The sequence below is a fragment of the Hyposmocoma kahamanoa genome, unplaced genomic scaffold, assembly GCF_003589595.1.
Source record: "Hyposmocoma kahamanoa isolate Upper Pololo Valley unplaced genomic scaffold, ASM358959v1 81, whole genome shotgun sequence".
Taxonomy (NCBI): Eukaryota; Metazoa; Arthropoda; class Insecta; order Lepidoptera; family Cosmopterigidae; genus Hyposmocoma; species Hyposmocoma kahamanoa.
The window spans coordinates 10552558-10810697 of NW_020654080.1; the positions used below are offsets into that span (position 1 = coordinate 10552558).

Below are 258140 nucleotides of genomic sequence, written 5' to 3' on the forward strand. Positions count from 1 at the left end.
CATTTTCATAGTTCCATTACTTATTAATTTATTGTGGGAGAAAATAAAGAAATATATTATTATTTTTATCACACATACTACCATTGAAAATACATCCGACGCGTGTTTCGCCTGTCTACGAGGCATTATTTTCTCTTCTTTAACTGTCTCCGTGAGTGAAGGGCTACCATACTGGTCTGCCACGCAGAGGTCACGGGTTCGATTCCCGGGCAAATTTGTATGACTTAGATTTATTCATCTTTCGAGTTTGGGTGCAATTTGTGCCAGTAATTTCACTCAAGTTAATGTAAGGCGCTTTAAAGCGCCCACGGCGGCCAAAGTATTAATTGGTTTATGTGTGCCTGTCCATACGGACAAGCTTACATAAATAATCTGTTAAGACAGCTACTTCTCATTACAATACCCTAAGGACTGTATCTTTTGAACCGTACCTAGGCCATCTGTTGCCTGCAACTCCAAGACCTTCACCAGCACAACCCGCCTAGATAAGCCAGTCAGGTCAATTAACACTGCGCTCTCTGACAATGTAGTCCAATAAAAACTATGGTATCTATATTAACCAACTAAAGCAATTTCCAAATATATGGCACTATATTTATGCCAACCTGCCCCTGTAAATTAGTTGGTTTATTACAATTGTTTAATTACACTAACTAAACTGTCTTCGTGACTGAACGGTAACCATGTTGGTCTGCCACGCAGAGGTCACGGGTTCGATTCCCGGGTCGGGAGAAATATTTGTATGGCCTAGATTTATTTCTCTCTTCAGTTTGGTGTAATTTGTGATTGTTTATGTGTTTCCATGGCACCCGCGACACAGGGTTTCCCTAGGGCGGGGCTATGAGTGTGTGCGTTATTTATTTATTCTATATTAAAGGAGTTACTTTTAAAGACGTCATATGTTACTGTGTGCGCATAAGTAAAACACCATAGGTAATTAGAAACAGTAAGCTACTTCACTTGTTCCAAGTACTTATTGCTCTGAAATTGCTCGATAGATTGTGTAATAGAAGCAAGAAAAGAAGTATAATAAAAACTACTAGTTATTTGCCATTAGAGCGCTCTAATAAGATGGAGAAGTGACGGTACAAAAACTACACACATCTTCATTTGAGGCCGTAACGGTGACTTAATAAATAACATCTTCGTCGTATATGTATAACAATGATATCGATGAAAAAACATGCCGTGTGCAAGAACAGCGTGTGTTTTAAGGGTTCCGTACGTGTTATATGCACCAATTGATCAAAATTTTATACTCCTTCAAATCGTTTCAATTTGACTTAAAAATCATCTCATCTGCTGCACAAAGACATTAGTTTCCAGTATTTAATGGATACCCTTAGTGTAATAAAGCAGCATGTTCTTTCTAGCTTGCGTTAGGTCGGAGAACAAAAAGTAACGAGAAGTGACACTCTCCACCTCTCCGTAGCTTTAAATAGCGCACCGCGCCCCGCACACTGACGGTCACATTGACTGAACAGCAACAAGGCCGTCAGCGAGCCGTTTTCACTCTTAAAAAAGCTTGTCTGAGACTCATTCAGTTATTGTTTTCTTCATTTATTTAGACAAAGTAATATATAATACAGATTTATTGTATCAATTTAATGAGCCATAAGTTAGTGAGCTAATAGACAAGAGTCGAATTTTTAATTTGTATTGCCAATAATATCTAGTGAATATACCTCATTATTAACTAGGATAAACTTGGACACCAATTTCAAATACCTTGGTTACCTTATTTAAAAGTACCTGTCCAAAACATAAAATTTTAAGTGCTTTTGTGTGCATAAAATTTTAAGTGCGCATGACTTGTTCGTCTCTTCACTCAGTATCATAAAAAAAAATCTGCAAAATGACAACTTTCAGAAGACAGATTCTAGGAACGATTTCATATATACATGATTTCGATGCCATATTTTTTCAACCGTGATTATTCAGGAGAATGCAAAACTTTATATTTATTTTAAATTTCTTATCAAGGGGATTAATTTGGATACAGTACTTTAAGAATAAGTAAAAGCTAGTGTGTGAAAGAAAAGGAATGTGATGTGAAATTAGCCTACAAAATTTGTATATTCAATCCATTTTCTGCATTTCAGTAACTTTGTGCTTTAAGATACGAGTTTGAGAAAGTAAAGCGAAGATTTATTTCGTGTAGTTCGTTTATTTTCACATATCATGCGGAGGCAAGAATGTCATGTGACGGGAAGAGTGCTAGGTATGAATGTGGAGGGATATAAGGGGAAAGGAAGGACAAAGAAAAGATGGATGGATTATGTGAAAGATGACATGGATAAGAACGACGAAAAAGAGAATGAAGAAGAGAGAGAGAAGGGAGAATGGAAGAAAAATACATGTTGTGCCGACCCCACCTAGCGTGGGATAAGGACAGGAAGAAGAAGAAAAGTTCGTACATTTTTACGACTTTCATGTGATAAAAGCACTTTTGACGTATGACCCATACGGTCTTATTATGCCGAGGGCACGTTTTATTTACTTTATTTTCTATAATATCTCTAACAATATAAAAGATTTGGTTTTAAGCATAGTAATACGTATATTAACGAATATTCAACGCTTTTAAATCAAACATATTTTATTATTTCAAAAGAACAAAAAAGAAAAATAGTCAAAAATATGTGATGAGATCTATGATACGCGTGCATCCGGCAATGTATTCCGGTCCGACACAAAAAACGGATCCGAAACTACATCTTTCCGGTCCGATCCCATAGCTTACGGTGAAATTAAGTACGGTAAAGATAAGAAGTGCCTATAACAGAGGTTTTTTTAGTAAGGGGAGAGATGTTTCCGAAACTTATTGTTATTTGCTGCAGTTTCATAGTTAATATTTTGTAAATCTGACACTAAACATTGTACCATGTAAAATGTATTCTTTGTATTAACGCTAGGTTTAAAAATATATAAGAAAATCGAAGTAGTGTCAATAATATAAACCATTGACTTACAAATAAACGAAAAAGCAACAACTCGTGCTCAATTCGATTGGTTAAATCAGAGCACGACTTTCCTATTTATACACATATTTACACATAAGCCAAGTAATTATTCTCTATATTCTGTATAATATATATATACACTATACGTATTTACAGCATTTAGATGCATAATACTAATCAAAGGTTAAGTTTGCCTTGAAGTTTCCGTGTGAAAGTGGCTAAACGGATTTTAGATCTCGAGTAGGTCACTGCAGAGACAAACTAGACGGATTCAGGGATGATGATCTTATCCAATACTAATATGGTGAGCCAAAACAGTCAATGCAGCAATGTGCCCTCCTATCTTTTGGCAAAACACCACTTTGATAGATCTGAATTCAGCCACAGTTAGTGCTGTCAAAGTAGCAACATGTATAGTCTGTCAAAATGGTCCTAAAATAAATTATGCATGTATTCTATTATGTATTATATTATATTTGTATGTTCGCGATTGTTGCACATAGGAAATGAAACTATTTTTCCGGATTTAAATCGCGTATATTTGTTTTTTCACGGTTGACTAACACGGTCAACCGTGACCATGGGACCAGTAAAGGGCCCGAAGCGTCGTTTTGTTTGTAAAAACAAATATACACGATTTAAATCCGGAAAAATAGTTTTATTTCCTATATGCATGTATACTTTGTGAAAATGATCCCCGGACACAGTGTGGACGCCTCACTGCGCTCAAGTAAAGCGCGGTGACGCGCGTCGTATGACGTATATATATATATGCGCGTCAACGCGCATTTGTTTGAAAAATCAAACCAACGTTTTGGGCCCTTTACAGGTAGGTTCCTCTGTCACGGCTAATTGAGACAGTAAAGTCCTAAACCAATTAAGTATGTCTAATATTCAATGTTTGAAAAAACAAACATGATTCTAGATAAATGCACAAAAGTTACTTTCACACGAAATGGTTTATGTTATAAAAGTATAGAAAAAAAAATATTACCAAAACAAGCCGTGGTTTGACCTACTGCCCACCAAGAGGGTCGGCGGTTCAAATCCGGGCTTGCACCTCTGACTTTCTCGGAATTTATGTGCGAAATTAAATTTGAAATTTATCATGAGCTTTTAGATGAAGGAAAACGTCGTGATGAAACCTACAATCGACAAATGTTCACAACCCTCGGAAAACGTGTGATGTCCCCAACCCACATTGGGCCAGCGTGGCGGACTATGGCCTAAACCCTCGTTTGAAAGGCGACCCGTGCCCAGCAGTGGGACGTATGAATGGGTTGGTGATGATTATCAAAACATCTTTTTATGTCCATCATTTAGCAAATGTTGGCATTGCTGTCTTTCCGGCACATCAGACAGCCTGCAGCGCTTTTGATATTATTTTGCAATATTTCCCCATTTACAATTAAAATTTACTCGTATAAAATTGTTAAAAGTTATGTATATTAAAACACAATAAAATTGCATGTTACAGTCATAAAACTATTAATTTTTGTTCTTTTAATGAAGATATTGAGCGCACACTCATGGACGTCGCGTGACTTCATAATGAAGTCCATTTCAAATATAATGAGTACAATTTGGTGCGCGCGCACAGATCTGCTTAATTTCTTACAGGTGAGACGCCGATTAAAGCTGAATATTCACCATCCGACAAAAGAAATTACGTAGACAAAAAAATTAAAACTCTTGAAGCCCTTTTATTTATCAATGATATATTAAGACGTGAAAGTCGGTCTCTTTGTATGGCTATGGTACAAGTAAATATAAAGTACGAAAACGCGAGAACAGAGTGAGGTAATAATAATTAATTTTACCTTAAGTCGTTTTTGTGTTTTGCATCGCTCTAAACTCTGTCGTTCAACATGCACTTCCGTGAATAGAGTCCTTATTCTATACAAGTGAGTCAGACGGCACTCAATGAAAATATGCTAACACAAAAAGACGTTTTCTCGCCTTCATGGCTCGCAGCAAGTTATAAAGGTGTTATTAGGGGCCCTTACATCAACAGAGGCACCTGTAGGCGTCGTAAGTTGTATAATAGAATAATGTATTTAACAATGAAGATTAGTATATACAGGCAGTTGCAGCGTTGTAGGTATATATTCAAATTGAAAATATCTTTTCGACACACTTGTTCGTATGTAGTAATACAAAGTGCAGTAACAGCGTAATAAAGGCGGTACGTTTATCATACAGCCATAGGGCGATCATGGTGCTTGTTATTTTATTTCTACACTTTACCACAGTGCCATTGCGCCTGCGCCATCCCTAAAATCAGTTTACTTTCTGAATTTTTAAATTAAAACTAATTAAAACTAATTTTATTTCATATGTAATTTTCATATACATATATTATCATCATAAATTCAAAAGATTTTTATAAATCATCGAACGTGTGTTGAGAAGCATTCTATGTCTGACGAGCGAAACAGGAATTATAAACGTTCGGGCGATTAAATTTGAATGTCCCTCTATTCGTAATTCCCTAATTAGCGCCCTTATAACACAGTATACTACCTCTATTATAAGTAGTTCATAGGTAAAATAATTACACTCGATACCGTTAGGAAAACTTAATGACTTCGTAACACCACTGTACGACGACCTCAGTGGCCCAACGATTTGCAATGTGGGCATTGGATGTGGAAGTCCTGGTTTCGATTCCCAGTAGGTAAAGTATCGCATGGGATATTTTATTTAGCGTAAGTTAGGAAATAGATATCTTGAACGTCTTTATATTGTAATTATAATGTTTGATCAGGCACTGAGAGACTATACTCATTACGATACTACCGATTTTTATATTCTGTGTTTACTTGAATAAATGAGTTTAGAATTATCACTTTTTTAGATAATATGCTAGAGAAATGTTTATTTATTTATTTATTTAAACTTAATTGCACACAAAACAGTAAAAAATGGCGGACTTATTGCCATTAGGCATTACCAGTCAACCGGAGAGCTGGGTTCAAAATAATTAGCAGGGGTGCATAACATGATAATTAAAACAGATAGGAAGAAGTTTATAAATAATAATAATATAATATAATAATAATAACGCACACACTCAACATAGCCCCGCACTAGGGAAACCCTGTGTCGCGGGTGCCATGGACACACACATAGACAACCACAAATTACACCCAAACTCACGAGAGAAATAAATGTAGGTCATACAAATATTTCTCCCGGCCCGGGAATCGAACCTGGGGCCTCTGCGTGGCAGTCCGGCGTGGTAACCGTTCGGCCACGGAGGCAGTTATAAAAAATATAAGTAAATAATTATGATATATAGTTTAAACTCAATATAAATATAGCACATAATATTATATGACTGAATATATACTTGTATAAGCAACCTATATACACACAAATACATAATATATAATACATAGACATATATATTCAAATACATATATATAACAATGTCAGATTAATGGGATGTAGATTGAGACTCCAATATGAAATCGCTGACTAATTGCTTGAAAGCTGGTTTATTCGGCGCTTGTTGAATATGAGGTGGTAGAGCGTTCTAGAGTCGTATTGCCTGAAGAGTAAATGAGTTAGAAAGAAAACCAGTACGGTGAGAAGGAATTAAAAGAGTCAATTTGCTGTCTGAGCGAAGATTGCGATTAAGGCAAATACACCAAATGCTTGATTTCAAATTAGGACATTTACCCAGAACACCTGATCAGAAACAATTTGTAGTAGAAATGCACTGTTTTTTGGTTTCAAACGATTTTTTGGATCATGATGGATCATATGAATCGATCCACGGATCCGATCGTACGCTTTTAAATCGATCTCATAATAATCGTTTCAAAACTTGTAATAAATAAAACACCTTTATTGCATGATTTAATTGCCATAATAATATGTAATTTTTTTTCACAGATGCCAATCCTTTACATCTAACTAAATTTATCAATAATAATGTCACATAACTTAATATCTAAAGCATTGTCCTCCTCTTTATTTTCCGTTTCTGTACTTGACGAAATCATTAATAAGATGAGATTTTTGTTTAAATTATGATTACGTTTTAGACGATTCAATTTTGTATCGAGTAGCTCAAAAATTGCATTGAAATGAATCGATTCAAAAAATCACTGAATCGGTTGCAAAAATCGAATTGTAACGAACATCCCCAATTTCTAGTTCGTTTTCAAATCTTTCGAAAACATGCATTTTCCCAAAGCCGCATTGTGCCAATCACAAAGGACCATAGAACTTGCTACAAATACTACGTATTATACAGAAGGATGCAATAGTGCAATTGCATCCAATTAGTTTTATCAAATGGCTCTACATTCAGCTTTTCCTACAGCTTTATAAACCTAATAATTTCACAAGCATTTATGATACTAAATAGGTAGCTTTAATCCTAGTTTAATGAGAGTCGGCAGTTGTACATAATATACGTGTGAAAAATCGCATGAACGTTGTTTTAAACATTCGTTATTTGTGCTCTACATGCTTCCGTATTTATATTATAAAATTTACTGTACTGTAATCCTCATCGATACAACAACTTTTTATACTTACTATAAATTCTAACGAGAATGTACCTAGCAACGCGACTTTGTTACATGCATATTATTATTTTTGGTGGAATATTAATACTTTTAATAAACTTCCATTGCGTATTAATACCTTTCTTCTACGTTTACTGTTCATGAATTTTACGTGTACAAATCTACCTTAACGAACACTCATCCGTAAACCTCTATTCCCCTTAATTATTACTACTAATAATAATAATAGTTAGCCTGCATAGTCCCACTGATGGGCACAGGGCTTGATGAGAGGACTTGGGCTATAGTGCCCATTCAATGCAAATTGGAAACTTCACATATATGCTCATACATGATAAATTTCAAATAAAATTTTTCAAAATAATGAAAGCTACTAAGTACCTGCTTTTTTAAAGATTATAAGCCACTGTCGTGCCACTGCAGCGATTCTATAAGCGTCTGATTTTAAGGCGCCTTAAGATTATGCCCGATACACATTATGTCAGTGCGTCGCCCGTTTTTCTTTTGCAGTGCACTGCCTCACTTTTTTAAATAATATTAAGTGACGGGACGAGCAAGTAGTGTGCCTGGTGGTAAGCTAGATGCCTGTCCATAACAGTTGCAGTGCCACTCAGAGCTTCAAATCGCAAAGATCTGAGAGGCATTGCCACTGCGCCTGTCACCCTGAGACATAAGTTGACAAGTCCCAAGTGCGTGTAATTTCACCCGAAACATTACCCTTCAAAACCGGAACGCAGTTATTGGTCACACTACTGCTTGACGGCCGAAATGGGCAAGGTGGCACTAGTTCTCTGAACGAACTCTGTCGCACGGAGCACTGGCGCTCCTGAACAGGCGCTACCGTGTGTCTAAATAACTAGATAAAATCTATAGCTATCTCGGTATCCACGAAGAAAAATGAAAATACTCCAGTATGTTCGATCCTCAGAAGGACCTCAGCTTGCTCGAACGACTACTTTTAACGATTTTATTTTAATACCTGAGAGAACAGTCTGCAGTCTGACTCGCACCAACTTTACTAAGTCTTCCTAAAGAGTATGAGTGCGATTAGGTTTATTTGTAGGCGCTCCATACAACTTTCCTAATTTCTATTTCTATTTTTTCGAGTCAGCAGTTGCATGTATTATATATATGTATTATTATTATTATATATATGTATTACTTCTTATATTTATGTATATAACATGTGCTCACAAATGGTTAAAACCTGCTCTTAAGAAATATGACCATATACTTTAAGTAAATTTTAAACAGTAACTGCCCATTCTATCGTAAAAATTTTGTAAGTTATTAAATAAAAGTTAAGGAGAACAAGTCGTAAACGATGTCGTAGTTTTGTGTAAGACATCTGTAATTTTTACATAAAAAAAACTTAAATGCCTTTTTTTTGTAATGGCACCACCGAGCTCGTTTTCAAAATTGGCGGAAGCTCAAAATCTTTAAGTTCACAATTTTCTACTTCCCTTTTCTGTTGTATTTGTTACAATTTATTTTTTCCTAATAATAATAATCACCCAGACAACCACATTCAATTTCCTGGTCTCAAACTAGACAATTCTCTGTACTATGAGTACCAGAGCAAAGGAATTCCCTCCAGAACACGCAGAACAATATCATTTCATCGTTTAATATAATAAGTATCTGTGGCAAGGGGACCATAATACGATTCCCATTTTTTTTTCAAACTTAGTAACAAGTATTAATTGAAAGGGAAAAGTCCTACATTGCATCATTTCATGGGTTTCTTCTACACCGGCTTACTTTTTCCTATACCCACTCTTCTTATCTATGTACAATCTATGAATTACTTAAATGACATAGTTTTTGAATAAACATTACTACATTATCACGGAGTAAATAGTTGCTGTTAATATATTTTCTTGAAATACTGGCTAGAATGTACCTGCATCGTATTCTGTAATCAAAATTTACATTCTTTAATAAATTTAAAAAAAATGCTAGTTACAAATATCACATATTTGACAGCAGATAAACCATCTCTAGCCAGACAAGCACTTATCTGTATATCTTTTTACGTAAGTTCCCGGAAAATATCTCCGCATTTACCGGTTTTCCATCACATATGTTCGTATGTAACCACAACTTCTTACGTGTAACCAAGTACAGGATGTCCACGGGCAGTTTTTGTATTTCAATTAAATCCATACCTCCCTTAATTGGTCTAAGCTTAACGGCACTGCTTACTAAACAACTCCAGTCCAGTTTTACTTCACCTCTAGGCTAAAAAACTAAAACAGACCATTTTAATAATATATACATATAATGATGTTGAGATATACCGAGAATAACTTGTTACGAGGGAATGCTGCGAACGTTTTTGCGCTCATTTAAAATAATTAAGCCATATATGTTTAGATTTTTCTATATGTCTCATAATTCGTAATGCAGATGGTTTACATTAAAACATTCAAAAGAGGACTGCAAAAGTCACTTTGAATTCGATTCTCGATTTAATTAGACCTCAAAAATTTGCTGAATTACATTTATTTGCCAAGTATTATAGAAATCAGTTAACGGAAAGTGGACGAAATCTAATAAACGGTTACATCTCCTGATTTGCCAACCTTAGACATTTGAATTCCACCGAATATTTTCTTCAAATTAGAATGGGACCACTACTAAGGTACCTCCTTTGTAACAAAAAAAGAATCACCAAAATCGGTTTATAAATATCGGAGTAATCATACACACAAAAACGACAATATTTTGAGACATAATATTTAGAAAATATGTGCCCAAGATATACGCTGGACATAAATAAAATCAAGTGTCAGGTGAACAATAAATTGGCAAAGGAGCTACTCCCATTTTATTACTTTACGTACTTCAATAAATATCTCACTTTATACTGCTCCAGCCTCATAAAGGAATTTTACTCACGCCTCAATATGTAGTTCAGAAACCTAAGAGAACGTTAGCTTATTTGCATAACCAAGCACAATACATCCTAATTAAAAATGAATAATACAAATAAACTTAGCTGCAGTAGAGCTCCTGGTAAAAAAATTCGTCCAGAGAAAAAGTTTGTCCGAAAAAGTAGAAGTAGAGCATTGCTGTGTTCCGGTTTTGAAGGGTATGGGTGAAAGTATATTCATATAGGACTTGTCAACTTATGTTTCCAGGTGAAGGGCGCAGTGGCAGTGCCACAGACTGCATATATTCTTTTCTTTCTTCCATGGGTAGAGCCTATGAGATCTTTGCGATTTAAAGGTCAGAGTGGCACTACAACAGTTAAGCAGTGCATTCATTATCCTGCATTGCAGTCCATCTAGTCGTCTGCCGCGTAATGCAGGATTATGAATGTAGTCGCAACGTGCAAGCCATCTTGCAAACCTGCAATGCGTCCTGCGAGAGTCCGTATATGGGCCATAATGAGCAGGATAGTGTATCAAAGTCAAATAGTCATTTATTCCACAGGTATTTTACCTTACACTTGAAAACGTCATTTTTTAAGCTACTGCTCGTTTACGAACGTTTCTCTGAGAAGAACAAGCAAGAAACTCTAGGGATTGCTCTTTTCAAATAAACTGCTATGGAATGCACCGTGAATCATGATTGTGTGGAATTTAGACTCTTGTTGTCTTTCCATACATATTTATCTAACACATACTCTTCAATTTTATGATATGACTTTTCAATTAAAGTTTTAAAGTTAGGAAATGATAATCTTAATTATATTCTCCGGAATCTTATTGTAAAAACGTATACAGCTCCCTATAAAAGAATCGTTTACCTTAGTTAAAGTGTGAGCAGTCTCCTGCCTGGGTAGCGGACTGCTAGGTAGTGAATGGGCAGGCGTGTCGTTTACTACCAAACACACGACTTGTTACCATAAATAAAAACCGCATTTATATGTTGAACGAAGCATAGAAATGTATTATATTGTCAAACTAGCAACGTTAGGACCTCATAACCCGTTATCCCATCACATCAGGGTATTGTATACGATTGTTGAGCTTAGCTCGTAAGCAGAGCCTCAGGGTGCGAAATCGAGATCGTATCTGGGCCGGTGCATTATTTATGCACACCGTCGGTCGTCACATGCAATCTCCTTTGACGCGAGCGGTGTTCCACTACGAAGTTATCTGTGGAAAAATCAAAACTAACACTTTTTTGTCTAATCTAGTGCAGAAAGCGTATGAGAACTATCACGCTAATACCGTTGTTTTGATTAAATAATAATAAGCACATCTTCTTTTTTTATTATACCAAATGACGGGACGAACAAGTCGTCCGTCTGGTGGTAAGCGGCACGCCTGTATATAGCAGTTGCAGTCTCACTCAGAGCTTTGAATCGCAAAGATCTGAGGAGCACTGCCGCCGCGCCCGTGAACCTAAGACATATGCAAGTTGATAAGTCCCATGTGCCTGTAATTTCACCAGCAGCCATACCCTTCAAAACCGGAACTCAGTAATGGCGGCAGAAATAGGTAAGTTAAGGTAAACTCTTGTACAATGAACTTTACTATTTCTAAATCTTGTACTTCATTCATTTCATATAAGCAAACACTAAGTAGTAATTACGGACTATTGTTGTTTTCCCAGGTTTACTAAAAAGATGTAGCTAGCACAAAGTCAAGAATCGAGCTTCACGCTTAAGCTTCATGCTTTATGTACTGTCCAAAGTCTAAAATGTCTCGCTTGCTATTCTTGACCGTAGCTCATACGTCTAATGTTATAGAAAATTGTAGAACAAGAAGCGAACATACGAAATATGGCAAATATATACTAATTAAAACAAGCGATTGTCTCAATTTCAAAATATTGTTATTTCACACGTGCACAACTGAAATCGTCAATTTGATTAAACATTGCTTAAAGTTCGTAACACGGATTCCCTTTACAATAATTTACAAATTAAAAAATAATTTTACACCACATATGATAGAAATATTGACAACAAGTGATATATAAATGTTAAACAACATCATATACGTTGCGTCTTTACGTCGGGTACCACAAACACTGTTTGTGTACACAATGTAGAAAAGTTAGTTTTTCTACAATGTCCCGGCCGTGGATCGAACCCGGGACCTCAGCGACACCAAAACTTTGTGCAAGTCACTCTTCCACTGAGGTAGTCCTATGTGAATATTATCTTTTTAAATATCAAACTTGAACCAAATCTGGGCTCTCTGACTTTAAACATCCCGTCACTTGATATTATAAAAAAAAACATTGATCTTTTTGTAACATTGTGATAGCACCTTTACCGCCAAGCCTGTCGCCGTCTATTTTGTAAATTGAGACAAAAACGAAAATAGCTTTTAAAGTTCATGTCAGGGTTTATGATCGATTAAGGAGAAGCAAAAAAAGTGTGGCCGTATATCCTCGTGAGAGCCATTAACTGTGTAGGCTATAATCACAGAGCGGGCCTGCGCGGGCGTCGCCGCGGGATCATGTCTGTATTAATGTGTCTAGAGTGACTATTTTTGATTCCCGAGTTAACCGGGTACCAACTTATAGGTTTAAGTTAGGAAATTCAAAGGGATTTTTGTTTGGTTGATCACGAACGACTTAATGTACCTTTTTTTCCCCCTGTATTTGTAGATGCATGCGTACCTTGCACTTAATGGTGCCTCAACAAGATATAAAGAACAATAAAACGATCGAGTTACTAACACTGCCCTTGACCATAGACTATAAGTTTAATTTTTCCAACGTAAACTGAATTTTTGTCACCATTGTTAAGTAGTGATAATGTAAATTAATTTTTAAAATAAACACGCATTTTATTTCTAGTATTTTATGGTTGAAAACCACGGCTAATAAATAAAATTAAAAACAATTGCTTTTTTTATTTATTTTTTTTATTTTCTAGTACTTTCTTTGTCTATAAAATGCCGCGAAAAATTCGTCGTAGCCTATTCCAGGAGGATAGATTTACGTAACTAAAAAAATTATTCAATGTTTTTCTTTCGCCCACATGAATTATCGCCAAACATTTTTTGCTGCTCCACTATAATTTTCTTCTCAAGAATTTTAACGAGAATAGTCTTATGAGCAACTTTTTTACATAACGTTACATCTGAATACAACAATTTTATAATGAAGAAACTTCGTTACAATCTGGTTTACTACATTCTCAAGTAGATTGATTAAAATTACAGTACAAAGTTATTTGCTATTTTTGATCTCATGAGGTGCTTTGCGTTAATTACAGTGTTACTAAATGCTATTTTTTAATAATGAGTATCCAAATGCCATGTATAATATAATGATACTGTATACCGGGTGCGAGAGTATTCTCAATTAGGTTTTGGCTCACCCAAAGCGTCGCGATAAAAATGTGACGACAGATAATCGCAGCTTCAAGGCGGCTGCCGTGAACCGATAAAATGTCGTCACAATATGACGGAACAGCTTGAAATGACAGTCGTTAACCGATAAAATAAACGTCCAGGACACAGTCACGTAGAACGCGACAGTCGTCCAACGATAAAATACGCGTCAACGACGCAGTCACGACAGATAGTCGTGATATGCGAACAGGCTAGATATGACAGTCGTCCAACGATAAGTTAAACGTTACGACAAAATGATGACGATGACGATGAATGACGATATATATAGACTATTAAATTATCCATTATGTCTGTTGACCATAGATTACATAATATAGTACTACATCGCGAGTTCCATTTTGTTTGACGGTCTAGTCGGACTATAGACATTTCAGGGCAATCTACCAAAGTAGAGCGAACAAAACTGTGTCTGAACAATGAATAGAATTTCGTTGTTATGAAATGTCCACGGTGCTTAGTCAGAGTAACGAGCATTTCCTTGGTTGCTAAAACACAGCTCTTCTCCACTCCGTTTTAGTTAATAATGGGCATTAACTATTTGTTGACGTACGGATTATTCGTAGTTTCTATTTGTCGAGATGGAAGCCGTGGTACTCTACCTACCGCCTCTCAAAAAGACACCGTGGGTACAAATCTGAAAGTGAAGATGTACATTGTCAATCAATGTCAATGGTATCGCTTCCTCTAAAGACCGAGCAGGTACAAGTCTAATCGACCCTCAGAGTTTCTCGGAATTTATATGCGAAATTTACCGAAGAAAAACCTCGTGATGTAATTGCACGTCTAAGAAAGTTCACAGCCCTAGGAAAGAGTTTAAAGTACCCAACCCGCATTGGACTAGCACGGCAGGCTATGGACTAAACCCTCGCCTTGTTTAAGAGGAGACCCGTGTCCAGTTAACGATGAATGTAAAACTTACTAACCTTTAAACTTACTTCTTTAAAACACATTATTTATTAAATAAACATGTGATTGTAATCGCAGAAGCTAATATACCATCTTGTTTTTAATTATAAGTAGACCCATAATTACAAAAATATCTACAATTGTGTATGTCCTTCTATATAACTAAATTACATGAATATTATTTTATTGTCATGCTCGTCAACCGCTGCTTCAAATTATAAAGGTGCAAAAAAATCACCAGTTCTTTTATCATGTACTAAATATAATGGCTCGGTAACGTTTTTGTGACAACCGCGTAAAAACTGTATTCAACGTATGTTACTTTAATGACATTTTAATGGCCACCTAACTATTAAAGTGATATGACAAATGGCTACATTATTCGTAGGCAATACACAACAGAACTTGTCGTCAGGAAGCAGTCGCTTAACATCGTTATAAGCAATGGTGTCAGATGTCATGGTGTAAAAATGACACTTATAGTTTTATTACACAGCTTAGAGTACTTTGATTGACAATAATCCCATTAAGTATATACATTTGTTTACCGACTGAAGCAAAATTATCCAGCAAGCAACTTTTGAAAAAATTTTCTTGATGCTTTACGCTTTTGCTGTACGACATCGTCCAAGTTTAGCGGAAAGCGCAAACAAAATTCCAATAACGATATTTGATAAAAATTGTGTGGAGCAAAACAGCCAGGCTCAAATGGAATGCCACCTTAACCGGATGCAACCCGAGAAGTGGGCGAACGTCGTCACTCCTTGGATGCCCGAGGATGGACGACAGCGACGGGGACGACCGGGAAAGCTTTAGCGGGACGATTTTGGTGGATTTGCAAGAGTAGTGGGAAATATCCAAAGTCAGGGAGCAGTGGAGTACTTGGGTTTGGGTTTGGGAGGACCTTTGCCCGGCAGTGGGACACAATAGATTTTAGTAGCAGTGAAAGAGTTTTTCCAGTGAAATTCTGCCAACTTATTTACTTCTGCCGCCAAGCAGTAATGTCAGCATGATTGTATTCCGATTTTGAAGGGTAAGGGTGCGGGTGAAATTACAGGCACATGGGAGCTTGTCAACTTATGTCTCAGGGTGACGGGTGCAGTGGCAGTGCGCCTCAAATCTTTGCGATTGAAAGAGCTGAGTGGCACTGCAACTGTTATGGACAGGCATGTAGCTTACCATCAAGTGCACGACTTGTTCGTCCCATCACTGGACATTAGAAAAAAAAATTAATAAAAGAAAAATATTTTTTAAAAATGTGCAGGACACACACAATTCCCATTTAACAAAAGGAAAACACAATCAAAAGTACCTATGTATGTATTTCTTAAAGAAAGTGCTTCCTACAAACCTAAGGATACAATAACTAAAATAAACGGGCTTACGTGCACAACAAAACAAAAGTTATATAACACCATCGAGTATATAACCAGAAACAGAGACGAAATGTCATTTAATTTGTTTAAAAACCATTCTGCCAAATAATTACAGTGACAACTGCGCTCCAATTGGCCAACCCGAATTCGAAACAATTGACGGGTGTCGTCAATTATTTCACCTCAAATCGTCCAAGTTTAACCTTGACCTTGCTATAATGGACGAAATTGAAAATTATATATTTAATATTTAATTACCGATGAAATGTGATTACGTTTGTTTTGTAATTAGATGTTTTGATGTTTTCCCACACCACCAAACGGAACAGCCCCCCATAGTTAGAGATATTGTCTCTATTACAATAAATACAGAATATTTTTGGAATATACGGCGACGTACACACAGGTCAGTTATTGACGCTGTACTATTTCAGCTTTCTAATTTGTAATTTCAGTGCAAACGAGAGTTGATATTTAAAAGCGATATAAGGCCCATTTGCCTGACGAGTTGCCACGGATGAATGGCCCTTATTTCGTCTTTATTTCTGGTTATATACTCGATGAATAACACAAAAACTATGTCATAGAAATGGTGTACGAAAGGAGCCTCCACGTATGACGTACCATTCCATTTCTGTAAGTCTATCACACCCTAACATCATTAAGGCAATAATCGGCGAGTACCTTAAGTCGATTGGCAAATACTTTCGTCACGATGGCACGCAATATAGTGTTTATCATCGATACAATAAGATCATAAAAATAACATTAAGCTATAAACTATGTAAATACTTATATAAAAACATATTTCATAATATAATAACCAAGAAAATTCATTACGAATAATTATTAATTTAAGGTGAAACGGTATGTTGTTTCACCGGACACGTATAAGACAACAATACTTGAGATCCCGTTCTAAAACGACTACAGGTGGCCATAGAAAACCTACACACCTGGCATGCCATACTACGGAAGTATTAATTAAATCCCCAGGTTACATTAACTGTGCTAGAGTACAGTGGAAACGTTAAGATGATTGCTAAGATATTATTGTTAAACTCAAGACGATTTATCAAAGTCATTAATAAATTAAAAATTTACACATAACTGGCGAGGCGTGGGATTTCACCCTTATAATGTAGAACTTGCATCGCTTATAAAGTCTTTTATTTCTACAAGCATTTTGCGTGGAGTGAAGACACAGTGAAGGTCTAAAACTCTTTGCCATGTTTTATATTTCGCGAACATTGATAACGTTGATATTTTTAAGGTCTCTTCTGGCGTCTCTTTGAAACGAGAAGGCGAATTGCGATTACATTACAATGTATAGTCATATAAGCAATAAACTATGAACAGTAACTATAGAAAGTTGTAATTTATGTGAATAAATAATGATCAAGTATCTTTGCATGTTGTATATTACATATTGTCTCCATTCTCTGCAACATTCTATATAATCTTTTGTTTCCTGGGTATCAGAAAGAGCGTTTCAGCTTTCTCATGTCCCAGACATCTTTTCCATCCTTTAATTTCAGTTCTATTCTTACTCTTTCACTGTTCATCCGGTCAGTAAATCCTTGGCTATTTTCAAAATGACAGTTACGGAGTACCACTTATCCACTGTTCCATCCATTTCATATGTAATAAATTATGATATATGTATTTAATTAAATATTCATATAGTCTATAATAGTTACATGTTTATAATATTGTTTTTGTTTTTATTATTTAGCCGACTTGAAAAAAAAGGAGGAGATTCTCAATTCACTGTATTTTTTTTGTATATATGTTACGCGATAACTCTATGATATGATATAGCATTTGTGAATCGGTTTTGATGATTCTTTTTTTATTGGAAAGAAGGTACCTCAGTATTCGTCCTATTTAAATTTGAAGGAAATATTCCACCTCTAAGGGTGGCAACCCAGGGTTTCGCGCACTTTCCGGTAACCGAATTCAATAACACTTGGCAAGTAGTGTAATTCCACGAACTTTTCGAGGTCGGTTTTATTTTTATTAAAATACAATTATTATTACATAATCTTTATTGGCACGTAAACCCGTTATGTAATTATTTTGTCCTATGTTTAAGTCTGCTAGAAGAAATTTCTTTTACAAATAATGCAATACCCTTTGTCTATGTTTTCTTTTTTACTAAATATTATTTGTATTTTCCTGTGCAATAAATGATTAAATAAATATCTACGAGTGACGTTTTTTTTTAACAACTTTATCGCAGTAACCTGATTTCATAGCGTTAAGAACTGTTACACTCGGCGATTTTTAGCAGCGATGCAAACACGATGCAGTAGTGATGCAGTCGCTAGTCGTCTACCTTTACACACACGCGTGACTTTAAGCAGCGATGCAAAGGCACGACTGCACCGATACAAACGCGCGATTGCATCGCCACACTTGGGGTTTATAGGCGATTGCATTGCAATCGCGCTTTTGTATCGACGCTATCGCGCGTTTGTATCGATGCAGTCGGACGTTTGCATCGACGTAATCGCCTATAAATCGCAAGTGAGAAATGCAATCGCGCGATTCACGAACGCGCATTTGCATCCAAATGTCGCCGTGTCTAAAAGTGAAAAGCATTTTAACAAATGACAAACAAACTTCAGGACTCTCCATCCAACATCTCAGTACGTGGTAGACGTGACAAAGTCGTGTGGTAACGACTAGTCTAATTACCATTTTAACGTATAAAAAACATGTTTCGATTTGCTATTCTACCTAATAAACATTTTTATTAACATAGTTTTGATTAGCACCAGTTGTACTATCACCACAATTATACACTTTAATTCTCTAAATCAATTTAATTCTATAACTATTAGTTAAATCAAACAGAAATTATATTATTTATAGAAGGAATTTGTCGCATATCTTGGTTTCTTTCACTTTCGAAAACCTATAGGTAGTATTTATTGAAATATAAACTCTATAGAATTAGTTTTGCTTATCGCTAGGTGGTTAATCCACTAAGTTTTTGCCTAGCGATAAAGAAGAGTCGCTTTTTGTAAAACTTTTTTGAAATGAAATAAGAAAAAAAATGGAAAAAAATCCATTCTTTTTTAGTTTTTGCGAGAGGATGGAAAAAAGAGCCGTGACACCGAAACGTTGATTTGTTTGGAAAAACTGATATACGCGATTTAAATTCGGAAAAATCATTTCATTTCCTGTGAATTCGTCATACTTTTTGTTTTATGATTATTTATTTATTGAGATGTCTTTATACTCATCAAGACGTAAAACACTCTAGATCAACAAAATAAACGTTAAGACATCAAAATGTAATTTAAACTAAACCGTGTAAATAGTGTAACCATAAAAACCAGTCATTTTCCACAGTTACGTTATTTGGAGACATTGAAATATTTTAGTTAAGTTCTTATGTTTTGTATTTTGCATGTACACAAACTATATGAAAAAAGCTTCTCATCAATAAACAAAAAAATGGTGGGTCGAAAATTTTAAATTTCACCACAAACGACATTCACTCGCACTCAAATTGTCTGATTACCCTCTCTTTTCCTCTTAAAACACATTTATTCTGTAGACCACAATATCATCAAACACATACATAACAACTATAAAATTTATAAAAAAATAAGTACTCATTCTTTTTAACATTTTTTTGTGATAAACATTGGAAAGTATTAGCACTTACTTTCAATATTATGCTATTAAAAGTACAAATTTCGGGATGTCATGACAACTCTACCCTTAAATACTAAATAGTAGATTGTACAACAAATGCATAAAACGCGTCATTTTACCCGATACTTAAGTTGAGGGTAAAATGGGTTTTATGAACGAGTTATACACTCTGCTTTTCACTCCGATTGCGAGGAAATTAAACAGCAATATTACAAATAAACGGATATTTAATTAAAATGATTAATGTAAAATTACAAAAATAAATAATAAATATAAATAAATAAATAATTGAATGTAAAATTACAAAAATTAGACATATTTAATGTGACGGTTTTTTATTTTATGCACTAGAGCATGAAATCCTATTTTATGCTCTAGAGCATAATATTCTATTTTATGCAGCCTACACCCAGCATAAATACGAACTTTAAGAGCATGATAAGTGAAATAGCAATTTAATTCATTAAAAAGTGTGGCAAATCGAAATTATGGCCAGGAGTTATTAAGTTATGGCAGTTTACAAACGAAGTTAAATTTATGCATTTTTTTGTGAAATAACTCCACTAGTTTTGTTATGGTTATGAGCATAGGGTCAAGAGCACGTCCAGCTTAACACTTGAGATCAAACTCTATGCCGTGTGTCAAGTAACTATCAAGCTTGACGTGCTCTTGACTGTACAAAGATGGAACATACAGAAAAGTTTTCATAAGAGGCGACGAATGCCGAAAGTCGGTACACAGATCTATAACAAAAACACAGGAGAATTTCGACGACTCGGTAACTGGACCCGTGACTTGGTTGGTTAAAACAACGCTACGGTGCAACATGGACAGAAGTTAAACTTCTTAATTATGTATAAGTGATATTTTTTATACGTATGGTGAATGCACAGTGTATTAGAAAAAAGAAACGTACTTTTTAACCGACTTCAAAAAAGGAAGAGGTTCTCGATTCGATTGTTTTTTTGTGCATGTTACGAGCTTACTCTGACATTTGTGAACGGATTTCGATGATTCTTTTTTGTTTTAAAGGGAGGCACCCCCTTTAAAACCACTAGTGAGTAAACGAATAGAGGTCTCATTCAAATTTGAAGATAATATTCCACATCCTAGGGTAGCAAATTAGGGGATGAATCTGGTTTACTGGATTTCACCCACTTTCCGCTAACCGATTCCAATAGAACTTGGCAAATAGATGCAATTTCTCAAATTTGAGGTCGGTTTTTTCGTCATAAAATTATTTTAACATTTACTTTTATATTATGATGACTTAGTCCTGTTTTTCAAAAGCATTAAAAAAACATTAATTTATTCATAGCCAATAAATTCGCAGAGAACAAATACAGTTACGATTTAGGTTCGATTAGGTCCCGGTATTTATAACCCTATAGTGCTTTAGTCAGTTTAATCCACTAAGAAAGTCGTTTCCCGTTGTCTTTCACGAAAGGAATTCTGTAGGATACAATCTCAAGGTCGGCATTTCGACTAACGGTACTGTTCCCGCAGAAACGATGTTGGTTAGGATTGTATTGACTTTTTTTATAACATCTAGTGACCGGACGAACAAGTCGAGCACCTGATGGTAAGCTACACGCCTGTCCTTAGCAGTTGCAGTGCAAGTCAGAGCTTTAAATCGCAAAGATCTGAGGGGCACAGCCACGGCGCCCGTCACGCTGAGACATAAGTTGACGAGTCCCATGTGCCTGTCATTTCACCAGCACCCTTACCCTTCACAACAGGAACACATTAATGCTGACATCACTGCTTGACTGCAGAAATATGTAAGATGGCAGTATTAGCCTGCACGAACTTTTTCACAAGAAGCTCCACTGCTAAAAAACTGCTATTCAGTATATACGTAAATATTCAAATATCCAGGCTGTCCCACATCTATGCGACACGAAGGGAAAGTACTTTAAATGTTGTAAATGTACACATTTTGCTTCATGGTTCAAAGATTTAGAAAGTTCCTTGCTTCATCTCATTGGATACCTAAGATACAGGTAAAAATAAAGTTTAGATATCACCTAGATTAACTTGCACTACTAACCTTAATTAAAGTTATATACAAACAACCATTTCACTGTTTGCAACAATCTGCGCATATATAAATAAAAGGCTATTTAATAAGACTCATGTATGTAGGTTAAGTTTTTATACAGAATAAATTTATCATCACTATTATCATAGCGCCGACCAAACATGCAAATAATTCTATATTTTTATGTTATCGATCGAAGGGGTTAATGATAAGGATTAATTCCTGTTAAGTAACATATTATCAAAAATTAAAGGAACTCCATTAAATTTTTCATTTAAATTTAAGAAATTAATTATAACGCGTTTTGCTGTCGATTTTCGTTTTGCTTTAAGATTCGTACTCCGGCTCAGTCACAACAGTTGAAGAAAAGCTTAGTCTCCAGAATTTAGTTCAAAGTTTGTTGGTTTCATGTGTGTTTATTAACTTAGCTACCTCGGCCACGGGGCTGAATGGTTACCATGCTGGACTGCCACGTAGAGGTCCCGGGTTCGATTCCCGGGCCGAGAGAAATATTTGTGTGGCCTACATTTATTTCTCTCGTGAGTTTGGGTGTAATTTTTAGTTATCTATGTATATGGCACCCATGGCACCCGCGATTCCTTAATTTCCCTATTGCGGGGCCAGGAGTGTGTGCACATTATTAATGATCGAGCACGTTTTTTATTGAGTTTTCTTTTAATTATTTTGTGAACAAAATTGTTAATTGTAATAATATTATGATGTTTTACTACAATTATATTCATTTATTTTTGTGATATTACTCCACTAGTCTGTTATGCCTAATTATTCAAAGATATCGCACACAAAACAAAAATTCGATCGAGTCATCAAATCATACGAATTTTTCTATGCGTTCGTGACAGATCTATGTTTATATTTTGTTTTAACGGCTTTTTTACTGTAGCGCCAACTGCGAGAAATCATTAAAGTTTAAGAAGCAGTAGAGCTACTTGTGAAAGAGTTCGTCCAGGGAAGTAATGCCACCTTACTTATTTCTGCCGCCAAGCAGTGCCGTGAGCATTACTACATTCCAGTTTTGAAGAGTACGGGTGCTGGTGTAATTACAGGCACATGGGACTTGACAACTTATGTCTCAGGGTGTCGGGCGCAGTGGCAGTGCCCCTCAAATCTTTGTAGCTTAAAGCTCTGAGTGGTATTTACTACTACTACTACTACTACTACTACTAGTACTACTCCAGTACCGATGGCCACTTAATTATTTAAAAAAAAAACAATTTTCCCTAAATATTTTTTATATATTTTGTCACATATTCATTTCAACATCAAATAGAAAAACAGACCGAAAAACATCCAAAGTCAATAAAAAAAAAATCCCGAAAATATTAATGAACATACTTATAGCTCTCATGCCAAAAAAGTTTTGACGTTGGCTCTGCCCAAATTTGTGAAACAAATATATGCCTGAAGTTTGCGTGACATGCGACAGGAGATGTTGAATTTTGCGTATTAAAAGTACCAAATTCGTTTTAGCGGAATAATTCTAAAACTAAAGGGATTTAAAAAATCCGTAGTGACAATTGTCGATCATGCATAAATACAATTAATTCCCAGTCTAATAACCTGTAGCATTTCGAGGATAATTCGAAAAAATGTGAAAATTACAGGTCATTTCGTGATTATTATCTATCGAGGAAACTTTATTATTTTATGTTTTTGATTAATGTCTATGCTTGAATATATCGTGTAGTTACTCATACAATATTTTATTTTTAACTTTAATGTGGATATACCCCTCTAAAATCGATCGCAAATCGAAGATTAGGAATTTTTCCTTTGCTCCCTCTTAAACAAATCCGCACGGGTTAAAGTAAAATAATCAAGCAGGTTCGATAGGTTAACATGATACACGGGGCGCACTAACGAGCTACATTGCACCGCGTAGGTAGGGCCAAATCTAGAGCTACACAAACTGTCTTAATCATTTTGTTCAAAATTGCAGCCATCTATAACTTTCTTATTTATTAATTCCTTAGGTTCTCGCCATTGCTACACGTTGGAAATGAAACTATTTTTTTATCTATATCGCTTAAATTCGCGGCTTTGAACCATTCTCACATCCGGTGTTCTCAGCCTAATTACCGTAGCGATTTCGGTGTCCTCAGCCTAATTACCGTAGCCATTGTTTTTTCTCACTTAATACACTCAATAATAATAGAATATGAACAACTTTAAGCTCAATTTGATAGTCCAGCTTAATGTCAATATGTCAAAATGGCATTACAATAGACAAAGTAGTATTAAGAAACCAATATTTTATGGAAACGGTAATTAGATCTAATTAGTCATGGAAATGGTAATTATAAAGTTCAAACATAAAAAAAACTAACGATATAAGGCACCACAATAAGCTACTTTTCTACGGTTTTCGAAGTTTTGCGCGTGGTAATGGACACGATCATAACGAGCGTTCAGAGCGAAAATGGTGGACACTTTGCGTACTGTGCGTAAATTAAGCATTCCTGTTCTACTTATTATTCTGAGCTATTAAAGGATTAAAAGATAATATTTTAATATGGCATAAAATTGTAATTAACTTTTAACACTGATCTGGAATTCTCAACAAAAGGAATTTTTATTGAATATTTCAGATTTGACTGTTTAAATTTTATGGAATAACATTTTTTTTATAGTATCAAGTGACGGGTCCAACAAGATCGTGCGCCTGATGGTAAGCTACACGCCTGTCCATAACAGTTGCAGTGCCACTCAAAGCTTTAAATCGCAAAGATCTGAGGGGCACTTCCACTGCGCCCATCACCCTGAGACATAAACTGATAAGTCTCATGTGCCTGTAATTTCACCAGCACCCTTACTCTTCAAAACCGGAACACAGTAATGCTGACATTGCTGCTTGGTGGCAGAAATAGGTAAGGTGGCGAACCTGGACGAACTCTGTCACAGCAGCGGAGCTCTACTGACTATTTACATTGCATAAACCGTACTATGAATCCACCAGATCAGCAGAAGAAAAGTTCATTTCACTAATTAGTCCTACTGGGACTCGAACCGGGGGCCAGCAAGGTCGTCAAACTAGTATATTATAATTGATAACTTAGGATCTTTAAAAATCTAATTTGGAAAAAAATGGCTCGTAAAAATGTTATGCTGATAAAATGGAAATAGACAAATTTTACGCAATCTCCTTATTTAATATGTTATTAAATTCATTAACGATGTCCTGGAACTGTACTTTATAAATTCCGCGTAGCGAAATATACTTCATGTATGTATTTAGAGTCATTAATATGTATTAGAGAATCCTTGGAAAACTTACTTGTATCGAAATTGTTCCTACCGAGATTGTTCTAGGAATCGCGTCTTTTACCGTAAACACGACCACAGGTTAAATAAATTGCTGTTGAGCTCAGTGTTTAGGAAGCGTTCTCTTTTAATAGTCCAGGAATATTGCAACTTTGAATTTCTGCCATAGTTGCTAATTGTGTCTCTCCGAAATGTTTAATAATACAAAAATCTTCGAACACTTATAAAAATTCATTCGATCCAGCTGGGTTCGACCCAAGCTCTTCCAGCAAACCGTGCCAACTAAGCCACGGAACGAACTAGCGGACCTTACGAATTTTTCTATGTGCTTGTTGCAGATCTTTGTTTTTCATTTTCAACGACTTCTTTGTCGAAGCGCCATCTGTGAGAAATCTATTTCTTCGCTCAGCCAGGTACAGTCAAGAGCACATCAAGCTTGACACTTTGTACTTTGGACCGTTGTTATCGTAAGCGGGATAGAGTTGCATTTAAGTCTTAAGTGCCAAGCTTGACGTGCTCTTGACCCTGTGCTCGTGACCTTTACAGCTACCAACAGCTGACTAGAGATGTCGCTTTAATATATTCTAATTTTTAAGTTCATTGAATGTCACGATAGTTGACCACCATGATATTCAATAATTATAATAAGAAATTACTCCACTAGCTTGTCATAATTATTAGATTTAACTTAGAAAAAATTACACAAATTTCCTTCGGTCCGGCTAAACTCGAACCAACACCTTCCAGCAAACCGTGCCAGATGCCACACATATATTGTAGAAACGAGGAAGCCAACAGCACCCAGAATACGTTTAAATGTTTAAATGTTGTATGTAAGTTGAAATATTATTGTATTTATTAGTTCGATGTAGTTTTGCGGGCGTGGTCACGGGCACTACAACTCAAGGAAATTCTATCGCAATCGAATGAATTATAAAGATACCTTACCTTGTCTTAAGGCCACATACCTTAACCTTCTCCTTAGAGGAAGCTCGTGCCCAGCTGTGGCATCCAATATTTCGGAAACTTTGGCGGGAATAACATAAAAATTTCACCGTAATCGGACGAAAAATAACTGAATGCATACGGGAGAAGCTGACAATGTTGATTATTTGTTTTGTGGCTCTATCGCCTCACGTCGTTTCATAAATTTCAGCTTATCAATTAACAATTATGACGTAAAATGGATACATAATATAGAAATTGAACTATATAAATAACCTATATAAATAACTATATAAATAAACTACATAAATAAATTATATAAATAAACTATATAAATAAATAATTGAATATCAATTCAATAAAAATTTAAGATACAGCGACATCTCTCGGAAGCTGTAAAAGTATGTAACCGGGTGATAAAACTTTCATAGATTTATCATAGAAGGCGCTACGACTAAAAAATCGTTGAAAGACTAAATACAAAGACGCGACAACAAGCACATAGAAAAATTCGTGAGGTCCGCTGGTTCGTACGCTTAGTTGATATAGCGTCTAGCACGGTGTGTTAGAAAACGTCGGTTCTAATCCGGCCGGATCGAAGGAATTTTTTCTGAGTGTTCGATCTTTGTAGTAATGATTATAACAAACTAGTGGAGTAATTTCACAAAAAATAATTGAGTATCAATTCAATAAAAATATTATAATTAATTAACCTTTTCAGTGAGAACAACCATAATACGAGTATATAATAAGGTACACCCGTTCCACTATTCATAATTTTTTACTCTTAAGAGACGTTATGAAAACAATTTGATACTGCTCAGTAGCTTAACACAATTTGTACATTCTTTAGTGGCCGATATGTTTCATATTTTACTTAATTTCGTCGATTTTTATTTGGGAATACCTCGATGAAGTATATGAAAATCACGATTAATGTAAAGCAATAACAAACCTTTTTATATAATACACTTCTCTAAGCAAATTTGTTCATTATATGGACCCCTAAAAAATTCACTAGATGGCATTAATCCATTTTATCTAAATTCTGCAACACAGTGTAAAGCTTTTCCCTCAAATTATGGTTACCTTAAGACAAATAAGAGTAGTATCGATCAGTTTCTAGGGTTTAAACCTGGTGTCGTGTCCTAAAACTTTTGTATTGTACCACTAGTACCACCGAACTTGGCACTTTGTAAACTCTTTAGAATAAATAACCTTGAAGCAACAACTTTTATAGAAATTGGTGACGTCATCAAAAAAACCAAAGAACCCTTTCTACACTTCAGTATTTAAACTGTTACTTGACTTTACTTATTGTATTGAAAGCAATACTATGAAAAAAGTAAGAAAAAATTTAATTTTGAAATTTAAGAACAAAAACTTTAAATTTTAGTTTTTGACATAATGAACAAAAATAGTACTAAACTAAAGATTAAACTTAAGTGAAACGTTTGAAGTTGCGTATTTCTTATACATCTTAACTTAACCCGATTGTTGTTGTTGACTATAAGTAAGATCTGCACGTTAAAACCGCAGCAACGGTTTTGATAGGTTGAAAGTTCGCCGAGTGGCCATGGTGACTTTAGAAGCTGGCGTGACTGTGATCTGGTTAGTACCGTACGGTAGCCACGACACCGCAATGTTCACGACAATCGGGCCGTTCGAATGCCGCGGTTTAAAAAGAAATCGTTCATCAGCAAGTACATAAAAACTTTTTTTATAATACCAAGTGACGGGAAGAACAAGTCGTGCGTCTGTTGGTAAACGACATACCTATCCATAACAGTTGCAATGCCACTCGGAGCTTTAAATCGCAAAGATGTTAGGGGCACTGGCACTGCGCCCGTCACCCTGAGACATAAATTGACAAGTCCCATGTGCCTGTAATTTCACCAGCACCCTTACCCTTCCACACCGGAACGCAGTAATGCTTAACATTATTGCTTGGCAACAGAAACAGGTAAGGTGGCTGTATTTCCCTGGACGAACGCTTTCACAAGGAGCTATACTGCTACTAAACTACTCACAATAGATAAATAGTCAAAAAACTTCATGTCAAAACCGGAGAAGGTTCACGCAACTACTCTAGACGTATTACATATTCGTGTACAGCCAACGTGGTCGATAACCCATGACCAGCAGCGGAACATACATGTGTTCTTGATGATGGCATAGTAGTAGCAGCAGTAGATTTAGTAGCAGTAGAGGTCCTTGTGAAAGAGTTCGTCCAGGGAAGTACAGCCATCGTACCTTTTTCTGTCGGAAAGCAGTAATGATTATATGACTCCAAGCAGTCATATAATCATTACTGCTTTCCGGCTTTGAAGGGTGTGTCTTTCCGTGTGACAGGCGTAGTGGCAGTGTCCCTCAGATTTATGCGGTTTAAAGCTCTGTGTGGCAATATAACTACTATGGACAGGCGTGTCATTTCAAACCAGTACTAACTAACTAACTAATCTTAGATTTTCGCCATAACTATACATTAAAAATGCAGCTATTCCTTTTTATACGAAATCGTGTAATCGCGTCTTTCAAACAAATAATAGTAATAATAATAACGCACACACTTAACATAGCCCCGCACTACGGATACCCCGTGTCGCGGGTACCACGTACACACACATAGACAAACACAAATTACACCCAAACTCACGAGAGAAATAAACGTAGGCCATACAAATATTTCTCCCGGCCCGGGAATCGAACCTGAGACCTTTGCGTATATATGGTATACCGTTCGGTGACTGAGGCAGCTAAAATCAAAGTTTCGAGCTCTTTACAGGTACTGTAGTCACTGCTGACAGACCATAATTTCATTTATAGTACCTAATCCAAACAGAAATTTCTAGAACTAAAGAGCCTATTTTGATTGGAAGTAAATAGCTCCCAATAAGGAAGGCTTTCAACGTCGCTGAAGTTTCTAGCTGAGTCAGTCGTGACCATAAGAGATTAGAAACGTTGATTTGTTTAAAAAAACACCGAAAAAATAGTATCATTTGTAACTTAAAGTAGCTTTTATTGCATATATAACATAATGTTGAAACGGAATGTGTGATCACATTCCCTATTACATAACGGCTACGGATTCCTATACAGCCATGTGTAACTCGCTTGCAAACATTTTTCTTTTAAGAATGCGATATGTGGACTAAATAGTATTTCCTTGAAAAGTCCCACGTCTAAAACGAGATATGTAAAAGCACAGGAAATAACTAGATTTCAGTATGGCACACTTATCGATCTGTACCGGCTGTTACCATCACTTGACCATCACGTTGTTACGTAAATAGAACGTATAACGTAACATTTCAAAGTATGTTGTTTAGCATAATTTAGCGATGATATGCGACACTATCGAAAAGTAAATGTCCATAAAATAGATTATGTAATACAATGGGTCTTTCCGCATTGGAAATTCATGTGTTCATTTTTATAAAGCAGATTATTTAAATAGAGTAATTGTGTGAAAGTATAAACGAAATTTACCGTGATGTAATAACCGACCGTCCATCTTTCTTTGGTCTTTCTTACTTACTATATTATTATTACTATTTTATTACACTATTCTATTAAATTTGTTTATGAACTGTACTTACAGATCTACCAGAACCTCATTAGAAAAGTTTGACTTGGGATCACTGTAAAAACGTTCTTCACCGTTGTTATACTTTTACATTTTACAAATGGATAAATTATCTTTAATTTAAATAAATAGTGTTTAGCATTAATTCTGTGGTATACTACGAATTAGATTTTAATTAATATCTAAAACAAAAGTGAGGAGAAAACCATGTGTACTAGTGATATCTTATTTGCAAATACCGCGGAAAAAAATAATTCTTTATTTATATCCACAATACAAAATAAAGGAACATTACAGTAGAGATACATATCATTACATGTGCTTAGAGTAATGTGTTGTGGGAGACTGAAGCCCAAAATAAGCATAGCTTGTAATATGGGTCTTCAGTCACCCAACTCCTAGGATGTCATGTTAGTGGTATTAGCTGTAAGTATTAGTAATTGAGGAAATATGTAATTAACCTTAATAATAATTAAAAGAAATTTTGTGTGTGTGCGTGTGTATGTGACGATATATTTATCAGAAAAAAATTAATAAACACAATATCATAGTTCTAATTTTTTTTCTTCTATACTTTCTGACATGAGACTTCGGTAGTACCTACTTATAACCACGATATATTTATTATATTTTCGTTGGTGTAGGTGGAGAGGCACAACAGTAGCCTTCCCATATTGCAGTTTCAGTGCAATACGCCAATTCAATCGCCATAGCGGCGATTATCCCAAAGTTGATTTACAATGTTGATGTAATATGACGGACAAAAATGGAAAGAGATTTATTTAATATTACGAAAAAACAAAAGATTCCAAAAGAAGGCGATGACACGAATGCTGTATGCCATTTAAATAAACATCAATTATCGCCTTATTTCTTGCATATCTATGCCAAACTTACCATCGCTTTTATGTAATTCTTCACGTCGTTTTGTAACAGTGTCGTGCCCAATAAATAATAAAAAATCGGCCGTTTCTTGCTACGCCAATTTCTACGTTTTTTACGTTTTTGTTCTTTTTTGCAATAACTGTGCCATATACATTTTAGTAATTTTCAGCATTTAAGTAAACAAAAGCAAACGATATTTTTGGTGTACTTAGTACTGCGCGAATCAAAGCTTTTTTTTTTCATTTATTATCCAAAAGAAAATAATTCTTAGTGATTCTTAAATGTAACCTACCTACTGCAACAACTTTAACGGGTTTATGCGTAGGTGGCTACATTCATCGCTCAGCATAACGCGCTTCTTTTTAGAAAAAAAATTAAAAGATAAAAATTAAACTAAAGAAATTACGATAACTAATACTACCCATAATAATAGTTTAATATTATTATTACATTAACAAATACTATTACTAATAATAATAACTAAGCGTCATCAGCCTATACATAGGCTGGACACAGGCCTCTACTAATGCGCTTTATTTTTTATTTTAATTGAATTTATTTTTATTAATTTTTTGTTGTTTCGTTTGAAATTTGTGCATGTCAAATAAAGCCTATTTTATTTATTTATTTTTATTTTATTTCCAACTAATATATTAATGTATAATAATAATAACTAATAACATTAATGGCGAAAAATGTCTTTTACTTGTTTTTGCAGTAGTACTTTCAGGTTTTACAGTATAAAAACCAGAACAAATATGAACATTGTACACAAATATGTCTCCTCTACTAAATATACAACTTTGTTGTTAAATTATCTTCAAAATCAAATACGTACGTATTTGTAAACTAAATTAGTTACCTGTATTATGAATATGCTAACGCTATATTAGCTACACAACTTATTATCGTGATTTGCCTCAGGGAGAAGTGAGAAGACACAATCAAAGAGTGACAGGACGTGTGTAATTCGTGTAAGTAAAAACCATTCAAACAAAACTAAGTACGTTATACAACCTTATTTGAACAATTTAAAATACCTTAACATTAAAAGGTCTATCTTATTCAAACGTTCTTCGATCCCTCGTAAGGAGTGATCTAGGCACCACAATAGAGGCCGGAGGGACTTGTATCTCAGTCACGAACCTTCCGTGTCCCCTGGGAGGGCTCAGAGGGCCGAGGAGGCTCAAGGAGTCAACGACCGCCCTTTCAATACAATGGGACGGAGTTCTCCGCACTAATGTTTATTCTAAATACCTTTCATATGTTTAAGTCGTTGTTAAGAATTTATTTTATGTATAACTTATGTAGTTGTTTATTAAGCCAGCAGGAATTATGTTGGATGAGGTTTGATTTTAAGATAAGTGTGGTTTATGGATGTTGTGTTGGCAAAAGGTAAGATTAGTTATACTCTTTTTTACGATTTTTTCAAGTTATTTGAGAAAATTGGAGCTAATTGGATAAATAAATTTATATGTTAACTAAATATTATGTAATTAATAAAAATAATCACATGATTCGCGTTAAGTTGAATGAATGGATCTTAATCCATTCATTCAATTTTTTGAGCTTTCTAATCGTCGGGAAACCTGAGACTACACAAATATTCGATTATTTCACTAAGCGTAGTAATATTTCTCGCGCCTCTGGAATTAATGTTCAACGTAAATGGGGGCTGACAAATTGCCAGTGTCGAGGGCAACCCCAATACTTATGTTTAACCTGCACTTTATCTACAAAATAACTTTCAAATCGACATCTTGTTTAATGTTACCATTTAACGACACTGATGTCTTTTTATTTATCTATTGAGTTTATGTTACCTTAGATGATTTTAGTAAGGATTTTTTTATGGAATTGAACAGCTTTTATCTATCTAAAATCACAAAAATCTTTGATGACAATATTTACTTCTGTACTTTTAATACCCTTGGTATAATAAAGCCACATATGATCATACGTCAAAAGCACTTTTATCACACAAACAGCATAAAATAATACAAAGTACTAGAAACAAATTATATACATGTGAAATTTTTATGACTCGTATTCAGGCATAAAAACTTATCGACGAATTTCGTTCGTAGAATCTTTACGTCTCTCCCAAAAAATCGTGATTTTGCAGATGTCGCCTTATTATTACACCAAGGGTGAGTTTTTTAGTTTTGACAGATGAATATAGCTGGATCTTCGCTCTTAGTGTTAAAGCGCATGGCTCAGTATAGCGAGATCTATCTAACTGAAAAGTGTATCGCTCTCCAAGCCATAAATCATTGTGATTTATTCACCACTGCATTTGCGCGCCACATAAGCCACTCTCTGGCGCTGATCGAGCAACACTGTTACACTTAGCAACTCATTTATCACTAAGCTACATATCACATTTAGACACGGGCTAACGGTATTGGAAGGATGTAGGAAAATCCTTTGCACAATGACTTTAAAGCCTTACTTATTTCTGCCGCAAAGCACTAATGTCAGCATTATTGCGTTCCGGTTTTGAAGGGTAAGGGTGTTGGCAAAATCACAGGCACATGGGACTTGTCAACTTATGTCTCAGGGTGACGGGCGCGATGGCAGCGCCCTTCATACCTTTAAAGTTCTGAGTGGCACTGCAACTGTTATGAACGGGCATGTACCCTACCATCAGGCGCACGAGTTCTTCGTCCCGATTTTTGTTTTAAAAAGGATATTAAAAAACACGCGATTACTTATACCTGTTTTCTTCAGTCTATCACATTTTTTTTGCTCATTCTGCACACGCCTCTACTTCAGTTTATAAGTATATAGTGTACAACCATAGACTGTCAAGAACCATGTTAGGACACGCTTGAACTACCGTAGTTTTTAAATGATGATATTGGGTGTTCAAGCAATTAAAAATAATTATAATGACTTCGCAATATTATAATGCGGCTTGTAAAATGTCTACGATGATTAACGCGAATACGTTAATAATTATTAATTAACTTATGCACAATAAGTACATCGTAATTATATGGATACTTACATTTATGTACATGTAATGCAATTGTCAGATAGCATGGCAGATTATGAGCAAATTTGAAATCTATATACCAAATGAATAGGTGTTAAAAAACATATCCTTAACTCCTAAGTTTCGTTTACTTCATTTTTTTTCCTTATTGCATAATGTTGTAATCTGAGAGAAATTACTATTTAACCATAGGGCCGCATGTTGTACATTAACTTATTCTGTGATATAGTTGTGTGTTGTTATTATAATTTTTAAGTTATAGTAAACGATATTTAATTCATTCGCTGAAATAAGTATAGACAAATTTTAGTATATGAAGATTGAACACAATTGTATTGTTATATTGAAGCAGAAGTCAAAGTCGATTTCCACTTGTAGTAATCCATTCCATCCATTCCATTCTAATACCATTTGTAGTAATCTGTTTTGCTGAAGACAAGCCCTGGATTTGTGATTAAATTGCTGGTTCCATTCACTTAGAAAGCTTGCTTTCTCTTAGATTGAAGGACTATATAATCTAAAAGACTTTGTTTCAAATAAGTACGTAGGTACTGTGATGACTGCGGCTTGACGGGAGGCACCGGAGGCACTATTCTTAGATTAAAATGAGGGGTGTTTCATAGAAAGTTAAATGTAACGTGATCGAAGTTATTTAGTAGAAATATCTGTAGATTATCAAGATAAGACGACCAACAACGCATCCTTACATTCGAAGACATTTTCTCGTCTGATTTAAACCCAATACCAATAAATTTCAATTAAGAAAGAACAAATTAAGTGCGACTAAATTAAACAAATGCAAAGATATACCTACTAAAGGAAGCAAATACGAATAGTGTTACATTTTTCCTATATTGTGAACCTCACGCGTAATTTGCAAATAACTTTTTTTTAAGGCAGTTTTCGTAACTCTTAAGAACAACGACATTTATAAAATTTAATTATATTTGTTTTTGTAATCAAATTAGACAATAAAGTAACTCAGAGATGGTGCAAACAAAATGTAATCACCGTGACCATGGAACCTATAAAGGGCCCGAAACGTAGATTTGTCTGAAAAAACAATTATACGCGATTTAAATCCGGTAAAATAGTTTCATTTCCTAAAATGAAATCAGTATACAAAGAATTACACCGCTTACACTTAGAATATTAGATTAAAAAAAACAAAAATGTAACTTTTCCATAACAGAACGTAATTTCCGACAACACTTTGTACAAACTCTATACAGTATGTTTAGGACTCGTACAGCGTATTGACAGCGCATTATAGCGCTAAATATATCGGACGCTTTTGTGATCGCTTAGCTGACTTCCAGTTGAAATACTCGAGATGGCATCTTAGATCATTGTTTACATAAATACTTAAAACCACGACAAATGCTAAGTAAAGCATTGTGTTAAAACACTAGTATATTAGAAATGGACTATCGCTATGGACAATCTATAATGTAGACGGGTATCATAAATAGCTGAGATCTTTGCATTTCTAATACAAAGGCTGTTCGGGCGCTTACCTGTCCGCCCGCGGCGCTCCTCCGCTATTCGAACAATATTCTGCGCTATTTCCTATTCATTGTTTATTTTCCAGTCCAACTCTTTATGCTCCTGCCAGCCTGGTATATTCTTGACGTGAACAAATGTATCGCAATTGTAATAATGCTGGCTAATACTATGTTCTCGGTCAGATTTAGAGATAAAAATATAATCGCTATTTAATTTAAAATTGTAGTTTTGCTTAACTGCCTCTGTGGCCGAACGGTTACCATGGCGGACTGCCACGTGGAGGTCCCAGGTTCGATTCCCGGGTCGAGAGAAATATTTGTATGGCCTACATTTATTTCTCTCGTGAGTTTGGGTGTAATTTGTGGTTGTCTATGTGTGTGTCCATGGCACCCGCGATACAGGGTTTCCCTAGTGAGGGGCTATGTTGAGTGTGCGCGTTATTATATTATTATATTATACTAAATAATCATTTTTTTACCCCGAATAATTTCTTTGAACTTTTATTGTTTATGTTTTTTTTATTTGCTTAGTGAATTTTACTACACAATAATTAAACATATATGTATGTAGATAGATAGATACATAGATAAAAACTTTATTCACTTCCATGACAGGATCCACTTAAACCAACACCATAATTATTATTTTTTATTATTTTTTTAACAAAAGCAACGTATAACTACACATATAACTAATTAAAGTAAATAGTTTTGGAACTCATGGCACTGAAAAGGCGCTAGCTCAGCTTAAATGCCGCAGTTTCTCACGACCCTGGTATTCTGCCAGAACCGTGTTTAAAGAAACGCGACTCATCATCTCAGACAGTCCTCTGGCGTCATCGTTTAATTAAATAAAGATTATATTTTTATTTTATGACAAAAACAATATGATACCAAACCCGCGCGTGAGTGTGTGTGCGCGCGCATGAGCGTGCATGTGTGTGCGTTTATACCAACATTTTACGTTACAAAACAGTTATAGCCAAATTTCAAAATGTATGTATTTATGTTGACACTGTGTAAAATAACTTACTTTTGAATGCAAGTATGCATGTATATTACTTATGAACATACCTGACATAAAAAATAAATGCCAGCATATCAAAGGCTCGGTTAATCCAGTTCAATCAGTAGAGGTAGAGGTCCTTGTGAAAGAGTTCACACATGGAAGTACTGCCACCTTACTTATTTCTGCAACCAAGCAGTAATAAGAATATTACTAGGTTCCAGTTTTGAAGGGTAAGAGTGCTGGTGAAATCACAGGCAGATGGGACTTGTCAACTTATATCTCAGGGTAACAGACGCAGTGGCTGTGTCCCTCAGATTTTTGTAATGTATGGCTCTGCGTGGCGCTGCAACTGCTATGCTGCGTGTTGCTTACCATCAGGCGCACGGCTTGTTCGCACCGTCGTCAGTAGTTTATCACACAGCACAACTCTATACATAAAGTGTGTAACAAAAATGTCTGACCACATTTCACCTGGTAAGTAATAACACTAAAATATTTTTTAAATCAAGACAAGGAACCGCGAAATGAGTTTTTCACTCTTATTGCTCGGATATAAAGGTTTTCCTTATTAGTGTGGTAACACCCTATTGTTAAGTAAGTTTTTGTTTATGAAAAAATTAGTCGATTTTTTTCTAGTAACATTGTCTATTGAGTAAGATCACCAATTTATTCCTTAGTACCTAATAATTGCACTACTCTGTTATGAAAGTCTATAATTTTTATTATGGTCTGAGATAAAAGAAGGCAGACACAATGCGGAGGCGGAATAATTTCATAATACAAGTAATGTGCCGTCTTAGAAAGTCTGTGCCTTTATATGGTTTCGTAATATTGTGAATGATACATTTATTCATATAGCCTTATTTCAGTATGTTTTTGTTATTATATAATATCAAGTGACGGGACGAACAAGTCGCGCGCCTGATGGTAAGTTACACGCCTGTCCATAACAGTCGCAGTGACATTCAGAGCTTTAAATCGCAAAGATCGTAGGGGCACTGCCACTGCGCCCGTCAACGTGGTACATAAGTTAACAAGTCCCATGTGTCTGTAATTTTACCACAACGCTTACCCTTCAAAACCGGAACGAAGTGATGCTGACATTACTACTTGGCGGCAGAAATAGGTAAGGTGCCAGCACTTTCGTGGACGAACTCTCACAAAGAGCTCTATTGCTACTACACAATAAGTCCGAAAGACGCTACAGTGGCCACAGTGTGCATGGTTTGCCGCACATCCACACTCTGAAAGGCCTGCACATCCATCATGGTAAAGTAAACACCGTTTCATTTACTCTAGCCAATCCATCTTTCCCGTTATCACCTACCATACCATCAGCACAACTTACTCCACTCCACATATTACTCAGTGCCTCCAAACGCCATGCACCAATAATAAAAAGGATTCCACAAGGTGCTAGAATCTTCATCACTAATGCTTTCTCCCTTGCTCTTCAAAATTGCGCCAGACACAATGACCCTGACAGTTGGCACCTTCTCCTGTATTTTGCCTACAAAACGCTTAACGTCAAAGTCGACGGCGGTTCCACCATAGGTTGTTAGTATTATTCATTCTAATATACGTAAGTCATGTGTAACTTATTAATTTGTTTAGAAAATAAAGGCAGAAAATAAATGGACTGTGATAAGTAATCGGCGCAAATTCCATATATACCCGTACGTCACTAAAGCAGTCTTTTAGTCACGCGACGAGATCATGTCGTCGCCGTGCCTTCTATATTATTTTCCGGAAAAAAAGCAAATTATTCCTTATTTTTTTGTATATTATGTATAGATGTCAATGGAGGAAGCGAAAAACAGAAAGTGAGAAGGTAGTACGTGAAACCAAATCAGTAGTTTAAACATTGGAGGCGCCCCTTATGAATCAGATCACACTAAAGGCACTCTATGCGGTCGCCCTCAAAGCTGCAATGCAATTTAGTTTTATATACTTCCTGAGAATATAATTTATGTTCTTGTTGATATTAATGGTAAATTATTGAGTGCAAACTCATATCGTACGAGAGACAGTAATTGCGAACTGTGTACTGCGCTAGGTAACGGTATTAACTGTGGGCGCTTCAACGAGGCTATCTATACGGGGCGGTTTGGCGAAGGTATCAATTTAATTCATGGCTCAGAAACATCAACACAATCGACTATTTAGCATTTAAGTTTACCCAAGAAACTAAACATCGTAGTGTTGTGAATGGAACAATTTTTTATTATGTCTATTATGTACGTATATTGTATTAAGTGATATTACAACTCTCAAGTAAACTATCACCCGTTATTATAGGTACATCTACACGTGATTAATTTTACTTTTTAAGATTATTTGAAAATTATCTGGAATAGTGTCTTAACAATATTGGTCGTGAATGGTAGTAATGATACAAATATCTTATGTAATTAACTTGTATTTCTGAGAAGTGGTGGCCTGACGCACAGGTATTTTTATACTTAGTCTAGATCTATCAATCTCCCGAAAAATGATGCTTACCTGTAGCGCGATAGCAAATGTACACAACGTGCCACATTGAAAGCGTTTTATATTTGGTTTAGTTTTGGTTCTTCCTGTGACATAAAAGTTGAAACGTTGGTCTGTTAAAGGTAAATACGTTTCCTCAACGATACATATGCAGTTGAAACGTTAAAATATTAGCGCGGTATCAAATGTACACAACGTGCCACATTGACAGCGTTTTATATTTGGTTTAGTTTTGGTTTGTCCTTTGGCATTTGGCGCGATTTATTTATTTATTATATTACATATTGCTTACAGATTAATATCCAAACACAATAGTAATTCTTAAGCTAATATCATATATTGAAATAATAATGTAATCATATTTAATAAAGAATTGATACAAAATAAATTGAATGAAAATTTACAAATCATTGAATTTTATATATTGCATAAAACAAACTGAATAAAAAATTAGATAAAAATAACAAATCATGGAATTGGACATATCGCAAGTACATTATTAACAATAAAATTTTAAAACATTAACATAGTGTTAATTATTCGGGATGCACAATACTTATGTGATGCTACTGTATATGGTCAATGACTCGAGATATCGTCCCGCGGAAACCGTAAAATGGGCTTCCGAGCATGCAAAGAGGTCCAAAGAGGAGTCAAAGATAAGCATCCGATTGAAGTACTTAAGCGATTGAGCACTTGAACTCAACGTGTAAACTGTTTCTTGCTTAATATGTTTTTGTAGAGAAAACAATAAACTTTATTATTAATATCGAGGTTTTTGCGATTGTTACACATAGGAAATGAAACTATTTTTCCGGATTTAAATCACGTATATTTGTTGAAAAAACAAACCAAACCAAAGGTTTGTTTGAAAAAATAAATATACTCGATTTAAATCCGGAAAAATAGTTTCATTTCCTATTTATTATTAATATTTCAAAAAACAAAAAGTTATTGGATTTAGGTTCAATAACTAAAATTTCAAGATCGTGTACTAAGTGACGAAATGAACTTCTGGAACTCTAAGTATTGCATTCCTTAGAGTTATTATAATCGTGCACCACAATAATATTGCCATTGCGTTTCCAGAACGACAATTAATACACAGTTATGAAAAACTTTCTAACTTTTAATGGCATTAACCCCGAAAAAGCGGCTCAGACAAATTCACAAAATGTGTGAGACAAAATAAATATTTGCTTAGTTTATATTAATTACTTAGTTACTTACTTTAGCTAAAGTTAGCTATTATTATAAATTATTAATTGGGGGACAATACAGACACATGAGACATTTCAACTTAGTACTGTCAGTACTTCTCAGATCTTTGCGATTGAATGCTCTGCGCACGACTTGTTCGTCCTATCACTTTGCATCATAAAAAAAAATTAGGTATTTAAAATTAAACAAAAAAACTATCACAGCATTTTATTTAATGACTTGTTAAATCCATGTGCAGTATTTCAAAAAACACTTAGTTTTAACTGCTGTTTGTACTTTTTAAATGCATATTAGTAAATATTTAGTACCCTACATAAGTTTTCATTATGGCGACCCTCCCTACCGACATTATGTGTACGAACTTTTCCCTCATGTGGTCTCCCGTGACCGAGTTCGTTAACATTATTATGTTATGTTATGCAACAATTATAGGCCACAAAAACTGACAATTTGCCAACATGGCCATCCACCGGTACAACACACGACGGTCTCCTCGAGGCAAACATGGCAATCAGTAATAATTGCTATGTTTGAGCGATAAGTGTTAGGTGTAACATTATTCGATAAAGAATCCTAATGTTCACTTTGTGACCGACAACGATGCTGTAGGTATATGACGAAGAATCTTAAGATACAATAATTATAATGTTTTATAAAAAAAAACCACCTCAAAAGTATGTGAAACCACATACATTTACGGAGTTTTATTAAAATGGGTTAAAGAAATGTGGGTGAAATCCAATAAACCGGAATCATCCCGTATTTTGTCAGCCTTAAGAGGTGAAATATTTTCTTCAAATTTGTATGGGATCAGAAAGAGGTGCTTTCCAACAAAAAATAGTTACCGAAATAGGTTCACAAAACTAATCGCATTACATACACACACAAAAAAATACAGTCGGATAGAGAACCTCCTCCTTTTTCTGAAGCTAGTTAAAAATAACGAGAAAAAAAAATAAAGTCAAAACTCGAGCTTTTATTATAAGCTTCGTCAAAATTCAAACGCTTTTCCATTCTTTTCCACTGAGGAAAAACTAAAGGTTTGAAAGTGGATTTTCAGCCGCGGTTTGCGCCTTGGGAAAGCAAATTATCGGATTATCGTTACACCGTTGACATTGATCGCAGACTATAATATTGGCTCCGAGACTGTGTATGGCAAGACATAAACCACTTTAGAACGATAGCCTTAAGTTTCTTGAAGTATAATAATGGTAATTTCATAGATAAGATACAATTTCCATGTATGTACTTGACTCGCACTGGCCGTGTCCAATCATCAAAAGCAATCGAGAGCAGACAATAAGGAAGTGGCGCGTCTCAGCGCGCGTGCGCAGCTCCTGCCGATGTCCGTTCACAGACGCGCGGCAACGGCTGCGGTTGCTGCATAGCGGCATGCTAACATACCACCAAACCTTATTAGCTTGTGGTTCCGATGTGTATAATTTGTGTTGCAAAGCTGAATGCTATGACACAGTTTGTGAATTACAAACCAACTTACAAATATTCTTATTTTTAATTACCACACATGAGCTATAATTTCGCCAGCACCACGTAGATAGACAGTGTTTGCAAAACTGTAAAATCATTCTTTAATAACAGCGTGTCTCATTATAAGTAGAGATGGGAAAAACTGCTTATTTTTTTAAACGTCAAAACGGTTTGGTTTTTTCAAAAGCGTGCTTTTCTAAACGCTTTTTACTTAAACGCTTTTAAGGATCGTATTCCAGAACTCTACTCAATGCTCAAGTCAGGACTTGAATATGATTCCAAGCGCTGGAAATACGATCCTAATGGCAAAGACTTGAGTATAATTTGTAGTGCTTTAAATCATACTCAAGTCCTGACTTGAGTACTGAGTAGAATTCTGGAATACGACTCTTAGTTTGAAACTTACAAAATCGTTCAGAAAAATATTTAAGCGCAAAGACTTTATGTTAAAAAAATTTTGCAACGTTGTCTTGATAGCGAAAAGCAAGAGTAGACCACTAAAGGATTTAAGATAAGTAACTTTGTTTGTAAAACATGAGATTTTTTTTTTATTTATATAATTATTATTCACATTGATGAATTAATTTGTTTAGGAAACATAGACGGCGGGTCTTGAAACATAAGCACGTTGTAAAAAATCAAATTGTTGAACAGACCAACGCTTACGCTTAATTTTACGCTAAAAGCAAACTTTTTAAGTGCTTTTCGTTTAAACGCCCACCTCTAATTATAAGTATATGAACTAACTAATAATTTCTTTGGCCTTTTTTTCTCACACCACCACTGTTGCTACTAAACACTGTGTATAGCTTATATTTATTTTTACCCGACTGCGGAAGGGTTATGTTTTTCAAGTGTATGTATGTCCATTTCTTTGTCACGCTGTACATCCTAAACGGCTTGATTGATTTTGACATATGAGATGTCTTTGGATTCGTGTTGTTTGCGGGAGTGTCATAGGCTATAAAAAATAATCAATATAGTGAGGGTGAATATTTTTTGTTATCTTTGCAGCTAAATACTTTTACAGTCGAGTTTTGTTTCTTTTTTAAATAATTTTCAGACTTGTTACTTATTAATGTGTTGAGATAAATAAACGATTTTATTATTTCAATTATTATCTATTTTAGACTCTCGCCTCTCCCAAGGCCTAGAATATTAATTTTGAATTTATTATTATTATTCATTTGAAGGTGAATTTAATGTAACTAACAGTAACAACGTCAAAGCAATCTCACTACTATTATTATCAATGCAATGGAATAGAAATTACAAAAAATAATAAAACTCTCCACCTGCGGGCAACCTCGAACCCCGTTTTCAATTTGCAGAAAATAACCACGATCGAGCAATTGAACCAAGACAATCGATTTATTGAAGCAGAGGCAAGTCGGCAGCACGGAACGGAGACAATTCGAAAAACTATTGATCGAATTAAATGGAACGGGCTTTTCCCAGGGCTCGGGTAAAAAACGGAGAGCAGTGAACGGTATCCGTAGAGACGCAGATGCCATGAAATTATTTTTTCGTGGGTAGTGAAAGTGCAAAAGCCGGCAGCCGTCTCGTGTGATGCATGTATGCACTTACAGGGACAGCGACGCGTGCTAAATTAAATCCGACACTCTATATGTCGGCGAGAGAATACGAGAAATACAAGTTCTATTTTTATTTTATTTGTTATATTCATTACAGTGACGTGCACTGCGATTCGATGAAATAGAAGCTCCTGTTTTCTAAATAGAACGGTCTCAATAAAAGACGTTATTTCAGAATTGTAATTAAAAGCACGATGGAATTGTATCTTCATTTGAATTTATATATTTTTTACGATCTATCTGCGTATTCATCTGTGGTTTAATTTGGTATTTCGTTTTATTTGTGGTTTTATTTTGTAATTATTTATTTGAGTCTTGTGTAAGTATTTTTTAATGAAGTTTTTTTTTATATTTTTCTTTTTCTTTTTTTTCTATGTTGTTTATTACTGTTTCTTTTTTTTCTTGTGTGCTGTCATTTGAGGTCTGCAAACAAATGTATTTTCTTTCTTTCTTTTCTTTACTTTCTAATATAAGAACATAGATGTCGTATTTGTGTCTAAGAATTAATCCAACGTTTTGATAGGTAATAAAAATCGCGTGTCTTCATTCCTTACAATCTGGGTGCGTAATCTAGGCGCGGGTGAACGGGCAGCTTAATTAATGCGCCTCAAACATGTTCCTCATTTCACGGCCCGTCAGTACCGTGCAACCTCTAATTTCAAGTGTTAATTGTGTTTTTTTCAAAAGTGCAACGTATCATGAACGCTATCTCCATAATCTTATGATAGCGTCATGCATGTGCCATGATGCCGCGATCTATTATAGTTTATCGTTCGTTAAACTTTCTTATTCACTGAAGTAATAAATGGAATATTATGGACAATTTCTTACAGTACATGTCGTTGGCTTTCTAGATAGACCAATCTCAAAAACATTTACTTCATCAGGAACTTTTCTTTAAAAAGCTGAGTCATATCTGGCGCGCAAAATCAACGAATCTGCAGTCCAGTGTTGTCACGTGATTGTTTTAATAAGTAGAAAGTTTTATGTCTTCTGAACAATAAAATTTAACGTGTTTTGAATACGACTGTGTAACAAGTAAAAATATGGTTCTTGAAAATCAGATACAGAGTTATTTGTAAAATTCTAACAACTTCACATGACTATATTACGAGAAAGAAAGAAAAAAAGTTTATTTGGTAACCGTATATTAACAGTATGAATGATAAGAAAAAAATTAAATAGCCTTAGATAAAACACAAAATAAAAGTATCTCACAAAAGTATCTACATTTAAAATGATACCAAAATTATCCCCACTCAGCTTTTTGTAACGAGACGTGTGAAAACACCGTTACGCTGGACATCATAGACAACAACTTCTGCTCCATGCTTTTAACATTTTACTTTCCTACAAAATAAAAATATTTAAAAATAAAACGCTCAAAACGGTGATAACTCTGTACAAAATGCAGAACCTGCGGCGGTGGGGGTCGTCGGGGTCCTTGCTTGCAGGATTAAACTTATTACCTTACTACCAGATAAGAATCTCAAAAGTGTCAGATAGTACAACCAAAACTTAAAAATTTATATTAGATAATTTATTGTTTTGTAAAAAGTCGTGGATCAAAAATTATTGTTTATGATGTTGATAATAGAGCCCTGCGAGGTCGCTAGTATTTATTAAATAGCCCTGTTTTATGTTATATTTTAGACAGATTTTAACCCAATCGAGAATAGAGGAATTGTGTAAATAAGTGTTTGTAATTGCTACAAAATATTGCATAGGATATTCTAGAAAAGTATTTCGTATATATTTCTGGTACCGAGTAACGGTACTGTATGTACACCTACCTAGGATGCCGTCATGTATACTGTACCGGAACTCGCAGCTCTGGTGGCTGTGCCGTGTTCACAAGTTCGCTTATTCCCAATTTGGCAGTCGTCAATGCAAGCGACAACAACAAATGAACTTACTGTCGGTGAGGTGGTTGAAGGCCGTGACGTCATCGTTGAGTCTTTGCATGCGCTGCAATTTGGTACTCAGGTCGCGAGTATGTAGAAACAGGAACAAGGTACAAGATACCGCTACCAGCGCCACCAACTCGCTCGTCCTAGAACAAGAGAGTGTATTATGTTAAACATTTATGACGCACTAACTTGACTGTTTTTATGCGCGATAAAAGCGTCAAATGAGGACGCTCAGGTTAGCTTAGATCGGACAGCAATTGCTTTCAAACTTTTGTTTTGTTTACGCTCTACATCGTAATTAACCATAATATATCATATCGACTGCGAACTGGCAATGGGTACTATCTAAATTTTGACAACTTTATAGGATGAAGAAAAAACTTGTTTGCGTCATTTATATAGCATCTGGTTTATTCAATAAAAATACGTCGTTTTTGTAAAACTAATTTTTTTTTTAATTTTTTTTAAAAAAAAGTTAATTTGTAAACATGTAAAATTAAAAATAAGGCATTTAATTAATAACTTTTGTAACTATAGTGAAAAAATAGGGTGGTTTGCATTAATATTAGACATAACTGGTTGATGACTGTACCACCTCAGTCAATCGTTACCATGGGACCTGTAAAGGGCCCGAAACGTCGGTTTGTTTGAAAAACAAACATACGCGATTTAAATCCGGAAAAATAGTTTAATTTCCTATGTGTAACCATCGCGAAAACCCGATGTGTGAAATAATAATAAAATTTTTATTTAAACCAACATATTACGCGGTAAAACTATTGTATAGCCTAGCTTACCTATGTGCATGCAAGTACAAAAAACTACGTCTCGCAATGGTATTACATACGTAAATATTAAGCCATTAGTTGCCCAAAGAATTCAAATAATTGTAAAAAGCTGACGCCGTAAGCTTCACGTGTGTAATTTCCCTTTAGTCACGCCTCTGTAATGCGAGTTTCATCTCAAATGATATACATTTCTCATGCATTTATTTCTTATTGTTTTCTTACGTATCTGTATAATTTAAAAATTTGGACCGGTGTAGCAGTACCAAAAAATGTGCCACCGCTAATAAACTCAAGCAAATGTTAAGCCAATGATCATCATCATCATTAACCCGTTATACATCGCGTTACTGAGCACGAGTCTCTTTAGAAGGAGAGGGTTTAGGCATCTTAACCCTTTTCTAGTCGCGGACCTCTTTCAAAATTTCAAAGAGCCCACGGACCTCAGAACAGACGAAGAAGAAGAAGAAACGTCCGCGTGTTGCATTGTCGCGCGTCTTGCTCACTCCAAAAAAACTTAAAAAAAGAGCTCAGTTCACATCAGTTTATCAGAAGTAGAAAATGAGAGGAAAAGAAAAGGGAAAGAAAGGCTGCAACAAAAATAACACAATAAAAAGGAACAAATAATTCAAAACACTGCCTACTAGTACTAAACTATAAAGAGCAGCCACTTTCCCCAAGAGGATCTATATACGTATATATATGCAATGCTTTAAAAACAGTACAATTACGTGAAGTTGAGTTTTACATGATGATTAATTAACACGTCCTTTCGCTTCGAGAATTTTGATGGGAGTGATTACGGAACGAACCATCGTAAGAATAGTAGAAGGTAAAGGAATTCGAGAACGATTCAAAATTTTAAAAGTATATGCCCAGGAACCAGTAAAGGTGATAAAAAGGTGGGGTGACGACGAAGGAGATCAGCATCGTCACTAAGGTCAAGCGGCACAGTACCTATTTACTCACAACAAATTGTATATCAATTTTTATGTTAATGCATTATATTAAGACCCCTTAGAAGTCCATGGATCACAGGTCAAGAAACCCTAGTTTAGGCCATACGTCTCCACGTTGGCCCAATGCGGGTTAGGGACTTCACATGTCGTAAACTGTTCCAATTACAGATTTCGTCACGATTCTTTTCCTTGACCGCTAACTGAGAAATCAAATAGCGAAACGGAGCGGTCGCTACAAATCTTTTTGAACATACATAAATTTTATATTGTATTTTTAGCAGTTCAGTTTTAAATTGAAATTCTAAATTTAAATGTATTTGTTTTTATCGAGTTCTTAGGTTTTCGCGATTGTTACACAGAAGAAATGAAACTATTTTTCCGGATTTAAATAGCGTATATTTGTTTTTTCAAACAAACTGACGTTTCGGGTCCTTTACAGGTCCCATGGTCACGGTTGACTGAAATCGGTTTGTCTGAAAAAACAAATATACGTGATTTAAATCCGGAAAAATAGTTTCATTTCCTATGTATTTGTTTTTGGCATTGACTTACGTCTTTTTTTATTATAGTTGTTTGTTTTCTATTTGCTGTACAATGTTTAAATAAACAGTGTGAATTTTCTATAGTCTTGCTCACTCTTCAATAACACCTGAATCCCATTGATACAGTCCGCTACATATTGTGGTCCTTCGAGCCGGATCGGAGACCACACTCAGGTGTAAAGACAGGAGCCTTTTCTTTTCCGCAAAATAAAAATAACATGACTTGTCGTGACGAGATAAACAATATAATTAGTTCTATCAGCTGTTTTAACAAAGAACACAAAAAACTTAAATGAAATCCAGAACAATCACAGAAAACCTACAATAGAAGGTGTGTCAACAAAAAAGAGTTCCATACCCCACAAAGGACCACAGTTGCAGATGGGTCCCCACAAATATGTACCATTACCACCTGTATCTGTGCCCCTTCCAGAACCTTTGCCTCAGCCAGTTCAGTTTCATCAATATTTGGTTCAAACATGTGTTTATAGGTACATGTCGCCTTAGGGTGCGTACAGATCTGGCGAATGCCCACTTATCAATTTTTTCTCTCATCATACGTACCGTCCAACGGCAGTTTGTGACTTTTTCAGTCTTTAATTTCCTTTTAATTGTAGTTAGTTTTACTTTATCTTTAAATTTTACGTTGAGCACTCTTCTTTCCATATTATACTGACACAAATATTAATAGATATTTACTTACGTGCAATTCAAAACGCAGCACTCGTGCAGCGCGCGTGCAGCGATTTCGTGGCGCATTCGCCAGATCTGTACGCACCCTTAATAATTGAAACTGCCAACTGTTAGCGAATCGTGACAATAAGTTATTTTATTTTGTTAGAAAATTTACCTTGTTTCAATAAAAACTAGTTTTATCTAAATAATAAATAAATCGATATTGTTGACGGAACGTTAACGGGCGGCCGCCATTACGAAAAGCATCTTTGACTAGAACAGACGTGGTTTTGTTTTGTTTGAATTTATAGTGAAAGATCTTATAATATTATTTATAACACTCACTGGAGTCTCATTTCTATGTCTACTTGAAAAATCTCATACAACTTCTCAATCGGGTAGTAACTGTTCTCCCACTAAGTCATCCACCAATTAAGTTAAGCCAAGTACAAACAGTTAATTCTTGCCTAGATCCGCTTGAGAGGAGTTAGAAAGAAGGCTTTTGGAAAGAACTATATATTTGCAATATTTATTTTTTATTGAATATCATGATGTTTTACTATCATGATATTAATTTTATATCAATTTACTGCCTTCGTGGCCGAACGGTTATCATGCTGGTCTGCCACGCAGTGGTCTTGGGTTCGATTCTCGGGCCGGGAGAAATTTTTGTATGGCCTACATTTATTTCTCTCGTGAGTTTGGGTGTAATTTGTGGTTGTCTATGTGACCATGACATTCGCGACACAGGGTTCCCCTAGTGCGCGACAATAAAAAAATGCAGATCGAAGGAATTGTTCTTTGTACCATAGAAAATCGTTGCATTCATAATTAAAGCAATTGTATTATAGCCTATATATCACACACTTGGTGTAATAAAGTTACATCTGCATCTGAAAAATGTAGCTTTTATTTGTTTCTAGTGCATTTGGTGTCTGTCATCTTATTTTGACTGTATTAGTACAAGTACGTTGGTATAAAAGCAAGAATTTTACAATTTCTACAGTTATTAATTCAACGAGCACTTAGAAAAAATTCCCTATATCCGGCCGGATTCGAACCAACGTCTTCTAGCAAACCATGCTATATACCAACTTAAGGTACGGAACGAATTTTTTTATTGCTTGTTTGTCGGATCTTCGTATTTGGTTTTCAACGACGTTTTAGACGTAGCGCCAACTATGAGACCTCTATAAAAGTATTTCGTCACCCATTTAGGTAACTTTACAGTTACCTGCCCTGCCTGGAGATGTCGCCATTAATTGTATTTAATTTTGTGTCGAGGGAATTTTTTCGAAGTGTTCGATCTTTGTAATAATAATTATTACACACTAGTGGAGTAATTTCACAAAAAATAATTAAATATCAAATAAATACAAATTTAATTTACAGTTTGTAGTTTGTCTTGCAAAACGTACCTTGTTTTCTAAGGTGAGTATGTAATTTAATTACCGTGTCTTATGATCCATTATGACAACCTACACTGACATGTGAATGGGTTAGTGCTAATTGTCCTTTCGCTTTTGCCTTTCCCTAAGTCGGACGAAACGTGTCCATGGCATAATTCTAAGTTTTTGTTTTGTTACATAATACCAAACTACCATGTTTTAATTGTTTGAATATCGTATAACAAGGGTACTCGGAGCTACAACCCCAAAGTTTCGAGGAGCACCGCCGCTGCACCCGTCACCTTGGGATATCGAGTCGACATTACCCTTACACTTCGAAACCTCACATTAAGAAATAGGTATGCCTGGACGAATTATTCCACAAGGAGCTTAATTGCTACTAAAAAATTCAAAAATTGATAGTTTAAAACATGACAATTTCAATAATAACAACAATAATAATAATAATAATCATCTTTATTGCCTCTTTACAAAGGTTTTTCCACTAAAGTAATAGTCTTATGGCTAACTTACATGGAGAAATTGTAACTCAAAGACCTTTGTAAGAGACTGGACTCCATATTAGGTACAAAACTGTGTCACAGATCTCCAGGCTCTAACCTCCGGACACAACAATTGTTGAACAACTTTGTGTACGACCGAGCGTACAATTACCTACTACCACAACATCACCGAGAAACTATACTTTAGTAAAGAACTCATTTGAAATGTTTAAAGTTAATATTTTAATAGTGCATAAAATTGTAATCAACTTTTACAGTGATTTGGACATCTCAATAAACAGCATTTTTACATACGCACAGTATTTATTGCCCTTCTGTCATTTTCATGTTTGTTACTACTATTATTTAATTTTATCATATTTCTTTTGTAATTAATTTAATACTATAGTAAAATAAGTCCTTATGTAAAAACTTTCTGTACTGATAACCATGACACAGGGCTAGCCTAGTATAGTTATCTATGTATCACAACGTTACGTTTTGGACAGTGAAGTAAATGGTTTTGTATTTTTATTATATTTTATACTGTACAACTAAAAAGAAAGAATTTTTACAAAGATTCGAAATTCGCGCTAGTTTTGAAAAAGGTATCCAAAGGCATTGGTTTAGTATATACAATTATACATACAATATTGATATCTGTTTAATATAAGATGAATATGTATGAACATTCCCACCTAATACCTCACGAGCAATTCTAGTCTCGATCTATCCCAGTAACGATAAAGTCCTCCAGAGTCATTAGCGACTTGCGTGTTTGGAAGCGCATGCGCCTTCTAACTCTGCAGCTTCATTGCGCAGGCGATCTACGGGAACAGCACGCAAATGAGGATAGGATGCAAAGTAATGCGCATTTTTATTACTTCGTGAGTTTCAAAAAAGGTGCTTATACATTTTTGTGACACGAATACACTTTTCTATATACATATAAGTATGTAAAATGTTCGTGGGCCATTAAACGTCGCCACGAGAAAGTATATTCCTTAATCTGTTGTAAGAAAAGAACATATTCCACTGTTGTACTTAATAGAATTTGTCGTGGCATTGTTTAAAACCATATTTTCGATAATCGTTAACTCCAATTAAGAAAAATATTCACACTTTCTAAAAAAATAATAACCAAATTTGTATCATTTGCCCAACATTTTAAAGAACATAACAATACTAAACCTCTTAAGAAAGTTATGATAATGTACCACGACCAGAAAAGTACCTCTGATCAAAAAACCATTTTATACAAACGAAACTATCTTAAAACATCTATATATTAAATTTATTTCTTAATGTATACTTGTCTAATTTTAATTAAAACCTTTAGCAGAGCATCATAATAACTGCCCTAGAAAATCTGAAGAGCTATTTATAACCATGACCTGTTCCGTATAGGCTGTAAAAAACACGAAGAAGCCCGCTCAATTGTCTCCGTAGATCCGCGATTGATGTTTGTAACATCTTATCATCATTTAATTTGTTCGCGCGCTCAACTGTGTATCTGGGTTACTTTTGGATAGGGTTGTCAAAATGCTTTTACAATTACTGTAAGGACTCTTCTTTAGCTAACTCGTCAATTTAAGAACTCTGTAAATGTTTATGTTAAAGCCCTCTTATAGTTTGTCTAAACTACTACGACAATACCCTATGACATCACAAAATGTGAAGTTCCAGTTGTAATATACAGTATTCAATGTATATCTATTGTACTTAAGGAAATCAAAAAATATATAAGTACAATAGTTGTTATAATAATTTTAAGTAATTTAGTGAGTACTAAAATAACCGACCTCCAAAGGCATTCATCCTCTAGTTTGCCACCCTCAGAGGTGGAATATTTTCTATAAATTTAAATGGGACTACTGCTTTCCAACAAAAAAGAAACGTCAAAATCAGTTCACAATTTTTTTTATTACGTTTTAGTTATCACGTAACATACGTACTCGTACGAAAAGAACATTGAGAACCTCCTCCTTTTTTACACTAATTACAGCAACATCATTTATTTAATCAATACATCGACCACCTAACGCACACTTTAAATTCATTTATTTCAACTTAATTTCTAGTGGCGTCTTTTTCAATCTTATCATTAATTCTCTTCACATCTTCCGACGAATGTTATAAATAACAAAAAAAATGAAACAATTTTTTTTCTTATATGCTTCAGTCTGCCGATGACAGTAGTTGAGAGGTAGTTATAACTTACTCACATAATATTCTGTATTTATAACCAATTTCAAAAAAGGAGGAGAAACTCAATTCGACTGTATGTTTTTTATGTATGTTTCGCTTACGATAACTGTATGTTATGTCCACTTGTAAACCGATTTTGATGATTCCTTTTTTGTTGGAAAGAGGGTATCTCAGTAGTGGTCCCATTTAAATTTGAAGAAAATAATCCACCTCTAAGGGTGGCAAACTAGGGGATGAATCCGGTTTCGCGCAATTTCCGGTAACCGATTTCAATAAAACTTAGCAAATAGATTTAATTTCACAAACTTTTAGGTCGGTTTTTGAGTACTCTGTACTGAGATTATATAATAGAATATAAGAAAGCTCTTCCCACAAACCTGAAAAGTGTTACAAACGACGAAACTTTTTATATCCGGCAAAAACTGCTTTCATTGAATAATTAATTCTACAGTGTCGATGAGTTTGTTTTGAAACAATTGTAATTTTGTTTTACTTCTTTCGTTGCATTTCGACAGGCAGTAGTTATACTACTTAATTTTTTATTAATTATTCTGTTTGCGTTAGTGATGATCATATTATCCCTTGACATTGTATTTTGAATTGTAATATTCTGACATTGATAATATTAAATACATGATTCTATTCTATTCTTGTAGTTTTCACAAAACATTCAAAAGAATGCTCTAACAATTATTGTACGAAACCAATAAAATGATATTCACGTTTATAAATGGATAACTAAATATTATGTATATATGAAAAATAATCACATTACTCGCAATAAGATTCAATTATTTTTTAAGTTACTACAGTATTTGGTTTCAAGTACGCTATATTACCTAGTTATTATAATTTTAAATTTGCATAACATTTACAGACTTTAAATACTGCCTTTGCATTAATAGATGGGATCATAGACATAAAAAAAATTGGTGGGATGAGCGGTGAGGCAGAGTAATTAAAGAATATTTGATCAGACAGCCCTAGATTTAAAGCTAAGACGGACTCTTTATGTCTCGATAATAATCACAGGTTTATCTTAATTCGCCTTAATAACCTCACGTATGATTTACGAACTTTAACATGACAGTTATACAGACACGAGACAAAGAAAGGTCACGATTTTTTGTGTTTGATATTCAGGGCGAAGCATAGAACTCCTTTTTTTGAAAGTGAAATTCTTGTCGGCGAAATGTAAAAGCTTTGTAATCCACAAGTTTGTTATTTACGAATCAAATCAAAAGTTACGCTTTTGTTGTTCATTTTCTTTCATCATCATCATCAAATCCATTTATAGTCTAAAACAAATTATGTAAGAATAAAATATCTAACTTTGCACATAATTTTATACGGAGACATTTTTCTTTGAGTACAACAGAGATCGTGCTAAATTTTACTTTTCAACTGAAGCCCTGCAGTTATTAAATTCAGATTTATCCCAAAACTAGAAAATTACCCAGCGGTTTAATGACACGCCGAGCCGCCCGCTGCCCCATCAGTCGCCATCGGGCGCTTTGTCGACATCGGACCTGTGTCAAATTTTATCCCCCTGTTCTTATTTTATTCATACTATTTTTAAACAAGTGGATTGCGGGACACGACGGCTGTCCCCCATACTACACGTACCTACACCTAAAATCTAGGCTGACGTTCTAAGACCTCGCTTTAAATGTTTGTTTTAAACAAACGACGCTTCCACTATCGATCTGGGCCGACATTACATCTGGTTCGTTCCTTACATGCGGCATGATGATGTGATCACGTAACGCGGTAATACCACATATACTGCCGCGCCGTTAGTTGAAAGGGCGCTTGTGACAAAAACTCAAAACTGAGAAAGTAACGTTCAAAGAAATTAAATTAAAAATATCTATTCTTCTCTTGCGGTAACTTCATACCTTATCCACTTAAGAAAAAAAAATTAAGACAGATAAGCCTATTTTTACTGATTACAACAGTATAATTATTAATACAAAGATCGAACACTCAGAAAAAACACTCAGAAAAAATTCCTTCGATCCAGTCGGATTCGAACCGCCGTCTTCTTGCATACCGTGCCAGACGCTATACCAACTAAGCCACGGAACGAACCAACTGTGCCCACGATTTTCTATGTGCTTGCGTCGTGTCTTTGTACTTGGTCTTTCAACGACTTTTTAGTCGTAGCGCCATCTATGAGAAATCTATGACAGATCTATCACCCAGTTAGTACCTTTACAGCTACCAGTCCTGGCGAGAGATGTCGCGATTCACTGTATTAATTAAATTTTTATTGAAATGATATTCGCGTTACACTTCCACATTCACAAGAGGAACGGCCATGGAGTGGGATTCCTTACCAGCAGCAGACTTATTCGCTGAACGCTATAAATTGCGCCTTTTAAAGGCGGGAGTATAAAAATATTATTTAGGTGTGCATGCTCCATCATCGATATCATCATCACTTTCCGTCAGGAGAAATGGAGGTCAAACGCACACTATTTTTTAACAAAAGAAACTATACGGCAGCGAATGGTTAACAAATACCGTTTAAACAATAACTTGTATTTAAATATTTGCAGTGTATATGATACACTTTAAACGAGCTTTGAATAACATTACTTGAATGTTATTCAAAGCTCGTAGCTTTAACTACTTTCTTCGTTAATGGTGTTTTTGGCTTAATTGAAAACACAACACTTCGTTTAATGAACATCGCTGTTTTGTTAACTTAACGCATTTGATAAGTAGGCAGTTAGCTTTCAAAGAAATGTGTTGCCTTTGGTTGTGTTTGTGAGTGACGCGATAACCCTGAAATTGTTTTCTTACAATAAATTTTTCTTTTTTTTCATCTAATTTATTATTTTAGTAGCAGTAGAGGTCCATGTGAGTGAGTTCGTCCAGGGAATGACTGCCACCTCACCTATTTCTGCCGCTAAGCAAAAATGCTCACGTTACTGCGTTCCGGTTTTGAAAGATAAGGGTGCTGGTGAAATTACGTGCGCAGGACTTGTCAACTTATTCCACTGGAAGGGTGACGGGGGCAGTGGCAGTGTCTCTCAGATATTTGCGATTTAGTTTAGCTCTGAATTATACTGCAACTGTCATAGATAGGCGTGTCGCTTACCACCAGATGCACGACTTGTTTATCCCATTGCTTGGTACAATAAAAATATATAAAATTTAAAATATAACGCAATTACATACCTACATTATAATGATATAAAATTGCAGTTTAATTTATAATACTTATTGTTTAGAAATACGTATAATAATTGTATACAAACAACATTTGGAAAATCACAAAAATCAATTAGTTTCTTTGTAAATATTTTTACCGAGTTGACAACATCGTAAAACATAAGTTGACGGTGTTATAAATTTTCATTTCATTTTTAGTTGTGTAAGCAAATTAAATCCCCTTTTTAGACGAGATACCTGTCTATAACCGACAGAAACCTTAGAGGATGGAAAAAAATAAAGACAGAAAGACACGGGTGTCATTATAGAAATTTAGACCGTAATTTACTCGTAACAAAAGAGGTCGATCACCATAATGAAAGAGATTGATCAACATTAACGTTTCACATTAAAACATAGACCGTGATACCTAACCCGTTTTCTTTTGTAATTTAAAAAGGAATAGACTATTTTTTCGGATCTATGTCGCGTATATTTGTTTTTTGAAACAAAATAGTTTCGGGCCCTTCATACGCCCCTTAGTCACGGTTGACTAAGATGGTAAAGTTATTAAGCGGTTTAATATTAATACAAACAAATAGAGTTATTTGTCACTATTGTTATAAAAGTTTTTAATTTCAATAGCTTTTTCAAGGACCTTGTCGAACTTATGTCAAGTTATACGGCTTTATTAACTTATACGGCCTTCATGCAATTGGGGGCGTTGACGGTGTCCAGGGGGTGTTGCAGTGTTTAAAAAAAATACTTGTATTATCTATATAAACTACTTTCCTTGTGATTTTTTTGTGTTAAGTTAACAAAAAAATTGATGTCTTCAATTGTTGTTTGTGGCGGTGGGCGTTGAAATTTTTTGTCTTGCCTGAGTGAACGGTGAGCCGAGAAGTTTGGGAACCTATGGCCTAAAAGATAAATTTTGAATTTATAAATGGAAGAGGCGGTATTCCTCGGCAAAGGCACAGTCGGCCAGAGACGGGGATTCAGGTTCAAGAACCGGCGAATTTTTATATCTTATTTCGTTTTGGACATATAAAGTCGAACAACGATCGATCTGATATCCACAGCGAAGAACAACGATCAAAATGTAGTGTCCAGAAAATAAGCAGTCCTGCACATAGGACTTTGGTCGTTCGAGTAGTTTGTTCGTGGGTCCAAATATAGAACGTAAAACTAAGATTAAAAATATATAAATAAAATTGGGTCCCTGTGGCAAGGTGCCCAAGATGCTGACTGCGTTCCCTCTTTGTATATATTATAAACAAATAAGTGCCATGTGAATGATTAGTAATATAAGAATGAAAAATTAATAACACAAGGCGATTGGAACTTTATCTATGCAAGCTTCCAGAACATCAATCTCACAGCATGCTATGCATTTTTAACCGATTTGATTAATACGGCCAGTTATTGTTATGAAATCAAAACAGGTAGAACACGGTTAATAAGAGAAAATATTCTAACAGTAGACGGTAATTTTAACGTACACATCTATGCTGATAATTTCTAGATATTGTGCAAACTATGAACTTTATTTATTCTATAGTTGATCTAAATACTTTTTACATTACATAAGTTTACGAACTAGTGATTGTGGTAAAAACATTGTGAAAGCCAATAAATACAACTGAAAGCAAAACGTTTTAAACCCCGTTTTCTTTGAGACTTTTGTTATATTTCTTTGCTTCTTTACAATCTTGACTTTTGTCTATTGACGCCAATACTTTGCTTGGTAATGTTGAGCGTGTTATTATTATTACATTATATTATCATAATTATTTTATTTATGACAATTATAAAGTAACGACGAGATCGATTTAAGCAAGCAACCTCTTGTGTTTGATACTTGTTCTTCTAATGGGAACATTGTCGTTTGAATGGACAATAAAGTAGGTTTATAATTACATTTGTCTTTTTCTTCTAGTATTAAAAGCAAGCTGTACGACTGGTGGTAAGCGACACGCTCATGCTTAACAATCGCAGAGATTTGTGAGACATGAAGTTGTAAAGCCTGTAGTTTAGTCAGGACCATTAATTAAAAAAGTAACGCAGTAATGGTCACAATACTGCTTGATGACAAAAACAGTCATGATAGCAAGCAATACTTCCCCAGACAAATTCTTTCACAGGGAACTCTACTGCTACTAACCATTACGATTTCAAATGTTCTTCGCCTATATATACATAGGATTATCGATTACATATTGTCGCTTAATATATCAAAACAGAAGATAGTTAAGGATGATAATTAGGGCTCGGATAAATATGCAGTATAAACTACAAAATATATACATATAATAAGGGCAAAAATCTTAAAATATGGAGATAAAAAGACAACTATTTTCATATAAACTACGCGTTATTATAAAAAAAATCAACGAAATTTGTATCCACTTCATTCTAATTTTCGTTACCGTTATTGTTACAATACACAATTACATGTTTTTTAAATTTACAAAACTGAAATTCTGTCTGTTTGGTCGGAACAACGCTTTGTACTGGCTGACTGACCTTTCGACGTTACAGGGTGTGACTGGTGCAAACTTAAATTTACTCAAGTACACAAGCGAGTAAGTAGGTCACGTCTGGTTGTCTTCTAAACTTCCGCACAGCATACTATTTTTATTTTCACTTATTAAAACCATTATTTTTTTCAAGCACGCACGCACCTTTATTTTTTTAAACAAAATAAAATATCACGTAATATTGAAAATAGGGATTATTGCAAGTTTCGTATAGAATTATTGTCTAAACTTGTAAATATGGAAAAATATGTGGAAAGAAGTAACTTTCTAAATCTAAATATCATTATTTATGTTGGAAACAAATTCGTCAAAAAGGACGTCAACTATTGAAATAAAAAACAATTAATTACATATTAATCCGGGCCCTAATGATAATAAACGTAGGGAATAGGAAGGAACAATTTTACGAGGACAAATCACAGCAACTAAAAATGTATAAACTTAGCATTCATATAACTATGTATTACTTATTTACGAGCGAAGAGTCTAGTCTAGAAAGCTCTGATTAATGTGGACCTAAACTCCGCTGTGGAATTGGAAAGTTGGGTGTTGACCAGCTTAACTGGTCGCAGCTTTCCTGCTATAATAGGTTAGATGCACTTTCAAATGTTCCGAGATGTTATGCACTTACATACCTACGGTGTTTTTCAATGTTAGCTTACGTTTTATGGTAAGTAAGTACTCCTATACTCGTTCTTTCAGAGAAATGTCGCGTAATTTTCATTCAAACAGCATAGTAGCTTAGTGATATGAGAATGAATTACTATTTCTAGAATCTTTATTCTTTGATTTTTGTATTTGAGAAGAGGAATTTGCCAAATTGCGAAGTATGTGGAATTCCTGAGGATATACATAATTTTTAACCGACTTAAATAAGAGCAGGTTCTCAATTCTACTGTTTGTTTTTTTTCTTCCTTTTTTTGAATTTCTGAACCGATTTTGATAATTGTTTTTATTTATTTATTTATTCATTTGCGTTAGTAGACACGTTACATTTCAAATGTTATATGCACCCAGTAGACATGAGCGCCGAGCCGGCGCGCCGCCGCGTTGTTCCTCGCGCCGCCGCGCCGCCATCGGCGCTCATGTCTAGCACCCAGTAAGGGTATAACAAATGATTAGTCTTATAAACTAAATTAAAATTAATAATACACTTTGAATAAAACAACTAAAATTAAAAATACAATTTGAATACAAGAATTAAAATTATTAAAAATACAATTTGAATACAAGAATTAAAATTAATAACACAATTTGTTGAATGCAAGTTAACATAAGGGAAGCAATATTACTTAAAAATAACTTCAAAATATTCATTAACTGACTAATAGCATTTCTGATTTAGTAATAATTTGAGTTTATTACAAAATGTGGAGTTTCTTTCTATTGTTTTTAATGTGTCAGGTAATTTGTTATATATTTTTACTGCTCTATAATGTGGGCCATTTCGATACATTTCGATACGGGGTGTTGGTAACACTAAGTATGTATTTCGGCGATCACTTTTAACAAATTCAAAATTATTAATATTTTTCCTTACAAATTTTTATGTTTCCATTACATACGTATATGTACAAGGAAGTGTGAGTACATGTTCTTTTATAAAAATTGGTTTGCAGCTATTTCTGGGTCGGTTATTATAGATTATACGAATACATTTTTTTTGTATAACAAAAAGATCTTTGGCGTCAGTATTGTGGCCCTATAACAAAATACCGTACCGGAGCCAAGCAAACGCATAGGCGTAATAGGCTGTCTGGGCACACTCTACTTGTGCGTTACATTTAAATACAGATAGTGCTTAGATAAATTGTGATAATTTGGTCTTTATGTTTTGAATATATTTTTTCCAGTCTAGATGAGTATCTATTGCCAATCCTAATAATGTGAAATATTCTACTTCCTCAATATGTAAATTAGTTGTTGTTGATTCTAAATCAATTTTTTCCTTTTGGTACGGTTTCAACTGAATTACATTAGTCTTTTTATTATTTATTTATAAGTTATGGTCAGAGGGCCACAGAGAAATAGTATTAAAAGTTTTGATTAGTTCTGAAAGATTGTTATTATTTTTTTATTGGAAAGAGGATACCTTGGTAGTGGTTCTATTCAAATTTGAATAAAATATTCCATCTCTATGAGTGGGAAACTAGCGGATAAATGACTTTTCAGATTATTTTATGATGCCGAGTGATGAGACAGAACCTATCTGGGCGCATTTATTTGCAGTTTGGTTTTCGTACATTTGATGTTCTTTCAATCCGTTATGTCTAAGAAAATAATTAATGCGGTGAAGATTTTGTATACATATTTGGTTAAGTAATATTTTAATGTATCTCTGAATTCCATAAAGTGCTTTTTTGATGGTTTGTTTTACTAATGGAGTTGACATGTTTAATAACAATCAAAGTCCTTAAATAAATAAAGCTTTAAATAATAAAAATACATTCTAGGGTCTTTTTCTTGAGGTTAACTTTTCAAATGAGACTAGAAATTTTCGTTTATTCGACATTTAAAGCCCGTTTTATTTTGGAACTATAGCTTTGAAATTATATATAATTGAACGAAAAGCTAAACCGTGACCCTCAATCTTAGTTTCTAACTCGTGTCTATTTAATGTTAATGAGTTTGATGCGTTATTATCTAAAATAATATGAAATTGCTATTGTATGGAGCACGCCCGCAGGACTATTCGCTTAAATTGCAGGTTGTTCGCGACTAAATGGCGACGCGTTAGATTTGGTTAAGGATGGGCGGGAGAGGCAGCGGCGTACGTTTTGTTTATAGTTTAGCTGACCTGAAAACAATTTCCAAAGAAATTTTCCCCCAAGAATAATTCCTTCGATCCAGGTCCAGCCAAACCAGCAAGTTCAGCATACCGTGGCTGACGCTCTCCCAACTGAGCTACGGAATGAACCAGCCGACCTTACGAATTTTTGTATGTGCTTGTTGCAGATCTTTATTTTTGATTTTTAATGACCTTTTGCCGTAGCGCTTATATACCTAATAAAAAAATATACGCCAGACAAGCACATCAATTGCCTGTTCTCAAACTAGGGGAATCCCTGTACTATGAGTGCCAGAGCAATGGAATTCTAGGGCACTTCCCAGAAAACCCTAACCGCAACCTATTTAGAAAAGTACATTTCCCAAATGATCCTACGGGGAATCGAATCCGGAACCTCCGCATCCAGCGCCCACAATGTAAACTGAGGTCACCGAGGCCGTCATAAGTGCAACCGTACACAAGTACAATTTTTTAAAGAATTGATTGAACCAGAAAAAAGCAACACACTACAATTTCAAACAGAAAGTTGAAAACAATCACCACAAAAGCGATAACCAAATTCCAAGTATACAATAAGTATCTAGTAATAAATCATTTATACACCAAAATAATTACCTACCCATATAAAATAGTGGAAAGCAATATGTACGTGAAAGAATACATAAATTTCACTTCTCAAAGTTCAGCCATTAAATTTTAAGCACCCAAGTACAGCACTAATAATAAAAACTTTATCACGTCATATTATATGTGCCTTCGAATGTGCAGAATACTGATTGACTACAATAATAGGGCAAATGGTATTGATACCGGCAATCTGACGGTTTTTAGCAGCAGAAGAGCTCCTTGTGAAAAAATTACCTATTTCTGCCGCCAAGCACATGGGACTTGTCAACTTTGCCTCAGGGTGCATTGGCTGTGCCCCTCAGATGTTTGCAATTTAAAGCTCTAGTGACAAGCTGAGTGACACTGCAACTGTTATGGACAGGCGTGTCGCTTACCACCAGGCGCATATGTAAATTCTTGTATTCTTGTATTCTTTGTGACTTGTTGTATTTTTTCCTGTACAATAAACTATTAAATAAATAAATAAAATAAATAAAGATGGTCTACCGGAAGGGGTTACCGCCGCCTGGGGATATGTGCAGTATTGAGAAAATACTTATAATACCGCTATTGCGGTACCAACTGTGGCACGTAATATGTTAAAGCCCGACGGCATGGTAAAGGATCCGTGAAAACGTACACTGATGGCACTTATGCCACGGTATCCTTAGGGAGCCTACAAATTAGAGCGAGTGGACGTTGGTGGCGCTGCAACTGCGGCACTACTAATTTTCATACAATATTTAGAGGCGCAGCTGCTGCGCCACCGTCGCGCCACGCTCACGGTTCTTTTGCAGACTAGATATTATATGAAAATAAGTAGTGGCGTTTTCTACAAGCGTGTAATTTGAAGGCGCCCTTGGGCATGCCGAAGCATGCCGTGGCGATACCGTGCTCGCGCCTAGCCTCTCTTCAGATCATTCGTAACGTTGCACACTGATTTATTTCCACTTGTATATTTTTATAAATGTTAGTCTTGCTGAAGAAGAAGAAAAGAACCATATTCCAAGAAGAAGAAAATTTTGGGTGAATTACCTTCTGAAGCCTGCCGAAGCAACCTAAAGACTATCGAGGCGTTCGGGAGGCAGCCGGTTCGGTATCCTTAAGCATACCTACCGCAGCTTTGTTTTTGTAGTTTCTAGCATTACAACTGAAATTTCATCTATTATGTCAATTCGTCACCTAAAAAGTCCCTGTCTTGCCGTCCCGTCAGTGGGCGCCGGACCTAAATCTCCTGTGTCTGTATTGGCGCTGGCTCTCCCTGTCTGTCTCTCAAACCGGAATACAATGCTGCTTTGTGTAGAAATAGGCAGGGTGATGGTATCTAACCAAGACAACATGCAATACAATTCACGGTGGAATATTTTGTAGCATTAATTTACCCATAGGCGTGAAAGGCATATGTTATTATTACGAGATTTGCGTAGTGAAGTCCCAAGGCATGTAAATACACACGTACCTATTCTCGTATGTGACAACCATGAAACTGCCAAGTGGTTTTGAATAAATTTTCGAAAAAAGACAGCAAATAAATAATTTTAATTTAGTTTCCTTATATCAAAGCACTTAAAACAGACTTATGTAATAATAATATGTAACCTTAACGACACAACCTTGTATTTATATACATAAAGTACCAACAAAAAACATAAAATGTTTCAATTATTTTTTTTTTTTAAATTCATATTCTTCCGGAAACAACACAGCAATTTACAGCACCCCACTAGGTGCTACGTCTCACAGCTTATTATAGCAATATGAATGCTCTAATAAGTAAATAATTACATTTATAAAAACGTATATTCAAATATTATTAATATTTTTATTGTAATTAACATGCTACATTTATTCTTGTAAATCGCTTACTGTTAACTATGACTCTCTCAAGTACTACGTGAAAGACACTCCACTAAACAAAGCATAATAATATTAATTTGTGCCTGAAAATCACTGTAGAATATTCAGCTTAGCTTCTAGCTAACCTTCTAAGTCCCTGTGTACATCAGAATGTGCATAATACGTAAAGTGATTCAGACGCAGACAATATTATTATTCCTATGACCACGTAAACGTCCTATGTACGTAATGTTAAAAATATCGCATTCAAATTTAGCGCTATTTGTATAGTCTGTGTGACCATAGAGTATCTAAAAATACTTTAAAAAATCCCGGTTGAGGTTCTTATACAAAACTGAAGGCAAACTTGCTTGGGCCTGAAGTACGTATGTAGTATATACATTTTAATGTACATTGAGCGTTTAGCGCCCTCCCACTTATAGTTTTAAAGTTCTTAGGAGGATAAAGCTGATGTTGCCATGTGTACTCGCACAGCAGAAACGGAAGATTTAAAATTAGCAATAAAATGGATAAATGAACATAAACGATGGTGCTAATAAAGCAGATATTAAAGATTGTAATTCCTACTTCTCTATAAAATATTACTATAAATTAGTTAATTAACGATCACAAGAAGCTACTTGCGCCAGTGGTGCTATCTATACAGCACATTTGAAATGTGTATATACTTTCAAACATCAAAATTGTTTGTCATTTATTACTTACTTTATTACCTAGATTATTAAATAATTATTTTTTTTTCTAAAATAATAGTAATTAAAGTAAATTATTATTTTGAAAGTCACGCACACCACAGTCACCTCTTCATCATCACTTCACTTATTGATTGTGGACAAAAACATTAATGAAAGAACTAAAAATATTTTTACTAAAAATATTTAATAAATATTCCACAAAATATTTTATTAAAACATGTACAGGATATGGTAGGTGCACGCAATGTTTTTTGAAGAGTGTAACGTTCCTATCAAGTATGTCAGTATAAATAAGCCTTTCAATATTTATGGCACCAAAGGTGAAACACAGACTGCAAAAAATGTGAAAACAACTTAGCAATTAAATTCATGAAAGCGTTTTCTCGGTTCTAAATCGCGTATATCGGCAGATTGCATGCACCATAGTCGTCAGCTGTGACCCTAGGACCCGTAAAGTTGATTTGTTTCAAAAAACTAATATACGTGATTCAGATCTAAAAAATTCCTTTGATATGTGCAACAATTGCGAAAACCTAAAAATCCGAAAATAAATTTATATATAATATTTAAGAGCACTTCAAATGTGTTCATTCATTTTCAGTAAGTTTTTGGAAATGTAACTCAAAGCACTGTTTCACGCGAGGTGTGACATTTACTAAACATGATAATAGAAATACATACACCAAAAGTTTCTAAGGATCAAGCACGTTTTTTGCGAATTACTGAAAATCGGGTTTTTTAACAACGAAGGAATTTTTTTTGGTCAATTTTCCGCTCTACCTGGGTGATAAAACTTTCATAGATTTCTCATAGATAGCGCTACGACTAAAAAGTCATGGAAAAACCTAATACAAAGACACGACAACAAGCACATATAAAAATTCGTGAGGTCCGCTAGTTCATTCCGTTGCTTAGTTGGTATAGCGTCTGACACGGTATGCTAGAAGATGTCGGTTCGAATCCCACCTAATCGAAGGAATTTTTTCTGAGTGTTCGATCTTTGTATTAATAATTATAACAAACTAGTGGAGTAATTTTACAAAAATAATTGAATATCAATTCAATAAAAATTTAAAATCCATTGGTGTAAATTTATTTATTTAACAAAACCTGATTTCTAGTAATTAGCAATGCTAATGCGTGATCCCTATACACTTTTAATGTGGTGTATTATAATAATATTTGCCAATTGTACACATATTTGTACTTTATACTCGTATGTTTAGGGCTTCCTGTTTTGTGCAATAAAAAAATTTGAATTTATATTAATATTACTTTAAATGAGACGTATATCACCTTCAAATAATCACATGTTGAGCTAGGAGAGTCAGCTCCTTCCAGATACTGGGAGGGTTCCGGTGTGTAAAGCCGATCCCGGATCCCTCCCACTACAGCACCCGAGATGGAGTTTTAGTCGGTAAAAGTCCGGCTTAATAACCTCTCTACTGACCCCGCGGCGAAGAGGTATCATAGGAGAATTTCCCCACGAAAAAAAGACAAGATCCAAAATGCTTGCGATGTCGGGAATGTTACGTAGTACATTTTTGTATTGTTTTTCTTTGAACGAACAGTAAAAAATAAACCTTAGCTTTAAGGCTTATTTTCGCGTGAACGTGAACATTTCCTTTTAAATTGTAAAGTAAAAGTTTGTATAGTAATGCGTTGATGATAGTCGGTCATACGAAGTTCCCAGTATGCACTAATGGACGCATTTAGAACTTTTTAATGTCCGGTCGGAAATGATCGAGCTAGAGGATCACGAAGAATCGTGCGCAGTTCAACCGCAGGTCATTTGGTTACCGTTTGACCTAATTATTTAGAAGCTTTTGAGAATCTATTATGCTTTTTGACTCTAGGTTATAAATAGGACCGCCCCTTATCATCCTTTTTTTATGATACCAATTGATGGGAAGGACAATTCGTACGCTTGGTGGTACACCAGTCCATAGCAGTGGCTACGCCACTCAAGAGTTTTCAAAGAGTCGCAAAGTTTGAGGGGCTCTGCCACCGCGCCCGTACACTGAGACATAAATTGACAAGTCCCAATTACCTGTAATTTCACTAGCACCTTTACAAGGGCAGAACCGGAACGCAGCAATGGTCATCAATGGGTAAGGTGGCAGTACTTCCCTGGACGAACTCTTTCACAAGGAGCTCTACTGCTACAAAATTACAAGCTTGCGTGTGTCGAAAAATCGACTTAGCAAAGAAGATACGCAACGGCATCTCCAAGTTTACGCAATTGCAACAGCACAAAATCACAATATATATATATATAATATGCACAGTTTTTAGGTCTGGATGTAACCATGTCGATCAGTAGAAATTTCCCGATAAATACGGAAGAGAATCGCGTGTATTTAATCGTACTCGCACTTGACCGGTTTTCACCGATTCGTAACTTGATACGTGTGAATGGCGGATAGCTACTAACGACAGTCGGCAATAAAAGAAAGTGTGCGAAATGTTTAGCGTTAAATTAAAATTAAAAACCTGCTAAAATGGCACGGATCCCACTCCAGGGAAGTGTTTATTACGATAAGACTCGACTAGTTCCTGTTTTAACCAAATTAGACCGGCGAAAAAAGGCGCAGGTACTTAATTCGAGTGTTTTTTTCTTCTTTTTTTGTGTGTATATTACACGCACAGATGTAGAAAGTAGCGTCTTGTGTAATGAGTGGATCTAGGAGTGTACACTACTTTTATTAGGTCTGTAGATTTATGGTGAAAATTATATAAAACATCCTCGTAAATTATATACTTAATGTTGTATGAACAGGTTTGATGTTGTGCGTTATTGTGTTATTATGCGCTTATTATGTTGCCTTGTTTCCTAATTCGATATGTGTTATAACTAGGTCCATATATGGGGGAACTCACAAGAGACGCTAATAAGTTCAATTTTGTAATGGAGTGCAAATGCAGCTTGTGTAAATGTGTAGGTGTTTCATTTAATGACAAGCTTTACCGAATCGTATTAACAATGACTTTCATAAATAACAATATGAGGTCGGTTTTTTTATAAAAAAAAAAAGTTATAATTATCAAATCAACTTCAAAAATCCAAAGCAGCAGTAATAAGTACTTCTACGAACGATTAGTCTACGGTAAAACAAAACTAACTAAAAACAAACTATGAAAATATTTCAAGTTATATATGAGATAATCATGGTCAATATCATACAAGATTATACCATTCAGGCAATATAATAGTCATAACTGCCTCCGTGGCCGAACGGTTACCACGCCGGACTGCCACGCAAAGGTCCCAGGTTCGATTCCCGGGCCGGGAGAAATATTTGCATAGCCTTCATTTATTTAGTTTGGATGTAATTTGTGGTTTTCTATCTGCGTCTATGGCACCCGCAACACAGGGTTTCCCTAGTGTGGCGCTATGTTGAGTGTATGCGTTATTGCCATTGTTGTTGTTATGCGTTACTCGTCAACTAATACCATATTTACAAGGTATAGTTTACTCAGCAGTAGAGCTCATAGTGAAAGAGTTCGTCTATGAAAGTACTACCTTACTACCTTACTACCTTACCTATTTCTACCGCCAAGCAATAATATTAGCATTATGAAGGATAAGGACTGGTGAAATTACAGACACGTGGGACTTATCAACTTATGTCTCAGGGTGAGAGGCGCAGTGGCAGAGCCCCTCACAGTTTTGCAATTTTGTGAAAGCTGTGAGGGGCACTGCCACTGTTTTGGACAGGCGTGTAACTTATCATCAGGCGCACGACTTCTTCGTCCCATCGCTTGATATCATTTTTTTTAAAATCCAAAGCGAAAAAACGACGCGTGAGAGTTATTTGCGCGAAACCCAATAAATCCCCATCTTTGATGCTTTTTTATAATAATAATATAATTTATTTCAGACAAAAATAATCCATATTTTGTTACTATACAACCATAATTCTTATGTAACTAGTGTTACTAATACATTTTGATTTAATTTCGCTATGTCAATAACTTTTAAATATCTCTTATTAATAGTTTTCATTTACCAAGTTAATTGGAAGTACAAGTTAAGTGTTATTAATTAAAATTATCATGAATTATAAATTGTAAGTAGGTACATATGCGTACAAATTGCATGTTCAAACATTGACTGCAGAACCTTTCTCTACGACAGTTGTACTGATGTATAAACTGTAATATGAAACATACGAAATAAGAAAGTCATTGTTAATACGATTCGGTAAAGCTTGTCATTAAATGAAACACCTACACATTTACACAAGCTGCATTTGCACTCCATTACAAAATAGAACTTATTAGCGTCTCTTGTGAGTTCCCCCATATATGGACCTAGTTATAACACATATCGAATTAGGAAACAAGGCAACATAATAAGCGTATAATAACACAATAACGCACAACATCAAACCTGTTCATATAACATTATGTATATAATTTACGAGGATGTTTTATATAATTTTCACCATAAATCTACAGACCTAATAAGAGTAGTGTACACTCCTAGATCCACTCATTACACAAGACGCTACTTTCTACATCTGTGCGTGTTATACATAACATAAAATTGTTAGTTGATGTAAAACATTTTCCGCTTAACAAGTTAACACGTAATTTCGTTTATGCGGTTCTTTATATCAAAACGTTTACTGTTTCATCGCAACTTACTTAATTCAGCCACGTAATTCCAATCCGAGATCATTATTGCGTAATAGATTTGACCTATATGGCGCTAGACTTTAATATTTCAAAATTTCAAAGCCACTCTCAACTAATATTTCAAATTCGCATTTAATTTCAACTTGACTTATTAAATACTAACATTCCAATCGCAACGGCAGACAATCTACACCTTTTTGTTCCATAGTGTATACGTTTATAGTTACTAATTATCTTATCAGGAGTTTCTACAAATCAAATAAATTTGAGTGCGGTTTTAAAATCTGTTTTTGAATACCAAATTTTACTTTGACTCTAACCATAATGGTACACTAATGACTTTATTCCGTACCTAAAGCAATAAAGAGTCAAACTGCATAGGAAATGAAATTATTTTTATTTCGTTTTGGATCTAAATCGCTTAAATTTGTTTTTTGAAAATAACCAACATTTCGGGCCATTTACGGTCCAATAGTCAACTCTGGGTAGACTGAGATAAGCAAAGAATCCTATTTTTCACTATAGTTACAAAAGTTACTTATTAAAAACTTTATTTTTAAATTTTCCAAAGAACATTCCAATTTACGCTAATGTTTTACAAACTATTTTATTTTACAAGTATACAAATATTTTATTATAATTAAACGCCATGAAAATATTAATACAATAAAATTTATTTTACATTTAATGTAAAACAATGTTTTAAAACACAGCTACGAAAACATTTTAAAACATAACCAAAGATTAACTACATTACAATAGCATACACCGTGATACGTCAAAATATTACGTATCAAACGGAGCTCATCTAATTACCAAGTCACATGGCTCAACCTCTCACTTTCTTAAATGTGGACCATCGTGGGATAGTGGCCGTTTGGCGTTTATGATCGCTCTATCGCAGCCTGCAGCCCGTAGCGGTGCCCATCCGACTACTTTTACTTTTCACCTTAACTTAGCCTAAAAGGTAAACCATGGCGTCGATAAATTACATAAATGAATCACGACGAACGAGATTTATGACAAGTCTATTTTTATTATTAGGTAGGTAAAGCATTATATAACATACATATATCGATTTACACGGAATGTCCATCGTGACAGGGTTATTTTTACATGGTGAGTTTTAAAATTATTTATTTCTTTGCTCTCTATACTAAAGTCGACTTGTACAGTTATAAACAGTAATATGTACGGATTCAATGCGAAACTCCTGTTGAATAATCTCAGGAAACTATTGGTCAAATGTATATACTTTATATCATAGGTATATCATTTATATAGGATGTCTCAATAGTACCACGACCAGAGCGACAATGTGAGTAGGTGAGCTCTATATCTACCAGAAAAAATTTGACCTTGGTAAAAGTCTTTTGGTTTTCGAGATATTGATACTTTATTATTTCTCATGCAAATCACATGGAAAAAATAAAGGTAAATGGTCTTTACGACACGAAACGAATGATGGAAACCCAAACAAACGTGTCTAAACTGCACTTATATACGACATTCAATGATACTGTGTATTTTTAAAAAGTCATGAATTAGTTATGTCAAAATTAACGCAAACCACCCTATTTTTAACTATACTTGTCAATGTAACTCGAAGTCAAAAATAATTATAGCATATATAACTGTAAAAAAAACGACTTCAATAGTTTGTGGAATTACATCTATTTGCCAAGTCTTATTGAAATCCCCTAATTTGACGTTCCCCACATTTGAGACCTTCTCTTCTGAGGTATCCACTTTCCAGCAAAAAAATAATCATCGAAATTGGGTCACAAATGTCGGAGAAATCGCGTAACATTCTAAATAAAATACAGATGAATTGAGAACCTCCTCTTTTTTTTAATCAGTCAAAAATAGTTTCATTTCCAAAATGTAACATCACGAAATACTAAAATTTCGAGTTGCACTTATATGTATTTAAACGTTGAATGAATGTCAGGTCTATTCATATTTCATTTCATATCGTTGTAAAAAAAAATAGTTTAAAAAACTTAAGCGGTTGTACGTCATAACCGGCATATATTATTTAACTGTTTAAGCATGTAATCAATAAATAAACGTATGATGGATGCCTCATCTTCAATGTAGAAGATACTGCAAAATAAATTACATTACGTAAGAAGCCACTAATTTCGAATTTCGAAAGGCTGTTTATTAAATTCAAGTGCCTGAAATCTACTTTCAAAACTTTCTATAGACTATGGCTGAATGTGTTAAAGTTTACCTACTAAAGTTACATCATAGGTAAATAAAAGTTATTGGTATTTTGCAGTGTCATCGTAAAACGATGGAACCGGATGGATGACGGAAGTATCTGCCATTTCTTAACAGAAGTAGATTCATGTTTAACAATTTGATTAGTTATTAGTATGCAGATGAAAAGCTAATAATAGATGAAAAGCTAATAATAGACTTGTATCAGAAAATAGACGAACTGTATTAAGTACCTGTCGTACTTTTACTTTTCGTAACAGATTTATAACGCCTAATATAGTATGAATTCGTTAAAGTTTCTTTTTTGTTTTTAACGCGCACACTCAACATAGCACCGCACTAGGGAAACCCTGTGTCGCGGGTGCCATGGACACATACATAGACAATCACAAATTACACCCAAACTCACGAGAGAAATAAATGTAGGCCATACAAATATTTCTCCCGGCCCGGGAATCGAACCTGGGACCTCTGCGTGACAGTCCGGCATGGTAACCGTTCGGCCACTGAGGCAGTAGACTAATTAAGCAGCTGTTCATCTTTATTTGTAATTTATATTTATAATATAGATTTTTTTTACTAATACCAAATGACGGAACGAACAAGTCGTGCACCTGGTGGTAAACGACACGCCTCTCCATAACAGCCGAAGTGCCCCATAGATCTTAGAGCTTTAAATCGCAAAGATCTTAGGCGTACTGCCGCTGCGCCTGTCACCCTGTTCCAAAAGTTGACAAGTCTCTTGTGCCTGTAATTTCATCAGCACCATTACCTTTCCAAACCGAAACGTAATAATGCTGGCATTACTGCTTGGCGCCAGAAATAGGTAAAGTGGCAGTACTTCTCCGAATGAACTCTTTCGCAAGAAGCTCTACTGCTACTTAAAGTACGATGGAAGTAAAATAATTATAACAATTAAATAGGATAGTTATAAAATGTCATTTATTCATTAATTTGTTTCCTCGTCGATTAAATTCGTAAACATCGTACCTCGTTTTTATGTGAACTTTAGAGTAGGCACAAAAAACAGAATTACTAGAAATAATTTTGTATGACAATCTGTGATTGTATCTTTATTGTATAAATCAATGGTTTTGAATATATTGAACATATTTCGACAATATTGCGATTAAAAAGTAAAAAAGAGATAAAATCTGTTTACTTAACCCTGGTTAAGTATTGCCATCTTACCTATTTCTGCCCAGTCAAGCAGTTATGTGAGCATTACTGCGTTCCGGATTTGAGGGGTAAGGGTGCTGGTGACATTACAGGCACATGGGACTTGTCAACTTATATCTCAGGGTGACGGGCGCCGTGACAATGCCCTTCAGAACTTTGCGATTTAAAGCTCTGAGTGACACTGCAACTGTTACGGAGAGGCGTGTCGCTTACCACCAGGCTTACGAATTTCGTCCCGTCACTTGGTATTATTATAAAAAAAAGCTCTTTTGACGTATGATCACATGTGACTTTACTATATATACTAAGGGTGCGACATATATTTTTCGTAATCTTTTGTATTACTTTTGTATAACGCCACGAGCGATATCACCGATGCGTCGCGTCTGCACGGGCGCACACGACACCTGCCGGTGACAATGTCATGACAGTGATGTGAATGTCGGTGACGTAACATAATCACTATACGCTACCGACGCATCCGCCTCCGTTCTGCCTGCCTACCATGGCGCACAATAGAGAGATGTGAACTTATAGGACTGCGTACACTATTTCTAACCGTTATGCTGTAGATATACAAATAGCTTATTGGAATTCGTTTATGCTTTAATACAAATCCATTGTGGGACAGCTGCTGAATAGGAGACAATATATAGGTATTTCAGAAGAGTACAGTGATGAATAAAACCTCTTGCTGTCTTTGAAGTACTTGAGTTGTATTTCCATATAAATCTATAAAACTGCAGGCCATTTGTCAGAGAAAAGGAAAATCAGAAAAAAGGAAATCTTTAGTTCCTGTTATTTTTTGCTCCTACCTAACATCTAAGTCAGTAGAATAAATAAATAAATGATAAAAAAAATCGCAAGTAATTCACACATAATATTATTTTAACGTTGCGCCAATGCCGCGGCTGAGAACGCCTCTGACATGATTCCATTGTGCCGCCGTCAACCTGTGCAAATTACAAGGAAAGGGAATCCGACGCCCGTTATTGACAACTAGGGTAGAGATGTTATAACGGACTATTGAAAGAAGAACGCAACAACAACAGCACTTTGGCGACACACTCGTAACAAGGGTATAATCTACTTCAACTCATCAATGTTTTCCAATTTTAAAGTTTTATTATTTAATAGCTCTCTTTTGCGTATACACTACCCACAAACTTTAATAGCAGTAGAGCTCCTTGTAATAGAGTTCGTCTAGGGAAATACAGTAATTCGAGCATTATTGCGTTTCGATTTTGAAGGGTGTAAGAGCGTTTACGTATTACGTCCAATTCTTGTCACTTCCGAATCTGAGAAACGACGGTCCGAATTGCACAGGGATCATTTTATCTCTAAGTGTACAAGCGACATTTGTATTTTCTCGGATTCGAATTGGACTTAGTGCACAAGCGAGTGAAGTGGGTCCGTATTTTCTAGATTTGTATTATCTCGGATTCACGGAAACACGCTTAGGGTGCTGGTGAAATTACCGGCACTTGGAACTTTTGAACTTATGTCTCAGGGTGACAGGGTTAGATCTTTGCAATTCAAAGCTCTGAGTGCCACTGCAATTGCTAAGGGCAGGTGTGTCGCTCACCAGGTGTGGAGCACGCTTCCTTAAGCGTTTTCGCTGTGTTCGTTACCGCAGTGTCCTCAACGCTCGTGACCAAAACGAATCATATGAACCCTAATACCTACAAGGTAGCTGCCACACACGATTGAGAAGTTCCATTCCATCTCCATCATCGGATCAGCTCTAGGTCACCATAACATTTTATTTTCATTGGAATTAGACCTATGTGCCAAGTTTAATTGAAATCGCTTAACGGAAAGTGGATGACATTTAATAAATCGGATTCGTCCTCTGATTTGCAAACCATTAGAGGTGGAATATTTTCTTCGAAATAATTTCTTTTCAACAAAAAACGAATCTTCGAAATCGGTTCACAACGGTTGGAATAATTGCGTAACATACACACAAAAAAAAAATGAAAAATTCAGACGAATGGAGAAACTTTAAAGTCGATTAATAAATGTATTTGGAGTGTACCTTTACTAATAAATCGGAAACCAAGCGAAAGTTATCTTTCGTTTAGTTAAGTAAATTATACTTTGGTAATAGTAAATTATACTTATAAATAACAATCATATTATAATAGCCAGGTAGGTTGAAAGTTCACTCAGTGAATTTAATTTTTTGTTGTACGGAACAATATTTGCTCAAATAAACGCTATAAAATTGTTCTGACACACAATAATGTAATTTGAATTTCGTGTTAGACGGCACAAAAGTCCACTGGACATGTTAATGTGACCTTCAATTACGCTTGACTAGAAAAGCATTAGCACAATTTCAAGTTCACAATTTGAAAATGGATGAGATAGTTAAAATGTGATTTGGAACCTATTACACGCACGCATTGCAAAAGTACCGTGTTCAAGAAAAAGACAATATTATATAAAACCTACTGGATCTAAATGTGTGCAAACGAATTATTTCGGCACGTTGTAACAAATACAATACAAACACCCTTTATTTCACACAATAACAAAATACAGAAAGGCTCCTGAGCCTAGACACGCACTACGCCAGCAACATGGTGGTTTAGGCATCAAGAGTATATCCGCCATATCTTTACCGGCCTTTTTGTCCTCAATGTACAAGACGGTCAACCTCGTAGGCAGTACCTTAAGGCTTCCGCCAATAAACTGCGACGTGGCGTGTTAATTGAGTCCAGAAACTCCTGGACCCCAAAATTAAAAGAAGCTGGGATAATATACTACGCAAAAAGACTTTAAATGACTTAATGAATCATTGCACACCAATAGACCGAGCGCGTCTGGAAGTGGCGTCTAGATGGGAATCTACACCTGTCACCACGGTCTTTCCTGCCAGCTGAGCGCCGCCGGCCGTAATAAATACCAGGATCTCGGCTCCGACTATCTATTTACAGCCTTTGGAGTCGAAACCATTAGCGCGTGGGGTCCCGGTGCCCTTCATCTGTCTAAATTTTATCCAAAAAATTAAAAGACTATCTGCGAAACCCAAGGGCCGGTTGCTACCTTGACAACAAAAAAATACAAAGTGGGAACGCTGCCAGCATCTTGGGGTACCTTGCCGCGCGGACCCAATTTTTTTCATAAAATTTAATCCTCGTTTTACTTTCTAGTATTTAAGCTTTTATTGTACCTTACCTGTATACCTATTATGAAAATAAAATAATTTATTAAATACAGAGAGAAAGAAAAAATAAAGTACATACAAGCAGATATCGGTGTCAGACCTAAACTAGACAACTTTATCTCGGTCCATAGCGGTAGCCATAAACGTAGCTGCAATAGAACTGATAATATTACTATGTGAGTGGCACTGCTGTGGACAGGCGTGTCGCATACCAGGCGCACGACTTGTTCGTCCCAACACCTGGTATCATTAAAAAAACTGAACTCTTACCATCAATTCCACATGATTCGTAAGTAAAACCAAACACGACATTGTAGAAGAAACTCAGCAATCATGCCTAAACTATTTGAATGATCTTACTTATATATAAGCCAACTGTAAGAACCCACATATTACCGTTTCGATGATTTTCCTAATCATCGAACGATAGACGTCTGCTAAGTGGCTGGCGTTCATCTTTTGTTTTGTTTAATAAAAGATATGATCTTTGCGATACCAACCGTACAAACTTATTACCATACGTACAAAACAACTAAACATAATCACCTTGAATCGAAATTTGTTTTCGTAGAAAAAATGCCGTGTAAATTGAATTGTAATCGTTTTAACTGTACACCCATTATTGCTATTGCATACCCTGCGGACGCCGCACAGTTACGGGAACATTATCCAACGTTATTCAATCTATTCATGGTACGTACTTCAGACGACAAATTGATTTAGATTATAATGATTTTACAGTACTTTAATTTCAATCACAGTAGCTTCAGTAAGTAAGAGTAGCTTTAGTGCATAGTTTATAAAAGTACAGAAAGGATATAAGGATATAAAGCCACATCTGTGAAATGATCAGGAGGGGTTTAAAGTGTAGTCTTTTTTTTATAACATGAAGGGACGGGATGAATAAGTCGTACGCCTGATGGTAAGCTACATGCCTGTCCATGACAGCTACAGTGCCACTCAGAGCTTTAAATCGCAAAGATCTGAAGGACACTACCACTGCGCCCGTCAACCTGAGACATAAATAGACATGTCCTATGTGTCTGTAATTTCACCAGCACCCCTACCATTCCAAACCATAACGCAGTAATGCTCACATTACTGCTTGGCGGCAGAAATAGGTAAGGTGGCAGTATTTCCCTGGACGAACTCTTTCAGAAGGAACTCTACTGCTACTAAATGATAATCTATATAATAATAATGCATATAAAATAATAATATATAATTATAATAATGTATAATTTTGCAATATTCATGTAGGAGAGCTATAAAATTTCACATATACATAAGTTGTTTTAAGTAGTTCGTATTATTTTTATTACTTTCATGTAATAAAACTAGTTTTGGCGTGTGATCACATGTGGCTGTAAAATATTAAGGGCAGGGTATGATTTCGACTATCGTTACATAATGGCGGTATACGATTAAATAACTAAGTCAAGATTATGTATATGATGCAAACAAATAGTAATATAATCATTCTTTTAACTCAAAGTCTAGCCCTATCAGTTTAATTAAAGACTTAATCGACGTCTAGCTCCGATTAATGAAATGATGCACCGATGTAAATAAAATAAAATATATATGAGGTAAGTTATTAAATCTTGCGTAATATATATTTTATATTATGTACATCGTAAAAAAATTGCCTACGCATAAGTAAGGTGAAAAGATTGTCCCACCAAAAACATGAATGTGAAAAAGCAAAAACAGGACAACGTAAAAAGGAGCCATGGCGGCTTCGCCGGTTAATTGATTGAAATTTAAATAGGCGTCAAGCTCATTCCAATTTTCTCAAAACTGAACTACTGAAACACATAATATATACATCATCAATGACAACGCTTGAATATACAGTATCATACCAATGTATTCGTACATAATGTATAAAACTCTGACAATTCATTTACAAGCACAAAATTTTTCATAATCAAAAAATGTTTATCATCGCTTTTTATGCGTAGGCGTTTTATTCAAAACGTTTTATGTTTTTCAAACGAAAAAAAATTCTTGCTTACTTAGTACAAAATCTTGAACAACGTAAGGTAAAATGTTTATTGCGTATGTTTATAATATTATACAGGATTATTTGTAAAACACTAATAACCTCCCAGGACTATATTATTAACATCATAAACAACAACTTTTGTTCCATGACTTTTAATAATTCATCGGATTTTACTTTCGTACAAAAATATAAATATTTAAATATATCTCTCCAAACGGTGGTAATAACAAAAGAAAGTGGCGATTGGTCGTCGGGGAGGACGCTTGCACGTTTGAATTTACTATTGTTAACGAAAGCCATATTACTTTTTTTTATGATATAAAGTGACGGGGCGAACAAGTCGTGTGCCTGATGGTGAGCTACACGCCTGTACATAACAGTTGCAGTGCCACTCAGAGTTTTTAATTACAAAGATCTGAGGGATCTGATCGGCACTGCCACTGCGCCCGTCACCCGGAGACATAAGTTGACAAGTCCCATGTGCCTGTAATTTCACCAGCACCTTTACCCTTCAAAAATGGAACACAGTAATGCTGACATTACTGCTTGGCGGCAGAAGTAAGTAAGTTAATTATTCACTTTAAAATGCTTATTACTTGCAATAACTATCACATTTAAATGAACTAAGTTACCGATTTGACTTGAGTATAATCTATTAAAGAACAAAATGGCAACACTAAATGATATTGGTGGGATTATAAAAGAAAGAAAGTGGAAGGTTACTTTTAGTGCGTCTATGCACCTATCGTTTTATTTTATTGTATTCGCTATGTTAATACTACCAAATACAGAAAAAGAAGAAGGAAAGAAAAGTGTCCAGTAGTAGTACAGCCGCGTGTTTTATAGAAAGTTAAGAATTTAGATCTCTGAGTTAGTTAATATTTTACAAATAACCCTGTATATTATATTATACTAGTCCATTGACGATAAATTTCACCTTGAAGTGATATTGATTAAAAATAGATAAAATCATAACGGTGTTCCCCATATAAACGTTTTTTGCTAAGATTAATTTTCACGGTTATTACATTTTTTCGGCCATCATGGTGATTGTTGGCCGAGCAAAACAAATTAACAGCCAATCGAAGGCTCAATAAAAAAAAGTAAAAAGAAAAAACAAATCAAATGTAGATCTAAAGATCTCTTTGCTGATATCTTTATATCTCGGCACGCTCAATTGCCCCGGCGAATGTTTATATTAATCAAGCTGTTGACTCAGAGTACGATTTCTGACACTAACGTTCTTGTAACGAATACTAACTCAGGTGTACATACCTTCAGTATAATATCGATTCTATATTATACAGAAGTATAATAAAGACGCTTTAATGAGTGACAGAATATAGGGTGACCAGTTATACTATGAGTATAATTGTTCTTTGTAGAACAGAGTAATCGTTTCAGACGTGCAAATTAAGTTGTGTGTGAAAATGTAAGAATCGACACCGCCTTGTGGCGTGCCTTTCGAATAAATGTGATTTACGAACGATACACATATCGAACGATAGTAAAACCGATCCCTTAGCAATTTTTCAAACTGTCTAGACAGCTAAGAATTATTTATTTTTAATTATTAAGGTGGCATGTCGTGATCCTGTTTCTATATACAAGTTTTCGCACGTATTTATTAACAAACATTACATTTTTCTTTTCAAGTGCCAATGTAATTTAAACAATTCTAGTACTTAGAAATCAACATTTTTTTAGTAAAATCCCTTATGTGTTAATTAACTAGGAATACATTTGAGAATAGAATAGCGAGCAATGTTGTAAAGGTCAAACGTATTTATTTTTACACAAAATAAAATGGATGGATGTACTAGGATGTATTAGAGAGACATTTCATGGAATCGTTACGATTAAACAAATTCATGTACAAAACTTTTACAAGACATCAAGACCCACACAAACATCCCACCTTAAGTCATCTAATTCTTTACAATAATTAAGTCAAATAGATTTTTAAAATCTTTTTTATCACAGTCTGTATAAAAAGAAAACAAAATTAGGAGATGTGCGAGTGTTGCTATACTTCAACTTTATTGCCATCAAATTGGCACGATCACCTCTCGTGAAGAAAACTCAAAACTCTTTAATTGCAAAATACTCTCTTTATTAGTTTATGTTTAAATAGGTTACTATTAGTCTTAGTTTAAAGAGGGTCTTTTCTGAATTAAAAATTGTTTACGTTTGCGCTTAATTTTGACATGAACCAATGTATAATATAACAATTTTGATTCCTTGAATGTTTGGGAAAGTGAAAAAATAAAACATACGCCTACTTCTGCTAGGCTATAAGAATTTTACTTTCTTTCAACGTCTCGTTTCGCTTTAGAGTTGTAATAGAGATTTATTTGTGTTTTTTTAACTAATTAAAAAAAAAGGAGGCGGTTCTCAATTCGACTGTTGCATGTTTTTTTGTATATATGTTACGCGATAACTCCGGCGGCATTTGCGAATCGATTTTGATGTTGGAAAGAGGGTACCTATTGGTCCTTGTATTGGTACTTGTCCTGGTATTGGTCCCATTTAAATTTGAAGAAAGTCTTCCACTTCTACGGGTGGCGAACTAGGGGATTAATCCAATTTCACGCACTTTCTGGTAATTGGTTTCAATAAAACTTGGTAAATAGATATAACTTCACGAACTTTTGAGGTCGGTTTTTTTATAATTATAAAAAGTAGTTTGTTGTTGTTATCTACTCCAGTATTAAACTTTCCATGAACTACCTGACTGTTTACCGGTTTGTACAATACATAATAATAACTTTATGAAGTTTATAAATATCGATATGTATGTCGAGTTCTTGGGTTGTGACCTATTTTCGTAATTTGACCATGTCAGATCACGGTCAGCCGTGACTTGTTAAGGGCCCGAAACGTTTGTTTATTTGAAAAAGCAAATATAAGCGATATGGATCAGAAAAATAATTTCATTTCCTGTAAATAATTTTGTAAACAAGATCGACATAATATTATATTATATTCTTAGTTACATTAATAAACGTTTTATGTATGTACTCTTAGTTAAAGGCATTAATCAAGATAAGTGCCACTTAATGGTTTTTGGAATGAATCACTAAGCTGTCCAGAGCAACGCTCTTTAATAAATCATCATTAAAAAATATTCTACTCGAAATGATACACTTATTCTTGGGTCTTGTTAGACGCTTGTTTGCTTTTCTATGTTTTGTTGACATTGTTAATTTTTTATGATGAAAATAACGTTATGTTATGTTTATAGTTTTTATATTTGTATAATTGTGTTGGAGATTTATATTTATTTCAAGAATTAGTGCCCTTCTTTACCACGCCCTTACAGGGTATTATATAATAAGGACCTATAATTTCTTTGTATACCTTATATGGAGTAATAAATTTAAATTTAAATTTGGAGGCTTATAAAAATTTCTTTTATAAGCCTCCCTTTTTTTATGTTTAAGTGCACATTTGACCTCCATCTCATCTGATGGTAAGTAACGATGAACTCGACGTTGGAGCATGCATACCTGAATCATGCCTAACTTTCATAGCAATTTACCTTAAAACACGGAATTTCCAACATTATAAATACCAGATTTATCATTTTTTATCAGATTAACATTTATTATAAGAAATCGCAGAACCTCCAGTTTTATGTGAAACAAGACCTCGTTGCGCAGTGCTTAGAGTAACCACCGAGCTTTCAAAGATCGTTGAAATAGCAAAGTCCAGTACAAAAATAAGAACATGATTCTTAAATTTGTACTGGATTCGGTTATTTTAATTGTCGTACACAAGAATACATCGAGCTTCACATTTTGAAGACCGTTCTCATCATTAGGACATATTTAGTTTAAGTGTCTAACTCGCCGTGCTCTTGACCTTGTACAACTGTTTTTTTTTATAATATCAAATGACGGGACGAACAAGTCGTACGCCTGATGGTAAGCTACACGCCTGTCCATAACAGTTACAGTGCGACTCAGAGCTTTAAGTCGCAAAGATCTGATCGGCACTGCCACTGCGCCCGTCACCCGGAGACATAAGTTGACAACTCCCATGTGCCTGTAATTTCACCAGCACCCTTACCCTTCAAAACCGGAACACAGTAATAATGACATTACCGCCTGGCGGTAGAAATAGGTAGGGTAGCAGTACTTCTCTGGACGAACTCTTTCACTATTTCACAAGTTCTTTTCTACTGCTACTAAAAACAACTTGCTTTTGTAGCGTGTCTTACAACATGATAGTTTTTATTATAAATATTTTTTAAGGTATTTTAATTTTAAATAAAAGATTATAATTCAAAAACTGGATAACCAAAATTAATAGTGCCATTGTTAGTTTTTACTTCACTGTTTTAAAAAGTCTCACGAAATTAGTTTACTTATTTGTATTTTTTTTATATGAAATTGAGCAATTAATTAACGTCAAACAAGATAATAATTACAGTTTGCCAGAAACGTTATTTACGAAAATGTTATAATTTGTTACAAGTGGGTTAATTATGAAATATTTAATCTGCAAAGATCTTAACCCAGGCCATGTTGCAGAATTCTAAAGAATAATTTCATTAACTGACATCATAAACATGGATATAATATACTTATTCCACTATGCCAAGGTCAAAAAACAATATGCAATCTTCATAACAGAAATAACAAAATTGCATTCCAAACAAATACAAGACTGACTATATCAGCCTTTTATAAACTATTAAAATGTAGGAAAAGACTGTGGAAGTTATTTAATACACTGAAGTGTATTAAATAACATAATAAATAATAAAAGTAGATTACAAGGATTTTCTACAGTTATCGTAGCTATAATATCGACCTCATTAATGCTAGAATGTGAAGGGAGACGTAGCTGCTATTGAGCCTTATTGTAGTCATTTTTAACCGACTTAAAAAAAGGAGGAGGTTCTCAATTTAACTGTATGTTTTTTATGTATGTTACACGATAACTCCGGCTAAAATTCGTGGATCGATTTTGATGATTCTTTTTTTTTGTTGGACAAAGGGTACCTTACTAGTGGTTCCATTTATATTTGAAGGAAATATTCCACCTTTAAGGGTGGCAAAGTAGGGGATTCTCGGGATAGTCGGTTTTTTATTATACCAAGTTACATAATTTCGTCGCAAGTAGTGGTGACAACAAAAGCCTGTTAATAGCCAAAACAGATACCTGTAACAAGCACATAGAGAAATTCGTAAGACGCTATAACCTACTGAGCTACAAACTGAGGAGTCTGTGGCTCAGTAACAGCAGTTGCTCTGATGTGGCAACAGACGCTGGTTCGAGTGTAGTCGGATCGAAGGATTCTTTCTGTGTTGTTCAATCTTTGTATCAATATATTTTTCTAAGTGACGGGACGAACAAGTCGTACACCTGATGGTAAGCGACATGCCTGTCCATAACAGTGGCAGTGCCACTCAAAGCTTTCAATCTCAGATATCTGAGAAGCTCTGCCACTGCGTGCATCACCCTGAGACATAAGTTGATAAGTCCCACGTGCCTGTGATCTCACCAGCTCCCTTCCAGACCAGAACGCAGTAATGCTCACATTACTGCTTAGCGGCAGGAGTAGGTACAGTGGCAGTACTTCCCTGAACAAGCTCTTTCACAAGGAGCTCTACTGCTTCTAATAACATACTAGTGGAGTATTATCACTAAAAAATTATGTACATTGTGATAGTAAAACATCATATAGCTTGATTCGTAGCCCATAACTGCACGACACAGTAACGTCACAGCATCAAAATGGAAAACGTAAGATACCTTATAATATATAGTATAATTAAGTACACAAACTAAAACTATTTATACAAATGGTGCTTAGTAATTGAAGTTATTGTTATATATTGGAACGTGCCGTTTTATTCAGCGATTCAATGTATTTAATCGAGATCACCGCCCTGCGCGAGAGTCCATTACTTTTTTGTAATTCGACAGTGACATGCACTGACACATCAAACGCTAATGTGCGAATCTGAACGCTTCTGCGGTCACAACATTGTACCCCGATGGTACCTACTAAGCACTACTGTTGCGGTAAGAATTGGAAAATGTTTAATTCCGAAAAAATCTAATTTTATAGAACTATTTTTGATAGCTTGAATTTTTTTCTTAAACGATTTTTTGAATCACATTAAATAATATTACTCCTTTTTTTCATATGGGGCAGCATATGCAGCTTCCCTCGCTTCCTGAGATTTAGCACTCGATATACGATTGCCAGTTTCATGTTTACCAGCAATCAATCAGATTATCTACTTGACGGCCAGTAATAAACAGTTTCCTATAGACGTTTGCGGAACAATTCAAGAACCATAGATGAGTGAGGTTAGAGTAAGATCGTCTTCTCAACGTCCACCACGATCCATAGTTTATCCTGGATATAGACCCAGGACATACTACGCAAGTACTATACCCAGTTACTGAATATTTTGTGTAATGAATTGCTATCTGCGGGACGATTAAGACCTTGAGTCTGTGGTGCCTGTGATTGAGCTGGCTCTCATTACCTTCAATCTGGAATATGCACCCTTGGTTGAATAAGGCCACGTCTGCAAAATTACAACATTTCAGGAGAGAGGTTTAAAGATTCTACAAACGTAGATTGAGAGAGAGTAATTAGTCGATGACCTTTTATAATAATCATTATAATATACAATTATTCGGACTCTGGAGTCCATAGTGGTAGTAACAATGTAACTTAATCTATTACCAATTGAATACCTATATTTTAAGTTAAAGAAGGTTAAACTCTCCGACAGAAAGGTACACAAGGCACAGCTACCGGCTTGAAGTAACTCGTGCTTAAAATTTATACTTAAAAACAATTTATACTTAAAAAGAGAGATAAAAAATTCCACATATACGTTATTAGTTTCATGTATTTTTTTCTTTTTATAACATCTAGTGACGGGACGAACAAGTCGTGCGCCCGATGGTAAGCTACACGCCTGTCCATGTAATTCGAATTATTTTTATAACTTTCAAAGATAAAAGCACAATAACCTCAATCATCACACGTAGTTTTATTATACCAAGGGTACGAATAAGGCAGTACTGCTTTTGCGATAGAGAGACGTAAATTCGAGTAATTGACCACTCTTCCAACTTTGTCTGCGACATAGAGCGAGCTTTATTTTGAGTGGCAGCTTCTACAGTTTTTGTTGCTGCCAGATAAACATTTATTAGTTAGCTGTCATACCAGACTCAGAATTCAATGTACCGCGTCATATCAGCATATTATCTATTATAAGGTGCGGGTCAACACAGTGTTAAACGTATTTCACCAATTATAGCCATGTATACTCGTACGTACCGTTTAGTTTGGTACTGTTGTTTATTTATAAACATTTGTCTCGGTAGAGAGATTGATTGTGTATATGTATAATTGCACGTAATGAAATGTACACGTCGTATCTTATCTTATCATCTGCTTTCCCATGAGTACATTTATACGACTTGGCACTTAGTTGGCCGTGTGGTTCCTAGTTAGGAGCAGAGTTTTTTTAGTAACAGTAGAGCGCCTTGTAAAAGAGTTCGTCCGGGGGAGTACTGCCACCTATCCTAATTCTGCCGTCAAGCAGTAATTCAACAGAAGGGTAAGATGCTGGTGAAATTTCAGCCATATTAGACTTGTCAACTTATGTCTTAGGGTGACGGGCGCCGTGGCAGTGCCCCTCAGATCTTTGTGTTTTAAAGCTCTGAGTGGCACTGCAACTATTATGGACAGGAGTGTCGCTTTCCATCAAGCTCACGGGTTGTTCGTCCCGTCACTTGGTATCATAAAAAAAAAGAATCTCATATCCACCTACCACCAAATGATGATAGAATTACTCGATAGTAGCAATTACTCACGGTTTTATAAGTTAGTTCTGGTCTTTGTATCCTGCGAAGTGCCCCAGATTGAATTCCGATTGTACTCACAGTACAGGGAAATCCCTAGTTTCGAGACCGGGCAATCGACGTGGTGGCTTGGCACATTGTTTTTATATTAATTCCTTAATTTAACTAGCATTATTACGATTAAATACGACATGAAATTCAAAATTATCCACACAATTAACTACTGAGCTAGTAAGTTATTTATCATAATTTATCGATTAGTTTTACTCTTTATGCGTACGCGCAAACACGAGGATGTGCCACTGCACAAGTCGAACAAGAAAGTCCCCCGCTCCACACCTCACCCCACCACGACATCTCGTTAATGGAGGTAATTCTAACCCACCTACATACCTGCATAATATTGGGTTCCTTGAATGTGGATCTACTTTTATTATCACCTATTATTATAGTGATTTTATAATGCAAATCACACTGCTGAGAGCATTGACGACTACACTTAATTTATCTTCGACCTAAACTTTGTATGCTATTTAGAGTTTTTCTTCTTCTTAAATTATGTATCATTTATCAATGTAATAAAATCTCGAATTCTCTGTAATGAGTTCACTCTAAGTTGTACGCGTTGGTAATCAGCCACAACCCAGCTAAGGGAGTTCTTTTTTCACAAAATATATAAAGATAAAATTAATGTGTTAGACAACTACACCACATACCTGCTCTCTAATTGGGGAATTCCAGAATCAGAATCAGAATTATTTATTCTTTGAACTGGTAAAGAAGATGTTACATGTAATTGAAGTACAACAGTTCATACCCATGTCGGGTGTGCAATGTTTTATAATTACAATTAGTCATTAAGCTCAATCAATTATAATACAATAAAATATAGTCAGAACATAACAATGTTTATTATATTTAATGTAATCATTAATGTATTCATTTATTCACCGATATCCTTGTAATAGCCACCGAGTAAAAAAGTATGTCAGCGCAAAAATATGTGATCAATTATTAAAATTTGTCGCTTAAATAATCAGATATTGTTTAGTACGCAATGAAATTCACACCGGGTACATGTCGCTATACCGAAAATCAAACTTAGGCCACCAAAGTCATCTGTAAAAACTGTCGGTTCAACCCCTTAATCTGACCAGCGTCAGATATTTATTGTCTTGCCACAAACACAACAACACTATGTAACAATAAAAGGATAAATACAAAATTGCAATTAAAATAACAGTAAAAAGAAACCAACAAAAAATTACCCTAATATATGTCACAAGCAACTAGTACCTATTAGAAAAATTAATTACTTTTAATTATTTAAAGTAGTTATTTTATTGCAATCTTTAAATTGGAGTTCTAAAACTGAGAGGCGAGGATTTTATTTTTAATAAAAGTGGTCAATTATAACGGTCAAAACGCCGCTCTTTCTGTATTTCTTTTTGAACTCTCACGTTTGTTCAGGGTTTTTTATCTAAATCGGTATTTTAATATATTAAAATAAAACATTTATCTATATACAGAATATTATGGCAATATATCATAATTATAATATTTGTAATATTTTCGTTAAAAAAAACTCCGACCGACCTCAAAAGTTTGCTTATCGGTATTTTTCGATTTCCATGGGCTCCCCTCATCAGATTCTGACTATATATAAAATAAATTGCTACATTTTAATGATTTATCTAAGACATCTAGCTAATAACAGCTTGTGTGAGCTGCAGTAACCTAAATAGGTATAACTCAGTGCTAGTTTTGCTTAAAAGGCTTTCCGTGTCTGCAGTATAGACATGATCATTGTAAATTAAACTTACAAAAAATCGAATTATCTGTGTTCACTCAATTCTAAGTTCTAACTAGAAGACAACTCGATGTAGCCCAAATTTTTTTTTATGTATAAGTATAATGAAATTTTACCCCGATCAATATATATTTTTTTAAGATGTCGAGGTTCATTTATTGGTTTTGTGTTAACCGATAACACAAACAAAAATTATAAAAACAGATGTGAGCCATACACACGTTTGTAAGCACTCTTGTCAGACCTCATTATAACATGTTCACAGTCCACTAATGAACATGGATCTCGTCGAAGAATAGGGCTAAGACCAAAGTCCAATGCGAGATTTCAAACCAAGTTATACTCATATATAAACGTACAGGTTTCCGTCATCGTTTAAAAAAGTGATAATTTGAAAAATGATTTCGTTAAATTTATTTTGAATTATTAATATGAAGATTGAACACTTAGAAAAAATTCCTTCGATCCGGCTGGATGTGAGTCAACGTCTTCTAGCGAACCGTGCCAGACCCTATGCCAACTAAGCCACGGAACGAATCAGCAGACCTTAGGATTTGTTTTTATGTGCTTGTTTCAGATCTGTAAGAAATCTTCTTCTTCACTCAGGCAAGTACCTTTACAGCTACCAGCAGCTGACTAGGGACGCCGCTTTAATTTCGTAAAATCGAACCCAATACCTTGTTCATAGGAAAGAAGCGTTTTTCTATCTAAAGTTACATCCTGAAGAGAACACTTGGCATGACGTAGATATATATGGGTATAACGCATACTAAACAGTCAAAGATTCATCTTTTGCATACAATAAGTCGTTGGTAACTTTTTCTACGTTGCCTTTGCGGAGACATTTGAATTGAATGCTGTACTGTAATCAGATGTTGCGAATCTCAAGGTAATGAAACTTAATGGCCTTTGCAAGATCCCCTTTTTAATAAATCGTCTTGGATAAAGCTCGATAGACGAAGTTTATTTTAGTTGTTGAGAGGTAGCGACACTTTGTCGTATAAAAGACATCAACGAGCCAGTACGTTTTCTTTTTTGTCACTTTATGATTGTAAAACTTTAGTAAACTGTAAAATTAGGAGACTTATAATTTAGTACATAACTTTATGAACTATTAGAACTTTTTTGTAAAAAAAACCGACGACAATAGTTTGTGGATTACATCTATTTGCCAAGATTTATTGAAATCGATTAACGAAAAGTGCATGAAACACACCAGAATACACCAAATTCATCCCCAAATTTACATCCCCTAGAGGTAGGACATTTTCTTCAAATTTGAATAGGACTACTACTGAGATACCCCCTTTCCAACAAAAAAGAATCTTCGAAATCGGTTAACAAAATATCGGAGTAATCTGAGTAAAAAATACAGTCGAATTGAGAACGTCCTCCTTTTTTTGAAGTTGATTAAAAATAACCGAGTATATTTTCGAACGTAAAGAGCCCGAAACGTCGTTTTTTAAAAAACAACATATGCTATTTAAAATCCGGAAAAAAGCTTCATTTCCAATGGGTAATCACGAAAAGCTACGAACTGGATAATAAAAATATTGATATTAAATAAACAATAGAATAATGGGTACCTAGAGCCATTTGTTCCTTAATACAAAGGATATTACACAGTATTAAGGCCTTGTGCTTCGTATATATAATGATATGTAGCGCTTTATAGCGCTACATTGCGGTCTATTAGCGTGGTGATGCTAATCTAGTTGTACAGCTACATAAAAGGAAATAATAATTCAGGGAGTTATTTGAATATCCGGACATTCAACTATTAAATAATTTACTAAGGCCGTATTTTATTATACACGCAGTAACTAATTGACATGTCATTAATTACTGATTAAATCATTGTAACTTTTTTATAAAAAAACCGACTTGAAAAGTTCGTGGAATTACACTATTTGCCAAATTTCATTGAAATCACTTACCCGAAAGTGCGAGAGACCGGATTTATCCCCTAGTTAGCCACTCTTAAAAGTGGAATATTTCCTTAAAATTTAAATGAGACCAAATACTGAGGTACTCCTCTTCCAACAAAAAAAAAATCGTCAAAATCGGTTCACAAATTATAGAGTTATCCCGTATCATATATACAAAAAAATGCCGTCGAATTGAGAATTCGAAGAGAGACGTCAGTTAAAAATAAAATATTGCTTAAGCTAATTTAACTGGTTAATTTGCCACAGCAAGCAATCTAAAGAAATACTTATTAATAGAATTGGAGTCTTTAATAGTAACCTGATGGCAACCGATATAGCGCTAAATTTCGTTGCATTGCACTGTCTAGACTAAATAACTCTTAGGTCTTAAGAAGATACATACCTAAACAGTATCAACACAAAGTAAGCCTCCAGAATACTTACTCTATATACAAGGCGGCCCAGGATTATGAAGATGGAGGGAAATTACTTTAAACATTGTACATAATTCATTTTACTTGATGGAGATATTATTTTATTTTAAAAGTAATTAAAAGCATACTCCATCAGGGAATTATAGTGATCAAATGTAAAAAAAAAAAAACATTTTAAGATGCTGATTGAAAAGGGTCAATAAGCATAATTCCTTATAAGTTACATATATCTATGGTATTACCGTATTACCAGATGCAGCAAGCAACTTTTTTTGAATCTTTGCTTGCAATAGTACTTTTTCACGCCTCATGGTGACGGATTTCATTTCGGACGTTTTCCAAAAGTTTTGAACCTTCTTCGATGTGAGGTTTCATCACAATCATGATGTTTGCCTTCAACGAAAATCTCATGGTAAGTTTCTAATTAAATTCCGCACATCAATTTGGAGCAACTCACATTACTCGACTCTATGATTACTGTTACTTTTAAAATAACGTTTCCATGAACCAACATTTTTTTCTTTTTTTTTATAATATCTAGTGACGGGACGAACAAATCGTGCGGCGCGTGAAGGAAAGCTACACGCCTATCCGTAACAGTTGCAGTGCCACTATGAGCTTTAAATCGCAAAGATTTAAGGGGCGCTGCCACTGTGCCCGTCACCCTGAGACATAAGTTGACAATACCTTTCAAAACCGGAACACAGTAATGTTGATATTACTACTTGGCGGCAGAAATAGGTAGGGTGGCAGTACTACCCTAGACGAAGTCTTTCATAAGGAGCTCTTCTGCTACTATATACTAAACTATCCTGTCTACAATATTTAAAGTACTTCCTTCTGTATTAAAATAAAAATAAACACAACATAATAGAAACTAACATATTTATAGCAACTTCTACTATGCAATGCACCATCAGTATTTAATTTTTTGCAACGTTACTAATATGACGTTGGCTTCCGATGCACGCAAAGTGACGCTCTGATTAATTTCCATTTTATTTTCAACCTTAAGCCTAGAGGATTTAGAGTTCTTTGTTAAAGCAGTATACACGGTGTGAGAAAGAGCAGGTAATTAGACAAGTAAGCTCGGCTGAATCTAGGATAAGGAACTGTGCTACTACCTAGGGTATTTAACAACACAACTATACTTAAGTGTGAGCTTGCATAGTAAGTTTATAAAAAAATATATTTCCATTGCGGGCATTTTCAGAAAATATTTCTAATCTATTGATGACGAGACCATATCGCACTGCTATTACAATAGTGTTGTAACTCAAAATATGTGATATTCAAGATTATAGTATTGCTGAACGTAAAATTCGATTCTTGATACGTCAATAAAACCATCGTTACAATATGGTCAGTACCAATTAAGACATCTACTTAACTCAAAATGAATCAAACTTTTGTTAACTAAGGACTGTTTTGTCCAGAACGGACAAAACAGTCCTTACTCAAAAATAAGAAATTATTTTTTCCCTTTTATATTTAAATATACTTGGCAAGTAGGAGATTGTTCAAATGTCTACAAAAAACTTTAACGGATTCATAAATTTCAAAAATCTTTCTTGGGAAGTGAGTAAGTAATTCGTTATTCATCGATTGTAAAAGAAATACATATATTTTGAGTTAATACACTATTGTCTTAACAATGCAGATGCAAGAAAGTTTGCTGACATGGTTTGCCTTTGTTTTTCTTGTTTTAATGATAAAAATCTGTTAAACCTGACCACAATGGTTTCAAAACTATCTCTACAAGAATTTTCAACAAGTTACAGTTTTCATATTCACAAATCAAAATGCGTACATTACTTCGTGATATACTCATGTTGTTGACGTTTAATAATTGTAATAAAATACTAGTGCGTTGTAATTAGGAGCTGTAACCTCCTATGAACCCGTTCATCACAAGTCTTAATCTACCCCTGCGACTGTTGTGGTGTAAACGAGTTTTGCGAAACGGAATTCTTTTGCTCATGCTCTAAGGTATAATTTAGCTGAAGTAGTGCAAGCTAGTGCAACCTGCGGTTTCCGCTGCGTGCCATTGTCTTGCGCTTATCGCGGATATGTGTCACTGTTACGAGATTATATAGATAGATATCCGCCAGCGCCACTATTATAGTATAGTGTACCACCAAAGATGTAATAATGTCTTTAAAACAATTGATCTGTGGAAAGGGGTTATAACATGTACGAGTATTTCTTTTTTATAATACCATGTGAATTTTATTTTTTTTAATATCTACTGGTACTGACTGTACACAACATTAATAAATGTTATAAAAGGGATTCAGTTCCTTTCAATCAGCTTACGACGTCAGCTTATAATTTAATCTCTCTATCTGGCTATACAATCAGGAATTTCTAGATAAAAGGATTAATTCAACATATAAATATTTCGAAAATTAACTGTGTCCGTATATATGAAAATATAATATAATAAGACAAGTAATAATAATAATTATAATAAACTCATTTAATTGTTTTGAAAACAGTGATACATTTTATAATAAACTCGAACATGGTGCTAATTAGCAAGACAAAATGGTTTATGACTCAGCAGTCTCGGTGAACCCACGCCTTCTGTTATTCTGCCATAACCACATTAAAGTATTGTTTGTAATTAAATATTGTGTTTTGGGATATCGAGACTTAGCATAATTAACCCTGCCAGTATCAAACCAATTCCAAACGCAAAAGCCTGCTGTATACAAGCCTCTAGCCATTCGCGACAATATTTACGATAAGTTGGAAGTGTACGATTAAATTTTACAGATATATGGAGGAAATTTTACAGATCACTACAAATTTTAGCGGAAGCGTACTTATAGCAACCTCTTCCGCCAGCCAACCAATCTAATCATAGGTACACATAACATGGGAAGTATGATAACTCCACACAAACGTAGAACCGCGGTTTGTATGTGTGTGCGTTCGCCGGGTGCCGTGTGCGGACGCACATTTTCACATAATTTCGCAATGCACTCAAGTTGCATAGTTCTGGGTCGTCCACACGGCGAACAGTGGGCCTGCACACATACATACCGTGCTACTGCGTATGAATGGCGTTACCGTACTTATCTTATTATAGTATGGTATAATGGTAAAATATTTACCACCAAAAGAAAACATAATGTTTCCCTTTTTAAAAAGTATACAATGGAAATGGCATCTACTCCCGATTACCAGGAAACCGCTGCAATTTTATATAAACTAATTTATTTAATAAAACTTATAATAGTTTTTTATATGATTTGTTTTATTTATAAACTAGCTGCTAGCTAATGTACTAATTAACATCTTGGTAAATAAGGAAATTGTGTAACTACCTACATATTATTATTTAATTTAAATTATATTGACTTTTGCTAAGAAACATGCATTCCCTTTAAAAATGCACAAGTTTTTAGAATACCTTTTTTCAAAAAACAAAATAGAGAGTTCGACATACTTTTAATGGGTTACTAACATTTTCCAGTCTAATTTCAAAGCATCGTGTTGAATAGACGAGAAAGAAACGTTTACAACTTTCCACGGAACTCAATTTCGAATCGACTCAAGTCAAGACTCGACTGGAAAGTGCTCGGATAGAAGAAAGGTATGTGTATCGACTATCAAAGGCAAGTCAAGCAGAACGAATTTGTAGTTTTATAAGACATTTTACGTGGTTTTGTAGGTCTCGGCCTGGTGCCACACTTTTGACGCCAGTCCTCGGAAACGCGGTCTGCGTATTTGACAAATAAATTGCATACGTCAGGCAATTGAGATGGCATGCAGTCACTGCGTCATTAAATGAAGACAACCTTGGTGGCCCAGCGGTTTACATTGTGGGCGCTGAATATGGAGGTCCTGGGTTCGATTCTCCGGTAGGACTAATTTAGGAAATGTACTTTTCTAAATTCGTTGTGATCTAAATGTTCTATCTAGTAGCCCTGAGACATTGTTCCTGTACAGAACATTCCATACTTTAACACCAAGCAATTAATGAGTGTCAAGCACTTTTAAAAAATGCTGGTTTCCACGTAAATTCATTAAGAAACTTGCACATTTTTCAGCTTTATCACCGTTTTATCCTAAGTACCTCCAGTCTGTTAAAAGGATGCCCACTTAATAAGAATCTGGTTTTGTAAGAAATAATTAAGCAAAAGTAAAATCCCCATTCATTTTAACATAAATAAATACGGACTACAGCGACTTCGACAATCTCAATAAATATACAACTTAGATGTACAAGCTCAATAAATTTGTATCGACAAAGAAACGCTACTTAAAGTACAGGTAAAAAACCGTTAAGAAAGTACTGTCTGCTGTAACATTTTGTTACAATGCTTTTAGAGAAAGGTCGCATTATAATTGTGACATTCTGAAGAGGTTCTTTGTGTGGAGTACAATAACAAGAGTTCCACATGAAATTCAATAAATTAGCCAAGTTATGTACCAAGAAAATTACCGCAACGCTGATCATCGAAATGAGATCGAACCAATCTCAATTTATCTAACTTCGTTCGTTATTCAATTTCCGAACCCTTTATACTTATCCTCACTACAAAATGTAGTTTGGATAATGTGCATTATAATAATAATAATCTTTTTTTTTCAGACAACAAACAGTCCAGTTTTGTTAGTAGGTATTAAACATTCATTCATACGCGAGGCGAAAAAAGCTGCCGCATAGAAGGTCAATTGCATCTACTAACAATGGTTTCCAGTATATGGTTGGACATGGCACGCAAGCTGCAAAGCAATGAGGCTGACTTTTTACGCATAATGGCTAAGTCATCCTTATGTGTCAGCGCAAACATGCCTGATGCACTGCAGAAATGTGGCAGCCCCAACAACAACTGAACACCATTGTCTTAAGCTTATAGTCGGTCCAAAGGCTGCACGTATAGAAAACTTGACCGTCCGCTTTAAAAAGCAGGACTTTTACTTGTTCACCGCGCACAAACCTTCGTACCACCATATTACATCTGACCACCAGCTCCCTACGTTTCCTCTCGATATACATGTGGTCCCTGAAATTGTCGGTGACAAAATGGCCTAGGTATTTATATTGATATACCCGCCAGAGTTCTACATTGTTTAACCTTATAAAACATTGAGTATGACACTCAAGCAGCTTGCAGATTCTATTGAGTAAATAAAGAATGATACTTTTTAGTGAATATCCTACAGTACATCCGAACTGTTGGATATATAAAGGATTGGAAGCGTTGTTTTGTTTGAAAAACAAATATACACAGTTTTAGATTCGAAACAATTAGTTTCTTATAGAATATGCAACAATCGCGAAAAATATTATCTATAAACTTAATACAATAGAACTCATAATTTATATAACAAAAATGCGAAGTTTGCCTTTGGTTACTTGAAACAAACAAAAACAAATAATTTCGAGTGGAACGTCATCATCAAAGTAAATTTCTACGTAAGCAATCACACGTTTTGTTTTAATATCCCGTGATAAGGTACAGATTATGTTAGGAAAATAACCGTCTCCATGCTTTCAAATGTAGCGTCGTATGCCGACTACGACGTTGGTATCCCGCTGCTTTCTAAGCTACAAGATTTCAAAACACAAATTCTTTTGTTGAGGTTTAGTTAACCGTGTGGGTTATATGAGCAAAGACATATTGTGGTGCGATTTGAATAGGTTAACTTTCGTTACAAAAGAATGATCCTTGTTACCAACCTAACGTGCATTGACAATGAATAAAGAACCAGCCTCTCCTCTCCTTTCAATGCACACAGAATTTCCATCGGAAAATTTGTACTAACATTGTATAGTGCAATGGATATGTACAAAGTTTCTCCAATACTCCGATCCGACATTGGGTTTATTTCTGGTTGGATGTAGAAATCCATAATGTCGTATACCTGCTTCTACTAATCGAACATACAATTACTATGAACTGAAAATCCGGACAGGAATATAGAAGATATTTTGGTAACACTAGAGCTCCTTGTGAAAGAGTTTATCCAGAGAAGTACTGCCACCTCACCTATGTCTGTTGCCATATTAATATGTGAGCATTGCAGCGTTCCGGTTTCAGAGTGACGGGCGCAGTGTGCCCCTCAGATAATTGTGATTTAAAGGTCTGAGGGGCACTGCTACTGTTATAGACAGGCGTGTCGCTTACCACCAGGCACACGACTTCTTCGTCCCGCCACTAGATATCATAAAAAAATCGAGTATCGAATGCTTGTAGAGTGGAGAAATGTCCAGAATAAAGTTTTTTCACTTTGATTGTAGAAATTTGTCAAAACACGCTTTCTGATTTTGTTACCAAAACACGTAAATGTGCTATTATGCATAATTTATTTGGAGACCTATTACGAAACTAAGTTATGTATAACTACTAAGTCATGTGTAACAATGCAGGGTGGTTCGAAACGTTTTGCTGGATCTTTTACTTTGGGAATCTACTGAAGTCGCAAAAAGAAATCAGGTGTTCTCGTGACACAAATTGTTCATATCGGTAGAATTCCTCGTTAAAAAGTCTCGCAATTTTTAGGGATGAACCTACATAAATAATAAATTAAAAATTCAATTATATAATATCGAGGTTTCATGTTCACGCGATTGTTACACGTAGAAAATGAAACTGTTTGCCCCATGGTCACGGTTGACGATCAGCCGTGACCATAGGTTCTGCAAAGGGTTCGAAACATTGGTATGTTTCAAAAAACAAATATATTTAATATAAACATAAAATTGTTTCATTTCCTAAATAATACAAAATGTGTCTCCACATGAAAGACATTTGATAATAATAGAGCTCCTTTGAATGGTCATGAGCACGGTTAGGGCATAACTATGACAAGATTGCATCGTCCGTTAACGGGGTAGGAAGTGAAGCGTGACTCTAACTGTCCGGTGGATAATGGCGATCGTCGACCCAGACCTTGCCTTACTAAGTTGCCACCGTTCCGGATATGATACTCACGATTACAATATGCAACCATAGACATTAATCGCGCGTACACACTCATACCCCTGGAATGGAAACCCTGTGTCGCGGGTGGCATGGATACACATATAAACAACCACAAATTGCACCCAAAGTCACGAGACAGAAATAAATGTAGGCCATTCAAATATTTCTCCCGGCCCGGGAATTAAACCCGGGACCTCTGCGTGGCAGTCCAGCATGGTAACCGTTCGGTCACGGAGGCAGTTATTATATATTACATTGTTCTTGTATTGAAAACTAAAGACATTGTTTCTATAATTCTATAATTATCTTCTTGTCCATTGGCCCACAAGACCCCAAATAGAAATGAATGTGGGACACGGCTAATAAAAAAATATTCTGTATTGTCTCTCTCTCAATGGAAGTGCCCGTAGCGGACGAAACGCTTAGATACTTAATGGTTACTCCTGCTTATTTATGAGTGTAGGTATCTGATGTATCTTGTGATGTAACCAGTCATAAATGTAAGTAAGAACTATAGAATGCATAAAGCCGCGTTGTAACACCTGTATTACTCACATACAATTTGTACATTAAGTCCCAACGGTTTAAACGTCAAATGCCTTTCTATGTTTTTACTAATACGCAATTATGATCACTTGTTTCCTATACACAAAGTAATAAACTTAGCATCTTATTGCAAGGAAAACAGCTGTTTTATCGGTTGGTTACTGGTATTACACGAACGCGTGAACGCAAGTTAAGGTATTTTGTAATTTTACATCAAATCTCGTAACACTTGTAAGGGAAAGTGTTGATTCGAGTAATTTCGTCTGCGTGGGCTCACCGGTCCCGAGGCATCTTGGTCCGACACGGTACAGTACCTTACCGTAGTTATAATTTATCAGACAGCGAATCAAGTTCATTCAAATTACTACTGAGACGTGTAATAGATCTAGCTGCAAGTCTTTGACATAGCTTTCTCTACTCTCTACTCTTTGTTACCTTTTAGTATTTTGCTATTTATTTATGCACCTGTCCCTATATTATGTTGTGATATATTATCTTGTATGTATTCTGTTTTTATTTTATTTACTTATTTATAATCATGTTACCAAGACCCATATTATAGACTAACATACATAAAATTGTAATAACACTTATTTACACGATCCATACCGCGACGTGTGACGCAACGTGGGTATCCAGTAAACGTCCTCGGAAACGTCGGTACATGACACCCTTCGGACAAAAGTCCTCCTTCATGAAGGTCGACAGATGTTGAGTTGGTACACTCACCACAAATGAATTAAAATTCACATTATGGCGGGACTCCCAATGCTCGACTCTCAGGACAGCATTGGCTTTCACTCGTATGTACTCCACACAATATCCGCAGATTGTATTTATCGAATCCCTATACAATCACAGTTTTTCTTTTATTAAGCATAGAGTCTTTAGATCTTTTTCCACCAGCATGTACTCATGATTGCTACAAATCTTTCATATTAAAAAAAACTGCAGTAAGTCCCTAGTACGCGATATCATCAGTTACACTATGCGTCTTATGTCCACCACAGTAAAGAGCATTTTTGTTGTAAGATAGCATACTGCACAATGCTGTCACAGCGATAACTAGAGCATGAATGCAATTTCTCGGCTGCAGATCAGCGACAAGTGTTTTTGCATAATGCGAATTAAATATTCAAAAAATTACATTTATTCGTCATTTGCTATTACGGTTGATTCTCAATTAAAAGATCAATGGTTCAATACCAGTGGCGCCATTTGCTTTATAACTTAGACAGATAGATATATACACACTTTATTGATCACACACAAAAAAAAAACAAAAACAGTACATAGACAACTAAGAAGTAATGTGGACCAAGGCGGCATTATCGCTGAAAGCGATCTCTTCCAGAAAACCTTTGAGGTAGAGAACTGAACAGAGAGAGAGAGAGAGACGTATTGTGCCAGTGATAAAAATTTAAATGCATTATTAAAAACTTTAGTAGCAGTAGAGCTCCTTGTGAAAGAGTTCGTCCAGGTTAGTACTGCCACTTTACCTATTTCTACCGCCAAGCAGTAATGTTAGCATTACTGCGTTCCGGTTTTGAAGGGTAAGGGTGCTGATGAAATTATAGGCAAATGGGACTTGTCATCTTACGTCTCAAGGTGACGGGCGCAGTGACAGTGCCCTTCTGATCTTTGCGTTTAAAGCTCTGAGTGGCACTGCACCTGTTATGGACAGGCGTGTAGCTTACAGCACTAGGCGCACGACTTGCTCGTCCCGTCACTTGATATTATAAAAAAAATAAAATTAAAAAGTTACATTATCATATTATCAAATAATAAATGACCATAATATTATATACCTGCACTAATATTCATTTGCTTATATAAATATACTTAAATAAACTTCTACTTACTACTAAATATACAGACTAAGTTTCAGAGCAAGATCGAGCCAGAAGATGCTTACACAGTCCAGTTTTAAGTATAGCTATGTATATAATAATATAGCTATATAACATAATTTACACTAATGTACACTTGTTCATATTTAGTAACAATACCTATTGCTAACGGTGTAGGAATACATCGCGAGGAACCTTCATGCCGTAGAAGGTTCATAACCCTAGGAAAACGTGTGAAGTTCCCAACCCGCATAAGAGGGGACCCGTGCTCGGGAATGAGACGTATAACTCGTTAATGATGTTATTACTCAGGCAATTGGCCCTAGTATGGCATACTGACAAAGGTTCGAGTCATGCCATATCGAAGAAATTTTTGTTTGTGTTCGACCTTTGAATTAATAATTATAAGGAACTAGTAGAGTAATTTACAAATAAAGTTTTTTTTTTTTTAATAGGAACCGACTTAAAAATGCTTATATTTACTTTCAAACTCAAACTACAACGTTAACAATCGGGTACCGGTTCATCCCCTAGTTTGCCACCCTTAGAGGTGAAATATTTTCTTCAATTTAAATGGGAAGACTGATATACTTTCTCTCCAACAAAAAAATAGTTATCAAAATCGGTTAACAAATGACGGACTAATCGGGTAACATACACACAAAAAGAAATACAATCGAATTGATAACCTCCTCCCTTTTTGAGGTCGGTTAAAAAAGAAATAAATATTGTAGGTACTAAAACATCATGATATTCAATAATATCAGTGTTATTGTTTGTAGATGTTACAATTATTTGTACGAAACCCTATTTTTAGTACTGAAGACTTTCATATTTAAAAAATAATACTTACCATAATATGTTAATGTTTTGAAAAGCATAAACCATTAAGCACGAAATCTGAATCCATTATCATTCCTATGCGGAGACGATTAGAGTGCATCATTATAACTACTTCCGACAAGTTCACAGTTTTAATTAGTGCAATGTCAATTAGCGACGTACAGACAATGAACTGAAAACTGCCATCCATTGTTACCAAGTCGAGACTCCATAAAATAGCTAAAAACAAATGAGGAACACAACAATCTAGAGAAAAGAAAAACTATTCGCAGAAACACGTGTTTTAATGCAAGCAATAATTGTTTTATACGTTACCAGTCTCATATGAGGAAATTGTTATAATTTTTCTCGCATGAGAAACTGTGTATAAATTAATTATATAGCCCACTAAACAACGATAAAAAATTATTAAATTTATACCTAATCTTTAATAAGGACTGTGAAACACTTAATTTCTCAATTATTACAATACCGATTAGGTGCCTAATAATTAAAAACCGGTTTATAAAAGTACGAAAATTTAATAAATTGTTAACATTTATGTGATAATTATACGTAGGAGCTTTTACAAGGAAAAAGCTTAATTGGCGTACACAGTTAACGTCAGCACTTGAAGTAAATAGAAGAGGTACCTACGATACATATGTAAGTATGCTCATTGTGCAGTGCGTAAATAAAGCTTTTAGGCGCATAATTTTACTGAAATGCGTGATATTTGCTACTGTTTTATTAAACAGTATAATTTATTAATCATATCAATGACTTCAAACTTAAATACCTACTTCACAGAGACTAAGGGTCGTATTCTAGAACTCTACTCAATGCTCAAGTCAGGATTGTACTGGAAACACAATCACTTGAGTATGATTTCGAGTGCTTTAAACCATACTCAAATCCTGACTTGAGCATTGAGTAGAGTTCTAGAATACGACTCCGAATGTTACCCGTTCTTAAGAGGTGGTCACATATGTTGCAATATTTTCTTACACAGACTGAATTCAAAATCCAAATCTAAACGTGTCCAAGACCACCTCGTAATAGATTGCATCGCATAATATCGACGTGTAGGTACGTTGACATCAGCCGCTATCCCAACACTATTGAAGGCAACAATGCGAGAGATCTGTCACAAAAACTAGAGCTTCACCGCGTGTCGTTCACCTCGAGGAAAACTGTTTACAAGAGCGACCATAATCGAGAAATGCACATAATCGGGAACTATTCAATCGATGTTTTATTAATTAGAGCTTGGTTTCGTTGTGATTATCTCAATTAAATCATTTGCCCGTTCAAGGGGAAAAGAGTTTAGTTTTCCTTTAATAAAGTTTTTCCGTGAATGCAGTTTCTACTATTTATTACAATGCATGCGACACGCTTTACTGCAAAATAAGGTATTTTGCTAAAACATACACTTGTATTTAGAAATATTAAATAAATCCATTTGTTTAGTTCCTAAACAGCCTCAACAACCGTTACATTTATCTAGGCCAATCGAAACTTCTGAAAAGACCCTTATAGAGAGAAATATGAAAGACCAGGAAAGCAGAAACGTGAAGGCGTATTAGGAGCGCGCTCGTATTTACCCCAAGCAGTACGGAATATGGATCTACGCTAATGATGCCCATATTTGCACCGAATGCGCTTTGTTGCGCGGTGAGCCATTGAGGTGAGATTATTGTACAAGCACCTACAAGTCTCAGACACATGACCAGAATAGTGATGGCAGTTATGAATGACAGTTAAGCGATGTCAATACGAGTGTGTACTGTCGATTACTTAAGTAGTGACTTTTTTTATGATACCAAGTGGCAGGACGAACAAGTCGTGCGCTTGGATTTAAAAGTTTTATTAATCTCAAAGTAGGTTTTTGGGACCTAACGCTCTATAACATAAGTTGATAAGTCCCTTCAAAACCGGAACGCAGTACCCAATGCTCACATGACTGTTTGACGCCAGAAATAGATAAGGTGATAGGCAGTACTTCCCTGGCCGAAAAACCTACTAAATTGCTGTATTGGACATAGAATAGTCTTGATTTAATTAACTATTTTCAAGAACTACATATTTATTTAATAGTAACAAAGCACCATTATAGTAACAAAAGCAATTAATTATCATTTGAAAAGAAAGACGCCTTAAAAGAGTTCATACCTGTATTTGTTACAATCAAAAGGAAAGAGTACTGTGCCATCTTGACCTTATAGAGTTAAGTGAATATCCATTACCCCAATGGTACACGTGAAGCTTAGTCAGTACATTCGTCTGCAATGCAGAATTTATATTCGATTTTCGTGGAAAGTTTAATTGAAATCGCATTACCCTCCCTTGGTGTAATTTAGCCACATCAGCAAAGTCATACATTTTTATCAGTGATTAGTTGATTTATTAGTATTTAGTATTTTTTAGGCTTAAATAGGAGAATTATAAAATATCACATACACATAATTTATTTTATGTAGTTCGTATTATTTTTATGGCTTTCGTGTGATAAAAGCACTTTTGTGCCGCTTTATTATATCAACAAGGGTACATATATATTTCATATAATATCAAGTGACGGGACGAACAAGTCGTGCGCCTGATGGTAAGCTGTACGCCTGTCCATAACAGTTACAGTGCCACTTAGAGATTTAAATTGCAAAGATCTGAGGGGCACTGCCACTGTGCCCGTCACCCTGAGACATAAGTTGACAAGTCTCATGGGCCTGTAATTTCACCAGCACCCTTACCCTTCAAAACCGGAAAACAGTAATGCTGACATTACTGCTTGGCGGCAGAAATAGGTAAGGTAGCAGTCCTACCCTGGACGAACTGAATGTGAAAGCAAAAGGAGCTCTACTGCTACTAATGCTAACATAGCGAAGCTGGGTGACGATTCCATCGCCGAGACTAAGACGTATCATCGCATCACCAGTGCAACCTATTTCTGCCGCCAAGCATGTCAAGCAATGTCAGCATTACAGTGTTCCGGTTTTGAAGGGTAAGCGTGCATGGGACTTGTTAACTTATGTCTCAGGGTGACAGGCGCAGAGGCAGTGCCCCTCAGATCTTTGCGATTTCAAGCTGGGGAATGGCACTGCAACTGTTATGGACAGGCGTGTAGCTTACCATCAAGCTTGTTCGTCCCGTCACTTGACATTATAAAAAAAAAATTGTCAAGGCAATTAGAGGTTACAAGATGACAAAGATACTCACCGCTTGGGCACGGTAATCCGACGCTGGCGGAACAGCTGGTCCATTGTCTCTGCCGGACTCCCACAAAGCGCAGGAAATTATTAACTTTCACTTGATCTCGTGTTCCGACCGTTTGCGCCTGCGCCTATGCAGTCACACATACCACGTACGCGGTATACTTAAGTTGCACAGTAATGTGAACAGTCCCACAATTGAAGAATTACATATGCAAACAGTCCTACGTTTAATTCTGTTTGGGAATGTCGTGTGGCATAGTTTTCTTCTGTTTATAATTCACTGGGGAAAATGAAAATAGTCTTTTGTGTTGTGCGAGTTCGATATTGGTGTTAGAGATTTCTGAACCGCTATTATAAAAAAAAACAATTAGGTTACAAATTTTTATAAAATAATCTCAGTACAGACTACAAAAAAATCCCTTTTAAAGTTTGCCGCCCTTAGAGATGGAATTTTTTCTTCAAATTTAAATGGGATCACTAACGAGGTGCCTTTCCAACAAAAATAGAGTAATCACGCAACATACATAAAAAAAAACATACAGTCATCAATTGAGAATTTTAACTGACTTAAAGAAAAGGAGAAGGCTTTTCTTTAAGTCAGTTAAAACATGAACTATGTTTGTTTGGTTTGACCTTTTTGACAAGTTTATACCTTGCTAGTTATAACAAGATTATTTAAACTTAGTGAAATAACGAGTTCTTAGGTTTTCGCGATTGTTACACATAGGAAATTAAACTATTTTTCCGTATTTAAATTGCGTATATTTGTTTTTTCAAACTAACCTGTTTTTGAAAAAACAAATATACGCGATTTAAATCCGGAAAAATAGTTTCATTTCCTTAGTGAAATAATTTTATAGGTCTATTCGAAATTATATGTAACCCGAATTCTGAACTGACTCATTAATGTAACTACGAATTATGTCAGTCATCAAAGTGAATTCATACACAACCGTATCAATGCGCAATTATCGAGTCAAATTATGACAGGAGAGAGATGATTCTCAGAAATAAATCAATGTTACATGCATTCAAAACTGCCCTACATCATTAGGCGGAGAAAATAATCGATAATATTCATTATAAATTAATAATGCATTAATGCGAAACGTGATACACAAATATTTGGCAGCGATTGGCTGAGAGAAAGTGAACACACGGTGCTTGAGCGCCGGTTGCTCTGGCAATCTTTCTCGCGCTCGTCGCTGTTGGATTAGTGTTTACTTCTTTTTTTACATTTCATCCGTTTATTGTAAAAGATTTTAATAAAACTTACGCATTGTAAGTAATTTCATTATAATCTTGTAGGTACTATTAATTATATTGACACTTCCAAAACTAAAGTTGTACACTTTTCATATTAAATATGTATTTTCGAATCATGTACAGTTTAATAAAATTTTGTGTTTTTCATAGAAACTCGTTATTCACTTAACACTTGAATATGTTATTGAATTAAGCTGTTGGATATTTGAACAAAATAAATTATAAAAATAAATTAACCACTTGCTTTAATGGCTAACGAAAACATCGATTATGATGTTACTACATGTCGGAGATAGTTCTTCTGACAATGACCTATAATTTTACTTACAGGAAAAATGTACATAACAGTGGAACTTCTATGGATTGATACAGTTTAATACATGCAAAGTAGAAGTCGACAAAAACGCACAAGGTCGCGTAATATAATAAGAAAAAATAAGAATACAAATTTTGTGATATATTACATACTGCAAAGATGGCATATTATCTACATCTTGCGTTTTTATTTATATTCAATAGGATCAAAATAACGTTTGCCCTACTTATTTAGCGTTCTTTGACTCGGACTGCAACTGAACATGATATAAGATAGATTTAATTTTTTGTTTATATAGCCCCGCAATAGAGAAACCTTGTGTCGCGGGTGCCATGAACACATAACACCATAAATTACACCCAAACTAATTAGAGAAATAAATGTAGACCATACAACTATTTCTTCTAGCCCGCTAATCGAACCCAGGGCCTCTGGCAGACCAGCGTAGTAACCGTTCGGCCACGGAGGCGGTATTATATTATGTTAAATTAGCCCTTAATTACAAAAAAATATATCGTACCCTTGTTATAATACAATCACATCTGATCATACGTCAAAAGTGTTTTTATCACTTAAAAGTCATAAATATAACACGAATCATAAACATAAACATAATTTTAAGTGATACTTAAAATTATGTATATGTGAAATTTGACAACTCGTATTTAAGCACAAAAGAGTTAGCGAGTAATTTCGTTAGAAGTAGAATCTTTGAAGCTCTCGCCTGAATAGTTGTCATTTTGCAGGTAAAGCCTTTATTACACCAAAAAGGTGATACTTTCAGTATCCAAAAAAATGTGTTTTTAAGAGTCTATACAACCTCAACCCCTTTATTTGATTCCGCATAATAGTGAAAGTGTTGAACCAATCGCTTTGGAAAAAATACATAGTAAAATTGAGAATGTGCACTGATTAGTAGACGATGTGAAAACACGATTCCTAAACGTTTTCACGATATAAAAATAACACAAACTTAGGTCGAAATTTTACAAGAAAACCGCTATATTCAATGGGTACTGTACACATACCAATTTCTTTTTTATATATCAATTGAACTAAATAGAACACGTATACCAAGCAATATACATTAATTAGTATACAAAAAAATTTTGTAATAAAGCTCGACCCAAGCAAAATTAATCGTATGAGTACGGGAAAAAATTGAATTCGAGCTGAGGTAGTGTCGACTCTTAATCAGGTGCTACTTTGCCAACCTGTTGATGAGTTTGCTCTTTACCTTATCACTACATAATTATTCTACATTTTCTTCAAAGCTAAACCTGCAATTTTACGATGAGTCTTCAAAGTTATTAAATCCAATCTCGTTATAGGTAGTTAGTTAGTTTGTCGATAAAGATAGTTAGAAATAGGCTGGCTTGTTTAAAGAAGTTCTATTTATCATAGAAATACAGTTAATAAAGTGGAAAATAATTATGCAAAAATGCAAAACATTGTAACAAACTTTTGGAAGGAATGACCATGTTTGTACTGAGAAAACAACGGTAATGTATAATGAAAATAATTATAATTTATATTACGTTAACTAGAGTTAACACACAGATTACGCGTGTGATAAGCTGATTAAACTGATGAATTTTGAGGTGGGATTAAACCGGTGAAAAAAGTACCAGCATATTCCAGTTACAGTTATAAAATGTAATTTGGTTTAACACCTACAAGTAGATAATCTTATTTATCACCGTACGATGACTATCTCATGTAGTTTGTATATATATATATGATATTTCGGTTGTTATAACACACTGCATTTACCATGGGTATTTCACATAAACTTTCTGGAGTACGCCTGACACTAAAAAAATATTTTAATTATTGACTATCTACATCTAATGATCTGTCAGGTTTAACACGAGTTTAAGCGTACTTGGTTTACTTGGTAATCTGTAAAAAAATCAATTCATGGAATGCTAATGCCTCACTTCTATGCAATTACGGATTTGCCCTAAGGCCCAGTAGGCCCGGGCCTAGGGCGGCCAATAGTGATAGAAAAAATTCACTGATAACAAGAAATAACTCAAAGTACCTAAATATTCTAAAGGCTCACACACATTACGGCGTGCCGCACTGTACCGCATCGTATAAAAATAGTCTTCCTAAATAACTTTCGCACATTTTTTGTATCTAATATGGATATGTCTACCAGTATAGGATGAGTGCTGAGAAAGGGGCTTCTGGTACTGACCCAGGGCGGCCAAGACTGCAAATCCGCCACTGCTTCTATGGGGTAAGTTCTGCCTTTACATAAAATATTAAATGTAACAATTCTTTTTTCTATTTTCATATTTTGGAACATATTCTACAATAAATAAAAAAGACTGATATTTTCCTAGTTCTACAGCAATAAAGGTGCATCAATTCGCGTGACAAAAGGCCACTTGAATTAATTTGACTGAGATAGAGCGAGTTCCATAAAAAAAACTAATTATTTTCATTACGTGAGGCAGAGTGGTCATAATCGCGTGAACGGTTCATTTTACAATATGACGATACTGAAAAGGGGGATTGCACATACAACTTAAGGTAGCTAACGCACTTGAATCAGTTTAAACCAGTTAAAAAAAATTTATGACCATGCTTATTGCACTAGCGAGAAATTAGAGCTGAAAAGATTACAGCGCCTTCTTCGCTCTTGTTACATAGACATAAAACATTTTCTGACCGACTCAAGCCGATTCAGCTTTGCTAAGTATGGCGATTCCTTAAGGTAGTAAAGTATTACAGCACGTTCATTATTTTTATCTTTTTATCATTGTATTTGTAGAAAATATTTTTGTTTTATGCATAACTCCCAATATGGAAATGTTTAAACGACAATAATTACTTGCAGGTTTTCTTTTACCACGGCATACCATTTATTCTCCATTTATTACTGAATGATTATAATAATTCAGGAATAAATTTAAAAATCTGTAGGACGAGAAAATTTAATGAAATAGAACTATTTAATATTTATTGTATTCCTGATTACCTCTTTTTATAACAATATAAAAATAATTATTAATACAAAGATCGAACACATAGAAAAAAATCGTTCGATCCGGCTGGATGCGAACCAACGTCTTCTACAAACGTATTAATAATTTAACAAACTAGTGGAGTAATTTCACAAAAAATAAATGAATAACATGGTGGTGAAATATCCTGCCATTCAAGAAAACTTAATTACAATATAAAAATATCTACCCAGTCGATGTGGACTGAATATATTATATGATTATGACTTTTATATTATATATATACAGTCCATTATACTATATTTATAATTTTAGAAAAATTCGATAACCTCGTCAGATAACTTTATTAATATTATTATTATTATTTATAAGAACATGTATTCATAAAATTTATTTAATTTCCCTAACACCAATATCATAAAAATGTATCTAGTCATACTCTACCGTTAATTTAAAAAACAGTCCTACATAGCATTCAAACACTGTAAATATCACAATTTTAAATAGGTAAATCCAAAATATCCGCACGACTTTCCAGCAATACGATGCTACGATATGTCTGAGAAAAACGCAACACACGTCCGGCCTCGAGGCCTACTGACGAAGCACTGAAGAGGTGAAGAGTTAAGCTACACGTCCAGTTTGCGAAACATTCTGAACTTCAGAAGTTGTTGGCGGATATTATAAAGAAGTTTCCGGTGATAAAATAAACGTATAAAAAGTTTTTGTGTATAAAGAAACCTTAAAATATTACCAATGGTCGGAATAGAGTGCTCCAAACAAGTAAATATCTACATAATATAGACAAGGAGTGACATACAGTGGTTAAAACCACCAATTATTAATAACGTACCTGAGATGAGGTTGAGGCTGGGGGGTGGTTAGAATTCCATTAATGTAAAAATATCTGCAATATCATCATTAGTTAAAACTTATAATTTTTTTATTATGTTATTATCTATGGATCTGTAATGTGAATATTTTGATAGTATATAGGTAAATATTTTGTATCCGTGACATATTTGCACCTTTTTATGTTATATATAAAATATATATAAAACTTTTTCCGGAAATTCGGAATATGAAAAAGTCATTAATTAATATTTGGTGGTTTTAGCCACTGTGTGTTACTCCTTGTAATCTATATGTAATCATTTATCTACACATTTGGAACACCCCATTCCGACCACTGCATATCACATATCTCAGAAGGTTAATAAAACTTCCACGGCTTCAGGAGACGTGAAATTTATAAAAAAGGAAAGATTTTTCCAGTATCGACTGAAATTCTGACGGCCTTTTAATAAACATGGTCTCTTTATAAAATTGTCGCGACTATAAAAACAGACTTGTTCCTTTTCCCAGCGCTGGTAAATCATAGATTGGTAGAGACATACCTACATTAGTGAGTTTTGCTTAAAAGTTGGAGAGGTTTGCGTGTCAACTGCCAAGAAGTCGCCAAGATACAAACTCACTTCTTTTTACCGTTCTTCCCAGCAAAAGAATAGCAATAAAATAAAACAATAGAAAGTGTTTAGTACCAATTACATTTTTAGAAAATCGTTATTGTAAGTACGACGGTTTCATAAATCGGAGACTTTGACAAAAAAAACACTTTTTTAAATTATGTTTTATTTTTCTTATAATATGTAAACTAGTGTACAGATATTTACAGTTGTAATATTAAGCAAACTTCACATTACGCTCTCCCAAAACTTATGGGCACAGCCAAACGTTGGTATGAAGGTCAGCCTTCTGTCTTGCACACCTGGGAAATATGGCAGGAAAATCTAAGAATATTGAACCCACCAAAACAAACATTTTGTCAAACTGAGGAATAAGCCTCTGTTTCAGCCACAGATCTACTAGGTCTGTGGTTTCAGCTATCACTTTCTCATTTGATGCAAATCGGTAAAAATTCAGGTAAATATTCAAATGGGTCCAAATCTGTGTGCGGCAATAGTTCGTACCATAATTCAACAAGTTTTGGTGTTCTGATTGCAGATGAGAAAATGGATACCTACTCGAAATTCCGTTATCTCCGTCTTCAAAAAATATGTTTTTTTTTTTAATTTATTAAAGCTTTGGCAAAGCCATCAGCCTAAACATGAAGTTTAATTATGTTCCTGTAAATATGGCCGCCACAAAGAGGATAGGCAATTTGAGGCGGCGTGCTTGGATTGACTCGGGATTCCTTAAAACAGGCCGATACGGGTATTTTAGTTCGAGATTCGTATAATTTCGCGTTTTAATCTGCGATTAAGGCACAACAGCACTATCCTATTCCACTTTAAACTAGATTTCACAAAATAATTGAAAGTCAAAATAAAAACGACACTTTTCCCTCCAAAAGGCCCAGCGCGAATCCCAAAAAAAAAAAATATGTCGACTTCACATAACTTTTTTTTTCGCGCTAATTTAAAAAAGTAACATCAGGTGCTTAGGAAGGAGTTCTAAATTAAGAAATAAAAATAAATTCCGAAAATAGTTTCTATTATATACATGTTCGTTTCTGCATTTTCACGTTCAAAAACCTCGCAAGTCTTAACTGAAATTATAAAGAACGGAAAATTGTGAATAAATGCATAATATTTTATACTGGTATTTTATATTGTTAAAAAAATTGTATACGATTGTTCTTTTTAATTCCTATTAGGGAAGTAATTATAAAAAGAACAATTGTGTGATTTATCGCCGTCAATAACACACGTGTGTTTTTTCACATAGTAATATCAAAAGTAAATAAATTACAGTAATTGTCACTGTAACGTCCTCTAAAGATGTAATTAGCATTGAGGGTCGCGTGCGTCCGTATGTGAGTATATTACGGCGCAGGCGCACACGCGAACCCATCAACCGATCCATAGAGACAAATTAACAGAATCGTGGTTATTGTACACAAACCGTTGTTTGCGCCAGTTCCACTTCAAACATTCTATGACGCGAGAAAAATTAATTATTTTTCGGTCTAATTATTGCTAAAATAGTAACCTCTAAGATTCCATGGATAACGGATACCAAGATAATCCACATTGCCATGGATAATTGTCCAATGCTATTCACATTCAAATAATCATTGGGCCCGATTCAACCTATTTCTCTAATTATGTCGTCATTAAAGACTTTCGCCTAAAGCAAAACTAAAGTCAAGCCGAGGGATACTTTGGTAGCCGTTCATTACCGAATCACTTCAAATCAGACATAAAGACGATGCCCCACTGTAGTTAATTAATAAAAATTAGTTAGACAATATTATAAAACACAAGTCTTCCTGGCTGCTATTAACCTATAATAATCCAGTTCTGAGTGCATCCCTGCTGCAATTGCCCTCGGCGAATCATTAGCCAATTTTAACATAAACCGTTAAGAGTTGATACTACCTCAGCTCGAATTGAAATTTTTCCTGTACTAATACGGTCCATTTTGCTTGAGTCGAGTGGCAGGGACACTGGCTTTATTTCAAAATAATTTTTTTTACAAACGCAATTATGGCCATTTGAAAATTAAAAAAAAATCACTGGTATATGTAAATTACCTATTGAATACACCGGTTTTCTTGTAAAATTTCGAAGTAAGACAATTTTTTTTCTATGGTGAAAATTTTTAGGAATCGTGTTTTCACCATATCAGTGTATATTCCCAATTTTACTATATATTTTTTCAAAAGTAATTGATTGTTGAATCAATTTTCACTGTTTTATGGAATCAACCAACGCTATTTGAGGTTGTATAGACTCTTAACATTTTATTCCGGACTAGCTGGTGCTCGCGACGTCGTCTGCGTAGAATAAGCACTTCGTGTAACTTAATGCACTATACCAATGGCCATAGTTTTATTGGTACTTCATCAAACTTTCATGCCCTATTTCGCCCATTTAAGTTTTATTTTTGTAGCAAAAAGTAAGCTTCGTCGTTCTCCTAGGTTTCATATATCATTACACCAAAATTCATTACTATTGGTTTAGTGGTTTAGGCGTGAAAAAGTGAGTGTTTCAAAATTCAGCAATTATCAACAAAACTATTGCATTAAATTGTATACAAACTAAATGTTCTATTAAACTGTTGTTTGCAACCAGCAATTTCGGTATCTTTAAAGTTCACAGAATTAAGCGTGCATATCTACAAGTAAAAAATGTAAATACAGTTAGGTTACAAATACCAATTAGTAAGCTAAATTGTTTTTTCGAAATAAAAAGCTTTAATTAAATGCAATTTAAGCCAATTAGTTATCAACATCATTATTATTTCACACGTTTTATGTTCGATAACGAATTCAAAGTAGGTAATTCAAAAGAATTGAGAATCAATATTATTAAACTTCGTTTCTCAACTCAAAAGAGAACAAGTTAGTAGCAAGACGTTGTCAAGTTTGATCGAATAAAAATCCTGTCTATAAGAAGAAAAATCAATTATTTAAAGGTGATCGCACACTTGTCGCACACACCGAACGCGCCGAAAGAATCGAAAGAATCGAAATTTAGAATTCGTTGTATGAAATCATATGAAACCTCGCACACTTATCCGCGCCGAATCGGACGAATCCCCAAATCTAACAATAATTCGGATGACGTAATGATCCGTCATCCGAAAGATTTGGCGCGGATAATGCAGATGATGCGGACGTTTCGTTCACATGTCCTGCCACCTTCACTGTGTTGCCACCCTTATTATTATTATTAGTCAGATGATTTTTTCACGTTTTAAATTATTTGTTTAAATGTTTACTACAAATTTATTGAACTCAGTTTATTTTTTCCATATTAATCCTAAATGTCATCAATATCAGTGAATAATGTGTGACATACTCCAAAGCACTGCCATTTTGAATTGATATTACGAAGCCACTTTCTTTTCCTTTGACTTATTTCACTTTCTTCATCTTCCATCAATAAAGAACTGAAAACAAAGGCCTCGTCAATTTCCATCACAATGTACAGATATTGTTCGCTTTGACAACACATCAGAAATAACGAAACGTAGGTAATTCTTTCGATTCGACCGATTCGATACTTTCGGCGCGGATAGGTGTGCGAGGCTTAAAGAAACTTCGTTTCGTTCGGCGCGGTCGCTTCCTTCGGCGTGAACAAGTGTGCGATCACCTTAAAAATACGCAGTCGAGCAATTTTTGAACTAATTATCCTTTACCGACAAGTGGAACATAAGTTCATAATAAGCTTGAGTGCAGCAGTTTGCATTCTGTTATTTTACACAGTTGGTTACCGAAAATAAATATGAATTAGGCCAAGAAATAAGGTCCATATTTGTTAGCTCAATTAATCGAGAGTAGTTGGTCGAGTAGCATGGTTATGCCATATTTGAACTTATTTCACAAGTACTACCGTTTTATTTACCTACAACGGCATCATAATCATATTAATGTATTTTCATGTGAATCATGTTATGAAACTTCGAATAAAATTATGCAGTAAAATGATGTTGACAAAAACTTGTATCTAAATAACAATGCGCTAATTATTTATTGCAGACAAGTGACCTTTACATAAAGATTGTCAAGTAAGGATTATAACAAGGATTTTAAATTTTAGTTGGCTAGTAGTATAATATCTATAGTACTTATTTAAATGTAAACATATACTCTAGAACCAGTTAATTTAGAAGTTAAATTAGGTGTCGATCTCGTTAGCTCCCCGCTAAGTAGTTTAGGCGCTAAAATTTTGCCTAGTGAAAAAGAAGTGCCCCTTTTTTGGAAAACATTTTGAAATTGAACAAATGAAAAAAGTATACCTCCTATTAATACTTAAACTATCTGTATTTAGTGAAGTCCTTATGTTAGTATAATAAATAATATCACATAGATTAAATACCATGGGCATCAGTATTTAATAATACTGTTGATTATTAATAACAATATTACCATATTGAGTTCTTAAATTTTCGCGATTGTTACAAATTGGAAATTAAACTGCTTTCTTTCGGATCTAAATCGCGTATATTTGTTTTATCAAACAAACCAACGTTTCGGGCCCTTTACAGGTCCCATGGTCACGGACGACTGTCCAATATTACCATAGTAGAATAAGACCAAGTAGGGCAATTCTAGCCTGTTTGGCGCATTAATTATTTATTTATTTAAACTTAATTGCACACAAACCAGTACATATGGCGGATTTAAAGCCATTAGGCATTCTCTACCAGTCAACCAGAGAGCTGGGTTCAAAATACTTAACAGGGGTGCATAACATGATAATAAAAACAGATAGGAACAAGTTTATAAATAATTATGATATATAGTTTAAACACAATATAAATATAACACATAATATTGTATGACTAACTATATACTTATATAAGCAGCCTATATACAGATAAATACATAATATATAATATATGATGCACTTTACTCGGAGCGAAGGGTTGTCCACGAGTTGTGGACCAAGATCCAATTCGGAAAGTTCGTTTTGGGAGCCAACCGCTTGACGACCAGAATCGTCATATGCTTGTATATATGGTCGTCAAGATGAGAGGCAGTTTCTTTTATTGATTTGCATCAATAAAAGAAATTACCTGTCATCTTCGTTTTAGTAGCAGTATAGCTCCTTGTGAAAGAGTTTATCCAGGGTAGTACTGCCACCTTACCTATTTCTGAAGCCAAGCGGTAATGTCAGCATTACTGTGTTCCGGTTTCGAAATGTATGGGCGCTGGTGAAACTACAAGCATATGGGACTTGTCAACTTATGTCTCAGGGTGACGTGCGCATTTGCAGTGCCCCCCAGATCTTTGCGATTTAAAACTCTGAGTGTAATCGTAATTATTATGGATAGACGTGTAGCTTACCATCATACGCACGACTTATTCGTCCCGTCACTTTATATCATTAAATATATTTTTTCAGAAAAAAAACCTTACGTCTTTTGTCCGTTTACGTAGCGAACGACATCAGCACAACCTTCATTATACGTTACATCTCCGGTGGAAACTATTAAAAGATATTCGTAAACCCTGATACTGTGAATTGAGTGTCATAAAGGTAACGTTCTCGAGAAAGTTTAATCCTCGCCACGAGTATGAAAGTATGCATGTGAACGCATTTATTGCCTGACATGACTACGAATACTAGCTATCGTTTCGTTTCTCTGCCACTTTCGTTCTCGGTAAAAGCTTGGAGATAAAGCACTAGGCGTTATGGTCGGCAATTATTTGTGAATTAAGTGTTCACAACAATAGGAGGAGGAAATGGTAATACTCGTAACAGTAGTGCTTTGCTTTGAACAATTTCCTTGCGGACGTGGACTTCTGGATTATTGATGTGTATAATTTTTTTGTCGATTTATAATTAAGATAACATAGTACTTATTATTTATTTGTCCTATATTGTACATATGTTAAATTCATTAATGTCTATTCATAACTAGATATATAAATAAGTATTTTTTTAGTTTATATTTTAACGTGTCATCAACATCATCCATACCCCGAGTTCACCCACTGCTGGGTATAGGCGTCCCGTAGTTTGTGCCAATCACCACGATCTTATGCTAGTCTCACCCATCTATGGCCCGTCAGTTTGACGATGTCGTAAACCGATCTCGCTACAGAACGTCTCACGTTTTTATACCCATTTTTTGGCTACCATTGGGTTAAACGGGGGGATAGGGTAAGGAAGATTCTGCGATGTAAGATGTTGAGACTTTATTTCACAGAACCAAGGCACTAATCCCGAATCGCACCTCCTTATGGTCCCCACTGGTAACTATGGCGAGTGGTAAGCGAATACTGTGTGTTTCACATTACTGTTTTTTTTTTTAATTGTTCGCTTATGTTTGTTTATGTGTTCTGTCGACAAATAAATGTCTTGTTGTACTGCTAATAAGCTAACGCGATTGGGAGAAAAACTCGCCACGACGCACTTGCCAGCGCGGCATTTTAGCGCTAAACGCCCTTTTATGATCACTGCAAATAATGTCTACTCTATCCTAAATGTTCTTTCAGTATTGGTATTCTCAGTTACTGTCGCGCACATGTACATACCTCTCAATTTGATGGACTTTCGTTAGTTCCTAAATATAATTAAAACTTTAATAAAACATCTCTGTCATGCTCTGTTGCAAAAATGTGAACACACAAAATCGGTCTAAAAGAAAAAGTGTCATCAGATAAAATTCAAATTCAAAAACTTTCAAGCTTTGTCTTTTTAAACTTACAACTTTAAATGGCACACAAGCACAATAGCATTCACACATGGTATTTAAGTAATGAATCCTACTTCCCATGCCGAAACCGCCACTGCTCGGCGTCCGTGCCACTTGTCTTAGCACAATATCATCAACACACGGAAGTGTTAGGGCGCCATTATAAACAAAGAATTGTTCCTAGTAGTTACTCACAGCTACATTATTTAAAAAACTTACAGTTAATCTGAAGAAACACCCAAGAAAAAATACCAATGAGGATGTCCTGTCATCGTAGTTTTGATTACGAAATCAAGCAACAAAACAAAATTAAATACAAAAGGATTTAGTCCCCATTCTTTAAGTTGAAGAATTAATTTAAAAATATGTGATTATCTATTGTTATTATTATAATATGTAATTATTTTGATTATTGCCAGTATCAAAATCTTGGTAATGTGGTTCAAGAAAATCGCAACACGTGGTTGCGCACAAAAAGCTTTTACGTTTCGTCGAATCCACGGCGGTGGTTGTTTGTTCACGAATAAAAAGGCTATGAGAGGTGGATCGGTCGTTCCTTGTGCCATGTAGTGCGGTGCAAAGAAAGAGCGATTATCTGAGTTTTAACATACTTTAATAAATAAGACAAATACGACCACTCGCGCCTGTTCAGCGCAATAATGCCTTCTCTAGTAAGTATTCTCGCGTAGGGTTGTCACATTATTCTTTTAGTTGCACCTACAGGTTGTAAACATAATTTTAAAAAAATAAAGTTTTCATCACATTATTCTCGTGTTACATTGAAATTACCTTTTTTTTATGTAAAGACGGAGGCAAACGAGCAGACGAGTCACGTGATAGGAGGTGGTTATCGTCGCCCATGGACATTTGCAACATTAGATGGGCTGCCTATGCGTTGCCAGCCTTTGAGAGCCCTGTATATCTATACATCAGCATAGTTAAATTGGTATCTCGATTATGTATGATTGGGAAATAAAAATCAAATGCTGAACAATTCTGAATTTAAACACCGAGCGACTGATACATTTCTGTAATGAATGGCGTGTGCGACTTGAGTGCATCACGAGATTTTGAGATTACCGCCCGTCCGTACATGGTGCGCACCGGGCGTGCACACATACAAAACGCGCTGCTACGTTTGTATGGAGTTACCTTCCCTACCTACTTGTCTTATTATACTATGGTTTTAATTTATTTTTACATTAACTATACGGTTTATTTAGTACGTAATTATTAAATAGGTAGGCTATTAATTAAAACTAAAACGATATGCAAGATATTACGCCTTTGTAAATTTTAATAATAACAATTTACGATATATACCTAAATATGTGTGTTAAATATAACAAATACAAAGTGTATTTGACTTTTGCCATGTAATAAGGGTATATAAGGTTAGAATAGAATCGATCAGTAGGATATATGACTGGGTATACAATTCCTTTAGCAAGGGTATATTCAACAATAATATAAAATATATTATAGTAAACAAGTAATTTAAATCCTTGCATACCTACCTTAGTAACGAGCCATTACTAAAATGTGTTTTACGGTGGAGTATGTACACAAGTATATATCGTTGTATGCAAGGTAATATAGGTGTATAAAGATTAAACTACTGTGGTATAAATAAATAAATTGGCACAAAGATTATTTACATTGAAATATAAAGAATAAAAAATAGACTCTTAATATTTTAGCGTTTTATTGCACTTTATTAACAGGTACCTTTCCATAATGTATATAACAAACTCGGTAAAACTCTATTCCATACTAATGTATATTTACGGAGTAACAAATTCGGTATAGCACTTTCAAATGTTTCAAATTAAAGATATAAGAATTATCATTTAGCCACGAACATTAAGTATAATGATTTAAACAATACGATGCAAGAAAACTTGGTCAGCGGGGCAGGCATGTGGACTGCCAACTAATTCACTTTACTGTGTACCACACACAGAATGAACGTTTATGTCGACTCGACACGGCTAAACATTGGCGCAGCCAACTTTTTTCCCTTAGTCACATTATATTACGAGAAGAGCAACCAATATAGTATTTCGTTCTTTAGTCAGAAACGGCTCTTCTTCGCTCCGCTTTTAACATATTACTAACAAGAATTTATTTGGTTAGAGTTCACATGGTTTGTAAATGAGTGGGAGAACCACTAAGAACAATAACGAAAAGTGACCAAAATGCGGCCGTGCGCTAAAATATTTTTATACAAACAGCCTAAGTACATCAGTCTTGGTTATAAGGAACTTTGAACTTATTAAGTTGCACCAAAACGTGGAGTATCTTCATCCGACTGGATTTTTCCACCGTTATGAGGTGGATCCGGGGGCGAGGCGTTCTGCTCTACGTTTAAATACAAACCAGTGCCGGCTTTACCTATAGTGCAGGGTATGCAGTGCACACCGATGCAAGGCCTTAGGGGGCGTCGAGCGCCGCTCGCGGCACCTCCAAAGAGCCTGTGTCGCTCGCAGCGCAAGCGAAGTAAACGTGCTAGTGCCTCCCAACATTATTTGTAATTGCACCCAAATTTCCGATCAGTGGAATATAATAATATTCTATTCTGATCGCGGGCCTATTAGATGGCGCAAGGGTATTGATTGCACCCGGGCGCTAAATGGTCCGGCCAGCGCCGGCGCTGGTATAAACCCTAAAGCCTCGTCTCTTCTAATCTTGCATCATACAGAGCAGAAAAAATGAGCGAAAGGAATTATTGTTAACTAAATAAGCATCCAAAATAATATAAAATAACACGTTGAAGTGAACTTGAGATTTCTGATTAAGAGAAAGTTGATTTCAATGTATGAGGGCTTCGTAAATTGCAGTTTCACTTCACAAGGTAATTGTTAGGGAATTTTTTAATGTATCATTGTTTTTATAAAAAAAATATGCACAACTCCGGTGACCTAAGCTTGATATTACTGTTATTCTATGTATGTTTAAGAAACAGAAATTGCATTTTGCTAATAAATTTATTATCAGGTAATCAAACTTAATTCTAATGAGTTGCGGGCCCACCTGAGGCTGGTGATATTTTTACCGTTCCACTACAGTGTGTCTCACAGTAACTTACGATATCCCTTAACTAACATACAATACTACGCGACATTGAAAAACAGTAAATATACTGTTAATATACAATTGTATTTATAAAATCTAGGGTCGGCAGAATAAAGCACATAAGCCAAAAATCAAATCATTCATTTAAATAATACATCGACGGTCTAAATCTTTTATAAGCAGTGATCGAAATTCAGGGAGTTACATAACCTAAAATTCGAGTAACGTAAAGAATAATATGGACATTCTTTTCTAGAAATCCTGGAACTTCTTAGAACTGATTTTATTTGAATATGTGTATTATTGACATATTTGATAAATAATTATTATTACATTATTATTTTAATTATTGTCTCCAAAATTAATATTACAGTTGTGTTTCTGTACGTGCGACTTAGCAAAAGATTTCACAAGAGTGCTTTGCATGTATATTCGCTGTACAAAGACGTTATTGCTTTCTCTTTCACATAGCATAAAAATCAATAACGGCTATCTCTTTTACACAGTACGAAAACAAGATAAGATAAACAATAGAAACCATTGCCGTTATCAAATATTGGCGATTGCTCTTGTTTGACATTTTGTTTTTTTAACATCAGCTGCTAAGACTGTTGTTAGTTTTATTTTCAAACACATGTCTTCCCAGGGTCTAGTCTTTTTAAAGATATTAATCACATACTCAACAGATCACCCGGATGGCGTATATCTTGTTCTAGATACCTCCTTCTTCCAATCTTAGATATTTCTCAATTATAATTACTATAATGAATACATACATATAAACGAAAAAAAATGCCTATATTAATTTTCTTCGTCGTCTAAATTCTATATTCCGAATCCCCGGGACTTTTTGGCCATATCACAAAATGGGTATGTTCATACTAAACAATGTCCAAAATTTAGGTAAATTAATTCCCTCAATTCAGATCATTGTTTATAGGTCAAATTCATTTGTTTCAACTTAAATTGTAGTGGCGTCTTCTTCAGCCATATTATTCACATCTTCTGTCAGTATAAGGGTAATTTTCAGGTTAGGCTCAAATCATTGCGGCGGAATGGAATGGAAGCGAATTTTTTGTAACGATATTGTACATACTGTAATGAACTTTATGGTCAATTGTGTAACGTACAAACTAGATACGAACCAACAGTCTCGTCTTAAGTGGAATTCTCGCGCATTCACGAGAATTCCGCAGCTGACGTCGGCGACACCTGGCGCAGTGTGACGTCAAACGTTGACGAAATTCTACAGTCTCAAGGCGCAGACGCGAGAATGCTCGAGCATTCCAGCGACCGCGTGCACCTTCTCGCGCTGCGAGGCGAAATTGACTCTTCCGTTCCATTCCATTCCGCCGCAAAGTAAATTGAACCGTAGTTTTCAATACCAATTTCGATGGCAAATTTTAGTATTTGAGCATATTATCGATATTACGCTTATGAATATTAAATAATACTTTATGATAATAGTCTTATGAAAATAATAAAAATTTACATAGAAATTAGGTACAAAATCTAACCTAAAAATTACCCACAAACATAAAAAATAAAAATATATTCAAAAAATTAAGCATTTTTTAATTGTGTGCTAAAATCTGCTGACCCTAGAAATAATATTGCAATGAGCGACTAAAGATATTGTAATATCTTTTTTGTTTGTTGAAATCACAGATATGAACAATAAAATTATTAGTTAGCCACATATTAGATTATTGTTAAATGTACAAGTGTAAACACTCATTTTCAGTCAGATAAACCACAAAATATTTCAAACAGAATTAAATAGTTAATTAATACCTGTAGTGAAATTTTAAATTTTAATCGAAATGATATTCAATTATTTATGTGAAATAACTCCACTAGTTTGTTATAATTATTAACACAAAGATCGAACACTCAGAAAAAATTCCTTCAATCCGGCCGGATTCGAACCGACGAATCTTCTAGCATACCGTGTCAGACGCCATACCAAATAAGCCACGGAACGAACCAGCGGACCTCACGAATTTTTCTATGTGCTTGTCGTGTCTTTGTATTTGGTGTTTCAACGACGTTTTAGTCGTAGCTCCATCTATGAGAAATCTATGAAAGTTCTATCACCCAGTTAGATGCCTTTACAGCTACCAGCCCTGGCGAGAAATATCGCTATTCACTGTATTTTCAATTTTAATTGAATTGATATTCAATTATTTTTGTAAAATTACTACACTGGTTTGTTATAACAAGTAACACAAAGATCGAACACTCAGAAAAAAAAAGTTGTGAAGACTCCAAAACATATAAATAGTGCCTACATGCCTCTACAGAGTGCAACCTAAACAATATAGGTATAGTCTAAAAAAGAATGGTGGTATATCTCCATACAAGCACGTCAATTTCGTGCTCTGTTGGGATATGTTCTGAACTCACAGAAGTCAGTGATAAATAGTGAGACACTTGCAAATGTGAAATAGGCTTGCTTGTATGGTAACAATAATACCTTACTCCTTCTCTTTATAACTTCATTATACTATCCCTTTACACATAATATGTAGTATTGAACTACTTGTTTGGCGATTCAGGTTCAGCAAAGATTTTTCCCCATCCAATGTACAAGAAAACAGTGGAGTAAGAATAAGTCATGTCCTTCAAAGGGTCTTGACGAGCGCGTTTAGACATTTGACCATGGGAACAGCTTCTTGGTGGGTGGTTGATACCGATTTCCCCGTTGCCGTAGCAACCCACCAGCGGCGTCTGTGGGAACGCAACGCGGAAGTACTCTTGCTCTATTTCGTGTTTCTTGTCTCTGCCGATGCATGATAACTTTAATGCTACACTGTGCTCGAAGTGTGGTACTTTCTTTGCAAACTGTAAGTTATAAAATAAATATTAAATAGTTATTACACAAAATTTCTCACTAAATAAGAGGAAAATAAATCAATAGTAAAAAGTCAACATGACATTCAGTGTGAAATGTCAAATTTTATAACATTTCGAAAACCATTCGTTAACTTCAGAAGCCGAAACACAGTGAATGAGTTTCAAAATGTATAGAATTTGATATTCTAATAAGGATGTCTCTCGAGTACGATATTTTGGAACCTGCATTAATATGAAAAGAGTCAAAAGGTAATTTTCAGGTTAGTTTTCTTTACCTAATTTTGGTGGCAATTTTTTTATTTAAATATTTTAGAATATTATCATGAAGTATTATTTAACATTCGAGTGCGCGAGCGCATGTGTGAGTAAGTGTCGGTCGCTGTGTGTCATATTATGTTAAAATCCAGAATACGATGACTAGAATTGTGTACACCAAGGTACATAGGTAAGTGTAGTGTATAAAAGTATTTATTTTATAACTTAAGTAATAATCTTCATTAGAGCCTCAGTATCTTTATAATTTAACATGTGTTGCCATCGAATCACTGATCTTTTACAGTCATGTAAGTTAATGTGATAGATGTTTAAGATTTTACTTATATGGTTATATAAAAGAGTTGATTGCTTTATTTTATTACAATTATTTAATATTTCAAAATAATATACTCGAATACTTAAATAATAAAATTTGCCACCGAAATTAAGTAGAGGAAACTAACCTGAAAATTATCCTAAAATACCCACACAGGAACACAGGTCCATATTGTTTGCACGTATTGGAAGGTGCATTATAGAATATCAGTTAACTAAATTTGTTTATTTTAATAATTTTACGTGTAGTTATTTAATTTGAACTGAATAAAAACCTAGTTATAATGGGCATGCTGTATTTTTCTCAAATCATTTACACGTGTCACAGGTCTCCCCTCAAGCGAGGGTTTAGACCATAGTCCGCCACTCTGGCCCAATGCAGATTGGAGACTTCACACGTTCTCCGAGGGTTTAAACTTTCTTCGACATACAGGTTTCATCATGATGTTTTCATGATTTCCTTCACTGAAAAGCTCATGATAAATTTCAAATTAAATTTCCCACATAAATTCCGAAACTCAGGGGTGCGGCTCCGGATTCGATCGAACCCATGGCCATCTGCTTGAGAGACAGTAGATCAAACCATTAGGCGACCACGACTTCAGAGCATGTATTATTCAAGTATATTAACTTACATCATTGATAATCTCCTGAATCTTAGGCTTGGTCCATTCACATTTTTGAATCACAAGTGAAAACATATCAAAGTTGTAATTCTCTCTATTATCTGACCCGTCATCATTCTTTGGGATAGTGAAAACTCCAATAGAAATGAGGTTATTACTGGCGTAGTCGATGCCGTCATTTATTCCTTTAATCATTTCATCAATTTGACTTTGTTGGAGTATTGTGTCTTCAATTATACACCCTGCTAAAGCAAAGGGAATTTCTTGTTGCCTGAAATAAGAAACATTGAAATTTAATGGTAATCTATAAAAATTAAGGATAAGATGGGTAATTTTTAGGTTAGTTTTCTCTGCCTACTTTCAGTGGCAATTGATTATTTGGGTATATTATTGTGAAATTTTAAATAATATTCCTGGATACTACACTTGAATATTAAGAATACTTTAAATACTTTATGATAATATTCTAGAATATTTAAATTACACAAATTGCAACCAAAATTAGGTAAAGAAAACCATCCTCAAAATGACCCAGATATAAAACCCACTCTCATGGGGCAGGAAAAAAAAGTCCTTATAATAAGTCTGGTAGATTTTGATTAGATACCTAATCAAAATCTACCAGACTTATTTATCGGATTTTAGACAGTAACACTAATGCAACAATTTTTTTAAATACTTCAACAGTTTTGTAACCTTGAAAGACAAAATAAAATATGTATACTATATATAACTGTGATATAATATAATGCATTATTTAATGACAATGTTTGTTTTTGCTAAAGAAACGAAACAATAGAAAAAAGGAAACTTACAATAGTTTGAAATAATTCAGCAATGTAATTCCTTCAAAGGATTGCAAAATATAATATTGTGTAGCATACACAAGGACCCCTTTGAAGATGCGTGTCTCAGCCAGTTTTTCCAACACGTCATAAAAATCATCTTGGAAATCCATAGTGTTTCTATTCTTCTGCTTGATGTTTAATACATGAAACTGGACATTAGGAATGTCGGGAATGTAGATTCCCCCAATGAATGGCTTGCTTCCTTGCTTATGGTAGTGACGTAGAACATTTGAATATGTTACAGAACTGGGCAAGGGCATGAATGTCAGGAAGCTTGTTACTACTGTGAACATGCAGTCCTTTGGAGCACAAAGTCGTTGGTGTATTACATCCAGTACTAAAACAAAAGAAATTATTTAGTTACGGCAAGGTGTATTATTGTGAACAATACAGAGAGTTGTTCAACTATTCCAGAGGACCAGCTTTAGCCTACTCAGACCAGAAACAGGTAGGTCCAAGTGTACTACTATACAGGAAGATTCGGCAGAAAAGTTTTCAAACAAATTAACATTTTGTCTCTATTTCTGGTTATATGCTCGATATTATTAATATTGTTATTATTACATAGTACGGCGTAGGAGTGACTTACTAGAATGTAGTTTTGCTTTACAAGGGGTCTTGCAAGGACAAGGGATGATATCTTTGCAATAAGCCGTCATAGCCGACCCAGCATTATTCACAAACACAAGTACCGCCATAGGTGCTTTATGAAAATCATTCGATTTTATTAATCTATCATGATCAAAGACTTTACGTTGCATGTTATAAACAAAGTCTACCAAGTGGAAATGCTCCCGTACTAATGAGTTTACCGCTGATCTCCAAGTAGTGCACACATGCTTGCATAACCCCTTGTCTTGCCAAGATAGGTTGCTCAGTATTTCCTTGGCTATAATATAATTCGACATTGCCTTCTCCACTATCGCATTGTCACAAGATATTGGTGTATCATCTCTGATGAGTTCCCGCTTCTCACAGTATGCTGCTATATGTTCAGGCAACGATAGTTTACTACATATAGGTCTGTTACTTGGCAATGTAGATTTGTCAGCCGAAATCTTTCTAAGACGTCTTAGTACCGGTCCATTCGATTCCTCACTTTCATCAGACCCGCTGTCGTCATTTACTTGCGGAAGTGGGTTTTCCGCCATGTTAAGGTTTAATCTCTGTTATAAACTCGTCGTCGTTTTGGCGAGGTATCGGATTTCCTTTGAGAATTGCGAGAATGAAACAATACAGGTACATAAAAAACAAAATGAAGTAATATGCAAGATTGATCAAAACATGTCTCATGTGTCTTCTGAGTTGCCTACTGTTATGAATCTCTGCTGGGTCGTACGCGCCCAAATCTCCACTCGGTGTGGTAAAATACTGAAATGTCAACCATACAAACATCGGCAAGTTACATAGGAACAGCCACAATCGCAAATGATACAACAAAATGAATGTACTTAAGGTGTGCACGATAAACTTCGGTAGCATCCAATAGTTCAACTTATCGCAACATTCTTGCGCGTTCAAATAGTCGCACTCAAGGTCCGTTAAAGTAATTACGAAGTAAATTAAAAGAAACAAAATGGCAAGGCATGCAGTCAATGAGATAGCAAACAACAAAGTTTCCGAAAATATCATAACTTCACACCAACGGCATAAAAAGCGAAGATACTGCTAAAGTGATTCAATGTAAATCATTCAGAACTCTAAAATCATTTTAATAAAACAATCACCGAGTAAACAATTTCGGAAATATTGATTTTGCTATACTCTTAAAACGATGACGCACTTTCAACTACTCCACAAATTAGAAAGATATATACTCCTCATGACAGTGACTTTTCAACAAAAACCATGGCAGGCAAATTTTTTTTTATTTATTTCTGGCCATGGAAACAAAGTCCTTCAGCCGAAAACATAAAAATAAGTTTTTCTGTAAATATGGCCGCCACAAAGAGGATAGGCAATTTGAGGCGACGTGCTTGGATTAACTCGGGATTCCTTGGAACGGGCCGATACGGGTATTTTTCGAGATTCGCATAATTTCGCGTTTTAATCTTCGATTAAGGCACAATAGCACTATCCTATTCCACTTTAAACTAGATTTCACAAAATAATTAAAAGTCAAAATAAAAACGACACTTTTCCCTCCAAAAGGTCCAGAGCCATGGCAGGCAAACCCTAGCCATTGTTGCCATGCCACATTCTTCATCATTTTGAATCTACTTACATAATTATTTAACACATAATTTTAAACGAGCCTTCGTATAACATCATTGAGCCTTCGTGTTATATTTTTGAAATTTATCAGAAATATTTCCCGAAAAATGTCCACTATTTGAAATTTTTCCGAAAATTACATAACAGTACTTATTATTGGCTACCACAGATAGCTACTTTTCAGTAATGAACTCTATCACAGTCGTGAACACAATATACAAATTAGAAAGATATAATCATTGACTTACAAATAAAATAATGTATAGTTATTTATGTCAATGATTGATTAGATATAATTCATATAATACACAATGATCTTCCAAACCTGACATAAAAAAGATCATTTGTTAAACCGCTACATTATTTCTGTATAAACTGTTGTAGTTATTGTTGTTAGCGCGACCATGGTCGAGTTTTTGAAATTTGGCTAGCCAGATAAATAGTCGCCGTTTAGTCGGTTATATGACTTATATGTCACAATAAACTATAGATTAATAATAATAATCTTTTAGGCCTTGGGAGAGGCGAGAGTTTAAAATAAATACAATAATAATAATAAAGCACACACTCAACATAGCCCCGCACTAGGGAAACCCTGTGTTGCGGGTGCCATGGACACACACATAGACACCCACAAATTACACACAAACTCACGAGAGAAATAAATGTAGGCAATACAAATATTTCTCCCGGCCCGGGAATCGAACCCGGGGACCTCTGCGCGGCAGTCCGGTGTGGTAACCGTTCGGCCACAGAGGATTTAGTCCATAGTTTACCAAAGTGGTCCCTACCGCCCCCTAGTGGGCGCTGAAGAGTCCTTACGGGGGCGGTTGGAGCCTCGGAAGCAATTGGGAGCGTTCACGCTGTCCAGATGGAGGACGGATACCGCTTTTGAAAAAAAACTGAATTATCTATATAAACTACACAACATTTTTTTTTCAGATTTTTTGTGCTTATTAAGTTAATGTAAAAAATACCTACATGTTTTTAATTATTTTTTGTGGTGGTGGGTGATGAAATTTTTTTATGTTGCCTAAGTGAGCGGTGAGCTGAAAAATTTGGGAACCTATGATTTAGTCGGTTCGCCTCGATGTTCAAAAGTTAAGGGTGGTTTACTGTTCACGCTGGAATAAGCTTAGATCTGATTACACTAAAAAAAGTCGTGATAGTCGGTTCTAGTCGTAAAAAACTAATTTTAGTTGTTACGTCGTTTTGATGTTATTAAAGTGTTTTACTGTCCACCCTGGTTATAAGTTTATTCCGGCGGCGACGGCACCATTTTTGAATCTCGAGAACTAAGCTCCTAGCTTAGATCCGATTGCATCCAAAAAAAGTAATGAATTAGTCGGTTCTAGTCGCGAAATTTAAAAATTAGTCGCTCCTTGGTTTAGAAGATACAACCGACTTATTATCTCAAGGTTATTTATACCTGTGTAAGGGTCTTATTCTAGAACTCTACTCAATGCTCAAGTCAGGACTTGAGTATGATTCAAAGCACTAGAAATCATATTCAAGTCCTTGCCATTAGGGTCGTATTTCCAGTGCTTGAAATCATACTCAAGTCTGCTCAAATCCTGACTTGAGCATTGAGTAGAGTTCTGGAATACGACTCTAAGGGTCGTATTCTAGAACTCAACTCAATGCTCAAGTCAGGATTGCCCTGGCAACACAAGCACTGGAAATACGACCCTAATGGCAGGGACTTGAGTATGATTTCGAGTGCTGTAAACCATTCTCAAATCCTGACTTGAGCATTGAGTAGAGTTCTAGAATACGACCCTAAGGCTCGTATTCTAGAACTCTACTCAATGCTCAAGTCAGGATTGCAATTGAAACACAAGCACTGGAAATACGACCCTAATGGCAGGGAGTTGAGTATGATTTCGAGTGCTTTAAACCATACTCATATCCTGACTTGAGCATTGAGTAGATTTCTAGAATACGACCTTAAGGGTCGTATTCTAGAACTCTACTCAATGCTCAATTCATGATTTGAGTATGGTTTAAAGCACTCGAAATCATACTCAAGTGATTGTGTTTCCAGTACAATCCTGACTTGAGCATTGAGTAGAGATCCACAGATCCCCACTGGCTGCGTAGCAAGTATAAGGGGATTTGTAGAGTGAAATTGAATGGATTTGTGTGGAATAAACAGGTTTTTGTTGGTAGGTTTTAACATATTACTATAGATAATGTTGATTCGTGTCAGAGGTTTAAAAGAAACAGTATTAATTGTGTCAAAAACGTTTTATTTTAACATTCGCTCCTTAAGCTAATAAAGGCTAAGTAAATATTTACAAGGCTTCATTAATTACAGGGCAAGGTAAAAAAACTATCCAATTACTCTAAGATCCAACCTTGTGGTTATCACATCGCATGTATTGAATACTTGACTCGACTATTGTCGAGTGGCTTTCAGCCGTTCGTTTCACCATATTGCCTAATATAACTACAAAAGTGACTTTTACAAGGTCGAAAGTACGTGGATTTTTGTTCATAAATGTATTAAATAGTCGTGATTAATAAAGTACAAAGCCAGTCAATTAGCTACAAATACTTGCAGAGAGCTAGGTATATGTAATTAAGTTCAGCATGATTTATCACCTCAGAATATAAACTATTTTAAAAAACAAATATTAAAAACTCTCCTAAAATAATTACAACAATAATAACAAATATGCAGATAGTACACTATTTATGAAAACATTAATCTCACTTAGTATCTCGTTAAATAGGTATATTTAAACTAGATACTCTGTATAAAGAGTAAATACGAAGCTAAACACACTAGGCCAGTTAAATAAAGTTTACTTTACGTGGAAAGTATCCATACGAGAGTCGACGCAAATATTTGGCTAATGTCAGTATAATTTGGATAATGAGCAAATAGATTTTTTTAATAAATATTTAAATCTAGTGTAAAATGTTTGTTATAATTTACTTAGATAAAATGGAATAAGTTTACTTAACGAAGCAATATTTTGTTGTGTGGAAACACTCTGCCCTGGTGAAGAAGCGCTTTCTCTGTATTGCGGATACGGTCAACTACTCTGCATGAGAAGTTTAACGCTCTCTTAACACTTCATATGAATAACTATTCAATGAAATATTGAAATAAAAAACGGCACGACTGCAAACAAATACAAGGTATGCAGAAAAAGCTTTCGGAACTCAAAACTTACGTTTTGTGAGGAACATTGTTCGGCTATCCTATATATAAATTATTACCACTTCTAAAGGCAGAGTTGACGACCATTCACCTAAAATTACTATGTTATTTGTTAATTTATTAATCATTTAACATTTAGAATCACACAATGTTATTCATTTTGCAGACACAAATTATGCGAGATGTTAAAAAGATTTCCATATAATTTAATCGTAACTTACATAGTGATAGCACCAATCCATATGTGAATATACTTTGAAATATTAGAAATTTCTAAAGTACCGCCACATAACCACCATCATTTACTTTCATACCACTTTATTTGTCATGCTGTTTTTAATTGAACATAATTATTATAACACGAATTACCCGATCCTAACTTAATAAATAATGATTCTGTATAAAGTCGGATTTTGTAGACACCTAAATGTAACCATATTTTCCAGATTTTGTATGATTGTATTGGCACATCAGAGGCAGTAAAGCCATGTTTCGTTGTCCTGACAGAGTCATAAATTAAATTATACGTATAAATGCAAAAAATGGCAATATGTTATCAATTTTACAATCGCAAACTTTCTCCATTTGTAGCAATTGAAGTCGCAACCTTGTGCGACCTTGTATCATGCAAACACAATTCGTGAAATCACTCAAATAATAAAATGAATGAACAAAAAAGGTACAATCGAAATGAAATAAATAAATAAATACGTAATAAATTATCCGCTCCAACGATTACGCAAACAATCCAAACACTCTTGCACGGGATATGTAAAATTCATATTTATATTATGAATAACAATTATTACAACAGAAACTTACTGTTAATGCGCACCTACCCTACACTTTAGACGTACATTGGAATGATACATTTTCAAAAGAATGTTAACATTTTTTAGGAAAAATTATGATTGAATTACTTATGATAGCTTTTGAACACTGCAAAATGTCATTTAGAGAATCCCAACTAAGGATTAGCAAGTAATTGGCAATAAGGCAGGGAGTGTTTGCGTATCCGCAGTGGCGCGCGGAGCCGGCTCCCTACTACTAAATGAACTCATATCTAACATTGTTCCCGAGCTGGTCCCACCCATGACGATGGCTTGTGAACTTGCACCTTGCTCTCTAGCGGACACTACAATTTCAACTAAAAGAACAAGGCATTCTACGTATTTTCCACAGAACAGAATGCGAATACAATAAATAATATTACAACTAGAGAGTCAAGCATGCTATTTGTGCCACATTTTGCACTTCAACAAGACTGGAATGTCACTTATTGATTTGGGAAATAGCCGTCCTTGCAACAAAGACAGCTGAAAACGGACTTTAGGAGTCGACACAACATCAATCTACCTTAATTTAATGCAACATTTACAAACGTGTATGTGACCAGATGTTTCACAGATTGATATTTCGTGCCTTAACAAAACAATATCTTCTTATGATAATTTTTCCCCTAGGTTTTAGTCATCGGGCGGAATGCAGAAATCCACAACTATGTTGAGTATTATTACATTAAGCCTTCAATATATACATAAGTCAATATGCCTATAAATAAGTAAATAAAATGGATTTATTAAACGTGAGCCTAGTACGACATGCACGCGGTGGTGACGCGGCCTATGCTATGCACTCACTTATAGTAGATGAACATTACTCTATTTTAACAGCTAGCGAAACAAACAATTCGTATCATTCTATTAAGTACCAATACGATTACGTTTCATAAATTAGACAGTCCTTCGTTGATTTTAACACTATGTGTTTCACAACAAACTTAATTATATGTTTGGTCTTCCTTACATGTAAGTCACCATAATGGAAGAAACTTTCACTGGAGAGAGACTAGCGCGTTGACGACACGCTACTCGGTAGCGGTCGGCTTTAAATGTGTGCTATTTAATACATATACTTTATGTAAGTCCGCACTATATAACACGCAAAGATCGTTGGGACCTTCAGTTTGAAGAAAGCGGCGGGAGTAAGATCAAGAGATGGAGCTGCACTCGTTAGCAATTGGAAATCAAAGTGCCTGCGTCGTCAGAGAGCGAGACCGCGGTGTTGAGAGCAAGCAGGCAAGGGTCAAGTGGCGTCGAATTCAATCTTGTCCCAGGAGTAGTGCTTGCGTGCGGGTCTCGGCGCCGGCCGCGACAGCACGCCGCCCAGCAGCGGGTCGCATTGTGGCACATGCCCGCGCCCGAAGTGGTTTGGAATTATCTCCGTGTCCATGTAGTCGTACCCATCGCTATCTACGTTCATGTTCAAACCAAAGTCCGACACTAGATCCCTGAAGTCAAACTCGCGGGGCCGCTCCTCGAACGTCCCAAACGTGTCTTGTCGGGAATCCTCGTTCTGGAACGACGGCAACGATAGATCGTCCATGTCGTCGAAACCGGGGCGATGGTGATCCAGAATTTCACCGTTGGTCAGTGGTGTCATGCTCATACGCTCGGGCGGATCCTCGGTGATATCCATCGCCGTCTGCGACCGGTCGTCATGATTGCCCGAGAGTAAACTACGGAAAAAATCGTCGTGGACTGAGGCGGGATCGGATCCTTCGAAATCGCGGATTTCATCATTCATGAGCAGATCAACATTGAGGTCGCCGCCAATGTCGTCCGTAACAGTGTCACTGTCATTGACGGCGTGACACATGATCTCATTCTGGATGTCATCGAGCTCTCTCTGCAGATCGTCGGGCACGAGAGCATCGCGAACATGTGCGTCAGTCAGCACGTCGGCCGGTGAGAAGGCATTAGCGTTAGGGAGGTAACTTTCGAGGGACGGATTGGGTGCTTCCACCACGGCTGACGGGGGCAGCTCGCCGTTCTCAACGAGAATCTCGAGGACGTCGTCCATTATTTGACTGTCCTCAGTCTGATCGTGTAATGTAGCGACGGGAATCGAGGGCGGCGGAGGCGGTGGCGGCGGCGGCGGCGGCGGCGGCGGTGGAGGAGCCGCTCGCTCGGGCTCATAGTGCGTCGGAAGAATAGCAATAGGAACCACCTTGACGCCGTTGAGGATGTATGCCGGGTTAGTCTTCGTCGGTGCTTGGTCGGCGGGAGTGTCGGTATTGGTAGGTGGAGTGACGGTGAAGAGGCGCACGAGGCGTTCAGGGGTGGCATCGGAGGCAGCAAGGACGTAGCGCGGTGGAGGGGCAGGCGCGGGCGCGGGCTGCGTCAGCGCGTCGAGCTGCGCGCGCAGCTGCGATACGCAGATGTGGGCCTGCAGAAGCCGCCGGCTCTGGTCGCTGGCTGCTGCACCAGCCGATTCACGCCGCATTGACTCCAGCTGTTGCCGACTCGCTTCTAGTTTCCGCTCTAATTCCTCAATCTGCCGTCGTTGGGATTGTACTATGTCTTCCGCCTCTTCTACCCTGGGGTCAGGCGAAGCGATGGACGTTACCGAGGGCACTGACGAGACGACTGATGAAGTAACGGAAGCAGGTGATCGCGGCGGTTCTTCAAACTTCTCTGTGAGGAACGATCGCAGTCGGTCGATGAGCTGCGGTTTCGGGCCTGACACTCGCAGATTCCGACGTTTACATTCCGCACGAAGATCAGATACCTGTTGGAAAACATTTAGAGTATTAGAAGTGTTTTGTACGTTTGAAATACGTTCATAAAGGACGCAAGAATACAGTTACTCTTTCTTACACATAGCTTTGTTTCCCTGCTATTCACATGTCAGTCAGCGACGGCTTTTAATTTCCGACAACTAGATCTCAGTACAAGGTTATGATGTATACATATAATATCATTGTGGCCCAGGAGCGACCGTTCTCTATTAAATTATTACTGTATTCTGTAGTAATACCTTCATGTCCTCGAACCGAGAAGGTGGCTGTGGTGGTGGTGGCGGCGGCGGAGGCGGGTGATCGGACGCGTCAGACGCCGCGCTGGCCACAGACGTCGCCGGTGACGCGGGCAACATCAACTGTAGTAGTAGCTGTTGCTGTTGTAGCAGCAGCTCGTATGGCGTCTCTGAGCTGTCGGGGGGTGACGACGCTTTTTGGGCGTTTGGAGGACCTAACAAAATACTTGCATCTTTATTTAGAGAACTAGTACTTACTAACGTACAAGACAGATTGATAGATAACTAGACTAAATGGTAAACATTAAATAATTAAAAAATTAGGCAAAGGTTCCAATATTGCATTTAAGCATTTAGGACTATTATCTTTTGAATTTATATATTCGTATTTTAATCCACAGTCTGTCTTTTTTGAAGATAGAGTTAAAACACATTTGCAGGGTTGCCAATTGTCGGGAAAATCTAAATAGTCATGTAGTTGTTGTCGACAGTTTTATCGATAGATTGTGAAAAAAGGTAAAATGTTGCCAAAAATGTCTAAATTGTGAATGTTACGACATTCTAATGATTGCTAATTGCGTTATAGCCTTCTTTATAACTATGTTGACAGTTAACATAGTAATTTCTAGAAATCAATATTTATTCATATACAATTTAATAAGAATAGGCGGATTTAATTATCTACACAGAATTAAAATTAAAAACTTTAAAAATATGTGTCCTCTTTGTATTTTAATAGACATAGTTCTAAATGCAGTGTATGTATGTATGAACTTACCAAAATTGAGTTTAAATAACCTGTACCCAGTAGTTGGAGTTTGGTTGGAATAAATTATAAATGTTAATATTTACTATACAGTACACACGCCAGCACATCAAGCTACACATTGACGTATCTTGTTCATTTGCATTAGAGGCGATTTTCGATCAAAAATGTGTGTAGTCTGATACATGATTTATTATTATATCATACAAAATTTTACTTAATATTTATTATAAATATTTATTATATTTTTCTCTGTAAAGTGTTTTATTTTGACATTTTAAGTTCCAGATATGTTTTGTTGATTCATTCAGTCGGTGGCGTCCACTCCATTGCTCGGTCACCACAGAATATCAGCGTTGTGTTGTTTTGCATGCAGAACCCGACAAATGCTGAGTGGTGACAATTTTGGATATCAATGTTTAATATTAACATTTACTTTGTATCATTAGTAGAGACTAAATAAATATTATTTTCTTTCTTTTCTTTCAAAATAATGAATCGATGACGATTCATATAAGAAGTTCGGTTATTTATTGCATAAGCGTGATCAACGCTCAGTCGATAGTCGATAGAATATTTATCGATTGCAATCACTAGCTGCTTCTAAGCGGGCAACACTTTTGCACAAGGAACTATCATTTTACTCTATGTTCAAAAAAGACAGACTATAACTTGGAAGTGTTGTGTGCCCAGGAAAGACGTAGTGAGTGTAGCAGTACTGCTGACCGGTGTTAACAAGTTGAAGTGTTGTTATTTGTTGTTACAATTTGTTTTATAAAACCGTTATGAAAATTTGGCGAACAATTGTCCAGAATAAAATCGCTAATTTCCATGGTTGGTAGGCTAGCAATCATTTTGCTTATACGGGTTGGACTTTTGTAGGATTGGGGATTTATAGGATTGGGGTTGTATTCTTTAAGGTTTTCTTTCAAACATGCACTTTCTTTGAATTCCTATAACAACTAGTTGTCTAGGTATAATTAATATATAATTACCTTTGTACTCATGAAACTTGAACCGCGCCTTGGGCTGTTGTTTCTGCTTGTTTTTCTTACGGTTCTTGTCTTTACCGGGTGCGGGGTGCTGCGGGGGGGACGCGACACTGGCCGGGGACAAAGTTGACGGAGGTGACGGGGAGGGAGACACCTGGAATATCAACTGTTTGGTGTAATTTACATTGTACTATGAAAGGACAAGTAAATATATTAGCAGCATTACAATACATACATATACTTCACGCCTTTACAAAATTATTATAATATAATAGAAACAAACATACTTATGGAAACCATCACGTGAATGACCGTGACAACAATAATAATGTTTACCCACTACCAACTCATATTAAGTTCAATATTCTTATTTCTTTCTCTTACTCATTATTGTACCATGGCTAATTTGCACTACTGTTACCGTCCTTTGAAGCCTAGAATGTTGAACCTATTTAATTTGGTCCTGTTACTAAGTATTCCAACTTATATAAGTTATTTCCTTACGGAATGTATGTATAATGTGGTATTTTTGATAATAGCTGCATAAATAGTGCAATCAATATTCAAAAATGTAATAAATTTCCTGCTTGTTATTTAGACAATTTGTGCAACCGGCTTTTAGCAAAAATAGTTTACATTGTAATTAAATCTCATACCATTTAATGATATGCCTATACTGACGTATATAAGCTGTCAATTTTTGATATTACAAATGCAGGATCGATCAAACAAGATGTTTGTACTTTAATTATAGGTTTCAGCAATTAGTATTACGGTTTCAGTTTTTGCTAGAACCTCTGTAAATGTTTAAGAGTGATTCTCTATATTATTTCAAACGTGTGAATGATGGCACTGGTTGTAGTAGCAATGTAGAGATTCTGGAAATTCGTCAAAATTGAAAATACTTTCATTCAAAACTTGGAATTGAATAATCATTAAACCATATTTGTACATTACAGTACAATTTACTGGCAATGTCTTTTAAGCAATATAATATAACTAATGTAAGGTTCAATATTTAACAAAGAATTTTGACAGTTTATACTTGTAGTCCACAACAGAGGAAGAAGAAAGTTGTCTTACCTCATCAGGTGGTCCGCAATATGAAGACGGATGTTGCGGTCTCCCAGAGGCTCCTTCACTCGTAGCCTTAAACGCTAAAATGCCACTCTTGACTGCAGTTTCGATGGTCTCTTCTGTATGCAGTATGTTCTTCTTTATTAACTCTAGCGGGCCGGGCCTGTGAGACAGCTGATCATTCAACTGGTCCGCTAACCGAGCCTTCTTGAGCATGCGTTGCTTCTCTGCTAGACTCGGATCTACATGGCTTTCCTGAAATAGACATGTGTTGTTAGAACAACAAATGGAAATTGCTTGGTAATTCTTTATTTTAAAAGTAAATTGACCAGGGAATCATGTCTAAACTCAAGCAGTCATTAAGAAATAAAAATACCCCAAAAGTCATGTCTTAAAAAGACCGTGTTCCATACACATTTATGAAATTTACGCTCTCTTTAGCTTGATCTCAATTTCTTTTTGATGTATCATTATTCGCTATGATATTGATGAAATATCGTGTAATATACACAACATTTCATCAATGTCAGTATCAATAAATTTAATATGTATAAATTTAAGTTTTTATTTGTAAACATTATTACATTTTTCAACATGTATAAGCATGTAAGTAAAACTTTAACTTTAGCTCAAATCAGTAAGCATAAATGAAAAGTGGTTTAAAATTTACTTGTAAGTTAACTTGTTGAACTAAATATGCATACTCATATACAAAGATTAGTAAAAATGGCTATTGATATAATAATAAAGGTATTATGACAATAATATAATAGTACAAAAGAACATACTTGTTCCAAAATATGTCTTCGTTCTAATTCTTGGCGATCAGGTCGCCGTTGTATTTTTGCCTTCAGCAAGTCGCCAGTTTTCGCTCTCTCCAGTTGTTTGCATTGTTCAAAATACGCAGGCGGTGTTTTCAACGCTGAAACGACAAAGTCCAATGATAAATAACTAAAAAATATTATATATCGTGTTTGTACAGGAGCCTATTTTTGTGTAAAATTAAAATTAGGTCGAACACATTTATCAAATTAAGATTTGCACTAAATTTCATCTAAAATCGTCTCATGTATCATATAGACGTACTTACTACATTGTCATTCAGATTCATTTATAATATAATATTAATTTTGATTTCAAACAAGTTTATTTTTGGACTGCAACCAATAAAGATTCGATGTGGGGTTCAACGTTATCAATGTCCGTATGATATATATATATATCATACGGACATATCTATCTATGTAATAAAATATAATAAAATAGATATTAATTTCTTTTTGTATTGGCAAGTTGGGAGCCCTCATTAGCAGCAACGTTTGGATCGTAAATAAATTCTTCCACCCACGCGCGTCACACGAGCGGCGGTGGCTATGGCGTGCGCGGGCGGCGCCTCCCCGAGATTCGTCATTAACGCCGTTAATTGCTATTCTACAAATTGCATTTAGCCACTGCCGGTCGTTCGATTGTCAAATAGCTCTAAACAAATAAAACGTATTTTGATACTCACGCGGCATTATACCCTGAGCCACCAGCTGGTTGATGGGTCGCCGCATCATCAACTTCACCTTCAACGCTGTCCAACAAAAACCAATAATAAATGCATTATAACAACAATCGAATTAAATTTAGTCATCTCGTCCAAAACACAACACTAAAACAGTCCGATTTTCCTCGACATTATCCAACTGTTTTTCCTGAACTTAAAAAACTATAAATTATACAGTGTTAGGAGATGCGAAATGGAATAAATGGAATCGAGTGTCCAGTGAGGATACTGATGTTGTAATGCCGACGTATACCGAGTGCCTTTTGCATACAACAATAACTGCTGATTGAATAGCTGGCACGTATCGAAGAATACGGCGCTATGACGCCAGGTGACGAACTTTGACGTAGCATATCGATACGTTGATCGATGTGATTATATCGACATAGTCGGCAGATGAGCGTAGGCGCAGAGCGCTATATTCTTGTTTGCGTGTAGACGGACGGACAACGCTGGCGAGAAGCCAACATAAATAAACACTGCACAAGGAAACTAGTGTTATGCCGCGACCGTAATACAGACGAAACATTCACTACCACTGGGCCGAATATTGTGGGTTACTGGGCGTCCAGATTGCGATACTCCTCGCTACAGTCACTCGCAAACTTCTAGACTACAATATAACGTGTGAAGGATTTCAAAAGTTTCGATGCTTGTGTATGATTTATGTTCCTAAGCTTACGATCTTGATATGAGCGTGAGGTAATAAAAGTTTTATTTCTATTTGTATTATTTCTGCACCTACGCTAATTTCACGATATCTTTATTTATGAAGGACTTTTGTTATTATAAAAACGTGTAAGTGGAACATTCAACGCTGTAAAGACTACGTAATACAGCATTTCCGTCGCACATAAGGGACATTCGAAAACCTATACGAAAATTTTTAGCATGAGCTGTGGACTATCTGTATGTCAATATTTATCTGTTTTGAAAATTCTTCAATACTTGTTTTGAAAATGCTATATGATGTGTATAGGCCTGGTATGAGCAAATTGATTTAATATGGCGGTGATGACAAAGATCGTATAGGCTTGGGCGGTTTGTTTATTCCGACAGACAAGCCGCGAAATATGGCCGGAAATGTGATTACGCGAGACTTCTGGTGAGTTGCAGAAAATCTTCGAATAACTATTATCTATCTGCTCTGTGAAAGATGAAACTTCACGTTTTCAAGGTAACTAAGTTGAGGTCTATAAAAATATGTTACAGTGACATTACTTCAGATATCAATTATGCGTGTCAACAAAATTGTTATAGTCCTCCGGAACGCGAAAGACAAAGAAAAAACCCCAATGTAGCCAGTAAAGCAAAACAAGCATTAAAATTAAGTGCCACGGGTTCACAAAGAAATAACGGTTTTGCGCATGAATATAAAAATACTATATTAACATTAATAAATCTATGTGCGCTTAATAGGTTAGATATTTACAAAACCATGAGATATAGCGTGCAAACGATGAAACCTACATTTAGTGATGAGCGGGTTACGGATGTCATTTACTATTAGTTACACTTGGGAAAAGAGTATACCAACATGGCGTACCATAATACAATATCATATCGGAGTCATACGGGTGAAAGGTTAACTTTTATATCGACTTGAAAAGTGAAAGTCGCCTTTCCAGATTAGTGCGTATGGTAGATTTTCCCAGAGAACCAGAAGTAACGTACGATGTCCCAGTTCGCATGAGAACATTCTTTATTCATTCATTCATATTTAATTTTCTTGATTATAATCTGACAGCATGGCAAAGGCGTTAACGGAATAAACAATATTGTAAGATTTCGAACTTGGCTACCAGTAGGAAGACTGTGCCGTACATAAGGTGCTGTAGGATTTGCTTGATTTTTGACGATCGACGACGAAATGTGTAAAAAGCAGAAGATTGTTATCATATTTTCTGTAGGTCGACGCGTGTCGATCGTCAAAAAACGAGGTAATCTATAGGCACTTTAAGTGACGAGACATCATGATGTTTTTGCCAATAACTGTTTGAAAAAATAAGTAAGCAATGTATGTCAAAAATCTGGACAAAGTGCATCAGAACAATTGTAAGTCAATGATCAGAACGCAACTTTATTTTTAACCGACTTGAAAAAAGGAAAGATTCTCAATTCGACTGTTTTTTTCTTTAATATATGTTACGCGATTGCTCCGATATTTGTGAACCGATTTTGATGATTTTTTTTTATTGGAAAGAGGGTACCTCAGTAGTGGTCCCATTTAAATTTTTAAGCAAATATTCCACCTCTAAGGGTGGCAAACTAGGGTATGAATGACTTTTGAGGTCGGTTTTTTAGTACTCTGTACTGAGATTATTGTTCTAATTCTTTTTACGAAGCATTATAAAGATTGGTGCCTATTGTCAATAGCTGAGTGAGATAACGGGTTGAATGAGTTCAATTATAAATTCACATCGAGCACAACAGACACTAAGACCGCAAGTTTCACATAAATGGCTGCGTTTACGTACAGCTGTAAATATTGGTCTACTTTATGATCCGTAGTTAAATCTCAACGCCATAATCAATGTATTTTACGTTTTCTTTGGTACGGTCTCGTAAAAAGTATAACGTTTGTTTGCAATTATAATTAGATTTAGCGAAACTAGGACGGCTACCTCAATTCTCGGAAAAAAGTAAATGGCTATTTTTCGACTGTCGTGAAGTCGTGTGATGGACTTTAATTCGCACTTTATTGGAATAAGTCAGAATTTGTTCATATTCAGCTGTCACGATATACGAAAATTTTTACTCTGTGCTACCATTAGGGCGTGCTTTACTCACAGTATTTCGGTTTCACCCCATCTTATATGGCGTTAATACTGATTAACGCCATATAAGAGTCAAGATACATCAGCATTCCATTTTTGTTTTATATTTGCTGTACACTCATGGTGTTCTACGTGAGTTGTTTTCGAAAGTACTTTATTTAATGGGCTGATTATAAATTAAATACCGCATTCGACATACGTGTCGGTAATGCCAGTATTGCTTTGTAGTTTGACATTTAATCAATCCCAATCAGAATTAGTATCATTGGCTGACATTTATACATGTATCAGTAGTCCATAGTAAAACAAAAAGGGAACAATGAAGTTTCGTCTGCATATGCAACGACTCTGTTCAATATGTATTAACGACTCGCATTTTACGCGGGTTTCTTTGATCTGCCTGTCATCATCGCCAGAAAAATAATATTTCTTGTGCAAAGTTAGACTTTGGTAGTCTAACGGTTTACGATGTGGATGTCTAATGAGAAATCCCGTATTCGATTCCTAGTAGAACTAATTTGGGAAACGAACTTGTCTAAATTCGTACTGGTTTGAGTGTACGTAATTTGAGACCAGGTAATACGTGTGATGACACGGCAACTACAAATACCGACAATAGCCTCTTCGTCTAATTTGAAACCCTACCTGATATTTAGTTTAAAACGTCAAATTGTATACATTTTCAAAACCCATTCTTATCTTAAGCTTCGAAAATTGAAATAAATTCCGCTATGAACATCAATCTGACTTTGAAATTAGACGTTTTGGTCTCAATACATGCTATATACTTATAAAACCAATGTAACTAATCTTAATTTGCGGCCAGTGTCATTGACCATACAGTGCGAAAAGTAAGGGTGACTAAGAAATCAACCTTATGATAAAGTTACTTACTACAAATTTTTTTCGTGATTTTTAGTTTGATTATAAAAATACCGACAATGTTATTAAAAATGAATGAGATACTAACATTCCTTATGCTTGCCCATAGCGGGCTGCAGCGGGCTGTCGTCGACGACGACTTTAGGCGGGGAGACGCGTGGCGAGCTCGGCGGCTCGCTTGCGCCGCTGTTGCTTGCCTGCCGACCTGCCATCTCCTCGGCGCCTGAACTGTCGGTTGAAAATTATCCATTATTACACGAATAACAAAATACTTAACAAAATCAATGATATAGGGCATTAAGACCCGTTTCGATCTATCACAATGTTCACATCGATTTATCGCTACTCCATTGGCGTTCAAGTTAATAGTTAACGACATACACATACAGTATCGATTCGTCGTTTTGATCGGTCTAAAATGAGACTGTGATGACAAATAAAAGTAACTGCTCGACATTTATGAGACACAACGTGTGTTAGCATTAGCATAATACCACTTGATGTTAAAGGTATAGTAGAGGTTCCTACCTGAAAGTGTCGTCTGAGGGTGGAGTGTGGGGCGTGCACGGCGAGGCCGGGGAATGCGGCGAGACAGGTGACCGAGGCGAGGCGGATGAGTGAGGCGAGGCGGCGCGGCTCGCCTCGCGCCGGTGCTGCGGCTTGAACCACTCGGGGTAGATGGCGCTCAGCGTCTCCACAAGGTCGTGGTCCAGCGTTACTCGCCACGATCGCCGCCCCTCCGACCCCTCCGACCCGCCTCCGCCGCACGACGAACGGCTCTCTTAACAAACAAATAACACGCGCATGTTAGCATCAGCTATTTATAAACACATTGCTGAATTTTAATCGCTACTTCAACAATGCCAATTTTTAGAAAACAGTTTTCCATAAAAAAAAATAAAAATGGTCACTGGCAGCGGCGACGGATGCATTCGGTGTTGGCATTGACAGGTAGCGGAGAGAATACTAGTATGATTTTGTTTATATACGTGATTTGGAAGATGTTTACGAAAATTTTAAACCAGGAAATTAATGTAATTATAATTACACATTTTTCAATACCAATACCATTATGTTAAAGCGTGTATGGGATATAAGGTAACAATGATGGAAGATCATCAACATTCATGCGATGAAAATGGAAGTGAATTAATTTGTTACTCCACGAACCTACTGAAGGTTAAATCGTGTAAAAAGGCTGCGCTTGTGTTGAATATATTTAAAGCAGTTAATTTTCCCACCTTTCCTCCGCATAAACTTAAAAATAACACAACAGCAACAGTCACAAACACCTCCACCAAAAATATACAACACCTCCTCATCGGGGCATCCTCAGGTGTCGTTGATTGTTCTACGCTCGGCCGCAGTTTGCGGAGTAGCAAATTAATTTACTTCCATTTTTATTAACATGCATTTTCGCGAAGTAACGTCTGAATCTATTAACATTCATAAGCTTCATATTGCGGGGTTAATGGATACAGCGAGTCCAAAACCGATATAAATTTTAGGGGCCCACGTTATGCGTTAGCAATAAACTGTTCCGGTTGATGATGATATTGCCGGCACATAAATAATATGTATGAATTGTATTGACCGTTCACACCGCTACCACGATAACGTTACAAATGCGTAACTTTTAGCACTAATACAAATTGCACAAAAAGGCGTTATCAAATCCACAATACTAACAAGGGTAAAAACTGACATTCGTATATTTACACTAGTAGTAGTCCAATGGGAAGTGCGTAAAGGCGTGGAGTTCGCGGCTCAATTAAATGGGTGTGGTGGTTATTAGGCGAGGTTATCCAGCGCACGCGCACCGCGATGTCCCAAGTCAAACTCACCGACGCGTCGGATCTTAATTGTTTCAAATCCTTGAACTTATTTATTGAGGTTAAGGTGCGTTTTACAGATTTGTAGAATTTACACGAGTGGCTATTTGTATTGTACTAAATATACATAACTGATTTTAAAGTGGGGTAACTCAAATTAACTAATATGTTAACTTATTTTATTACAGAGCTGTATTTAGAATGTGCTGAACTTTATTGCGAATAAGCCATCGAGTTTTTTATTTAAACAATTAGTAGTATTGTTTAAAACCGTCTTCTTCCAGAATAAGCTGATTTTGAGATAGGTTGCTATTCTGATATTCAAGAACCTAGGTTCATGATTTTCAAGAGCAAAAGTCTATATAATATCTATAATAATAATATCTTTATTACTAAAAGGCTAGCTTCATAAATGTTGCCTAATGAACTAGTACCACTCTACATAAACAATTTTTATACGGATTTTTTTTACTTTTTATTACGTCTGGGAACTTTAAGATGGGATACATTCAAACTATGATAACTAATTAGCGTTTGCGACATAAGTATAGAACGTTTTATACGAACCAATGCAAAACCGTAGCAGTTCCTATAAACTTTTCACCATTTCCAGCAGCACGGAAAGAAACGATGTATTACGTAATGTTTAAAAATTGCAATAAACCCAAAAATACGAAAGAAATATACAAACATCTGTCCGCTAACGTGAGTTATGTACGAGACTTCAAAATGTTCTAATCAAATTGTTATGTTATACTTTTCCTAAACATTGATGAAGTTATATATTTGTTCCACGCGTTAAGGACAATCAATCGTGTATAAGGCCATAAAACGACGTAACAAACAATGAGTAGGTACCTAAATATTACACAACGGCCAAGTAAAACGTCTGTTACGCATCTTTACGTAGTTATTACTGAATACAGTTTTGTAAACAAACTCGCGCACGTGCGAGCTGTGTACCACCATCCACCACCGCTGACTCATTGCAAAGTTTGCTGCGAACAACATCATAAGACAACTGCTACTTAAAATTCACACAGCAGTGATGAAAGCTGGTGTTTGTCAGCATAAAAAAAATTTGTTAATGGTACTGTAGTATACCTTGTCCAGCATGCATGTTTCTTGCCGATTTTTCTTCATCGATAAACCAACTCATCCATATAAAAAAATATAATTAAAAAAATAAATATAAAATATAATTAAGAATAAAATATCTCCAAATTAAAGATATAAAAGTTTGCACGGTAATTAATAAATAAAAATATGCGTTTTAAATGTGACTCAATTTGCCGGTACATTGCCAAGTTCCAACTATATGTGCATCTTCAACGACCTTGCGACAATCGTAAGAAAGTACCTTCGTCTCGATGGAAACTAGCGTATACACAAATTATACGACTTGTTTGTATGTCACCGCTAGTCATCGGCACTGATTTGTCCCGTGTAGCCGCAACCCACACATCTTGTATCATAACTTTGGCATCACACAACAGCTCGGTTACTTAGTCAATCGGTCAATGAGAGTCACGTATTCTAGAATAGTTTCCATCGCTATAAATACACACCAATTAATGACACGTGCATGTATTTTTACTTTTATCACGTGAGTTTATTTGGTGAAAAAGTTCTTTATATCTCTTTATTTTATATTTGAAACAAGTGAAGTGAATTTGCCGTGAAGTCGGTCAAGGCTTGTCTGGAGTTAATAGCTAAAATAAAAAATAAAACAAAATAAAAAAGGGCGTGTAGTCGCACGCGCGTTACACATCAATCAAAATGTCAACGTGAGGAAGACGAGCGGCACAGACGCCGCAACGGCTTCTTCTATTTACGTGATCTTGGATTTAAGGCTCAATTTCGCAATTAAATTATATTCTTTAATAATTCTAATATATTAAATAAAGGCAAACAACAATACTGAACAATCTCAGTACAGAGTACTAAAAAAACCGACCTCAAAAGTCATCCACCCCCTAATGTGCCATCCTTAGAGGTGGAACATTTTCTTCAAATTTAATTGGAACCACTTCTTCTCTATCCAACAAAAAAAAACATGTCGAATTGTGAACCTGTTCCTTTTTTGAAGTCTATTTTATAGTTAATAACTAGCCCTCATTGCAATAATAATAGTCAGCGTTGTTTGGGCGTTTTAAAACTGTTGTTTGAAAGTGATTTGCTAAGCGTCTATAGTAGACCTTGGTTTGAATGAATGAAGTTCCGCGAGGGTCCACGTCACGTCAGGAGGCTGTGGCGGTGACGTCAGGTGTGCACACGGCACTGGTTCACGCGTAGGCGCAGCCACCTGCTGTGCCCACGCAAAGGAGTACGTTTATAATCTGGCCGATGACGCTATCACATTGATTACTTATTGTAGGGCTTATTATTTGTTTGCGATACAGAAAATATACAAGAACTACACGATTAATTTAATTTCTTACAACTGTGTCAGCAGAAATAAGATCCAAATAACACAAACATTATAATATATAGGTCGCGTCCAGTTGTTCGGTGTATCAGCCGCCCGCTTTCATTAAGGAGACTAGTTTATTCCAAGACAAACAGAATAGTTGCAATTCCCATAGTGAAAAGCTAAATATGATTTGTGGCCCGAATCTCGGGTGCGAGAGACGACAGAGTGGCGTGGTGAGTGGCGAGTGACCTCAATACGCCGCTACGGTTAGTACAACATATTCCGCCGCACCTGTCATTTTGGACTAGCAAGTTTTCACGAAGAACTCTATTTGCTGAATGTAGCAATTGAACTGTGTTAAAAATGTTTTGGTAGAGTCCATTTCCCGTCCCAGATATAACATACACATAGGCCATATTTGTTGAATTTGAAATATGGGTGTCAATATATGAAATATTGTTGGTGTTGATATATTTTGCTATAGTGGCGACCATAAAAACTGAAATAAAGTTATCCTTCTGCTAAATTAGCGACTAGTAGGGTTTTTATTCCGGTAATCTCGGTCTCGAAAATTTCGAGAATCTCGACCATGTTTTTGGCATTTTCGAAACTCGAGACTGATGTTTAGAATCTCGGGAATATCAAGACAAAAATAACTTAAGTCGCTTAAATAGAAAGTATTAAAAATCTAATAAACCAACAGAATTTTCTTATTCTGGTTACATCCTCATAGTAACACTGTAGTGGAGCCTAGTATAATCTGTGGAAATTGAAGAACAAAAGTAACAAACTCAGGTCCTCTCTATCTGAAAATATATTTGTTTCTTATAACCGTACCCAAGTATAAAAATGAAAAAATAACTTTCATAAATAACTTCTCATTTTATAATTTGTGTTAATAAAGAACATATGTATATTATCATGTTTTGACTGCCAGTAAGTATGGAAACCGAAAGTCTCGTTTTTCCGGGATTTCCGAGACCGCACCGAGACTCGACATTTTTTTCCCGGGACACAGAAAGGTAGCGACACTGAAAGCTTCCTCTTAAACGGCATGTTTTAAGCGAGGAAGAACGGAGCGTATTTACATGGAGGTAGGAAGAACTGATTATACTAACTCGTTCTTAATATGATTCATGTATTCGTCTAAAATAAATAGCCTAAACACTTACTGAAGACACTTTCAAATGCTTTTCCACAAGCAACTGCTTTAAATTTGGCAACAAGATACAAACCCTTTTGGAGGATGAGAGAAACAACTCATATTTATGATGAATGGCATAAATCTTCCACTTCGCATGAGTCATTGTTTGGATGGATTAGTGCGCATTTTAGCAAAAATCAACAAACGCCGCGTTGTTTATCTCAAGCAGTTTCGTATTGCATCAATGCCCAACGCCTAAAATTTTTCTTTAACACAACTATTTTTTATCCCAATCTACAAAACTCAACTAGTTACTTTGAGGAACTTCTTCCTCAGAGTAACTAGTTGAGTTTTGTACAAAAAAGTACTTTTTTTTCCAAACAAATTATTTTCCTCATGTCTTTCTTTTATTGCTACAACCACTTGTAGACAATAAACTTGATTATTTTAAAATTTTTGATAGTCTGAAATACTGTTAGTTACGCAATGTTCATTATAATTAAACAATTTATTGTTCACAGAAAGTATTTTTTTATTTTCACTACAACAACAATTCAATATGTTATGCTTAGATGGATGACCTATATAACCTGAAAAGATGAAAAGACTAATTTCAATTAAACAAACAACGGAATTGGGCATATGGATTTATGCCATAGACGTTCCTGCTCCGAAGCAGAGCTTGCATAACGCGTATTTGGCTTACCACACTAGGCTAAATTCGGATCTCAATTGACTTTCGTACGCCGATGAATGAATCGCCAAACGTCTAACGCAGTATCCCTCGTGATATACTAGTATGTAACCATAGGCTTTTTATGCATTTACTAAGCATAACTAATTGTATAAGCAATTAATACTATTAATCTACTAAATTCCTTTTTCATGTTTTAATGTCATCCATGAAATAATTCTTGACTTGTTGTTTAATATCATTTTCACAAATATTTCCTTTCCCCTTATAAGATTTGAAAGCATCCTCCAATTAATAAATTTGCACGTCGCCGAATGTAGAGACTTACGTCCGAGTATATAGTTTTATGAAATGGGTTTGTAGGCGTTGAACAAGCTTGACGAACAGGCGATCCTCGTAAAACATTACATTGTTATCAACAACAGCAAAAGCTATTTTGACTCAGTCGACATGCTGTAAAATTACAGTTTTACATCATACATACATATTACAAATAAAGCAACAAACATTTGAAAGAATATACCATGTTAGATGCATTCCGCCCACGAAAATAACAACGTACGAATCGAGGCAGAAACCGGCGTGTTGATGACGTAAAAGGATGTTTTCAGCAGATCGGCAACAGCGGCCGTCTGTTTATCGTCGGCAAACGGTTAGAGCTACGCCTAGTCTGAGCCTATCCAAGCTGCAGCTGTAAAAACACGCAGAATTACCCACTTCGACTAGCAATAAATGAGCATATGTATACATTGTGATAGCTAGCCTGTTACGCAACACCAACTCTAGAAGATAAATATATTTACATTTATATATATATATATATACATATATATATATATCATTTTGATTATTTTTAAACTGGAGCGTATTCTTGATTACCTACGTGCATTTTAAGGACGTAACAATAATTAATTTTAACACCAGCTCACCCAGTTAACCCAAACAAAATAATTTTCGTGCGACTAATTCGCATTGTAAATGAACGCCAAAATATGTAAGGCAAAGAAAAACAAAAGACCCGGCTGCCAACGCGTGTCTTTTAGTAAAGTTGAATGAAATGCCAACAATTCTCATACCTACAAACTATATCTGCAATATCTAGTTACATAATAAAAATCAAATATTAAAAGGTAGTTGTATTTACAACTGAAAGCGATCACAGGATGGTAAGAGGCTTGTTGAATATCGATGTCAAACGTAAGAGGTCACGACTGATGAAGTCTACTCTGCGACCCAGCGGTGCCCATAGAAATGACTCCGAAAAGTTTCGGCTCGAACTTCAAAATCGTTTCTCTATGGACGAGATTAGCAATAGGTTGGTGGAGACTGTCCACACGGTTGAGTCAAAATTCTTCAGGACCCGCCGCCAGGATAGGCCGCAGAAACTCTGCGATCATACTCTCAAGCTAATGGCAAATTAACGCGATATGACGCTGCAGTCCTCCGATAAGGTTAAAGCCTACAGACAGCTCAATAGACACATATGGAAGTCTATGCGACACGACATACGAGTCTTTAATACCAATAATATTAAAGATACCATAGAGTCGAACAAGGGCTCCAAAGTGTTTGCAAGTGACATGTCTCTTGGGCAAAGTCAGCTTACAAAGCTGAAGACAACGTTGTAACGTCCAAGCCAGAGGTACTGGGGGAGATCGAGAGGTTTTATAGCCAGCTATATACCTCGCTTACTCAGCCTGTTGCCGATTCTAAAGATTCTAGAGCCAAGCTCACCCGACACTATACTGAGGATATCCCGGACATCAGTCTGTACGAGATTAGGATGGCTCTGAAACAGCTAAAAAACAGCAAGACACCGGGTGAAGACAGAATTACATCCGAGCTTCTGAAAGCGGGTGGAACACCGGTACTAACAGTCCTTCAGATGATCTTTAATTCAGTCTTGTTCGAAGGGTCGACGCCAGAAGCGTGGTGATACTCTTCTTCAAAAAGGGAGATAACTATTGAAGAATTACAGGACATGTGTTTTCATGAGTCATCACGAATCGTCTCGTGCGCAGATTCCGCAGATTCGATGACTTCCAACCCCCCGAACAAGCCGGTTTCCGCAAGGGCTTCAGTACCATAGACCATATCCACACGCTGCGGCAGGTTATACAGAAGACCGAGGAGTATAACCTTTTTGTTTTTGCCATTATGCTTAGTGTTGGTGAACTATAAGAAAGCCTTCGATTCGATCGAGATTTGGGTGGTGCTACAATCTCTACAACGGTGCCACGTTGACTATTGATATATCGAAGTGTTGAAGTATTCGTACAGAAACGTCATTATGTCAGTTCGACTACAGGGCCAGTGCACAACGCCTATCCAATTGCAAAGAGGAGAGGAGCGACAGGGAGACATCATTTCTCCGAAACTGTTCACCAATAGATTGGAAGATGCCTTCAAGTTACTGAACTGGAAAGGACTCGGCATCAACATCAATGGCGAGTACATAACTCACCTTCGATTTTTGCTGACAATATCGTGGTCATGGCAGAATCGTTGGAAGAGCTTGGCACCATCCTCGGCGACATCAATAGGGTTTCCCAGCAGGTGGGTCTAAAAATGAACATGGACAAGATGAAACTTATTTCGAATGTCCATGTCGTACCCACCCCTATATCAGTGGAAACCTCTACTCTCGAAGTTGTTGACGAGTACGTCTACCTCGGACAAACCGTCCAATTAGGCAAGGCCTACTTCGAGAAAGTGGTCAATCATCGACTCGGTTGGGCAGCTTTCGGGAAGCTCCGGGACGTTTTCTTGTCCGCAATACTTGTCCTTGCAGACAAAAGACTTCGAGCAGTGCGTTCGCGCGTACCAGCGATGACCTACGGCTCTGAGACGTGGTCACGTACTATGGGCCTCATAAAAAAGCTCAAAGTCACTCAACGAGCTGTGGAGCAAGCAATGCTCGGCATTTCTCTACGTGATTGAATCAGAAATGAGGAGATCCGTAGAAGAACGAGTCACCGACATAGCTCGAAGGATTGGCAAGTGGAAGTGGCAGTGGGCAGGGCACATAGCTCATAGAACTGACGGCCGTTGGGTCAGAAAGGTTCTTGAATAGAGACACCGAACCGGAGGGTCTTAAGTGGGACGGCCCCGTACTAGATGGACTGATGACTTGGAAAGGGCGGCTGGTAACCGATGGATGCACGTCGTGTCCGATCGGCTGGTCTGGAAATCTTTGGGGGAGGCCTATGTTCAGCAGTGGACGTGTTATGGTTGATATGATGTTGATGTGTTTACATTGATGGGTCCGCGAATTCGCTTATATACAATTTAAAAATATTGGAAATGAGCGTTCGGAATGCGCTTATTTACACAGATATTTGACCACATTCAATTGATTGTAAACTGTTCTTTGATGGTTCTTATAGAGTTTTAATACAGTTGTCACATTCTGTGGGTAACTCTGAAAACTCACACGCCTGCGACATTTTTAATCCTTTTGGTCAGTGGCTAAAAATATAAAACCTCCACGCTGTGATAAGAATAATCACAAAAATTATGTCCATCGTGTATCGCCCCCGCGCATTTTAATTTTGCTACCTTAGCGCCTACTGACTGATCATCTAGAGAACACGTCAACAAAGTTCGTCATAACGTAAATGTCGAAATTGTGACCTTGACTCTCAATATATAGGTACATCATAAATACATTTGAAAATTATTTATTTTAAAAATACTCGATTTTTCGTACAAGAACTACCCATAAATTGTAAAATACGTCAACAGATTATTATGAAAATGTGCAAACATTGAGCACGAGCGCAAAACACATGAGTTAGTAGCCACGTTTCTACATTTGAGATATTTCGATCGGTCGCCGGTCTCGCGAATTAATTGCAGCTATTTCTTTCCGGGCTCTGAGCACGCGGGTAACGACCGCAGCTCTTTCAGACAGGCTCACTTCAGCTCCAATCTTACACAGTACTCGAGACGAAAAGAAATATAGACATTCTTTAACAATGACGCAAAAAATATAATAAAATTTAATTTCTAGTATAAATTATAGAGACAGAACTGTTTCATCCAGTTTAAAGTAGAAAATATGAACAGATATGCTCAGTCGCATTGCTGAGAGTTCTTCAGCCTTTACACATACATACTCAATGTGTACAGCGGTTTGGTTCTTGAGGACGTACGACAACAAATCGGCTGTCAAGAGTATGTAACGAGACAAACATACGGTTAGTTATTTATGTATTTCCAACAAAATAACAACAGGTGTGTATACACTGACATAACGTTGAAGTTTTATAAACTTGCGTTCCAACCTTGAAGTCGGTGGCATCAGCAATTATAGCGGCTGGGACAATCACAGATTAATCTGAATTTATAGACATTGGCAGCCAGGCGGAACTCTCACACCACTTAACTAAAACACTTGTAAATTGTTTCACAAAACATCATGCACGGGTTTGAGATCATGATCTTTGGCAGCCGTAGAGTTATGTTACTTGGACATCAATTAACCAAATTAAAATGTAAGTTTACTACACTTAACAAAAAAACTGAAAATCCATTACACAGGTATATAATGAAAAGACATGACCAATGGAAAACTAACGGGTTCATAAACAATAGCTTGAGAAAACAAACGTCCAGTCTTCTAGTCCGATGTTAGTGAGCTACTAACTATTGTTAATTTATGTTCAGTGCGTCACAAAACCGGACGAGGGGAATTTCAAAGATGGAGTGACGTACAATGCACCTATCTTCGGAAATGTGTAAATGAAAAATAGTGGACCGTCTTCATATCGACATTGCCCAACGCATCTGCTGTAATGGTATATCTAGGTGTATCAAACTTCTTTAAACTGCTTACAGATTTGCTCGATTTTTTCAAGATCGACACGTGTGATCAAACAAAACAAGTAAATTTGTAAGCAACAGACGATCGACAGAAACTTGGAGGCCTATACCCAGCAGTTGGTGAAGCCAGGCTGTATATGATGATGAGACGATCGACATCGAATTTTTTCTCCATCAAAATTATAATCAGATAAAATCAGTAAATGTGTAAGAAGTAGAAGAGCGATATCGTATTTTTTGTAGATCGACACGTGACGATAGTTAAAAAATCGAGCAAATCTGTAGGCACCTTGATACTCGTTTACGAAATTACTACGAAATAAGTGCAACTCAACTACAGGGACATGTGGGTCATTAATAAAAATAAACACACAAGATCAAAGACACACAAGATATTCGAAGTCTACAGTCAATGTGGTCAAGACGATCTTAATAGAACCATGTTGTTTTATTGTCGTAATATTGATTTGATTGTGACATTAGTGAGAGGGGTCAATCATGAGTGGATCAGAGACTTCGACAAGATAACACGTGCTGACTCCCATTCATCCGTCATGTCCCACGTGCTACGCCCAGTGCCGCTGGCACCGTGCCGCGTGACGAATCTATATCGTATATTATGGAAAACATGTAGCAATTTTCAAAATTGACGTCTTTATTCATATTAATACATTTTTAAATGATGAAACTGAAGAATTTGACTTTGCCTGTGTATTCGAAATGAAAATGTAAATGTATAAGATAATGTATTGAATGTATAAAGGTGGTCACTCGAGACAATGATAAATCAAAACCTGACTGTACATATAACACCATACTATTATTAGTACGGTGTTGTTAGTATGGTATATGGTATACCATACTATTGTTAGTATGGTATTTGTTAGCTGCAGTTTATGCTGCATCTAACAAATACCATTTGGGTCGTATATCTAAGTATGACGGCGGGCTAGTCGGCCACGCGAATAACAAACGAGCAAAGCGAGGTCTGTTTTAGGTCAACGCAGAACAAATACCAAACGGGTCGGTCGGCCGCTTCCGTAGTCTATTTCTGAACTGTACCTAAGCTGAAGCTGTCGCGACTTTTGTGACTGAGGCGTGCCTCTGGCGAATGTTGACATTTCCGTTCTTTGGCTGTTTATAACTTAGTGTATCTATTAAAAACGTTAACCTAAAAAAAAATGATAGTTTCAACAAAGCCAAATTAACACAATACCCACTGTAAATTGAAGTAATCATTGTAAATGCATTCAAACGAAGTGGTAGGAATTTCTCGGCTCTTTGGATGCGGATTCAGCACACTGATATCGGGTTGGGGCAAATACTTTCTCTTTCGTAGCAGATGACAAATTGGCCCTCAGCCCAGATGATTACGAAAATATTAGTAAGATTAACGTTGCCTACAACGTTAGTACAGTATGCGCCGTGTACCGGAGATGAGGGATGGATTTGGTTTGCGGAAGCGATCATTCGTATTTCGCAGAGCTCGTCCCGATTGCGTCGGTTCGTCTCCACTCCTATATCTAAATAAGGAGCAAAAGTTCAACGGCCGGCTGACTAGGAAGAAGGGATTTAGAAAATGAGACACATGTTGTTTTATATCAAGATTTTGTCAACCTTTTTTATGTGCTCCCAGCCAAAGTTTCTCCTCTAAAACTTTGGCTGGAGCAGAACAAAACAGTTTTACAGAGAATTTACTCGTACATTTTATGTATATACCGATACCTCTATTAGCTATAAAATGTGGGACGGAGGATGCAAAATTTGTTTTGTGTTTACGAAAAATTACGACGTAAAACAGATGAAGAGATCGAAACAATTAAATCAAAATCAACGACAATTAAACAACCAAACAATAACATTGCCCAATAACAATTAATTAATTGTTATGGGTCATCAGGGTCATCAAACCTGCCGTCACCTGTTTACTCCCTATTTACTATTGAAAAAGTATGCTGGTCTCATGAGAATTTAGTTCTAAACGTCAAATGTGTGGAAACACTTTCCCCTGGCGGCGAAGATGACGTTGCACCTTGGCAAGTGCCAGGGCGTGAGACAGAAATTGCGTAAAGGTGTCGTGAACACTTCATTTGAACTGTCTCTGAGAACTTTTCACGACAACCGAAAGTACAGAAATACCATTATCGTCTGTCAACAGAGCATCAGAAATAGAATGGCGGAGTGGTTTCAAAATAATTATCATTTGCCCAATTGTTTATCTGGTCGGAACAAACCCAAGACGCACGGACTGGTTTGCTTTTAGAATAAGCGTTTATCATATATTTTTGTAAAATGTAATTTCGGCCACATATAACGAATATTATGCGACTTGGCATTCACTCAGCATAGAAAACACTGTGCTTCCGAGGCTACATAAATTTTTTACTTAGTTATAGGTAATTATGCATCAATGAACTCTCACGAAGAAATATTCTGAAAGAATTCTATATGGAAAAGACGTATTCAGTCAGCCGCGATCATGAGACGTGAAACGGGCCTGAAACGTTGGTAAACAAAAAACAAATATACGCGATTCAGATCCGAAAAAATAGTTTCATTTCCTAAGTATGCTGAAAGTTGTAAAAATAGGGATGTATCTTCTTTGATACGAATTCTCGAGGTGATTTCTTCGTATGACTGATGCGTACATAAAATACTCTTTATAAATAAATATTTTGTTAATCTTTGAATAAAAATATTTGTAACTTGGAAACGTCACGAGGGCCAAACTGACGTTGATTTTACGTCATATTTGGCTCTATGTAAAATTACACAACTTTATACGACGAAAGAGTCCAGATACTGGTTGTAATTCACATTTAAACATTTTTGTTAGTATTATTTTGTCAAATAATATCATTATTTTTCTCAATTGCCTGTTAGCGTCTCGTTCAAAATTAAACATACATATTTATTAGGCTTTAGTAGTTTCATAAATAAACTTAATATCCATTTGCTATAACAAAGTAGTAATTGTAAAAAAAAATAGCTTAGTCGAGGCTAAAAAAGAAAACGCACTTTCTATTGAATAATAAAATTATTATAATCTCAGTACAGAGTACTAAAAAACTGACCTGAAAAGTTCGTGGAATGACGTCTATTTGCCAAATTTTATTGGTTTTATTGGTATCGGTTACTAGAAAATGCGCGAAACCGGATTCATCTCCTAGTTTGCCACCCTTAAAGGAGGAATATTTTCATCAAATTTAAGTGGGATCACTAACGAGGTACCCTCTTTCCAACAAAAAAGGATCATCAAAATCGGTTCACAAATGCCGTTATCGCGTAACATACATACACAAAAAACATACGGTCGAATTGAGAACCATCTCCTTTTTTTGAAGTCGGTTAAAAACAAAGCGTAAAAAAGGTTAAAAAATAAATAAAAGGAAATGAACAGCACCGCACGAATATACTACACTTGATCATTAAATTTTATCTATTCTAAAAGTGCTATAATCGACGTGTAAAAAAATAAAAGTGAGAGTGGGCTGCATAGTTGCGAGGGAGGGCGACAAGAACTAGTTGAAATATTGAACTAAACTACGAAACCTAAACGTGGAAAAATCTTGGACAAACTCCAAGCAGCTGATTGATGAGGATGGTCATTTCGTACACGGCCAATCCCGAGCTTTTTCTTATTATTTAGCAAGTAATGGACTAGTCTATTTATGTGACGTGAAAAACAAGCCGCCGCAAAATATGCCGCCCGCTCACAAAAAAAAATAATGGTATAATTTTAACAGCAGTATGAGAAAAAGGGTGGCGATATGATTTAGATTGTGTGTAAATAAGACGTTGTGCGTTAGTAAATTTTTGAAGCGTAAATTGAAATCGGCGAAACCAATAATAATTAAGCACACAATAATGAGTGTATGCTTTATTATTATTACTTACTCCCACACTAGAGAAACCCTGTATCGCGGGTGCCATGGCCCCCCACACGTAGAGATCCACGAATTACACTCAAACTCACGAAATAAGTAAATGTAGGCCATTCAAATATTTCTCCCGGTCTAGGAATCGAATCCGGGACCTGAGGCGCAGTTAGCATGGTAACCGTTCGGCCATGGAGGCAGTTAAAGTCGCGTCTCGTGTTCGTTAAAGTGAGAAGTATTCAACTGTTGAGAATAATACGTGAACAAAATTACTGTCGATAACCTACGATAAATCGTTTTTAGCACATTGACTTTAAACCATAGTCATAAACTTTACATGAAAGAAAGCTGTTTATCAAAATGTTGTTTTCATTGCACATTTATCATTTTTGAAGTCGTATGCTCGCATCGGACACTTCAAATGAAGCGCCAGTCGTTTGAATAATCGGAAGAAAATTACCACGAGTTTTGAATGTTGCATTACCTACATAACAGGTGAATACATTAGTTTTCGGTTTTCCAGATTTTAATCATTTGAGCTTATCTTGTACATTTGGTATATACTTAATGTGCAATTTAAATTTCATCGGATTGACAATAAAAAAATGTCATTTTTAAATTTTTTTTTCCAGTTTTTATTAAACTGATTACGAGAATTAAAGGCATATTAGTGTTTTCTATTTGAAGGAACAATGCATTTCAAAATTGTAGTCAGTAGTATCATTTCGTTAATTAAAATCCAAACTAATATTATAAATGCGAAAGTAACTCTGTCTGGTACGTTTTCACGCCTAAACCGCTGAACCAAATTAGATGTATTTTGGTATTATAGATGGAACCTAGAGAAGGATATACGCTACTTTTTGTCACAAAAATAAATCTTTAAGGGGGTGAAATAGGGAGTGAAAGTATGTATGGTGAACCAATCATTTCTCAAGTAGTACAATAGGCTTATTCGAAGCACTTACTTCTTGGAAACGCACAAATGCCACGCACTAGGGAAATCCGGTGCGATACGCGGGTGCCATACACACCTACATAGACAACCACAAACTACACACAAACTCATGAGAGAAATAACTGTAGGCCATACAAATATTTCTCCCGGCCCGAGAATCGAATCTTTGGTGGCAGTCCAGTATGGTAACCGTTCGGCCACAAAGGTAGTTTAACATATAAATATGAGTCATTTTGTAAAATTATTTCGAATAATTATCCAATGATTCCAGTTCTCTTTAACAGCCTGAATGCAGTACAAGATAGTAAATGTCCCACTTTAAAGACTCGCGTAACTAAAATTATGAAATTCCTAGCCCACAAGAACTCGAAGCTCTATTTTAGCACAAGTTTCAGTCTGATACAAACGTGGGCAGCGATGTGCTTAGCGACGTTAATAAATAAAACGAAATGTTTTGAACAGAGCCGCGGTTATAATTTGCGCGGCGATAAAAGAAATAGCATTTTTTTTCTCTCGAATGTTTTCAGCAATTTCAGCTTCCTGTGGAGTGCATCGCAGGAAATCTTTGATTATACTGTATAAATCTCGTTAAGCCTTTTTTGCTCTACTTAGTCTGTACTAATTGCAAAGAATACCATTTCGTCAATCATTTGCAGAGTTTACTTCTATCCTTTAGCTTTTAGTCGTAGATACCGGCACACAAAATTCGCAGGTGTTCAAGCGTCTTAAGAATAAGTCTAGAATATGGGCTGCATTGTCTGCCTGTACCAATTAAATTGCTTAGCGGCGATCCAAGGCTACCACACGGTAAATGGGTTGCTTTTAAAGTTGTGATGTAGACAAACTTGATAGTAACTCTAGAATTTAGTAAAGGTTTGCTTCCGGGAAATCCCGGTACCGAATTTTTCAATGAATTCACTTTATTATTCGGTACCGGTAGAAATAGCGTAATTCCCGGCTGAACTCGACTCATTCCCTAACTCGGGCTTGGTATAGTGTCCTATGTCGTACGAATGAAGTTGAAGAATTGATAGGTAATGATTAATGAATTAATATAAAGAACGACATTGTGAAAAATGAAGTTATACATTCTTATTCTTTTTGATTTTGCATAACATAATAACGCCAAAATTTAAAAAGGACTATTGACTATTCATATTTGCAATTTCATTAAATTAAAGATTATAATTTAATTACAAAATAGCGGTAAAAACACATGTAATTACATATTTATTTAATAATATATTTTTCACTTCTCATGCTCTTAAAGTTCGTATTTATGCTGGGTGTAGGCTGCATAAAATAGGATTTTATGCTCTAGTGCATAAAATAAAATCGTCGTTTAAAACCGAGGCAATGACGCCTGCGCCAACAGCCACGCACACTAGAATTTTATAAAATAAAGTTTTAATTTTGTTTTTTTTAACCCGTGTTATATTACAAAATTAAAAAAGTAGGCCATAGTAATTCTAATAAGTTATAAGAAATAGAAATGCACAAAAATAAAAGCTTGTAAAGTATAACTGAGCATTATGTAGTACGACCTGAGTCACGTGTAGAACAAAAAAGTAGTACATTGGCGGAAAGTTCTTTTTTTTTTCTTGGCAATAGTTGTGTTAACGTTTATATGTAATATTGCTGTTTAATTTCCTCGCAATCGAAGTGAAAAGCAGAGTGTATAGCTCGTTCATAAAACTCATTTTACCCTCGACTTAAGTATCCACACTCGCCTGCGCGTTTTATGCACTTGTTGTACAGTCTACTATTGATTGATTTTTTAGCTTATTTTATTTTTATACTGTTTCTTTTTTATATTTTCATTTTGCTCGCATATTAAATGAAAAATAATGTGATATTTTTCACGTGCGTATAATTGGAATTGGATTAAAAATTAATATGTCTTCTCTTTCTGTTATTCTCAAAGGTTTTTTATTAAGTACCGAAATTTCCCGGTACCATTTTTTACAGGTTCCGGGATTGAAAATCTCTACACAATACCAGTACTGCAATGCCAAGGTTTAATAGAAGAGCAAAATATAGTAGAACAAACGTGCCACTCACGACAAAAAATTTGTAAATCATATGCGTTGTTGCATAAAGTCGTGAACGTTACGCAGTTCATAGTCCGTTACGCGCAACTAATTACTGAACGTTCGTCCCCGGACTCACCAAAGCATTGCGGATTTGCCAAGCACACAGAATGGGGGAACGTGAAGGTTAATTACCTGAAAATATAAAATAAACAATTACAATTGGCAGAACTACGGAAAACAAAGTTCAAAACAGGATTAAAACTAAATATTTACAATTGTAAACGAGTTTCTATTGCTTGTAAAAAATTTAACTTAAATAGGCGTTTTTTGGCCACTGTTAGAGTAAGATGTATGCATATGAAATTATCAAGATAGATATTTATTTTCTTTTATAATTATCTGATAAATTATCTAATCATCAATAATGACTCATAGTTTAGACTCTTTTGACTAAAAATGGTAAACAGTGAATATACTATATAATATATATATAAATACTAAATAAACGCGATGAAAAATCTTTAGGAAAACGATTTGGCAGTGACTGTTCAAATTAACTTTATAAATATCATGATAATTATCAAGGCATATTTATCAAATTAATCATCAATATTATTATAATTACCAATGATAATTATCACTTCGAACCTTGCTATGAATACGAAATTTCCTTATGCAGGTGAACTTCATGTTGAAAAAGGCAACAGTGTTTCCATCAGTGATAGTTTTTCGAAAGTAACCGTGTAAAACATTAGACAATTTTGTGTGACAAATTCTAAAGCAATCTTATAATATAAATAATACATGCATTCGCTAGCAACAAATGTTGCAGTAAACTCATGGTAAAGATACTGAATCCACAACCCGATTCGATACGATTATCTAACAGAAGGCCTTGTACCACTTGCAGGTAACGTTATTTTTACCAGTGAACGGAATAGGTAAAATATATTTACCTAAACTTCAAGGAACTAACACGCATAGAGTGGATAATAACTCCTCTGAAATCTCTGAATTATTGTATTTATTGCCACTAGCTATTATTTTACTACGATAATGTAACAAGACGAGTTTTGCGATTGAAAATAAAAAAATATTGACGTCTTTCATGGTTTACATACCGCTGTATGAGAACCCGGGACCCGAGTTCGGTTCCCACTAAAACTAATTTGGAAAATGAACGTTTCTAAATAATTTTTATAATGCCAAGGGACGGGACGAACAAGTCGTGCACCTGGTGGTAAGTGACACGCCTATCCATAACAATTGCAGTGCCGCTCAGAGCTTAATCGCAAAGATCTTAGGGGCACTGCCACCGCGCCCGTCACCTTGAGACATAAGTTGACAAGTCCCATGTGCCTATAATTTCACCAGCATCCTTACCTTTCTAAACCGGAACGCAATAACGCTCTCATTGCTCATTACCCATGCTTGCAGTGGCAGTAACAAGCAAGGTGGTAGTATTTCCGTGGACGAACTCTTTCAGAAGGAGCTCTACTGCTACTAAATTGGTTTTGGGCTGGGTATTCTAGGTAGTACACAGAAGGATTCTTAGATACTAATAGGACAAGGAATTGTATAATTTGAAACAAGGTAATTGGTGCGGTTGGCTAGCACATTATTACTTTGGTTTACGCTTCTTGCTTGTGGGAGGTAGGTACTGTCTACTCTATGAGCATTACTTGAAGTACCTGTAAATAAACATACTCTGTCTACTATCTCTGGTTATTACACTAAAATGGGGAAATAACATTTGTATAGTATTTAAAAACCAATTTAAATAATGAACTAATTCATTTGGCCAGTGTTTTATTCTTTATATGCAGTAATTAATAAATAGCACAATGTGGCAAGTATAATTAAGATATTTCCTTTTATAACTAATTTATGGCACGAGGTATTATGTATTTAATAATAATCCCATGGCAACATTGACCTCTGTAGCTCGTACGCTCAACAGGGCCGTTTAAAACAAATAATGTGTATATTTATACGCCACATAGAAAGTAATAAAACAAATCACAAATAGTAAGGTCAGCTATTAAATTCCTTTGCTTAATTTTTTTATGATACTAAGTGAACAAGTCGTGCGTCTGGTGATAAGCGTCACGCCTGTCCATAACAGTCCCTATCTACCGACCTGAGAGATAGGGGTTTTAATTTTAATAATTTGTATTTTGTTTAATTCCTTATTTTATCGAATATCAAATTAAGAAATAATGTAAAAATTGTAATACAAATTTAGATTTATTTAGAATTTAAGATTGACATTGCTATGCCATTACAGGGTTCATTTTTGATCTGTACTATCTAACTTAAGACCTATGTAAAACCATCAATGCAATAAATAATTTGAATTGAATATTACAAAATTGAAGACTATGTGACAGACTAAGCATGAAAAGACGACATGGTTCCAGGTTCCACACAAATTAGATTCAAAGTGAATTCCATAGCATTTAAGTTTTCAAGTGTATAATTGACTCTACCTAAGCTATGGAATAAATGATTGTTTGACTAACATTATGAACTACATATTAAATTAAACAACTATTTGTGTGTGTTTGTGTGTGTGAATTGTGTGAGTGTGCGCACGTGCGTGCTTGCGTGTGTGTGTGTGTGTCTGTGTGTGCATTTTGTTAGGTAAGTAAAACTTAGAAATTGGTACAATTGTACAAATTGATCTTAAGACATGATTGTTAGGAGAGCTTCGGTATCCTCATAATTCATCTCTTGAAGATAATTAGTATCTTTCTTTTTGCACTTATATTTGCGGAGATTATATTATACTGGTACTTTCTTATTAATTTTATTGTATAAAAAGGGTCCAAGAAAGTCGAAAAATCTTTGGGAAAAACTAGTTGGACAGCTTTAGATGGGAAGGTGTTTGTATGTCTGGATTCTAAAAGAGATGGTTCATAAGGTAAAATAGTGTGTTGTTTTATAATGATATTTTGAATAAATAATTGTCTCATAGTCAGAACACGCTTGATACAAATCAGTTACAAACTTTAAGGATAATTCTTTGAGAGTGTTCTAGTCTTAGCATGCTGTATTTACACGCTCCTACCCAAGTCGTGATAAAAATGCAAAGAAATGACTTAACAATTAATATTAAAATATAACAGAATAATTAACCACAAATGTTTGCCCTGGTATAGCTGTCGAGTGGCCGGCGCCAAAGGATGATTGTCAAAACGCAATAACTGGGTAGCTGGCAATTACATAAGCCGTAGTAAACAAGCAGTGTCTGTGGGGACTGCCTACGCGCGAAAAAATATGCTGGTGTAATCACTATGGCGCGAATTGTTATAACAACAACATCTACTCGAAAACTAAAACAACACCAAATGTTTATGCATGCAACGTTTAGGGAATGTTTGCTTTATTGGGGCAGCCTGTAGTAGTAGGCATACGGATTTAACTTCTGCACGTAGTTCCGATTGCTGCATAGTTGTACTTGGAAATACTATATAGGAGTAGGTTCTGCACAATGAATGAACATGAGATTGCATTATGATTACGGCATCGGCCAACTTTAAGTTACTTACGAAAAATATTAAATTAAAAATATTTCGTCTGTTTATGAAATGGGACGAGTGAACGCTTTAAAGGCACCTTCAGCACCATTTGCTCGATTCTTGACGATCGTTGGTGTCGTATATGATGTATTTTGACTATCAATAGGTGCCTACAGATATGGTCGATTCTGGATCATCGTTATTGACGCTCAATATGCTGTGTTTTGGCCATCAATAAGATCTGTCAGCTAACAGATTTGCTCAATTTAATCGATCGTTACTGTCCCCTGTTAGCGACCAATAAATATTAGAGTTAAAATCGAACAAATTTATACAATACAAAAAATACGTTATCGATCGATTGTTTCTTATACATTTACTCGATTTTACCTGATCATACGTGTCGATAGACGAAAAAAAAAGGAAGGAGCGGCTAATGCCGAGGAGTGTCCAACCAAAACGTGTGCCACAAACGTGTTGTTACAAAAAGGTCAAGTTCAAAACAATTTACATAAATTTTAAATGGTAGCGTGAATAATAGACACTAAAACGTTTGATTTAGAATTCACCTGCACCTGTTTTATAGGTCAACCGGCTGAAGTTCGTTAATCTCTGAAGTGACATTATTTTCGCCGACGGAGCGTTACGACCAGCGTATCGACAAGCCAAAAGGATCGGCCATTCTGGCTTTGTACCAAGGAACGCGAACGTCGGCCTAACTAATGTACATTTCGCGACCCAAGTTGGCATTTTGTTCAGCAACTATTGACCGTACGACATAACCGATGTAATCTCGACGCGTTTAACTCAACACTTAGACTTACTTTGATTTTATTTACATCTAAAAACGCAATTCATAATGTAAGCTAGTGACTATCTACTAATGATCAAGTTAGGAAACTAGACCATATCTGGGCATTATTTTTTAAATGTTCATGACCAAACCAAAATTGCAGTTACAGTCCAATGCAACCGCGGTATTTTTCATCAACATTTATGTCTAGCCTTATACCGATTTTAAGTCTTAATGATGTACCGTATCGCACTAGATCTGAAGACATTGTATTGATTGCGCATACGATGACAAATCAAGTTGGCACAATTTAAATGTTACATAGTAATTTTAGTATATTTTAATGTTGTGACAACATTGTAAGGCTGTATCATGTTTATCTTGGATATACCTAAGTGACAGGTGCGACATGGTGACATTTTAAACGATTTGCCTTCTTAGTTATGTATCACGAGATACTAAACGTTTATTGTTGATATTATTCATCTAAAAGATTAAGCGGGTAAATCAATTTGTATTAAACGAATAATTATCTGTTTCGCAAACACTTATGTACGGCCCGTATTTCCATAGGCGGGTGCGCCTCCGCCTTGTTGCGAAATCTGTGACAACAAGCGCCAAGCGCATTAGCCCAGTGACTGGTACAGGCCGCTCAGGATGACGACCCCAGATGACACCCTGCAGACAGAAATAAATCTGCAAACTAAACAAACCCGGCATTTCCGCCACCACGTGCTCCCAGACACAATTAACTCCCCAGTGCAATTTGCCAGGTATGTCTCAACTCTTTTTGCATATTTACGCCATGAATGGACGGCACATTACATAATTTGGCATGGAGTGGTCCCTGACTCATTTCACAGAATTAACATGTCTAGCGCGAAACCGAAACTCCCGCAGCAGCACTCCACATATCATAACTACATAATAAGTTCATATTCGTAATTTAATTGAATCAGTATTATTCAAAATAATATTCTATATTTTACGCTTGTGTGTTTCATCTTTTTGACACAAACACTCATTAATTTCGTATGAAAATTACTATTAATAACGAACAAAGACACTTTGGCAGGTACTTTGTCGCTGATTATAGTAGCGGCTGGTACTGACAGATTTAATGGTTTGATGACGAGAAATGCTGCCGCCGCCGGCCACTTGATTCAGCTTCATATTACGCTTATAAGTCAGCAACAGAGATGACGGTGTCGCAAAAAGATTAAAGCAAATTGGCATCAATTCACCGCATCTATTTCCACACAAAATATCCCCTTGCATGAGTTATGGTCACAGTGGCACGGCGAACGGGCGGCGTGTTTGCCAAAACCAGGATTATAACCGACCTACTACGTTAGACTTCAAATATGAAGAATAAACGTTTACGTAACTGCTCAGAATTCAGAAACATTATTACACAATGAAAAGTTATATATTGCTTTCAGATCTGAACGTTTTATAATGCGGAATATGTGCTATAACTCACGGCTAATGCTGCTAATGTGTAACAAATCACACGCATCTCACTTTAGCATGTAACCATGTCTCCATAAATTGATGAATCGTGAAACGACCGGCACGAAAGTTATGGAACTTTACCGCCGTAAGTTCTAAAAGTGAGTTGTTGTATAGCAAATAACAACAGAAACTAAACTAATATATACAGTGTAAAAAAAGTTATTTTCGCCGGCGCCCAGGGCCATGGCGCGGAAACATTAACGAAATGCCCCGTTTCTGCATGTTGGCGCACATTGCGAATAGTGCCGATTGTGCCCATTACTCGCCTCTATTACGACCCTCTCTACGAATCACAGATGACATAACGTGGCACTTAACCATTCAGACGTGCGCTGTTACTGTTTCATCGTAACTTGCAATCACTTCCAATACTGATGCCCAGAAGTTACGCAAATTCATGGTGATTCATACATTCGAGAACGTACAACTTGGGCGATTTAAACATTTGACTCCCAAGTAATATAATTTAGGCAAATAAAACATTTTAATATATTAAATTCAGCTTGAATTCAATGAGTATTAAGCATAGCATGATATATTAAATTCGTTAAAAGCAATATCACACATCTAAAAACAATGAATAACTGCAAAGAAAAGGTGTATAACAGCTGGAGTAGTAAACAACAAAAAGAAAAAAACAAAATAGAAGCAATAAACTAAAGCCAACAGTTCGGAGGAGCATCCATAAAACTTTTGAGCTGATAATAAAACGCTACAAGGTATAAATACGACAAGAATTATAACCGCTACTTTGTTACGTCACGCGCACCGGATAGACAAATTCGAATAGTAGCCGCTACCAAAGTCGTATATTGTGCAGCAGTCTTTATTTTGGAATATATTTACACGTGCTTAGTGCTGGAACTCGCATTTGTTTAAGCTGTGCTTGTCTTATTAAATACCATATAACGCACTTGCTCGCATAGCTTGTAACAGTAAACGACTATCTCGAATGGAACATTCATTAGACATGTACGTAAGCTTGAATTGTGTCTTGCAACTGTCAAATCACTTATGCTTGTAGGAAAAAAATCTTATGGCGAAAGTATTACAGCAAAACAGAAAAAATCCTTTTGACTTTTAAACGTTAACGGGAAAAATAACATGTCGAAATTTTCTAGTGATTCCCGGGAACTTTTGAGGCGACCGAGATATGTCTACATAGCGAAGAATGTCACAATAACCCCGGCCTATATCTCACGCGTTTAGAAAATAGCTGCCCACTTATAAGTGGAGGAATCTTGTAAACAGTTATTTTCCCAACTATGAGTGTGTTGTAACATTAAAAGGCGCGTACGTATCATACAATCTAACCAATGTAGAGAAGTAATCAAACTGATATGACGAGCACAATTCACATTTAATATCCAATTCTTCTTCTTTCAAATAATCATTTTCTTTCAAGAAATCAACTTAGACCTTTCAAGTGCAGATCGTTAATTCATTTGATAAGGCGCAATTAGAAATTGAAAGTGGTTTGTCAGAGTCCAGTTGACACGGCTCCAAGATGCTGTCGACAGATAACGGTAACATGGTTCAAGTGGTCGCGCAAGCGCCAATCGCATCCGACGACTTGCGTAAATCATAATGCAGAACACTACAGCCAGCGTGCGTATACTGTACGTGTCTAAGTTTCTGTCAATATTGCTTTATATATTTGGCAGTGCACCAGACCTTATAGTGTATTCAAATTTGTTGTTATGCGTCCATATTTCATCTGTTTGCAAGGACGTTCGTCAATGTCAAATGAATCGGGAATCATGACGTTTGTGAGGAACTTTCTGTTTCGTATTGCGAGGATATGATACCTTCTATTGTATTAGATTTGTCAGAGAAAAGTGTAAAATAGGATATTTGGTGGTCGTAAAGAAACGAGGTCAAGGTGGAAAATGAGAACGAGGTTGAAAGCCAATATTTCCCGTCGATAATGTAAAAAATAACATCGCCATGGACATTTACTGAAATAATCGAAGGAATAGGAATTGTTATCACAATTAAAGTGTCTAGACATAGCATAATAGCTAGACACAAGTGTGAAAATTATGAATGGCACGCAATCAAAACCGCTCGCCGTCGCCAAGTGTGTTGAAGAATAAATTTATGGAATAATAAGGAGCGACATGAATTAAATAGTTGCATATACGACTGTAGTTATTGCGCATAGCTATAGCGAGCACATACTTTAAATTCAACAAGCGGTTTATAGAGAATTACACAACTACGGACAGTCAGTGCCAAAATTCTATTTGTGACACAAACCGAGACGGGTATATTTAACTGCCACCCATAAACTGTCGAATACTGTCTCTGACAACGTCGTTGGACAACGAGCACGATTAAACAAAACAACATTTTTAAATACATGGTTTTATGTCCCGAAAGCCAATAAACGAACTTAAAATTGGATTAAAAATGTTTTACAAACCACTGTTAGTGAGTTCGTTATAGTACCAACTACATGTACGAAAGGACAAAACAATTTAATAAATAATTAACACCAAAAGCCCTCGACAACGCAGGAAATGTCTAATATAGTGGACATATTCGTGCAAACACAAGTGAAAACTCAGATTTCAAAACAAAGATCTGTTAACAATATTTTCTCCAGTTAATGTAAAGCTTTATTACACATTGTATTCCGTTGTTCGCAGAATAATTACGAGTTTGTTTGCGCCTCCTCCAAACAAACATTCCATTCTTATGCGGTACAGCATTACCTCAACCGAAACGCCGACACTCGATGCATAAATAGAAACATTTCTTGGATGGAAATTCACGACTTTTATTTTAGGGCCGTCATCAAACCGGAGAAAATGTTGTCATAGTCACAGTTCTATTTATAAGGTGAATGAAAAATAACATGACGCGTCGTTCAAATTATGTATGCACTTTGAAACCGTCCTTAGCTGTTGTTATTTTATAATAATGACCTATATTCGCTTTCACAAACAACTTTACATTTATATTGACAATATATTTACGAGTCGAATTATTTTCCTAAAGTTTCAAACTTTCGTAAGTTTAACAATAAAATGTCATTTTTATTTTATTTATATTTAAAGGAGCTTGAGTCATACAAGAAAATAGGTCGCCGCAAGTTTATGAAAATCCATTTCAGTTAGCTAGTAGTCCTAGATATTCTAAAAAGTTTCTAAGTCCGACTTTCGACATTGCAACCTAAACGAATTACGTTTTTTGAGATTTTAGCGTTTTCAATAAAGTACTTTATGTTGGCAATAGACCGCATCTCGTGACTGCGCGGGCCGTATTCGCGAACGCACGTGTGGGCGGCCATAGAACCGCCCCACTCTATGAAAACAAAGTTTATATTGTGTGCTTCCGTTTTGCATACTCGCAGAGTAGACATTGGAATGAGAAGTAACGGAAAGCGGATATTCGTTTATTTATATTTTGTGAGAATTTAATTACATTTAACTTAAATCACATTTTAATATAACTAACATCAACCGTTAGGTTAAAACGTGGATCAAGAAATCTTGGAAAAACTTGTAAAAGACGCCATCACTATGAATTCTGGGCATTATGATAACATGGGACATATTTCTTGCAATGTATAACCAAAACAATTTAAAAAATAATTACTTTAATTTGTCTTTAATTGAAAATTTCAACAATTCATACGCTATAAGCAAAACGCACATCTCTACGAAAGTACAAAGCTCCGTCCATCTTCGTAGAACTATAAACATTATTACAATACAAACAGGATAAACGCGTCAAAGATTCCATAGCTATGAATAAAATTTACAAATTGGGTCATGGGAGTACTAATACTTTAATGCAAAGATTGCAAAGTGCAATAACAAAATTAAATGTTAACAACTTAATTTTAATTAAAAACCGTACCGCTTTCATAGAGACTAAGTAAATTTAGTCGAATCGAGGAATTTACAACTTGGCAAAGAACAGTCAAGTGGTTTACGTTGCAGATCCTTATTGGATCATTAATCCACAATATCAGGATAACTTCTTAGTCATTTGCAGGATTTGAAACAAAGAATGGATGAATTTGTATTGCATATTAAAATTACAATAACTATACAGAACACATTCCTTAGAAGATTTTGAATGAAAATTGTAGACGCTAGAACACCTTAACAAGTGTCAAGTAACAAAAAAATGTTGGATGCCAATGACAACATGGAGCGGATAGCAGTAATGATGATCGATGACTTTACCGTAGCGCGTCAGTCGGCGGTCTCGAGAGCCAATACTAATTAATAGGCGTCCCGCCGGTCTCTCAGACGACCTTAGTCGCTGACGCCGCTACCTGTCACAACATCGATGAACATGTCGTCATAAACACACTACTAGACTGTCAAAGAATGACTGACTACAAATGCATGTTCCAATCTTCTAATACTTAATGGACTTGTCTTATCAACATTTATATCGGTAAAACATTATAGCCTAAAATATTTAGTCGTAAATTACTCACAAGTCTTACAATAAACTATAAACAGTTGTACTTTTACTGCTCTAATAACAATGCTGTATTATATTCAAGAAAATATACGAAACGATATTTTGAAAAGTAGCGACACGCCCAAATTGTGCAAGGAACAATAGTAAAGCTACGTACGGCGTATGGCTAATGAATTCAAGGCATTCGACGTGTATGTTTACGACTCCCGGTTACATAACGTCACTCCAGACCATTCTGGTCACTATTTATACTTACACTTCCATTCCCGTACCACAGTGACACATATTACTTACTCCCGTGACTGAGGACAGGCTAAAGATAATTTTCCTGCGTTTTAACCCACTCATTAACCGGATTTGAACGCCCGTTACGGTACATTTTTATTTCTTAAAAAATGCTCACACAATGCACTCATCTTGCGTTAAGTAGACTAAGATGAGAACAAATTTGAAAGTAAAATAATGCCGCATTTTACATTGTATATCACACTTTTTATTAAAATAGTAAGGTGTACAAAACTTCTTTGATCTTTTATCAGATGACCTCTGTAACGAAAATGTTTTTCTGTAGAGCTCTTGAGGTGAATGCGAGACCTTGTAATGTGTATAAATTTAAAAAATATATATGAATACAATCCGCCTTCCATAGAATACTTAGGTATATAAATTATTTACTAGTCAAAAAGGTAATGAGAATGCTTAATGATGAGCAAATAAAAGTTCTCAAATTAATAGTAAATTATGTGCATAATTTTTTTCCGCCATACAAAAAGATGGTGACCTATGTCAATCCATTTTTTCTATGAATTCCTTCAACAAGTATATGTAGGCAGAAAAGTAGAAAGGTAAACAGAAAAGTGGGGGTGTTAGTAACCACACAGACACGTGGCCGCCCCGTACCGTTGTCGCAGGCGCATCGCGGCTTCACAACAGACAGCAAACAAACTTAATCAAATATTATCTTACACGCTGACAGTAAAACATTTTACTATTTAAATACACGTAAGGTGGAGGCTATTTATAGTTAATAAATTAATTGTAATTAAATTTACTTAGTATTAAGACTGATATAACTCTTGTCCTATCGGTAAAAAGCTAAATTGTAAATACATAGCAGGGGATCACACAATATCTCGAAGATATATTTTGCTAACATTACTGTGTACTTTGTGTTATCTTTTTTATTTATCTGAATGCGGCTGCATGAGGCACAATGTTATCGAAGCAAGGCTTGAGGTAATCGGTAGTCGTACCGTCGCAGTGCCTGCAGCGTTTCGGCTCCGGGGGCGCGAGCTCGTCGCAGAGTTCGCGGTGTCGCACCGGCATGGCGGCGCATCCCGCGCCGGCGCCGCACTACACCACCGGCGCCAGCGGCAGCGCCAGGACCTCAGCACCAGAGCTCACGAACACGGGTTCGCGTTGCTCGGCCGCTCCTCCGGCGGCGGCGTCACCACTGCCACTGTGCCTGTCCGACTCCGCCCGCCCCGGCCGATAGGCGGCGCCCATTCCCAAGCTATTTTCAGCTTCCGTGACTCACGGCTCGAACTGCCCGTGCCGGCGCCCGCGCAGCTCAGGCTCTACGCTACCCCGCAAGCCTACACGACGGCAGGCAAACACGTGCTCATCAAGATGGAAGTCCCTGGCAAATCCTTGATGTAATATCCCATATGCCCTAATATCAATGTACAATTTAGACAAACATAACAAATTTTTTTTTTTAAATTACAATAATTGTAATTTTATTTTCATTGTAGAAATTCGATTAAAATGACTTTCCACTACGATATACAATTATTATATGAATAGGATAGATACAATTTAGTACCAGTAGAGATCCTTGTGAAAGAGTTCGTCCAGGGAAGTACTGCCACCTTACCTATTGCTGCCGCCAAGCAGTAATGTCAGCATTACTGTGTTCCGATTTTAAAGGGTAAGTATGCTGGTGAAATTACAGGCACATGCGACTTGTCAACTCAGGGTGACGGGCGCAGTGACAGTGCCCCTTAAATCTTTGCGGTTTAAAGCTCTGAGTGGCACTGCAACTGTTATGGACAGGCATATAGCTTACCATCAGGCATACAATTTGTGCGTACTGTCAATTTATGTTATAAAAAAAAAAAAGGATGAGAAGTAGTAGGTCTGTAGAGTGTTGTTACTGCACTCATGCTACTTAGCATGTCCAGCAAATTCGTATTTTCCATTATGTTATGTTAATTAAAACTTCATTTTTGATAAGTCTAGAATCCATCAAAGCCGCAATTTATTTTGAATGAAAAAAAATTGTAAGTTTGTTGCATTTCCAGTTCAGTATAAGTGGTGACAGATTGCAGTTTATTATACTTAATGTGCTCAGTATTGCTGGATGTGTGAATTGCAGTACCTTACTTTTAAGGAAAATTTTTTGGAGAATCACAACTAGGCAGAAGTTTCCTTACTGAAGCGCAGCTGGGTATTTTTTTCCCAATAGATTTATATATGGAATGCAATTCTATAAGTTTATTTGATTATTAGACAGTTATATAGGGTAGGAAAAGTAGTTTTTTGTTATTAAATATATCAAAATCCACTGCTTTAAATGTACATCGAAGAATAGATTTAGAATCTAGGTTTTATATACTTTAAAATGCGCTATGTGTAGCTTGTCTACAAGCCAGTTTATTGGTCGCCCTTTCATACAATTATTTTGCTATTGTAATCTGCTATAGTACATTACAATGGTATGGGTATATAATGGCAATTTGAAACATGATACTAAGCATAAATACTCTCGAGATTACACATTTAATGGGCAATTTTCTCTTTACTTTCTCACAATCTGCTATGAAATGCAACTTAGGAATTAAAAAACAGATCCAGTTAAGTGAGATCCTAAAGTACCTAGGTTTTGCACTAAGTTTATATCTACACACAATTTAGAGAAAAGCAAAAATAGGTGCTTATTTTCTATTCTTTATTTTTCTGATGTAAATTTTTTTGTACGCTTTGTTGCATTTCTTAATGCAAAACTGTCACAAAATCCAAACTTCTTCTTCCTCCTGTCCTGTTCCCACTCTAGGTGGGGTCGGCACGACATGTATTTTGTGAAAGTAACTCTATCTGTGTGTCTGTTATGTTTTTACACCTAAACCTGTGAACCAATTTTGATGCAATTTTGGTATATAGCTCAATAGGTCCTAGAAGACATAGGCTACGTTTTGCAAGAAAAAGAAATCTTAATAAAAATAAAGGGTGAATATTTTTATGCAAAACCAATAAATCTATGAAAATTAGTGCAGTATAGTAGGCTAGTCGTACTTATTCTACGCAGACGAAGTCGCGGGCATCAGCAAGTACTAGTATATTTTATGACAGATTTGCAGAAAAATCAAAATTCATTAAAGAACATCAAATAATCTAGTTACTAATAAGTGGGTTTAAAATCGCAAAATAGGCGCCTTGTCGTCGAGTTGCGGATACCAGCCTGTTGCACCAAGTACCAAGTGGGTTTCAGACACTATTTAATAATAAAAGATAAGTTTAAGACTGAATTAAGACCTAGATTACATTACATGTAATTTTTTACTTCTCTATAATGTCTATACCGACTGCCGGCGTAATAAAAGACGTTGCAATCGAGTGTCGAATTGTATCTTACGAGTCGGAAACCACAAACCTTCAGCTGCCTATCGGATTTGTGTGACCCTCACTATAATGTTCAAACGATTGATCAACAAGTTAATAATAACATACTAATGCGTAGTGTCTGGTTACCGTGCGAAATGCATGACAGATGAGCTCAACTATTTGCAGCTTAACATTTTACACGGTGATTCCAACTTGACACCAATAATTATGATAATAGCACGGTATTTATCGTTAACACCACAAACAACAACACCTGCGATACTCTGACAATAGAAATATCAATAGTATTTTGACAAAAACGAAGCAGGTTGAATAGTGGGCGGCCAAAAAAAACTTACCTTTGTTTCGCAATAATGCAGCTTGTTCCAACTTATTGCCACTATGTTAAAAAGTTATAATTGTTCTTTATCGGCCAGAAATTGTCGAAATTCCGTTACTCCACGTCACTATGAACAAATAATTATCTCACAAACAGAAATATATACAATCTCTCACATTTTTCAGCCATTTTGGATTTCATAACAATGTTGCCATTTGTTGAATTGTTGCCATAGTTAATTTAATAATAGTAAGAATTACCAGCATTAAATTATTATAATGTGGAGACAGAATTAAATGCAAATCGGATTATTTGTATTTTTGTTTCTGTATCTCGAGTCTGGCATAGGATGATCTCGATATCTACTCAACAACGTCTGACAGGAAACAAATGCGTTATTATTCTAAGGAAACAAACATGTTTTTTCAAGTTCGTTTGAACAAATCCGTTAAAACAGGTTTTACTCTTGATAATAAGAGTAAGGCTCAACTTACAATGGCGCAGAGTCGAAGGGTCGCATCGCGTCCTGTTTTTCAACTACAACGCGCGACGACTCTCGCTTTAGTGTGCCCGGATTATAGTGTGGTCGGCGTCTGACGCCTCACTTCGCTCAAGTAACGCGCGTCGACGCGCGAAGCCGCTCAACTGCATCCAAGCGGCGACGCGCGTCGACGCCCGTTTCCATATTTGCATAACATAAATTTGTACCTTAATGATGGGAAAATAGAGATGAATATATTATAGGCGAAAAACATGACGCGTCGCAACGCTTCGACTCTGCGCCAGTGTGAGTTGAGCCTTAGCGTTTGTTTAACACAAAAACTTCATAATTATTTTTGGTTTCTTCATAGGTATCATTTATTACATTTGTTATAGTACAATACAGCATCTAGCATTAAAAACCATATAAACTAAAAGGCAGCCGAAGATTTTGTATTTACAAAAATTAACATTAAGACAAATAAAATTTGCCTTTTTACCAGCTTGTCTTTATAGTTATAAAATAAAAAATACTACATTTTTTACTTTTTTCGCGATTTAACTATTTTTTCAAAAAATCATTTGCATGATTATTAATACAAAGATCGAACACTTTCAAAAAACTCCTTCGTTCCGGCCGGATTCGAACCGACGTCTTCTAGCATACCGTGGCAGACGCTATACCAACTAAGCCACGAACACTTAGTTACTTAAATAACTTTATTTAAATTATACTCTCACGCACTTAGATTTAAGTGGAACATAAAGTAAAAGAACCCGTAAGTTGACAATGATAACTATTTATTTAGTATAAAGCTCTGTGAGTACTTGTGGAACTGAAATTCATCATGCATTGACAGCACAGTTCAGACAAAAAATATTTATTATAAATAAATATATTAAACTAAAAAATAATTTTGTACAGTACGCTTTTAAAATACTTTATATATATAACAAAATAAATAATAGAATAAATAAAATTAATTTCCTTGAAAAAAGATTCGATTTATGTCGTAGGTTAACGGATAAAGAGGGACTTTTTATTTTCAATTAAGAAATAACATGCAAAGTAGAACGACCTCCAAAAAATACATCAGCCTTCTGAAACCACCATAAACTAATGAATAAAAAATAATATTCAATTCGACTTAGCAAGGACACTTCTGAAAATAAGTAGCTCATTACTTTAATTATTATCATTATACATTATTCAATGTATGTATGTCATAGTAGGCGGGCATACGGAAATTATCTATTTTAAACATAGAAAAAACCATATTTATGTACAATTTTATTACTTACGAGAAAAGCTTAACAATAAATTTGACAGTAAGGATCCTTTCTGCAAAAGATGTTCAAAAGCCTGTTCAAAATTCAAATTCTGAATATGAAACGAATATAAGATAGTCGCGATGCAAGTCCTAAGTATACTCATCTACGAGTATATAGCGTAAAGGGCTTTGGGTCTGTCATGCGACACGTTTGGCTCCACACGTGTATCTAATCCGAAAACAGGGGGTCTACTCTCGATCTCCGTCTGAAACAATTGCTGCCAAATAAGCAATACTTGACCAACTGAAAAGACGCGTGATGCGAATGAAGCTTCATACTTGATACGTGGCTTTTAATTTTGTCGAATATTACTTATTTGACAGTAATTGATTCGGACGGATGTTGGACGGAGATCGAGAGTAGACCCCAGATCTAGTCCTGCAGATAACGCACAATAGAAAGCATTTGCTATTGCAATTGCAAAAAAAAAAATGCAAAAATATTGCAAGCTATTGTGCGTTATTGTGGAGCAAAATCTGCGTAAGCTCTCGGCCCTCCTTGAGTCTCATAATCAGTAAACCGTGGGATGGAATTTAGCGTAGTTCACGGACCGCGAGAAGGTAACCCTCATGATTGGTCTTGGACTGCAAGTCATAGATTTCTATCCAATTTCGTCTTCGCGAATAGCATAGCACTATTTCACATTCGCTTCAGTTTCAATGAGACGAAGATCTTTGGCAATTAAATGATATCCTTTTGTTGTTTTAAAGGTAAAGGCATAGTTTAACTCGTAACATATCGTCACTGCAAATGCGACGAAAAACTAATAGCAACTAGCGATTTTTAGCATCATTACTACACTTACCGATTCAAATGCGATTAAAAATATGCTAAAAGTGACATCTAATTTTAAGGAATTACAACTGAACTTTCGATAACGTCTTCAAATTAGGACATTTAAATCAATTTTATATTTTCTCTAGTCAAGGTAATATGTGAAGAGAAATACACATAACCCTTGCAACGCCTGAACTAGCCGTACTCTAAAGTCATAAACTTAATAAAGTATCAATAAGTTTCTGTGAAGTATACAATTAAATGAACAATAATTCCTAAATAGCACACAGGATCTAAAAGATATATTGTTAAACTGCCAGTCATGGTATTGCTTTAACTCATCGCATCGGTAGCCATTTTCTCGTTGTAATCGCCATTTTGTTTTACGTGTGCGTTTTGCAACGTTTTTACAACGGCCATTTCTTTTTGCTCTTTCCGTGAGTTCCGATCTTCGTAATCGAGACGATGGCGGATTATTCGTTGAACAATGTCTTCAGTTGTCATATCATTGCCGGAGTTGAGTACCTATAAAAACATGCGACATTTTTATTGTCATAAATAAAAATAACATAAAAAATATTTATAAATGTCATTATAGTCATTACTAAATAAGAGGCCAAATTTGACACTTAAAGAAGGCGACAGTATGTAACTTTGAATGCGATCAACGAAACAATAAACAAACAATTATCAGCATAATTGAGTTTAAAAATTTTTTTAAACATTTATGACAAAACATATTTGAAGTACTGTTTTCGCACGAATTCCAATATAAAATGCAATTTTGAGTTACCCCGAAACGTCTTGAAAACAGTTGCGTTCTCAAACTACTTTTTTTTAATAATAGTGTTGTAAGCAATTAATCGCCGAATTTCACCGAGTCACTTCGATTTCCCAGAAAAAAAGAACATCAGAAAAAATTATGAACATTATTTGAAATTGCTTGTTGTGATTGACAACTTATTGCCAGCTGAATAATTGAAAATTTATGAAATCCTTGCTTTCTTGGTAATTTAATCTTTTTATGTAGTTTTATCGACGAACATACTTATTTACACTAAGTTCTCGTAATAAATCATTTATGAATATTATAAAATCAAAATTAAAAGAATTGGATACAATTCATCGGAATCAGAGACAGTTTTACGAAAATAGGAGTAATTGTTGCAGAATTCTAAGGAATTCTGTAAATGAATTGCTTTTAACAGAATTGCACGGCCTTTTAGGCACCCAGAAAAACAATTAACTGAAAAATAATCTAAACAATCACAAACTTGAATCGATTTCTCATGAAAATCGTATAAAGTGATTACCGATATGATTAGTCCACATCCCTATTCGCGTCATGATGACAAATGTCAAATTTGACCTCTTATTTGGTGACGACAATAAAGGGCCACACAACTATACTAATCACTTGGTCTCAAAAACTTGGGAATTCCCTGTGAGGACCAGAGCGACGGAATTAGCTCAATTTAGAAACGTTCGTTTTCCATATTGGTTCTGCCGGGAATCAAACCCCAGAACCTTTTCATCTAACGCTCACAATAATAGCCACTGTTTAATTCCACTATTGTTGAAATTAATTATTTATACGAATGGTTATAAAGGCAAAAAACCTTGTGTTACCTACTTTAAAACATCCTCGTTTTTTAGGAACCAAATAAGGGTCCGTTCCATCCGCGTCACGAGCGGTTGGCGTGAGGCCGTGACACACAACTTGCACTTTAAAGTGGTCCATTAGATCCGAAGTAACACTGTACGGAGCGCCGATTACGACTTCGTGAACATACTGAAAGCATGAAACAAGAAATTGATATTTATAATTCCTAATGTTTTTTTTAAACAAGTTAGTTTTTGATACAAATTAGCTTTCTAAACTCTGAAATGTAGTCTAAGTCCAAACATGTAAACAAACAACTGTCTAAGTGACATCTCATAGATCATAAACCTTTTTTTTGCGTTCGTTTATTAACAGGTTCCACTGACGATGATTCTGACTAATAAATTATAATTGAAAAATACGCTTTTCGCACAAAGATCAATATTAATTTAGTGACCAGGTTTGAAATGTATGCTTGTAAACATTTATTACCATAACTTTCACAATTACGGGGCGTGGTACTTTTTTGCCTCCATATGTTCACACGAACGTAAGCAAACACAAACGTAACAATAGGTAAAACCAAAACTCAACGACAATTAAAAATAAAACTCAACAACATGACGCATACGCAGCAAGGAACACATACTATAATGACAGCTGCCAGAAACCGAATGAAGAACGAAATCGTGGTGATGCAATGGTGCAGATACAACCCGACAACCTGACCGGTTATCCATCCCTATCGATCAAAAACTGACTTTTATTTTTTAGTTCATTGTAATTAACATTATTTAATAATGAACCAATTTATTATCCTTAATAAAATAATATTTAATTTTTTTTTTATAACGCACACACTCAACATAGCCCCGCACTAGGGAAACCCTGCGTCGCGGGTGCTATGGACACACACATAGACAACCACAAATTACACCCAAACTCACGAGATAAATAATTGTAGGCCATACAACTATTTCTCCCGGCCCGGGAATCGAACCTGGGACCTCTGCGTGGCAGTCCGGTATGTTAACCGTTCGGCCACGGAGGCAGTTCAATATTAATAAAGTAATAAATTATTCACATCAGCAGTAGTCTGCTTAAAAGTATTTGTGTTTACATATAACAAATTTAAAAAAATCGAGTAAACAAAAAGGACAGCCAAAGGTTGTTCATCCCCGAAACATTGCCAATAGGATAAAAAATCTTTCCACAGAAAGTATTTTGAGATTATTTTATTATATATGGAGTTTTAAATAAAAAATATAATTTGATAATATCTTGTTTGTAAAAACAATATAAAATATCTTGCATTAATTTTTAGCCCTTTTCACTGTTATACGATTCGTAAAATATTTTTTTGTAATGGCATCACCTTTGTTTGACTTTGATTTCATCTCGAGTTTAGGAATTTAATAAAGTACATTTATTCGAAGTGATAAATATACCATGATAATTATATTGACATTTATTAAATTTATTGGAGTAACAAAATGTTACCGCTAGCAAAGTCGCGTCATGTGTTTTGTACCCAAGAGACTTAATCAAACGTGTCAAAGGTCAATTTCAAAAAAGTAACAAACCAAATCGAGGTCCCAGAAATTACTCTTCGTATTTATTTGGTTTTATCGTTGTTTGTTATATGTATTAAAAAAATTAAAGATACAAAACTATGAATCAGCAAGGATAGTTATCGGATATACATCAGATAATTATCAAAGGACATAAATATCTTGGTAATTTCGATCCCTGCACCCTGGTTATAAGTAAGTCAATGTCATCAAAACTTGTAAAGTTGTTAGTTATCGTCGTCTTAGAGTGAAAACACGTAGTTCGTTTTTACTGATTTTTGTTGAGGAATAACTTATAAACTTTTTAATATGCTCAAGTCTTGCTCAAATATATTAATAAAAGAATATAGTATCTGAAAGAGGTATAATGAAACTAATCAAAATGCTAACTACAAACATTATATATTATTATATTGCGTTTACTACATTTTACACCACATTTTTATTTTCGTCCTGAAAAATTGCATAGAAATCACATACGAGGTTTTCACTTTATGACGACGTTATTTTTAATAAACAAATGTACGAAGTTAACAGTGTATAATATGAAAACTCGCGAGTTTAAAAAATAAACAACATTCGTATTAGGTTGTCAAAATTAGTCACCGGTAGTTGTGTGCGTTTACTTCCAAATATTTTACGCACAAATAAAACAGTTAGAGGTGCACATGTAATGCTTTGAAGAAATTTTAATAAGTATGAAATAAGCAAATATAGGTGATACTGATTATTGATTAAATAAAAATAAGTTGAAAAAATTACCTTGCAAGCGAGTACTGAGAGCACTCTTTCGTGAAGGTTCATTATAGGGTAGTTTGATCCCTTGTAACGATTTACTTCAAGGTCTGTATGTAGCCCCACGATAAGGAAGTCGCCCTGCTTGTGCGCCTCCTCTAAGAAGTCTAAATGACCCACGTGGAATAAATCGAAGGCGCCTGCAACGTATACTACCTGTAATGGAAAAATATTCGTATTTACTCTTATTTCTTTACAGACAATTTAATCATATGAGCACAAATATTATTATTATTTTGCTCGATAATATATCCACCGGATCGAAAATGACGTTTAAATAAATAAGAAGTTTAAATCAAATCAAATCAAAGAATTAATTTCAGACTTTGTCCTTATCATGTTAGTTACAGAAAACTTATAGCCTTCTTTCTCTTTTAAAATCGATTGTCAGAGAAAAAATAAAATTACATTAGGTTATACACCAAGCCTCTGGAACCCATATGTGCGTAGTTCCAGTGCTTAAATATATCGCAGATCTGATATTCCCAGACCAATCGCATGAGGCTCCTGGAACTGTCATGCACACGCCGCATCGGGGAGGCAGTTCTTTTGCGTATTATCGCACTGAAGTTATCAGTACGCGCCTCCGCCAACATACTTGATGCACTGCAAAAGCGAGGCAGTCCTAACAGCATCATAAAACCATTATTGTATTGGACACGCAGGGCATTGACCGTCTTTTTAGTGTAACTTGTCCACAGGCTGCCCGGATAAAAAGTTTGGCAAAACGCCTTGAACAAGGTAATTTTAACTTCCTCATCAGAACGCGCGAACCTACGAGTCAATATGTTACAACGTACGGCCAAAGCCCTGCGTTCCCTCTCCATATCGTCATCATCGCGGAGGGTTTCAGTGACCCAGTGCCCAAGGTATTTAAAACGTGCCACTCTTTGGAGAGGAGCGCCGCACAGATGTACCGTGGGGATTGACGAGAGTTTTGTTACCTGCCTTAAACATTAATAATTGACTTTTATCTGTGTTATACCTTAAGCCATGGGTCTACGCATATACCTCACAAATTTTTAAAAGTCTTACTAGCGCACTGATCGACGGGCACAGCAGCACCATATCGTCCGCGTAACTTATATTATTCACTATATTACCACCTATTGAGCATCCAATACCAGTGCCACTGAGCCCAGCGATCAGCTCATCCATGTACAGATTGAACAACTTTGGTGAACCCTGTCTGTCTGAACCACCCTGTCTCACTCCACACTCTAATCTGTACATGTCTGAGAGCGCACCCGCCCATCTCACTTGGTTGATGTGATTCGCATACCAGAAGCGTAACAAATTAATCACCTCACACGGGGTACTTGTGCACTTCTCCATTTTGTCCCACAGGATATCATAAGAGACCATATCGAATGCCCAATATAGGTCCAAGAAACAGGCAAAACCAGGCGTTTTCGCTTTGGTATAGTACTGGACGGTATGTTTAAAGCATAGAATGGCATTTTCAGTTGACAGATTGGGCTTAAAACCAAACTGCGCATCCTGGGTTTTTACATTCTCTGCTAACACACCGTCCAATAGTCCATCCAGCACTTTAGCCGCTACTGTTGCCAATGATATTGGTCTGTAATTGGAACCATCAGAGGCATCCCCCACTGTGTTTTTGAAATGTGTACAACAATCGTCTTCATTAGACTGTTAGGAAGGTAGCAATGGGTAATGCACAAATTAAAAAGCATTTTGAGAACCCGGGGTAGGTGTGCTCCAGCGTGGTGGAAGTGCCAATACTGAGCCCATCATGCCCCGGCGACTTTCCTCTCGTCGTGGACTTAATAACTCGGTCAACCATTCTGAGTGAGAAGCTAACCTGCCGAACAACATGGCGATCTTCATTCGAGACCACTCCTGACCACTACTACACGCGGACTTTTTACTCTAAAAAGCGCCTCAAAACATGTTTGCAATGTGTACAGGCTCACACAAACTGTCAACACTTCCCGGGATAGCAGTCCCGGGATTTATTTTATTTGTGTGTCTCCAGAACTCGCGAAAATCTTTAGCTTTGTGGTGTGTAGCCAGAAGGTCCATTTTTATTTGAGTTTCATTGTCCTGACACCATTTCAGCTTCTCCTTAAACAGTTTTCTAGAGGCACACATATCCGCATAGAGAGGCCCAGCCACTGGCCTACCACTACTGAGCCACAATTGAAAACATGCTCTCGCCCGTGAATGAGCCTCCTTTACGTGTTTGTTCCAACCGATGACCTGCTTACGCTTACATTTTCTAATATTGCAACTAATTTTCGAGGCTGACTGAAGAGTATAAATAATTTCATTATATAATTTATCTATCACAATTTTATGAGCGTTATTATTACAAAAATTATCACAGCATGACCTTAATTCTATTGGAAAATCTATTTCTTTTAAATTATTACAGCATATTTTATTATATAAGTTTATTTGATCAAAATTCCTGTCCCCCCACACAATTTTATTAGTATAATTTTGCCCATTATTAATAATATTTTGCTTTAAACAATTTAATTTAATTTTAATAATGATTGGAAAATGATCCGACCAGTACACATCGTGGTTCACACACGCATCAGTAACAGTCAACCAGGCTGCCTCAGTGACTAGGCAGTGATCCAGCCACCGTCTGCACCCATGAGCATCACTTACAAAAGTATACGTCTCCGATTCACTGCCAAGCCACTCCAGATCAGCACAGCGCCACTTTGGTTTCACACAGAAATCGCACAACTCGGTAATAAATAAACTACCAGGATGTGCATTAAAGTCACCCAAAATAAAAACATTATCCGCATTTTGTGACTCGATAATCCCACTTATTTCACTCAGATATTCCGTGAACTCAGATAGGTTAGGTACATCGTCAGTAGGCATGTACACAGAAAATATAAGCAACGAATGACCCCCAACACTACCACCGATCGCCGCCACACGCACACTATTACACTGTATTACGTTGACTGACGTAAACAGTCCCTTACTCCACATTAGAGCAACACCACCGTAAGGCCTTCCTCTTAAAGATGCCCAGCGAAGTATCTACAGCCGACTTATTTGTGTAATCAAAGTTGCAATCAATATTTCCAATAAAATCCACATCATCTGATAAAAGCCATGTTTCCTCGAGAGCTATCACGTCTGCTGATTTACAGAGGGCTCTGATCCCCTCCAGAGACCTTGATGCGGACTTACAATTAAATGTTAATAATGTGATTTCAGATAGTACTTGGTCAGACATAATCATATTAATTAATTATCTTTCTTATCTCGACTAAAATTCACATATCTCCGGAATATGATTCCATCTGGCCATAGGTTTCTATCCATAAAAATCGCCAACTTGTGCCGTGGTACCATCACTTTGTATGAGTTGTACTGTTTCGCTCTCTTTGCATATATTTTTTCCAACTCGACATGAACTTGAGTATTTTCAAAAATACTCAATATGTCAATATATATTGTATGTATCAATATGAATTGACTATTTTGTGAAATAACTCCGCTAGTTTTGTTATGATTATGAATACTTAGATCGAATACACAGAAAAAATTTTTTCGTCGACCCGGTGGGACTTGAACTCTCTCCTGTGTTTTTGTTATAGATCTTTGGACTGACTTTTCGGCATTCGTCGCCGCTATATTCCGTCCAAGCTAACGTGATTAGAATGACAGATCGGCAAAATTCGGACGACGAAAATTTGTAACAGCGTCCTATTTTTTTTTTGTGTTTAACACGACAAAACAGTAAAACGTCTTAAAATATTTTACATATTTACGTTACCATTAATTAACATACATCATTGAAATTCACAAATCATTGAAAAACCACTTTTGGAATGGACGAAAACAAGTAAAAATTTCTCACAAAAAAAATCTCAAAATCTCAATCATTTGATCGAAAAGCGACATCTGCGTCAGTTGTGATACCCGTAAAGGTATCGGCTGCTGTGGTTAGAAGGTTATTCAAAAATCTCTCACTAAATATCACTAGCGGCGACGAATGCTGAAAAGTCAGTACAAAGACTCCTGGATCAAATGTTTAGACCAATGCTGCAGCATGGACGTGGGTTCCAGTCCCACCGGGTCGACGAGAAAAAACAATTCTGTGTGTCCGATCCTTGTATTCATAATCATAACAAGTTTATTTTTTTAAATACAATTTCTGAAATAGAGCCCCAACATTTTATTTTGTGATATTAGATGACGCGATGAAGAAGTCGAGTACCTGATGGTAAGAGCCTTGCTTAGGCATGACAGTTGCAGCAGTGTCACTATGAGCTTTAAATCGCAAACATCTAAGGGGCACTGCCATTACGCTCGTGAGCCTGAGACTTAAGTTGACAAGTCCCACATGTCTGTAATTTCACCAGCAGCCTTAACCTACAAAACCGGAACGCAGCAATGCTCACATTACTGCTTGGCGGCATAAATAGGTAAGGTGGCAGTACTTCCCTGGACGAACTCTTTCACAAGAAGCTCTACTGCTACTACAGGGACTGTGGTATGTTGTGTGGTGTGGTATGTGGTATGGTGTGGACTGTTTCCCTCAGATCTTTGCAATTTAAAGCTTTGAATTTCATGGACCAGGCGCACGATTTGTTCGTCCTGTCACTTGGCATCATAAAAAAAACAATTTTTAAAAATGTTGTACAAAATTAGGACTGTAGCTAATAAAGCGTATGGAGATAAATAACGTAAAGTAGTCAGAAACCGTTTGTCACATCATAAACCGACAACTTAAGCTAAAAATATTTTTATATTAAACAAAAATTACGCCTCACCAAACAATCTCGCAGTTGAAAAATAAAATTACCGGAAAAGTGATTATTTAATACACTATATTTTATTTCCAGCTAAAGTTGTTGTCATAGATGTTTTTGTGTGCTTGGAATATGGCAACTTTTTTTGTTATAAGAGTTTTTTTGTTTCTTTTATTTATATTATATTTTCTATTATATCCGTTCTATTTTTCCGTTCCGGTGATCGGATGATCGGACGCTTATTTACCTAAACTTCACTTTTATCTCCATGAAAAAATAATATGGAGATGCTCTCTGAAAAATATCTGTCAATTCAGTAAATTCCAGTTTTTGGATTGAGTAATTAATATTATTTACAAAATGACTAAAAAACAACATTTTAACAATTGTTTAGTAAGGAAAACAGAAAAAATGTTCATCAAGAATGTGGATGATCATCAGTATTCATCAGTTAAAGGATGCTCAGGGAACTGAGGTAGCGGGCATTATCACTCGTATAAATACTTTTACGCAGAACTCAAGTCATGACAAGACCATATTCTTTAAATTAACTTTGTATACATTAATTTTCTATGCAATGAAAAAACATCAGAAAAGAAGTTCTATGAAATTGTGAAATCAAAAAATCATAGAAATCAGAGAGACATGTCAATATTATTTCTTCTTGAGTGGTAAAAAACAGGAAGTTTAGGTAAATATGCACCCGTATATCCAATCACTGATTATAAAACAAGGACTTGCTTAAACTACACATTTTTAGAAACAAAGAGATACGGAACTTAAAACTAGGATGAATAATCTTGAATGGTCAATCGATGATGCAACTCGTGATTCATATTACAAATCAACAGCCTAAAAATTTATGAATAACGCCGACTAATTACACCAAAAACTTGATTTAGTATACGTGACTTGAGTTAAAACGTAACATATAATGCTATTCGCTCAATATTTAATCTTAACGAACACAAATAAAGCTCATGGCGTCATTGTATAATCACAAACACAAGTGTTAGAAAATATGCGTAAAAATAGATATTAAAAAATCCTACAGAAACCGTTCGGGGATATTTTAGTCATTTCATGGACAAGAGGATAAACCTTTTTCTAATAGTCCAATGAATTAATCAGACACACCTCTGAGAATAAAACAGAAATGCAATGAAAAAAAAACATAATTTATATTGATAATTTACAGTTGGTTATCTTCTTATCGTATCATGGCATAGACCTACAGCCCAGAACTATGGGACACGTTTGCCATCGAGGTGAAAAGATTTGCCAATCGGCGGAAGGTTCTTGCCAATTATTGGCCAAGGTGCGCCTGACGTACAGAGAATATGAATAAGTACATCTTAGGGCGCGTTCCCATTATGTAATGACGACAGATAGTAGTGCAGTTTAAGTGTCGTGACTTGTACATTTCGATGAAGTTGTTCAAATATAGTTTTATACGAAAACCGTCGTTCACGACTTTTTTGACGTTACGACGACAGACTGTCGTGATAATGGGAAGAGCTAGAACGACAGTCAGACAGATAAATAAAACGTCACTGTGGAAATGTGACGACAGACAATCATAGCTTTCAACGATTCTGTGTGCAAACGACAAGGAGGCTGCCGTGAACAGATAAATTGTCGTCACGATCTAGTGGGAACAGACACGATAGTCGTTCAACGATAAAACAAACGTCCACGATACAGTCACGACATATAGTGGACAGATAAAACGTTACGACATAATGGAAACGCGCCTTTACGGGAACGCTACTTTCGTGCACCCTAATTTTTTTTTTATTGTACTAATTTTTAATTAAATTTTTTAACCAATGTTGTAACCACGGAAGATTTATGTGGTCTGTGGTTGTAACTATATCATATATTTTGTATACGTAGTGCTATTTGGTAAAAAAATCAAACAACATGGAATTTAAATACGACTTAACAACTTGTAGTCATTATAAATCACCATCAACACACGTCTCGCAGCTGGGCACGAATCTCATCAAGGAGATGGTTGAGGTCGTAGGTCCAATGTGAGTTTGGAACGTTTTCGAGGAAGCTTGTGGTCATACACTGGTACGTACAAGAAACCTTTCTATAACCATTAAAATGCCAGTCAAATACGCTGTACTGCACATAATTCGAAAAGACTCGGGGTGCAGCCCCGCTAAAGGAATCAAATACTCGTACGCACGCGGTCAACATTATCCCGATTAGGGTAAGGGTTATGGTGAAATTACAGCACATGGGACTAAGCGTCTAGCTTAGCGCACAACTTGTTCGTCCCGTCACTTGATAATATAAAAAAACTATCATTCAAACTATCCGATATTCTTAAATGCAATGTCTATCAACCTCAGTATATTATTTATACTAGTCTGTCCACTTGCAATAAATCGGTACAATTAAAACACTGATACCACGTGTTAATTCAAGGAGAACTGGATAGTAGAACCAGTCTTAGCTCTTTAGATTTAATTAGTTATGACTACACTTTACATAAGTACTTAGCCTAAGTACATAATGACATTCTGATCAAACCAGCCGTAAGGTAAAGGTCTAGCTATAGTTTTTTATTACTAATCCTCGTAAATTATTAGTTGACATCCTGTTATGGATATCTTCGCCAGGAAACCAAACAAGTTTTATTAAGGGATCTTTCTGAAAATCTGCTGTACCATACTAAATCTTAATATCTATACGACCCAAATGTATGAAACAATTGTTTATTTTTCGATATTTCACAGGGTATATATAACAAAAATTGTTTGATTCTATGTACTGAATATCGTATACCGAGTACACCGCCAAGTACAAAGTTTGGCTTACTACTCACGCGCTTCTCGCTTTAAGGTGTACGACCTTAACACGGTCGAGCTCAAAGTCGAGTAAACTTGCTGTAGCCAAGAACGTATTGGCAAAAATCATGAATTAAAATAGTAATATTGTTAAATAGTAAGTAACATTCTTAAAATAATACCCCAGTGCTAATTTTATTTGAAAATTATTGCTTAATTGAAACATGTATGAATCTAAAAACATAGCAGGTTTTATTTAGTTGTAAATAGACTTAACCCCTGATTTTAGAAAACAGCAGTAATTACGCATGTTATTAGATTTTAAGTTAAAATAATTTGTTATGTTCCACTCATAGAAGACGTTACTCATGTTAGGGGGTGTAATTACACCTCTTCAGATGTAAAACCATTAAACTATATAAGTGTTTTTTTTATAAAATATAAGTGCGCATTTGACCCCTATCTCACCTGACGGAAAGTGATGATGAGGTCGACGATGGAGTATGCACACCTAAATAATGCCTATTCACTCTCGCCTTGAAAAGACCCAAGTTATAACGTTCAGGGAACAAGTCTGCAGGCAGGGAATTCTACTCCATAGCCGCTCGCCATATAAATGTGGAAGCATAACGCTTCGTGCGAATCTTTGGAATATCCACAACATAGAGTGGAAGCCAATCCTACGCGTAGTCCCCCAGTGATGAAAAGGGGAAGGCGGAATTAAATCGCGTAATTCCATCGCACACTCTCCGTGATATATCCTGTAAAATACCGATAAGCAGGCAACTTTATGCCGGTGTTCAAAGCTCTGCAGCTTCGCAAATCTAAACGGCTAACCATGGATTCTCGACAAGACTGGATTTCATCTCCACTGACTCTTGTATTGGTCAAGTACCTATCTACAACTGTGCTGTCATCAGCATACGCAAATGTACCTGGAATTAACACATCATTGATATGCAGCAGAAAGAGAGTTGCAAACAGTACGGAACCATGAGGAACTCAGAACAGGCATCTATCGCCATTTGTTCGCAAGAGTAGCCTTCTAAGACCACTCGAATCGAACGTTCGCTCAAGAAATCCAAGATCCAATTGCAAAGGTCAGTGGGAAGTCCATAAGAGGAAAGTTTACTTAAAAGGCTTGCGTGCCAGTCCCTGTCAAAGGCTGTACAAATATCCAAAGACGCTGCAAATGCTTCGCCTTGCTTTTCTATAGCCTCGCTCCATATGTAACAGGCATACACAAGAAGATCCCCAGTAGATCGCCCTCGTCGCATTTCGTACTGACGATCACTGAGGAGGTCGTTGTCTTCAAGGTACGATAGGAGACGGTTGTTGAGTACACGTTCCATAGTCTTCCAGAGTATGGAAGTGATTGAGATAGTTCTATACTTGACAGGGTCAGCTGTGCTTCCCTTTTTCGGCACAGGTTGCACGTTTGCAACTTTTCACGACTTGGGAACTACACCAGTCTCAAGTCAGAGGCGGTACAGGCGTGTGAAAACAGGAGACAACACAGACGCACAGTTACGCAGAACTATTGCTGGAATTCCATCTGGCCCGCTAGCTTTATTCACGTCTAGATTTCGCAGAGTTCTAAGTACCTCTTTATAGCGTATGCGAACTGGCGCCATAGTGCAGCCAGCGTGAGGTAAAGTAAGTGGTAGGTTCCCTGCGGCATCCAGACGCGAACTCTCTGCAAAGGTAGGTAAAAAGATTCGCCTTCTCTTCCGCAGTATGAGCCAGCGAGCCATCCGGCCTTAGCAGAGGTGGCAAAGATGGGCGACAAAAGTTAGATTCGACCGCTTTGGCCAGGGACCAAAAGGATTTGCTGCCTGCTGGATACGACGCTAGCTTGGCCCCTATGCGGCGCACATGGTCGAACTTGGTCCTACGTAACACGTTTTTGCACTTTTTGGCTTAAAAGCTTCCTTCAAATTAAGTATATCTAGTACTTTAGTTTGGAATGATATTGTTTGTTGTATAGGTATTTTGTGAAGCATTCTAATATCAGTTGTGATACGTAAAAATTTTAGCAAATATATACATATATAAATTTGCTGTAAAATGTGTTCTTGAAAGATGTATCTTTATATATCTTTATAGATATAACTTTCTCCACAAACTGAACAAATATTTAATGTTCAGCTAGTCAAATGTAACCCTTCATCAATAGAAAAGTTCTTTCACCTCAAAAATTCCGGAACTAGCATTAAGTTACGTCCCTGTACTCGTTTATCTTTAACAATGATATATTTCAAACCTTTTACCAGCTCGTGTGTCGACCCGATTCATTTTAATAGAATGATACATTTTCTAGGCGGAAGCTGCTAAGCGATAAAAATTGTCAAACAATAAATAATTAATGATATAGCGTATTTTTTGTGAGATACAGTTTCAAGTTTTGAGGACGCTGCATCGAGAATTGTACACATTTCCTTGATTAGTAAATGTCATTTTTAACAAGCAAATTCTAAATTTAATATTATATCCTAGCTTGACTGATTATGTCGTAGTTACGATGTTAATGCTAGTCAGCATAAGGCGAATATTTCGGGGCAACGTATTTCGATTTAGCACTTCAGGTTTTGAGGTGTAGCTCGTGTAAAACATGTTCTGGGTAATTTTCAGGTTAGAAAATTAATTACCTAACTAACTATCTAATTTTGGTGGCATTTAAAATTTAAATATTCTGGAAAATTATTACTAAGTTTTATTTAATATTCAAGTGTAGTATTCTGAAATATTATTTAATATTTAACGATAATACTTGAATACTGAATAATACAAATTGCCACTGACGAAATTAGGTACAAAAAACTAACATGAAACTTACCCTTCCGTCTGTGAATTATATTAATATGCAAAAACTTATTAAATTAAAATAAAAAAAGATGCGAAACAGTGTACTCTAAAAAGTGAATAAAATCACCATGTGTAAATCTAACATCTCATCCAGATCAATTTAATGAGCCTAAATACGAAACACGGTAACACGGTAGTTCTAGCGTAAGTAGTTGAGAAATTATTAATGCAAGAAGGACAAAGGACAATTAGTGGAGAATGTTTACTTTTGAAAGCATAGTAAATTCATACGTCTTCCACGCCAGTTATGAACTGAGCCACGAAATGTGGTCAAAGGATAAACACAATATACGGTTTTGTGTAGATATAAAGTATATTTTTAGAGAGGCGAAAAAGGTTAACAAATATAATGAACTGATAGCAAATATCTATGAGTAGAAAAATGTTTCATTCCTTTCATCGTCGCCGTGAAATAAACCAATTTTTAATTGATATTATTAATAATTGATATTATTAATAATTGATATTATTAATAATTGATACCTTAAATAATGAATTACACTACAAATATAGTAGATAAAGCTGTACATACATATATAGGTATAAAGAAATACCACGCCCGATCATCCAAAGCAAGATTACGAAAGTGAAAAAAGGCTTGTTCATGATTAGATTTTGGTCGTATCCAGATTGTAAATTCGCTACACACGTTCATTGCAAAGCACGTGACTGTACTTTAGCTGTTATTCTTCGTCACAATCTTTGGAATAACAGGTGATTATTGTAGGTTTCAAATGAATATATTTACATTATTTATTTGATAATATTGATTTATTGTATTATAAAGTAAAAAGGTATTTCTTACACTTGTGAGAATGTGTAAGTCGATAGATACAATGTAGCTCGTTGTGATGTAGTTTTATTGATTTCATTACAAAGGTCAAATATGAAAACTCCTATCAGGACCCCGATTCAGAACTCTTCGATATTTTAACCGAATCGTTCGATTGGATATCGTTCTCGAATTGAAGGGCGCTTTCCGAGCTATTCAGAACATTCCGAGTTAAACGTTCGATTCAGATATAAGTTAGTCGGTGAAATAGATTATCATTTTTAAGACTTCAAAGGCCTAAATATAGGAATGCATTAGTCTTACATTAAAACAAATTAATAAAATTTAACAAAATCCAGACTTTAAAATAATGAGAGATTTCCATATTACATTCTTGCTTTGTAAACAATAGGAAGTTCGGTAACTTTCATTCGAAAACTGTGTTCTGAATAACGTTTGTAGCCTTTACCGGTCGAGAAATTCGAGTAATCGTACGGGTGTGACGTGATTTCGTTTCGGTTTCGAACACGACAGTTTGACGTTCGATTTGGGTGTTGTGAATAAAAATGAAAAAGAAATCGGTCGACAACTGAGTTATCGTAAGGTTCTGGGGCCTTACCATGAACTCTTATTACAGTTCAGTATAGGTTCGTAACGACAAAAACGCGGGAGAGTGATATACACTTCATGTAGCGCTGTCTCACAACGATTCATTTAAGGTCCTAAACTTAATCCTAATAAGAGTTCATGGTAAGGCCCCTGAATCGGCCCCCAGATTGGCCTACTTGAAACTCCGGACAAACAAAGTACTGGTGCAACCACAGACAATATGTCTGTAGGTGCAACTTATAATTGCCTATTATTACATAAAAAAGTAACTGTTCCGATTTCTTGATCGCTCATAAGTTTTATTATTTAATTTGTAAGTGTGTATACAAGGTCACTTATCTCGAAACCCTTGGACACAGCATTGCTGTCATTAAAACAAATGACGGTTTTTAGATGTTAATAAAAAATGTTGGCATTGTATACAAATCGCTGGAACAGCTGATACAAGTTTCTACCTACAGTAAAGTGTTTTAATTTTAGTATTTTGTAATTTTATTTTAATCGTCATTAAGTCTAAAAGAATTTTGAGGTAAGTCTCAAAATAAACGTTTTTTTTAATATACTATCAGAATTCGAGATAGCGATTATCTCTATGTTTTATTGTATGGTCAAGGTTTTTTTTACACAAAACACGGCAGTAAAATCAATATCCAGGAAAACTGACGTCAATGACAGACCCTGAATATATTATAAGTTTTATGCGATTCCGAGTTTCAAAAATACAAAATTTATTCAAATTATTAATACAAAAATCCAATACAAAGAAAAATTCCTTAGTTCTTCTGTAGTGGAGTCACTTCACAAAAAACAATTCAATATCATGGTAGTAAAACATCGTGATATTTGAATAAACTTATTACAATGTAAAATTTCATTTGCATACACGTAATCAAAAGTTATTAACTCTAAGGATTTCTATTTGAAGAGAAAACTAAATACTATGTTGTCTTGACATTAATACAACCGCACACTTCACTTAACTACTATTATTTATTACCCGAGTTCTGCGACCGCCACAAGAAAATATAAGGTGCACTCGCTACCAGGATCCTAACAGCAAGTTCGGATAGAGTACAGGGACAAAACCCCCACTTTTCTCTCCGACAACAGTCTTGGTTATCTCTGACGAACTGAATAACTTACCTGTTTGAGGTTAATTTCAGTCAGCACTTGCATGGTTCCCTAAAATCTCTCCGTATTGAGTGTACTGTATCAACTTTTCTTAGATAATTTTTGATTTCGTCCAGAGAATTACTGCCGCCGTACTACTTCTGCCGCCGAGCAGTAATGCTCACGTTACTGCGTTGCGGTTTTGAAGGTAAGGGTGCAGGTGAAATTATATGTACATGGGACTTGTCAACTTATGTCTCATGGTGACGGGCGTAAGGGCAGGGCTTCTCAAATCTTTGGAAAAGCTCTGAGTGGCAACTTATTCGTCCCGTCACTTGGTACCTACTATAAAAAAAAACCTACAAGCGTCTCACGTCTTTGTCATCTCGTTTAAGATAACGCCACACTGTGGACTAGCCATCGCTGTTTTTGAGGAGTTAACTCGTGAACGACGCGACTTAAATAAGGAACGCGTTTTTTTTTAATTCAGATGAGTTTTTTTAGTAACAGCGCAAAATAATTAATAGATCTTATCTGCGTAATTTATACTTAGATCTAACTCTGTCGTCCTTATCATACACAAGGTAATGGACATTCTTCGAGAAATTGAGTTATCTATTAACATATCTGGAATCAGTGAAACGAGATCTAAATCCCCTATTGGGTTTTTTCATATCTTATTCACTTTCAGCTTTAAATCAGCGCAATGGACATTTAAATACAATATCTCCTAAGTTACCAAAGCGCAACTGCATTTTTTATGACAAGGAAGGCAGAACTCTTCGTCTTAACCTTACTGACTAAAAAAACCACTCACTTTATCAGTAGGTTTAGGCGAAAGTCCACTACTGAACTGTATAATTTTCTGTGTTGTAGGCAGGAATTGCGAGCAGCCAGTGTACGGAGACCGTGCTGTTGAGTCTGTACCTAAGTTTGATGAGTGCTCCAGAGCCACTGAGTATTCTTTGTCACCTCTCCTGAAAATTACATCTTGCCTTAAGTGAGGAAACCACGATTCACAAACAATCCTTTAATAAAGAGACAAATATAGACAAGAATGGTGAACTGGTCGACTGAATGACATAAGTGGGACAAGGACAGTGATATATGTAGCTGATATGTCGTGATGCCGGAAGGAGGGCTTCACAACCGTTGTTACGTCCCTTCAGTTCATCGCTGTAGTGTATTTATCTTATTACATATATTCTGCCATCGTAACGAAAACAGGCACAACTATGCGTACTTTATACAGTAGTTGTATCTTTTTTCGTTCTGAGGGCAGTATTCTTGTTGTATTTCGTTGATTTAACTTAGTATCTACTTAAATTCAGGGTTCGAATTGATAAGTATCACATTTTTTAAATTAATGGAAACAACAAAATGCTACCGCTAGCAATGTCGTGTCATGTATTTGTTGTATCAGAAACGTATCCAACAAACGTGTCAAAAACGTCACAAATCAAAACGTTGTCCCAAAAATTTTTCTTCGTGTTTATTTACTTTAGTTTTAGTCAAAAATTAAAGAGATAAAAATATAATATAAAAATAAGTCATACAGTGGTAAGAAACCTGATACTAGTGATAATCAGATAAAAATATAAATCATAAAACCATGAATCAGCAATCGAACCCTGTTCAAATTGTCAAAGCATCTTATGTCTTAGTGTTGTGGATTTTTGTCCATGCAATAAAAGCGTAAAAGTGTTGCGAACTTCGCTTCCGCTCGAACCGACGTGAAAAGCGAAACGTCTTTTTCGCTCTTATAACATAGACCTAAAGCTTTTTCTGATCTGATTAGTACAATGCCATGTCGATCAGTATAATGACTCCCTTGATCAAAATGTTTGAAGGGATGGAGTGTGACATGATTGCGACGCTCTGGATGTCATATAATAAAAAGGTTTATCAAATTAAGATTCATTTATTTATTATAGCGAAATTGAACAATACAAGTAGCAGTAGAGCTTCTTGTGAAAAAGTTCGTCCAGAGAAGTACTGCCAGTCTGCCACCTTACCTATTTCTGCCGCCAAGCAGTAATCTCAGCATTACTGTGTTCCGGTTTTGAAGGGTAAGGGTGCTGGTGAAATTACAGGGATTTCTGTCCACTTATGTCTCAGGGTGACGGGCGCAGTGCCGGTGCCCCTCAATCTTTGCGATTTAAAGCTCTGAGTGGCACTGATACAGTTATGGACAGGCATGTAGTTTACCATCAGCCGCACGACTTGTTCGCCCCGTCACTTTATATTATATCGTGACATCACCATAGGCATCAAGGATCAAGGATCAAGGATCGGCCTTGGGTAATACGTTGTTCCTGACATTCATCAACGATCTTGCGCACTATATATCGGAGGGCTTGGTGGTTCTGTTTGCAGACGACACTACTGTTATAGTGTGTGCTAAAGGCTTCACAGAATTGGACGAAAAAGTAACATACACGTACAGTCAGCTATGTGAATGATTTTCTGCAAATTGGCTTATTCCAAAACACGTCTAAGTCGAACCTAGTGTTGTTTTCACGAAGAAATTCTGTATCATGCCCAATAATCACCTCTGCGGTTCCACTTTGCAACACATGCAAGTTCTTGGGCTTCACTGTATACTCAAACTTAAGCTGGAAAGCCCATATTCAGTCTTTGTGCGAGAAACTTGAAGGTGCTACGAACGCACTGCGGAAACTGCTTCCCTTTGTGTCCACTGCGGTGTTGAGGCAAACGTACTTTGCATACATCCACTCATTGATGTCCTGTGGTATTACAATGTGGGGCAATTCATCTGAGTCCAAAAGGGTATTCATTCTCCAGAAACGCGCATTACGAACCATAGTGGGTATAAAAGATAATCAGTCCTGTAGAAGCATTTTTCGAAAGCACTACGTGATGACAACGTATTCACAGTACATTTACGATGTAATTGTTTTTGTGCGTAAAAACATAGAGATATACGAGCGGTACACAGGCGGAAAATAGGAATACTGAAACCCGTTGCTCATCGAACCGAACTCGCAACGAAAAATCCGCAAGTAATCGGGCCCCGACTTTACGAACACCTACCCACAAGTCTAAAAAGTGTTATAAATGACGAAGTGTTTTGTTCCCGACTGAAAGACCTTGTATTGGATAATGAATTCTACAGAGTATAGGAATTTCTTTTAAAAAAATTGTAATTATATTTTTAATTTTGGATGTTTGAAAATATTTAAATTTTTATTTGTATTTTTGTACTTCGTATTTTTATTTATTTCTCTTTTAATTATTTTATTTTATATTAACATTAAAATTATTATTTACCTTAATGACGATCATGCTATCCCTTGACATTATATTTCGAATTGCGATATTATAAAAATGATAATATGAAATAAATTATTCACTTTCTGTAAAATGAGCACATATAGTCCCCGAATAAAGGATAGAAAATTTCATTAAAATATCTCTGATAACAATCGATTGAAACCGATTTTTCCATATAGGTACGCAGTAAAAAATGAAAATTTTGCGATTTCTTTGAACCTTGTGATTTTATTTCGATCAAAGTTTAGTCAATTGTGTTTCGTGTCCCATAGTTCACTACCGGTATCGTCTGATTTCATTATCAATTAAAAAAAAAAACAAGTAGAGTTCATATTTTTTACAGTCGATAAACTGATTTTTCGGTTCACTTCACCTTAACGTTCACTCACGTTGTGTGTCACTATTAAGCCCTAAAGTAAAGGTGTTTGAATAACACCTAGCAACAAAACACCTGTATCCATAATTCGACTGAGAAATGTGAAATTAAAAAAAAAGAAACATTATGATAAGATGTGTACACTCAGTCAATTTGGTAACATTCGCTTTCATTTTGCAACAAGTTACTGATTAAATTCCGGGTAGCAATTTCTGGTTCTAATTATTTTACTCAAAACGATACTTTGCATTTGTAATAAAAAATGTCATATGATTAATTCCGAATTATTTAATTCGAATTATTATTATTTAATTAAGTCATTCACTCATTATTTAATTATTCTGATCAATAGTCGTACGCGACTGTACTCCGCCCGACTCGTTCGTCTCGTGTAAGCCAGGAGCCCAATACGACATACATATCTACACTAATGAATATGACAATCGATAAAGCCTAATGCCATTTTGGAAAAATAACTATATTTATTGCTAATTTCCTTGTATTAAAAACTAAACATTATTAAAACCTTCAAATAGCATGTATTTAAAAAATAATAATAACAAATTCTGTATATTATGCAAAAAATGTACATGAGCTCGGAGATTAACATAAATATAACCTAGAAATAAAAAATCGATTGTTCTTCTAAACAAAGGAGCGACTAATGATAAAAGTTTGGGACTAGAACCGACTAATCCACGACTTTTTCTGGGTGTAATCAGATCTAAGCTAGGAGTTGTGGTTCTCGAGATTCGGAAATGGTGTCGCCGCACCCGAATAAGCTTATTCTAGCGTGGACAGTAAAACACCTTAATAACTTCAAAATTGCGTAACGACTAAATCTACGACTAAAACCGACTATATCACCATTTTTAGTGTAATCAGATCTCAGCTAGGTGTTGTGGTTCTCGAGATTGAGAAATGGTGCCACTGGAATAGCTTATTCCAGCGTGTACAGTAAAACACCGTTATAACTTTTGGTGGACCGACTAAATCTAGTTTTTTACGACTAGAACCGACTAAATAGCGACTTTTTTTCCTGGCTAGTCAAATTTCAAAAACTCGATCATGGTCATGCTGGAATAACACACGCGTTTGTAAATATTTTAAGCGGATGCTGAGAATGGCAAGACATATTTTGTGTATGTATGCCCTCTGAGTCAGCCCTATATTGTATATCTAGCTAAAGCAGGCTGCTATAATAACCCTAAGTCAACAGGTTCGTAACAATATCATTCTGCCAGCGATAATACAATCATGTACATACTCGTAGCTAATAGACTTCATGCTAGTCTAGATATAAATGTTGTAATCTGATAAAGGATCGAATTGTAGACACATTCAAACAGTTGTTTGTGGAGTTGTAGTATAGATTACAAGTCCACATAATGTAGTTTCTTTTAGTAGTGTGTGTACGATTGCATTGTTGATGTTTAGAGGACAGTCTTACGAGCATGTATATGGGTCAATATATTTATTTACCGATATTGTGATCATTGCACTATTTTTAAATGGTATCTTTTTGATATTAATTTGAACTGATATTACGGTAGTGATTAAAAACTTAACAAATAAAATTACTCATTGGTGTTTGGATATACCTACTTTAATACAATGTTTGACCAAATTAAAGACAAAAAACCATTATATCTTATATTAAAATGTGAAACAAGAAAATATTGATAGTTTATCAGAAATTAATAAAAAAAAACCCTTTAAATTATTGTAATAAAAATTACTTAGGCGGTTGTTCGCTTGTAGTGTTTATGTCGCAGACGTGTTGTATAAAACGCCGCATTACATTATGGCTAGCCACTTTGCAATACATCCCTGTTTTCTAATAGGGCTACCTCGTGTTCAGCCGAATTGCAATTCGCCTAAAAAAAGTACGCCGCATTGTGATAGCACATGGCGTTTCACAAAGCGGCTAGGAAATGTGCCGCCGGAATACAATTTATGCTGCTTTGAGATAATTAGTTCCAAATATAGCCGCCAGTAGAGCTATATTATCATAACAATAAAAATTGCGTCTCAAACAGCAACAATGTCAACAAAGTGCAAACAATATTAGGTTCAGGAATGGAAAAAGTAAAAATATGCGTGAAAATTGTGAATAATGGTGAACATAAGTAACAAGTTATTATACATATGTATTATTCAAATTCGTAAATTCTTTACTTTCTTGAGTCTGTACTTGTACGACTCATGCAACAGCCATGTAAACATCTACCCATTGTCATCTTACGAATGTAAGACAAAAGTTACCGAGTGGTTTCGAAGCCTATCCTACGAGGACACTGAAAAACTCCTTAGCGTAACTGGTTAGCCCCACACGTTATAGGTATGTACAATTTGATAGAAATCCCAAAAATGTACCTTTATTTATTTTTCATTCATCCAATTTTTTTTTAACTAGTAAAAATTCATAGTTACGGTGACATTTTCCCTGTGAACAATACGGCTAAATGTGTGCAGCCGCTTCGTAGAACGTATCGTGATCACAATCCGGCTGAACATGAGGTAGCCGTATAAAAAAACAGCCCCGTTTTGCAAACCGGCTAGTAGCAATATAATACGGCCCCTTATACAATGTGGCTGCGACATTTACACTATTATTCGCGGGAAAAATTGTATATTTACTTTTAAATGTAAGATAATATTTTAGTATTTTACTATGGATATTAAGATTTGTCAATGCGAATATTATACATGGTTACTCTAGTAATTGGTCATAGATTTTAAAAGTGCAAAAGTGCATTACAATTTTACAGATTTTTAAAGATTCCCATGAACAATAATACAAAGTTAGTTTGTTATAAACATGCAAGAGTAGATAGATAGTGTGCAAAATACACACTTGCAAACTTGCAATATTCGTGTGAGATTGTTGGTTTTATTTTCCGTAGAATAAATATCAGGATCACCGAATAATTACAAAATTAATTGGAAAATAATTCTGAAAAAATTACGAGTTGTATTTTAAGCGGGAAAATCCAAAAATGCAAAAGAAAATACGGTAAACGCTTTTACACGTTTGTTCGGTGGGGCCGTCGACTAGTGTTGCATCAGTAAAGCGTCTAATTAGTAATTTATTTTTTGGCAAGTAGGTGTTGCAAAGAAGGATGGCGACTACCCTTGTATTTTGTGACCCAGTGTTTTTGACTACGTGCATTAAAGAGACCTCAATCAATACTTGTGATTCATTATAACAGCATCAAAAAAGCTAATTGAGTACTGCGTGTAAAAGCTGGGGTTATAAACTTAATATAGGTTATGTTTATAACCAGGGATCGGAATAGGTAGAGTTTTTCCGAAGAACATAGACAGAAAATGGAGACTGCCTTACGACAATATTTTTAGGTACCTTTTCGGGATTCGGGGAATCATTTAAGAAAATTAAAAATTTACGTAATTGGGGACAGGTAGGTACACTATATTTATCTTAATTTTGCTGCGCACAGTGGATCGGATCTGCGATATTGCGGACATTGGATTTTTTTCACGATACCTCTTTAACAACAATGCCAATCGAGAGATCTTATTGTCTTAATTAAATATTGTCATATCACATTTTGCCATAAATCCATTGACTTACAAATAAATGGACGACGGGTCTAATACAAAAACCACGAAAAAAATGTCCCAAGTCAACCTATTTAAACGTAGTGACATGTAAATGAATATGAAAAAGCTAAAACGTTGAATTTAAATTGTAATGTCATCGCAGTACTGTCTAATTTTGCTTGCTTCGCTGTCAGTCGAACAAACGAAGACTAAAGCGTGAATGAAGCTCTGTATACGATTTTAACGCCCTATAAGTTTGGACACTTTTTAGCGCGGACCCGACGTCCATATAAATAAAAAATAAAATGTGTATTTTTTCTATGGGACCATACCTTTAGTGCCCCATTGTTACAAAGTCTTAGTTGATCCAGTCTTGGAATCACTATAGACGTATTACTAGACCTATCTTCTATAGATATGCACACTAAACGCTCGCCCAAACCTACATATTCACTACTTACACGCGTCAGAAAATGTGCAAAAATTGCTCATACATACGTTTATTGGTTCAATACATTAATTAGCAGTGGTCGGAATCGGTAGGGTTTTTTCAAGGAACATAGACAGAAAATGGAGACTGCCTTACGAGAATATTTTTTAGGTCCTGGTTTTTTTTGGAGATTCGGTAATCACTTGAGTACATTAAAAATTGACGTTATTTGGGATAGCTAGGTTAGACTATATTAATTTTATTTTTGCGACGAGTTGTTACAACACCAATTTTTCAGAATATTTAGGAAAATTCCTACAAAAAAATTATTAATATTTTTCTAAAAGTATACATTTTACAAGACTATCTCCCGCATAACTAGAAACAGTTACTTAATACATTTAATTATAGTTAATAAGATTTGTATTACTAACATTCTGTTTTATGGACATTCCTGCAGAATCCTATTGCAACGACTCTTCGTGTTCTAGGCATTCTAGGTATTAACTTTCTGACTCGATTTTCATGTCATAATCAGAAAACTACTGCATGCTTAACACATTTTGCCAGCCTTCTTTAAAATTAAAAAGGGTGCTACATATAAACAATAGTAGATAGTAATATCGGAATAGATTGAGTATATTTACCTAAATTTCAAAGAAGGATTCCACGTAGAGTGGATAATACCGCACTCTGAAATATCGGAATGATAATCACAATGTTTTCATCCCGGAATTTTAAAAATTACGAATTATTTATTGCACTTTGAATACATTGATAACAAATAATTAGTTTTTAGGGTTCCGAACTAAAACTGTTTTAAATTAGTCTCTTGCTTCACATATAGGAAAATAAAACTAAATTGGTTGGTTTTTCGTGTTTATTTGTTTCAGAAGGAAATTAAAACTTCTGTTACGAATTCATACTGATGTTTTGTTATTCAGGTAATTACTGTAGTGATTGCTAAACTGGATCGACTAAAACTTCGTAACGGTGAGGCAGTAAAAGTATGGTCCCATACAAAAAATACACATTTTATTTTTTTCCTACTAGACTATTAGACTTATGGCAAAATGTGATATGACAATATTTAATTAGGACAATTGGATCTCTCGACTGGCATTTTTTTAAAGAGGTATCGTGAAAAAAATCCAATGCAATATTGCAGATCCGACCCACTGTGCCGCAAAGATAAATATAGTGTACCTACCTATCGCCAATTACGTCAATTTTTAATGTACTTAAGTGATTTGCCGAATCCCGAACAGGTGCAGGATCTATAAAATGTTGTCGTAAGGCAGTCTCCATTTTCTATGTTCCTCGAAGTTTAGGTAAAAAGACTCTACCTATTCCGATCCCTGTTTATAACATTGTCCTGTATTGCGCTTCAGATGTTTGTTTGTAGTAGCAGAAAACAACAAGCTTTCAGTCTGTTCCTAAAAATAATAAAGAACTTGCAGAATATTCCTAAATCTGCCAAACTCTGCCACATTTAATATAACATTAACATTAACTATACAGTGGCGCCACTGTAAAAAAATCATCTGACTATTATAGAGTTAAGAAAATGGCAGAACAGTGTGACCATGTTACTTTTTTCCAATACAAAATAATATATTATTCTATGAATAAGTGTTGTTCGTCAGGATAAGTACAAATTATCATTGCAAATGCTAGGTTTTATAAAGTCTAGCATGTATTAATACAAATAAATGCATAAATATTTTTAAACCGAAAATGTTTATTATGTTGTAGTGAGTTTTTTTGGCTTTGTGAAATCTTAATATCGGATACCTACGCGAACCGAATATTGGATATCTGATATTAGGACACTTTTTTAAATGAGAACTACAAAGTTTTGCATACATGCATTTAATATATTTTTGTGTTCTATAAAAAATCTAATATATGTATATAAGTTGAAAATAATTTTTTTATGTTTGAGTTTATTATTTTTTGGAAGAATGTTAAAGTTCCTTTTAGATCTCTAATAAATACAAGTTAATCTTTTTTATGTTTAAGTTCCTAATTAGCCAATCAAAGATTGATTACAAGTGTGATTATTGCTAATAAATACAAATCAACAAATTGTTTGATTAGTTTCATTTATTATAATTATTGTCACTTAATATCATATTCACAAAAAATATTATTGGGACCGTAAAACCGGCTAGCTGTGGTTTTAGGCAACCTTTGAAATCCATTGATTTTTACCTTTTTTTATAAAACGTACTGTAGCTTAAAATATTTAATTAGAATATGAAAAATTTGTATTAAGTATTCCTTATAAATCTTACAATAAAGACTACTTTAAGTTTAAATTTAAAGTTCTTAAGCGTTGATTACTATTGCTTTTAATTTTTCAAACAAAAGTATCCGACATTTGGCGCTTCTCCCCTACCTAACGCGTCTGGGCGACCTAGGACCATCCTCTTAGCGCTCATTTCCTTTCATGTTAGTCGTACTCCGCATATGTCGCATATTTAGTGGACATCTTTCGTATAAGAAGTTTGTGACGCATATCGACCTACAAAATTTTACTAGTCTACAAATGAGTCTACCTAAATTCAGAATATATGACATGAGCGATAAAGTTGAACTAACTTGAAATGTTCTCTTGTTAGTAGCAGCATCCTTCCGACTAAATCTGTGGTTGATACTCCAGCTGTCCTCGGTACTTCTCTGTAACAAACAATCTTTACTATTTTAATGGTTACGATTATGAATACAAAAATCAAACACGCAGATTTTTATTTTTCCGTCGACCCGGTGGGACTTGAACCCACGTCCATGCTGCACCGTAACATTGCTTTAACCAACTGAGTCACGGGTACAATTACCGAGTCGTCGAAATTCTCCTGTGTTTTTGTTATAGATCATTATACTGACTTTCGGCCGTCGCCGCTAGTGATATCTAGTGAGAGATGATTAATCTTCTCATCGCAGCAGATACCTTTACAGGTATCACAACTAACGCAGATGTTGCTTTTCGATCAAATGTATTTATTAAGAAAAACGCGCGGTACAACGGATTTTTTTTCTGTGTGTTCGATCTTTGTAATCATAATCATAACAAAACTAGTGAAGTTATTTCACAAAAAATCTCAATAAATATATTTTTATCGTCATTGAGGCTGTTCTACATGATGGAGTTTCACCTCGAATAAACTTGAGTAAGCTTAATAACGTGTTTGTATAATGTGTGCGTACTGCGTATGCTCATCTTTCGGGAAAACAGCAACCAACAATGAAAACTACAAAGCGTATCGTTGTCCCTTATGTAACTTTAGTTGCGATGAATATCGATCGTGTATCCTTACTTATAATGATTTGGAAACCGCGGTAAGATTCTTTCGTTCTGAGTAATCGTAGTTTACGATATAGAGAATTATAACAAAAATACCACAAATCTAGTGATAACATGATATCACAATTCTAGATAGTAAGATTTTCGGACAGTTTTAAGGCATTTTTACACACAAGATCTATCTACTACATATTATCTTGTCATAACGTTAAAATAACTATCGTTATAATCACAAATTTATCCTTGCAAATTAACATAACAATTAAATCAAAATCATATATTGGGAACTACAAATAATCGCACATCTGTAGTATCATTGCCTTACAATTTATATTATCATTGATTGAAAACCTACTTGCATGCTGACAAAGTTCCTATGTATATGTACAGTCAACGGCACATCAAGCTATACACTTTTGTTCGAAAATAGCCTCTAGTGTATAGGAACAAGATCGGTCAATGTGTAGCCTGATGTGCTGCCGTTTGTACTTGTGAATATATTAATCCACAGTCATGTAATTTAATTAGTAATATATAAAAAATAAAAATAGCCTTATTTAAATTTTTATTGAATTGATATTCTATTATTTGTTACGTGAAATCACTCTAGTTTGTTATAATTACTAATACTTTCAATCAGGCAAGATCAAAGGAATTTTTTCTGAGTGTTCAATCTTTGTATTACTAATTATAACAAACTAGCTTTTATTTGCTGATTACTTCTACTAGTTTCACATAATGCTTACTTTAATAATTCTTAATTTTAACATAGGCATCGGTTTTGGTTCTAATCAGGTTGTCCTCTGATAATAGGCGTCCTCCATGTTTCTGCTCTCCTCTCCTCTCTAATTAGTAGTACACTTAGGGCAAACTGGATTTAAGACAGGCTTTTCAAAACTTGGATTTGGCCTCATCATTGCATAAACTTATACAAATAGTTAAACAGCCACCCCAAGTTCAATAGCAAATATTATTATTCTAATCCTTCAAGAGTTAAATAGTATTGCTCACCTGTATCTGCCTGCTTTTTTCACCATATAATATGTATCTATGCCATCTGCCGTTACAGTTATGTCATCTAAAACAAATGTTAAAATAGAAAACTATAGTTAGGTAACTGCTTTTATTTGAACAATTGAAATTGAAAACTGCTTTTAATTATTTTTTTTATTTTTTTTTGTTTTCTTTATTTTTATTTCTTTTGTTTATTTTTATAGTGTATAGTTTATAGCGTGATATCTGTCAGTAGTTTCTTATATATTGATTTATAAAACATAAAGTTTCTAAAAATACATGAACAAACATTCAAATACAACACATATACTTGTTATTGCATAGAAGAATGAAAACAAATAAAAGGCTGCCTACTAGGCAGCAATGTCATAAGGTCTTATCAATTTCTACATTTACATATATACACTACATCAGTTTAAAATCAACAAATTTATTCAATGTTTCACTACAATAACTAACTTAACTATAAAATAAACAAATAACTTAACTTTAGACCACAACTTATTAGTAAATAAATAAAGCATATTAAAAAAACATAAAAAAGAAAGGAAAAGGTTTTGTTTCCATTTATGTAAATGTTAGTTTTCAACACATATATAATCCACTAGTGAATATAAGTCCTCTTTAACTGTTGTCATTACTAGTGACATTAAAGTGACAGCAATCTGTGACACTGTGTAGAAATGTTTACCAATGAGTACTCCCGTAGTCCAACTTACCAACACCGGTTAATGTCCTATTAGAGCTTAGCGAAATTTTTTTTTTTTTTTTCGTTTTTTTTCTTTCAACTGTGACATTGGCAAAATCATCAGTTCTCATATTGATGGAGCCATAAAAATAAAAAGTGAAGTGAGTGAAAGAATGAAAAGAATTTAAAATAACGCTGCCCATCATATCTACCTTGCCATTGTTTTTATTATTCATAGTATGTTAATATAATTATAAATGTTGTAATAACTATCTTACCTCCATGTACACAGAAGTCACAATTGTATTTGTCTAATGTATCCAAAGTTGTGACATAAGGTGCCCCTTCAACAACTTGGTCTACCCATTTGATAGCTTTTACCATCTTGTACCGTTCTTCCTGAGTAAATACAGGAGGCCCTTTATGCTTGGATATTTCTTCATCTGTATGTACTCCTACTATTAACACATCACCAAGTGCTTTTGCTTGTCTGAGAGAGTTAGCATGGCCAAAATGTACCATGTCATAGCTGAAATTATTATGGAATTCTGTACTCAGTCTTATTGTTAATCTATTTAAAATCTGTGAATAATGGGCATGAGTGTCGTACAATGGAAACATAAATTTTTTTTTTAATAAGTGGCTTTATCAATTTGTCACAGTCAATTTATATAGGTATACTTATTTAGTATTCAATTATAATTCACGCCACTAAAATGTCTGTATCATATTCCTTAGATTAAATAATTGCTTAATTAACTTTAAATTTATACATTTAACTGGATGTATAAATGGACATTAAAAACTTAACAACTTTGACTAAATACATTTCTTAAAATTTATCTGATAACGTTGAAAATTTTATGGGAAAATAAGGCACAAACGAGCGTGAAGTGAGAGAACCTTGGCGCCGGATGTTATGCTCTACACATGCTCTGTTTTCAGATTGGTAAAACTTCAATTTAAAAACAGCCGTACGCAAACTTTTCCATAAAACTCCTGATACCGCACTTATAATACTAACATTAATTTATAGATAATATGGCAATTAAAATAAAAACATTTACTCACCATCCATCACACCATACTCTAATTTCTTGTCTGTCTTGTTCACAATTCTTTACTGGAATCTAAATAAAAAGTAACCATTCACATAGATGCAATAATAAGTAATTGATTTTATATAAAATAAATTAAAAATATTTATTCGATCCATCTACTAAACTCACCATATTATTCCGTGAAACACACTTTCTCATTGACAGCACAAGTATCACTGACTGACGTTTTTGTGTTACTAAGTTGCCATAATAAATTCCATAATACTGCAAAATTATACCATCTACTTCTTGGCGTGTCGACTCTGACTTTTATATTTGTGAGGACAAGTACTTAGCGACTGAAATAATGTTAGCAGAAGCGTTGTACAGGTTCTCGCATGTGCAAGTGTAGAGACACGCAGGGCAGGACAAAAGATGTGCTATTGTCTAGGGAGAACACCACACGGACATGCGCTCTCCGAGCGGTAACCTCACCCGTGCACGCACTCCTTGCTTCGATCGACTTTGGTCCGCAGCCTATTTAGGGATTTTTTGCTTTGGTAGATATTTGGTAGATAGAGAGAGTGTCGCCGTGGGGGTATTTCTCCTTCCAGTGACTTATTCGGGCCTGTTTAGTTTCCCCACCCAGAGGGTATATTTCTTTAATGAAGCTATGGCGACTCTTTAGCCTCTAGAATACTGGCACGTGATGGTGTAATGGGTGCCGCGGGTCAGTCTCTTTTTTGAAGCGTTTCAGGGGGCTAGCCACGTCTCTACGGACATCCGGAGGGGCAACACCAGCAAATTGGTATATCATACCGATAGGGGTTGGTTTCAGACAGCCAGTAATAATTCGACTTTAATTATGCCATTACAAAAATTTACTTTAGTTATGCATTATTTTAATAATAATATAAAATAACAGCGTTGTTTAGTTTCTTTAGAATATGCTAACCGAGGGAATACAACAAAAAATCAGACCAGCGACTTGCTTAGTAACTGATTAGTTCCAGTATCTTTGAATTTTTTATTTAGTCGAAATTATGAAAAGAAAAAAATCGAAAATTATGTTAATTTACACGTAATTAAGTTGAGAAGTTAACTTCTCAACTAGTTTATAAGGAATAGATATAAGATTAAAGCCCTTGTATGACGTATAATGACTCCCGCTCAGTACTATAAGGGAGTAGGCAGAGGCTGAAAAACAGCGCTGCACGGTACCATCGCCGTTTCAGCATAACCTGAGCCTTGCCTATGCCTTTTGTCTCAATTAACTTTTGCTTTTTGACTGCTTTGCTATATATAATTTTTTTAATGTTATTCTGAGACAATAAATTATTTATTTATTTATATTTACTTCATTTAATGTCAATAATAATAAGAATAACATATACCATTTCTTCATTTCCAATGAGAAAGAAAGTCTTTCCGAGCTAGTGAGGTGAAAAAAAATTGTATTACCTGTTAAAGGTAACTTACCAAACAGTTACCATCGATGACATTTAAAAAAACAAACAAACGTTCATTATAAGAATAAACAGGATAAGATAAAACGTATACCTATGTAGTGGAACAACAAATGACACTATAAAATAATAACGTATATATTTAAGTAAAAAATAATAATAAACTAGCTATTAAATTAACATTTTTAGAAATCGAATTACGCAACGTTTATTGAGAACGGTAAAATTTAAGGAAAATGCATTTTTTTAGATTTGTGATAAACAAAGTATCAATAATAAGTAGTATCAAGTAGTATCAAATAGAAAAAAATTAAAAATTGTACCAGTTACAGTTCATTATAATTAGTAATACAAAGATCGAACACTTAGAAAAATTTCCTTCAATCCGACTGGATTCGAGCCCACGTCTTCCAGCAAATCGTGTCGGACGCTATGTCAACTAAGCCAGTTTATGAAGTAGTATTAATAATTATGACAAAATAATGGAGTAATTGGACAAAAATAATTGAGTATCATGGTTGTCAAACATTCAATGAACTTAAAAAGTTACACAGTGTTTTATAAACCTCAATTTTGGGACATGCCCTTTTTCTCTGAGATTTCTATAATTTACACTAATGCAAATGCGGGAGTATAACACCAGTGTGACCACGGAAGAAAAAAAACAACGGAAGTGCCTTAAGCCTCGATTATTATCGGAAGCGATGTCGCCAAAACTCACATATACTTGTTATGAAACGCTACAAAATCTTGATATGGATTGGTCGTAATTCAAACTTAAAAAGAATTAACAAATCGACTGGGAACTGGCAACCGGTATATTTTGACAACTTTACAGGATGAAGAAAAAAGTTGTTTATGTCATTTATATAGCATATGGTTTATTAAATAAAAATATGTAGTTTTTAAATGTTTTTATTACGCATGTTATTGAAAACAATGGAATTTTTTGCAACACTGCGGAGTATGAAATAGTTTAAAATGTTATTAAAAAGTGAAGTCTTTAGAATATTGAGAGTTGCCAGGTCACGGTCGAAATTCTGGATTGTTAATATATTTTAAACTTTACCCTGTTGGCATATCGTTGAAAGTTCAATACCTATTATAACTACTTACGACGTTTTGTTATTTATATTATTATATTGAAATTTCAATCAATGTGCTGCCATCTAGCAGTTCATTGTTGAATGACGACGAATTGAAGTTATTTATTTAGTTCTCCAAACCAAAAGCGACCATATTGCAGGAGCGTAAGTTTTACTTTCGTTTCTTGTAACAAAATAATTATTATCACGAACAAAAAATTGAAAATTTATTTAAATAAAACTTTCCGATGATATGAAATACCAACACGGGTAATATTTTTTAAGGCTACATTTTCGAACTCCAAAACAGCACAATAAGGCATTTTTGTAGGATTTTAGAGAACTTGCACGAAAGGATGACGCAACCATACCATACAAGCGGACTGAGCTGAGGTAGGTCTTTCGAAACCTATAACTGGCACGTGTCGGACGCTAAATAACCACTTTTACTGTATTTACTGTTCTGTGGATGTAACAAATATGTATAGTTTCAGAGCGAAAATTGAAAATGAGGTAATTTTCGTCCGAAGAAACAACAAAATTCATAGTTTATTATATTTGAAAATTATTGGCCAACCTGACTTAGTAGTTCAATAAAACCACAAATGACACTCATTTTAAACTAAATGGCAACGACAAAGGTTCATTTGTTACGGAATTATTTGTTTTTTTCCGTTTTTATTTTTTTCCTTCAATAATTACTACTAGATTTTTACCCTAACCACTGCTTTAGCTGTCTTCTATATACACTAAAATTATCATTAACAAATTCCGTTGGTTATTGTGATTATTAGCCAAAAAACAAATAACGGAAGTTTTCCGGGTTGTGCTGAAAATATGTTTCAACCGACTAAAAAACAAAAGGTTTTTTGTGCGATCTGTACCTGCGTATTCTTTAATGGTAAAATACTGACTAAAATAAAAAAAAATGATTTCTCTCACCGTCGATTCGTTAGTCTCATTCAAAATTTCTGTTTGGCTTTCATTCACTGCATGTCGGTTACAGCTTTTTTTAAACAGAAACAGTATTTAGACATCTGAAATCTCTGAAACCATAGAAGTTCAGTAAGGAAACTGTCTTAAAAACCGTAAAATCATTTTTGTGAAAACATTAAAGGCGTTGTCAGTTTTTGGTCAAGAGTGTGATTTGTCCATAAAAATGAATAAAATTGATTACATTTTTTTGTGCTGATTGGCTTAATTTCATGTAAAAGTCACTTCGCTGCATGAGACGAAAAAATCGGGACAGCAGACGGTATAAAAAAGCTTTTTATTAAATTTGACCAACTCCTGCTCTCCTAATTATTTCTGCCGGTAAAATAAAATGTTTAAAATAAGTGTCACTTATGGTTTTATCGAACGACTAAATCGGTTGGCCAATAATTTTCAAAAATTATAAATTATGGTTTTTTCCTGAAATCTATACATACTTGTCACACCAGTGTTCTACTCTCGCATTTGCATTAGTTCAAAACTATAGGAATCGGGAGGAAAAAGAGCATGTCACAAAATTGAGGTTTATAGAACATTGTAAGTTACGATAATTCAAACTCACTTGAATCACTCGACAAACCCGTGTTAATAGGACCACATGGAATATACGAACTATAGGCCTATAGCAATCTTATCAGTAATAGACAAAATTGTTGAAAAAATTATAGTGAAACAAATGAGTAGTTTTTTAGAACGTTATAATATAATTTCCAATTCACAACACGGATTTAGAAAAAATAGAAGTACTAGCACAGCACTGACACAATTTTCAGATTTTATCAATGAGAACCTGGATTGTGGGAATCAGGTAGTTGCATTGTTCATTGACTATAAAAAAGCCTTCGACACCCTCGACCCTGAAGTGTTACTGAAATCAATGTCTGAATGTGGTATTCGGGGTCCAATAAACACCTTTTTTAGAAATTATTTGTTCAACAGAACATTATGCGTTTCGGTCGATGGTGTGGTGGGTGAGGAAGCTAAGGTCACGTTGGGCGTTCCAACTGGCTCCGTGTTCGGCCCAATAGGTTATATTATACACGTCAATAGCGTAAAAAATGTCATTAAAAATTGTTATGTGTTAATGTACGCAGACGACATGTGTTTGTGTTTCGCATCAAAAAATGCATTAGACATTAAAAAACATATTCAAGACGATTTAGAGAATGTTACGAAATGGGCACACGATAATGGCATTATTATAAATATGGCAAAAACCAAATGCGTGCACATTCACTCACCGCATAATGTACAGGCAAAGAAAGTTACGTACAATGACATATCAATAGTCGGACACAATTATGAGTGTTTACATAAAAATAAAGTAGGATGTACTTGTACTAATCTAGAATATGTTGAACAATTTAAATATTTAGGTCTCATTATAGAACGTAATTTTAGTTGGAAAATACATGTTAGTGAAGTGTGTATGAAATTAAATAGATAGATAGATAGATAGATATACACTTTATTGCTCACATACAATAACAAAAACAGTACATAGACAACTTAAAACTAATGTGGGCAAAGGCGGTCTTATCGCTAAGAGCGATCTCTTCCAGACAACCTTTGAGGTATAGGAAAGCTAATCTAAGGAGAAGAGGTAGTGTGCCAAAGTCAGAAACGTATAAGTAGTATAATATATATATATATATCGAATAATAAATAAACAAATAACGGTGTACTAGACTTACATAATATATTTGTAAATAATAAAGAAATATATATACCTAAATATACTTATACTTACCAATAAATATATAAATACATGTTGCATACTAGGAACGTTTCAGAAGATAGTTACGCAATGCAGTTTTAAAAATAAGGAGCGACTTGGAATGTCGTATTTCAGACGGAAGTTCGTTCCACAATTGTGCAGCCATAATCGTAAAGGAGTTCATGTAGTATCCTGACCGGGTGAAGGGAGGGACCATAAATAGAATGCTTGGTAGGTTTTTTCACTTAAATTGTATATTGGATAAAAAAACATTGTGTATGGTGTATTATGCGCTGGCAGACTCGCTAATAAGCTATGGATTAAATGTATATGGTCGGACCTTTGCTAGTTATCTTAAAGGAATCAGAAAGTTACAAATTAGTCTGATAAAACATTTAGTGTGCAAAAAAGTAATAGAAAAACGTAAACACACAGAGTACAATGACTTATTTAGTTACTGTAGGGTCATGCCTGTAGAAGTTAAGAGTAGGTATTTGATAGTGTTGGAAAATTACTATAGCGATAATTATAAAGTTAGGCTTAAAAATAAGTACATGACAAAAAGAGTAAGGCAGGGTAAACTAGTGCAGTTTAAAGCAAATAATTATTATGGAAAAAGATGTACACGCTATTTAGTTCCAAAAATATATAACGACATTGATTGGCTTAGAAATGACACAAAATGAAGTAAATATGCACTAAAACGTAAGTTAAAGGCGTACCTCTTAAAATAATTTTTATCTTTTATTTAATAAGTTAGTGGTTCAATTGTATAATGTTAAATATAGTAAAGTAGGTATTATTAAGTAAGAGTGCACATGTCGCCAACAAACTGCACAGCAGTTTGGCGACTTTTTGTAATAAGTAATACGTTGTAATTTTGAATAATAAATAAATTTAAAAAAAAAAAGGATAAAAGACAATAAAAGTCGAAAATTTTAATTTTTAATTAGATCCAAAATAAAAATAACTAGCCAGACTATCGGGAAAATGCTGCAACGTTATGTTATTTTTACTACTGTTCCGCTAAATGTGCCGATGTTTGTAGAAAACATGAGAAAATGTGCACTAATAAAAATGTATGTTTTCGCACAAATTAATTTACTGGCAACATCAGAGAATTAAGAGCAGCCCACACATACTATATTCAGCCGCCCACTCATTACTCCGCGCATCCTATCAAAATCAATTTCAAATGGGACAAAATAATGTAGATAGTCTGCTTCCTCTGATATAATATCAATTATTGGAAACTAGTTTCCAAAGCTTTTTTCTCGAAATGCTTAGGTGTTTGAATTGTATCTGTCTTTTACAAGATATTTTTTTCTACTAGGTATTAGTAGGTACTTCATCCGCAAACTCTCGAAAAGATATAAATAATAAAGTAGGTATATACATTTAAATGTCAAGTTACACATATTTTGCCTACATACAATTTACGTAAGGTATGACACGGTACAAAATGAATTAAGTACTTTTATGTACCAAATGTAATTAGAAGTGTATCATGATGTATTGCCAAGCCCACAATTATAATAGTAGTACGTACATACGATACGATTCAATCTAATCGCCGGGCGGCGCTACTGCAAACTTAATTGGCTCAAATCGAGTCACGCCACCACGCCACTATGACGAGTGGTCGCGAGACGGCTTCGCTTCGGACTTTGAAACCCGGAACGTTCAAGCACTACCACACAGAGGTTATTGAAGTTATCGGATGAATTTATCAATGTTACAGGCCTATAACTTTACAGGTCTTGCTGTCATTCAATTATGAATAGTAGATCTTTCTTATTACTTTTGAATAGTGACCTAAACATAAGTAGGATTACAATCTAATACAAAACTTTGTAATATTATATTTAACTCTTACCAATACAATTCGGTTATTATCATCAGTTTTGTTGTAATAAATAAATAAGTAAAAAAAAGACTAATCAGCAAAGGTAGCTATTGTTTACAGCAACAGAATTACAATAATTATTTTTTCAATTCTTATGATTTTAAAGTTCGTATTTATGCTGGGTGTAGGCTGCATAAAATAGGATTTTATGCTCTAGTGCAAAAAATAAAAAAACATTAAATATGTCTGATTGTTGTAATTTTACATTCAATTTTAATTCAATAATCGTTTATTTGTAATATTGTTGTTTAATTTCCTCGCAATCGAAGTGAAAAGCAGAGTGTATAATTCGTTCATAAAACCCATTTTATCCTCGACTTCAGTATCCAACCTCGCTTCGGGTAAAATGACGCGTTTTATGCGCTGGTTGTACAATGTACTATTAATAGGTAACATCAATTATTTGAGGAGCTTCGTGGTCGATTGGCTTACATGGTGTCGTCATCTCTGAGGTCCCAGGTTCGATTCCCGGCCGGGTTAGTGTAGAAATTAAGTTTTCTCTGTTGTTTTGCAATATCCATAACACAAGTGTTTTAGCTACCTACTTACTTTGGGATCAGTGCAACGTATGTGATGTTGTCTAATATTTATTTGTAGTCTCGTCAAAAAAGTGTCTCCAAGCATCAGTTAATTCCTAAAAAAACTTACACCATTCTTAGAAACATCACGATCGTAGCAAGTGGAAGACTGTTGTCTCTACCTACCCCTCGGAAAAAGCGCGTGAAGAATACGTAATATACTATATATAGTACTTACATATCGTCTGCTTAAAGGTAAAACCACATAAGTGACATTTCCACAAAAAATCTCCAAATCATGTACCAGTTGTAAGAAATTCACCATCTTTCTCCAGATAAAACTCTTAATAAGTTTATAGATTTTTTGTTATTGAGATTCACGTGCAGAAAGACAGTGATTTTCTTACCATGGCTATATAAATTAAAGACTTTTTGTGGAAAATGTCACGTATGTGGTTTCACCTTTAAAAAGACGATATATATACTTGTAAAAATACACAAACAAAATACTAATATAAATAACGGGCACAATAATGGCAAGTTTTTTGTAAAGAACGGAAGGGAAAAGGAAATTTGACCTCCACTTCCATCTCACCTGATGGAAAGTGAAGATGATCTCATAGTCACGACGACGTGACGATCAGGTTGATTTTGGCACATGCACACTTAAATATTTCCTATTCACTCTTGCCTTGAAAAGACCGTGACAGGGAATTCCATCCTATAGCCATTCGCCATGTAAATGGGGAAGCAAAACGCTTCGTGCGAATTCTTGAAATATCCACAACATAGGGGTGGAACCCCAGTCTAAGTCTAATCCCCCGATGATGGAAAGGCGAAGGCGGAATTAAATCATGCAATTCAACTCACACAACAGGAAAGGAATTGTCAATGGTACTAACATACTTAAGCACATTTTGAGGTTGTACGTAAGGCTGTATTATTATTTTTCATTAAAAAGCACGAAGTTAATTCAAATTGTTTACGTATCTAGCGACAAGCTATGTGTATAACACTAGCTCTCTTGTATTCGGTCCGGTCCCTACAGATTGACAAAAACGTATGACTCAATTTACTGTCTTTATTCAAATATAAAAGAAATGAAATATCTGAACTAATCTTTAGCGTTAGCAACTCCACCGTTAGTTATAGAGAAAGTAGCCTCACTTTCAGGCAGATCGGGAGAATCGTATATCTTCGCGATCCTGTTCTCGCCTCGGCCCTTTCGTAGAGATATTCTAGTGGTTGAAGCATGAGCGAGAATGTTCCCTCCAATGGGCTTCTTGGGGTCTGCCTGAAAAGTCAGTGTAGCACCTGGATCCGATGTCATTTGATTTGTTATGAAAACTGCTACGTTGTATTCTTCGGAGATCTGGAAAAGGATTACGGCTGGAAAATTATGAAATGTCACATGTATTAACATACAATTTTAATACAGGAATATAACATTTGTTCTGAAGAGTCGCTGTTAAGGAATACACGATGTTGATGAGCATGAGAGTTATAAATTGATTAAAACAAATAGTAATTTCGGTGAGCGCTTTTAGTAGGTTCAATCGTTACGGATCTGCAATGCGAAGCGGTTCGAGTAAATTCTACAAGGTTTACATACTCATTGCGATAGATAATTATAACCCTCGTGGTAGAAGAAATGCTTGCCTGCTGATGGGAGCTATACCTTAAATCAGGGTTTCTTAACCTGGGAGTCCGTGAGGGGTCCATGGTGAGCCTTCCTAACACAATGCATTAATATAACAATTGGTATACAATATGTTGAGAATATAAAAGGTACTGTTTATATATCTAGATATTTTTAGAGGGGTCCATGATTAGAAAAAGGTTTAGAAACCCTGGCTTAAGTGGAGATGTGATAACGTTAACGTTACCTCTTGTTTAGGTATGTGTTTTGACGCTGACTTATTCAAAATTACGAAATATTTTCTGCGTATCAAAATATTGTATTTTAGTAGGTACCTATTAAATCTAAATATAGAACACGAATTGATGACAGTCGAGTTCATAAGATCTTAGGGCGAAAAGATAAATATGAGGAGACATGATAAGAAGGTATCCGGGTTTTTTGAACCCTTGAGTTTTATGATTTGACTTTGACAAAGTGGCTCAATAATTCATGGACACAAAATTCCTACGTAATAAAATGTATACATAACACTAACAATAACAAGAAGTGGAGTTAACGTTACGCTATAGTTCGTTAATTTACTGCAGCTTTTTTCAAAATAACTAAATACTCACCGACATGTAATGGAAATATAATGGAAATACTTAGGTATACGTAGGTATACAAAAAAAAATCGAAATGTCGCCATAATTAAAAAAAAAAAAAAATACATTGCGACACCTCCTTACAAGGAGGTGAGGAGGTAAGTTACTTCAGCACATGATAAGCCTTAACTTCTTCGCATTTGTCTTCTTCAATAGACATATATGCATAAGTAAGGAAAGCTCAGAAGATTTCATTTTAACTTGAAATTGCCTAATGTAAACAGCTTTTTATTTTACTTCGTGTATCGTCAATAAATCATAAAGTGTCGTCTAGAGCGATTTGAGTGCGACATTATTTACAATAAATTTAAAACTTTTGTCCTTTTCTTGAATTAAGTTTAGTGCAAGTTTGCAAACTTCGGTAACGCCAATCGGTAAAATACCTTTTGCAGCCTGGACAGCACTTGAGCAAGTTTTTGTTGTCGGTCAGCAAGTTCTCCGCGCCCAGAGAAATCGACTCGAAACAAGGCCATGATGGAGTCAATAATCAACAGTTTGAACATCCCTGCTTCTTCATGGAACTTTGCCGCTACGTAGTCTAGTAGTTCTGCCTGCCAATGTTTTTGTAAGTACTTAAGTAAATATGCACACCTAAGTAAATAAAAACGTTGAGAAAATACCATCATTTCTTGATGGAAAATGAAAGGGACGATAACAAAAATGCTAATAATAGGAAAGAAAGAAAATGGAGGGTTTGCCCAGCTGTAGGAGATCATTATAAAATTCAATGGCAAATGGTATGAAACTAGTTACCTGATGCTCCGAAGTGTAAGCCCTAGCATAAAGGACGTTGTCTAGAACTGCGTTTTGATCCAAGTTGAATCGTTCTGCGATGGGCCTCAATCTATCTGGGCGACTGATTATTCGGTTAGGGATTTTGTATGATAATTACACTAAGGCTTAATTAAAGCTGTACCTATTATCAGTTTTTGTAAGCTGTGTGAGTGACGTACTGTACAATTAAAAATAAAGTAGGGACCTACTGGCATCGTACTTCCAGTGTATGGGCGCAGTTTTACAATAGGGAAGATATTTTAATGCTGTAGTATGGGCACAGTGTAAAGAAGATATTGGTATACTGTGGTATACGTACGCATTGGATAACGTAACGTAGGTACATCTAGCACAAGACCATAAAGCTTATTTTCCATACACCGACTTGCATTTTCAAGTATCTAATTATTAGTAATATTATTGAGTCGGGCACAAAATATTATTAAGTTTGGACTACGTAAATATACTAGTACTCAGAGTAGCCCAAGTGAGATTTTATCGCCGTCACAACTACATTAGACATAATTAGATAATTAATACTTTCTCCTGTGAATATTTTTACAAGAAACTTAGCAGATAACTGAGGATGTGGCTCACATTATAATTTGGTCCATCAACTACCATTGCGGTGTGAACCGCCACCGCCCATGCGTTTGGGGCTATAAATTAAAACCAGACTATCGAAATTCTCGTTGTGGTTGGTGCGTGTCACCGCCGTTCTACTAACTACATACCTACAGCTACAAATGATATCATCGAATGTCTTTACCCTCGCCAGGAGGTTAGTATTATAAGTCACACCACTGGTACATGTTAATAAAAATGGATGTACATTAATTTGCTACTCCGCGAACCTAGTGAAGGTTAACTCGTGTAAAATAACTGCGCTTGTGCTGAATATTTTTTCATGCAGTTAATTGTACCACGCTCCCTTCGCTTAAAATTAATAAAATAACACAAGCGCAACTGTAGCTGTAGCTACAAACACAACCACCAAAAATATATCCGACACTTGTTCCGCCTCTGTCTTTCTTCAGAGTTGTTGATGGTTAGAAGCTCGTTCGTAGTACTTCATGTATGCTACTTACTATTCATGTATCTATTCTAGCCCTGCCCTGAATAGTCTTAGGCATGCGGATTTCATGTAGTCATAAATTCAACGCCAACCGAACTTATTTATCGCGAGACTCTTCGAGTAATAATAGGTCAGTTCGTGTCTCCAAATTGTATCTTTACGACAAGAGCCGTTGCCGAGTAGGTATGCGACACGTCTGGACTCCTACACATCTACAAAGACTCCAAAATCGTCTTCACTTGTTTTTTTACATAATCACGTGTGTTCCCGAGCCAGGAAAATTTACACTTTCCACTGGAGCCACCTTGACACGGTTCATTCAAAGTTATTGAAACATATTCCAAGTACTATGTTTTACAAGGAAAAACGAACAAAATCGAGACAGACAGTCCAAAACCAGCTTACATAATGACAAAAAACTACCAAGCCAGAACAATAGAGACAAGGGAAGCCAGAGAGAAGATGGAGGAGAAGAGAATACGCAACAACTGAGGAGTAAAGTTTCTTGATTTTTATCGACCGAAGTCACGGTTTAGCCAGGGGAATATGTTACCTATATTTTTTATTTGTACCATTGCCATTCATTGTGGAGCGAATCGCTACCGCTTTTGCAACTAGGACCACGCACCAAAATCATACGATCGATGACGCGATGACGTCGTTGGCGCCCGCGCACAACTCGGTCGGGCGGCAACACACCGCCTCCGCACCTGCAGGGAACCCTCACACGTGCGTTTCGCCAGTGATGCCAGATTGGGGGATTCCCTTCAAATTCGGGGGTACTTTTTGACTCACGGGGTGAATTTTGATCCTCGTATTTTCGGGTCGGGAAATTAAAAAGGAGAGCTTTTTAGAGTTTTTTATAAGAACAGTATAGTATTAATCATCCATCTCAAAATACGATGTGTGTTTACTCACTCAATTAATAAAGACAAATTGCGTAAAAGATTGGCAATTGAAACTGCAGAGGCAATTCTTACAATTCGTTATTCATTGCCTAAAGGATGTAGAGTATTAATTTCGTTCGCCACGTCACGAGTGTTGAACAAATTAAACTCCGAAAAAATGTATTGTAATTGATGCCAATACAAATGTAAGTGAAGGTGATAATAATTAAGTAATAACGCACACATTCAACATAGCACCGCACTAGGGAAACCCTGTGTTGCGGGTGCCATGGACACACACATAAACAATGACATATATATACATATACACCCAAAGTCACTAGAGAAATAAATATAGGCCATACAAATTTTTCTCCCGGCCCAGCAATCGCACCTAAGACCTCTGCGTGGCAATCCGACATGGTAACCGTTCGGCTACGGAGGCAGTTTTCAGTAAGCCTGAAGCTCTTGCGGAAGTAGGTTAAATTCTATGTATTCTTTATTAAAAAGCATCTGAAAGCGTGTTTTGTATTTTTCCCTTTAAAATTAATAAACAGAGTTGAATCTGGGTTAAAAAGAAATTACGAACATTTTTTTATATGTATTTGTAAATAGTTTTTCAGGGAAGTCATAGCCATCTAGCAACACTGCGTTTGGCATTGTATTCAGTTTGTTTACCTAAATGTTCAATGATTCTTTTGATTAATTATTCGACTGCTTTTCTGTGGGTTTTCTTTATTTCTCATTTATTCAAGTGATACCTATAATTATATAGCGTGTATTTTTAATCTGGGACAGTATAAAGATTTCCGAAATATAGAAGAGACAGAGAACAAGTCTTATGAACTATTAAGTCTTTTTTTGTGAAAACAATTTGGGCATAGTCAATTTTTTGGTTAAGCGTGACCTGTCCATAAAAATGAATAAAATTGATTAATATTTCTTTACTGCTGATCGACAAGTTTCATGTAAGGATCATTTCATTGTATGGGAAGAAAAAGCATTTAAAAAATTAGACAAGTTTTAATTTTAATTTTCATAGACAACTGAAAAAAATTAACATGCCAAAATCATTTTCGCCAAAACTCAACTCACACTGGCAATGGCGCAGAGTCGAAGCGTCGCGTCACGTCCTGTTTTTCAACTACAACATGGCGAACTGCGTTGTCGAGGGACGACGCTCGCTTTAGCGCGTCCTGACCACGCGTGGTCGGCGTCTGACGCCTCACTACGCGCAAGTAACGCACGGCGACGCGCGATTCCATATTCGGATAACACAAATTTGTACCTTAATGATGGGAAAATAGAGATGAATATGCTATAGGCGAAAAACATGATGCGTCGCGACGCTTCTCACTCTGCGCCAGTGTGAGTTGAGCCTTAATGGTTCTTAAACAGTTTTCATGTATCTCATAAAGTTTAGGATTTCCCCATTCTATCCCAGAAAAAAACACACTGTATATGCATATATGTATAATCTACGTGTATAGGGTTCTATTCCCGATCGAGTTACTTAGAGTAACCTCTTCTTACAAGAATAAAACAAAGGATACAAAGTATGTTCAGTATCGAGAAACATAACTTTTCCGCCTTGATAGCCTGTCGAGTTTGGTATCTGCGTCGTTACGCATAGCGTGTGCGACAGCTGTGTTTTACCTGTGCGAAACTCGCCGAATACCTCTGTTATCGCCATTGACTCTATGCCACCGGCTAACAGTTTACTGAAAATTTATGTAAATACAGTAGATATTTAAATGAGAAAAAATGCCAGGCAAGCAAAAGCCTTTAATCTTTGTCTACGAGAATTATTCCACTAGAATTGTAACCTAGGCCCTGGTTTTAATTCAAATCGGAATCGATCTGATCGCGTAGCCCACCCGCAACATTACTCTAAGAGTCGTATTCTAGAATTCTACTCAATGCTCAAGTCAGGATTACACTGGAAACACAAGCACTGGAAATACCCGACCCCTAGGGTCGTATTCTAGAACTCTACTCAATGCTCAAGTCAGGATTTGAGTATGGTTAAAGCACTCGAAATCATACTCAAGTCCCTGCCATTAGGGTCGCATTTCCAGTGCTTGCGTTTCCAGTGCAATCCTGACTTGAGCATTGAGTAGAGTTCTAGAATACGACCCTTAGAATCTCGACACAATATGACTATGTTGTGGACAAACGAGGCACATTGTTGTAAGCTTTCCTAGATCACTTGATACAATGGAAGCACTACCCAGAACTCCAATTTATACAATTTCGTTCCTTAAACTAAACTGCATAATTTGATCAAAATATACATGCTTAATAATCAATGTGGATGTTGTTGTCATATTTTAAGTATATTCTAGATGAACTTACTCCAATTCAGTGCTGCCCGTACTTATTTTGAATATTTGTTTGCGACGATCACTAACTTCTAGAGCCGTCATAAAACCTAATGTCGCAACTTTCTGACAAGCTTCTTTTATCTTTTCTACTTTGGTATCCGAAAACCCTTTGATATTACACAGTTTTTTTTTCGTAGACATCTGAATGCCTTTAATAGTGCATATTCCGGCAGTTTTCAATTTTTTAATATCAGCCACGTTTATTCCATGTTTCTGGAGAATATCTACATCCTGAAAGAAGCTGTCTTCTTCGTCGTTTTCAGAAATATTATCGTCAAGTGCTTGATCCATCATTATTATTTTTATAAATTACTTGATGGGTTTACGCTACGGGTTTACGACGCGTAAAAATTTTTGAAATATTGGCGGGAAAAATAAAACTTTTTATAGGTATGGCTTTAGGCTTAGGTACTGAGATAAAATTACGGAGAAATGTAAAAGAAAACCATACTATGTTTACAGAGTTGAGTGATAGTTTGGTTCATAAAATTTTTCATCAAAACTTCTACTCGCTTTTCTAGTCCATAATTAATTATAAGCGTTTGGTTTTTTATTCTGTGTACAAAAATTTACAAACGACACATTACATTAGAACAACAGTGCTTAGACCCCATATACATACATAAGACGCAATTTTTTGCAACTGCTAGCGCCATCTAGTGTGCAGTTTGCATCTACCTGTGAAAGAAATATTGTTTAAACATTTATGTCTACGATTACAATTCTAACGTGGAAAATAAAACAAATATAGATAAATTTAACTGTTTTACAAAACTAAGACTAGAAAATTAAGGGACGCATACAATTATAAAACTATTAACCACATAGGTAATATAAATCATTAACCCACATACTTATATACAGTGTCACCGATAAATTGTTTCCTGCATTATACTAATGAAAAGGATTTTTATACGAAATTCTAAATTTGCATTGTTTTTATGTTCCTCGCTAGATGACGCTAGTACCTTTTTTTTTTTAATTTAAATTTTTGAATGAGCCTACTCTCACTCTCTACTCTGAATACGACGCCCTTATAATTCTAGTCTATGGTTCGATTGACTGCGATGACGAGAAAACCTTGTTGCGGCGCAAAATAAAAGGGATTTTTTAATTGTATTTACGTAATTACATCAAGAAAATTACCGTCTTATCCACCTAAGATAAGGTAAGGGCGTAAGTTAACCCTCGGAAGTACTGGAAAGTGATTATTTATTATGTTCATATTTCCTCCTGTATCACAGCCATGTTGAAGTAGTGTTGATTTTACTAAGTTTTCGTCAGTTTCTCGTTTATAAAAGTTGAAAAAGTTGTTCACAAGTAAATGTGACAGACCCGAGTTTAGTTTGTGTTGTGAATAAAAAGTTGAAAGTCTTTCCAATATGAAAAGTGTTACAAAGTGCCTTCGTTTCTGGCGTCGAGGCGTCCTCTTCAAGGTAAGGCTGGATGTGTCTTCAATATACATCAGAACGTAGCATTTTCGAGCGACTTCGTTCTAAACTTGAACAGTAGATTGATTAAAAATATACAAATGCTAGGATGTATGATTTCATGTAGTTCTATTGAAGCAAGGCTTCACGTGATTGGCGTTAAAATGCCACGCTTTTGATTCTCACAAAGAAATCACAGGATAGGAATTTGGAATCTTATATACCTTTATATAATATATACTTCATGAAATATCAAACATGTATATAATTATTGGGTATAACCATTTAATGACATTTTTATTTGCTAGGTTTTAGTGTGTATACTAACATTAAGAACTTAAGCCTTAATTAAGAATGAATGGTGCGAGTCAGGTTAACCACAGCTATGTTTATGGAAGTGTGCTTGATTGGGTCGGGAATTAGTATAATGTGGAGATGGTACAGAAAAAATTGCCATCTGTTTTCAGGGATGGATTCAGAAGACTCGCGTGATGGGTCTGGAGATAATAAATCCTCATCTAGTAGTGGCAGCTCCAGTTCAAGAAGCCGCAGAAGTTCATCTTCTGATAGGAGTGAAGGTACCAAAAAAGGTGCAAAATCACCACCACGGTCTCCACCTAGGTCACCATCAAGATCTGAAAGGCATCATTCACCATCGCCCGAGAGTCGGTCACAATCTTCAGTACACTCCCCATTACTTGGGAAATCCCCAAGATCCCCAGGAAATTTGAGTGGTGCTCATTCTGACATAAATTCTCCTGAAAATTCAATGCCTGCTTCGCCAGCAGGTCCTAAATCTCCAGAAGGTCCGCATTCACCCAGTGATGCTGGCTCAAATGTTGGTTCACCAGAACGTACATCTGCTCCTTCAGGCGGTGAAGGGCCAAAGACACCTCAAAGTCCGAGTAGTTCAGCACGATCTGCTCCAGGTTCACCGGAGTCTAGATCTCGTCCAGCCTCTCCAGATTCTGCATCTCAGCCCACTTCTCCCCCCTCCAGAAATCCCAACAGTTTCCGACCCTCAAGCCCCTCCCCGGACAGGACTTCTTCGCAGTCCTCACCAGATATATCTCAAGTAAAGAAAATTGAGAGGAATCCCAAGGAGCCTTGGAGAAGACATACGAAAGCAGAACAAAAAATGGTTGCTGTTCCACGAAGCCGGAGCAGATCTGATTCTAGTAGATCAAGCAGAAGTTCATCATATAATAAGAGATCCAGTGCTAAGGATCCGGCTACAGAGGAAATTTCTGAAGGTAATTTCATTAAAAGCCCTTGAGTCATGGGAGGAAATAAATACATATAGTTTTTTTAAATACACTATTTATAGTATATATTGCAACATAAATTGTGCATTAAATCATAAAATATGGCACTTATCTTCTCAGTCCTTTTTACTTTTTTTTAACAATGTTGCTTCATAGCTACTTAATTTTTGTAAACATAAGGTGTCCCAAAAGACAATGACAAGCTGGGTACAAGGGTGTTGACCAGTTGGTAACAACTATAAAAAAAAAATGTTTAAAAACATTAGAATAACTTTTTGTAAAATGAGCAAGCTATTGAAAAATGAGCAATGAGCAGAATTGTTCCACCATCCAGGCTTATCATTGAGTTTTTGGACACTTGTGTATAATTGTGATCCAATGAAATTGTAGGTGAAATGGAATCAGATCAAGAAGACAGGAAATCAAGGAGCAAATCCATTGCTAGTGAGAAGGGTGATGCCAAGGATCTGAATATCAGCCATGAGGACCTTTCTGATGTGTCAGACTTAGATTCAGGGGCTGAAGATAATGAAAAAGATAATAAGGTATGTGAAACAATAAGGTAAGGCCATTGCCAAGCGTCTTCCACATCTTTTGTATTGTTCTAAATGTGCTTATGACCATATTATGTACTTTACAAATGAAAACAATGAAACATACCAATGAAATAGTAGATAACATAAAGATGAATCTACACGAGAAGCATTAACTACCAAGCATTAGACAGAAATACATGTGTGACAAGTGTGTTGGAAAGTTTATAATTTGTTAAAAATTGGTTACAATGAGAGTGCTTTGTTTTTATACAATAATAATTCATATTCGTGTTCATTCAACCTTGTATTGTAATAACACTTTGGGGCAACAAACTTAGCTCAAATATTTGGTGATGTGACAAATGGATTTCCAAGTGCTTTTATTTGATTATTTGTCCACAAGAAATCTGTAATCATTTTGCCATTGCCCAGAAATTTGTTTATGTGGTATTGAAAATGAATATATACATGAAATTATCTTAACAGTACAGAAAGGCTCCAAAAGGCTCAAAAGCCACAATTTCATTGAATCATTTTGAAAAAAGTGCAAATATAATTTCGCGATGCGAACCATTGCCAAAAAATGGATGTTTGGCTGGACAACTGGACGTGTTCTTAATACTAAATGTGTTAAGGTTCTTGAAATCATAGTTCTAATTTAATTTTAAATTTGTTTACACTTTGAATACCTTAATATTGTAAATCATTATATAGACATATCTAGGGCCATCCTTAAAAGCCTCTAACTAGCTCTAACTGGGTTTTAACCATTTTAAGCATTGTTAAATTTAATGTTATTATTACAATAATATTTGATGGTTATTTGAAGGTATATTTCACAAATTTTTTCATTCAACTTTTTTACAAAAGACCATGAAATAGTGCGTGCATAGACAAAAAAGCGGGGAAGCGGGTGAAACCACGGTATTAGAGTTATACAAGAATTTATTTTTATTAGTTGCTATTTAAATAATGCTAATCTTGTTATTTATTATCCATCACAGTAAATGAGAGTCCACTGGGCCGCGAGATGGATATTCTGTGACTTTGCCATGAAATAAATTATAAAAATGAATTTAATGAAAATCCCTGTATAATTCACTGCCCACATCTGGGCATGTCTCGAAAAAATTAAATACACCTTGTACTTTGAGATAAATCAGCAAAACTAGTTACAGGTCAAGCCAGTAAAAATGTAGGGTAAAGGAACAATTTCTCATTGTGACATAAAGTTGTTAAACTTTATAGTACCTCTACTGGATAATCTCTAGACAACATAAATACGTATTTTTACAGAGAAAGTCACCACCCATATCACAGGAAACCAAAACAGAATTGAAAATTAATGGAAATAATACTGGAAGTACACAGTCTTCACCTAAATCTGAGACTGGTAAAATAGATATACCTAAATTAGAAAAAGTAAGTTCTAATAAATTAAGTATTTTAAAGAATTTATATCAGGACTTCTGAATGAAACTCTTGCGGTAAATGATTATTTAAAGATTTGTCTACGGACATCCTTCAATGTCCTCCACTTCTAGTCCAGTTTTGTTGGTATTTGCATTATAGTTTACTTAGTTGTTATCTCTATCTGATTACATTTTTAAAAGCTACATATAACTTTTATGAAGTGACATTTAGACAGATTTTAAAATGCATATATTAATAGGTACCTCAAGAAAAGACGAGCAATACCGAGGATGGAGAAGAGCAATTAGATTTTGAGGCTGAAGAAGGCGAATGCATTGACACTAAGCCTAAAGATCACTCAAATGGTGAATCTGAGGCTTTGGCTGAAAAAGGTATGTAATAGACCAAATTTACAGTGATTGTTCTTTACTGTGTATTGTCCTAGACATATCCTTATATTTATAGTTTTACTAAGACAGGATTTTGTAAGGCTCCATCCATATTCACTTTTCTTTTACTTGGTTGTTGTTGCTTTTCCCTGAAGATAATGGTGGTATCTGAACTCCACTGGTAGGCTCAATTTATATTGCGGCGCGAGAATCTAGTTTGTACGTTACACAATTGACCATAAAGTTGATTATGCTATGTACAATATCGTTACAAAAATTCGCTTTCAGTTCGTTCCGCCACAATATAAATTGAGCCTTATCGCATTCTTTTGACTTAGTGTATTATCAAATTCTCAGCCTCCTGCCCGTATCTCATTATTTAGTTATGTTAAAGCTTTAATTCAGGGAAGTACTGCCATCTTACCTATTTCTGCCGCCAAGCAGTAATGTGAGCATTAAGGCGTTCAAGTTTCAAAGGGTAAGGGTGCTGGTGAAATTACAGGCACATGGGAATTGTCAACTTATGTCTCAGGGTGTCGGGCGCAGTGGCAATGCCCCTCAGATCTTTATGATTTAAAATTTTGAGTGACACTGCAACTGCTTGGGACAGGTGTGTCACTTACCACCAGGCGCACGACTTGTTCGTTCCCTAACTTAGTATTATAAAAAAGACAATGTATGGTCGGCGCAGTGTTTTCTTCTTCCATTCATCTCTGTCAGCCGTTTTCCCGTCTTCCTCCACCCACATCACCTATCCATCCATGACATTCATGACCATCATGACATTAATTATTCCAATTTCATGTCCATAATTCAAATAAATGACGTTTAATATTAAGAGATGCGCTATTACTTACGCTAAAATTGATTAGTCTATTCATTATCTAATTACGTGCTTTATTTAGATTACATTCTGTATGCTCGTTGTTAAATATTATATAGTTTGATAAATTGCATAATCATGATTAGTAAGAGTTCTTATATCCTTGTATTCATTCTGGTGTACAGTAAATAGCGATAATGCAATGGATATTGCTATTGCAGTCGTGATGAGAGGACATCGAGTGAAGTATTTATTGTCAATAACACCTAAGTAGAGGTCTCTAATTGGCTGTTGCCGGTCTATTAACTCAGTGAACGTTACGATCTTCTTGATTACGAATACTAATGTCCACTTGCACTAAACTTAAGTACGTCTTAAACCATAGGTTCCCAAACATTTTGGCTTACTGCCCACTTAGGATAGATAAAAAAGTTCAACGACCACCACCACAAAAAATAATTGAAAACACATATTTTTCATATTAATTTAACACAAAAAATCACAACGAAAAAAAATGTTGTGTAGTAGTTTTTATAGATAATTCAGGTTTTTTTCCAAATGCGGTAGCACCCAGTGGACAGCAGCAACTCCCCCCAATGCTGCCCAGGCTCCTACTTAGGACTCTTCAGCGCTCACTGGGCGGTAGGGACCTCTTTGGGAAACTATATCTTAAACCAGTTCTTAAATTGATAAGACACTCCTAAAACAATGCACTAAGAGTATGTTTTGCATTGCAAGTACTGGTTTAAGACGGACTTAAATTTAGTGCAAGTGGACACGAGTGCCACGGGGCTAGATAAACTGGGAACTGAGGGAAAATGTTCGCTTTTAACAGAAGATATAAAGCCCGGGAAGCGTTCGCGAGGCTCGTCACTCGAGGAAGGCGAAGTGTCTGATGAAGGCGAGCGTCGCCCGGAGGAGAGTGAGCCTCGGCCAGTCTGCCGGTTCTTCTCACGCGGCGCTTGCACTTGGGGTGTTAGTTGCAGGTATGTTACTCGCTGTCCTGTTTATTTCATACATACTTATAATACAATATGACTTTTTATACAAGTCAAACAACAAAATATACATTTGTATACAATGTTGTTGAATTTGCAAAATTATGTACGATGATCGTATCGTAGTTATAATAATAATAATACTTAATAATTCATACGCACGCAAACTACATACATACATACGCACTCATTTCGGTTCAGGGTTCATTGAAAACCAGCGCCAGTCAATTATGGTTGTGGCTTATGTTGAATGAAGTAAGTCCTTTTGCGTACGCCACAATCGCGCATATGACAGTACAAAATTTGTAGTCGTTATATTTTGCTTTTTGTCTGTTTTGTCTTATGTTTTTTTTTTGTTTTGCTTGTCTAAGTATTATCTATATATATTTTTTGTATCTATGTGTTGTGGGGTTACAACAAATGTCTATTCTTCTATTCTATTCAAACGTGCGTAGGAATTATTAAGTATTAATATCCCACTAATTGCCCTAACAGCCTACTGTATTGTCGTCTACATGACGCGTTCCAATACTTTGTTAATAAAAATGTGTGAAATTCGTCAATCCGCATGGGGACCTAAACTTGCTTGACAGAAAAACATTTTTAAGAAGGCGAAATGTAATAAATACAAAAAAAGTATTAATAATTTGCCTACAATAGACAAGCAATCCTAAATAGCTATTTTTCTGTATCAGAAAACCAGCTCACACCGGTTTAGTGATTTAAACGGAAAATGGATTTGCATAGCGTTATTGTTTATGACACAATAAGTACTAATGAGAACATTTTAGAAAAAAGACCTGTATCTGCATTCTTTTACCCTTTTGTTTTCTTGAACTGTAATGCATTGTTATAAATTTATAAACATTTGTTTTGATCATGGAGGTATATGCTGCTATAAACTAGTAGCCAAATTAAGGCGACAGACGCATGTTCGAGTCCAGTCAGTTCGAAGGATTTTATCTTTGTATTTGTTCTATCTTTGTATTAATATTAACAAACTAGTGGAGAATTTTCCCAAAAATATAGACGAATGTCATAGTAGTAACGCGATTCAGTAAAAAAAAATATCACAAAAGTAAAAATGAAATTGTGCTATCACATCTGTGATCTCTTGATGAATATGGGTCGTATTCTAGAACTCTACTCAATGCTCAATTCATGATTTGAGTATGGTTTAAAGCACTCGAAATCATACTCAAGTCCCTGCCATTAGGGTCGTATTTCCAGTGCTTGTGTTGCCAGTGCAATCCTGACTTGAGCATTGAATAGAGTTCTAGAATACGACCCTAAGAGCGGTTGCACACGGCGACGTTTAGCAGCGCGTCTGCAGCGATGCAGTCACTAACCATCTACCCTTACACACACACGGGGCTGAAGCAGCGATACTATTGCGATGCAAAGGCGAGACACGTTTCTTATGATTCTACATTAGCGACTGTATCAATTCGAATCACAGGTTTCTGCACCCCGGAGTGACAGATAAGGGCAATTACAACATGTTCGATGTGGTGCGCGGCGTACCGGCTACAGGATCGTACCCCCCGCCCGTAACCCGCGATCTCGCGCCACCCGAGTCTGCTTGGGAGCGTGGTCTGCGCACGGCTAAAGAGGTACCACCTAAATCACGATTTACTTTGCTGCTATTGCTCTTCTGTTAAATACACTCGCCGACAAAATTTGTGCCCCCTTTCATTTTTATTACTTGACGATCTCGGTGACCTAACGGCGTACACTGTGGGCGCTGGATGGTTCTGGGTTCGATTCCCGGTAGGACCAATTTGGGAAACGAACTTTTCCAAATTGGTTCTGACCTGGATATTGGCATGGCCTGGTGGGAAGTGCCCCAGAGTGAATTTCGCTGCTCTGGCTCTCATAGTACATTGAATTTTCTAGTTGACACCAGGCAATTGGTGTAGTTGTCTGGCACAAACAATGCAACACAAAGCATGTTATTATTATTATCATTATTATTCTTGGGCTGGAATAGAAAAATATTCTTATCACTTAAAAAAAGTTCAAATTTATAACAAGGACATAAGGAAATGACGTTTAGTACATCAGTTTCAAAATTGCGCAATAGTTTTTAACCAATCAAACATTGTTTAAGCTTAGGGCTTTTAATACTGAAAATCAAGTTAAATTATGTGTCCGGGAGTGTATGAAGCTAAAGTTCTTACTAACTGATAAGAATGTAGAAAGTAAGGGAAAAAATATGACATGAGATTAATGTGGAAAATTGTAAAAGTTGATCAACATCATCCAAAAGCTATGATAATTATTTTTACGATTCATAATTGTGGTAAGGTAGTATTGTGATTTATTTATATGATTGGATTGCATTTTCTTGATGTATTACTTTTCTAATGGGGCTGATATGTTCAACAATTATCAAAACCTTAAAATAAATACAGTTAAAAAAAGAGGACTATTTAAGCAGTTACATATATTTATAGACGTTAATAGTGTATGTAACATTTATATAGATTTTAAGACTTTCGTGGTTATTCACTAAATGATTATCACTAGTATCAGGTTTCTTACCACGGGTTGAGTCAACCCGTGACCATGGAGCGTGCAACCGTTCCGAAATATCGGGAAAATAAAAAGAAGTCATACCGTGGTAAGAAACCTGATACTAGTGATAATCATATGTAACATTTGTTAGTTTTTCGTACATGTATTATATTTTTTGATCTTAGATGCTTCGAATAGCTAATAAACGTAAAGAGCAAGACATGGACTTCGAAGAGAAAAAGTTACACTTATCGGTGGGTGGCGTAGTTCACGATCCGGATGCAGAACTGGCATACGCAGCGGCCGCAGTAGGGGCATCGCCTCCGCAACCTCATCATCACGAATTGGCCCCTCCGCCGCACCGCGACCCAGACATGTATAGGTGAGATCATATACTTAGTCTGGCCATAAATACTGTTACACTTAAAGATAAAAAAATATTACATTTGAATTTCGAATCTGTCATTTTTATACGATTGTTCATTGTGTTTTCTCATTTTGGCGCCAATACATTGTACAATATTTTGCGATATTAAAATCGAGTGGGGTGATAAAGAGAACCGAATCGCTGTGATTGCATTACACAAAGTAGGTATGGAGCCAAATGCAATTTTTAAAACTCTCCATACACTTGGTATTAGTAAAATGTTTGTGTACCGGGCTATTAATAGGTACAATGAGACTTCCTCTGTTTGTGACAGAAAAAGATCTGGCCGTCCACGTAGTGTTCGTACGAAATAGGTGGTCAAAGCAGTAAGGGAAAGAATTCGAAGAAATCCTGTCCGAAAGCAAAAGATTTTATCTCGGGAAATGGAGATAGCACCTAGAACCATGTCACGTATTTTAAAAGATGACTTAGGACTTGCAGCCTATAAGAGACGCACTGGTCATTTCTTAACTGATAATTTAAAGAAGAATAGGGTGGTAAAATCGAAACAACTACTGAAGCGGTACGCAAAGGGAGGTCACAGAAAAATTTTGTTTACGGATGAGAAAATTTTTACAATTAAGCAACATTGTAACAAACCAAATGACCGTGTTTATGCTCAAAGCTCTAAGGAAGTTTCCCAATTAGTCGACAGAGTGCAACGTGGACATTATCCGACTTCAGTGATGGTTTGGTTGGGTGTTAGCTATGAAGGAGTGACTGAGCCATATTTTTGTGAAAAGGGTATCAAAACATCGGCACAAGTGTATCGAGATACCATTCTTGAGAAGGTAGTTAAGCCCCTTAACATCACCATGTTCAATAACCAAGTATGGTCCTTCCAGCAAGACTCGGCGCCGGGTCATAAAGCTCGGTCCACGCAGTCTTGGTTGGAAGCGAACGTTTCGGACTTCATCAGAGCTGAAGACTGACCGTCGTCTAGTCCCGATCTTAATCCGCTGGATTATGATTTATGGTCAGTTTTAGAGAGTACAGCTTGCTCTAAACGCCATGATAATTTGGAGTCCCTAAAACAATCTATACGATTGGCAGTGAAGAATTTTCCCATGGAAAGAGTGCGTGCTTCTATTGATAACTGGCCTCAACGTTTAAAGGACTGTATTGCAGCCAATGGAGACCACTTCGAATTAGCTTTTTATATTTTTAATTGTTGTATATTTGTGTATTAAACTAACACACTATAAAAGTAATAAATGTTATTTGCAGTTAAAAAAATATTTTTATTCTCTATATTACAATATTTATGGCAAGACTAGGTATATATATATTTATTTTATAATACCAAGTGACGAGCCGAACAAGTCCGCCTGGTGGTAAGCGACACGCCTTTCCACAACAGTTTCAATAGCAGTAGAGCTCCTTGTGAAAGAGTTCGTTCAGGAAAGTACTGCCACCTTAACTATTTCTGCCGCCAAAGATAATGTGAGCATTACTGCCGCCGGTAGTTGAAGGGTCGCTTGTGACAAAAACTCAGACCTGAGAAAATAATGTTTAAGGTGATAATGAAATTAAAAAATATCTACTTTTCCCTTGCACTAATTTCATACCTTATGCACCTATGTATCCACCTAATAATATTGACAGATCGGCCTTTTTTTATTCATCACGGCAGTATAAGTAACAAATTTAAAAAAGTCACGTGCGCCCTTTGAACTAACTGCGGCAGATGAGACTGTTAACAGATTGACTACATGTGCAGTTGATGCTTGAAGTCGTAATCAACTTTATGCAGCCGAGAGCTCAACTGCATGAAGTTGATAATGATTTCACGCATTAACTACATGCAGTCGATCTCGGCTGCATGAAGTCGGTTTCGACTGTATGCAGTTAATGCGTGAAGCCGTTACACGAGACCTCGACTGCATGAAGTTGATAACGAACGAAAGTTGGACGAGTGTATGACACCTGCGATACAGTGTTTTCCTAATGCGGGGCTATGAGTGTGCGTTGTTTGTTTATTTATTACTTATATTCAGGGCATACGGCCCAATGTACCGCGGCGGGCGCTACCCACGTGGCCCAGCGGACGAACGGGAGTTCTATGAACGAGAGCGGATATATGAGCGCGAGCGTGTCTACGAACGACCGCCGCCTTATGACGAGCGCGGCGCGCCACCTAATGAGGAAATGCCATATCATAAGGTAACCTTAGAATATTATTTAAGTTAAACAAACGCTATCATCCATTATCAATCTATAAAATATTGCTAAATTAGGCTCCTGTTCTGTTGTTTTTGTGTCTAGGCTGTCCTAATTTGGGCTCCAACCACCACGAATTAATTTGTACAAATCATAAGGTCCATTATTCTGTTGTTACAATTTTCTGGAAGAAATAAAGAAATTTATTATTGCAGTCGGTTCCGGGCAATTCAGGACTGTGGATACCATTTCCATTGTCAAGTTTTTTAAAATAACGGAATCATATTTTCTTTTTCGTGGTAAATATGTTACGTTATACATTTATAATTTGACATATTATATATATTTATACACAGCTAATTGATTATTTTTTATAAAATGGTTTTTAACCTTTATTTTATGAAGAGTTAAGCTTAGTATCTAAAACATATGTTTCTCTGTTTTCTTTAGATAACTACTTCCTAAAACACAATACAATTACAGATAAATGAATTCAAAAGTTTTTATATGGATACTGAACAGTCATATAGTTCAATTTTAGCTTAGACTTATGTTACCTGGTTTCAAATGTTCGTATACTTTACTATGGGTTTGATAAAAATGAACCAATCCAGTAAAATATGTGCAAGGAGTAAATAGGTAATTATACTGCATTATTTTTGCGCTACATTTAATAACCCATTCAGAGTCTCCCTCATCAGGGATACCCTGAATGATGAAATGATGAATAATGATCATTCGTCTATGATCATTAAAGATAATTGGACTATAATCTATGACTACAAGTACATCCGCATTATATTAAATATGAAAAGTGATTTAGAATTCCTATTTTGAATATTTTTTTTTAATTGTAGCGCCGAGTTCGTCCGTCACGAGAAGTAATAGTTCAGCGTGCAGAAGTGGAACGACGAGAGCCACGTGACGCGCGCGAGATGCGTGAAGGGCGCATGCGCGAGGGCCGTGGAGACGAGTGGGCAGATCCCTGGATGCGCGCTGAGCCTGCCGCAAGACGGCGACGACCGCCGTCCTCCGACTCCTATTCGTCATCTAGGTGAGTGTATCTGTTGTTGTTTATTCTTTTTCACATTGAACCAGTGACTGGATCCAGTGCTGTTGACTCTTTCAGAAGCTGAAACGGAAATTAATATTTAAAGCACAAACTGGAATAAAACATTTGTGTACTGCTATTCCAGTATTGAGATTCAATGACACTGAATCAGTTGCTGGGTGGATATAACTTAGCTTCAATTTTTACCTTTGAAATAATAGAGATGACCGTCTCCTTCAATAGAATGTATACACGTAGTGAATTTGCAATCTAATAGCCTCCGTAAAGTTTGTTGAACTGTAGTAATATATTAATTAATATATATTAATACTCATTAAACATCTACTAACATGGAAGTATTTGTGCAATATTTATACCGTATACACATTTCATTGCAGGCGAGTATTGTAGTCGTGTTAGGATAGAAGTCATCAAAATTATTTTGACGATTAAATCTTCCAGATTTTGTCGATAACAAATCTGGAAGATTTTAATTACAGAGCAAAGAAAATCTTAAAATAGTATATTTTAGTATTTAAAGCAAACATAGTAAGTAATGAAAGGGTTTAAGTTTTGAATTAAAGAAATTACAGAGTAGACAAAAATGACTACTTTAAGTAACCAAAATATATTTGATTAAACTTACTAATTCCAAAATACTTTTCACGCTTGTTTCCCCTCCTCTGGCCGTTGGAATTCACAATTCCATATAAATGTCACCACGGTTTTGGTTTTCCATCTGACATCACATCTCATTAACAATGCATGTCTCTATCACTGGGACACGCTTATGTATGAATGCGTGTGTGATACGATACGCCTACCGATACATGTACGCTCTTAATGAGTGCGTACTTAATATATGCGCCTTTCATGCGTGTACTCCATACATGCGTGACTACTATGTGTACGTACTTTGTTTTCGTGTGCGTACTCAATACATGCGTGTCTATCAAGTCAATTAATAAATATAATACACTTCATACATTCGACCTCATGTGACATTTAATAAACGCGTTATTATCGTATGTACGTACGTGACCGTCATATATACGTGCGTGCCAATCAATGGTACATGCTCGGTACGTGCGTGTTTTTGTGTGTGCGAATGTGGTCTTTCTTGCACCTCCCTCGGCTTCCCGCTGACCCTGCAGCCCTTCAAATTCCAGTTCTCGCAGCTCTCGTTCACCGGGTGCCCGCCGCAAGAGGCGAGCTTCTTCATCTTCACGACAGAGGTAAGGGGTATTCTTCAAATTCTTATTTGAAATTTAAATTTTAAAAAATCATTAATCTACTTGTTGTCTATACTTATTGTATTTTAATAGGGATTCATATACATAGGCTAGGCTTACCTTTAGTACATTTCTTTTCGATTCTTTTTTTATTATACAGTCTTAATAATAATAGTTTTTATAAATAGTAGTAATCAGGACTCCCGATCGTGATAATACATAAATAAAGTGTGAATGTGCCTGGCAGCAGACTGTCACCGTCGGTGATAGTGCGCGAGCGGCGCTTGGCAACGGCGCGTGCGACGGCTATGAACCCCCCCGCGCCGCGCCGACGCGCGCCCTCCCCAGCCGCCGCGCGACAGCTAGCGGTCAACCCGCCGCCGCCGGCTTCACATCGGCATAAGGTAAAGGTTATTCACAAAATGTTAAATCTCAACACAATTTAAAGGGTAATATTTTTATGATGATTTGGTGTTTTTTTTAGTTGATATTTCAGTTGTTTCATTATTGGACATATTTCGGTAACACCTAATTTTTCCATTAACTTTCTTAGGACGAAATCGATCCGTACGGCCGCAACAAAGCCACGACTCGCAATAGAGATAGGAAAAAGTATTCAAGATCATCGTCATCTGGTTCAGGTAAGAAACTTATTAACATCTATTACCATTTTAAAAGTCATGAAAGTACCAATTCACCTGGAATATATACTAATAAATAACGAACCATTGTACACGCTCTAAATAGAATGTAATAAGTCACTTATATTATCAAATTATTATTAATAAATAACTTTTAGTGGCAGTAGAGCTCCTTGTGAAAGAATTCGTCCAGTGAAGTACTGCCACCTTACCTATTTCTGCCGCCAAGCAGTAATAGGCAAGGTGGCATTACTGTTTTCCGGTTTTGAAGGCTTAAGGGTGCTGGTGAAAGTACAGGCATATGAGACTTGTCAATTTATGTCTCAGGGTGACGGCCGCAATGACAGTGCCCCATAGATGTTTGCGAGTAAAAGCTCTGAGTGGCACTGCAGTACAGGCGTGTAGCTTATTATCACGCGCACGTCTTGTTTGTCCCGTCACTTGATATTATATAAAAAGAAAACTAATTTACACCTGAATGGTATCACATAATACATAAACAAAATATTAACTTACAACGGAAACTGAATTTTGTGAATTCTTACAGAATCATCGACGTCATCAAGTGATTCGGAGAGTGAGTCTCATACATCTTCTTCGTCGGGCAGCTCGGGCGCGCGGCGCGCTCGCCACGCTCGGTTGCTCAACGCCGCCGCCAGACCAAGGTCAGTAGACTTTTTGCCCTAAACACCCTTCCGCACAAGCCCGTTCACAATAGTGGTAGAATTCAATATTAAAATAACGGGGGTAAATGCAACGAAACAATTTAATTGGTATTTACATATCTATTTATTATAATGACGTTTCGGCCAGATTGCATTGGACGTGGTCACGAGTCATCACCATATTGCTAAAATCTAAAGAACTAATGTCTTCTAACGGCACATGAACTTTCATGCAAAAGTTAACACTAGTACCACCATTTCAGGGTACTAGATGGCCTGTCTGTCTCTTTAAAGAAATGTTTTTTTGTCGTTTTGATGATTTTTTTTTTCGCTTTTTATAACATATGGAACAAAAGCTATTTAGTACGAGATATGATGAAATACTATGTAATATACACATGTGTTCTACCTCTTGTGATGATACCATTCAGTGAAAATAGAACCCATTTACGAATTCGGGCAGCAACATATACATTGCATGTCTCTCTGTCATTATTTGTTGCCTTTGCCTGTTTTTCCTTTAACGGTTTGTGTGCTTATAATTAATTTTTATTTATGTGTTTTAATCGGATTTCCAAGCTTGAAAAACTGCTAATATAAACTCTGTTTGCGGAATGCATATTTGTTTTTGGTTTCGGTTACTTTTAACGATTTTAAAATTTTTAAACTTTGCGGATTTGTTTCTAACCACATAATGTGAAGCTGGACAATTCTCGAGGGGAAAAAAAAACACGTGGCACGTTTTACGGTCGCACGTTTGTTACTAACTATTAGGTAATAGTGTATACCAAATTAAAATTCTCTCAGTTGAGAGAAAGGTGCTAAAAGTGTGTCGGGTATTTCAGGATGAACGCTAAGAGCGCTGTAGCAGCAGCAGTGACTATTCCAAATAAAAAGGAAGCCCCTAGTGAGAAAGGTAAGAATGTATTTATTATAAATAGTCCACAGAATTCTGGGAACCACAATACAGCCACATGTTTGTCACGGTTACAATCGCCCGCTGTTGGATACTGGCCTCCAAAATAAAGAAACCTATCTCAATCACCGTGCTTGCCACGCAGATGGGATATTATAGAAACTTACAGCACACGCGAAGACGTTGCTGCCTATAGAATTATGCTCGGGAATATGTTCGCCTTCCATGAGTCAGAGCAAATCAGTATTTACAAACAAATTGTTTTCAGAAACGGCCAAAAAACGGGCGGCGACGTCGCCTATGAGCGGGGCTCCAGCCAAGAAGTCTGTCTCGCGGCGTGAAGAACTTCTCAAACAGTTGAAGGCTGTGGAAGACGCGATTGCTCGGAAACGATCCAAGATATAGGATCCAGGTTCGCGATATACCATGAGTATTGCGGACAATGTCTCAAAATTCATAATAGGCATTCGCACTGGTACGTCAAGGTGGCCTGCGTGACAAAGTGCTGCATGAATATATCCAGTTCTAATGGCCCTTTATTCGGCCTACAGTCAATACACTGGTGGTGTACAAATAAGCATTTAAGTTCTTTGTGATGTTCATGGGTAGTTTATATGTTGACTTTGGAACCATTATTGACTATTAGTAAGCAACTATATTCTCTTAGACATCAGGTTCAATATTTATTGTATGTGTATACGTAAACTGTATCAACTTTGACTAAGTAATTCTTTCAATGTCGCAAAACGTGTATTCTGGTAGATTTGTTCATCACAAGGTTACAGATAACCTATTAGGTTTCTCTGGATAGATTATCTAAGAACATTCATGAGCAAAGGAATAAAAACCATATTTTGAAAATCGACTTTTTATTTATCAAAGGTTTTTAAGTATTTGAATATTGGCTTGTCTATATTTCCTAGATGTAGTGTTTCTAACAAGTACTTTGTTATGTCCAAGTTGTATTAAAGCATTTAATGCATTGTAAGCGACATATCCAATACCACAACTTTTTGCTTCAGAAAAGCTAAATGCTGCTTGGGAAATAAAGCCTAAGATTTCTCTTGAATTTGAGAAACGGATAGACTTTACATCTGAAGGTAGCCATAATTCCCTTATACTTTTAACATATTCTGAGGGTTCAGCTCTAGTCTTCTTGACTGTTTTCTTTTTGGATACCTGTAATATATAATTTAGCCTTTTATTCAGACATATTGTTTTACATGACACTTTGTATTGATCTTGTTATTACATTTTCATATTTTAAATTAATGAAATGACATAAATTATGTTGTGCTAGTGTTTCTGTATGGTATATGGGAAACACCTCATGGTATATGTAATGTGCATTGGTCAAAAAAGGTGTTCCACATATGTACATGCATGTATAGACGTAGCTACAAGGAGCGACATAGAGTTGTTAAAGCCACCAAATATGAAATAATTAATTTTTAGAATTCCGGATTTCCGGAAATAGTTTTACTGCATTGTAGGACAAACTACTGACCTAGGAAGTCGAAATTGGATTTTAAAGTAATTCTAACAGTGCCATGTAAAAAATGCAGTAGATAACTGACAGCTGTTTCCGTTCCGTCAATGTGACCGTCGGTATGCGGGATATGATGCTGTGTCTAAAGCTAGGGAGGGGCGGAGAGTGACTGTTCTCGTTACTTTTTTATTCTCTGCTTTGATAAAAAGTCAGTTATCATTTTTTTACATGGCAACATTAGAATACCTTTAAAACCGACTACGACTTCCTAGGTCAGCAGTTTTGTCTTACGATGCCGTAACACCATTTCCGGAAATCCGGAATTTGAAAAAGTAATTAATTCATATTTGGTATTTTTAACTACTCTATGTCGCTCCTAGTAACTATAATATCTATTCACGTATCTATGTAGGTGGAATATCTTCTTCCGACTATTGGTAATGTGTATGAATTATTTAAGAATGTACCTATTATTATATATTATATAGGTAGGCATACTTATGTGAAAATATATACAACACCAAAAGTCGTGTAATATTAATTTGTAGATCTTACCACAACTCCTTTCTTTCTTAGCTTTACTCTGGTTTTTCGCCACCTTTTGACATCTTTCAAATGTTGCACTCGTTTCTGTTTCCTAATTTTCTCATAGGGATCTGGATGGTGGGGTTCAAATAGCGCCTTCATTGAAGTCAAATCGTTGGCTACTTGCGGTAAGCATATTAGGGCATGGCGTTTTAGATTTCCTTTGCCTAGTATTTGCAAATATACTGCTATTAGGCAGTTTTCACTATTACCCATTACTGGAAGTGTTTTCTTTTTGATAAGACAATCCTAAAAAGTAAATAATCCATTATTTAGAAGACTACATACTGACATTATGATGAGACGGTTATAATGTAGCATTACCTGCAATGTATCCAGTAGGTTCTTATTTCTCAATACAAAAAAGTGGTTTTCAGGGTTCTGGGGTACCCTCCAGTCCTTTAGCAGTACCTTCCAAGGACAAATAAAAGGACTTATGGCGCCGAGTTTTGTGTAATTCACCCTTTTGCTTGGCGGTAGCTTGAAGTACCTTTCCCTCAGTTCAGATTCTATTCGTTTTTCTTCTTCCTCACCTGCATTTGAATCTGGAGGTAAGTAACTTTCTCCCATTTCAAAGGCTAAGCTCTCCGTTTCTCTGAGACCTCCTGATCTTCCACCGAACATAATGAATGTCTGCCAGAAAGGGAGACTGTAGCCTGACGGGACAATTATGTCCCAGCCACTGCCATAGCCTGAAATTTTATTGCAAATAAACAGTAGTAACAAAAAAGAAGTCACATCTGCTGCCTCTGTGGCCGAATGGTTACCATGCCGGACTGCCACGCAGAGGGCCCAGGTTCGATTCCCGGGCCCGGGAGAAATATTTGTATGGCCTACATTTATTTCTCTCGTCAATTTGGGTGTAATTTGTTGTTGTCTGTGTGTGCGTCCACGGCACCCACGACAGCGTTTCCCTAGTTCGGGGCTATGTTGAGTGTGCCATTGACCTCCATTTGTTAGTAAATGGACGTCGGCTTCGCGCTCAAAATTGTCCGCACGTATAGGGCGTTAAAATCGCATACAGAGCATCAATCGCGCAACAGTTTTCGTTTGTTCGACTGACAGCGCGATTGTCAATCATGCAGTACTATATACTAACTTGTAAATATTACTGCAGTAAAGTGTAAAAACAGGATTTAATATCATATTTTCACCAAACAAATGTATTGTGTATTGAGTTCTAGGTTTTTGCGATTGTTACACAGGAAAAGAAACTATTTTTCCGGATTTAAATCGCGTATATATTTGTTTATTCAAACGAACCGACGTTTCGGGTCCTTTACAGGTCCCATGGTCATGGTTGACTGTAATGTGTTATCATTTAAATTAAATTTTATATAAACTTCTTGGTCATTTTCAATTGTTTGAACCATAGTGATTGAAATATTTGGAACGAAGAAACTATAGAGTAGTGTTAATTTTAATCTTATTTTTAAAATGACTTTTTATTCAACATTAGCATTATCTAACAAAATATTGTTGTACTCCTTTTACGGCTTGAGATTACCTATCAGAAGCCAGAAAATACATTTGCCCGAAATAACGTTAGTTCGAATTTTCATGTCAAATTTTTTTAGGAATATTACAAAACAAAAGCTAATTTTGGCTTTATGAGAAGCATCAAAATTACTTGAAAGCGTAACAGTATTATTATTAATCGGTTTTCGGAATTACGAATATTTGAGTATATACATTTAGTTGAAATATCAGTACATTTCTTATAGTACATGCTTATTTTCACATTTATAATATTTGTATGTTTGTATGTTTGCCCAACTCTTTACTATTTCTTGAAGTGAATTTGTACAAAATTCGACATAATAATATACATAAAAATTAATTGATATTTACAATAAAGGCTGCTCCATTACTCTTGTGATCAAGTAATTTTCAGTTGAAGCTAAATATGGTGCATTTTGTTAAGCTTCCAGTAGAAGCTGAATGTGGTGTTTTTGGGCCCTTTAAATTGTTTGCAAGCTAAATTAGGCAGAACTGCAATGACGTTACAAATTAAATGTTTTAGTTTTTTTATATTATGTTACAAGTCACTACATTTGTATAGGTTACCTTCGGACATTCTTTTTTGTGGTTTTTTTATTACACCCAATATCCATTTGTTGGTAGGTCAATGTGTTGGTATGTGCATTATTATTATTATTAATGTGCGTTATTACATCTAAATGTATATTTATATGGTGAGTACATTCAATTAATAACTGTTTCTTATCGTGTCAATGGCATACACTACAATGCTTGCTAATGAGATGAAAGGATTTACAATGCCCAGGGTGCACCAGACATACAGGAAAGGAATGTATATGGGGAGGCTCCTTTTTTATGTATATATAGTTGAATACTGCTGTTGCTGCTAAGGTTCAAAAAGTTTTAATATAGTTAGAACCCTATTTTAATCTCTATACTTACCAACTTTCTTAAATTGAGAATTTTGTGATCCTGGTCTCTGTATTAATACCACAGGAACATGCTGCAAAACTGGATCTTCTTCACACACTTCTCCAGGAACCAATTGAGTTTTGGTAATATGTTGTATAAACTGACCATTGGTTAGTCTTTTCTTTTTAATATTTTCATGTATTTGTGTATCCCAAAGAGGAGACATTGCAGCATATTCAGGAATGTTGACTATAGTTTCTGGTTTTAACACAGTACCATTTACAATAGCCTTTGTTCTACACTTGGGTCGACTTAAACGGGGGTCTTTCACAATCAAACCAATAACAATTTTTGAAGGCAACTGTGATGGCGAACTGGCTAGACTAAGCTTTTGCCACAAATCATGCTTTTCTTTAAGATGTAATCCAGACTTATCTGGTAAGTTTGATATCCATTCATTACTTGTAACCTCAACATCTTCAACACATTTCAGGGTATGTAACAAAATAGCGTGACTATTAGGACCAGTCAACCGAAATCTGTTCAAATTTCCTGGTAAAAATTTAATTTCATTATTCTCTAAAAAAATATTTGTAATTTTCCTTCTTTTTTCAGGGATTTCTTGTTCAGTTGTCTTTGAATCTGGACACAAAATGTCTGCTAAAACAGACTTCACTTCATTGACTTGTGACGGATGCACAAATAGCCATAACATTTTATTAGATGTACTGCTTGGCACCCAAATAAAGCATATTTTGCCTATGTATCCATACGGAAAGGAATTTGCTTTGTACAACTGTATGGCACCTTCTCTACTTCCATTAATGTATGCTTTAGCACAAATTCCTAACCCACAAGAACTATTTGTTAAGGAATGAAACATTTGTTGTATGCATTCAACAGGGCCTGAGATTTCTATTGGAGTGTAGTATGAAATATCTTGTAAAAGGCAGTGAGCAGAACTGGCTCGGTAACAAGCTCGAAATGCCTTGTCGCACGGCGAATATGCTAAGCGGTGCCCCCAACGTTGAATCATGTGGAATCGCTTAGCATGCCAGATGTGAGTTTCTAACCAAACATTGCACCTCTGCCGCCTACTGTACTCTTGGAATAAATTCGCTGGTCGCCGTCTATATTTTCTAGATGGCCGCTTCTGCTTTGGAGCTAAACCGCTCTTTTTCATTTGCTCTATATGACCTCGCCGAAGTTTAACCGGCAATCGTTTACAGTTGTGGCTCATAACTCTACGACGCATATGGACAGGTAAGTTTTGGAAAATCAGTTTGGTGGCACTTGGACGAAGTATGCTTTCCGTCATTGCTGCGATTTCTATGCTTCTTGATGCTGCAAACTTCAGGCTATTTGCAGTGTTTGGAAGATGTTCGTCACCGCCTAAAGTGGCGTCAAATTGTGAAGATTCCATTGTTTTCTCGATTTTAAATAACTTAGTGTTTGGCTTTTTATATTCAGTAGTTTTGCAAGGTACAACTTACAGGAATACCTAAACTCTAAATGTAGGCACATTACGTAGTATCTCTCACAAACTACAAATTGTAATGGTATCTCTTAATCTCTTATTAGTTTGTGGCACATAACCAACAATTTTTTTTTTAATTTATTGCTGGCCATGGAAACAAAGTCCTTCAGCCGAAAACATAAACGTTTAATTATATTTCTGTAAATATGGCCACCACAAAAAGGATAGGCAATTTGAGGCGGCGTGATTGTATTGACTCGGGATTCCTTAGAACGGGCCGATACGGGTATTTTAGTTCGAGATTCGTATAATTTCGCGTTTTAATCTTCGATTAAGGCACAATAGCACTATCCTATTCCACTTTAAACTAGATTTCACAAAATAATTGAAAGTCAAAATAAAAACGACACTTTTCCCTCCAAAAGGCCCAGAGCGAATCACATAACCAACAATAATTATTTGAGTGACGTCTCACTGACAGTTTAATTTTTTTTTTGGCTTGCATATTCCTTTGAGCCATAGTTTAATAATTATCATTCATTAGAGGTGGAAAAACTGCTTATTTTTTGAAACGTTTAAATGTAACTTTTTTAAGAAAGCGTGCTTTTTTGTTTAGAGGATGGAAAAAAGTAAAGGAAAGGAGCTGCCCTATCTACGGAATAAACATGGCTACCTAAACGAAAATAGTGCGTCACAAATGGCGGATTTCTTTAACGATGTACCATAATCGATAAATCAATATCGACAAGCAAATGTATGGCTTAAATGCTTTTTTTATATAATTTCAAGGGACGGGACGAACAAGTCGTGCGCCTGATGTTAAGCTACACGCCTGTTCATACGAGTTACAGTGCCACTTAGAGCTTTAAATTGCAAAGATCTGAGGGGCACTACCACTGCGCTCGTCACCCTGAGACATAAGTTAACAAATCCCATGTGCCTGTAATTTGGGAATGTTTTATGTCATATGGGAACATACGGGAATATCATATAAGATTTTGAATTTATTATTTTGCATTTTTAAATGGTCAAATATTACGAAAAGTGAATTTGCACAGAAAAAATGTACTTAATTTGAGAGTATATTAAAAAAAGAGAAAATTTTGTTATATAAATCTGGACATCTCTACGCATTTTCAATCTTAAAATTTATATTAGAAAGAAATTTTTAAAAGGTACCAAATAGTGTACACCATATTGTATTTATGCATTGGCATAGAAATAATATCAGTGATTTTGATTTAGGTGAATCTTTAACACTTCCGTTTTATTTTTGAAATAAATAAAATTACTTAGTAATAGTAATATTCTCGATAATCATAAATCAGATATAATATTAATAATAATATTAATTGTGCATTGAAACTATGTGGTTGACATAGAAGTTATTACAGGTGCTGTTATATATTATTGGGCGTCTATAATTATTATGTGAGTGTATATATATATGTTATACATATATGTTAAAGTTGTCAGCGGATAGTTTTGTTTTAAGGAACTGAGAATGCCTAGTAATAAGTCTTGTTTAATCAAAATTAAATATAAAACTATTTACCAATAATGTAACGATGGAATTGCATTATCATTATAATCTAGTTCCATTCAAAATTTTATTAAAATTTGACTCTTCAAAATGAAGCGAATAAACGAAATTGGGATTTTAATACAATGTTTTTTCGGCAGTCCTATGATTTCCAACCATTCTTTCTTTCTTTTTTTATTTGTTACCTTTAAAAATAAAAGTAATGAAATAACAAAAACCTCGTAGTGAATTGTTTTAATAACAGAATATCGATAATATCTATGTTTACAAGAACAACACTATCTCGACATAATCGTTATCAACACTCATCAAAATATATAAACAAACAGGCAATCTAAAGCAACCAAAGCAAAATTTGGCAAGATTTATTAATAAACTACTTAAATAAGTCTAGCTGCATGAGATATTTGGGCTATTTTTTTTAAACAAATCAACTCTACGGGTCCCATGGTCACAGCTGACGACTATGGTGCATGCAATCTGCCGATATACGCGATTTAGAACCGAGAAAACGCTTTGTGTTAATAATTATAACATTTAATTACTATTCATGCGAATACCTAATTCATTAAAATATTTGGCGAAACGTTGGTTTTGACATTTGATGTACTTCCCTTTGACAACCGTCTCCGTACTCCAAAAATGGTGAAAGCGCTAGAGGATCTAAGTGAAATCCACACAGTTGGCATTTAATTAAAATGATGTTACGTATTTTCGAATTGGCACATACCAATGTAATGCTATATCTTTGCGGTTTCGACGGTACACATTAGTTGAACAAAGACAATAACACGTTTATGTTGTCAGCGTCGAAATGCATCATATACTTATAATATTTATATATGTCAATGTAACGTTTCCTTTGGTTACCATTGTCAAAGGTGGTGGGTTAAAATGACCGGCATCTCATCTACCTATTGCGGCCGTGGGGGGTTAAAATGACAGGCACGGCGCACCTAATTTTGCGATGCTCGTTCACACCGCAGATGGCAAACGCTGCGTATTTAGCCATATAACATGACCGGCGTGGCCCTGATGAACTGTGGTTGCCACTTGGTTTTTAGGATTTTGATGGCGTACATACTTTTCTAGAGCAAGAAGAAAAAGTATATATATTTCGAGTAAAAAAAATTTACTTTAATTTCAAATTTGATTTAAAAGTTACAAACTAAGCAAAAAAATGGTTAATGTGAAATGTTAATCACAAATGAAAGATGTACGTCAGTTTTAGGTAAACATCGATCGAACATTACGTGTACATACTCTGCCCGGGTTAAACTGCCCGGCTCTAAATATAATCCCAAACTAGAGCCAAATAATCAAAATTCGCGAAAAAAATTATATACGTACACAAGTGAGACAAAAAACAGTCATGTAAGCGAATGTCATATTTTGAAAATTCTAGCTGGCGACGAGCGTGTTAAACGCTTTTTAGTTTGAAGTTTAAAAAATCGTTCAGAAAAACGCATTGATCTACCGAAAAACGTTTAAGCGCATAGACTTTTATTGTTACAAATTTTGCAAAGTTGTGTTAATAGCGAAAAGCAAGAGTAGAACACTAAAAGGTTTTAAGTTCAGTAAATTTATTTGTAAAACACGAATTTTATTTTTATTATTCACATTGACGAATTAATTTGATTAGGAAACATAATTGGTGAGATTCGAAACTCAGCCACGTTGTAATGCGCTTAAAATAAAAAGCGTGCTTAAGTACTTATTTTAAAAAGCAAACCTTTTTTAAGTGCTTTTCGTTAAAACGGCCGCCTCTAATTATCATTTATAATGTTCTTCGTTTAGATGTATCTTTTGAAGTTTTATTTAGCATGAATATATAAAATAAAATTGTGTTAAAAGCAAGTTAGCGTAAAACGTGATTATAAATGATTAGACAACAGCATAAAAGATATAAGCATATATATAACAGCATAAACATAGGAACACACGAAAAAAATTGACCTTCGTTTCTGGTCAATTTATAGCGTATTTTTGTAAATAGACTCATTGTGATTAGTATCATTGGTATTAGCTCTTATAAATAGCGGCTCTTCAGTTGCTATATGAACTTTACTTTCTAAGAACCGATAGCACTAGTTGGTTTTAATGATTTTCTTAGAAAGTATTCGAAAATGTTTAAACGTCTTTGTATAGGTAATAATTATCAATAATAAAATGAAACGACAACTAATATCATTATAAACAGCGAAACTAAAGAGTTAAAGTTAAGTTCGTCTGTCACTTGATATTATAAAAATAAAACAACAAAAGTATTTTGCTGCCGCCCCATTCAGATATCTTGTAGGGACATTCATATGTGGGCCTATGGGCTATATTTCACCGGGACACCATGGCGGCGCAACCAGTTGCGCCACCGTGGTGTCCGTAAGCTACCAAACTAGACGCCGTGCAGACACCAGAGTCGCCACACCACATTGAGACAGTATCAAAATGGACCTCGAAGAGATAGCACTACTGCTGTATGTACGTAGGAAAAGAGAGTACAAGAGAAAAAAGAAACAGTGGTGGGTTCATCCTTATTTAGCCGATCGCTGTAAGAAAGGACAAATTGATTGTCTACTTTCAATTTCGATAATAAACTTTTCTGTATCGAAATTATCCATCGTATGCAATGAACAAACAATCTAAATATTAAAATAAGTAGTTTATAAATCAAAACAACAGTGCACGCGTGTTGCTTGCAATGAGGTGGGGGCGTCACTGGCGGCCGGACTGGCGGCCGAGTGAGTGAGACACCATACAGCGCTATAGTAGTTAGTGGTGGCGCGACCAGCGTGGCGGCGCAACCAGTAACATTCTGTGCACGCGTCCGAGTTGGTCGCGCCGCCAAATTGGTTGCGCAACCAAATGGACACCAGGTGAGTAACTCTCTATAGAGCTGTATACATTTTGTTGGTAGCGGCGACTGGTTGCGCCGCCATGGTGTCCCGGTGAAATATAGCCCTATAGGTAGACGAAGTGTCCACACGGACATTTTTCTGTGTGTTACATTTGTTTTTAAAATAAATTTTTTTACGTCTGGATGTAAACTTCTTCTAACTTCACTTAAAATATGTTCTATTTGTAAATTTGGGTGGTACGGATGGCAAGTGACCATGTGGTCAACACACGGTAATAATGTTCGCAGACGTTCGTTAGCAGTGAATTCAACATTTTAGTTGTCTGCATTTAGAAAGAGGAAATCAAAAGCTTCGTGCGTGTTAATTACCACTAATATAGTCAATAATATGAAATTGAAATCCCTACCGACTTCTAGTGCTAATTAGAGAAGAAAAGGATAGTGATTTGACCGGATACCGGATATCTTGTCGCCGGATATCTGACCGACAGTCGTAAACATGTCGGGACCGGTTTACAGCGCGCATCGCCGTGATTAATTGATTAGTGAATGATTGCACTTTCACATTGACAATTTGATAAAAACGAATAATTTATTGGATGATACAAACAAATACTTACACAACAGTGAAAAAAAATCGCACACTTGGCATTATTTCAATATTAGTGCTGTTTGTTGTGCCGAATGCAAATTTCCCGCGGTGGAAAAGGAAAAAAGCAATTATATAATTACAACATAATTCGTTGTTAAAAGTATTAGCCTAGCACTTGACACGCCCGTTACTATTTTGTTTCAATTTGATTGTGATCTAACTAATCTAAGTCTTGATACCAGATTTGCCAAAAAAACATATTTTTAAATCTATTTACACGTTTCATTATTGAATTTACACATTGTTTGAAATTTCACAAAGTTTGCAAGAGTTTATAGTGAAAAACCGATCTCCTATGAAGCTGGTCTCGTTAATGAAAATAAATATAACCGACTTTTACCACTTAATGCTGAAAAACTGGTCTTCATTCATCAAAGTTATGGCTTTATTGAAATTTGAGTATTAAATTTACAGATAACGTTACCTAACTTCATGGTTCTTTCAGTTACACGTTATAAATAGTTTGTCAAATATCCTGTAGTTGATGTTGATCCTATACTACCCTCTTTTATCAAAACATCAATTTATTTGGCGTACTGATTCTGATTTTTTCTCAATTTTCAACATCCGATCCGGCCAGATAGTAAAAATAGGCCGGGTACGGGATAGTTACCGGATATCCCTTTCAACTCTAGTCCTAATCCACAGACAATCAAATTATAAATAGACACCGCAAGTATCGCGATCTGTATGAAAACCAAGCGTGCCACATTTCTTATACCTCCGATGACATCATAAATTGCTATTTAATGGGAAACCTTCAGCACTAAAGCGACACAACACGTATTTAGAATAATGATTTTTCAAGTATTTGTTGATTATAACGAGCCGAAATATAAATATAGTAAAATAATAGGTACAGGGTCAAGAGCACGTCATGGTTGCCACTTAAGATTTAAATCCAACTATATGCCGCTTACGATAAGAACGGTCCAAAGTACAAAGTGTCAAGCTTGACGTGCTGTTGACTGCACCAGAATAAGATAATTAAGTTGTTTATTAATGCATGTTTTGAAAAAAAGTTTCTCCGGCAAAGTAAGAAAAAAACAACAACAAAGTTTATAGAATATTTTATAACATTTCCTAAAGTTTTAAGAATTATAATCCCTTTGATTCCTAAAGCGATCAGAATTGAAAACTTTGTTGCATCAAGTGAACATACTAATCGTAACATTTGACCAAAAACTTGACGAAGAGGGGCCGTACCACGAAACTGAATGCATTATACGAAAGTACTGCTCGTTCGATATTCACGGCCTAATGAAGAAGGATTAGAAGGACCACAAGTGTACCGCACCAAGTAAAATCCATAATGTATTACGAATCACGCGGCATACACTCGTTTGCATATTTGTTTTCTCGAAAGTCATTTAAAAAGGGTAATTATTAATTTTAAAATAAATTATGCATATTCTGGTTACAAAATTACATAACTGTGGAAGGAAACGTCCCTGTTTATTTATTTTCTCACAGCTGTGGTGTTGTTGCAGTTTCTAATGGCACAATTAGGCATTTTTCGCGTTTCTCGACTGATATTATTTTAACTACGATAACGGCCAGGCGCGTTCTGAGGCGCGTAGCAGCGGCAGCTAACCCTTTATAGCTTACATTGGGCACGCGAAATAGGTACACTTGCGGCGGCTATTTAGATAATGCCTGTGTCCTAATCCTAATCACAGACTCGAGCAAGGGACAGACTTTTCAACATGATTTCTCAACAATACTGGATTTCTTCCTTGCGTTTATTTGCAAACCACCTACTTTAAGCTACTGTGTTAGTTGTAAGTGTGCCGAGTAGCAAAAGGTGTTACGGGCTTACAGATTCGAATAGATCACGGCGGAATCAGTAATCCGATTAAATTTACCAGAGATTCTGACTGAGATAGGTATGACGAAAGCGTGCTTGTAAGACCTGCACACTAAACCCCTTCTAAGGCCACGGCAGAGGTAGGTAAGCCAAGCCTTACCAAGTACACGCCCTGTGGTCTTGCAGAGCATTGCGTACATTAGCAAGCCTATGTAAATAATGTGATAGTACATCAAGTTTTTTTCTGTAATGTCTTGGTAACTTGTTAACGCGTGTGAACTAGCACATCCGTACGGTTAGCCTGGTCTCTCACAATTTTATGTCATGCCAATGACATTTTGAATTAGTTTTTCATACATACATTTTCACGCGATTTAACAGAGGTACACCTGCCGTGATCCTAATAAAGAAAAGCTTCAGATGTTTATTCGTCGTAGCAGAAAACAACAAGTTTTCAGTTTGTTACTAAAAATAAATAACTTGCGGAATATTCCTAAATCTGCCGAACTCTGCTACATTTAATACAACCTTAACATGCTCTGTCGCAATGAAAATGAATAAAAATTAAATCTGCCTAAATGGCAAAAATGTGCCACAAATGGTCACACTGTTCTCAGTCTCAAAGTGACAGTGATTCGCTCTGGGCCTTTTGGAGGGAAAAGTGTCGTTTTTATTTTGACTTTCAATTATTTTGTGAAATCTAGTTTAAAGTGGAATATGATAGTGCTATTGTGCCTTAATCGAAGATTAAAACGCGAAATTATACGAATCTCGAACTAAAATACCCGTATCGGCCCGTTCTAAGGAATCCCGAGTCAATCCAAGCACGCAAATCAAATTGCCTATCCTCTTTGTGGTGGCCATATTTACAGAAATATAATTAAACGTTTATGTTTTCGGCTGAAGGACTTTGTTTCCATGGCCAGCAATAATTTAAAAAAAATAATCTCAAAGTGACATCAAAAAAAGGGCGCCAAGCTTCAAAGTACACACATCAAAAGTGTCTAGGGATCAAGTGAATATTTTTGAAATAAAAATTATTTAAGCAATATTTACCAAATCCAGTCTTCCAGGACGACTTCTTACTTTAATGCTTATGTTTTATTTAACCGCTTACCCCTATATTTAATTAAAATAAACTAAAATTGATGTTTTTGCAAATTGTGGGAAAAAACTCAAATTAACGGCGTCAATTAAATGACAAAAAAATGGCGAAAATGATGATTTTGCTCATTTTTATTGTAAAGATAAGAAAATTAATAATCTGTATTTCCACCATTAACACGAATCACACAATTACAGCGATTTGGCATGCTTAAGATGAGTTCATCAAAATCACTTTGAGGAATGGCCGCCCATGTGTTTTGTAACAAGTCAAAATATTGTTGTAGAATATGTACGGTATGCATACTTGGCACAGCTCTTCTTTGAAGCATATCCCATGCGTGCTCAATTGGATTGAGGTCTGGCGATTGAGCAGGCCACGGCAGAACGTTGATACGAGCTTCGGCAAGAATGCCTGTTACGACTCTAGCCGTGGACGTGCATTGTCATGCATTAGTTGAAATGAATCACCCAACTGGCCTCGCAAAGGGATGATAACATCTGAAACAATCCTCTCTGCGTAAACTTGAGCATTGAGGTTACCCCTGATCCAAATGAGATCGGTTCTTCCGCCCATCCAAATACCGGCCCATATCATTATTGTTCCCCCACCACATGGATAATCTTCCTGACAATATCTCAAACGTTCATGACGTCCAGATGTTCTCCAAACTCGAGTACGTCTTGTATCCGGTCTCATACCGAAGCGGGATTCATCCGAAAAGCACACATAGCGCCAGTCTTCTTCCTCCCAGTTTCTGTGTTCGCGAGCCCATCGTCGTCGGAACTCTGAGCGGCCTTCGGGATCGCAGACCCACTTCACGTAAACGATTTCGGATTGTTTGATCGCTTATTAGCAAGCCTGAGGAGCTGTGGAGCCTCGTAACCAACATCATGGCGGTCATGGTACGATTCCGTCGAGCAGTATTTTGGATATACCGGTCCTGTCTGCAAGTCGTGATGCGAGATCGTCCTCCATATCGCCCGGCCACGCTGCCCGTCATGCGATAGCGCGTCCAGAGGCGACTTATGACGCTCTGTGTAGTGTTAAGAGTGAAAGCCACAGCACGTTACCTGGAACCAGCTTCCAACATTCCGACGGCTCGCATCATCACTTCTCGGGTTAAATGATGTCGTCTCTCCATAATAATGTAAATTGTTTCGGTTCCGATGCAGATATTGTAATGATTTTGTCAAAACGCTATAACTCATTTTTATACAAAACCACATTGACAATCGATTTTCTTCTTATTATCGAATTTTAAACAATATTCCTTATTTAAATGTTAAAACTCACTAAAAAGTATCAATAGCGATACAAAAAAGTTAATATAATTAACCCTAATTGCAGCAATACTCTTAAACGTATTTGATCCCTAGACACTTTTGATGTGTGTAGTTTGCTTTATTTTAATTAATTTTGAAAAATTATTTTTAAGCCCTTTTTGATTACAAATTACTGTCGTATTTACATGCACATCCGTTACTACTAATTGGGTAAATGAGTGTCTCCAGTGACGGCATCGTCCGTCCTGGAAAAAGGAAAAACGATGAGAAGAGTGACTTCGTAGAATCTCCTCCCACGAAAATGGCGGCAAACTTTTCTCGAACCCATACAGGACTTTTCAGAGATTATAACCACATTTACACCGATAATGATAGAAAAGAGTATACAATCCTACTTTCGTCGAACAATGGCCAAAATAACAAAATGGATTTACTCAAAGTAAATAATGTTTTGAAAACTACATCTGGTGTTATCTACGTCAAACAGGTCGGACCTGCACTTGTTAAAGTATTTTTTAACAACAAGAAGGACGCTAATAACTTTTTGCTTAACAAAAAGGCACTGGAAAAATTTGAATGGTTAGCAAGAACTCCATACAATAATCTCGAAAGCCAGGGCATAATACGAGCACCTGTTGATATTTCTGAAGAGGATTTATTAGAAAACTTGAAGGCTGCAACTGATACCATCGGAGTCAAACATTTCAACCGTAAGATCGCAGATGACTCCTGGGTTCCAACACCGACAGTCTTAATAACTTTTTTAAGTTCAACAGCGCCTGATCATGTCACGTTCGATCATATTTGGTTTGATGTGAAGCGGTATATCAAGCCGTTACTTCAATGTTTCACATGCTACAAATTTGGCCACAGCAGAGGGTCCTGCAAAAGTAAGCAAATCTGTTCAATTTGTACAGGAAATCACTTCTTCAAAGACTGTGACAACAAAGACACTGTCAAATGTGTAAACTGCAATGGCTCACATACAGCAGTTTCAACACTTTGTCCGCAAAAAGCTGCAAAAGTTGCTGAAATAAAAAGGAAAATAAAAGGTAATGTAACTTATGCCACAGTTGCTGCAAAAGTTAAAAGTACTTCCGATTTGTATTCTAATCAAATTCCAAACAAAAGGGCTTTATTTAGTGATGTAATTAACTCCGTTGACATATTGGGTGTTATGATTAAAACTGTAATAGATGTTGTTAAATTACATAATACGAAAGATACTAGTAGTCCAGATCCTATCTCTGCAAATACTATAAAAGATTTGTTGATTACCAACTTTGCTGCACATAAATAATGGATAGCACTATTGGTGTTGGACAATTAAATATACTACAGTGGAATTCTCTTAGCATCTTACCCAAATTAGACCAACTCAAAAATTTTGTTTATAGCAGTGATGTAGATATAGATTTGATCCTCCTCAATGAGACTTGGCTAAATCTTAATAAAATTTTTAGACTACCTGGTTGTAATATAGTGAGACGTGACTCTGACCATCCACATGGAGGAGTTGCAGTGGCAGTTAAGGACAAGTATAGCTTCTCCACTATTGCGACATCTTCAGATTATCATTTTCAAAACATATTAATCTCCCTCAAACTTCATGTATTTTCTGTAGACATATTATGTGTGTATATGCCTCCTCCTCCCAATGGGAAATTTAGAATTCAACAGTTATCAAGTGCATTGAAGAAAATCACTAACAGACATTATTTAGTTATAGGAGACTTTAATGTTCATCATACTTCATGGGGTTCTAGAAACAATGATCGCAGAGGTAATGGTTTACACTCACTAACAGAGACCCAAAACCTAGTCTGCTTAAATGATCACACCACCACTACCTTGGCTCCTTTTGGACAGCAAGGTAATGTCTTGGATTTGGTAATTGCTTCGCAGTCGATAAGTTCCAGTTGTTCATTATCGGTTCTTGATGACCCTCTCAGTAGTAATCACTTCCCGCTTTTATTGAATGTTATTTACAACACCGGCTCCACGGGTGCAGTCACACGAACTCAACCCAATTATATATCGCCTCCGATAAATTCTTTATCTGAAATTAATTTTAAAAAGATTGATTGGTCTAAATTTACTGAATTGTGCAATGAAAGATTTTCTTTTAATCCCAATACAGATCCATTACAAAATTATAACAACTTTGTTTCTAAATTAGTTGACATTTTATGGATATTCCATAAAAAAGTATTTCCTTGCCACACCAGAAAACGTAAAACTTTACTATGGTGGAATGACATATGTAACCAAGTTGTGCTTAGAGCCAAATTGGCATTGAACTCGTTTAAAAAGTATCCCACTATGGAAAATTTCATTTTATTCAAGAACTTTGATGCTAATAAAAAAAAATCCTAACAGAGCAAAATATATTAGCATGGGCTAACTTATGCTCCTCTTTTAATCGAATGACTCCCACTAAAGTTATTTGGGACTATATTAGGCGATTCAAATTCTCTAAAGTAAATTCAACCGCTAATACTAATACACTTTTTTTGGAAGATCCAGTTAATGCTTTAAACTTTCTCAACAAAATTGTTTCTCGCGACAGCATCGCCATTGATATGCGTGAATTACAAATTTATTTCTTATCTCCGGTGCTGACTCAGCACAATGGCTCACCTCTAATTTTCAAATGCATGAATTTGATGCTGCTCTCATGTATAAAAAAAATACTTCCCCAGGTCCCGATTTCATTCCTTATTTAGTGATAAAAAAATTACCATCCCAAGCTAAAATCATTCTTCTTAAAATTTTAAATCAATTATGGCGTAATAATTCTATTCCCCCTGTTTGGAAAGATCAACATGTTGTTCCAATTCTTAAACCGTACAAGGATATTCATAGCTTAGATGCATATAGACCCATCTCATTGACATCGTGTTTTTCTAAATGTTTTGAAACTATGATCAAAAATAGGTTAGAATGGTACATTGAAAGCAACAGTTTGATTCCGGAGTTCCAATTTGGTTTCCGCAAAGGGAAATCCGCCATGTATAACTTGGGGTGTTTAATAGGTGATATAAAAAGGAATATGAGGCGTAACAAATTCATTCTTGCTGTTTTTTTGGACATCAAAGGCGCATTTGACAATATAAATCATGCATATCTTATCAAGAGTCTCTCTTATCTGGGCATTCCAAGCCCTATTCTATTGTGGATATTTTCATTCTTAAATGGTAGAAATATTTCTTTAAAAATTAAAAATAATATTTTTGGCTGTAGAACCACAAATAAAGGTACTCCTCAGGGTTCCGTTCTATCACCTTTAATTTTTATATTGAGCCTTGTTAATCTTATGAATCAAATTCCAATGTCTGTGAGATATTCATTTTATGCAGATGACTTAGTAATTTATCTTGAATGCGACAATATATACGTTGGACAAAAAAATATGAACAATTGCCTTTTTACATTACATAATCTATTGTCGACCCAATTAATGTTAGAAGTTAATACAAGTAAAAGTTCAGTCATGCTTTTTGCGGCAAAATGCTCATTTACGCCCAAAATTTATTACAATGACTGTTTGCTTCCAGTCCAATCTAAAGAAAGGTATTTGGGTATTATATTGGATCCTCAATTATCTTGGGAACCACATATTCTACATATCTGCAAAAAGACTGAGTTAGGCTTAAATATCCTTAAATCTCTAGTGGGGTTGAAATGGGGAGCTGATCCCAAGATTTTAAAAGTCTTGTATATTGCAGCCATTCGCAGCCACTTTGACTATGGATGTATGTTTTTTGCCGATGCTGCTAACCATTTACTCAGAAAGCTAGAAGTAATTCAAAATAGATCTTTGCGAATAATTTCAGGAGCTATGATGTCCTCCCCTATTAATTCCCTTCAGGTAGAAACAGGTGTAGTTCCTCTTATTGTCAGGAGGAGCTTTTTAACTGAGAAGTTTTGTCTTAAATTAGTAAGCTGCGACAATCCTGTAATTTGTAGTTTTTTAGAAGACTATGATATTCCTGACTTTAATACAGCTCCTCTAACTGCTACTACGACGTTGAGCCAATCTATTGCATTTCTAAATTTTGAATTTCAGAATTCTATTTATTGGTCTCCAAAATTGCCTTGTTTTAACTTCGACTTTCACTGTTTAATTATGGATATATTAGTAAATACATCTAAGTTTAGGAACAAATTTGAATTTTATGAGTTTATAGATGCTAAGAAGGATTACATTAAAGTGTATACAGATGGTTCTAAAACTAAGGATAGGACAAGTTTTGCTTTTTATAATTCTTATTTAAAATGCGGAAGAGTTTTTTTTGTAATAATTTATTTTCTATTTTTTTCTGCTGAGGTTTTCAAATTCAAATTCAAATTCAAATACTTTAATTCAGATTTCATCCATATTGGTTAGTATAACAAACAAAAACTTACATACTAGTGTTAGAAGATACAAATTCATAAATACGTGCTGGGTTTAGGACATACATGTAATTTAGTCCAGTGTTCAAAAAATGAACCCTGGACCCTGCCAGCAACAATACCCACAATGCTATTACCGCTGCCACGAACTCTGCGCATCAAGGATGCAGCTCTTTTTCTCATTATGGCGGCAAATCCGTCTACATGAGCATCGGCGAACATTCCTGACGCGCTACAGAATCGCGGCAGCCGCAACAACATCCGGAATATATTGTTATATATAACTCTTAGAGAGTTGATAGCTTTCTGAGTGTAGTTGACCCATAGGCTGCAGGTATAAAAGGTCTGGCAGTAAGCTTTAAAAAGAGATACCTTTACGTTGTCCGTACACCTTGCGAACCTACGGGCCAACATATTACCCCGGACTGCTATTGCCCTACGCTCTCTCTCAATGTCAGTGTTATCCTCCAAGGACTCACTGACCCAATGCCCAAGGTACTTAAATTTAGTAACCCTATTAAGAGGAGTGCCACACAGCTTAACTTCAGGGACGTTATTAAAGCCATTGCTACCCGCTTTGAACACAAGCAACTCACTCTTAATCGCATTGTACCGTAAGCCATGGATCTCAGCATAGCGCTCACATATTGCAACTAGTTTTCTTAGCGCGCTTATTGAAGGACTCAGCAACACCATATCATCCGCGTAACTGATATTATTCACAATCTTTCCATCCAACGAGCATCGATTCTGGTATTGCAGAGTTCAACAATTAAACCGTTCATGTATATGTTGAAGAGACTTGGCGCGCTCAATCCCCCCTGCCTCACGCCACACTCCAACCCATACATGCCCGACTTCGCGCCCGCCCATCTAACATAGTTGCGCTGATTATTGTACCAAAACTTAAAAATACTAACTATGTCACCTGGTAGATCAGTTTCATCCTGTAGCTTACTCCACAGCCTATCATATGATACAAGATCAAAAGCTTTGGATAGGTCGAGGAAGCAAGCATAAACAGGAGTTTTCCTAGAGGTATAATACTGGACAGTGTGCTTGAGGCAAAGGATAGCAGCTTCTGTTGAAACTCCCGGTCGGAACCCAAATTGAGCGTCATGCAATTTCAAGTGCTTCCTTAATTGCTTGTCAAGCAAACTGTCCAGTACTTTTCCCACTATAGTAGCCAGGGATATAGGTCTATAATTGCTAATACTAGAGATATCACCCGTCCTGTTCTTTACAATGGGGACAACAACAGTTTTCATTAGGTCGTCCGGCAAGTATGAATGCCCTACACACAATGTAAAGAACAAGGCGAGCACTCTAGGTAAGTGAACACTTCCATACTTCAAATGCTCTATGCTGAGAAAATCATGGCCCGGGGACTTACCGCGTGTCATTCTTTTAATCACATTTGCAACCTCCTTCGCCGTGAAGCGGACCTGTTGTGGTTGCCCTTTGACTTCCGTACCTCGAGACTGACATACAGCAGGCCCCAGAGGTGACTTAATTTCAAAATTTGATCTAAATAATTCAGCAATGAGGTTGGGCTTAGTTACTCCTTCCACACTGACCGGTAAGCTAGACTTAATATTACAATTTTTGGTCTCTTTCCAGAAATCAGAAAACTTTTTATTTGAATGATGAGATGCTAAAATATCCATACGTAATTGTTCTTGATTGTTTTGACACCATTTTAGTTTTGCTTTAAACACTTTTTTAGTTTCCTGCATCATATTGTAACTGGGACCACTTTTAGGCTTACCACAGTTAATCCAGTCCAAAAACCTAAGTCTAGCCTCCTTATGATGAGCACTTA

At 35.7% G+C, this 258140-nt stretch overlaps 7 protein-coding genes across 16 annotated transcripts in view; 1 reads left to right on the forward strand and 6 right to left on the reverse strand.

Annotated features, from left to right (window-relative positions):
* LOC113234122 (heparan sulfate 2-O-sulfotransferase pipe) overlaps window positions 1-107201 on the reverse strand; it is a 129084-nt gene extending 21883 nt beyond the window's left edge. Inside the window, exons 1-3 of one of the 3 annotated variants that reach the window (XM_026469382.1) lie at window positions 107054-107201; window positions 102057-102332; window positions 44743-44879 (exon numbers count right to left, since the gene is read on the reverse strand). In XM_026469382.1, the coding sequence (XP_026325167.1) occupies window positions 44743-44879; window positions 102057-102100 (181 nt within the window). In that variant the 5' untranslated portion in view covers window positions 102101-102332; window positions 107054-107201. Of the gene's footprint in view, window positions 1-44742; window positions 44880-84521; window positions 84647-102056; window positions 102372-107053 lie in introns of those variants that run through there. The other 2 variants (XM_026469381.1, XM_026469383.1) reach the window with 2 other exon arrangements.
* A 12565-nt stretch (window positions 107202-119766) lies between these two features.
* On the reverse strand, window positions 119767-124178 carry LOC113234126. Of its 2 annotated transcripts, XM_026469388.1 has the most exons (5): window positions 123622-124178; window positions 123346-123369; window positions 122724-123093; window positions 121918-122179; window positions 119767-120679 (listed from the first exon to the last, which is right to left on the reverse strand). In XM_026469388.1, exons 1-5 carry the CDS (start codon window positions 123905-123907, stop codon window positions 120374-120376), a joined length of 1248 nt encoding a protein of 415 aa, XP_026325173.1. In that variant the 5' UTR covers window positions 123908-124178; the 3' UTR covers window positions 119767-120373. The 2 variants fall into 2 exon arrangements, with proteins under 2 accessions (XP_026325173.1, XP_026325172.1); XM_026469387.1 differs by having other exon boundaries at window positions 123346-124178.
* A 5955-nt stretch (window positions 124179-130133) lies between these two features.
* Window positions 130134-169487, reverse strand: LOC113234061 (MKL/myocardin-like protein 2). Of its 2 annotated transcripts, none has more exons than XM_026469297.1 (9): window positions 169303-169487; window positions 140527-140779; window positions 140087-140226; window positions 136301-136366; window positions 135579-135712; window positions 134797-135045; window positions 133717-133879; window positions 131959-132170; window positions 130134-131709 (listed from the first exon to the last, which is right to left on the reverse strand). In XM_026469297.1, exons 1-9 carry the CDS (start codon window positions 169373-169375, stop codon window positions 130225-130227), a joined length of 2775 nt encoding a protein of 924 aa, XP_026325082.1. In that variant the 5' UTR covers window positions 169376-169487; the 3' UTR covers window positions 130134-130224. The 2 variants fall into 2 exon arrangements, with proteins under 2 accessions (XP_026325082.1, XP_026325083.1); XM_026469298.1 differs by having other exon boundaries at window positions 133717-133867; window positions 169303-169486.
* A 3879-nt stretch (window positions 169488-173366) lies between these two features.
* LOC113234074 (ethanolamine-phosphate cytidylyltransferase) lies at window positions 173367-205379 on the reverse strand. 2 transcript variants are annotated; one of them, XM_026469317.1, is made up of 9 exons: window positions 205364-205379; window positions 205206-205264; window positions 204413-204663; window positions 203444-203510; window positions 201730-201807; window positions 192279-192435; window positions 178518-178706; window positions 176215-176373; window positions 173367-175106 (listed from the first exon to the last, which is right to left on the reverse strand). In XM_026469317.1, exons 1-9 carry the CDS (start codon window positions 205364-205366, stop codon window positions 174915-174917), a joined length of 1155 nt encoding a protein of 384 aa, XP_026325102.1. In that variant the 5' UTR covers window positions 205367-205379; the 3' UTR covers window positions 173367-174914. The 2 variants fall into 2 exon arrangements, with proteins under 2 accessions (XP_026325102.1, XP_026325101.1); XM_026469316.1 differs by having other exon boundaries at window positions 173368-175106; window positions 192279-192438.
* An 8594-nt stretch (window positions 205380-213973) lies between these two features.
* LOC113234170 (meiotic recombination protein DMC1/LIM15 homolog) lies at window positions 213974-220559 on the reverse strand. Its single transcript, XM_026469449.1, has 5 exons — window positions 220237-220559; window positions 219435-219602; window positions 215899-216001; window positions 215529-215696; window positions 213974-214231 (listed from the first exon to the last, which is right to left on the reverse strand). The coding sequence occupies exons 1-5, from the start codon at window positions 220557-220559 to the stop codon at window positions 213974-213976; spliced, it is 1020 nt and encodes a 339-aa protein (XP_026325234.1).
* Window positions 220560-221342: 783 nt separating this feature from the next.
* On the forward strand, window positions 221343-237483 carry LOC113234071 (zinc finger CCCH domain-containing protein 18). Of its 5 annotated transcripts, none has more exons than XM_026469310.1 (16): window positions 221343-221433; window positions 222163-222948; window positions 223351-223505; window positions 224793-224918; window positions 225169-225301; window positions 226957-227107; window positions 228579-228732; window positions 229822-230018; window positions 232061-232226; window positions 233081-233277; window positions 234429-234509; window positions 234754-234910; window positions 235060-235147; window positions 235695-235812; window positions 236658-236728; window positions 236997-237483. In XM_026469310.1, the coding sequence occupies exons 2-16, from the start codon at window positions 222165-222167 to the stop codon at window positions 237131-237133; spliced, it is 2715 nt and encodes a 904-aa protein (XP_026325095.1). In that variant the 5' UTR covers window positions 221343-221433; window positions 222163-222164; the 3' UTR covers window positions 237134-237483. The 5 variants fall into 5 exon arrangements, with proteins under 5 accessions (XP_026325095.1, XP_026325094.1, XP_026325096.1 ...); XM_026469309.1 differs by lacking the exon at window positions 221343-221433 and adding an exon at window positions 221601-221701 and having other exon boundaries at window positions 236997-237428; XM_026469311.1 differs by lacking the exon at window positions 221343-221433 and adding an exon at window positions 221601-221701 and having other exon boundaries at window positions 234757-234910; window positions 236997-237428.
* Window positions 237484-237581: 98 nt separating this feature from the next.
* On the reverse strand, window positions 237582-242883 carry LOC113234072 (ribonucleases P/MRP protein subunit POP1). Its single transcript, XM_026469314.1, has 4 exons — window positions 241227-242883; window positions 239127-239494; window positions 238773-239051; window positions 237582-237907 (listed from the first exon to the last, which is right to left on the reverse strand). Exons 1-4 carry the CDS (start codon window positions 242617-242619, stop codon window positions 237605-237607), a joined length of 2343 nt encoding a protein of 780 aa, XP_026325099.1. The 5' UTR covers window positions 242620-242883; the 3' UTR covers window positions 237582-237604.
* Window positions 242884-258140: the final 15257 nt, after the last annotated feature.

Bases quoted from the DNA above. Each gene is read 5' to 3' on its own strand.
- LOC113234126 (XM_026469387.1), bottom strand. From the start codon at position 123,907: ATGGCGGAAAACCCACTTCCGCAAGTAAATGACGACAGCGGGTCTGAT. The intron at 123,094-123,345 runs GTAAGTCACTCC...CTTTTGTTTTAG, and splicing joins TAAAGCAAAACTACATTCTA to TACTGGATGTAATACACCAA. The intron at 120,680-121,917 runs GTAAGTTAATAT...TATAACTTACAG, and splicing joins TTCAGGAGATTATCAATGAT to TTTGCAAAGAAAGTACCACA.
- LOC113234061 (XM_026469297.1), bottom strand. From the start codon at position 169,375: ATGCCGGTGCGACACCGCGAACTCTGCGACGAGCTCGCGCCCCCGGAG. The intron at 140,780-169,302 runs GTACGACTACCG...TTGTTTGTTAAG, and splicing joins ACGCTGCAGGCACTGCGACG to AGAGCCGTTCGTCGTGCGGC. The intron at 131,710-131,958 runs GTATTACTACAG...GTTTTCCAACAG, and splicing joins CTCGGTTCGAGGACATGAAG to GTATCTGATCTTCGTGCGGA.
- LOC113234074 (XM_026469316.1), bottom strand. The intron at 204,664-205,205 runs GTGAGTAAATGT...TAATAATTTCAG, and splicing joins AGAGTATGGTGTGATGGATG to CTATGACATGGTACATTTTG. The intron at 178,707-192,278 runs GTGAGTGGTTTT...TTTCCATTACAG, and splicing joins CGCCTAAACCTACTGATAAA to GTAGTATACGTTGCAGGCGC.
- LOC113234170 (XM_026469449.1), bottom strand. From the start codon at position 220,559: ATGATGGATCAAGCACTTGACGATAATATTTCTGAAAACGACGAAGAA. The intron at 219,603-220,236 runs GTAAGTTCATCT...ATAAATTTTCAG, and splicing joins ACGGGCAGCACTGAATTGGA to TAAACTGTTAGCCGGTGGCA. The intron at 215,697-215,898 runs GTAACTAGTTTC...AAACATTGGCAG, and splicing joins CTTACACTTCGGAGCATCAG to GCAGAACTACTAGACTACGT.
- LOC113234071 (XM_026469310.1), top strand. From the start codon at position 222,165: ATGGATTCAGAAGACTCGCGTGATGGGTCTGGAGATAATAAATCCTCA. The intron at 232,227-233,080 runs GTAACCTTAGAA...TTTTAATTGTAG, and splicing joins AGGAAATGCCATATCATAAG to CGCCGAGTTCGTCCGTCACG. The intron at 234,911-235,059 runs GTAAAGGTTATT...TAACTTTCTTAG, and splicing joins CGGCTTCACATCGGCATAAG to GACGAAATCGATCCGTACGG.
- LOC113234072 (XM_026469314.1), bottom strand. From the start codon at position 242,619: ATGGAATCTTCACAATTTGACGCCACTTTAGGCGGTGACGAACATCTT. The intron at 239,052-239,126 runs GTAATGCTACAT...TTTACTTTTTAG, and splicing joins ACCTACTGGATACATTGCAG to GATTGTCTTATCAAAAAGAA. The intron at 237,908-238,772 runs GTAAGATCTACA...TATATATTACAG, and splicing joins TAAGAAAGAAAGGAGTTGTG to GTATCCAAAAAGAAAACAGT.